The sequence below is a fragment of the Engystomops pustulosus genome, chromosome 1 (assembly GCF_040894005.1).
Source record: "Engystomops pustulosus chromosome 1, aEngPut4.maternal, whole genome shotgun sequence".
NCBI lineage: Eukaryota > Metazoa > Chordata > Amphibia > Anura > Leptodactylidae > Engystomops > Engystomops pustulosus.
The window spans coordinates 171,091,207-171,327,773 of record NC_092411.1 but is presented as its reverse complement, the minus strand read 5'-3'; the positions used below and the strand labels follow the sequence as shown (position 1 = coordinate 171,327,773).

Sequence of the window (236,567 nt, the reverse complement as noted above, 5' to 3'; positions counted from 1 at the left end):
TTCTCAATATTTTTAATACTTACTGTGGTTCTACTTTTATGTACTTAGCTGGGTTCTGTTGCTGCATTTGCTTGCTGTGCTTCGTTCTGGTGCTGCTTTTACTTGCTGTTCTTGGTTTTGGTGCTGCATTTACTTAATGTACTGGGTTGTGGTACTTTTTTTTATTTTCCTTCTTATCACAGTTCTGGTGCAGTTTTTTGTACTGAAATTGATTTACGTGCTGTACTAAATGTAAGTATTGGGCTTGGTTCTGGTGCTGTACTTGTGTATAGAACTTGGGTTTTGACACTGTATTTAACTTTGATTTTGGTGTTGTAAGTGTTCTTTCTGGATTTATGCAGCTAATACAACATTTTTGTATTTATGGTTTGGTAAAGGGGGTGTATATACCTATCTATATATATGAGTTGATACATTAAAAATAGATTCAAAAAGGTTGATTGAAATAGTATATTCATAATAAAAGGGCAATTTAAATATTGGAATTGTTGATTAAAGTAGGTATGATATTTTTTTGCCACTCGTTAGGCATGATGGTCAGGAAGATATATTTTTTTTAAAGGTTGGTGGTGCCTGGATAATACCTGGACTGGATCTTGGTTGAAATTTTAGATTATAAACTGTTGTTTACCAATTCTCTTGATGATCACTTTAATGTTGGTGCCTGCAGCATTGGCACTTCTTGAGGTAAGCACTTTGAGCTCTGCTCAAACATTCTTTAAGCCTTTAATGCTCCAAATCATACATGTACTGCGCTGAGCGTTGTTAGTTGACACTCTGAGCCAAACATGTATGCCAGAGGATCTCATTGTCAGAGCCTGGAAGATCCTGTCTGTGTGAGGCACAGTGTCCGGCTATGCATTTGCAAATGCAAAGAATCCATGCTGTAACCATGCAAACTAATTTACAGTCAACTACAAGGAAAAAATATATATTTTTAACCGAGGAGTACAAATTTATTAATAAATATATAACTCCTAGGCCTATATATAGTGCTAATATACATCTATTAATACAAAGAAAAAGTTAGATCTCCTGTTTTCTGTGCTTAAAAGGGTTTTCCCACAAATTCATGTTAGGCCCTATCCATGGAATAGGGCCTAACTTGAATTCTCGGGAAAACCCCTTTAAATAGCAAGTTGAGATAATTATAGTAACATTACTGCACCCCCAATAGACGGCAATGTCTGCACGAAGCGATACCGCTGCATACAGGGGAAAAAGATAGGACATGTCCTATATTTCTCCGTGTTACAGCCCGTACGCATTGCATTTCAATGGTGAGGGGAGGGGTCATAAAGGGGCTGCTGTGACAGGGGACTGATAATAATCAGCCCCCTGTTACAGTACACGGTCGGGCTGTCACGACCGCTGTGCACGATCGCACACTGAGATTTCAAGGGGCAGATAAGTAGCACAGCCCCAGCCACATCTCAGCATTGTCTACACCTCAGAGAAGAAATCTGGGCCCAACCCTCCTCCCCCACCCCTCGCTCGGCTCCTCCCCCACCCCTCGTTTGGCTCCTCCATCCTTCACCTATCTCTCGGCACCCCCTGGGAGAGAATGGGACAGTGAGCAGGAAGTCCCTCCTTATCCTGCTTCCAGCCACTCAGCTCTGCGATCCTCCAAAGGATATTTTTCTCTTGAAGGCTGCAGCCTACATTCAGACTTATACACTTGATGTTTCTTTTCAGGGAGTAAATCCACCTCTACACACGTCTATGATGCGCGTAGAGGCATTATCGCGACCTTTGGCCATGAGTTATCTTGGGAATGGTTTAACAAGTTTTTAACACATGTATTTGATGATTCTCTGCCATTCTTCCTTGCAGATCCTCTCCACTTACTTTAGGTTAGATGTTGATCATTGGTGGACAGCCATTCTCAAGTCTCTCCAGAGATGCTCAATTGGGTCTAGGTCAAGGCTCTGCCTGGACCAGTCAAGAATGGTCACGGTTGTTCTAAAGTCACCGCTTTGTTATTTTAGCTGTGTACTTAGGGTCCTTGTCTTGTTGGAAGGTAAACCTTCGGTCCAGTCTGAGGTCCAGAGCGCTCTGGATGAGATTTTTATCCAGGATATTTCTGTACTTGGCCGCATTAATATTTCCTTCAATTGCAATAAGTTGTCCTGTCTCTGTAGCTGAAAACCACCCCCTTGGCATGATGTTGTCACTACCATGTAGGGAATACCGCTAAAAATCAACACTAAAAAGTTGTTTTTTAGCAAACTGAATGTAGACTGACATGCCTTGTCATATGTCTGCGGAGAGGCTTCCATCTGTATTCTGCCATAAAGTCCTGACTGGTGGAGGGTTGGAGTGATAGTTGACTTTGTGGAACTTTCTCCCATCTCCCTGCTGCCTCGCTGGAGCTCAGCCACAATGATCTTGGGGTTCTTCTTTAACTTTACAGGTCGAGGAAGAGTTGTAGTCCTCCTAAACTCTTTCCATTTAAGGATTATAGAGGGCACTGTGTTCTTAGAAACCTTGAGTGCTGCAGAAATGCTTTTGTAACCATGGCCAGATATGTGCCTTGCCACAATTTTGTCTCTGAGCTCCTTGGGCAGTTCCTTAGACCTCTGACATGCAATGTGAGCTGTCTTATATGGACATGTGTGTGCCTTTCAGGTCCAATCAATTTAATTAAACACACCTGGACTCCAATGAAGGAATAAAACCATCTCAAGGAGGATCAAAAGTAAATGGACAGCGTGTGAGTTAAATGAGTGTCACAGCAAAGGGTCTAAAACGTTATGAAAATGTGATGCTAAACAAGAAATAGCTAGGTGGCACCCCCCAATTAATATATTGTGCAGATTAGTTTATTCAAAAGATGCTATACAGGAACAGTCTGGGGCAGTGCATTCTCAAGCTATTGACCAGCTTGAGAATTCATTAAGCAGCGCAAAACAGCCCATCCCGCACTGTTCCTGTATAGCGTCTTTTGAATAAAGTAATCTGCACATTATATAGAGCCGTCTTGCTATTTCTTGCTTAGAACCATATGGACTGTGATTTCCTGGCTGAGCATAGCTGTCTGTGCAAATGAAAGTAACTCTATGTTCCTGCTCTACCTATGACACCAATTTACCACTGGACGTGTCTGGATGGTGCCGAGACTGCTTTTTTTTTCTCCTGATCGCTAGTTTGTCTTGTTTATATTTTTGCTAATTTATCAAACATTTCTTTTTTTTCTTCTGTCAAGATGGGGTGCAGAGTATAAGTGGATGAGCAAAAAAAGAACTTTTTTTGATCTTACTAATTGGCTGCAATGAGACAGAGTGAAAAATTTTAAAGTTTCTGAATACTTTCTGTACCCACTGTATCTCCTTCCTCAGAAGCAGTACAATGCTCCAACAGCAATCGGTTGCAGTATGTTGCCAGTACCATATGTAAGCTTAACACCTTAAGGACACAGCCTAAAATGACCTTCAGGACACAAGCCTATTTTTCAGACCTGACATGTATCATTTTGTTTGATAATAACTTCAGAACACATTAACTTATCTGTGTTATTTTGAGATTGTTTTTTCTTGACACACTGTGCTTTATGTCAGTGGTAAATGTTAGTTGATATGATTCATGTTTTTTGTTAAAAAAGGGGAAATGAAGCAAAAAATCAAAAAAATCTGCAATTTTTCTAATTTAACATGTTTTTTTTTTCAGACAGACAATCTTACCATCCAAATTACTTAATAAATAGCATTTACCATAGCTCTGCATTATATTGTAATATTGTAATGTTGGATGTTAGCAGACTTACAATAGTAACAGCAATTTATAGGAAAATTTGGAAACCGTGTTTATGGACTATTGCAATTAAGAAAAGGCTTTTGAAAAGACTTTGCAATAAAAAATCACAAATGACTTCATTTTCAGAAATGCTCCCATCCAGCTTTTCAAAACCACTTTTAGAAGTTTTTTTTAACCCTTTCGGTGTTTCACCGAAGTAAAATTTTGAAAAATAATTTTTTTCACTAATACATTAATTTAGGCCTAAAATGTACAAATTTACAATGGGTTGTAGCAAACCCCCCCCCCCCCCATTTTATTGCACAATACCTCCCGAGCCCGGAAATACCCCACATGTGGGTGTAAACTGCTTTTAGGGCATATAGAAGGGCACAGAACAGAGCGAGCACCATTTGGTTATGAGTGGGTAGATTTTCCTGAAACTGTTTTAGGCCACCATCATTCATTTACAAAGACTCTTGGGAATGGGAACATTTAAAAACCCCAACAAGTGACCCCATTTTGGAAACTACACCCCTGAAGGAATTTATTAAGGGGTACAATGGCCTTTTCTACCCCCTCTGTGTTTCACAAAAATTAAAATAATGTGGAAGTCAAATTTTGAAAAATAATTTTTTTCACTAATATATTAATTTAGGCCTAAAATGTACAAATTTACAATGGGTTGTAGCAAAAAACACACACCCAATTTTATTGTACAATTCCTCCCAAGCCCGGAAATACCCCACATGTGGGTGTAAACTGCTTTTAGGGCATATAGCAGGGCACAGAACAGAGCGCCAATGAGCACCATTTAGCTATGAGTGGGTAAATTTTCCTGAAGGTTTTATGTCACACCTTTCTTTTTTTTTTTTTTTTTTTTTCCCTCTTTTTTTTTTTTTTTTTTTTTTTTTTTATTGAGTTTTGCAAAATATACAAATAACAAACAACAAACTTGATAGTGTTACAGTGTTCATATTTTCATCACACCACATTAAACCCAGTTATCATGCAATTAACATTCCTAATCCCTCCCTCCCTTTATACAAATTTGTTGTAAAAATCACCACAACCACCCTCCCCCTAGGAACCCACTGGAGCTGGAGAAAAAAAAAAAAAAAAATTAAAAGTTCATTGGCTTTTGTCAGACTCCCATTGATCCCACAACAGCTTGAGTTTTCTAGTACCTCTGTATCTTTTTTCATATGCACATTCATATGACTTAGTACGTTCCACTATACTTAGCCATTCTCCAAACCCCGGAGCAATACTATCTTTCCAGTGTTTAATCAACACCAATCTTGCTAAGCTCAAAACCTTCAAGATCAGATCACACTTTGATCTTGCGCCTATGGTAGGAGGAATTAGGCCCAAGAGGCCGAGTGTAGGTGTTCGCACCAAGGAGCAAGCTACCCGTCCTTCAATGGTCTTAAATATCTCAAACCAGTATTTCTCGATCGTAGGACAGTCCCATAGAATATGAAGGATATCCGCGTTGGATCTATTACACCTCGTGCAGTTAGAGTTATCCTTTAATCCAGCCCTATACATTAACTGTGGAGAAAAATAGATCCTATACAAAATATTTAATTGTGTACATCTGTGATTTAAATTTATTGAACTTCTAAACACGTTTTTATATATCTCCCCCCATTGTGCTTCTGTAATAACACCGACTTGATTCCTCCACTTATCTTGGCTGGGGTGACTTAAATCCAGATCCAAGTCTTTACGTAAAAAACGATACAACTTAGATAATTTAGTAAATGTCACTCCTCCTTCTAATAGTTTTGTGAATTCCCCACTATTTTCAGTCATAAAACCAACCTTATTTTTTTCATGTCTATAAGCATGTGATAGTTGCCTATACCTAAATAAATCTACATTTTTAAGAAAACCCATATTAACCCAGTGTTGAAATGAAGGTAATTCCCCATTTACCCCCAGTTGTTCTAGTGAAATAATTCCCCTTTTTTTCCAAAATTCGGCATCCTCTATTTTACCAAGTTCTGGCATGTTATAATTGTCCCACAGGGGTGTAAATATAAATCCACCCTCGATCCTTAGCAATTTCTTAACTTCCCTCCAAGTATTTGACAAAAGGCTGACCAAAGGAATGTTTTTAGTATCCAGTGACCTCAGATGTCCCGCCTCTAATAGAGTGAACATAGAATCAAAACGTCTTCCAATCATGCTAGATAATGCCAGGAAAAGGGAACTTTCCTTATTTTCTATAATAAATTGGATTTGGGCCGCCAAAAAGTAATGAAAAAAAGAAGGGAGGGAAAGACCTCCCCTCTTCTTATCTCTCATTAAAATTTCCTGCTTAATCCGTACTTTTTTCCTCCCCCATAGAAGTTTATTAATAATGGAACGAATGAGTCCAAACCATTTTTTATCAATCCAGCGCGGGCAGTTACACATTACATAGAGAATTTGGGGCAGTACTATAGTCTTGACCAAGGCAACCCTTTCCGCTCGATTTAACGGAAGAGAGCTCCAGGTGTTCACCTTATGTTTTAGTTTCGCTAAGAGGGGAACCAAGTTCAAAATGATATAATCACTAACCCTGGAGCTGACTACTAGGCCCAAATACTCCAGAGATTGAGAAACCCTTAAATCTAAAGGTTCTAAATTAACCAGCGAATCCTCCTCTAAGGGAACTATAACAGATTTCTTTACATTAATCTCAAATCCTGAATACCTTCCGAATTCATTAATCTTACTAAGCACCATAGGGACTGAGGATCCTGAAACTTTAAGGCAGAGGAGAATATCATCGGCATACAGCATGATCTTGTCAGCCGGCCCCCCGACACCTGCGCCTCTGATCTCTTCACATGCCCTAATCTTAATTGCCAAAGGCTCGATGAACAAAGCAAAGAGCAGGGGAGATAAAGGACAGCCCTGTCTCGTGCCTCGTGTCAAGGAGAAAAAAGAAGAAAAATCGCCGTTTACCTTGATCCGAGCTTTAGGATCAATGTAAAACAAACGCACCCATTGCACAAACCTCTTACCCAGTCCAAATCTGTCCAGTACCTCCCATAGGAAGTCCCACTCCACTCGGTCGAACGCCTTAGAGGCATCCAACGACAGAATGGAGCGGGACCCCCCTCCACCCAACTGTATACTTGAGTACAGCCGCCGGATATTGGTGCCGATGTGACGTCCTCCCACAAACCCACATTGATCTTCATGAACTAAGGCAGGGACCATTAGCTTCAATCTATTAGTCAGCAATTTGGCCATCAGTTTAGAGTCAGCATTCAGAAGAGAGATAGGCCGATAGGATTCCCCCTCCACTGGATCTTTGTTTTTTTTCCTAATTAAGGCTATACCCGCCTCATACCATGAATCAGGAAGTCTACCCACTACCTGAGATTCTTCCCATACCTCAATCATAAGAGGGAGGAGAAGGGAGCCGAATCTATCATATATCTCCAGGGGTAGCCCGTCCAATCCAGGGGACACATTACGTCTGGAGGAGGCCAACGTCTCTTCTAACTCCCTGACTGTGATTGAGTGGGAAAGCTGTATTCTCTTTTCTTCAGCGAGTTTAGGAATGCTGATGCCGTCTAAGTATTGTTTAATATTCTTTTCAGTAGCATCAAGATCTGAGGAATAAATGCCTTGAAAAAACTGTAGAAATACCTCTTTAATCTCATTCTGGCTATGTACTATTTCCCCAAAATTATTTTTAATTGCCTGAATTCTATTCAACTCCTGTTGTTTCTTAACTTTTTGTAGGAGCTTTTTAGAGGATAGACCGCTTTCACAATGTGCCGACTGGTCCAGGAAAAATAACTTTTGTGTAGCTTTATGAGCCATGTATTTATTGTACGTGTCTTGGGCTTGAATATATCTCTCAACAGTGATTTGTGATCTGTTCTCCTGCAGCTCCTTTTCTCTATGTTTCACTGCTTCTCTTAACTGCTTTTCCTGTTTGGTAAATTGCATTCGTAGATATATCACTTCAGAGTTCAGCACTCCTCGTAAAAAGGATTTTACTGAATCCCATAGCAATCCATGATTATCAATAGTTCTATTAATGGAAATAAAATAGAAAAGCTCTTTCTTAATTTTGTCTTCATTCGTTATCAAGGAGAGCCAGTGAGAGTTTAGTTTCCAAAATCTACATACAGGGGAGACAGCATCAAAAAGCTCCAAAACCAGCGGAGAATGGTCTGATATTGACCTATTGTCATATCTCATTTTTTTGATCCATCTTATCGCTGGGGAGTTAGCCAAAACAAGGTCTATCCTTGATAAGGAATTATGCGAACGGTTAAAGCATGAGTATACCCGCTTATCTCCATATAGGGATCTCCACACATCTATCCACCCTATTTCCTGGCAAAATCTAGCAAAGGGGGTGTCATCGGATCCCAGTTTCACAGGCTGATTCTTCCCTATTCGGTCTTCCTTATCAGAAAATACTGCGTTAAAGTCCCCCATTAAAAAAACGGGGCATTCCCCCACCTTCTCGATAAATCGTAGAAGCGCTAACAACACATCGTATCTAAAGGGAGGGGGTATATATATCCCTGCCAGCACACATTTCGTGCCTTCCAAAATACCATAGAGAAAGACAAATTTTCCATCAGAATCACATTGGCATTTAAGTAGCTTAAAGTTAATAGAGTTATGAATCAAAATTGAGACCCCCCTTGAGAATGTAGAGAAAAAAGAGCTATAGATCTGGTTAGCCCATCTTCTTTGAATTAAATATGACGAGTCCTTTATCAGATGGGTTTCTAGCAAGATAATGATTGCGGGAAGTTGTTTACGAATATAGTTGAAGATGATACAACGTTTCAGGCGATCCTTCAACCCTCTAACATTCCAGGAGATAAGCCTAATAGAGGCAGTCATTTAAAAAAAAAAAAAAAAAAAACCCAAACCCCCCTTCCAGCTCCAGTGAGTCTCACCTCCCCCCCCTCCTATGTGTCCTACCATTCTAGAACTCCTCCTACTAGAGCCACTTACCCATTCCCACCCCCATCCCCCCCTCCCAACGCTAGCCAAACCGCTTATTCAGCAAGTGAAATATTAATCACAATCCCTTCGAATCCATCCAATCGGAGACTTGTTCAGGGGTATTAAAAAAGTGGGACTGATTCTGAAATAGTATTCTTAATTTCGCAGGATGCAAGAGAGAGTAGATGATGCCTTTCTCTCTCAATCTTTTTTTAACTTCGATGAAGTTTTTCCTTTTTAGTAGGGTGTCCCTAGAGAAATCGGGATACAATGCAATTTTTTCTCCTTGAATTATAAGATCTTTAATATCCCGTGCGCGTCGCAAAATCGTGTCCCTATCTCTAGAGAGAAGTGTTTTACATATAATTGTTCGGGGGGAATTACCAGGGACTTTTGACACCGCAGGGATCCTATGAGCCCGTTCAATTTCAAAGTTAGCCGACAGGTGCTCTCTTCCTATTTTCTCTAAGAGCCACTCTTTAACAAAATTTACTACGTTGTCCCCCTCTGCTTTCTCTGGAATTCCTATTAATCTCAAATTAGCTCTTCTAGATCTATCTTCCATGTCCGCCAATCTATTTTTGAGGACCTCATTCTCTTTTTCTAAGATAGAGGTAGTTTTTTTCACTGTGCCAACCTCTTTTTCGATTTTTGATATTTTTTCCTCGACCAGTTTCTGTTTATCTCTAACCTTATTGAGGTCCTCTCTAAGTAGAGAGACATCCCCTCTCAGTGCCCCCACCTGATCCGTTAATTCTCCAATTGCGTTACTGCAAACTTTTATGGAGGCAAGGATTTCCTTGAGCATCTCGCTGTCTCCCTGAACCACAGGCTCCTCCTCCTCTTGCTGATCTCCATCTAAGACCGCAAATCTTGAACCTTGCATTTTATTTTTGGGATCCTGGCCCTCAGAGCCTTGATTTTTCAGCCCTGTACGTGTTTTTGCGAGAGGGGATTTCCAAAGTTTATCTATCTTCGCTGAGTTATCACCTTTTCCCGCCCCCCCTTTTTCCTTAGGAGAAGATGAACCTAAAGATTTTCTAGCTGAATTTTTGGGGGGCATGGTGATTCCTTTGCCTTCCTATAACTGTATTATTACCCTGTGTCTGCTGCTAACGAAGATAAGCAGCTATTACCCTCAAGGTCTTCTAGAGACTTAAATATATTTACTCTACCCCATACAGACAGTACATTGAGATAGAGTAGGAGTCTCCAGGGTACGGCAATTTGGTGAATCGCCCTTAAACAACAGGGGTCACAGCAGAAAAAAACACAGCAACAGCCATTCTATATGCTAGATATAACAAACCCAGTCTCCCTTAGATGACGAGAGACAGCAAGCAAATAAAATATGAGCAGGGAAAGGGGGGAAACAGCTTAATCACAATTCACATTTAACCACGGTTGATAGACAGAGCTCTGAAACAGACAAGTGAAGGAGATGCATAAGGCTTAATAAGTTATATCTATACTTCTACAAGCAATACACGGTTCACAAAAATGAGGAACAGTTGGTCATAAATTTGCAGAGTACAGGAAGCCAGTAATCTGTAGAATGGCAGAGTCCAGAGTTAGTAAGCGGATAAGCGGGCAAGCGGAGATCTGAGAGGCTGGCCAGGGAAAAAAGGATTAGTTCCAGCGAAGTTAGTCACTGTATTAATATGTGTCCAAATAAATTATGTCTGAACTCAAAGGAGAGATTCACAGTTCACAGACATGAGGCCCAGTTAGTTAGTAGTTGGCAGAAGACCTGAGGCTAAGTAATGCACAGTTAAACGAGCAAGTAAGCAAGCAGGACACTGATGAATAGTAAGATGGCACTCAGGTATATAAGGATATATCAGCTGGTTACACAGATAGCTGAGGATGTAGGTAAAGGCTTAAGAGAGTAAGCATATTGCAGCACTCCAGTTAGTATGTTAGGCAGTGGTTAGAGATTAGAAAGCAATGCACCAAGCAGTTAGTTCTCACCACTCCAGGGGGATGACCAGCCTTCAATTGAGCTCTCAGCCTCACTGCTGCATATTCTCGGTGGAGCGTCTACTAGAGGTCTAGGGGCACAAACCCCAGCATCCAGAAACTTTATCCCACGGACCGGCCGCGCCGTCCTCGTGGCACCTACTCCGGGCGCGTCGTTCCCACGGCGTGCCTTTCGCTTTCGGCCACCAGGTGGCGCTTCTCCGAGCCAGGGGTCTAACCGACAGGTGTACATGCAGACCTCGTAGTCAGGACCTCCGAACGAGCCGCCACAGGGTGCTGTATTGCGGCTCACTATCCTCCAGCAAGAGGACGCCCGAGTTACTGGGCTTCAGGACACACGGACGCTGCGCCTCAAAATGGATCCCATCAGGGAGAGGCACACATCTTTAACCCAGCAATAGCGGCTAGCACAGGAAGGTAGGAGAGGAGGGTGCGAGCGGTTGTGCAGCGTGACTACGTCATGCCGTTACGCTCCGGTCTCATCCATCCTATGTCACACCTTTCATTTACAAAGAATTTTGGGAATGGAAACCGTTAAAAACCCCAACAAGTGACCCCATTTTGGAAACGAAACCCTTAAAGGTTTCCAGAATAAAGCAATAGTGACTTATAGGCCCCATTCCACACTTATAGTAGATTTGAGCTAACAGAATAATGTAACACCACCATAAGTGAACCTTATTGAAAACAACACCCAGAAAGCAGAAATTATTCATCTAGGGGTATTATGAAAGTTTTTGGTGCTAGTAAAATTACACCCAGGCAAAATCTATTTGCATATGTTGTGAAGAACACTTGTTCCTTCTGTATTCATCTAGGGGTATAATGAAATGAAATGTGGTTTTAAATTTTAGATATAATATCACTTTGTAAATGGCCAACATTGCAATGAAATTTTGGGCATGTTTGTTCAGGATCATGTAAAAATAACAAAAATGACAAAATAACAATAAAATTAATATTCCAAGGAAGTATGGGAAGCGCGGAAACAGTCTTTGATGCACAACCCTGGCTTATCTGGGCAAGTGTCGCATTGATAACCGGTATCTTTGCGTGTTCTCTTCTTGTAACACACGCGGCATTTTTTGTATGGCCGTCTTTTCTTTTCTGTGGGGGGGGGATCTCAGATGGGAAATGTTGTCCTGGCACAATTCTGCTGGCGTGACTAGTATGGGATGTGCTCGCACCCTCTTCACCCTCTGGGAACAGTAATTGCTTAATTACTTGTTCTTGGTATGCCAAGTATGTTACTTGTTGGCGGGTCTTGCGGTAAATGATAAAAGAATTATACAATGCAGTTTGCACTAAATGCACTGCAACCTTTTTGTACCAAGTGCGGGACTTGCGAATCGCATTATATGGCTGTAGCATTTGATCGGCTAGATCAACCCCTCCCATGTGTTGGCTTTACTCCTGTATGCAGACTGGCTTGAGGACTGTGGCATTGGCTCCTCTAACAGAGACAGGGGTGCTGTAATCTGCATGGATAGATGTGAGGACAAACACATCTCTCTTGTCCTTATATTTTGTCAGCATGATGTTACTTTGACACAAGGACTTGCTTTCACCCCGTCTTAATTTAAGGTCCACCAGATTTTTTGGGAGGCCTCTTTGATTACTCCTTATTGTTCCGCAGGCCACTGTTCCTTTTTCAAGGAGGCACTGAAAGAGAGGGACACTTGTATAGAAATTATCTATGTAAAGGTGATAGCCTTTACCCATCAGGAGGAATAAAAGATCCCAAACAATTTTACAGCTTGTGGTTAGGACAGGGGGGCACTCAGGTGGACAGATCTGGGAGTCCTTTCCCTCATAGATACGGAATTTGTAGGTGTATCCGCTTTCACTTTCACAGAGCTTGTAAACTTTGATCCGGTATCTAGCTCTTTTGCTTGGCAGATATTGCCGAAATTTAAGCCTACCTCTAAAAAGTACAAGTGACTCGTCGATGGCTACATTTTTTTGTGGGGTATAAACTTCCATAAATTTCTCATTAAAATGAGTCACTACTGGCCTAATTTTGTACAATCGGTCTTGGGCATGGTCACCAGCAGCAGGACACTGACTATTATCACTGTAATGCAGAAATTTTAACAGCGCCTCAAAACGTGGTCTTGTCATTACAGCCCTGTACATTGGTGTGTGGTATAAAACGTCACTGGACCAATATGACCGGATGCTAGGCTTTTTAACAAGTCCCATATTAAGAAAGAGCCCCCAGAATTTTTTTAATTCTGTGGCATTAGTGGGGTGCCAACTCTGGCTTCTAGCATAATAAGATGTGGGGTGACCGGCCAGAAACTGTTCTGCATACAGATTTGTCTGTGTAACCATTAGGTCTACAAATTCCTCTGTAAAAAAAATGTTAAAAAAATCAACTTCCTTGTACCCATCTGTATTAATATTTATTCCTGGGTTGGAACTGAATGCTGGAATTGGGGAGAAAACATATTTGGGGGCTCCCAACCTGGGTCACTTGACTGCTCTTCACTCTGCCTACTGCGCCTTTGTGAGGGTTCATCACTGTCACTAGAGGAGGACATTAGAAAGTGTTCTTCATCACTTGCAGTGTCTGTATCTGAACACATGAAGGCATAGGCCTCATCCGCAGAATACACCCGTTTAGCCATGCTAAAAACTATATTTTTTTTGTATTTTTTTGTTTTTTTAGTATTTTTTTTAATAGTTTTTTTTATTTTATGGTAAAACAAAAAACTAACTGAAACGTCAGCGCAGGAAGGGATACAAACGCTGAAGATCTGTGTAGGTGTAAGTATATGTAATAATGTACCCCTACACTACTAAACTGATACTATATCTATAAAACTGTCGCCTGTCGTGGCGTGCATCACCCCTGCCCTGACTTCTTCCTTAATAAAGCTTTTACTGCTTGAGATCGGTGAGTGCCATTTCTTCTTACCTCCTGTGGATATTGATATTGTGCCTTCTGTGAAGCCTGGATGTGCACCCCGCAGCAGGATTCCCCTTGCCGGTCCCGACGTGTGGCTGTATCTGTCGGACGTGGACTGTGATCCTATATCTGTGTTTTAGGTGGTGCCAGTCATTTTTTCCTTTCTATTGATTATCTATAAAACTAGAAACTATATATTTTTTTGGTTTTTTTAGTATTTTTTTTATATTTTTTTAAATTTTATGATAAAACAGTAACTGAAATGTCAGCACAGGAAGGGATACAAATGCTGAAGGTCTGTGTAGGTGTAAGTATATGTAATAACGTACGATTTTATATACTGCTTTTGTGTATACAGTATATATCCCTAACCGCTAGCCCTGATCACTAACCCTAATCGCTGACCCTAATCACTATAGATATTCTGCTGCCCTAACCACTATCCCTAATTACTATCCCTAATTACTATCCCTAATCACTAGCCCTGATCACTAGCCCTAATCACTATCCCTGATCACTAAGCCCTAATCACTAGCCCTGATCACACAAAAAAAAAAAAAAAATAGCTCCGGCAGTCACACTGAATAAAGATGAAGAATAGGGGTGTGGAGGGGGTCGGATTGGGTTTTAGGGGGTATTTGTATGTGAGGGGGAACTTTTCACACACTGAGGGGACAGAGCTTCGGTTCACGGCTCTGATCCTGTCACTTCTGTCACGAAATATGACAGAATCAGACCCGGGAACTAGCTCTCCCCTCCCTCTTTAACAGTGATTGGTCAGGCTGGATCCCCTGACCAATCACAGTGATCGTCGGGCAGGGACGGCTGTGATAGGTCCCTGGCCCGATGTCCGTGACGATCCGCTGTCATTGACAGCTGTCGTCACGGACTTGTCACCATGTGTTTACACATGGTGACAGTTTCAATGTATGACGATATAGATCGTCTTTTTGCACGAAGTACTCGCGGAAAAAGACTATCTATATCGTCTAGCGTCGCTAACGTGTTAAAGCCCTTGTTTATGAACATATCACAGATGCAAATGCTAACACAACATCTATAAAAATTTAATTGCTACATTTATGCAGTATCTCGTCAATTCAAGGAGTTACATGGAAAGTCATCTTCTCTAACTATGACCAGGGCCAGCACTGGGAATTTTGAGGCCACCCACCCCACACACATTGGTTTTCCATCTTATACTATTTTAGCACACGTAAGTGCTTCATTAATTCATTATCCCATTAAGTTACCTGGAACTAATTAGAGAAATTACCCCAGTATTATTTATATTGCACACCCATGAACTGACTACTTACAACACGTGCTTTATCAATTCACACACTGCATTTGAATTGTGGTTAAAAACACAATCTTCAGTGCCTTTTGAAAGTATTCAGACCCCTTGAACTTTTCTACCTTTTGCCACATTTCCGGCTTCAAACGTAAAGATATAAAATTGTAACTTTTTGTTGAAGAATCAACAAGTGGGACACAATTGTGAAGTGTAATTTAATTTATTTTAAATATATTTTAGATATTTTAAACTTCAGTAAAAAATAATAAACAAAGTAAAAAGTTGGGTGTACAATATTATTCGGAACCCTTAAGTTAATACTTTGTAGCATTACCTTCTGATACGATTACAGCTGCAAGTCGCTTGGAGTATGTTTCTTACAGTTTTGCATAATGAGAGACTGAAATTCTGGCCCATTCTTCCTTGGAAAACAGCTCAAGCTCAGTGAGGTTGGATGGAGAGCCTGAACTTTTCCACAGATTCTTGATTTGATTCAGGTCTGGACTTTGATTTGGCCATTCTAACACCTGGGTAAGTTTGTTTGTGAACCATCCCATTGTAGTTTTTGCTTTATGATTGGGATCATTGTTTTGTTCGCAGATTAATCTCTGTCCCAGTCTCCGGTGTTTTTCAGACTCCAACAGGTTTTCTTCCAGAATGGTCCTGTATTTGGCTCCATCTATCATCCCATCTTTTTTAATCATCCTCTGTGTCCCTGCTGAAGAAAAGCAGGCCCGAACCATGATGCTGCCACCACCATGTTTGACAGTAGGGATGGTGTGTTCAGGGTGATGAGCTGTGTTGCTTTTACACCAAACGTATTGTTTAGCATTGTGGCCAAAAAGTTCCTGTTTTTGACCAAAGCACCTTCTTCCACATGTTTGATGTGTCTCCTAGGTGGCTTGTGGCAAACTTTAAACAATACTTTTTATGGATCTCTTTGAGAAATGGATCTCTTCTTGCCACTCTTCCACAATGGCCAGATTTATGCAGTGTACGACTGATTGTTGTCCTGTGGGCAGACTTTCCCACCTAAACTGTAGATCACGGGCCTCTTGGCTGCATTTTTGATCAGTCTTCTCCTTGTTTGAGATGCAAGTTTAGAGGAATGCTCGGTCTTGTTAGATTTGCAGCGGTCTGATACTCCTTCCATTTCAATATGATCGCTTGCACAGTGCTCCTTGGGATGTTTAAAGTTTCTGAAATCTTTTTATGCTTTAAACACAACACTGAGACTATCACAGAGCAGGAGTATTTATACAGAGACTTGATTACACACAGGAGGATTATATTTGCCATCATCAGTCATTTAGTGCAACATTTGATCATTCAGAGATCTTCACTGAACTTCTGAAGTGAGTTTGCTGCACTGAATGTAAAGGGGCCGAATAATATTGCACGCCACACTTTTCAGTTTTTTATTTTTTGCTTGAAGCCTGAAATATGGCAAAAGGTAGAACAGTTCAAGAAGGCCGAATACTTTCACAAGGCACTGTGTACATCTCTGTACACTCACACGTTTACACAATCACACACATTTAATTACTTATATACACACGCATACAGTTCTACATTACAACATACTCATTTATACATTCTTACACACACCATTTATACACTTATATACAGTATACAGTCATAGCCATAAGTTTTGAGAATGGCACAAATATTATATTGTCACATGATCTGTTGACCTCTAGTTTTTATGTGTGTTTGTCAGATGTTTTTATCACATACAGAAAAACAAGTGCAATCATTTTAGCTTTTATTGATAGCTAGAATGAGTTAATGCAGCAAGTCAATATTTGCAGTGTTGACCCTTCTTCTTCAGGACCTCTGCAATTCTCCCTGGCATGCTCTCAATCATCTTATGGACCAAATCCTGACTGATAGCAGTCCATTCTTGCACAACCAATTCTTGCACTTTGTCACAATTTGTTGGTTTTTGTTTGTTCACCCGTCTCTTGATGGATAACCACAAGTTCTCAATAGGATTAAGATCTGGGGAGTTTCCAGGCCATGGACCCAAAATCTCTGTTTTGTTCCCTGAGCCATTTACTTATCACCTTTGCTTTATGGCAAGGTGCTCCATCATGCTGGAAAAGGCATTGTTGATCACCAAACTGCTCTTGGACAGTTGGGAGAAGTTGCTCTTGGAAGATATTCTGGTATCATTCTTTATTCATGGATGTGTTTTTAGGCAAGACTGTGAGAGAGCCGATTCCCTCGGCTGAGATACAACCCCACACATGAACGGTTGCAGGATGCTTTAAAGTTGGCATGAAACAAGACTGGTGGTATCGCTCACCTTGTCTTCTCCGAACAAGCTGTTTTTCAGATGTTCCAAACAATCGGAAAGGGGATTCACCAGAGAAAATTACTTTACTCCAGTTGTCAGCAGTCCACTTCCTGTAACTTTTGCAGAATATCAATCTGTCCCTGATGTTTTTTCTGGAGAGAAGTGGCTTTTTTGCTGCCGTCCTTGACACCAGGTCTTGCTCTAAGAGTCTCCGCCTCACAGTGCATGCAGATGCATTCACACCTGCCTGCTGCCATTCCTGAGCAAGCTCTGCACTGGTGGTAGCCAGATCCTGAAACAGTTTTAAGAAATGGTCCTAGCGCTTGCTGGTCCTTCTTGGCCGCCCTGGAGCCTTTTTGGCAACAATGGAACTTCTCTCCTTGAATTCCTTGATGATGCGATGGATTTTTGACTAAGGTGCAATCTTTTTAGCTGCAATACTCTTCCCTGTTAGGCCAGTTTTGTGCAGTGCAATGATGACTGCACATGTTTCTTTAGAGATAACCATGGTTAACAGAAGAGAAACAATGATGCCAAACACCAGCCTCCTTTTAAAGTGTCCAGTGGTGTGATTCTTAATCATAACAGATTGATCTCCAGCCCAGTCCTCATCAACACCCACACCTGCGTTAAAGGAGCAATCACTGAAACTATGTTAGCCGCTCCTTTTAAGGCAGGCCTGCGATGAAGTTGAAATGTGTTTTGGGGGAAAAAAATCATTTTCTAGGCAAATATTGATTTTGCAATTCATTTCTGTTAAGCTGATTATTCTTTATAACATTTTGGAGTATATGCAAATTGCCACTATAAAACCTGATGCAGTAGACTTTGTAAAAATTAACATTTGAATAATTCTCAAAACTTATGGCCATGACTGTATACACACAATATACAGCATACACACATACAGTACCATATACAGATATACATGTACAGTGGATAGACACCATACACCATATTTTCACACATTCAGCATATACACACATATTATATACACTTCACATATACATACATTTATACACACATATGTATTCATTGTCAGACTGTCTTGTCACAGGACTCAGTAGCTGCTGACCACATGGGGGAAGTGGTTGGCAGAGAGTAAAGGAGAGAGTTTCTTATCCCTGTTGTCCCCTTCCCAACATTTTTTGTCTGAGCTGCCAGCTCAGCTGTGTACTGTGAAAGTATAATAATTCAGTATAATAGTGCACATCCCCCATTCTTTAGTGAGGCTAATAACCCTGCAGTTACGCTCCTGCCTGAGACCTAATGACTTCAGTCAGGGGACAGTTAGTAGTGTAGGCCGTGGTCCGCCTAGTTTTTCTCCAGACCAACCTGGCCACTCTATGCACTGGTAGCAACCCTTAGTCTGACTAAAAGGGGGAATTCAAAATGTGCCACAATAAATGGGACTTAAACTATCGCTCAAAGTTTGCAATCACTTAGAAAATTTTCTTTCAATAAAGCCAACATTAAATGAATCACAAATTACATTGTTAAATGACTATTCTAGCTGCAAATGTCTGATATAAATATTTACAACAACCATCCCTAAAGTGGTTTAACTCCTTAAGGACGCAGCCATTTTGTAGCTTAAGGCTGCCCCATTTTTTGTATTCTGACTTGCATCGCTTTATATGGTTATAACTTTTGAACACTGTTACTTATCAAAGTGATTCTGAGTTGTTGTTTTTTTTCCTCATATGTTGTACTTCATTAGTATCTTTATTCTATTCTAAGTCTTTTGACATGCTTGCCATTACGGAAACATGGATCCAGCAGGATGACTCCGCCTGCGTTGCAGCATTGTCTTATGGCGGTTTACACTTTTCGCACTGTTCCAGACCTGAGATTAAGCAGGGAGGTGGGGTAGGCATACTCCTCTCTCCACAATGCACTTTCCAGGTCATTCCTCCTGTACCTTCTCTTACTTTCCCATCTTTTGAGGTCCACACCCTCAGACTTTTCCGCCCCCTTCTCTCTTCGTGTGGCTGTAGTATACAGTATCTCTCTCTTCTGGGGTCGTCCCATCTTCTTTCAAGCATGCCGTTGTTACCCCTTTACTAAAGAAACCTTCACTGGACCCATCCAATGCTACTAACTACCGACCAGTTTCTAACCTCCCTTTCATCTCCAAACTCCTGGAACGCTTGGTCTATTCTCGACTAACCCGATATCGCTCAGCTAACTCCCTCCTTGACCCCCTACAATCTGGTTTCTGCTCTATGTATTCCACTGAAACTGCTCTTTCTAAAGTCTCCAATGATCTCCTCACTGCAAAATTCAAAGGTGACTATTCTCTCCTCATTCTCCTGGATCTATCGGCAGCATTCGATACTGTGGACCACCAGCTCCTCCTTAGCATGCTTCACTCCATTGGCCTAAAGGACACTGCACTCTCTTGGTTTTCTTCCTATCTCTCTGACCGCACTTTCAGTGTCTCCTTTTCTGGATATTTCTCTTCTCATCTTCCTCTCAGTGTCAGGGTTCCTCAGGGATCAGTCCTAGGTCCTCTTCTCTTCTCTCTCTATACTGCCCCCATTGGACAAACCATCAGCAGATTTGGTTTCCAGTATCATCTTTATGCTGATGACACCCAGCTGTATACCTCAGCATGTAACAGAATACTAGTGATTGTCTCTCTGCTGTCTCTAACATCATGTCCTCTCTCTTCTTGAAACTTAATCTTTCTAAGACTGAACTTCTTGCCTTTCCACCATCTACTAACCAAACCAACCCTGACCTCTCCATCTCGGTCTGTGGGATCACTATAGCACCGAGGCAGCAGGCCCGCTGTCTTGGGGTTGTGCTGGACTCTGACCTCTCCTTTTTACCATATATTCAATCTCTTGCTCGCTCTTGCCGTATGCATCTCAGAAACATCTCCAGAATCCGTCCGTTTCTGACATTTGAAACTTCTAAAATGCTAATTGTTGCACTTATTCACTCTCGACTAGACTACTGTAACTCCCTACTAATTGGTCTTCCACTCTCTAAACTCTCTCCTCTTCAATCTATTCTTAATGCAGCAGCCAGGCTCCTCTTTCAGGCCAAACGCTACACGTATGCCTCCAGTTTGTGCCAATCACTGCACTGGCTACCTGTCTCCTTCCGTATTCACTTTAAAATAATAACCCTCATCCACAAAGCTCTGAATAATGCTGCACCTCCCTATCTCTCTTCTCTCATCTCAGTCTATCACCCTTCCCGTGCTCTTCGATCTGCCAGTGACATTAGATTAATCTCTACCTTAATTTGAACCTCACATGCACGTATCCAGGACTTCTCCCGAGTTGCACCAATTCTCTGGAATGCCCTTCCCCAGACTCTGAGACTAATACCCACCCTCCAAAGCTTCAAACGTGCTCTTAAAACCCATCTCTTTAGGCAAGCCTATCACACTGGCTAACTGCATGAAATGTCAACTCTCCCTTTACTAATCCATCCTATGTCCTTTCTCCCATCTGTTGTCTGGCAAACAGCTGATATATACCAAGCTCCAGGCTTCTCTGCAGTCTTTTTCACCTAGGATCCTGTAAATAAGATGGCGGCTGATGTCTGGTTCAAGCAGCAACATCGTTGTTTAGTAAATTATTTATTAAATTATTTTATATTGTTCCCTTATAAAGAATGGCTGGACCATTATACAACCTCTTGTGTCACCCCCTCATCCTCATAGTCTGTAAGCTCTTGTGAGCAGGGCCCTCACTCCTATTGTTCCATATGACTGTTTGTTCTTTGTAATGTGATATAGTTGTATATGTCCCCTATGATTTGTAAAGCGCTACGGAATTTGATGGCGCTATATAAATAAAGATTATTATTATTATTATTATTATGGGTCGCTACAATTACGGGGATACCATAAATGAATATTTTTTCTTACAAATAGAACCTAATGTGGGGAAAAATCTACAATTTTTGCATTTCCGTCTTCCAAGTGGCATAAAATTTTTACTTTTTTGGCTACAGAACTGGTTGATGGCTTGTTTTTTGCGGGACATGTTGTACTTTACAACAGTATAATTTTGGAGTACATACATTTTTTTGTTCACTTTTTATTGCATTTTTCGTGGGATTCAATAGGTAAAAATCATAATTTTTGGCCGGTTTTTTTTTTTTAAACATCTTTTTATTTGGTTTTCAAACAAAACAGACATATAAAACATTCCATTATGAATATTTTAACAGTTTGGCAAGATATATTGTACATGATACATAGTGATAACATATAGGCTATGTTATCCAGTTTCCTTGTGTTGGCCGGCTTTTAAGTTTTTTTTAATAATTATTTCCTTTTATTCTACGGGTTGTTCCGGACGCCGGTGATACTATAAATGTGGGGTTTGTGTTATGATTTAGACTTTTTTTAGCGTTATATATCTCTTTATATGTTTCGGGATTATGGGCATTTTTATTGATTTTATTACTTTATTTTTTATTGAATAATAATTTTTTTTTTTACTTTTTCAACCATGGGACATTAACAAGTAATCATCTGATTGCTTGTTCAAGATAATACTCTGCAATACTAATGTATTGCAGGGTATTAGCAGTGTCAGCCTATGCACATGCATAGGCTGACACTGTGCCTTTAAGATGACGCTAGAGACACCATCTTTCAGGCACTACCTACAGGCAAGTCTGGGGTCCAGATTCAATCTCAGTGAAAGCCAATGTATCTGCTTTATTATCTGTTAACTTCATTAAAGGTAGCCATTTTGTCTTTAGTATTAGACTAGATATGTTGACGACATCTGTTTATTGTGGAAAGGGTCTGAACAAGACCTTGATGAATTTTTGTTAACTTATTCAGTTTTCACTGGAAAAAAACACCCAGGTGATGCATTATTTGGATGTTGAGGTTAAAAAACTAGAAGACCAGTTTGTAACTACTTTGTATACAAAAGAGACAGATCGTAATAATTTATTAAAATATGATAGCTACCTTGCGTTTAGAGGCATTCCTAAAAGGCAGTTTGTGCGCGCCCATAGAATATGCAGTAACAATATTCAAATGGAAAAATTATTTCAGCAATTTACAGAACATGGGTATCCCAAAACAGAAATGGAAAAACTAGGTTTAGAAGTTGCCACTTTACCTAGAGAAGAGTCCACTAAATGTAAAAAAATTTAATGAACAGATATAATTTATTTCATAATATGATAAACACTCCCAACTCATTAAAAAAAACAATAAATAAACATTGGTCTATACTGTCCCATGATCTGAAATATGGTGTATTATTTAAAAATCTCCCAAAATTCATTTATAGCAAGGGTCGTTCCATTGCCAATGAATTAACAACATCAGACATATAAGAAAAGAAGAAGACTTGCCAAACTTTTTTGGCAGCTAAACATAATGGCACATTTTCGTGCCTTTCCTGCCAAAACTGCTCTGGGATCATTAAAGGGGACTCTTTTTGTCACCAAAGTAAAGGGTCTCGTATTCAGATAAAAGGATTTTTTTTACATGTAATACCCAGTCGGTTGTGTATATGTTAAAATGTCCATGCGGGCTAGCCTATGTGGGACAAACTGAATGAGCACAAATTAGTTATTAGGCAATACCTTTAAAAAAAAAATGAGGAAGAACTTTAGAAAGGCAGCGAAAGGGTTGAGCATGAGAAGGCGTAGCGAGACATTTTCGGGAGTTTAAACATAATGTTAGCGACTTACGGTGATTAATACTAGGAAGTATAACACAAGAAAATGTGTTGCTGTTAAAATAGAGGTTACTTCAGCGTAAAGTTTATTGGATCACTAGGCTAGACACCTTAAGTCCCCAAGGGCTCAATGACCAGTGTAATTTTAATGTATTTTTGTGATTTTCTTGGTTTAATTTGTTTGTCTATCATTTAGGCTTGCTACATCACTGTACTGATTAGGTTAAGCTAGATTTTTGTATAAAGTAACTAGTAGTCAACATATATTAAAGCTTACCCTAGTCGACACCACGCATGTCTGAAGGAGGAGGAACCTCCTCCGAAATGTCACAGGACAGACCAGCGTTCGTGTACTCAGCGGAAGCCATGGAAATGTAGCGTTGAATTTGTATATAAAAGAAGTTGAATACGCGGTTGGTCTATGATTTGTCTATGAATCATGATGTACTAGCGGGGAGTGAGTCCTGCTCCATAGACCAGTAACCACACAACACAAGTAATTGAAGCGGTATTACTATATGTTCAATAGGTACATATACTTGCAGAGGTATGCCGGTTAGGGTATAATTATTGAAAAGTGTCCACCCTTTCATAGGAAATCATCCATTTGATTTTATGCATTATTTCATGCATACGTTGAGAATGCTGTTGAGAACACTGATGCAGGCACATCTTGTTTAATCATTACAGCCTAGCACTGCTGGGGACCTGGTTCAAGTCCCAGAGTCAACATGTGCTAAGAGTTTGTATGTTCTCTCCGTGTTTGCGTGGGTTTCCTCTGTATCCTCCAGTTTCCTCCCACACTCCAAAACATACTAGTAGGTTGATTAGATTGTGAGCCCCATTGGGGACACGGACTTATTCGATAATATCTGTGTAGCGCTGCTTAATCTGTGTGCGCTATATAATAAAGGAATTATTATTAATACCTTTGCTGACTGGTTTTGCTGGAAAAACAATTATAACATTCAGGACGTTGGGTCCTGGATTGCCTTCAGCCTTCCATTGATAAACACATCACACAGAGCATTCTGAACAGTCCAGGCAGGACTAATCAACCTGAGCTAGATCACTCATATACAGCAGCTGGGGGATGGTGCAGCGATTGATTACTTCTGCCTCTCAGGGATAACACTGTGATTACATCATTCTCTGGTGCAGTGCATAACTAATTTGGAAGTAAAAGCGCCAAGCCATGCAAAAGAGCATTATCATAATTTTATAATTGTTTTTCAGCAAAACCACTCAGCTCATGGATTAAACAAGATCTGTGTCTGTATCAGTGTAGCTACAGCATTCCCAAGGTATGTTTGATTCATAGTGTATGAAATCAAATGGCAGATTTTCTTTAATACCCATGAGTAGTGCCAGCTCCAATATGCAGAAAACTCCCAAGCTGTATGGAGAAGGCTCAGCCTGTGAGCCCTCTCCATACTACCCTTGTCATACATGGAAGTTTGTTTACATCAGTTTGCAGTAAGGGGTTAAAAGGACTGCAAAATCACAGAGGCTGGGTAGCTGCTGACTATTTGTACATCTTGAACAATTTCCTAGGTTATTTTCTTTCACTTTGAACTGCAAGGCGATTTTACAAAATAAACATTTCACAAAGTTTGGATCGAATCCCAGTTTGGCAGGTTGGATTTGCTCATCGCTAACTGTGATAATTAAAAAATAATTCAATACCCTGGTGTGGAGGTGGGGGAAAGGGGAAAAATCGCAAGTGCTAGCAATAGGCCCTTAAATAATTGCAAATGCTAGCTTATCTGCCAGTGTCCTGGCGCAAAAGCCCTAATACCCCCAAATGTTTGCAATCAGATGCAGAGGAAGGCATGATCAGGAGGACATATTCCACTTTCCAAATGTTGGATACGCTGCATTCCCCCCTACATCAGGAATCCTCACTTGGTATCTGTACTGAGTGGAAAAAAATAGTTTTCACAAAAATTTGGAGTCTTAGCATCTACTGGTAAAGAACATTTTTTTTATTAGAGACAGATTTATCATTAGGATTTTATTCTGTTTTTTTATTTTCGATTTTCCAACTGATTTTAAATGTTCCATGCCACTTTCTGCTCCCAAAATGTTCACAAAATTTGGCAGAAAAGAGATCATGCATTTCCCCAAATATGTAAATGTAGGCAGTCAGGAGGCAATTGACATTAAGTGGAAGTTTATTTAATAAATAAGTACAATTAACCATTCACCTAACCACACCATTTTCCATGTTAAAAGGATGAAACAGTATTGCATACCTGTCATTAGTTGGCCACAGAGCTTCATACTGTGTGACTAGTGCATTTGTTTACTATACAGAGCTAGATAGAAAAGCAATATATTGAAATCTTCCACTAAAGAACCTTATCAGATTTTTAAGCCTGTGAACCTTAGTGGATGTACACGTAATGTGTAGATTACAAACATAGCAACCAACACCACATATGATTTATTTATTAAATAAATGACAGAAGTGATAAGAGGGTTATTCTATGAATACAGATATTAAGGAGACAAAATATATGACAACAAATCTTCTGTTCCAGTTGTCCCATTTCACTAAAATATTTTTGTTTTGTATATTGAAAAAAATGATACAATTTTCTAATATACTTTCCATATCAATTCCTCAGTTTTCTAGATCTGATGCTTTCCATAGATTCCTAGATTCCCAAAACAGAGATCGAGAAATATTTGAGGAAATGATACATTAAGTACATTTTGAATTATGCTAATGAGTCAGAATGGCTTCTGGAGGAGATACAAGAGCCCCTCAGTGCTGCAGACGTACAAGCTGTTACAGTGTGGAAGGAGCACTCCCCCCTCCCACTGTGTACTTATTCTGCTGCAGTGAGATTACATCAGGCAAAGTAGGGGAAGAAGTGCTCAGAGAGCCAGGGGGGGGGGGCATTCTTACAGATTGTGTCCCCGTTGACTGTGCTTGGTTTTGATGCTAGATGTCCTTTACTCTACAGGGGTATAGTAGCAGCTGTTACATCTTCACATTCCTAAAATCATCATCTTAAATTCCTTAAAGGGGTATTCACACTTTGGTAAATTAATGTTATTGTTTTTATTATGAAAAATAATACAAATTTCCAATATAGTTTCTATTTTAATTCCTCACGGTTTTCTAGATCTCTGCTTGCTTTCCTTCTATAGAAAGCTTCATTGCTTACTTCCAGTGGACAGAAATCTGACCATGGTCACACAGGTGCGCGGCTCGTTATATCACAGAGAGTAATCGGAGCCGTGTTATATAACGTGTGACCATGGTCAGATTTCTGTCCACTCAAAGTAAGCAATGAAGCTTTCTATAGAAGGACAGCAAGCAGAGATATAGAAAACAGTGAGGAATTAAAGCAAATTATATTGGAAATTTGTATAACTTTTCATTTTTCAAACAATATCAATTACTTGCTGAAATGGGAACACCCCTTTAATTTTTGGGCATGATAACCTCAGAACAAAAATACATCAGGTCTAAATACACTTTTACAAAAAAAGGGTTCTGCAATAAATAACATAATTAAATTTATATATTACCTTTTAGGATTGTAAAAATATTAAAACCTTATGACTATTCCTACAGCATGACATACTCTGATTTTTTGGTGTGCAAGATCAGTATCCAAAATTTGTGTTCAGTTCCACACAACATTTGACATACTCTCCTTCATATTCCTAAGTCTTCCAAAAAAGCTGATTCTCTAGCATTCTACATTCACAGCTGCTTAAACCCTGAAAGTTCATAAAGACTATGGAATAAAACGCCACCAGACCAGAAGGTTAAAGTAATTCAGGGAGATCAGCAGCACTCAAGAGGCACTTAGAGCAAACTGATTCTATCCTTCCAAATAATTTAAGTCTCCACTGAACAGTCCATGAGAAGGTAAAATGAAATTAACACTATACATTATGAATGTAATGGAATGATGTTTCTTTACAGAATAGAAAATAAATTTCCTTACACCTTTCCTGTATAATCAAAATGTATGTGTAAACAAAATTCTATTATATTACACAAGTTTAAATTATTGCTGAATTAGCACTATTTTGATGGGATGACAATATCAGTAGGCGTCGCAGCATCCATATAAAAGCCATCAATTTGGTCCTTGTACATTTTGGAAACTACCGGTCGCTTCAGTTTCATGGTGGGACCTAAAAGGATGATAGAGGAATTAACACATGGATTATGGTCAGTCTAGGTCTACAACCTCTGTACAACAAAGTTATGCTTTGGTTTGATGTCCCTTTGAGAAATTACCATTTCTATTGACGTGATCTTTCACAATGTGGCTGCCAGGAAGCACAAATGGAAAAAGTTGTGACATGCTTTTGCATACTATAGTAGGCTCTAAAACAGTTTAGATATTAAGAACTGACCACTTATGACTTCCATCCTTAATACAAGGATGGAACCTTCCTTTAATACCCACCTAGTTCTCCTCCGGCAATAGAAAAATCCTTATGAAGAATCGCCCACTTCTGGACCTTTTGTGCATTTGATATGGACTGTTCATTAACTGCATTCACACCTTCCTGAATAGCTGCATAAACCAGCTTGTCTTTGTGTCCAACTATTTCAGATACCTTGTTAGCTTTACTACCAATTTTCTGGCAAAACTCTATGGCTTCAGTAGTCAGTTCATCTTCTGGTTCCCCAGTGTCAAGGTTTACATTGCACTATGGTAAAGGAAGAAAAACATTACTTTTGTTTCTTAAAATCAAATACATTTCCCTAAGCATAGATGTAACAGGTGTGACTCTGTTATAAAAACTATAAAATATAATCAAAATTATTCCAATTATATCCCTGAAGATATGGACAATCATTTCAATACATTCTGTAGATGTGAGGTCTATTGGATATATAGACTGAAGACCCTCAGTCCCAATGGGTTGAATGAGAAGAACTAAATAATCATTTGAAATTTCTCTACATTCAAATAAGAAAATAGCAGTCATTTATTGTGGGAATTACAAAAGTGATAGTTTCTTTCTCCTCTACACGAAGTAGAGTAGGATAAGAAAGCTAATATGTTTTTTATACAAAGATTCAGTCGGCCAATTATCTTAATAAAAGTCACATCTTGATGAATGTTCTGCAATCTGACATATTAATAGATTTAAAAAAAAAAAAACTGACATTTATCATTTTATTCATTACCACATCTTTCTCTTAAGGTATCTGAAAATAAAACATACTAGCCTAAAAAAACCTCCACTGTTACATTAGCAAAAAATATATATTTGTAATATATACAAAGTATGGACGCTTAGAGGCAACCACAACATGTGATCACATCATGTGACCATATCACCCGGGCTCGACATTGAGCGCCAAGCAGGCACTATGTAAGAGTCTCCAGCATTCTGCCCAGCAAGTCATGTGATAAAGATAAGGTAACAAGACTGATCGCCTATGGCAGTGGTGGCGAACCTATGGCACGGGTGCCAGAGGCGGCACTCAGAGCCCTTTTTGTGGGCACCCGGGCCTTCGCCCCAGCGCACCAGACAGAACTCAAAGAATCTTTCTGCAGTTCCAAGCAACTTAAAAGTTGCTGCTTTTGGTTCTATATTAAAGTGATACTTACTTCGCTACTTGGGACTGTAATAAGAGGGAGAATGAGTAGACAGGACCTTTCTCTGGCCCCATGATTATCTGAGGAACACTGGAAAGAAGCTAATATGATGCAAATTTTCCATCCTGTCCTCTGGAGGCCAATATGATCAAAAGTTGTTGAAGAACAAGGAGCGATAAGTTACTGATTTAATTTTTGGTTGGCATCTCGCAATTAATAAGGGGGTTTTGGGTTGCATTTTGGGCACTCGGCTGCTAAAAGGTTTGCCATAATTGGCCTATGGAATAACTGTTATGTGTTATTATATCTGACAGTACTGTGTATGTGTAAAACTGTATTATGAAAGTAATTAAATTTTATATGATTTTAGAGATCCTTTGTGAACATTATCCTACTGACATCGGATAGGTAATGAAACGTGTTGCTTATATACATTTTTATCCTTAAAGGGGTTCTCCGGTCACTATATGTACTTTTTTTTTCTAACTGATCAGTTCTTTTGCATTTACCTCGCCTCACCACCCTGGGCTGTATTCTTTCTTTTCCTTCACTTGTCACTTCATATCTCACTGCTGCAGCTGTCTAACTCCAAGATGGCTGTCCACATTCTGCCAAAAGATTACATCTCCCACAATCCCCCTGGTCAGCACAGCTTCTTCATACAGAGGAAAGTGCAGCCACACCCCCACAGCAGGGAACAAGGAGCTGACTGCAAATGCCCAACTGGATAGCAGAGAAAGCAAACGGGTAGTTTCTGTGGAAACTAAGTGTTTAGTTTCTGTGGAAACTAAGCTGCCAGGACACAGGAATGACTTTGATTTCATGAAAAGGGGGCAGAAGATTTAATGATACTGAATTAGTGAAGTGATAAGTGTGGGGAGATAAGGTACAGTGAGGTCAATCTTTGTCATCGGAGAACCCCTTTAACTTCTTAATTTAATAAATATTAATTTGAATAGACGTATCGACTGCTACTTTTGAAGTAACCCCTTTTGAATTTTAACCCCTTAAAAGGGTATTTCCAAGAAGACAAGTTTCTGAAATGTACTCAGGATAACAAAATAACACATTCTCTAATTCAATGTTATTAATAAAAATCCAGCATTTCACAGATACAAGTCCTACCTGTCTCCTCCATCAGTCTTGGTGTACACAATTTTAGTTGCTTCTAGACAATGTTACGCACATTATACAGTTCTAACCGCCTAAAGTGGTTGCTAACTAACATTAACCATATGTCTGCTTTATGATGACCTAATTTTTTATATGCCATTTTGTTTTATTAGGACGTTAGGAGTCTAACATTTCGACAGGGAAAGTAAATTTGAGATTCAATTTTTTTAGAGGAGAACTCATCTTAAAGGGGTTGTCCGAGTTTAAAAAAAAAATATATATATATGTGGCCGGGAGAAGGCTGCCTAAAATAATAAAGATGTACTTACCTCCGGTATCCAGCGCTGCTGTCGCTCCGGTCCGGGCGCCATGTAAACAAACATGGCCGCCGGAGCAGCGCTTGACTCAGCCTCCGGCCGGCCGTGGCCGGGTACGCCTATCCGTCCCTATACACAGCTTTGTGTATGGAGGCCGGAAGGTTGTCGGGTCCGGCCGGAACTGAGTCCAGCGCTGCTCCAGCGGCCATGTTTGTTTACATGGCGCCCGGACCGGAGCGACAGCAGCGCTGGATACGGGAGGGCACCGGGAGGTAAGTACAGCTTTATTGTTTTAGTCAGCCCGCTCCCGGCCACATATAGTTTTTTTTAAAACTCGGACAACCCCTTTAAGGGTTTTCAAAGTTCTATTTATTAAAAACTACCCACACATTACACCATTTTTAAAACTGCAGCCCTTGTACTATTCGAAACAGCCATTGGTAAGCCTGTTAACCCGTTAAAGGGGTATTCCCACTAAGATAAGATTTCTTAAATATACGAAAGATCACAAAATAACACATTCTCTAATTCACTGTTATTTACAAAAATGCTGCATTTCACAGATATAATTCTAACCTATCTATCAGTCCTGGTGTACACAATTTCAGTTGCCCATGGTTTCCAACCCTTGATCTACTGACTTAGGAAAGCAATCCTGCTTTTCTGTCAGAGGTAGTGAAGCTGAGCTAGCCCCTATCCCCTACATTCCAGGACAACCACAGACACTCTCTTCCTGCCAGCAAAAACCTCACATTGTGAGGAGAGAGAAGCTGCAAGCTACAGACAGATAATTTCTTTATCCGGGGAGGGGGGGGCAGAGATCTCATAGTGTAAGAACATATATGTAGCAGAGCTGACAGTGTGTAATACCCATCTCATGAATCTCATCATCTCTTATCTGGATAGCATAGGGGGACACAAAGCACAAGAAACTCAAGTGCAACTAAAGAATAATGTGCTACATTTAATGTAGTACAATGCTCAATGTTCAATATTTAGCAAGCGAGATGAATCCACTCTAATAGCGCATCTTCGAAAATTCCATGTATTTATTCTTGTATCAAATAGGTATATAAAACAACGCTTTTCAGCATTGGACCATGTACATATTTGGTTTAACCTGATGAAGGCATTGGTCCAATGGCGAAAAGCATTGTTTTATATACCTATTTGATAGAAGAATAAATGCATGGAATTTTAGAAGATGTGCTATTAGAGTGGATTCCTCTTGCTTGCTAAATATTGAATATCCTCTCTTATCTGTCTCATCTCTCTCTTTCTATTTGTCAGATACAAGTACAATATTCAGAAGGTAAATGAACGAGTATATAAACCTTGTACCCTGATATTCTAACCACATTGTCAGCACACAGATCTAGATGGATCATGAAGTATCTGATTAGAGAGTCCCCGCCACACTCTTGAATATTACCCTGACCATCAATGATTGATAGAAGCTAAAATTGCAATAAAACTGAGTAAACTTGTAAATTAAGCGGTTAACAAATGATCTTTACTGTGGAAACACTAGATTTCAGAATTTTCTTTCGTGGGAAAACCCCTGGAGGAATTTTTAAATTTTGACAATAAAATGATTATTTAGTCCTAAAGTTTACACGTTCATGCAGGACAAAATGAGAAAATACAGTAATACGAGTAAGGCAATTCACCACATTTGAGTGTAAACTACCTGAGGGGCCACAGCAGAGCACAGAATGGAAGGAGTGCCATCGATCTTTTAAAGGGCAGATTTTGATGACGTTGCTTTTAGGTGAAATTACGCCATTTGAAAAGTTCCTGAGGTAACAGAACAGTGAACCCCCGCCACAAATGATACAATTTTGGAAATTATACCACTCACAGAATTTATCAAGGGTTATTTTGAGCTTTTTACCACCACATTATAGAAAGTATTTACGTTGTCTTTTATAAGTGAACATCTTTTTCCAAAAAAACTTTGCTTTGGCCCCTAAATCTTTATTTTTAGAAGGGGTTAAAGGAGTAAACGCACCCCTAGTCTGTTAACCAGTTTCTTTAGAATGCAGTAATATCCCACACATGAGCACAAACTGCTGCAGGGGCGCAAAATGTGGATTGTAATGGAAGAAGCGTCTATTGGCTTTTGGAGAGCGAAATTTTGCATTGGCTGAGCCCCTAAGATAGTATGGCAGTAAAAATCTCCAAATAGTGGAGCTACCTCCTAAGCTACGGTTCATGAGACATACCAGTTTCAAGTGAGCCCCCCTACACCCTGTCAACTGAAGGCAGAATGCAGAAAGAGATGCAGAAGTCACTTTGCAAAAGTGCATGCACTTGGTCCAATTACAGTAAAAAATTTTGAAACTCCAATTGTCACTGGGGCAAAAAAATTTTAGTCTGGATCAACAATTATAAAATATACAGTTTCGACTTACACACAAATTCAAATTAAGAACAAATCTATGGACCTTATCTTGTATGTAACCTGGGGACTGCCTGTACTGCCATACTACAATGTGCAAATCACACTGTAATGAAAGGGTTAAATTCAGACAGCCTTGGGTCTTTGTAAGACCTGAGGTTGTCAAAGCAATCGATCGCCACCCCCCTCCCCCGATGATGTCACGAGGGTGGCGATCGTATCCAAGATTGTGCCCCCCCCCACACGCCCAGGATCACACCCGTGATCGATACAAACATTGACTGTGGGTTTTACCGTTGGGAGAACCATATTGCAGCAAACACTCACCTTGTATGGAGAGGGCTAATAATGGCATTATTCTGTTTGTTTAGAACTCCTTAACGCTTAACGTTCCGGTATGTCATGGAGTTGTTAAGAATGTATGAACAGGGCTCATAGGGTGAGCCATCATCATTCAGACATAGGCTTTGTTCATATTGCAGCAAAAACCAAGTACAAATATTCTGATTGCTGCCGGCGCCATTTAAAAGACAGAGGTGCATGGGTGCTACCATATTTGTTTTGATCATCGCTCCCTGTTATGTCATCATGGAACGGCAAACTGTTGCCAAGACCCGAGGCTGTCTCGTTTTATCTATTACAATGTGTGATTTGTACATGTAACGTATCACTGCGTCCCAAAATGTCCGGTCTATCAAAATACGGTTATTCCTGTCGTTGGAACCCGTAATGGAAAATAACGCCTAATTGTCCGAAACACCACATTTTTGCCATCGGACCGACCCAGAGAATAAAGGACACGTGTCATTTGTGGTGCACAGTGAAAGTCTTAAAAAATCAAGCCTTTTGCATTTTTCACCAATTTAACTGAATTTGGAGTTTTTTACATGCTTTCCATTTCACAGCATGGAATATTAAATACTGTCACTGCGCAGCGCAATTTGTTACGCAGAAATAAGCGCTTATACAAATCTATACATGGAAAAATGTTAAAGTTTGAGATTTTTGTAGGCAGGGAGCGAAAAATAAGTGAAAAAAGGCTGCATATTGAAGGATTTAAAGGGGGAATCACATATGACAACTTGGTAAAAAAAAAATCATTATGAAATTGGAGTTCTTTACTAAAGCTAACAGGAGCCATAGATACCCCTCCAGTACCAAGGACACAGCCAAAACCATTAATTTTTTACTGCAGCAGTCCAATTCCTTGCTGAATGAAATGGGCACATTTACTAAGAACAGTGCAAACTGCACTATATGCAGTTTGCCTGTGCATACCTCCCAAGATATGTGAAAGGGAAAGAGGGCATGCGCGTGCCGCGGCGATCCCCCTAAGCCACACCCCCAATCACTCCATGGCCACGCCCCAAATTTTAGCCATATTATAATAATAAAAATCATCTCAATAAAAAAAAAAAAAAAATTATCCTCTTTGGGATTTGAACCCAGAACCAGCAGTGTCCATGTTCAATAATGTCACAGCGCCTCAACCAACTGAGCTATAATCTCAGTGATTAGCTAGGTGTAGAATTTTGGTAACTAAGAACTATGACTACTGTTACACTGTGACACAGATTTAATGCTTTGGTATATAGGGAGGGATCTTCTCAGAGATTATTGTAATTATTGAGACTATTATTATGGAGATTATTATTATTGAGATGATTATTATTATTTTTACTATTATTAATCATCATCTCCATAATAAAAATAATAAAATTTATAATAATAATAATAGATTCAATAATTAACATAAATAATCTCTGAGAAGATCCCTCTCTATATATCAGTGCAGTAAGTCTGTGTCACAGTGTAACACTGGCAGATAACACTTCTTAGTTACCAGAAATCCTCAGCTCTGTATCACTGGGCTTATAGCTCAGTTAGTTAAGCTCCTGTCTACAGTGCAGAGGGTTCGAATCTCAGCTTGGGCAAAACTTTATTTAACTTAATTAAATAAAGAGCTTGGGTCTGGGGAAGCCCTGGAGACCATGTATGGGCAGATGCTGATCTGAGCCTGATAACGTGGTCCCTGCTCTCCAGCTAAGCCGACACTTCTCTGAAAAGGATTCCCTGCCCGATGTCTGCTCTGGGGAAGCCTAGGAGATGCAGTGACCATATATGGATACATGGTGATCTGAAGCTGATGACGTGGTCCCTGCTCTCCGCTAAGCCCGACACTTCTCTGAAAAGGATTCCCTCCTGATGTCTGTAGAAGCCATTCTGTACTGTGAGTTCAGGCTTTCAAAGTATTTACTATGCGGACACAGCGCCGGGACCAGGGGGGAAAATCCGTGACAATCTCATAGCTGCCCGTGACGCGGGGCAGAGGTAAGAAAAACGGGACTTTCCCGGCAAAATCGGGACAGTTGGGAGCTATGCCTGTGTAGTGTGCAGAGGGTGCCAAAGTCAGGATTTCTGGTGCACGATCTTAATGAATCTGGCGCCCGATGCAGCACTTTTTTTTGGTGCACATTTAACATGTGCACCAACGGCAACCCAAAAGAATTGCGGACATTTCTTAAATACCTATGCAAGCTGTTTGCATTAGCAAGAATGTGCAAAGTCGAAAACTGGCGCACAGAGCTTAGTAAATGTGCCCCAGTGTCTCCCTAGCCTGGATGAAGATATTAATATTTGGTACGAAATATTAAATATCTCATGAACCACAAATTTAATAGAGACAACAACATTATTTTAAACATTACATTTGGAAAGAAAAAAAAATTATACAAGCTCACACCATGATTTTTTTCAACCATGTGATAAAAGGGATTGTTTGCTAAAGATACCTTCAGGGTCAGCAGCATGGAAAGAAACTTTCTCTTGTCTCCGATTACCATGACATTACTAATTATTGGTATTTGTTCCTTAATGGCATCCTCAATGGGCACAGGCGGGATATTTTCACCTCCAGCTGTAATAATGAGTTCTAAGAGTAAGACACAAAGAGAGTGAACTTTAGTATGTGTTCAAGTTTGTATACATTTGTCATGCCTTAAGCAATTTTGTAATGTTAATTTAATAAGCATTGCCTGATAATTGTTATAGCACCATCTAATGGTTTTAATTGTTCTTGATGTGTTACAATCAAAATACCAATTTGGTCCCAAGGGAAGCACTGTAGTTTTCACCTTTTGACCTTGAGGATAGTGATGGGAAGTCCAGCTCTTTTTAGTGAGATGGATCATTAGGCTCCGCTAACTAAAAAGAGCCAGCTCTTCTAGCTCCCTATTAAATGTATAGGGAGTCTCAGTCCAGCCAGTGCCCCACTCCACTTTGAACCGATTTTATCGGGTTAAAAGGGGGTGTGTTGAGACTATTAGGTGCAGGGTTAAGTGCTATCTGCTTACTGCAGGGAACCAACTAACGTTGTTCACGCGAATAGCCATCACTACAGCGGGAGACATTTTCTGATGAATCTGCAGAACTAATGAGTTGCTAGGGGGGAATTTAGCTGCCTTTCAATGTCTTCCCCCCTCACACATAAGGAAAACAGAGCAACATGCAATCAAAACTTTATTTTTATAGTTTTCAGCCAAGACATTAAATTCAGGAGAATAGTCTGTATATGTGTTATCAAAAGTAAATCTATTTTAATTTTTTTTGCAATAGAAAGCAAAGGGAGCTGCAATAAGTTTTTTTTCTTCAAAATGTCGTGATTTGTCTTTCACTCACTAAACTCTCTCCTCTACAATCTTTTCTTAATGCAGCAGCCAGGCTTGGACTATTATACAAGCTTCTACCTCTTGTGTCATCCTCTTAGAATGTAAGATCTTGTGAGCCGGGCCCTCACTCCTATTCCATATAAATGTTTGTACTCTGTAATGTATTATTATATTTGTAAATGTCCCCTATGATTTGTAAAGCACTAGGGAATTTAATGGCACTATATAAATAAAGATTATTATTTATTATAATGACATACAAGTCAAAATATGTAAATAAATTACCTTTAATTCTGCCGGTTATATACAAGAATCCCTTGTCATCATGTTTTCCAATGTCTCCAGAATGCAGCCAACCATCTTCATCTATGGATTCCTTCGTTTTTTCTTCCATGTTTAGGTAACCCATAAAAACATGTCGACCCCAGAATAGTATTTCTCCACTTCCATCACCATCAGGCTGGTAGATTTTTGTTTTGCATCCAGATATTACTTTTCCACAACTACAAGGCAAGACAAAAAAATAAATAAATCATAGTATATTTTGAAAACCACATGGCCCACATTTATTAAAAGCAGTGCAAATTAGGTACAGTTTATTGAATACTGGCGCACTGTATTAATTAATATGGCGTACCCTGAACTGCTTGGGAAATGTGTACAAACTAAGTCGCAGTAATAAATATGGTGCACCGGAACACAGAATTTTGTGTCCACAAACTGGCGCAAACACATTTCTTAAATACATGTGCGAGCATCAGAAAACTGGTGCTAACACTTTAATAAATGTGGGCCATTCAAGCAGATTTATCAAATGTTTAGGGGGAAAAAACTACGGCAATTCCCACTAAAAATATGTCAAAAACACGCACTATATTTACCAAACTATTTGACAGTTTTGTGACTGATGTGCCAAAAGCTGCGACAAAAAAAGTCGATATTTCAGTGGCCTTGAACATGACCGTTTTAGGACGCATCAGTCTAAGCTCCTCCATCCCCCCAACACTTTCCTTAGCATCTGGGCCCGCAGATTATGGGGAAAAACCTTAAGAATGTTGTCAGAACCCCTCAACCTCCTTTACCTTCCAAGTCCATCATCAGGCACTTTTTCATGGGGAAATCCAGCCAGACGGGGATGTCCACTTCTTCAGGCGCCACAACGTGGTCCCAAGATGGCCACCTCTGCAGCGCTACTCTGGGATCTCCTGCTCTGTGGGCTGAGCCGCCTCTTCCTCTCTCAAATCTTGGCTGGATTCCGACAAGAGTTTTGCACTCTGATGTTACTTCTCTGACTGCCAGAGTGGATGACTTGCACCTGGCGCAAACTTCTACTAACCTGGGCCTGTAAATCCTGCAGGACATGTCCAACACCACCAAACACAAATATGTGCGCAGCATATGGATGATATAGAAAAAAGAAGTAGGCGCAATAACAGCAATCTGTGCAAACTGCATCTCCACCATTACTGAAATTCTCCAAACATCCTCGGATGGCCTCGTAACACATTGAAATTGAGAGCTCACTGAGTCATCTTCCCTCCAAAACCAAATGCACAAAATCCAAGGGATGTGGTGTGCCAGATTCATTTGTACTCTCTCAAAAAACAGATCATGTACCAGGGAGCCTCACTTAAGATTCCGCTCATGATCTACCCTTGGTTACACTGGGCCACAAGCCATCATATCTTTCTCCCTCAGTTTCCTCTCTCTGCTAGCCTCCTCTGCTAACCTTCCCCTGCTCAGCCAGGAGGGGACCCTGGAAGCGCCAGATGTCTAAAAGGAGCATAGGCAAAAAAGACCCCACCTAACTCCATCCTGTCCCCCTATTCTTTGCAGCTCTTACCCCATTGCACTGGTCTGTTTTGTCTTACCCGCTGGTTGACTGATTACATTTTGAGACTGTGCCCCCATATATTTGAGGAAATTAACATTAGCGGTGCAGCAGTCAATCCTCTACCCTCCTCTTGGCTGGAACCTGCCTCATTGTTTCCTATTGCAGGATGAGGCTCTGCTTCTCGCTTGCAGGGGCCTTCCTGTCCTGCCGCAGTCTCGCACCACTTCTTGCGCAGGTGCAATGTGCCGGTTATCTCCGCTCCGGCCCTGAGTGTACCTGGACTGAGAAACAGGCGCACTGCACTGTTCCACCACATTGGGATTGCGTCACAAGGCAGCGTAGATGGCTAGCTCAGAAGTGATGGCAATGTGCAAGAATAGCGGCACATGCCCAGTGCCGGACCAGAGATGAGCGGCACACTGTACATGGTCGAGAAGTGGTGTGAGATTGCGGGAGGACATGGAGGCCCCTGCAAGGGAGACTTTGCTACAGCACAGCCATGAGGGGGGGATAGAGGATTGACTGCTGTGCCATTAACCCCGCCCCCCTGACTGGAAAGAGGATGTGAATATAAGTTCATATTCCAGACATCAGACAACATTGGGCAAATATAAATACACCACCAGAGCACATGCAATTGGCCATAAAATGTACATTTTGTAGTTTATAAGGGCTTTCCTCGCTTCCCATTTCTCCCCCTTTGCCCCCATCTTCCGTTTTCCTATGCCTTCCCTATTGCTTATTTTCTAAAAAGTCCTCTCTTTTGAATTCTTATTCCTTACCTATCTCGTGTTATAAAAATGTGCATGCAGCTTAGTATCTTCTGATTATATGGCTATTGGTTTCATTCTGCCCCAAAAGGCGATGTAGTGCTGTCATGCTAATGCCATGCCATTGTTGTAACTGTTATTCCATTAAAGGCTATGAATATGAAAATTCTGCAACAACTAGTGGACATAAAAATTTAGGCCAGATTTTTCATCCAGCATCAGACACTTTTATAAATATGCTGAATTAAAATTTACCCCAGTATGTTTTCAGTTGCATAAAAACAAGGAAACCATTGCATCGAATGCCACTTTTCAGAAAGTAGCACCCCTCAGTCAATACCTGAGTTTTCAGAAGCCTTGCGACATAACCTAAGACAAGCAGCCCATCTGTGCAGAGCAGCAGATTGGTTTAAATAGTTAAGAAGCCTTCGACAAATTCAGAAGGAAGGTCCAAGACCTTAATTAAAAACATGAGTATAGGAAAGCATGGAGCAGTAGATACTTTGTCTTAAGGTGAAATCTCTTTCAGCAGACTGTGTGCATAGAATAATAAAGAGTTACTTATTTTTGTACTAAATCAAATTTCTCTTCAATACAGAAGAAACTAAGGGTGTGCAACACACCTTACTAACAAACTTGTACAGAACAATGTGGTAGTCTGCTGTGAAAGAAAATGATACAGAATAAAGAGTCTAATGGATCCAAGAAATTTGTACAGCCCCCAGAAATAATGATAGAAGAGCCCCAAATTATGCATTTTTGCTAGGTATCATGTTGCAAAACCCCTGACAAAGCCCTCTCCATTTTAGGAGCTGTTAGAGAGACTGATCACCTCTCTAGGAGGTCTCTAAATACTGGAGAACTTTATAATTGCAGCTGAAGCCACTGCCTGGTAAGGCAAGAGTTAACAATGTGAAATGTTGTTATCCAATAAGAATCTCTATACTTTTGTAAAGCAAGCTGGAAGCTGATTGGAGAGTGCCACCACCTGACCAAGGGAGTATAAAAACCCCTGAAGGGCGGGAGCACATTATCAGTCTGCAGAGTCAGTCAGAGTGAGAGACTCCATCTTGGAGCACATGTCAGCCACGCAAGTAGAGGAGAGAGCTGCACCAGCCAGTGTCATAATACCAGGAAGCAAAATTGTCAAGGCAAGCTGCCTGACACATTAGGGCAAGTCTGGAGACTTCTTCCCCAGAGCAGAGATCCACCATCTTTCAGATTGCTGAATCTGCTGCTGCCGTTTGGCCGTTGCCTGCCGTTAGTAGTTGAATAAAGAACTGTAAGTTGATTTGCACAACGTGCCTCTGTGTAATACCTGGATCAGGTTGTATCACCACCATGGGCTCCCCAACCTCCACCATCCTGGGACTCCAATATACACCTCAGGGGTTGCCCCAGGGAGATACCTCTTTCATCAGCCTCTCCCTCCATATTTCTTGCACACACCACCTGCTAGGGACCTGCCAAGCTGTAGGCTCGTCCTCCGGTCCCAATACCAAGCACCATGACCATATCATGCCTAAGGCCGCATAAACCAGTCACTCTGGTATTCTAGGCCCTGGCTTTCTAGGGCCCCGAAGAAAGGCTAGGTCCCTGTGGGGGATGTTGTAACATCAACATATTACAAAGAGCCCAGCCCAAAACAAGGGCGTAACTACGAAATGCAGGGACCCAGAGCAAACTTCTGAATAGGACCCTTTTCCCACTTAAAAGTATACATACTACAATCATATATACACACAAACACTTATTTGTCTATATACATAAACATACAGTTCTTCACTCATACACACACATTTATACACTCTTATACCCACTTGCACACACATATGCACACATTCAGCCCTGCTTTCTACACACAGTGAACCAATGTATGTAGGTGGAGTAAGAAGGCTTTACACTGGAATTGTGCTTTAAATCATATTTTAAATTTAAATCAAGTATTCTCCTATCATATAAGACACTAAATGGAATGATATAGATCAAATGTAACAGCAGAAAAGAAAAGACTTTTTCAAACTTCAGCGTCTAACGTGGGTTATAATCAGTTCATATCTACACAGATTACAGTACTACAAAGGATCCCAATCCTTCTGGCTGTGGGAGACATTAAATCTTGAACAATGAAGTAAGGGAATAAGCATGCTGGATTCCCTTACTTCATTCTTCAAAATGAAATTATATACTTCATGTGAGAAATAAAAATTCACACAAATGCAAATAAAATTAATGTTACCAAAAAATGAACATACCTTGTAATTCTAAACGCATCAGGCAGAGAAATGGTGTGTGGACCTGAGCTTTCACTCATTCCATAAAGTTCATAAACAGGTATATTTAAACTTAGGAAAAATTCCAGAGTATCCTTTGTAATGGGAGCAGCTCCAGTGTAGCATTTCGTACAGCGGTCCAAGCCCAGTGCTTTACGTACTTTCTTAAACACCAATTTTTTTGCCACCTGGTACTTCATTGGTTGGGGAGAGGCCCTGTAGGAGCAAATATAGAATCCAAAAATCCAGAAGTTATCATGTGACGTGAGACACATATCTTGGATAGAAAGAAAAAGGAAGGGGGAGGTCAAATTCTCAGCCTTTATATACACATATATTCTATATATATTATTGAAGGAGTCATACCCTGCTGCAAAAGGATTATGAAAAAGTTGACTTTAACCCAATCACTTTCTTTTTTGGTGGTTTCCCCTTTCCTGTTGCCTGGTAAATGGCAAATGGTATGATGTACCAAATGTAGTGCCGAATCTCATGATACAAACCAAAGTTTCTACAGAACCTTCTATGATAATACATAACTAAGAGGTTAAAGAACCTCATGCTGACCATGTCGGGTGGCCACGAAAATGCCATAGCCAAATACACAGGGCCGTTTTAACCACCTGGCAAGCAGTGCTTCCGTGCGCTAGAAATATTGTCTGCATGGGGTCTGTCTCCTCCAAATACTCCAAATAATATACAAATCGAAAGCATCAAAATCCTCCACGTGTTAAATATTATTGATTTAAAAATGTGGCACTAAAACAGGCAGCATGGGAAAGTTAAGTGGCGTTATTGTTTTACTATACATATACGCACACATATATTATATACACAAACACACACACAGGTTTCACTGTATAAGGTTCCATGTGTGTAAATTAAGAATTGCGGTACTGCATATATTAACCCCTTATCACCGACACTAGTTTTCAGCTCAATGACCAGACTCGATTTTTCAAATCTGACATGTCTCACGATAATTGGTTATAACTTCGGAACACTGTAACATATCCAGGTGATTTTGAGACTGTTTTCTCGTGACGCATTGTACTTCATGTTAGTTATAAAATTTAAGTGAGAAGTTTTGCGTTTCGTTCTGGAAAAAAAAGTGAAAATTTGGCAAAAGTTTGTAAAAATTCTTCATTTTCCAAGTTTGAAATGTTCTGCTTTCCAGACAAAAAGTAAAACTACCCAAAAAGCTTGATAATTAACCTTTACGGAATGTCTGCTTTATGTTGAGATGATATTTTATGCATGTGTTTTATATACTATATTTGCATTTTATGTAACTGGGAAAAAATGTAACTGGGGAGGTTATGGGACTTTTAGTTTATTTAATTATATTATAAAATGATGCATTTTTTAAAAACTTTTTTACATTTTCTACTTCTTGGCTTGAACAATCGATCATCCGATGATGATTGCAGTGTATAGTGTAAGTAACTGAGCATACAGCCGGGTCCTGCCAGGAGGCGGAACCCGGCGGGGAGAGAAGCGGACAGCCTCAGGTCACTTGTCGGAACCCGGGGCAGGAGGGATCGGGTAAGCACACCGGGGGGGTCCGATCCACGTGGGACACACTTACACGCCGCGGTCATGCTTGACCGTGGCGTGTCAGGGGTTAAACACCCGGGATCTGAGTTTTTCCGATGCCAGGTCTGGGCTGTGATATCACAGCCCGACACCGGCACTTGCAAGACCCGATGTCCCGAAATCTTCTTCTGAAGCGCTGCCGTAGAAAGGTGTCACATCAGAAGAAATACCCTTAACGACCACCGTAAAAAAGCTGATAGGGCGCTCATTAAGGGGTTAACTACTGGGAGTGGGGTCGATTGCTTTTCTGCTGCTTTTTTTTTTTTGTGCTACATTTCTGTACCAAGCTCATTGGATTGGTGCGGATAAAAAGAGATGCAAGCAAAGTAATAGTTGCATTTTTTTTCATCTCCAGAAACAAAAAAGCAAACTAGAAAGCATGGTTTTATACATTACATTTATCACATTGTTTATATTCCCATATACACTATCTGCATGCACTTTCACCCAGACCAGGAAGGTATCGTCTAAAATATAGCCACAGAAAAATACGTAGAAAAAGCTCAATACGGGGAATGGTGACCGAAATGACAGATGCTCCAGTAAAATGTAACATTATTAATGTTGAAGCCCAGTCTGAGCGCATGTTTAAAGTTTAACACATCACATGTTTGAGGGTTAAAACCTGTGATCTGTGCCCATGAGCCCTCTCAATAACCCTTTGCCGCATGTCGATGTTCTAAGGGATTCATAGTATCGTGGTATGTAAGGTTGGAAAAAGACGCAGGTCCATCAAGTCTAACCTGTAAGAATTGAAAAAAAATTTTTTTCCCGTAACCCATGATTTTTTTGCTCTCAAGAAACGCATTCAGGCCTCTCTTGAACATGTATAAAGAATCCGCTATAGCAACCTTCTGCAAAAGAATGTTCCATAGAACTTTGGATAGATCACTGTACAGGCAGTCCCCGGGTTACATCCAAGATAGGGTCTGTAGGTTTGTTCTTGTTACAGGGGACATTATTCATAACTGGACCCTCTGCTCTATTATTATATATATATTACATATAGTGTAAATGGATTCAGTATATACTGATAGCAGCCACTGATACTCTGTGGTGAGATGTCAGTGTGTACTGAAGCCATGGGTCATTAACATATCAAAAGGCTTTGAACAGTAAGAAGCCACCATGAACCAGGTGTGAGATTCCCTGCACACACTGGGGTCTATCCTAAGAGGGTCTTAGGGTGGAGTTATAGGTGGTGGGAAGGGATTACACACAAGGATATTTAAGCATGGTAAAAACAGAAATCAGGCTCTCTTTTGTTTCTCCCCCCCGGGCGTACAGCACTTAACAAAGGTACAGGTCATATATTGTGTGTGCTTTCTGTGTATGTATATAACTTTATAAGAGTAATTATAACATAGTACTTATTATAATATAGTAGACTTTATACGTGTACCTATAGATATTCCAGGTGTTATGTGCTTTACCATATATATACATAGCTAAGTGTCTGCAGTGAGTGTGTATATATTAGTGTAACTACATGTATAACCTGTAGCCGTATCCCATTCACACGTGGATCTCTGCCCTACACGTGTATTGGAGGAGTAGATATATAGATGCTATTGTGCATGAGTCTCTATATGTACATGTAAATGGTCAGGTACTGGATGTGACTCCTGCGTCAGGATATATCCAGGAGCTGCTGTAGTGTTAACTATATATTGTATATACATACACATTACTGTGTCCGGGAGGGGTCAGGAGAAGAAGGTTTGTCTCTATGTATTTTGTATTGTATTTTATGTAGTTACTTTGTCACATGTATGTTGTTAGTAAAGTCTTTTTGTATATAAGTATCTGCGAGGGTTGTATGTTATTCCTGTGATGTATGAAGGACTGGAGTGGGTGCTTATGGTAAATAGCACAGACTAAGGGGCTGGACAGAACCACTGTAGCCTAGAGGAACTGAACAGAAACCCAATCCCCCAACCCCCCTTTATCATTGGCGAGCCAGGCCCAAATGTCATGATCCATCTATATTAGGATATAGTGGTGAAATTGTTGTTATACTGTGGACTTAGGTCATTAGACTGGGTAGGTTCGGACAGGTAGCACAGTTTTATCTGAGGCCTAGTATGAGTGTGATTATTGGCAGTGAATCTATATGAGTTCAGTTCTTAGGATTCTGGTTGTTTTCTGTTATCAGACCCCTTGTGAGGTGACCCGGGCGTGAGGGTCTTTGCTTTGTATAGTCCTTAGTACAGGAGTAACACAGATCGCAGGGATAAAATGACTGGCAAAGTGGAACATGTGATTTTTGGAAAGTTGAGTAAATGTAGTTCGTTTAACCCTGTGTTATCTAAGAAAGAGGAATCTATTGAGCTGCTATGGGAATCCCTGGTAGAGCAGGCGAGTTCCTATGATAAGTTGCATATTGCTAAGCGCAGTGTACTGAACCAGACATCTAAGAGGCTCCACATGATGGCCAAGCTTGTGTGTGTATTTGAGGAGGCCATTAGTAAGATGGACAAGATAGATGGAGACAAAGGATCAAAGGTTCCTGAAGATTTGCATTGCAATTGTTGTAAGGAAGGGGTTAAACAGCTGTGTAGCTTAGAGACACAACTGGAAGAGAAAATGAAGGCCATAAAAGAGCGGGATAGCCGCATACACACCCTGCAGTCTCAGGTCGCTGAGAAGGAGAAGTATTATGCAGATGTGGATAAGGTGTTTATACAGTTATACATGGAAATAACCGAATATAAGCAAAAAGCAGCAAATACTGAGGTGATTATTGACAACTTGAAATGTGAAATGGCAAAAAGGGATGAGATCATCTGTAGCAGGCAGACGTCCATCAAAGAGTCTTTGCCAACGAAACAAGTTTGTGTTTCGAGTGCAAACAGGGGGAGAGATGAGACTGAACCTGCGGCTGCTACAGATCACTCTACACCCCGGCTTGTTACTAAGCCTGGACTAGTGGGCAGTGGAGTAGATGGAGGGACAAGCATTGCTGGTGGGATAGATGGAGGATTAGAGGGCGACTCAGAGACTTCGCTGATCAGCCATAACCTGCATGTGTGTGACAGTAATGTACAGGAAGCACAATCTTCCCATAAGATGGAGAGGATGCAATATCTGTTGAATATATGTAAATATATCCCAAGCTATGATGAAAATTTAGATCCTTTCACTTCCTGTGACATGTTTGAAGGTTATTGTAAGAAATTTTCTGTTCCAATGGAACATCGCATGGAGCTGTTCAAGCTATGGCTACCAGCACATCTTTACCAAAGATATGAGGCCATAGGGAAAGCAGCCCCCAGTAACGGCCAATTTCATGATGAGGGAGACAGACTTTCCATCCTCATGAAATTGGTAACAGGGCATTTGGATGTCACCCCAGACATACTGGTTAACTTCAGACCAACCATCTATGATGAGCCCTTGTCTCTGTGTGGGAGGTTTGAAGTTATGTATAGAAAGGTGACTAAGAATCATAGTCCAGGAACCCCACAAGGCATGATCCGCATGTTTGTGGAGAGGTTTCCATATCTTGACACCACAATTAGATTGAATGCAGCAAAAGAAGCTTCACTCATGGAGGCTGCCCTGGTAATAGAACAGGTCAGACAGGATCTACTCAAAGATAGAAGGTCTATAAAGATCAGGAAACAGATAGCAATTCACCCCAGACTGCAAGGAACACATGTACAAATGAAAGCATCTCCCAGCCAAATACTGAGGAAGTGGGGGAGTGTTAGGTGTTTTCACTGTTTACAGTATGGACATATAAAGAGGTTCTGTCCACAAAGGGTTAACCTGTATGAACGGGGGATGGTCTCACAAAATGAGGGGCACAAATGTGTGGCTTCACATGGAGCAGGAGCACACAACTGTACAACAGACAGCCCTACTGGGAATCTGCTGCAATAGGCTTAAAGTTGGGGATCCATAATATACTTGGCCAAAATTTGTAAAATCATGGATTCCCCATATAATGACCAGGATGTGTATTGTAAACCTCATTAGCTCTCATTGCTTGGTGATGAGATTCTATCACCTAGAGGGGGGAGGGAGGAGGTTTACTGTTACTGAACCTGTGTAAATAGTCTGTTTGTAACAAGTGTTAATGAGGTCCAGTCCTTTTGTTTTCAACAGCTCAGAGGAGCAGAAGTGCAAGGGAAGTGTATTGTTCAGTCATTTATGGCTCAATCCTGAAGTCAGGCCTCTGCCTGTAAAGACAAAGGTGTTAATCGTAAATAACAAATTTGGTCTTTTCTTTATGTTTGCATATTTGTTTTGGCAATATGATGGTTCTTAAGCTAAGGTTGTACACAGAACTCTCTGCTCTCAGCGATTGGATATTCACCTGGTAACATGTTGGGCAATTACAAAATAATATCCACTAAGATTGATTGTATAATCTCCCTAATTTCTGGCACCTCAGTAATTAAAATTCGGGTAGAGGGGTGATTACCTGCCCCTGTCTATGTGCAATAGGTCTCAGGAAAGAAAGTGGTCAACTATCTCTAGGACCTATGGAGCGTACAGTGTAATTCGCCAGCAAAGCCCGCGGCGCAGCCAATAGTCCGTGGGGCATAGCTCTCGCTATTGGGGATTCTGCAGGGAGTGGGTAAAACCACGGTGAACTGCAGAGGCGCATTATGGCACAATGACTGTTCAGTCGGACGCGGGTCTTTTAAGCTGCCGGTCAAAGGGGAAGCACCATAGGAGTGAGATTCCCAGCCTTGGTTTATACCGTGTGATCTGAAGGTGCCAGGTGTACAGTATATAAAGCTTGCTTTTTGCTAACCAATGTCTTAGTGGTATATCTGAGGTAAAGGCTCTGTCCACAGGGGGAGAACATCATGTCTCCTGATGAGGTAAACCGAAAATAAACCATGGTGGATGTACATAGAATAAATGTATTGCAGGGTGAGTTCTGTATCATGCGGCAGTCACTGAGGATTCCTCCTCTACGCAGTGTACTCTTCCATTGATCATTCCAGGTGGAAACACACAGAGAAGCAGTGAGTGTCTGTCTGCTGAAGGAAGTTCAACTAGCCAATCCCTCTTCTACAAAGATGGCGTGAAAGCTAGAACCATTCATCCAAAGAGCGGGCCAAAGATGCAAATGAACTTGTGATGTGCACTCAAGACCATATGGACTGTGACCTCTAGATGAAATATAATCTTAATGTTTTTCTGTTTTTATTTTACACCCATACATGAAAGGGTGATTTTTGGTTGTATTTGTCTTTATTTTGTACTGAGTTTGTTTTATTTTATGTCAAACATCATCACATAGAAGAGCAGACTCCAGCATAGTGTGTCAGGCGTCTGACATCAGGGGGAGATGTTACAGGGGACATTATTCATAACTGGACCCTTTGCTCTATTATTATATATATATTACATATAGTGTAAATGGATTCAGTATATACTGATAGCAGCCACTGATACTCTGTGGTGAGATGTCAGTGTGTACTGAAGCCATTGGGTCATTAACATATCAAAAGGCTTTGAACAGTAAGAAGCCACCATGAACCAGGTGTGAGATTCCCTGCACACACTGGGGTCTATCCTAAGAGGGTCTTAGGGTGGAGTTATAGGTGGTGGGAAGGGATTACACACAAGGATATTTAAGCATGGTAAAAACAGAAATCAGGCTCTCTTTTGTCTCTTGCTCCTGAAACCCCCCCCCCCCCCCCGGGCGTACAGCACTTAACAAAGGTACAGGTCATATATTGTGTGTGCTTTCTGTGTATGTATATAACTTTATAAGAGTAATTATAACATAGTACTTATTATAATATAGTAGACTTTATACGTGTACCTATAGATATTCCAGGTGTTATGTGCTTTACCATATATATACATAGCTAAGTGTCTGCAGTGAGTGTGTATATATTAGTGTAACTACATGTATTATAACCTGTAGCCGTATCCCATTCACACGTGGATCTCTGCCCTACACGTGTATTGGAGGAGTAGATATATAGATGCTATTGTGCATGAGTCTCTATATGTACATGTAAATGGTCAGGTACTGGATGTGACTCCTGTGTCAGGATATATCCAGGAGCTTCTGTAGTGTTAACTATATATTGTATATACATACACATTACTGTGTCCGGGAGGGGTCAGGAGAAGAAGGTTTGTCTCTATGTATTTTGTATTGTATTTTATGTAGTTACTTTGTCACATGTATGTTGTTAGTAAAGTCTTTTTGTATATAAGTATCTGCGAGGGTTGTATGTTATTCCTGTGATGTATGAAGGACTGGAGTGGGTGCTTATGGTAAATAGCACAGACTAAGGGGCTGGACAGAACCACTGTAGCCTAGAGGAACTGAACAGAAACCCAATCCCCCAACCCCCCTTTATCAGTTCTTAAGTTGAATTTGTATGTAAGTCGGAACTGTATACTGTATAATTGTAACCCAAGACAAAATTTTTTTGGTCTCTGTGACAATTGAATTTTAAAAATGTTGGATTGTCATTAGAACCAGAATTAATAATAAAGCTTCATTGTAGACACCAATGATAACTGTTATAGCTGTTTATTGTAGCCTTAGGCTAAACTACAGTAAATTGTCAACATCCAGAGGTCCGTTTGTAACTAAGGGTCGTATGTAAGTCAGGTGTTCTTAAGTAGGGGACCGCCTGTATTGCCCTTTCAGAAATTTGTACATTGTAATAAGATCTCTCCTAAGTCGTCTTTTTTGTAAGCTGAATAACCACAAGTATAGTAATCTATCATTCTATTCTAGTCTACTCATTTCTCTAATCAGCTTGGTTGCTTTCCTCTACATTCATTCCATTTCTACCATATGCTTTTTATACACTGGTGCCCCAAAAAGTACACTAGGTAGCACTCCATACTACTAAGGGTCACTCTGCACCAATAAATCCATAGAAAAAAAAAATAACAAAAAACATAAGCCATTTGCCCAAAATACAAACTATTGGATCAGGTTCAATTTAAATCTTTGTCACACGGGATGCAGTCTCCAAAATTTGCTTCCAATATTCCTACACTAAGTGAATCAAACTACCCTCTTGGCACTTTCCAGATCAAACTAGGAGTAAAATGATCCTTAAATAAATATACATATATATCCTGTAACAGTTGTAAAAAATTTGTCTCCAACTCTTATCATTCATAACGCTAAAAAAGGGCAAGGGTTATCACACTTAGTGAAGGAGATTTATCAAAGTGCCCGAGATCAAAACTGTTCTAGTTGCTCATGGCATTTAGAGCTCAGCTTTCAATTTTGATAAATTACCATAGATGTGTATTAAGAGTTCTACCGTTTCTGTAAAGACACATAGCACTGGAATTCAAAATTAGAGAACAATCTATGATCACTAATCAGGGATAAATAATGTAATCTACATTGATCAACATTGGAAGGATTTTTGTAAGGGGTATACCATGCCACGAACAGCTTTTTACAAAAAAACTAAGTATATAAACATACAAACTTTATTTTGCAAAACAACATGATGATCATAATTAGAGAACAGCAATGACTGTAGCACAGAGAAAGATTCTAACAAAATTTTTTGAAGATCACAACAGTCACCACTAGTAGGAAATGTACAGGCCTTTGCTTTGACTTCAGCACATGTGTGGCTACAGGACATATGTTGCCACTAGTCTCACAAACTGCTCTTGTGTCCGCTCTTCCAATCAACAAAGATTTTACAGAAGTTTTTTTTATTGGGCTTAGATCGTCTGGCCATTCCATTGTTCCAATGCTTGCCTGTTTCAAAGAACTGCTTTACCTGTTGTGCTGTGTGGCAGGGGGCATTGTCTTGCATGACAATTGTTGGCTGATTGAGATGAAGAATGAGATGGGTTAATTTATCCTCTGATGAATATATTGGGGCTCATTTACTAAGGGTCGCGCTGCTCACTGTTCGCCTTTGCAGGATATCGGGAGAACGATCTTAGTGAATCCCGGCACAATGCGTTATCGTTGGACAATGCACTTTCGGTTAACTCCAGTGGACAGGGAAGCAGATGCACCACAATGTTTCCCCTTCACCACCATGACACCACCAGCGAGAGGGATCCGCCAACAGAAATAAGAAACCTGAGCATATAACAACAATCTCCTCCTATCCTGCCTCAGTGATTTCCCATGAGTCGTACCTTCCCTTTGAAAACATGGGCTCCCTAATAGATCCAATGGACAAAAAGGCAGAGGGGTTTCTTAGCAAAACGTGGGAATCTGCTCATTCAGCTCTGATTTGTTTTTTCAGACTTTCATTTTTTTTTCATGCACGCACGTGCATTTTTTTAAAAGCAAATTTAAAGTCTATGAAGATGCATCAAAAACGCATTGCACTCTGAGACGCATGCAAGTTCAATGCAAGTGCAATGCGTTTTTCACTGATCAATTGCCATAGAAAAGATAGACCTCAGTCCTGAGTCCTTTTCACTGAACACACTCTGAATGAAAACTTATTGCACTCTGATGAAAAATGTCAGTTTTTCACTGACCAAACCCTAATCGCACCCTGATCAGACTCTGATGTGATCTGCAACACAAGTGTGAAAGTGGCCTAAGACTTTCAGCTAGGTCCGCAGCCTCCTCAAACTCTGTGTGCAGAGCTTTATGTTTAAAAAACTGGTCAGGGGATGTTAACTCAAGGAATAAACTTTGAAGTATTCCATGTGATGGAAAACTTCTGTTTGGATCGGTCTTAGATGAACTATTGGAAAAGGCAGGAGATAGAATTTCCTCCTACACACCTAGAGAGTTCAAACCCTTCCCGTCCTTTCGGAGAGCAAGGTACTAGAAGAAGAACAAAGATTGTAGAATTCAATCCACATAAGAATAGGGGCTTCTTGTTCAATTAACCCTTGGATCACTCTGGACCACAATGATGCCAGGCCCCAGGTAGGGGGAAGACTGACAGGGTTCAGGGTCAGTGGACCCCTGGACCACCCTGGGAGATGGTACTAGCTGACACCTGGGACCGGAATCTAGGTGGCACCTGGTTTCCACCAGAGCACGCCACAAATCGGGATGGTCTTGCTGCGGCAGCATGTCACCAGGTCGTTCCACAGGTGCGACAAGCCCAGGGTGAATTTGCAAAAATAGTTGCTGCTCGAAAATAATAAAGTGTTACCTGAGGTAGATTTATGATATAAATTGGTTTGTATGTTGTGGGATGTCAACATTTTCGTTGTCAACATTGTATACATTGTATCTATTAATATGGACCGGTTCCCCGACACACATACAGGATTTTGTCACCTACCTAAATAATAACACCTATAACCTCAGCTTTACCTTCAACATTTCTAAACACACCATTTCTTTCCTGGACTGAACCCTTACAGGTGACCCGACATCCCACAACTACAAACCAATTTATACCATAAACCTCGGGTACCTCAGGTAACATTTTATTATTTGCGAGCAGCAACCATCCCCCCCCCCCCCCATGTTACCAGCAATTTACCCAAAGGTGAATTGATAAGGGCCAGGAGAATTTGCTCCACGGACGGACGACTCTTTTGCATCTACCTCTGAAACGATTAGTCGAAGACTACACTATACTATACTAAACAGTATTGTGTATCAACAGAACAATATCCTCACTTAAGTCCTCAGAAAGGAATTCTTATACTAACAGTCTTGTTTCAGCAGGTGTACGAACAAGGGTAACTCTCCCATTACTTTTATCACCAACTACCATCATAAGTACAGGGACATTGTACATATCATCAAACGACATATTTCCATTTTACATCAAGACAATATATTTCCACAAATTTTAAGTTATGTTATGTTTCCAAAAATGCACCTTCACTGGGTAAGATTGTATCTCCTAATTTATTTACTTCTCAAAATTACTCTGAAACATGGTTACACTATAAAGGCAGTTCCAAGTGCGGTCATCCACGGTGTAACCTCTGCTGATATATGGTGAAAACTACAAATTTCACTTTTCTTGTAACTTCCAAAACATTTCCTATTAGAACACACCTCATTTGTGAAAGTGACCATGTAATTTACATGGCCACATGTGTTACCTGCTAACAACAATACATTGTTTGCACGATAAGGAAACTAAAAAAAAAGTATCTCAGAACATTGTACAGATGCCTCTTCACTAAAAATTATCACCTCCGGTCAGGGTTCATCAGGGCTATCCAAACATATTGAAACAGTTCACTGGGGCAGCATGTCAAGCCTTAGTTTAAATTGAACTGGTCTTGCGTCCTTTACAAGGCGGAGATTGGACTTACAGGTTACGCATGAGGGAAGCATACTGGATCCTTGTTATGGGAACAAGGTTCCCTGCAGGCATGAACTATATGAACATAAGACTTACATATCTGTACTAATGTATTTATATATGGTTCTTGTCTGCATGAACATTTCTGTGCACATATGTATCTTGGTATGTATTTACATTAGGTGCATTTCGGTCTAGATGTGAGCACCTGTGCATATTTTCATTTTGGATAATATCCCAATATAATATGACCTCAAATATCTGTACCAATGTTTCTGTATGAGGTATTTTTTGTCTATATTTACGGTCCTGTGCACATATGCATCTTAGTATGTATTGACACTGGGTGCGCTTATGTCTAGATTTGAGCACCTCAAACCTCTATGTGCATGTTTCTGTGGACATATGCATCTTGGTATGCATTTACATTAGGAAGGTTTTTGTCTAGATGTGAACACCTGTGTATACTTTTATTTTGGCTAATATTCCTCTACGAGAATGACCTTACATATCTGTGTTAATGCGTCTATATAAGGTGTGTTTTGTCTGCATGCACGTTTCTGTGCACATATGCATCTTGGTACGTATTCACATTAGGTGCGCTCTTGTCTAAAATGTGGTACTCACTTGAGTTACGTCCAATGAAGTTCACTTCCTCTTTGTATATACATGCATTATGTCACTATGGTTTTAGACTATGACTAAGGACCATGTACGGAAATGCGTCAGATTATGTGACTTCTGAGTATTATGTTTTTAACCCTTTTTCAATAAAGTGTCAGATTTTATACTTTCGGATTTCTCCCTGATCGTTGCTGTTCCCACACGGTTTTCCGTGCATCGGCTACTACCAGGACTGCGCTAACCAGGGAAGTGAGCTGAACCATATCTTTTTTCTGTAGGAATTAATAGCTCTTTGTCTATTTTTGCAGATGACACCAAGCTGTGTAGCGTAATACAGTTTGTGTAGGATGTTCATAGGCTGCACGGTGACTTGGACAACCTGAATGTGGATAAATGTAAGGTTATGCACCTGGGGCTAATAATCCACACGCAACATATGTCTTGGGGGAGTATATCTGGGAAAGTCCCTTGTTGAGAAGCACCTGGGTGTAGCATAGAACATAGATCACAGAACAAACAAGATGGAAAAAATACACAAAGCGTAACTTTTTATCAATTAAAAGATCCCTTATTGTCAAGGGCCTTGTTACGTAAAGACTTATTTCTGTATTTTTTTAGAACACTCATATAAAATAAATGTTCTAATGCAGGAACTGTAAATATAGGTTCATGTACTTAATGATTTATATTAGTCCAATGCTCTACACTATATACAAAAATTGGAAAAATCTCACCCATTCAGGACAATATGCAATGTGGGTCTGGGGTCTGGAACTCGGGAGTTAAGTCTGGAAACCTGTCAGTCCCTATGCTTTATATCCCTAGTTACCACGTTAGTTGCTCCTGTCCTAACAAGGACAGTCCCAAATAGACTTTCCCTATAATCTACCGTGACCCTAGATCACTATCCAGTCTTTTTTCTGCCGTGTCACTTCCCAAAGCATTTCCTCCTCATTCCAAGGATTCATCAGGGGATAATTGGTGTTAGCATAATGTGCCCAAATATTTTGGTGAGCGTAGCAGTGGCCATACACTTATTCAGAGCTCGGCTCCATAAGCGTGCAGACTAGATCACTTGGCGTATGCACATTTTCAATTGGAACCTAGTCTTCTCGCTTATGGAGCTGGGCTCTGAATGAGTGTATGGCCACTGCTTCAAGCTTTTTACACCACTTTAGGTCATGCTCTGCACATTATTAACAGATATGGCTCCATGTCTGGCCTTAAAATGAACTGGGGAAGTCCTGTGTTATGTTCCTGCGCCCCCCAACCACTACACCTGGTGGGAGTTTAAGAGGTGGTCTTAAAGTAGTCACACATTTTAAGTATCCCGGTATCCACATTTCTAAGGATTTTGCCTCTAACTTAATTTAGATGGTGGTACATCCGAATTGCTTATATGTCTCCTCTCACATCTTTATATCTATACCCAAGTCCTTTTTCACAGCCCTTGACTCTTTATTGATACCCTTTATTTGGGGTGCAGGTTGGTCCAAACTACAACTGAATAAGCTACTGAGACCTAAGGAGCTGGCCGAATGGCCATGCCCGACATGTATCTATACTGCCTTGCGGGTCACTTACACTTTTTGTGCCCCTGGGTATCCCGGTCTCTAATTGCCTTAGATGTCAATTCATGCCAGCTACCTTCTACCACGTGGTATGGGACTGCCCGATACTGCAGACCTTCTGTGGGGCAGTCTTCGGTTCCTTTATTGATATTCTAGGGCAGTGGTGGCGGACCTATGGCACGGGTGCCAGAGGTGGCACTCGGAGCCCTCTCTCTGGGCACCCAGGCCATCAACAAAGAGGACTCAAGTTATCTACTTGCACTCCCAGGCAGCCCAGGACTTGTCATGCTAAATGTTATAATAAAGAAACAGCTCTGCCTGGGACTACAGGAGGGGTGGGAAGGTGTGGACAGATTAGAATTATCTTCTCCAGGCAAAACATTTCTTACTGTTCTGGAGAACAATCTATCAACTGTATTGGTGTCCTCAGAGCACTGATATGATTGAAACTTACAACAAAGCGGGGAGCAATAAGTTAGGGAATAAGTTGCCATGTTGGCACTTTGTGATAAACAGGTTGTAGTTTGGTCACTTGGTCTCTAAAAGGTTCGCCATCACTGTTCTAGGGCAACCTATAGCCCTTGATTCTAACATTTGTTTGTTTGGTATACTGTTTGAGGAATTCTGGCCTAACTATACTAGAATCTTTCTTACAGAATTTTTTTTTTATGGCCCGTAAACCTATAGCCATCCTCGTCCTATATCAGTAATTCCAGTGGAAAAAGCTGGTAAACGCCATCGCCCTTTACTCGCTCTACAAGCAAAGATTGCAGCCTGTGAAATTCGACAGGATATGGCATACATGGTGTGAGCCTTTTCTGACACTATTCTGCTGACTCCTCCTTGCTTGGGGATCCCCTGCAATAATATTTTGATTGTAAACGCTTATGGCATGCCATATACACTCTTAATGTACTTCTGAACTACTAGAGGAAACATGAATGTGTGGTAGCATAATATGTTCCACAGTAACAACAACTTAAAGAGTTAGGAATTATCCGCCCTCTCCTGTTGGCCTCCATCATATTTTTTGCTTTTTCAGGATAGAATCATTCTCAAACCAGACAGTGTTTGTACCCAAAGTAGTCTCTAATTTCCATAGTACTTCCCTCCTTTTGTGCAGACCCCAGGACAGAAAATGAGAGTTCATAATACAGTACCTAAAAAGCTTCCAGGCCCTGGCGTAAATCAGAAAGAAATAAGGGCAAAAAAGCTTCATCTTCAACCATCTTTCCAGTTGGCCTATGTAATTGCTAGAAAATCTGCTCCTGAGAAAATTTTTGCCTACTCTACCAGGGCAGTGGCAACATCTTGGGCAGAATTAAGAAATGCCTCCATACAACAAATTAGTCAGTCTGCTTCTTGGTTTTTCTAGGATTAAGACCCCTGGCTGTCTGGAGATACAAGAGATTTTTATGGTCTGTATGTACACAAACCGGACAGTGAGCTTCTTCCAGTAGATATTGCCATTCTTCCAGGGCAAGCTTTATGGCCAATAGTTCTCTATCTCCTATAGAGTAATTCCTCTATAGAAAAATCTGGATATTCGCTTTAGGCACGCTATCCATCTGGTATGGATTTTGAGAATGATCTTTTGTATTTGTATTGATTGATTTGTTTATTGCATTTGTATATTATGTATATGTACTTGTATGTATAGTTAAATGCGTAGTGGGTTTAAACTAGTGCTTCACTTTGGTTACGTTTTAGGAAGGAGGTGTGTCCCCTATGACTTATAGGTTCTCTCCTTAACTATTCTGCACCTCTTCATTGTTTTAAATCTACGACTAAGAACCTCATGGTTTGAATGTGTCAGATTTTGTGATGTTATGGTGTGTTTTTTTAAGCTAATATTTTTATGAGTTTGGATGCTGGAGCTCCCATGGGATTTTTGTATTTGGAGTTTACTGCTGGCCCCAATGGAGCTCTCAGTGCATCAACCTCTATACCATTAGTATAAGGAAGGTGAGCTGAATTTGTTTTGATTTCTTATTTTTGCTAAATAAATTAAACTTGCTTTCATCTCCAAAATGAACTGTGGACCACTTCTCTGTCCTCACAAAATGCTCTTCAGTAAAGGTATTTTGATTCTTCTTTTAATCAGAGAATTGGTCATAGCGGAGTAGGTTCCAGAGCATGTTCAAACAGATCCTTACCATATTCAGTGCTGAATTGTCAAACAATTCCAGCTGCAGTGTTGAAATTATTAACCCTGGAGATTCTCTGCATTATCCTGCCATCTATTGCATCTGTATTTTGAGGGCGACTTAAATGAGTTTGTAATGTTGGAAAGATGCAATATTATAGAAATCACAAGCTTGGAACAACACATTTCTCTTGCTGTGGCATATCACAGAAAAGGAAACAGGTTGAGTCCAAAAAATGTTTGTTCTGTTAAAAGTTCATCTTTAATAAATCTTCATAAAAAATACATCATGGAAAGTACAGGACATGGAGACACAAGACACGGGAAACCAAAAACGTAAGCTGCGGTGATGCGTTTCGGACTACGCCATACTAGTCCTTAGTCGTAACTAGCCTGAAAGGCTCAAAAGGTTTAAGTAACAACATTCAGTGACCTCGGGCGAGTTCCGGTTTAGCTAAGTCAACACCCCTTTCGAGGGCGGGAGTTAGAAGAAGGACAAAAGGATACGAGTACAAAAATGTAAACAATGTGCAAATTTTGTATAAATACATTAAATCATGTTTGTAATTCAATCCCTTGGGACCATGAGTGCCAAGGTTAAAAATTCAAAACGCTTCTCTAGAAAACAAAGCTTTTTTCCAGTCTCCTCCTCGTTGGGGTCGGGAGACTTGTTCAATAGCTGTAACCTGCATTCCATTCATGGAACCTGCATGTACCTCTTTGTAATGCTTCGATACACCTGAAAGGCTGCGGGTACTCACTACTGTTTTGGGATTAGTCGCTGTGATGTGTTCGCTAATTTTATCTTTGAGTTTGCGTGCCATGCAGCCTATATATTGGAGTGAGCAATTGGAGCAATATATGAGGTACGCTACATGTGAAGATTCACATTTAATGTAGATTTTGATTTCAAAAGTAACAGTTCTCTTGCTATGGCTGATAGGGTCACCCCTTTGACTTTCAACTGGACAACCTGCTGCCTGCCAGAGGTTTTCCGTCACTTTTGAACATTATTTTTGCAAAATAAACATAAATTGGAAAGTTTAAATAGGGTTTTTTTTCAGATAAGTAAAGAAATTAGTACCAGAGATTTATGCTGGAGACCGCAATTATTAGAAGATGCTCAATTATATTAATATTACCAGGATAACATTTACAATATGCATAATAAACTGTCATAAAAAATGAAAGCTCTCCTCACAAAAACACTGGTCGATCATTCAAGGTACACGGATATGCGATTGGGCTAAACCCCACCTTCAGATGCAGGGTTGGACTGGCCCAGCAGAGGACTGGAGGATCCTCCGGTGAGCCTCTGACATTGGTGGGGCTTCCTCTGGTCACTTTCATCACCAGGGGAAAGAAGTTTTTATTAAAAAAAATAAATAATTGTCGGCAACATCCCCCCTGCAAGGGGTATGTGGTGTACGGTCCGGGGGGTGGTCGGTTGACTCAGGTCGGCTGCAAGACCAGGCACTGGGAACATCTGTTGTTTGCCCAATGGCTGCTGCACATATTGTCTGAGAAATTGCTGCAGCGGATGATGGTAAAGGACCTTTGATGAGGTCATTACCTTGTGACTCCTGTGCGGAGGAACAACACAGGAAGTCCTCGGGTAGAGCTGCCATGTGTCCTACTATGTCATGAGAAGTTATACTAAGGCAGTGCAAGGGGGAAAATGTGGGGGTTTAGTGTAACATATATATAATGTGGAGCTGCAGGGATTTCAGTGTGACATGCATGTAATGTGGGGTGCAGTGTAACATGTATGTAATGTGGGGTGCAGGGTGTGTGGGGTGCAGTGTGACATGTATGTCATCTGCAAAGAGTTTGTATGTTCTCTCCGTGTTTGCGTTGGTCTCTCCCGGGTCCTCCAGTTTCCTCCCCATACATACTGGTAGGTTGATTAGATTGTGAGCGCCATTGGGGACAGGGACTGGTTTGGCAAGCTCTGTGTAGCTCTGCATAATCTGTGTGTGCTACATAAGAAATTATTACTATGTATGCAATGTGGGGTGCAGTGTGACATGTATGTAATGTGGGGTGCAGTGTAACATGTAGGTAATGTGGGGTGCACTGTGACATGGATGTAATGTGAGGGCGCTGAGTTGCAAGTGTGACATGGATGTAATGTGGGGGTAAAGGGGTGTGTTTGGGTGCAGTGTGACATGGATGTAATGTGGGGGTAAAGTGGTGTGTGGGGGTGCCGTGTGACATGGATGTAATGTGGGGGTAAAGGGGTGTGTGGGGGTGCAGTGTGACATGGATGTAATGTGGGAGTACAGGGGTGTGTGGGGGTGCCTTGTTGCATGGCTGTAATTCGGGGCTGCATCGTCACTTGGCTGTTAAATGGGAGTGCAATGTGTGTGTGACATGGAGGGAACATACGGCGCAGGCAATTTGTGATGATGCACCGTGACTACTTGGGGGCAAGCTCTGTGACTACTTGGGGGTAGCACTGGCTACTGGTGGAATCTCTGTGACTTTTGGCTACTGCAGCATCATTGGCTTCTGGGGGGCTACCTTTTGACTAATTGGGGATGGGACTATATCCACTATAAGAGCATAACTGTGATCTCTAGCAACAACAGAACACTTTTACATTTGTCATAAGAAGGTGTAGGAGATGATGATAAAATGAGGAACTTAACTTTACGTGTTTCTAAATCTTTAGAGCAGAGTTTTGGGTACTAGAAGCTGATGTATCCTGCAGACAGAAGGATAGAGAAAGTACCGAGAATTCCCGCAACTATAGATGTCATGTGTGAGTTGCTGGATTTAGAGTACTTGCTGGTATTACACAGTATCTCACAATTATCCACTCATAACACAACATTGAGCTTGGTTTTGTTTCAGCTTCCATTCATTAATACAAGTCTCTGTGTGTCTCTGAGTGTGTATGTATATAAACACATGGCCATCAAGATTAAAGGGGTTGTCCAGGCTTGTGAATTTTTTTACCAGTGAAGTGGGGAGGCTGTAAAAACAAGAATGCAATTATACTTGCCCCTTCTGGTGCTCCGGTCCAGCGCTGTATGTCTATGCAGCAATGATGTCACCACCACAGCAGCATTACAGCGTTACACTGAACACAGCCAGGACCTGCAGCAGCTGCCGGTAGTAATGTCACTGCTGCGCCTCTGTATACGTATAGTCCAGGAGTATGGGGGGGGCACAGCACTGGACCTGAGCGCCAGAGCGGGTAAGTACAACTGCTTTCTTGTTCTTACACCCCCAAACCCCTGGAAGGATGGAGGGCACAGTATATGTTAGTGGGTCAGTAGCCTAGGGTTAGTCGGGCTGGGTAAAGTTGGCTTACAGTTAGTGCTGGTTGTGTTCACACACTGCATTTGAATCACATTTAGGAAAACAATTCGGGGAGGAGTGTCTCCCGATCGCAGGTGTACAATGCACATTCCTGATCGCAAGTAAATGCAGATTTGATCGGGAGAAACTCCTACGCACTGTGCTGGAATTACCTTCCTAAATGTAATTCAAGTGCAGAGTGTGAACACAGTCAGAGGCCGCATTCTGATAATACATTTGCAATTCAAATGCTTTGGGCAAAATGCATCATACGCATCTGTGTTCAGCAAGTAGTAAAAGGTGCTTTGTCTTTTAATATGACTCATGGGAACTAATCAGAACTCAGATTTTGTTTCATAAGCTGCTGTGGGAAAATGAAAGCAAAGCTCAAATTGGTTGCCTTGAGCAACTAGAACAGTTATGCTCTCATATTCTTCTGATAAATATGCCCCAGTTTAATACTTTACAATGTTAGGCTACATTCACACTGCTGTGTGGGGGCAGCCAACGTATATACAGCCAATATACGTCCCCCATAGACGGCAATGGGCGCACGGCTCCTACGGGAGCAATATGGTGCAGCACACGTGCGTACTGCTCTGTACCCCATGAAAAGATAGGACATGTCCTATCTTTTCACGGCATACGGCGCAGTGTGCCATGTATCCCTATGGAGAGGGGTGAGGGTGAGCAGCGCTCACCTGCTCCTCCTCCTCTCCCCGCATGCTGCCGTGTGCCCGACGTGCTACGGTACAGCGGGCGACGGCAGTGTGAATCCAGCCTTATCTGTGTGTTTTACACTTCTATTAGTAGTCTGGTATTCTTTCTATTAAAAAGATAGGGTGGGCCCCAAAAATGATTTCCTCTGGTGGGCCCAAGGTATTCCAGTCCAACCCTGCCCAGATGTTTGCATTGTGTTTCTAAGCGCAAAGTAAACGCTCCATGTGACTGTACCCTAAACACTAATTCAGATAATACTTTTTTCTTTTCTTGAAAATATCATATCAGTATCGAGTATTAGAATACTTCTCCAGATATCATATCACACTCAAAATTCTGGTATTGGTGCAACCCTTTATGGGAGCAGAATAAAAATAATTATTTAATTAAAAAAAAATAGTCTTACCCATTCATTCTCTTCAAGTTTGTTTCTAAGCCTACACCTTTTGCCCAAGAAGCCACTTTGCGTTTGATAGTTGAAGATTTGGCTCCAACAGCCTTCATTTTTTCTTGCATTTTCTCCCACACCCTAGGAACACCCATGAATGCAGTTGGTCTTACTTCTTTTAAGGTGTTTGCCAATGACCCCTAAGAACAGAAAAATCTATGATTTTCTCTTCTTCATAGATTCTGTGAATTAAAAACTATTCAGTCGGGAGTGTGCTACCTTCAAAGCATCTGGCTGCGCAAAATAAGTGGTTCCACCATACTTCATCGTCAACCAGATGTCTATCATCTGTGCAGCAATGTGGCTAAGTGGCAAATAGCTAACCACTATCTCTTGTTGCTCAGTAGCCTCTCTGAGACGAACCGTCCTTCCAGCTGCAGTGGCTGTCCAAGTGATCTGAAATTTAAAAAAAAATGCCACTTGTTCCATTTCTCATTAACCCTTTGAAGGACATCTACCACCAGGATGAAGAATTGTAAGCCAAGCACATTGACATACTGGTGTGCCCTCCCCCCCCCCCCCCCCCGGCAGGATCTGATCTTCATTTAGCTTCTTATGTCCTTGTTTAAATAAAAAAAGGCTTTTAAAGACGAGCAGATCCTGCCAGAGGTGACACACACCAGTCTGTCAGTGCTTGGTTTACAATTCTTGATCCAGGTGGTAGATGTCCTTTAAGGACACAGGTTGTAATTTGCAAATATGAATGAGCATTCTTAAGCTTGCTGTGGAAAATCACTCCAAAATGTGATCTCAGCAAGGTCAAACTATTGATATGCTCAATTGGATTAGTTAAAATACAAGAAACAAATACATTGTACCTACATTGTCATGGCTTAACATTACGCCCTTAGGCTGCCCTGTGGTTCCTGATGTGTAAATGAGGGTGCAACACTGGTTGGGCTTCTGAGAAGAAATTATTTGGTCCAGTTGAGCATCTGGGACACCTTTGCCACACTCCATGAGTTCTCCCCACTGCAGAAATAAAATGGGTAATGAGTATCAGGGCTTTTGCAAATTCTAAGTTGTTTTTATTGGAGAAAAAGAAAGAAACTCCTTCATTATTGCACATATTCTTTGGAAAACTTGGAAACTGTTCACAACCTTCTACTGTAAAAATCTATATACAATAACCATTTGTTGAAAATATACACATTTAGAAACTAATAAGCAGTGTAACCAAAAAGGTCTGTATACATACTGTATATAGGTTTGGTCGTTTTTCTTTTAAGTCATCTTTATACTGTATAATTGCTTTTAGATGAGGCAACTGGTCCTGGACCTGGAAGTCATAAGAGTATTTAAGATTTGTGTCATGGCAAAGAGACATTTGAAGCCAATAAATTTAGGATTAGTGAGACTGCAAGGTTAGTGGAATTCCTTAGATAAGAGATAAATAGAGTTTTCTACAGCTACAAAATATCCTGAGTTAAAAATTATTTTAAAATGCCTGTGAAATCCGAGAAACAATCTTACCAGTTGATACAGCTTTCCAAGTTATCTAAATGTAAAGCATATCAATATTCAGAAAGCTTAAATGATAGATACATAGCCTACATAGATTGAAGCCTAACTTGTGACAACTTACCTGCAAAATTTTTTGAAGCTGCTTATGATTTTCTACAATCACTATGTTTGCCTCACAGTCTTCTAACACATAATGGCATGCGTCTGCAGAGTTGGTAGTGTAGATGCCAACAGCAAATCCTCTATAATAAAGCAGTTAAGGAATTAAAAGCCTCCTAAACTTAACATTGTGATTAGGAAATGAATCTTAACACTCAATCATAAAAAGCATAAGTGTTTTATTAATTATGCAATGAATTGCAAATAATTAAATGGAGCAATATCCCCACATACCTGCAATATTGCTCAAGAGCAGTTGCAAATATCTCCTGAAAGCGCATTTCCCTTTTAGACATTTATGGCACATTCATATTATATAGGTACAGCATATACAGCATAAACCTGCTGTAAACTGCAACCCATTGCAGTAGTCAAATATATTTTTTCCAATTGGGGACGTATGCTTTGGTAGCAGTCCATCAAAATACGTTTTACAAAGGGGTGTCTATTATAGACCTAAATACAGAATTCTTTTTACCAAATTTCAGTATTTCCATTAAAATATAACTTCATTCATCAATAACAAAAATAAACCTTCTTGTGACTATTATGTCACTTGCTAGTTATCTTTGTATTAATTTGTCTTATTCGTGTTTCAGTTTTAGCTAATTGTGGGTACCAGTAAGGTAGATATTAACTTGGCAGTATTATTATTAGGACGCTGTAACTGAAAAGAAAAAAAAAAATTAAATAAAAACACATGCACTGCTTTTTCACACTTTTGCCACCCATATCATTTTTAAAATAAAAGGTGATTAAAAAACAATCATACTAGTCCCTAAATGCTATAAATAAATAAAAAATTACAGGTGTAATTTGTTATTTCCATGATCATATTGACTCAAAGAAAAGATTTGTGTCATATATAACCCACAGAGAAACTAGGGTATTTATGGGCTAAAAGTGACCACAGACAGAGAAATGCTGAGCCCAGTGATGTAAGCATACCAGATATTCTCAAAAGGAAAGCTTTTTCACACCTTTTATCCCAGATACCATCTGGGGTATCTGTCTACACAATAAGACTTGGTTTAGTATTTAGAATCAGAGGACAGTAAAAATCTGAGACTCGTACAAAGCTTGCCATTATATCCTGCATAAAAATACTGAGCACTATATTGCCATGTGGTAATGATCATTCAATGGTAATTGCACACTCAATATATGTACTTACCCAGCAAGTATTGCTCCTATATCAGCTATGAACCACTCAGCAGAGTTAAACCCAAGGATACCCACGCCATGGTATCGCTCCAAACCCAACTAAAAAGAACAGAGGTTTTATTAAGTTGAAAGTACATTAACTAGAATTTAGAGTTTTACACTTTGCTACTTACCTTAATAAAGCCTTTAGCAGCTAATCTGCACTGCTCATAGTATTGCTTGTATGTTAGTTGATTCCATTGGTCTTCATGTTTGTATGCAAGGGCAACATAATCACCATATTTTTGAACAGCCTCTTCAAACAACTGATGAATTGTCATTGGAGGAAGACTGGCCACTCCAGACTCTTCCATCCGGAGCTGTACAGCACTGTCCCTCAGCGTTGTCCACATTTTCAGGTCTGGAGCCACAGACTTTAAAGAACAGGCTATAGTGCAGAGGGGGAGAAGATGTTAATAGAATAGCCTCTTTAAATCCTATTGCAACACTTATTACTTAACATGATATGAGATAATAGCCTGATTAGTTTGGGTCCATCCTTTAGGACTTGCAGCAATGACTATAAGAGACTTCTGTATACACACACAATATATATATATATATATATATATATATATTGTGTGTTTGTGTATATATGCTGTATATCTATGTTGTATATACTGGATGTGTGTGAATATATGCTATATATCTGTATATATATATGTATATATGCTATATATCTGTATATATATGTATATATGCTATATATCTGTATATATATGTATATATGCTGTATATCTGTATATATATGTATATATGCTGTATATCTGTATATATATGTATATATGCTGTATATCTGTGTGTATGTTGTGTATGTATGTATGTGTATATATGCTGCAAATCTGTGTGTATGTACTGGATGTGTGTGTACAATTATGCATGTAGGCTAAGGAGTCCATGACGCGTGGCAGTCACCGAGCTATGGAGCGAGCAGGGAGGTCCGGGGAAGAGGCAGCGCCTCAGACCGCCCCCCTCATGAATACCCTAGATCGCTTTTAGAGGTTTCCAATAACGCTATCATTGTAACACCGCTGCATTGGTTGTAGCACTAGGAGCTGCTTACCTTAGTAAGCAGCTCCTAGTACTCAATTTCTGGGTGACCGGTCCTCTTTAAAGAGATGCACAACCTTTTTTCGTTTGCTCAGAAACTACAACCTATACAACATACTATGGCTGATGCCACCAACCCATCCTCCAACCCCAGACCCGACTAGGGCTGCCACTGCTGACCCCACAGATCAGAGCTGGCACTGCTGTCAACTCCTCAACCCTGTGTCGTATAAACCTGCATCTTTTTTCAAAAATGTAATTGCATTTACTTTTTCAGAGGGGAGAATAACTAATTTTGTACTTTAATTATCCTTTCATTGAATTGAATTGATCTGTATACAGATACTTGTACATTGCATATTTCCTGAATGCTTGTCACCCCCATCTGTCCCAGGATCCCTCCTATAAAGTCAAGCATAGTGCACAGTATAAATTCAAGAGCTGATCCTAAACGGATATCATCAATTCTCCGGAAGCCAGATCGATGCCAGAATTTGGAATATGATACACATTTAGATATTTAGTAGCACAATATCAAAAACATATTTTTTTCCATGTGTAGAGATCTGTAATATGCAGGACAAATTGGACTTCCCAGTGGCACCATTTAATTATCTGTGCCATATACTGGGAAGATGGAAAAATCCAAATAAGATAGAATTGACTAAAAAACTGTTGTGCCATTTTCTTTCTGGATTTCACTGTGCATTACTTGCAAAACAGGTGAGATGGTTGTTACCAATTGCAATCGTTTCAGTGGAAGTGCCTGCAGGTCCCTAGTTTCAAAATGCAAAGTGAGTGAAAAAGGACTGTTACATCTGAAAATGGTAAAACAAACTGTCAAGTAGTAAAATACAAGATGCAATACAGGAGTCATGGAGGGTGAAGGGATTTGTAGAGCGTAGCACAAGGGACTCTGCTGCATCAGTGAAGAACATGAAAAGTCAGCAGCTCATAGCTAAAACAGAGGGAGAGATGAGAAAAGTCTCATATGAATTGGTCCATATAGGACTTTTTTGAGGAGTAAACATCCTGTTCAAACGTCTATGATGCTTTTACAGGCATTTGTGCAACCTCTGCTGGCAGGCACACTGAATTTATTCATCTCCATATGCAGCAGTATGTGTTCACAGATGGTTTTGTATAACCAAGTTTGACTGAAAAGTGTGAACAGACACAATAAGGGAGATTTATCAAATGTGTCGCAGAGTAAACCAGTCCAGTTAGACTAGTATTTGGAACAAAGATTCTGTGGCACCAGATAAAACTTCAGACTTTTATTTAACCCTTTAACGACCTGGACCTTTTTTGTTTTTTCATTTCCATTTTTCACGACCCACCTTAAAAAAATCTATAACTTTTTTTTATTTTTACATGTAAAGAGCTCAGTGATGGCTTGTTTTCAATGTAACAAACTGCATTTCATAGTGATGGTATTGAATATTCCATGCCGTGTACTGGCAAGCGGGAAAAAATTCCAAAAGCAGTGAAAAAACACATTTGCATAGTTTTCTTGCAGGCTTGGATTTTACGTCTTTCACTGTGTGCCCCAAATTACATGTCTACTTTATTCTTTGGGTCAGTACGATCACGGGGTTGCCAAATTTGGTACAAAAATTAAAACCACGTGTACAAAAATGTTTTTTTGATTTTTGCCATTTTCTGGCACTTTTTCATTCTTTGGTGTACGGAGCTCTGGTTGTCACGGCCGGTCCCGCGATCCCCGGAACAGATCGCGGGTACATCCATGCCCTCCTGTGTGGCATGGTTACCCCCCTGCCCGGACTTGCCTCTCCTGGCTCGGCTCCGGTCCCGACCAGGTCGTAATCCTCCTGACTAAGCCGCGCACGCCCCCACTCACTAGGGCGCATGCGCTGGCTCTTTAGGATTTAAAGGGCCAGCGTCCCTCTAATTGGGGCTGGCTAATCTGGCTCACCATTATAATCCTGCACCTCCCTTCACTTTCTGCCGGATCTTCAAGTCATTTCCCTGAAGTGAAAGACCTTCTGTGTTTCCTAGTGTTCCAGCATTCCCAGCGTTCCTCCAGGTGTCTGTACTCCAGGGTTCCTCCGCGTTCCTGTATCCCTGTGGCGGTCCTGTATTCCTGTGGCGGTGTTGCATTCCTGTAGCGATCCTGCCATCCCAAGGTCCGTACGTGTGGTTTCTGCTTCCCTACCTTGGCTGCCACAGCTCCCGTGGAATGACCTGATGGCACCCCGCCGCAGCAAGACCATCCCACTTTGTGGCGGGCTCTGGCGGAGACCAGGGGCCACTTAGACTCCGGTCCCAGATTGCGGCTAGTACCATCATTGCCGGGGGTGGTCCAGAGGGTCCACAGACGTCTTTCCACAAAGTCTCTCTGACGGTTCAACCAGCTGAACCGTTACAGTGGGTGGTGTCATTTTGTGCAACTTTTGATGACAATTTTAATGCTACCATTTTTAGGACTGAGCGACCTTTTGATCACTTTTCAATGAATTTTTTATCTTTTTCAAAATGGCAAGAAAAAGTGCCATTTTCGACTTTGGGCACTAAACAATCACCTCTTGCAGCATAAATATGAGTATTTGGAAGGGGGGAAAAAATTCCAGAGTCTAAGTGGCACCTGGTCTTCACCAGAGCCTGCCGCAAAGCGGGTGCCACCAGGTCATTCCACGGGTGCGACTAGGCCCGCGGTGGCAGCCAGGGAAACAGGGGTAGAAGAACACAGTCCGAGCCTGGGATGTCAGCAGGAATGAGGCTTGGAAGGATGAGCTGGAACTCACGGCAGGCAAGCAGGCAGTAGCTGGCACAGAACCCAGGCGGGCAGGAATGGAGAGGTCCTTGGAGGAGAGCTGGTGGCTTGGAGGCGTCTGGGAATGCTGGAACACGGGAGCCATCAGAGGCATCTGGGAACACTGGAGACTGGAAACACAGGGCGTTTGGAAATGCTGGAGGAACACAGAGGCCTCTGGAAACGCTGGAGGACAGGAGCGTCTGGAAACGCTGGAGGGCTGGAACCGCTGTGGGAAGCAAGGTATGGAAACCTTGGAAGTTCCTTGAAGAATGCTGAAGATCCGGCCCGGAAGGAAGGGAGGTGCCGGATTATAAGGGCAAGGCCGGATTAGCCAGTGCCAATCAGGAGGACGCTTGCCCTTTAAGGCTAGGAGAGCTGGGATGTGAGCAGCCTGGAGCGAGGATGCGGCCAAGGCGGGCAGCAGGAGCCCTGGAGAGGTAAGTCAGGGCCAGTGGTGCTGCACCACATTGAAGGGCACGGGTATACCTGCGATCCGTACCGAAACGGGTTAATTTATTTATATGATTTCTGGGGAAAGGGTGGTGACTTGAATTTTTATTTTTTTTTTTACTTTTATATATTTTTGTACTATTTTTCAGATCCCCTAGGGTACTTTAACCCTAGGTTGTCTGATTGATCCTACCATATACTGCCATACTACAGTGGCAGCGGTGATGGATGGGTTAACACAATATGCAGCAGACTTATCGGTTATGGAGAGGGTTCAGCCGGTGAGCCCCCTCCATTCACCCACAGCCAACGCGTGACCTACTTCTACATCACGTGTCGGTAAAGGGTTAAATAAATGTCTGCAGCAGCCTCCCCACCATTAATGAAATGTTTGCAGCAGCCTCCCCACCATTAATGAAATGTCCGTAACAGGCTCCCTGCCATTAATGAAATGTCCACAGCATCCTCCCCAGCATTAATTAAATGTTCACAGCAGTCCCCCTGCCCGTTAATGAAAGGTCCACAGCAGCCTCCCCACCATTAATGAAAGGTCTACAGCAGAACACCCCCCCTTTCCAATCAGAGTATCATCGTTGTATATAAGGCTGGAAAAGAACACAAGTCCATCAAGTCCAACTTTATGAATTAAACAAATGTTTTTTTTCTCTCCAGAAAGGCATCTACGCCTCTCTTGAACATGTACATAGAGTCCGCCATAACAACCTCCATAGTTTTACTGAGTTTACAGTAAAGAATCTATGGCAATGGTAGAACTGCCTCTCCTCTAGGCGTAGTGGATGCCCCCTTGTCCTGATCCCAGGCCTAGGTATAAAAAGATCTTTGGAAATATCCTTGTACTGCCTGTTCAGGTATTTATACATTGTGAGGTCTTCTCTGAGCCTTTTTTTTTTCTAAACTGAATAATCCCAAATTTTGTTATCTGTCATTGTATTCTATTTCCCTAATACTCTTGGTTGCTCTACTATGCACTTGTTCCAGTTATACACTGATGCCCAAAACTGTACTCAATATTCTGTGTGTGGTCTGAAGAAGTGATTTGTATAATGGCAAAACTATGTCCTTATCATTAGAATCTATTCCTCTCTTAAAACATCTCAAAATTGTATTTGCTTTAGCAGCAGCTGCCTGGACTAGACACTAAAATTAAGTTTTCCACCCATTACCCCCAAGTCTTTTTCAGCTGCAGTTTTACCAAGTAATTGAGTGTTTAGAACATAATTAATATACATAGAGATATAACTGATATATAACAAATATACCTCCCTGACAAGGGCGAACCAGCTATCGGGAACCTAACTAACTGTCCCTGAGAGACCCTACAAGGTGAGGGGAAGACTTACTTTGTCTGGCAGCTGATGAATGGTGGAGCGGACAGGTAAGAGGTATTTGGATACTGACCAGTGTGGTACACAGAAAGCCAACAGAAGTCCAAGGCAGGGAAAGAGGTCACACTGGGAGATACTCGACACTGAGGGACCAGCAACAGATACAGACAGACAAGCAGAGTCTGAAGAAACCAGGTCAAAACCAAAATGGTTGAATACACAGAATAGCAAACAAAACAGCAATATCACTAGATTGCAAAAAAAATGAATAACCAGCACCCTCTGAAGGACCTGGGCAGAATATAAGGGAGTAATGGACACTGCCTTCAGCATTGACTAGTTCAGCCGTCCATCGATCAAACCGCAGCAGCAGACAAAACAAGTCCAGAACACACGCCCAGCTTTCCCCAAAAAAATATCAGAATGGGCGCTGTCAATCACAGGCAGCTCTGGGTATGGATTTCCAGCAAAGAAGCCTGAAACCTGATCATTAAGAACAATTTGCGAGATCTAACTACTATGGCCTTATCATGAGAATCTATTCCACTCCCCACATCCCACAATTGTATTTGCTTTAGTAGCAGCTGCCTGGCTCTGGTCACTCAAATTAAGTTTACCATATACCAATACCTAAGAGTACCTACAAAATTGTCTGTTTAGAATATAAATGTCCTTTTTGTTTCCATGGCCCAAGTGCATAACTTTACATTTATCTACATTAAACCTCATCAACTATTGTTCCGCCCATTCCTCCAGCTTCCACAAATCCACTTCTTTTAAATGTTTTTTATTAATAACTTTGCGGTGGGTTTGCACTGTCAAGTTTCATTATGTGCTGATGATAATAAGCTGTGTAAAGTAATTAATACTGAGGCCAATATTTTTCTCTCCTGTTATGCGTTATGCCTCATCGCTACCTTAATCCCTTCCCACACCTTGACGAGAATCATGTCATGGCGATCGCCCGGGCTAAAAAGCTGAGCCAGTGCGATCACCGCGGGATCCTGGCATTACGCAGTAGCCGGGATACCGCAGTAACAGCCGGGATTGCAGCTATCACAATCCCAGCTGCTTAACCCTATAGACGCTGCGGTGATAGTCAAGCATGCTTGATAATGCGTTCATGGAGAAGGCAAAACGTTGCTTGTTAATGGTGGAATAAAAAAAACTTTACTTTTTTCACTACGAAGTGCTGCTTCACCATTTCTTATTGAAGATCTACCCTGACATGATACCAAGAAAAAGTACAGCTTGTCCCGCAACAAATAAGCTCTAGAACAGCTTTGTAAACCAAAAAATTTAAATGTTATGTCCATTGTTACATGCAAAAACAAGCGAATTTCTCAAAAATGTTGTTCTATATTCTGAAAAACAAATGAACCATAAAAAAGCTATATAAATGGGGTATCGCCGTAATCGTGATGACCCATAGAATAACGATAACAGATTTTAATGGTATGGTGAACGTCCGGGAAAAAAAATGCTAAAAACAACAAACAAGCTATTGAACTCCCTGTAAATGATGTACCTGAAAATTGGATCTTATCCACAAAAAAATAATCCCCCCAAACGTCCATATTACAAAAAAAAAAACATTTTATAGCCTGTAAAATGTGACAATGCAGATCTGTTTTGAATGGCGCCTCCTTCCGTTCTATGCCTGACCGTGTGCCCATGCAGCAGTTTACCACCACATACAGGGCAACCTCATACTTAAGAGAAAATGCTATAATTTATGGGGTTTCTGCTATTTAGGCCTCTCAAAGTCACTTGAACCTGAGCAGGTGCCTCTAAATAAGTGTTTTCACGATTTTCATTAAAATTTGAAAAATGCCACCTACGATTCTGAACCTCCTAACAACCTAAAAAATAGAGAGGACATTTGGGAAATGTTAGTTATAAAGTTATGTATAAAGCAGATATAATTTTGATTCCTAAACAAAAGGAAAGATATAATAGACCCGAGCGCATACAGATCTTTCGCATTGTTGAATGTGGACATAAAGATATTAGCACAAGTCCTGGTGAGAAGATTGAGGAAGATAATGGGAGAAGTAGTGATCAGTCTGGTTTTATGGAAGGTAGAACCACATCGGTTAATTTAAAGAAATTATAAGCCTTGATGCAACTAAGGCTTTTGATAGAGTGGAGTGGGAATTCCTGTGGAAGGTCCTAGATAAAATGAAATTTGGTGACTATTGTATCAGATGGATTCAAATTCTGTATAAGAATTTGAGAGCTTGTGTGTGTATTGGTGGGGGGGGGGAAGTCCTTCACCTTCCAGCTGATGTGAGGGACAATACAAGGGTGCCCGTTGTCTCCTCTCATCTTCTCAATAGTCATTGAAGTTATTGCGGTCATGATTAGGAGGGATGAGGGAATAAAAGGGCTCTGATTTGGGATGGTAGAAATGAAAATATCACTGTACGCTGACGATATGGTGCTTTTCCTTGGCAACCCGTCACTGTCGGAATTGAGTAAACTGAAAGAGATATTTCAAGCTTATGGCAAGCTATTCGGGTTTAAAATTAACTGCAAAGAGTCTGCATTAATGCCCCTGGGAGATAATAGGGTTGTTACACATCTACCCGTGGAAATAATAGATGGGGAGAAATACTTTAGCTATCTTGGAATTATAATGTTGAATAACCTGGATAGATTTATGGAACTTAAAGGACACCTGTCATCAGGTCTCTGTCACTTGTCCTGTCACTACTACCTGTTGGAACAGCTCACAAGGATCCCATCCCAGCCTTTATCTAGTTTTTTCATTGTAAAATCATCTATTTTTTATCAAGTAAATGAAGCTGGTCACATGGTCAGAGGCAGTGATGTCACCCCTGTTACCCCTCCCCTCTCTTCCCCCTGCTCATGTCTGTGTGTAATGTATAGTAAAGCATTGCTAGTTTGTGTGCTGCATCTGCTGACATGCTGCATCCTCCTAATATACAGGTGAGAGACACAGACATCAGCTACACATGAATCTGACATGTTCTGCTGTAACATGGCTGCCTGGAGCTGCTGTATCTCTCCTAAACACACACACATGCACACACAGGCTGCAGGGGGTGTGGCCACCAGCACCAGGAAGCACATCATTATACAGCCTCACATCATTATACAGGCTGTCAGTCATGCACTGGGGGTGTGGCTGTGTCTCCCACTCATGAATAAGGTGGACAGGTTGAATATGCTAATGCTTCATTGGACATTTCACAGGTCATTTGCATACAGCTTTAGGACCTCATTGCTTAGGTTTACAGGCATGTAGAGGGACAATGAAGGGATAGAGGCAATGCTCTCTAATGGCAGTTTATGAAAATATATTTGGTTAAGGGGGGTTATTTTGCATGACGGGTTCTCTTTAATATATTTCCTTTATTGAAAAGCTGGAGGTCTAGAATTAAGATATTGGCAAAATTGAGTCTCTCCTATGCTGCTAGAATGTCTCTTATAAAGATGGTATTTCTACCTCAAGCTTTGTATTTGTTTAGAAACTCCTCAGTGAAGATTCCTAAAAGGATCTTCTGTGTTATGGACAGAATATGCTCAGAGTTTTTTTAAGGTTATATAAAAAACGTTAAGATGGCAGGTTCTGTCACAAATGTTGTTTTGTGCCAGAAAAGTTATACCTGAGTTATGGATTTCTGAAAGCGCACCAACAGTTTGCAGAAAAGGTGTGAATAAAGTTGTAAACTTGGAAAAATGTTGGGGCAGGGTCAGGGAAGGAGCAAGCTTTCAACAACAAATGGTGAGATGGATATGGTTTGAAGGGAGTATTTTTTCTTTTTTTCTTAGCTAGGGGTGTGCCACTACCCCAAGGGAGGAAAGGGTGGGAGGGGCATTTGGGAGGTAATACTGTATGTAAAGATGGAATTTCTATGTATGTATATTTGTATGCGTCTATGTTTGTATTTTTTGATGCACTGTTTATGATCTAAATCTTCTCTTTGTAATAAGAGCATACTGGGGACTTCCAGGGTCGGGGCATCATGGATGGCCGCATCTTACCTTGGCTCTACGCCACGCTCCCCGTACAGCTTTTCTGCCTCTCTGTGCCTGCTCCAGGACGCGGAGGTGGAGTACAGGCCTCCTGGAGCTGACGCTTTATATTTAGCCCCGGGGTCCGGATTATAGAAGCCCCTGCCACACATGCAACGCTGGCCATCTTGGAGGTGGCGGGCTGACTATCACTGGCTCTGCTCAGCTGCTGAGCTCTATCTCGCTCCACCATCCGCTGAGCTATCTGAGAATCTGGAGCTGCTGGATTGGGCCAAGGAGAACCTGCTAGAGGGAGGTAGGGATGAAAGCCAGCCGTCCCCGGGCACCGCCATCTTGAAGTCGCCACGTCCCTCGGCCTGACAATAGTGAGGCCCTGAGGAGCGCTATAGCGCTGCAGAAATACCACTGCTGTCCCTGAGACACTGACATCCCTCCACAGCCAGACTATTCTGACACCAGAAACTACCAGCTGTTCTTGTGTTACTCTATTTTCATTGTTACCCAGATCCTGACATCATACACTGTTCTAGAGTTACTCTATTATCTTCACTGCTACCCGGATCCCAGCATCATATGCTACTATGGTGGTACGATCTTTAGAGTGTGGAAATAAACCCATAATCTGCCTCCTGCGCACTATACTATAGCAACTCTATTGCTGCTGTTCCTGTGATTTACTGCCTCCTCTGCTGCTGTTGGGCGACTGCCTTTTCTTCCCACCAGTGGACTTCTCGCTGCACCTACTCCCCAACTTCACCTCTTCTCATTATATCTTCCTCTGGCACTAGGGCATGGAAAAGTTTTTATTGCCTCTACAATCCAATATGCCTACTAAAGCTTCACAATCTACAGCCCAAAAAGGACTTAAAGCTACTGAAAAGGACCAGAGGCCGGCCTGCAAAAGCACGCAAAGCCACCCCTAATGTACGTCCCTAAGACGAAGCATCATGTTCAGCGCTCTTGCCTCCAGATGACATCACTCCTCCAAATTTGTCACCTGTCTATGATGCACCTTCAACAACGGAACCCACACTGTTGCCCAAGAAGTCTCCCGAGTCCTGACGCCTTTTATAGACAAGAGATTGGAAGTCCTTCACACCTCCATTAACAATGCACTAATGCAAATTAATAACAACAAGTAGCGATCGCATAAACCTCAGTTGCTCCCTTGGAACAGTCTGTGCAACAAAGAATAACAATGGAGGAGTCTCTACAAAACAAACTGGAGGACTTGGTAAACAGGGACCGCCTTGCGCTTGGTGGGCATCCCGGAGTCAAGCACTGGGCACAAATTAACAAAATATCTCATTGAGGATATTCCAAGAGCTCTTCAAATGGATTGTCCTTAAGACCCTATGACCATCGAACGGGCGCAGTGTATTGGGCCACCGGGGGATAATGGAGGAGAACGTCCTAGGCCAGTCATTGCCAAATACCTTCATTGGGCAACGAAAGAAAAAACCCTGGGAGTCTACAGAAGTCAAATGCAACTCACAATCCAAGGGCAATGCATCCTTTTATTTCAGGACTTTTTCCTGGACCTACACGACTAGGGCACATTCCAATTGCAGTACCCTGCCCAACTGCGAGTCCAACACAATAAACACACCTCAATGTTCGAAGATCCAGAGGAAGCTAAAAAACATTTTAATATAGGCTGAAATATGGCAAAAATATGGGGGAATCCAAGATCACTTGAAGTTTGCACTTTAAGGTGCACTATATAGAAGTCCTCCCGCAGTCCGGGACGGGTTGGGTTCTACTAGTAAGGTCCCTCCACAACGTTCTAATTGCCTGTTTCCTGACATGGATGTTATCTCGCAGGAAAGGCTTTAGGCAAGATTTTACCTATAAAACACCCCCCCTTTTTAATTTATACAATCATTTTTAAAAAGACTATAACCACCTATAGTAACAGCCCAGTCATAGCTACTGTCCAGCCATGTCTCGCCGAATACCCACTATATCATATTTGCCCTCCAACAGTACGAGTTCCAGTTCCTCAATTTTATTTGTGAGGCTTCTGGCATTAGTGTACATACACTTTATGGAGGAGATTTATCATTAGTCCTATTTAGCTTCTTCACATATAATTGTCTTGCTTTTTTTTCAGTCACGCAATGGCAGAAAAAATACACCATCGCAGCATATATCAACTTACTAGAGAATTTTCAAAAGAACAAAGATTTAATCGCAAAACTACACCACACAGCAAGTGGTGTATGTGGGTCCTTTGCTACTGCATCTGGGGGGAATTTCATCATATTTTTAGGTGGGTTTGTGTGTTTTTTTTGGCGCACATTTTTTACTTTCTCCTTTTTTGGGGCGGAGAGGGATTGGCATTGTTGTTTTTCTATCATGAGCTTGGTTTTTTCCATGCACTTATCTTCTTGTCTGTTGTTTTTTTTCCTTGTTTTTGTTGAACCAAGGATGGGAAGGGATTGGATGAGGAAGAGATTAAGGGGAAACTATTCTATATAACATAACAGTCAATGCTAGTTAGGTGAAAAAAGTCATCTAGACCCTTCTTGAAGCTCTCTGCTGTCGCTGCTTTGACCAGCGCCTGAGGCAGGCTATTCCACAGATTGACAGTTCTCATAGTAAAAACACCTACAGAGCAGGGGACGGCTGTCCGAGGCCAGCAATTCCAACTGCATGCTATTTTTGTTTGGATAGTGCTGTTTGTTTCGGGAGATGTGTAGTCTGGAGACCTGTGCACATTTACTAAGAAAAGTGCAGTGTGCACTATGTGCAGTTTGCCTGTGTAGTATGCAGAGGGCGCCAGATTCATGGTTTCTGGCACACATTCTACATAAATCTTTGGGCAGCTGGCTGGCAAGCCATGTTGTGGTGGCAGTTGGGGTAAAATGCTTGTGTGTTTTTAATCACCTGTCTCTGTAATATTCTTGTCCCCTCTAAGCAACAAGTATGTCCCCTTCCTCCTAGACAACGAGCATTGCTCGGCAATAAGCATGTCCCCACCCCCAATGCCAACAAGCCATTTTTTGTGCATGTATTTTTTGTTTTCAAGGACTGTGCCTGCTGTGGACTATTTTATGGATAGCATTTTAATAACAAATAAAATGGTTAATGAGGGTGTGTCTCCTTTTTTGGTTTCATTACATTTTTATATTTCTTAATAAAATTGTGTGTGTGTGTGGGGGGGGGGTTCTTAGCAACTCTTCATTTTTTCTTCCGGAATTGAAAAAAAAAAGGTGGGGTTAGTTTGAATTTGCCCCAAAAAAATGGCGAATCCTAAGACCAGCCCTTAGTAATGAACACTGTCAACTAGACAGCACCACTACCGTGGCAAACTATAAAGGGTGTCGCGAAAAAAAAACAACATATACTGCACTGCTATATAATACCCTTTATATATACATCACCACCATATATTGTACTGCTATATAATATTCCTTATGTATAAAGGGGATATTATATAGCAGTGCAGTATTTGGTGGTGATGTAAATATAAAAGGTATAATATAGCACTATGGTATATGCAGGTGCTACAACCATGTTGGGAAGCCTGTTGGAGTGCAGTAGTGGCCCTCTGTGTTCTGTTGTTTTGGTCCCCTCTATATACCCTTATCATCCTTCTACTGCTGCAGCTGCTCCGACAGAGGGCAGTGTATGGCTGTATGGATGCGATCGACTACCTCCTGTCCCTTGGTCTCCTCTGCGTTTGGGGCAACACAGGTCCTCCCCAAATCTCCCTTCACCCTAGCACTTCTTTGCGCTTGTTTGCGCCAGCTATTGACAAAGTCCTAGCTCTTCCCTTTATGCAGCCGCTGTGAGATGGAGTGATGTGCTCGCTGCAGGAGCACACCTGTCCTGTGTTCCGTTTCCGCAGCACTGCTGTTGCATGCTCAAGTCCTGATCATGAAGAGGGCTCACGAGGTATAATGCACCGAACACCCACCGCTAACACCCACGATCATTGCACATTGTCACAAGTGGCAATTTTGTTTTGATCATCGTTCCCTGTGATGTCAGTGGGTAGCGGCAGATCAGTTGCCGTAAGCGCTTTGGGTCTTTGTAAGACCTGAACCTGCATGGTTTCTGCAGATACGTTACAATGTGCCAGTGGCACATTGTAATAAATCATGTGTTAAAATGCCATATACTGCAATACAGTAGTATTGCAGTATATGGTAGGACCAACTGGACTGTCTAGGGTTAGAGTACACTAAAGGGTCTAAAATCCCTAGAAGTGATATAAGAATAAACAGTAAAAATCTGAAACATGTTAGGTATCTCCACATCCCAAAATGTCCAATCTATTAAAATATGAAAACGGTTATTCCAGGCAGTGAAACCCAAAATGCAAAATAATCACGAAATGTCCGAAACTCATTTTAACTCATTTTCAGAAATATAAGAAACAAGCCATAGCTCCTGACGTTGCCGAGGATAGTAAATAACTGCTCATAGCTATAACAAAATAGAATGGGTTAACAAAATATATTTTACATGTATTTATCCATCTCTCTCTGACTGCCTCTGATCTTTTGTGTCTGTGTTGGTCTCTGACTGTCTCCATGACCGTTTCTCTCTCTGAAGGTCTCTGACAGTCTCTGACCGTTCCATTCTCTGAGTGTCTCGGACTGACTGTGTCTGTCTGACTACGGTTTTCTCAGACAGAGAAAGACAGAGAAAACCTGAGTCAGAGACAATGGAAGAAGGCCGGATTCAGGCTTTCGTTGACTGTCTCTATCTCTGACTGTCTTCCACTGTCTCTGACTCCAGTTTTCTCTGTCTGCCTCTGTCACTGTCTCTGTATTTGTCTCTGACTGCCACTTTGTCTATGGGATGATTTATCAGAAGTATCTAAAAGCAGAACTGTTCTAGTTGCTCATGACAACCAATCGGAGAACAAGTTTCATTTTCCTACATCTGTATAAAATTACAGCTGATCTCTAATTGGTTTCCATGTGCAAATGGGACAGTTTTACCGCAGACATTTCTGATTAACCACTACGGGACTCAGCCTCTTTTGGCCTTAAGGACGCGGCCCCATTTTTCAAATCTGGCCTGTGTCACTATTAGTGGTTATAGCTTTGGAACGATACAAGATATCCCGGGGATTTTGAGATTGTTTTCTCGTGACACATTGTACTTCAAATTAGTTTAAAAATTTGGATGAAATCTTTTGTGTTTAGTTATGAAAAAAAACAAAATTTGGCAAAAACTTGGAAAAATTCTTTATTTTCAACATTCTAAATTCTCTACTTTTGATGCAGATAGTCATAGCACCCAAATAAATTCATATCGTACATTTCCCAAATGTCTGCTTTATGTTGGATGGTTTTTTAAGATTCCACATATTTTACTAGAATGTTAAGAGGCTCAGAATTTAGGTATCATTTTTCAAATTTTTTTGTAAAATCACCAAAACCCGTATTTAGATGGACCTGCTCGAATTCGAATTGACACTGAGAGGCCTAAATAATAGCAAGACTCATAATTTACCCCATTATGGAAACTACACCCCTCAACGTATGAAAAACCACTTTTAAGAAGTTTGTTAACCCTTTAGGTGTTTTATAGGGGTTGGAGGTGCAGTCTGCAAATTGTAATATTTTTTCACAGTAAACTTATTTTGGGTGGAAAATTAAACATTTACAATGGATTAAATGAAAAAAGGCTCCACAACGTTTGATACCCAATTTTTCCGATACCGATACCCCGTATGTGGTGGTAACCTGCTGTATGGGCGCACAGCCAGGCATTGAAGGGAAGGAGGCGCCATCAGATTTGCTATGGCACATTGTACAGGCTATAATTTTTTTCTTTTTTTTATGTGGACCTATAGGGGCTTATTTCTTTTGCCACATGAGATGCACTTTTCTGGTACGTAATTTTGGGACATCTATAGCTAATTGGTGAGATTTTATTAACTCTTTGTTGGTGGAGGAAATAAAAATCATCAATTTTTAGGAACATTTTTATGTGTTTTTTTTTTGTGCTGAAAAACTCGCCTTATACTCGAGTATATACGGTAAGCTTGATTTAGAAACTGTTATTTTTTTGGACAATACATACATTTCTGCCAAAGATTACACGAATAAATTAAATCGTGTTCTGCAAAGTTTGATAACAAATTTCTCCCAATTATGCCAATACCCCATATGTTGTGGCAAAATGCTGTATGGGCACACAGCCAGGCATTGAATGAAAGCAGCGCCATTCAAAGCAGATATGTATTGTTACATTGTACAAGCTATATATATTTTTTTTTCTTTTTGGTAATGCGAATGTAGAAGGGATGAGAAACACTGTACAGAATTTGTACATCATTTTATAGCTTATTTATGAGATTTTACTAACTATTTCAAGAAAAGAAAATCATCAATATTTGTTTTGGATTTTTAACACTTTTTACTGTCCAGTCTTTATTGGCCAGTCTTTATTCTCTGGTTTATTACAGTGATACCACATTTATATAGTTTTTCTTATCTTTGCTCAATTTTTCTTAGCAAAAGCAATGGGGAAGATTGCAGAAGTTAAACGGACAGATGTCAGAAACACAGCCCTCATTGCATGTCAGAATATGAAAGTACAAACAACTGAGGGAGAAGAGGGACCATCAGATCCCCCACATCATACGGGATTCTGGAGGGAACCTACTACATGACCCGAGAGCGATTGCCTCTCGCTTCCAAGAATTCTACGCTAAATTGTATTCCCTGCCAAACACTCTACCCCTAAATGAGGGCCTTAGAAAAACACTACTACGGGACTTCTTGAACTCTTGCTCCCTTCCTGGACTCCCCTCGGAAGCCATTGAGACTCTCAGCTCAGAACTAATGTCGGATGAAATAGAGGAGGTGATTAAAGGAATGCCCAATGGGAAATCTCCGGGCCCAGATGGGCTCACATATCTGTACTACCAGACCTTCTCCCCTGTGTTGTTGCCACATATGACAAAAGTGTTTAACGCGTTCTTACAAGGTGAACCCATGCCTACAACTTTCACTCATTCTTATATCACCCTTATCCCCAAGCCTGGGAAAGATGCAACTGATTGTGCCAATTACAGACCGATTGCACTTTTGAACGCTTTTTTGAAAATATTCACAAAACTACTGGCCAATCGCCTGATTCACTGGATCCCTCAGGTAATCCATAAGGACCAGGTAGGCTTTGTGCCGGGACGACAAGGTGGCGACAACACAAGGAGAACGATTGATCTCATTGATGTAGTTAATAAACAAAATGACCAGGCCCTGACTCTCAGTTTACACGCTGAGAAGGCGTTTGATCGCCTCAGCTGGCCCTTTATGTTTCAAGTGTTAGAACACATCGGAATAAAAGGTCCCTTTCTCCAGGCTTTGCGAGGGTTATATTCAAATCCCACAGCGGAAATTAAGCTTCCACATGCGTCTTCCCCACCTCTGCGGATCAGAAATGGCACACGCCAGGGCTGCCCACTTTCTCCTCTCCTGTTTATACTTTGCATTGAACCCTTGGCCTCCATTATCCGACAGGACCCTAATATCCATGGTATTATGGTTAGAGACAAGGAATTCAAATTGTCGTTATTCGCAGGCGATATCTTACTCACCATTACTCAACCTCTAATCTCCCTACCCAACCTACAAGCGAGGTTGCAGCAGTATGGCCGTCTTTCTGGCTATAAAGTGAACACTTCAAAGACGGAGGCATTGCCTCTTAATCTTCCCAACCGTTGGTAGACCAACTGAAGGCCGCATTCAGATACAATTGGAAAGCAGATGCTATTAAGTATCTGGGGATACTCCTGACCCCCTCCTACAATACGCTCTATGGGCAGAATTTCCCTGGCAGTTTTCGGGAAATAAGGACCCTGCTTGATAATTGGAATAGTCTCCCCCTTTCCCTCTTTGGCAGGATAGCAGCGGTTAAAATGACTATCTTACCTAAGCTGCTTTATCTTTTTGAAACTCTACCAGTGCCAGTGCCATTGGGTGCTCTGAGATCCCTGCAAGCATCAATATTACACTTCATTTGGGCGAAAAAGAGGCACAGAGTCTCCAGGTCTGTTCTACTCTCTCACAAATCTAGAGGCGGCCTATCAGTGCCGGATATAACCAGATACTACTGGGCAACACATTTGCGGCGTATTCCGGCATGGTCCACCTTACTGGCATTCTCTAAGTGGATGGAGATAGAGAAATTGTGGTTGGCCCCTTTCCATCCTAACTCTTACCTTTGGCCTAAAGAAGCGCCTGCACTGCCCGACCCCCAATTAGGCCCTATCTCATTCACGATTAAGTTATGGAGGGCCTGTCTGACCAGGTTCCCACTGGTGTCTCAGTGCTCTCCTATGCAATCTTTCTTACACACTCCCCTCATGCAACAAGCCGGGGCTGGACAGGAAATTAAACCTTGGCATGAGAAGGGTTTATTTAGATTTGCAGATATTGTGGACTACCGGGATAGGAAGATTTTGCCTTTTGCTGCCCTACAGGATAAATTCCATCTCCCGAATGCGGCCAATTTTCACTACATCCGAATTAGGCACTTCCTACAATCCCTGGACAGTGCTGAGACGGTTTCGGTACCCACTACGTTTGAGCACATTTGCAAAACTGCTACCCAGACTTCTGGCCTTATATCGGATATCTACATGATACTACTGCATCCCAGCCCAGACGAACCCATCGCACACCCGTACATGGCCAAGTGGGAAAGCATAGTAGGGGGACCAATATCACAAGACACATGGCGATTGATATGGCACAGGGCGGCTAAGACCTCCTTGTGTGCTACACATAAGGAGAACCAGTACAAGCTGATGATGCAGTGGTATCATACCCCATCCTTGTTGCACAGACTATTTCCAGATACACCAGACACTTGCTGGCGATGTGGTTCTGCTGGAGGTACTCTTCAACACATCTTCTGGACATGCCCGTTAGTTCAGCCTTTTTGGCAGGAGGTATAGACTCTCCTTCTGACGGTCGTAGCGGTGGATATCCCACTCACCCCATTATTCCACTTGCTGAATGTTTCCCCACACCCCATGGCCAAGGCGACCACAAGACTGAGCTTGCACATACTCACAGCTGCGAGGTGCTTCATAGCATAATTCTGGAAGAGGCAAGCCCCCCCCCCTCCCGAATGGACCTCCTCTCTAGGGTAAGGGAAACCCGCAGTATGGAATATCTGACTGCTTCCCTGAATAATCGTATCCCATTGTTTGACAAAACCTGGGAGCGTTGGGACCGCTACTGGATAGAAGAACGAGCAGGAGGAGGAGAGTGATATGGCCACCCCTTTAGTTTCTACCCAAGTGTTGATTGTTGTCATAGTGAGTATGTATGGCTGTCTCTTGTTTGTACCCTTTTCCTCAACCCCTCTAGACTGGTTAGGCATAGTGTTGATGCCGTCCCTGGTATTTGTATCACTATCATAAACATATTACACTGTTAGATTTCACATTCTGATACGCGAATGGATGATTTATACTGTTGATATCCTTTGGGGGGAAATTTCCCTTCTTTTTCTCTTTTGTCTTTCAATTGTTCTACTGTTGAAAAACATCAATGTGAAATGTGTACATGATAATTTGTCTGTTATATATTTTTGAAAAATAATAATAAAAATACAATTATATAAAAAAAAAATGAAAGTACAATATGACCAAAAACATTGAAACTTTTACAAAAATATTGTAGGAGAATGATTAATCGGCCAATGACAGTCGTTGCACTAACAAAACTGATATTTAGATATATTTTATGTTTTTTTTTAAAATTTAATTAGTTAATAAAAACATTTTTAGACCTCCTAGGGCAGTGATGGCAAACGTTTTAGAGACCGAGTGCCCAAACTACAACAAAGACCCGCTTATTTATCGCAAAGTGCCAACACAGCAATTTAATTTGTGATTTATACTCCCTCCTCTGTCACAGTTCTCATTGATACCAGCACCTGAGGACACCAATAAAGCAGAACATAGTCCCAGGTAGAGCTGTCACTTTAAAATAGCTCTGTGCACAGCAAGTCCTGGGCTGTCTGGGACTGCAGGAAGTTACCTGGAGTCATCACTGGTGATGGCCTGAGTGCCCACAGAAAGGGCTCCGAGTGCCACCTCTGGCACCAGTGCCATAGGTTAGCCATCACTGTCCTAGGGTACTTAAACCCTAGGTTGTCTGATTGATCCTACCATATACTGCCATAGTGTACAGTATGGCAGTATGTAGAGATTTTCTACATCATCTATTACATTGTGCAAATCACACATTTTAATAAATGTGCTAAAACGAGACCGCCTAAGGTCTTTGTATGACCTGGGGCTGTCATAGTTACAGATTGCTGCTTCCTTGATAACGTTATGGGGAGCTACAATTTAAGCCAACATGGAGGGCCCCACGCGAAACTACTTTTTAATGGCACCAGCTGCTTTGCCAAAAGCGATCGAAGGGTTAACACCCACCTGGTGTTACTGGTGGGTGTTTTCTGCTAAAATGCAGCAAACTTTCACCAGCTCAGCCCTCTCCAAACACCCATAGCCGATGGGTGATGTAGCAATATGTCAGGTGCCGTTAAGGGGTTAAAGAAAAGCAGGACAATACTGAAAATATTGACCTGGACACTCCGTCATTAACAATTACAATAAATCAACAGGACTTCAGGCACACATTATATTTACTAGTTTTGGGCATGAGACCTAAATCCATCTCGAGAACAGGAGTTTGCTGACCCTCTTCCCGTGGCCAGACTGAACGAACAGGTCTACAGGAGCTCCAACAACAGTAGTCATTCCAAGAGGCAAACTCTACATTTTGGCCAAGTCATGGGAAAGGGAATAAATGAACCACCCCTTGCTTCCCCCTCCTGAGACAGGTTCCAGATCTATAAAGGTTAAATGTTGAAGGAAAGGATCATGGCCTTGCGGCAAAAAAGTCTGCGTGCCAAAAATAACACTGCCCTAATAGAATTTTGTCCTACTTTTCTGGCATGAAATAAGCCAATGAATAGGATCTTAAGTATGCTGAAGTATGACTGCACAGTCTTAAACCATGAAAAATTAATAGTCATGCTCTTAAAACCCATTTCTTTAGGCAGGTCTATCACACTCGCTAACTGCATGAAACGTCAACTCTCCCTTTACTAATCCATCCTATGTCCTTTCACCTGTCTGTTATTCGACAAATAGCAGATATATACCAAGTTCTAGGCTTCTCTGCAGTCTTTTTCATCTAGGACCCTGTAAATAAGATTGTGGCTGATGGCTGGTTCAAGCAGCAGAATTTTTATTTATTAAACTATTTTATATTGTTCCCTTATAAAGAATGGCTGGACCATTATACATTATACAATCTCTTTTACCTCCTGTGTAAACAACCTCATCCATAGTCTGTAAGCTCTTGTCAGCATGCCCTTCAGACCTTTTGTTCAATATCACTGTTTGTATTTTGTAATGTAATATTATATTTGTATATGTCCCCTATGATTTGTAAAGCGCTCCGAAATTTGATGGTGTTATATAAATAAAGATTATAATTATCATCCAGCATCACACTCTTATATGAATCTTGTGCAGCATAAGATTGTCTATTCTAAGTATGGTTGCACATTGGCATGTGTGTTGCACTTCCATTGTGTTTTGTCTCCATTGCGTCCATTTAGTTCAACATTGCTTTAAAAACATAACACCTGGTTTCTCAGCCTCATCAGTGAAAAAAGCAGTCCTGTCATCAGTTTTTTTTGTGAATCCATAGACTTCTATTGACTTCACAGCCGCATCAGTGAAAATCAATGGACACGTTTCAACATATTTTCTACAGACAACAGATCAGTGAAAAAAATAAGCCAATGTGAAAACATGCATAGAAATCAATGGCCTCCATGGAAATCACTGAAACACTGAATGTGAAGGAGCCCTAACTCTGCACTGTCTTACTTTTACAACTCTTTTCATTCATCTACTTCACCACGCAGCGCCGGCGCTATGGGTAGGCAAAGTGGGCAATTGCCAAGACCCCTGAAATGGGAGAATCTCTTCTTTCAAAGGAATCTTGAATTTTGTTTCTAGGTGCTATGGATCCAAAGATATTCAGGTTTAAAGTGAGAATATCAGGTTCCATTTTTATATATAAAAATCACTCCCAAGGTAGTTTAACAGTTAACATCTACGTTTTCCTGACACTTAGAAACATAAATTCAGATTCATATATAAGAGGAGACTCTCTTCTTTCATAGGAAGAAGTGAGCCAGAGATATAGCCCCCTGAATTGTGTCCCCCACCTCCAGATTTTTAGCCATCAGGCTGCAGGGAGAATTTGCTGCACACAGGAGCTGCTGCACCTAACAGATAATGGAAATATTCACTACTATATTTTGTTACGTAGTTACATAGTTACTACATTTTGAGAAGGGATAATATCAACTAATATTAATATTTTTAACCCTTCTCTATGCAGAACTATCTGAGAACACACTTTCTCTTTTATTTCGTGATAGTATTTTTTTCCGAAAATTGACTGATATGATGAACATTCAATCCTCTTCCCCTAATGTTGCTATTATATATTAATACTGTGACCCAGAACATGCCCATAAAGCTAAAACACACACACGTTCTGGAATAAAATTTTTATTTCACACCATCCTCCATTATTTACACCTATGTTATGACGTTCTCACTCAAATTCTTATGAAGCATGAAGTGTTCTGTTATTGTGCGTATAATACAATGGCGCACATCTAAAAGTGACTTTTATTATCTTATTATTTTGGTTTACGGATATACAGGCAGTCCCCGGGTTACATATAACATAGGTTCTGTAGGTTTGTTCTTAAGTTGAATTTGTATGTAAGTCGGAACTGTATGTTTTATCATTGTAATCCTAGACAGAACTTTTTTGGTCTCTGTGACAATTGGATTTTAAAAATGTTGGATTGTCAGAAGAATCAATATTAACACTAAAGCTTCATTACAGACACCTGTGATAACTGTTACAGCTGTTTATTGTAGCCTAGGACTAAAGTACAGGAAATGACCAATATCCAGAGGTCCGTTTGTAACTAGGGGTTGTATGTAAGTCGAGTGTTCTTAAGTAGGGGACCGCCTGTAATGTTATTTATTTGGGTTACCATTGTGTAAGGGAGCATACAATGATAGATCTGTGCAATTTTCTGCAAAAATTGTTTGGTGTCCCCTGTGGATTTTGTTGTGGGGTATGTCTGATCTCCTCACATCTTATTGTTTTAGGAAAATATATTTTCTTTATATAAGTATTCTGGATTTGTACATATAGGAAATTTTGAATGTTAATTGCCAAATGCATCGCCTGGTTGTCTGCTTTCAAAATTATATAGGTTTTATGGCACCTTTCCTTTTTATTCTGTTTTATTGATATATTTTGTCTTAAACTTTGTAGCTGAAAAGCAGATTTCTAGTTATTTCAGTTTTAGTGATATTATGTGGATTTAATTTATGTGACCATATCAGTATGGGACATTTGTGAACTCTACACATGTCCATCTATTACATTTAGGAGATGTGAAGGTATTTTATGGAGCACATTTTTGCCATCAAAGTCACATTTCAACTATTTTTTATAAAATGTTTCACTTTGAATCAAAATTGCATGAAAGCGCCTATGTCTATAAACTCTTTAATGCAATTTTGAAAATGGGGCAAGTGTCTGCTTTAATAAAATATTTGGTTTGCTGCAATTTACTTTAATTCTTTTTGCTGTAATTCCGTCCAAATTGTAAAAATTGCTCTGCTCAATAACGCGACAAAATATCCACGAATGCTGGGCGTTGAAAGGGTTTATACCCCTTGGTTGCATTACCGGGTGAAGATGCTTATCATCTATCTATTTAGTTATCTATCTCCTATAATCTGATCATTTATCATCTATCTCCTATAAAATTCTCCCATATTGCAGTTCGTTTTACCATACTAAAGGAGCCTGTTATTGACTGTGACTGGTCATAAAATAGTTTTATTTTGGGGCCCCACTAGAACCGGCCCTGTCACCACGTGCAGACGGCCTAATTGTGTCATGTGATTAATCAGACTCTCCAACTGACACAGAGCCTTATGTGTGGACAGGAAGCTTACCATCATTACCACCAAAGTCTTGATGCAAACATTAACATCCCTGCCGCATACAGTTGTTAGGTATGCAATTTATTTTGGTTAAGGGATATTCATACCATCATACTGGGAAGGGTCTACTATGACAGATTTTTCATCTCCAACTGCAGAATTAATATTTGCCTGCTCCTGCACAATTTCTTCTTCTTTCCTGTTATTAGAAAAAAAAAACACACAGAACAATAAATATTAAAATCTAGGAAAATAAGTTAGCTATACACATTGTACATTGAAGAAAATATACCAGATGATTTAACCTCTGATCTTCCAGCACACTGACATACTGGTGTGTTCCACCTCTGTCATTTACAAAAAAGGCTTTTAAAATTATGCAAATAATCTTGGGGGCTCTGGGCTCCATAGGTGTTAATGGAATGCTAATTTGCATAATGTTTAAAGCTTTTTTTTTTAAACCAAGGACATATAAAGCTTAAAGAAGAGTGGATCCTGTCAGAGGACCCGTATGTCATTGTGCTTGGTTTGCAATCTTTGTTCCTGTGCACTCTGGCATATTATTATCAAAAATAATAGCCCGCTGATTGCGGCTATAAAAAATATAAAGAAATTAATAATGTTTATTAATGTTAGCCTGTAGATCTCTGGCAGGTATTAACAGAGCCTCTCGGACTACAGCTTCATGCCCCCTGCAGCCCTTCAAACCTACACGCTGCCTCCTCCAGCCCTTCCCTCCTGTCATCGGGGCCCTGCTGATGCCGGCAGAGCTTTTCAGGCTAATTTAAAGATTAAAAACTTTTTTTAATAGTAGAAATATATGTAATCTCCATTTACATTAACCTGCAGGGATCCAACTATACATTTCCACAGCCCTTCACTCTGCATCCCTGGTGCTTCCTCCAGTCCTTACCTCCTGATGACTACAGCCGCCACAGCAGAAAGCAGGAGATGACTGGAGGAAGTAGTAGGTGCATGTGAAGCTAGATCCCTGAGAAGATAATTTTTTTCTTCACAGTGTTCTATTTATTGTGGTAAATATAATTCACTATAATGTTGGCATTTCTGGAATTTCCTGTTTGATGAAGTCCCGGAATCATCTCCTTTGTTGCCAACATATCACACAAAAACCCAACTAGGTCCTGGTGTTAAAGAGCCTTAATTATGATACTATATTGCTATAAAATTCTTATTTTCTCCTTTGTTGCCAAATTTGTCTCCGCTAACGATCGGATCAATGGTTCGACGGACACGTCTCTCGCTTTTCATGAATCCTTGATTCTTATTATCTTTAGTAATCTTTATTATTTCACATATATTTTTGTACCTTAAACCATTTTACCTTTCTTGTCACTTTCTATCTATGATTGACAGTTGCAGTTTTGCTCATATAATTGTTATATCTTTTTATATTTCCATTTATTTAGTGGTTATGAATTCTTTATTGGGAGATATTTACAAACTAAGTGTGTTTTAGTACAGGCAGTCCCCGGGTTACATACAAGATAGGCTCTGTAGGTGTGTTCTTAAGTTGAATTTGTATGTAAGTCGGAACTGTATACTTTATAATTGTAAACCCAGCAAAAATTTTTTGGGTGTCTGCCACAATTGTATTTTAAAAATGTTGGGTTGTCAAAAGAACCAGGATTAGCACTAAAGCTTCATTACAGACACCTCTGATCACTGTTACAGCTGTTTATTATAGCCTAGGGCTAAAGTACAGTAAATTACCAAAATCCAGAGGTCCGTTTGTAACTAGGGGTCGTCTGTAAGTCGGGTGTTCTTAAGTAGGGGACCGCCTGTATAAGCGCTCTAGTGCTTTTATAATAGTTATCACTTTGTCATAGGTTATTCATGAATTTATCAGAATTATCTACTCTATGGTTCTTTACTCACTAATATATTTATCATTAATTGTTGTGGGGTTTTGTTTATAGATTACAGTAGTATTGGATTTGAGAATATTTGCGCCGCCATAACAATGCATGTTGAATTATAGCCACGTCTGCATAGTATTATGTTGCTTTTAGTGTTAGTTTGTGTCGATACAAACTAATTTATGCCTGTGTAGTACAGTATAATCCTTCATCAACAAACTAAAGAACATATGCGCCGTCTTAATAATGTTTATTTTAAGTTACGCTTGCACAACATTATTCTATAATATATGGGCCCATCCCAATAATTCCTGCTCTTCAATACAACCTTATCTACGTCTGTATAGTATTGTAGAACTGATGACAAATTGGCTGTGGCGCATGCGCTTTGTTTCCTCGTTAGGATCTAGGAACGCACTGATAGTTTGCGCGCAGTACACTTTTTTCTTAATTCGTGATGTAATTGTTGGCATGCAAGTTGACACGCAGGCGCACTTTAGTACTTCCGCCGTTTGGAAGGCTCCCATGGGCTCCACACCTGCTGTTCGTTAGATCTGGGGGTGAGTTACTACCATATAAATATATATATGCTCTTGTGTCTTATCATTTACCCCTGAGGAAGCTTGTGAGCTCCTGAAGCTCCTTACATTCTACTGATTATGTACAATATGTGATTATATTTTGTGATTATATCCGCTCTTCTCTTCTTGTGCCCTGGTATTTACAAAAAAGGCTTTTAAAATTATGCAAATAATCTTGGGGGCTCTGGGCTCCATAGGTGTTAATGGAGCCTAGCTTTTTTTTTTAAACCAACATTTACATCTTTGACAATAGTGTGCAGCTATTTAACCCCTTCAGGACGTAGCCAGTTTGTAGCGTAACCTCTTCCCGACATTTGACGGAGTAGTATGTCACGGGCGGCAGGAAAATGCAATTTAAATTTCTAAATTACAACAATTTTGTTTTAACGCCTGTAAATCAATTATAGGGTTAACAAACTTCATAAAAGTTGTTTTACACACATTGAGGGGTGTAATTTCGATAATGGGGTTTTACTATTATTTAGGCCTCTCAAAGTGACTTGAAAGCTGAGCATGAAAAGCATGATTTTGCATTTTTTTAATGAAAATGTAGAAAATTACACCTAAAGTTCATAGCCCTGTAACATCCGACAAAAACGAGAGGATGCATAAAAAAACCATGTTAACCTAAAGCAGACATTTGCTATTATGACTCTGTTTTGAAAAAGTAGAACATTTTGAATTTCGAAAATTGAGAATTTTTCCACATTTTCATTAAATATCTGTTTTTTTTATTATAAATAAATGAAAAACATATCGCCATATCACATGAAGTAAAAAAGTGTCCTGAGAAATCCATTTTAAAATCACTTGAGTATGTTAAAGCATTCCAAAGTTCTAACCACTTATAGTGACACGTCACATTTTAAAAAATGGGCCGTGTCAGGAAGGTGAAAAGTGGCTTCGTCGGTAAGGGGTTAAGGCTCAGCCTAATTTTTTGTATTCTGACTTGCGTATTCTGACTTTTATAAGGTTATAACTTTTGAATACTTTTAGTTATCAAAGTGATTTTAGATTTGTTTCATAGTCACATGCTGTACTTGATTTTAGATAAATTTTGATGTATTTTTTGTTTATCGTTTATTTATAAAAAATCAAACTGATGAATTGTTTTAAAAATTTACCATTTTTCAAAATTCTAAATTAATGTGTTTTCAGGAAGATAGTTTTACCACCTAGATAAGTTGCTGATTAACCTTTTTCCATATATCTGCTTTACATGTTTTATAATTTTTTTAAATATCTGGAAAATGTTATGTCACGCAACTTACATATTGAACAAATGAAATGTGAAATATATATTATTATAAACCCCCCTATACATCAACCCATTTTCAATTCTGCACCCCTCAAACTATCAGAAAGAGCTATATATATATATACAGCTAAAGATTGTTAAGCCTTTGAGGTTTTAATAGTAATTAAATCTAAATGGAAATGAAATTTAGAAAGGTCTAATTTTGTCAGTGATAAGTTTTGTCCTATAAACATTGCTGCCCTTTTGTAGGCTATAACATTTTATTTTTTCTGTTAGTCGGGCCATGTGTGGCCAATTTCTTTGAGGGATGAGACGTATTTTACAGTGGTACCATTTTGCAGTTGGTATCCCCTATTGTTCAAAACATGTTAACTTTTTTTGGGCGTAGAGGAGTAGTAAAGCATCAATTATGTAATTCATTTTTTAATTTTATTTTTTTGGTGTTCACCATATAGCCTAATAAAAATCTATTTTTTTTGTATGGGTCAATACAATTTTAGGGATACCATAAATAGATATTTTTTGCTTACGTTTTACTGGATTTCTCAACATAAAACCTAATATGGGGAAAAAATCTATTGTTTTTTGTATCGCCGTCTTCCAAGTGGCATAACACTTTTATTTTTTTTGTCTACAGAGCTAGTTGATGGTTTGTTTTTTTGTGGGACATGTAGTCCCCAGTATCATTCTGGAGTAGATATGTTTTTTGATCACTTTTTATTGCATTTTTTGTGGGATGAAATAGGTCAAAATCCTAATCTTTGGCAGGTTTTAAAGGAAACCTACCACCACGGATCTACCTATTAAGGTAGATCCAGTGGTAGGTGTTTCTAATGTATGTAAGGATAGCCCTTTTAAGGGCTAATCCTTTAGTCCCCTTTATCTTTTTTAATCTTTAATTGTGGTAATATGCTAATTTACCAAAGAGGCTACTGGAGCGTGGAGTAGTCGATGCTGAGGCTACTCCACGCCCTAGTAGCCAACTTGATCCTCCTACCCAGATATCTCCTGCGTGCCCTCATCCGCGAAGCAAGAGTTCTGCGCATGTGCAGTAGCTCCGGCTTCGATCACGAGACCACGCAGCCGGTGGCCTGCGTTTTGCACATGCTCAGGTCCGACAGAGTTCACCATCTTTTTCATAGTGCTTGGGTTTGCGACACAATTTGAATGTTATATCCCGTGCTCAGTCCGAATCAGTCGGATCATGTGACGACATGCCCCCCAATTTGTGTTGCATGGAAGCTAGCACAGCTGCGCCAAATTGGGACTCAAAAGCTTCAACAATTTTGGATTTAGAAACTCCCTTTTTCAAGCTGAAATTTGAAAACTATTCAAGAACATGCACATTAACTGATTAAAGACGAATGACAAAAAAGATCATCCAAATTAGCGGTCCATTGCCATATTTGGACAATCTATTTTGTCCTCATGATAGTGCTGCCACCGGCTGAAGCCTGGTCCCTGCTGCATCCCTCCTCGCCGGACAGTTTAACCCCTTAACTACACGATCGAGTACGATTGTGGCTCCTAAGGAGAGAGACAGAGGGAACAGTGAGAGGAAAGTTACTATGGCTGCTGGAGGTCTGACGAAGCCATGTACGATGTATGAGTTGCATAGGAAAAATGTCATTAAAGACTGACGGAAAAAAATACATTGCAGTACAGAAGTGCTGCAATGAACTGTATAAGGTATCCCTAGTATAATTCCCCCAGTGGGACAGTAAAAAAAAAAAAGTTAAATGAATAAACACAAATTACACAAAAACCACATGTTTCCCTTAGACTTATATTTTAAGTAAAAAAAAAAACAAATGAAATAACTTGGTATTGTCACATCCTTGGCCAAGCAGCTTTTACATTATTATACCCATATTGTCAGGGGTATAAAATATAGAAATAAATAACTAATGGAAAATTGCAATTTTAGAGCTTCCTGCCTCCCAAAAATATATACTGTCTATACTCAAGTATAGGCCGACCAGAGTATAAGCCTCCAGCCAATATAAAGCTGACCAGCCCATAACCCCTCAGTATATAGTTTGCCAGCCCCTACCCTCCAGTATATAGTCTGCCAGCCCCTGCCCCCCCCCATAGTATATAGTCTGCCAGTCCCTGCCCCCTCAGTATATAGCCTGCCAGCCCATGCAGTATATAGCCAGCCCATCCCCCCAGTATATAGCCTGCCAGCCCCTGCAGTATATAGTCTGCCCGCCCCTGCAGTATATAGACAGCCCATCCCCGCATTATATAGCCTGCCAACCCCTGCCAGTCAAACCCCCCCCAGTATATAGCCAGCCAGCCACTTCCCAGAGTATGCCAAGCCTTTAATTAAAAAAATAAACACTGTACTCACCTTTCCGATACCCCCACAGATCCTCTTCTTGCTTCGGATGCTCCGGTGCCGTTTCGGGTCCTTCAAAGAGGCACAGGAGCATTCAAAGCAAGAAGAGGACCTGCAGGGGGTGTCAGAATGGTGAGTACAGTGTTAATTTTTTTTATAGACTCAAGTATAAGCTGAGTTAGGTTTTTTCAGCACAATTCTTGTGCTGAAAAACTTGAATTATACTTGAGTATATAACGTAATATAAAGTGATAAAAATAAGTCAGATGTATGCTATAATAGTACCAATCTAACAGTTACCTTTTCCCGCAATAAACAAGCCCCATTAATCCTCTTTTGATTGAGGAATAAAAAAACCAAAGGAAAATGCGGTTTTCTTGAAAAAGGAAAGAGTTAAGAAATTTGAATCATCATGCTATTTTACCATAAAAATTAACAAATTGGAAAATACAGATGTTACTGCAAAAAACAAGCCTTCATATGCCAATGTCAGGTAAAAAAAAAAGGAATTTGAGCCAAAAAAGAAAAAAAAAACTATTAAAAGTATCTAAAAAAAGAAGAAAATAATACCCTGTTTCCCTGAAAATAAGACAGTGTCTTATATTCATTTTTGTTCCTAAAGATGTGTTAAGTCTTATTTTTAGGAGATGCCTTATTTTTCATATACTGTATTTTTCAGACTATAAGGCGCACCGGATTAGGTGCACCATCAATAAATTCCTGCTAAAACATCTACGTTTATAAATAAGGCGCACCTGTGCACTGTTCAAGGCAGCTGTTGTCTATAAGTACCGTTCATATATAAGGCGCACCTTTGATTTCTGAGAAAATCAAAGGATTTTTTGTGTGTCTTATAGTCTGAAAAATACAGTACAAGAATTTATTGTTGAGCACAAAATCAACATTTATTATTATACTGTAGTCATTACATCACAAACTTCAACATAACCAAACTCAATTCCATCAAGAATTTCTTGTAAGACTACATTCACACGACCGTAGGGGAATGTATGTACGGGCGCAAGCTTGCGGCCGTACATACGTCCCCTATAAGCCGGCAATGGGCCCAGGGATCATGTGAGCACCGTAGCGCTCCGTACACAGGGAAAAGATGTCAGGTCTTTCCCCATGTTACGGCGCTGTGCATCTATCATGCGTTCGGGCATACGTTTGTGTGAATGTAGCCTAACTCTACATCTATATACAACAATATACAGTGCATTTGTCAATCCCAGTATTTTAAGATAGTTGTATCATCAGCTTCTGGAATCTCCTCATAATTCCCCAAACCCTGAATTTCATGCTGAATTTCTTGTGACTCCATTTCTTTTAGCCCCAATTGGCCCCAATCTTTTTGTTTAGCAATAGCACTTTCCTACAATGAGGACTTCTTGTCAGGGTAGCGTGCTCAAAGCACAATCATTGATTTTATCTTATGAATACATCACCTCTTGCAGTATCTAAACGGTCTACCAATACTACTGTAAGGTGTGGGGGGAGATGTAGCAACGACGGCCGCTAGGTCTTTTCAGGGGAGGCCTTATTTTTCTAATTGTGTCAAAAATTGCACTGGGTATGATTTTTTGGGGGGTGTCTTATTTTCAGGGAAATTTACATTGAGATCTAAACACTTGTTATCAAGAAGGACCACCACATGTTTTTCATATAAACAATAGAAAATACACGGTGTTCACTGTAAATGCATATACGATAGAGACAAGCTCCTCCTCACAGACTTTAAATTGCTATTCTAAACGCATAAAATAGATAGCTTCTACAAGAAAAAGTATATGGCTGTGTTCACATCACGGGTTTGGCCATACGTTATGATTTATGATTCTACAGTGGTATTCATCGCTTGGGGACCCCGCCTCCCCCTCAAATCTGGGGGAGGAGTCTACATCGGCAGCAGCCAGCAATTGGTTTCCACAGTAATATCGATGGGGGTATTTATCAAGCTTTCTGTGGCACACCAGTCGCGTAGAAGCCCTGAAATAATTGTAATTGCAATAGTTAGCACTTGGGGTCATTTTCCAGAGCCTCTTGATACAAATGGAGGGCTGGTGTTAGATGCGTTAATGTGGGGATCCACAGGTATGCATCAACGTGGCCAATAGGAGGGGGAGACAAAAAGCGCAAAGGATTCAAGTGTATTGTTTGATAAGGAAAATATATAATAGAATGTCTCTCACCTGGTTCAGTGAAAGATAGAGGGACTGCTGCCGACGGGACTCAGGTCCGGGCAAACCAGAGTTGATGGACTTGGCTGTGTGCTGAAGAACACTACGCGTTTCGGCCCCGGGCTGGAGCCTTCGTCAGGTGGATAATTACATAATTATCCACCTGACGAAGGCTCCAGCCCGGGGCCGAAATGCGTAGTGTTTTACCTTTTACTTTTTATTAAAACTGGTTTTATGAATACACCATCCCAGTCTATTCTCTGAGTGTGACAGCGCCTCCAGAACGGGACGACTCCTCGTGGTTCTTCAGCACAGAGCCTCTTGATGTATTATACGCCAGTGCACGATAAATAACCCCCACTGTCTTTATGTGGACAGTGGCATCACCATGTCCCCCCCTCCTGCTGAGCTGCATCCGCTCACCGTAGGCTTTTATTGCCTCTGCTGAGCGTATACGTCAGGACGGAGAAGAATGGAAGGATATAGCTTGTTGCCTCTTTCCATCCTGCCTTTGTGAACATATAGGGGCACATTTACTTACCCGTCCATGTCGCGATCCCCGATCCAGAATGTCCAACCATCATGCATTCTGCCGCGATTCACATAGATCATGCGCCCGATATCCTGCATGTGTCGTTCCCGCTCAGGTCCGCCGGAGTTCACCTTCTTCTTCCCCGATTGCGCCAAAATCCAATAGTGTGCAACACAATCCCCTTTTAAATGCGGCGCAAATCGGAAAACGCCGGAATATCCGACGTTTGTGCTGTCCGCGGACCCATAGTAAATGAGCCCCATAGTGGTCATATGGAGGCAACAGTTATGGCTCCATCTGCCACTATATGTCAATATATATGCTCATTGTATACGTCAGGAGTTTTTCTGACTTATACGCTGATTGTAAACACAAAACAAGATGTGAAAAAAAATATTGGAGCTTGGCATAAATTTGCTGCTAGGTGCCAATTTACGCCAAGCTCCAATATTTTTTTTGTGAATTTTTTTTACTGCTTTGGAAATATAATAGCTAATTTGTGATGGGTTTCTATAGACAACATAAATACTTTTCCTTTTGGACAATTTTTATAAATGAGGTACATATGAATTATATTTTATGAGGTAAATGTTGGGTTTATATAAACATGTATTTTGTTGTTCTAGTACAGTGATGGCGAACCTTTTAAGACAGAGTATCCAAACTACAACCAAGATCCAACTAATTTATCGCCAAGTGCCAACACAGAAATTTTTTTTTTTGCGATTTATACTCCCTTCTCTATCACAGCTTTAATTGATACCAGCCCCTTGAGGACACCAATAAAGCAGAAAATAGAAGAAATTTGGATGATCATTGTAGCTTCCCTCCAGGGTCCCATAAACAGGAAGAATTGTCAGGGCCGGAGCAGGAGCTACAATGATAATCCAGATCTGTCCACACCTTCCCACTCCTCCAGTAGTCCCAGATAGCACTGTCACTTTAAAATAGCTCTGTGCACAGCAAGTCCTGGACTGTCTGGGACTGCAGAAAGATACCTGGAGTCCTCTCTGATGATGGCCTGAGTGCCCACAGAAATGGCTCTGAGTGCCACCTCTGGCACCATTGCCATAGGTTAGCCACCACTGTTCTAGTTTATGGTGACAAGGATGGGAAGGAACAGGGAGTAGAGTGTCAGGTCTTTGGTAGAGATGAACCCTGCTTTGCACGGTATCAGTAAGGGTAGGGATTATTTGAATACCAGCAGGTGGAAGGGGACTCTGAGGTGAAATACAGCTGAGGAAAGTCAAAGCATTATGGGACTTGTGGTAAAACTGCCTCTCTTAGTGCAGTGCATGTGCCCACTAGGGCCCTCCCACATCTACTTCTGTATGAAACAGAATAGAGGCTGAAACATCAGCATGATAACAAATTTTAAGGTCTTTTTTACCCAAGTTTACTATTATATTTTTTTTTCTGAAAATGTATTGCTTTTGGGGAGCTTTTAAAAAGCAAGTTGGTTTATGACATAACCCCTTTAAGATGTTAAAGTGGAGACTCTGTACAGCCTTAACTGTTCCTTACCTTTTTGAAGATGTCACAAATATATTATTGGAGCACACATCTTGTGGCTTTACATATGTTTCCACAGCAGACATGTCTGAATTACTCTGCAGTTCTACAAAAAAAAAAAAAAATATATATATATATATATTAATATTCCATATTAAAACAGGTAAATCCTATATTAAAAGGGGTGGGCCGGCCTTTGCAAAAACTTACATAGTTAGCCGTTTACATAGTTTTTGAAAAGCCCAGACAACCGCTGACATGACAAATTCTAGGCCACAATACCTAAGCTGTCTGAAGAACTAAGGCTATCTGCACACGTTGCGGATTGTCACATGGAAAATGAAAATCCACATCAAATACATGTGGTTTTGGATTTTTATGCATATTTTCTGCATACATTTTTTACTTTTTTGTTTTAACTGATCTAATGTCATTTCAAGAAAAAAAATCTGAAGAAGAAGCCCGAACAGGTAGTAATAATGATGGACCGGCGCTCACGGAGGTAAATGAAGAGACGGCAGTCTCTTCTGACAAGTTAGAAACTTATTTATTAACCATGCGATGCGTTTCAGCTCCGGACTGGAGCTTTCATCAGGCATAGCACAAAAAGAGTAGAACGTATTCCTTAAATACAAAAAGGCACACATACCAAGGACCGGAAACCACCGTGCGATCACGTGGCGTAACGAGAGGTCAAGGGGCATCCGATCGGTGAGTATGACAATAGCACATAGTTTTTATATAAAACAACATGAAATGGAAAACATAAGTATAAAGGAAGTTAGACTAAAGAAATAAAAGGTATTATAAACAGTTAAAATAAACTGCACATATACAAAAAAATTTTCAATATAAACTTGATGATTATATAACAGTTTCCAAAAATCAGATATGATCTGCACCTTATGAGTTCTTACAGGGTCAATGTTTAAATTAAATTAAAAAAAGGAATGTTCGTGTATATAGATTGCAACTCTTGGACTACAGATCCCAAGTGGGACCAAAAAAAGAGAAGAACTCGTAGGACACTAGAGATGGACACATCGCGGAAACTCTAAGTGGCTGCTACCCAATGGCGGTAGGAGCGGAACATAGAGGTGAGTAGATCTGCAGAGAGGGCAACGGGGGGCAATATGCATCAGACTGATTCTATGGCCTCATTTAGGCAATTCGGGATAAGAGTGTTTAATTTATAAATCCAGTAGGATTCCCTGCGGTTCAGGGTTCCTACTCTGTCGGATACATCCTGTGATATCTGCTCAATCGGGGTGAGCTTGATGGCATCAAAACTTCCACCATGTTGTAACGTAAGATGTTTTGAGAGACTTTGTTTAAGGTAGCCAATCTTGGTCTTAAAACGGTGGCCATTCATCCTCATTTTTAGTGACTGAAGCATGCGACCTACATACAGTTTACCGCAACTACAATCGATCAGGTAAACCACAAAATTAGATGAGCAAGAGAGTTTGCTCCTGATTTTGAAAGTTTCTTTTGAGCTTTTGGAGGAAAAATTCTTTGACCCATGGTTGATTATCCCGAAGCAAAGGCATAGTTTGTGGTTGCATCTAAACACCCCTGGAGGTATACTGCTGGATCTGGTGGACGCTTTGGACTTTAATCTACTTGGGGCAATCAGGTTTTTGATCGTGGTTGACTTCCTGAAAGTCAAAATAGGTTGAGTTGGGAGAATATTTTTAATTAGGGGGTCCTTGAGCAGGATATCCCAGTGTTTCGTCAGGATTGCCCGAATTTTATGGTTGCCCCTATCAAATGTAGTGATAAAATTCAGGGTCCTCTTTTTAGGATCAATCCTTTCCAGGGGACGTTTGTTCGGATTGAGACAATCATGCTGGGAGATTTCCGAGTATTTTTGGTATGCTCGTTCTATTAATCCTCCTGGATATTTCTTTTCTTGGAATCTTTCTTTCAGAATTAAAGATTGTTTCATGTAGTCTTCTCTTGTGGTACAGTTCTTCCTTATCCTATGGAATTGGCTAAAAGGCACATTCTGTAGCCATTTGGGATAGTGTGCACTGTTGAACTCGAGAAAACTATTACTATCCACCGTTTTGAAATGGGTGGATGTATGGATTTTTTCTCCAATGTGTGTCAATTCAAGGTCCATACAAACGATCTTCTCACTTTTGATATCCATGGAAAACTTCAGGCCCCAATTGTTGGTATTAAGGGTGTCCACGAAATTTGTCGCTTCCCCAGCGGTCCCATGCCATATAATAAAGAGCTTGTCTATATACCTTTTGTAATAGGCAATATTATTCGACCAACTGTCAGAATTGTATATAATGGAGGACTCGAAACGCCCCATAAACAAATTAGCGTAACTTGGGGCGACCCGGGTCCCCATTGCGGTCCCACAGGTCTGATGATATATTTTCCCTTGAAAATCAAACACATTGTGTGCGAGGATAAATTCAAGGGATTTTATCATTAAATCTGTCTGTATTCTCTGAAGATCGGTCTGCTCTGTCAAGTACCAATGTACTGCTTCTATACCTAGCTCATGTGAGATATTAGAGTATAGGGAAGAGATGTCCATGGTCAGAAAAAGGTAATCATCTTTCCAGATAAAATTCTCTAGATCCATGATCAGGCTGGAAGAATCTCTTAGTTAAGATGGTAATTTGGTGACCAGAGGTTGTAAAAACAAATCCACGTAATGGGAGAGATTACAGGTCATGGATCCGATGCCCAATATAATTGGGCGCCCAGGGGGTTTCTGATGGTCTTTATGGACCGTGGGCAGATGGTAAAAAATTGGAAGAGTGGGATGACTCATTGAGAGGAAACCTTTTTCTTTTTTGTTTATAATTTCTGCTTCAAAAGTTCCCTGGATTATTGCTTCATATTCCTTTAAGAAACGAGGGGTAGGATCTGAATTAAGAGGTTTGTAATAACAGGGATCATTCAAGATGTTAAGCGCTTCAGCCATATAGTCTGTTCGATCTTGAACGACCACTCCCCCACTTTTATCTGCTGAACGAATGACGATATCCGTGTTAGTTCCAAGTTTTTTCAGTGCTTCCATCTCCTTCTTGGACAAATTATTTCCAGGTGATTGTGAGGATTTGATGTTTTTAAATTCTTCCGAAATGAGGGAAAAAAACGCTTCAATGTGATGACCTCTATGTTGGACCGGGTTGTGAAGTCCTTTGTGAAGTTTGATTTCCTTGTTATAGAAATATCTTTGTTGGGTCAGTTTCTTAACAAACCTGTTCAGGTCAATGAAGAGGTTGAAATCGTCGGTGGTTTTCGATGGGCAAAAGTTTAAACCTCTGGAAAGAACAGATATTTCATCTTGGGTTAAATTGTATGTGGAGAGGTTAAAAATGTTTACTGTATTTATAGCTGCGGGGGACATGTTGGGTTGAAGCAGTATGGGGGATGGGACGGGAACAAGGGCAAGAGGGGCTGGGACAGGAGTTAAGTGTCCTGTCTTGTTCTTTTGTCCATTTTTCCTCTTGCTCCCTCCCCTACATCATCTCTGTTTCTTTTTCTTCTGTTTGGCTTGAGAGAATCCAATGGGATAAAATAGTTCAAGATCTTGTTCTTGGTGAGTATTTTCGGGGGAAGGGGGGGGCAGGTTGTGGCGTCATACACCAACTCGGGTCCAGAGGAGGTTGGGAGGGGGTACTGGGTCGTGTTGGGCCCAGTCCTAAAAAAGAGAAGTTACTACTGGGGGATGTAGTTTCTGGAAAGGAGGGTAATTCTTCTGTAATTATGGAATTGGTTGGATCTGAGTATTGTGTAGTAATCGGGGATGGTACATCCTCGTATACTGATAACCAAGATAGGTTTCCGGCTGTAAACGGATCAATTTCAGTGACAGTGGGGGGGGGGGAGTAGGATCTCGCTTGGAAATGTGTTTCGAATGACTATGCGGGTGGACAGGTGGTAGTGAAGTGTAATGCTCATTGGATTTTCTATTAGAGTTATGAAAAATTCTAGCACCCTCTTTGCGTGTGGCCGGTTGTCTCGATTTAGATCCCCTCCGTATGGAATTAGTATTCTTTTGATCTGACCTTCCTCTTTTTCTGGGGGGTACACCATTAATATCGGTCTCCCCCGGATCCCTATTGTATGTGGTCAACATATTAGCACTCTCTAGACGTGGATTTAAACGTTTAAGTAGTTTCTTAATTTTTTTGTCGGCTACCTCATTTTCTAGTTTCAAAAGCCTATGTTTGATACCTTCATTAATCTTCCGAAAATCAGGGTGGCTTTCATATCTAGACAATCTTTCTATTAGTGTGGTGATATGACCTGATAATAATGAACATTCATGCATTCTTTTGTTTATAATGCGAGAAATTAATTTCATAGAACATTCAAACAAACAGTTGTTCCAATCATTAGTGTACAAAGGATCATCAGGAAAGGCTGACGGGATCTGTATGGTAAGACCTCTAGGTGTCAAGCCTTTTTTTTGATAGAGTTCCAAAAACATAACATCAAAGGAGTGGAGAAGTTCCTTTTTACTACAATCCTCAAATTCCTTGAATAAAGAAGACATTTCATGAAAGTTCAACGATAGGGTGGGTACCTTCGCAGAGTTCGAGGGTCGCACTATACTATCCACACAGTGCTCTTCCAGGAGCTGGGTGAGTCTTTCTTTTCTGTTCGTTATCCAATGCGTGAAATATTCCATCGTCGGTGCTGCCTAGCACCAAATCCAATTGATTGGCCCACATTTATCAAAACTAGTGCAAACTGCACTAGGAGCAGTTTGCCTGTGGAGTTTGTAGGGTGCACCAGATACATGAAAAGTGGTGCACATTCTTCACGAATCCACACCACAATCTGCTCGTAAAATCTGCATGGAATCCGCAATGTGTGCAGAGATCCTTAAAGGGGTATTCTAGGAATCAGTAAAATTCATATACAAATGGGTCCTTAAAATATAAGCTAATATGTAATTAGTTGTTATTTAAAATGTTGCTCCCGTTAGCAGAAAAATGCTGATAGACTGTAATGGAGAATTAAATTGCTACTGGCCCTTTAATCAGTCCGTTAATTTCCTCCACGCGGTCCATTGCAGAGCATACACGGGACAGAAGATGGCCGCTGGTTACATGTCCACCTGCCCGGGCAGGTCATGTGATCACCACTATGTATGGCTGTAGTCGGTTGGTTGCAGTGCATACAGTATGGCCAGTCTTGTGGTGATGGCAGTTACACATCATTACTATGGTAACAGAGCAAGAAAACCTGTTACATCATCACTGGGAGCAGAGAATAAGAGGGAGGAGGAGTTACTGGGAACTAAAGGATCTTGGGACTTGTAATTTTCAGTGGCAGCCATCTTGGTGATAACTTTAGAGAGGCCATAAAATTTAGTGAATCATAATATCAAACTATTTAAGCTCCATTGTGTGACTAATGACATTAAGTTTTGTTACATTCATTTATTTATAGCATCATGGGTTTTTGTATCAGACGTTCATATTCCCGGAATACCCCTTTAAGGTGCAGTCACTAGTATCTGTTAGATTGAATATAGAAACTCATTGCAAACACTTGGCTGGATTGCATAAGCGTTTCCAGAGATCGGTAATGAGCAAAACACCATATGCGTGTTACATGTCCAGTCCATGAAGAGCGGACAGTATTCCATGGACACAGGCATGGGAAGGCTCTCCTTGCATCTGATTTCACTAGTGTGCAAGGACTCCTGTCCTAACACTATGCTCATTCCATGAAATCTAACCACACAGTACAAGCGCAATAATGTGCCACCCGTCCAAGGCACTGTTCACAAAGGACAGGTCAGATAAAGGGGTTGGCCACCTTTAATAAAACTAATATATTATACTTACCCTGTTAAACCAACCTGCTCACGGCCCACAAAGTTCATGACTTTTCATGTCCTGCTGGCTTCCAGGACACAGAGGGGCTTTGCAGTCATGCAGATGACATTGGCACACTCCTCCAACCATGGAGCGCTTATGACGGAGGGGGTTTGCAGACAATAATGACAGCACAATCCCTACGTCTGCCGGAAGGACGTCACAGGAAGTCCTTCTATGCTGGCTGGCGAGATGACATGAGCTGTCGCTCCCATAGGCTCCAAGGAAGGTTTAATGTGAACTTAAACCAGATTATTGTATGGATTTGCTATTGAAGCAAATATTAGCAATTGGAGCTAGCAATTACATTTTAAAAATAATATCAAACAAACACAAAGCTACATCTCAGGGATTAATATAGAATAAACCAAGCCCCTTCCGAACACATTCAAATTTGCTTATGGTCATCTCTAAAGCCAATCTATGACCTCTACACCCATGGCATGTCATTCATGAGAGCATTAGTGACAGGTAGAGGTAACTAAAGGTGACGTGTCAAAATATTAACAAAAGCAAAGAATCCTCACTGCACTGCTGAAATGAACATGTTTGCATTAAAACCGGCACACCCCATGGAAGCAAGACAGATTTCATTTCCTGCATGCATATTCAGTGAATTATGCCGTTAATGTAAAGAACACATGTCTACTTCTACTATGAAAAAGCCATTTTTATTTAATTGAGGCTCTTATATACACTAGATATTAAGATGTGTAAAATCATATGAACAGATAATTAAAGTACATATATATAAGGGTCATTTATGACATTTAGATGATACATGATTGACATAGACTAACATATCTCATGCATTACATTTGATCCTATTAATTACAATAAAAATTTCGATGTGCTTACAATACTCACATAGCATTTCAGCCAGCAAATGTTTCCTGCTGCAATGCGTGCCAGTGAACAGTATCTGTCTTGCTCCACACCGGTAGAATTGACTGTTCAATTCAGCCCACTTCAAAATGACTAGTATGTGACATCATACTGCTGCCGCTTTGCAATTGGAAGGTATGCATCAGCCCACAGCACCATCTGCTTGTATGGCTACATGTTAGGATGTGCTGACAACCCTCCCCCATCACAACACAAGTTTCCCTCAGGATGTGCAGTTTATTTCCTCTTAGTCTTCGACTTGTACACAGCTCTGAGGTTACTCTCGGTCAAAAAGAAATACAGAAGCCTTGCTCAAACAAAATTAAACAGGTGCAGAATGAACGGGTAGCTAAAATAGCAGATTATGTAAAAGAAATAATGAATGACATTGATGTTAAATCAGATTAATACCATAAATCTAGTTTAAGACTGCATGGTCTCAGACCGCTTTCACACATGGCGTTTTGATGCACTGCAAAGACTGCAGTTACAATCAATAGTTAAAGGATGTCTTCTGTTAGATTCCCTTATGGTAAATGATTACTACTCACCTTGCCGTCCCTTCCCCTTTGCAGTAATCTGATTTCAGTATAGAGAGGAAGAAAAAAGGGTTTTGTAAAATATTGAAACATGCCTGAGGCGCTTTGCAGTCTCTGGTTGTGTGTCATTGTGGGGAGTACTGATAACTTCCACTCAATGGGGCATATTTATTTATCCAGTCCCGCGGAGTTTATTGTCCAACAATAATGCACAATGCCGCTTTTCACTAAGATCATGCACCAGTGTTCACCTTCTTCTTCCCGGTGCATGTAAGTGCTTGGTCTTGTGACACAATTTGAAAGATAAATCCCGCACTCACTGAATCATTTGGATCGTCGGACGGCACGCCCCCCTGATTTCTGTTGCATGAAAGCCAGCGCAGCTGCGCCTCAATCTGGGTTACCACCCAGATGACGATATTACACGAGGAAGATGGAAGATCTGTGATAAAAACCCATAGCCACGGTAACGGTAACGACAGAATAAGACCAGCTGGTTTAAGACGAGATGGCTTGTTTCGGTTACAGGAAGTGCAGGAGCCCACAGAATTCTGTACATCCTTGACCAGATCTGGCCACCAGTAGAATCGGGAAATGAGGGCGACAGAGCGCTGCACCCCACGGTGCCCAGCCACACAAGAGCAATGTCCCCAAGTTAGTATCCTCTTCTGAACAGCAGGTCGGACTTAGGTCTTGCCAGGAGGAAGCTGCCGAAGGTCCACCAGAACAGCAACAACCATATGCTCAGAAGGAATGGCATGCCGAGGGAGGGTTCTTCCCCAATAACATCAGAGGCACGAGGGAGGACATCAGCCTTGACATTCTTTTCTGCAGGACGGAAGTGGATCAAGAAATTGAAACAGGAAAAGAAGAGTGACCAGCGAGCTTGTTGTGGATTGAGTGGCTGAGCAGTCTGGAGATAAAGAAGGTTCTTGAGATCTGTTTATATACAGACTGGATAGTGAGCTTCCTGCAGAAGATAGATTCCTCTCTGCAGTCTAGAAAGTCTTAGGAAAGAACCCACAGGTTTGACTTTGGCCTTTAAGCCCTTTCTGGGTGAGCACCAATCCAGCTCCCACTGAGGAGGCGTCAACCTCCAGCTGGAATGGCTTATCCGTATCCGGTTGTGTGAGAACTGGAGCAAAGGCAGACTTCAGCTTAGAGAAAGCTTCTTCAGCCGTTGGAGGCCAAAGTTTAGGATTATCATTCTTCTTGGTCAGCGCCACAGAGTGAGATACGAGGGAAGAGCAGTGTGGTATGAACTGCCGGTAATAATTAGCGAAGACCCGGAATCTCTGAATAGCACAAAGTCCTACTGGGCAAGGCCACTGAAGTACTGCAGACAATTTGCCAGAGTCCATCTTGTCAGAGATAATGTATCCCAGGAAGACTGTTCTGTGATCAAAGGAAATGGGTAGCGATTCTTCACTGTAATTTTGTTAAGGCCGCAATAGTCTATGCAAGGACGGAGTGACCTACCCATTTTGGCCACAAAGAAGAACCCCGCACCGGCAGGAGAAGAGGACTTGCATATGAACCCCCTCTGCAGGTTCTCCTTCACGTAGGCTGACATAGCCGCGGTTTCAGACACTGAAAGTGGATACGTGCCACGCTGTAGTGGTGATGTGCCCGGCAACAGGTCTATAGGGTAGTAGTAGGGATGGTGTTGTGGCAGATTCTCCGCTTGCTTTTCGAGAAGACAACGGCAAAGTCCATATATTGAGCAGGGACACCCACCAGAGGCTTAGAGGACATCGAAGATGATATGGTGGACACGGGACAAGGTACCACCAAACAGCATGACTGGCATTCGGGTCCACAGTGGAGAATTTCATCAGTACGCCAGTTGACCTCAGAAGCATGTTGTTGCAACCACTTCAGTAGAAGTGAAGCCGTGGACCGGAGTAAGGCATAGAACAACAGTCTCTCTTTATGCAACTCCCCAAATTGCAAGTATAGGGGCTCTGTGCGATACTGGACCGAGTTGCAGAGGATCTGCCCACTGATGGAAGAAATGACGAACCATCTTCTCTAGACGAGCCATGAAAAAATTATGCTGGGAGACCAGGGCAGCAACCACGAAGTTCCCCACAGAGCCGGAGTCCAGGAAGGCTGAAGCTTGAACCAGACCACTTGTTCCATAGCTGAGTAGCACTGGAACATTCAGGTGAGGAGAAGCTTTGCTCTCATCTAGGGGCGTGCGTTTCCCGGATGCTAAGAACGAACAGGACACGCCTTAAGAAAGTGCTCCGGGCAGGCACAATACAAACATAGATTTCCCTGCCTTCGTTGGGAACACTCTTGAGCAGACAGACAAGCTCTTCGGTTCCTTTGCAGCTGATGCGGCAGGTGGCTGAAGTGGTCTTGTCAGGTTCGCTGGAGAGAATGCTGGTACTTCTGGTGGTGCTAGCAGCGTTCTCCAACCTCCGGCGCGTATCCGCGCAAACTCCTCCTCTCGTCCCGGGCAGCGGCTGCTAAGATCTTGCGCTGTCTAGGAGTTGTGTTCTGAACTGCTGAGACTTGTGGTACCTCTGCATGTAGCCTGCTATTGTGCTTGGTTATTCTGCACCATGAGGGGTTAATTCTCAGTAGTTGTCCAGCTCCTATCAGGTTCTGGAGGTGGGGTTCTGGATGCATCAATTGCAGCCTCATTAGTCACCTGTGCCAGTGTTTGAAATCCCTTCATCACTCGCTGCATTAGGTTGACTTGCTCTGTATCTGTATCGGAATTGTTGTGACCTCGGCTAGTTTTTGACATTGACTTTTTGCCTTCTGACTTTGTTCTTGACGTACCCTCTCGTTGTGACTCCGGCTAGTTTACCATTCTTTTGTATTTTATGTTTTTCAGTCTGTTTGTGTTTCCCTTCCCACACTTATCCAGTGTATTTCGAGTGTTCAAGTAGTCACCCCACGGTTAAGCGTGGGGGGGCTATAGGAAGGGACAGATGTTGGGGCAAGCTCAGGGCACACTATCCCCTGTCTTCTGTGTTACCCAACCTTAACAGAAACACTGGCCACACATAGGTCTGCACCTGTATCCGACCTGCTACATTCTCCCCTCCCATGGAGCCTTTGTCAGCTGTGGTCGCTCAGGTCCAGACCCTAACTCAGCTTGTTCAGCATCTAACTGCCCGTCTCCAAATTCAGGAAACTATGCAGGTTCCACGGCAGACACCACCGCAGGATCCGCTGCCACCCGCGCCAGAACCTAAGGTTCCCCTTCCTGACTTGTTTTTTGGTGACCGTAAGAATTTTTTTTCATTTCGGGAGGGCTGTAAACTTTATTTTTCTTTACACCCTCGTTCATCGGGTACTGAGACACAAAGGGTGGGCGTGGTCATTTCCCTGTTGCGCAAAATTGGGCCTTTTCTCTCCGACCTGACTCTCCATCCCGTTCTTCTCTTGACGCTTTTTTTTCTGCTTTAGGCCAGATTTATGACGAACCTGACCGCCGAGCACTTGCAGTTTCCCACCTTAGATTTCTGCGTCAGGGACAGCAGAAGATTATGGTGCCCAGTTCTGACAGTATGTGACTGACTCGCAATGGAACGACTGTGCCTTGAAAGACCAGTTCATGTCCCGACTATCAGACCGAGTACAGGACTTAGTCCTAGCTCATACCGAGCCTCAGACATTAGATGACGCTATGACTCTGGTCGTCCGAGTTGATCGTCGTCTAAGATCCAGGCGATCACCTCGGTTGTCTCCTGACTATCAGCCAACGGCCAGTCTGTCTCCAGGTAGTCCAGAATTGGAATCCATGGAGCTGGATAGCATCTCTCCTGCACAGCGGAAGCAACATAGACTGAGACGTCATCTTTGTTTCTACTGTGGAAGTCCTGATCATCAGATACACACCTGTTCCAAGAGGCAGCAGCAGGAAAACTTCCGCTCCTAAGCAGTAGTTGGGGGGACTGCTTAGGACCTCAGGTACTCCCAATTGTGCCCAGAATGTATTTACCTTGTACAGTTAAGTTTCAGTCTGTCTCCTGTACTGGTCGCTGGATTCAGGTGCTGCATCTAATTTCATTGATTATAATTTTGCCTCTTAGTTATCTATGTCATTGATTCCTTTGTCCACTTCTATCCAGATGTCGGGTGCGGATTTGGCCCCTCTACAGGCAGGAATTGATAAGGTTCCGAACCCTGCAGATAAAGCTTATGGTAGGAGCTATGCATGAAGAATGGTGTTCTTTCCTAGTTATGGAAAATTTGCCTAAAAATGTCATTCTTGGTTTACCTTGGCTCCGGATCCATAATCCAGTAATTAATTGGGAAACTCTGGAGCTGGTTCATTGGGGTCCTCACTGTAAGGATCACCTGACCAGAGTTTCATTATGTACAGTAGTGGCAGAAGGTCAGAGTCTTCCAGGTTTTCTCTCTGATTACTCAGATGTGTTTTCAAAACCCTTGTCCCAAGTCCTTCCTCCTCACATGGAGTTTGATTGTAAAATTGACCTTCTTCCTGATGCCAGATTGCCAAAGGGTCATATACATAACCTGTCAGTACCAGAACGGGAGTCACTGAGGATTTATATTTATTGAGAGTTTGGCAATCGGACATATTCGTCCCTCTGAGTCGCCCACTGGGGCCGGGTTCTTTTTTGTTTAGAAAAAAGATGGTGGTTTACAGCCGTGCATTGATTATAGAGAATTAAATAAGATAACGGTAAAAAACTCAGGTCCTCTCCCCTTGATCCCGGATCTCTTAAATCAGGTTTCTGTTGTCCAAGTTTTCTCTAAACTAGGTCTCAGAGGGGCTCATAACCTGATTCGCATCCGGGAAGGGGATGAGTGGAAGACTGCATTTAATACACCTTTGGGACACTTTGAATACCTGGTTATGCCCTTTGGTTTGAGTAATGCCCCAGTGGTTTTTCAAGGGTTTATGAACTCCATTTTTCATGATTACATCAGTGTGTTTATGGTGGTGTATCTTGACGATATTTTGATTTTCTTTCCTTGCTGGTTGCTGTACTTACCAGGTTACGCAAAAACCATCTCTTCGCTAAACTGGAAAAGTGTGTTTTTTGTGTCCAGAAACTTTCCTTCTTATGTTATGTTGTTACTCCCTCTGATGTACAGATGGATCCGAGTAAGGTTCAGGCGCTCACGAACTGGGTTAGGCCTACCAATCTTAAGGCCTTAAAACGTTTTTTGGGTTTCGCTAACTATTATTGGAACTTTATTAAGAACTTTTCCGTGATCGCCAAACCTCTCACGGATCTAACCCGTAAGGGTGCTGGTCCGAGTAATTGGTCTCCTGCCACTTGCTCTGTGTTTGAAACTCTAAAAGCGGCTTTCTCGTCAGCCCCAGTTTTGGTTCAACCTGACCTGTCTCAGCCATTTGTTGTAGAGGTAGATGCCTCCGAGGTTGGAGTAGGTGCAGTGTTGTCTCAGGGGTCCTCCACTCTCACCAGACTCAGACCCTGTGCATATTTCTCTAGAAAGTTTTCTTCTTGTGAGAGGAATTATGATATTGGTAATCGAGAGCTCCTTGCCATTAAGTGGGCATTTGAAGTCTGGCAACACTTTTTGGAGGGAGCTCTTCATCCGATAACTGTGCTCACGGATCATAAGAATTTAGTATATTTGGATACTGCTAAGCGCTTGAACTCACGTCAGGCTAGGTGGGCCTTGTTTTTCTCTCGCTTTAATTTTGTGGTCACCTACCGACCGGGGTCAAAAAATGTGAAGGCTGATGCCTTGTCCCATAGCTTCGGGACTCCTGAGCTTCCAGAAACTACAGACAGTAATATTTTGTCTCCAGGTGTTGTGTTGGCAGCCGTCTCCTCCCACCTCTCCTCTCAAATTTTAGCAGGACAAAGATCTGCACCTAAAGACCTTCCGGAAAGCAAATTATTTGTTCCTCTTTCTTGTCGTTTGAGAGTGTTGGAGGAGACACATTGCTCGGTATTGGCAGGTCATCCGGGAATGCGGAGTACCTTGGATCTCTTAAAGAGAAGTTACTGGTGGCCTCACATGACTAAGGATGTGCACGCATTTGTCCAAGCCTGTCAGGTCTGTGCGCGAGGAAAGACTCCCAGGAGACGTCCTGAGGGGCCTCTTCTTCCGCTTCCAGTTTCCACCAGGCCTTGGTCTAAGGTGTCTATGGATTTTGTCACTGATCTGCCAGCATCTCAAGGGTATACTGTGACTTGGGTGGTATTGGACCGTTTCTCTAAGATGGGACACTTTGTTCCATTAAAAAAGTTACCTTCAGCTGAGGAGTTGGCTGAATTGTTTATACAGAATATTGTACGCCTCCATGGTATACCAGATGATATTGTGTCAGATAGGGGCGTACAATTTGTTTCCAAATTTTGGCAAGCATTTTGTTCTAGACTGGAAGTGAATTTTTCATTTTCACCATGAGACTAATGGTCAGTCCGAGAGAATGAATCAGGACCAGTGGGTAAAATTCCTTCCGTTGGCAGAATTTGCTATTAATAATCACTGTAATTTTTCCACTCAGGTTTCTCCCTTTTTCTGCAATTATGGTTTTCATCCTCGTTTCTCCTTTTCATCTGTGCCTGTCTCTTACATTCCTCGGGCGGAAGCTATTATGTCCAAGTTGCGCACGCTCTGGTCACATGTTCAGCAAAATATTCAGAGGGCACAAAATTCTTCGGTCCAACAGGCTCAAAGAAGGCGCACTAACTCCGATACGTTTGTGGTGGGGGATAGAGTATGCTTATCCACTAAAAAACCTTAAATGGAAGGTCCCCTCTTTGAAGTTTGCGCCCAGGTTCGTGAGTCCTTTTGTTGTTACTCAAATTGTTAACCCGGTTTCCTTCAAGGTTACTCTTCCAGCAGGGTGGCGGGTTCATAACACCTTCCATAAGAGTCTTCTGAAGCGCTATGTTGAGCCTGTCTTGCCTCTTCCTGACCCTCCTCCTCCATCTAGTGTGGAGGGGAATCTGTAGTTTGAGGTGGAAAAAGTCATGAATTCCAGATGGGTAGGTAACTCCCTGCAGTACCTGGTCCATTGGAAAAGTTTTGGTCCTGAGGATAGGTCTTGGGTTCCGGCTAGAGATGTTCATGCTCCACGGTTACTCAGGTTATTTCATCAGGCCTATCCTCAGGAGCCATCTTTACGATCTAGGGGTCCGAAGGCCACCCTTCAGGTTCGCTGGAGAGAATGCTGGTACTTCTGGTTCTTCTGGTGGTGCTAGCAGTGCTCTCCAACCTCCGGCGCGTAGATGCTAAGATCTTGCGCTGTCTAGGAGTTGTGTTCTGAACTGCTGAGACTTGTGGTACCTCTGCAATATTGTGCTTGGTTATTCTGCACCATGAGGGGTTAATTCTCAGTAGTTGTCCAGCTCCTATCAGGTTCTGGAGGTGGGGTTCTGGATGCATAAATTGCAGCCTCACTAGTCACCTGTGCCAGTGTTTGAAATCCCTTCATCACTCGCTCGCTGCATTAGGTTGACTTTCTCTGTATCTGTATCGGAATTTGTTGTGACAAGGCTAGTTTTTGACATTGACTTTTTGCCTTCTGACTTTGTTCTTGACGTACCCTCTCGTTGTGACTCCGGCTAGTTTACCATTCTTTTATATTTTATGTTTGTCAGTCTGTTTGTGTTTCCCTTCCCACACTTATCCAGTGTATTTCGAGTCTTCAAGTAGTCGTCCCACGGTTTAGCGTGGGGGGGCTATAGGAAGGGACAGAGGTTTGGGCAAGCTCGGGGCACACTATTCCCTGTCTTCTGTGTTACCCAACCTTAACAGGTCTTGGGAAGGCAGGAGCCAGGCTGGGCAGACGTTGGGTCCTGACCAGTGGTTGAAACTAGCCTTTCTGCTGCCTGTGGCGAACTATAGAACCGTCCCCCTCCCCCCTCGTTACATGTAATATATCAAGGAGTGTCAGGACCAGACCCAATCATATTGGTTTAATGTGAAAATAAAGCAATGCAAAATGCATAGAGTATGCCACCATGTACTATAGAATAAACACAGAGAGCTACCACAAAGAACAAAATACATACAACAATCCGCCATATAATATAAAATCAATAAAGCATGCCGCCATATACCATATAATACATACAGTGTGCCACCATATACCATATAATACATACAGTGTGCCTCCATATACCATATAATACATACAATGTGCCGCCTTATACCATATAATACATACAATGTGTCGCCATATACTATATAATACATACAGTGTACCTCCATATATCATATAATACATACAGCGTGCCGCTGCCATATACCATATAATACATACACCGTGCTGCCATATACCATATAATACATACACTGTGCCGCCATATACCATATAATACATATAGTGTGCTGCCATATAGTATATTTTACATGGTGGTACGCTGAATGTACACACATACATACACATATATAAACAGTACATACAGGAATATACAGTATATATACACACACACACAGACACATCTATACATACACACACATATATATATACATACATAGAAGTTACCTTCACTCTTTTCTTCTTTTCTCGTCGGGCTTGTCCTCCGGTGGGGGGGGGTTGCCGGGGTTGACTTGCGCTACTCCTCAGAGCGCTCAGTAAACTGGATGTCAATTTCAGTGGCCAGAGAGATTAGACCACTCAGAGTAGACGGCAGGTCACGTGCATACAGTGCATCTTTAATCTGTCCAGAAAGTCCCTTTTTGAAGGTTGCAACCAGGGCTGCTTCATTCCAGGCTAGCTCAGGCCAGGCCAGGATACAGAACTGAACCACATAATTTTTGCCAGATGAGTCCCCTTGACATAGGTTCAGCAGTGCGTGCGGTCTCAGCAGAAGACGCCGACAGGTTCCTCAAAGATAGACCGGAACTTAGTGAAGAAGGAGGTGATATTATCTGTGACCGCGTCTTTGCCGACATAAGTTCAATGTGCAAGGAGCACTGAGTGATAAAGCCCCTGTGCAACTTGTGGTCCCCATTATACTAAGAGGGCATGGAGAGTCTCAACTTGGGTTCTGCAGATGGTAGATGAACTGTAGTAGCAGAAGAGACCGCAGGAACTTCACGCTGCTGCTGAGTAGCTATCAATTGCTGCAATATGGTGGTGACTTGTCCAAGTTGCTGACCCCGCACAGCATCTGCTGGAACTGCTGGGCCTCAATGGTGGTAAGATCAGCCAGGTCAGGTGGCCGGATCTTACTGTCAGGATCAGTGGTAGTGGACCCTCTGTACCACCACGGATGATGATGAAAGCCGACACCTGGGACTGGAGTCTAAGTGGGATCCGGTTTTCACCAGAGCCCAGCGCAAAGCAGGTTGGACTTGTTGCGGCACGGTACCCCAGGTCGCTCCACAGGCGCGACTTTGTCCACGCTGGCAGCCGAGGTGAAGTACAGAGTCGTAGAGCAGAATCATAGTCGGGGATAGGGAGGAGGTCAGGACAGGCAGCACAGGATCAGAGCGGAAGCTCAGGGCCAGCAGCAAAGGAGGGTAGTCAGGGTCACAACGGGAATTCACAACATGAGCCAGCTTCTTCTGATCCAGGTCACGGCACCAAAATGTTGTCCATAAGATGATATGATGAAATATGATGATGATGATTCGTCAATAGTCTGGTTGACACCACTTCACTAGCTATTAATCCAGGACAGACAACCTCGGTTATCCAGAGATAAAAGCTTACTTTTATTGAATTTCAGGCGCAGAGACCTCTAGACATTGACAATGGTGTTAATATATATTGTCCATTCAGCCCCACATAACAATCAACACTAAATTTGCTTCAGTGTCTCTACCATTTCTCTAACCTTTCTTCTTTCCCTTCAGACCTATACCTTATACAGTCTTCTCTTCTTTTCTTCACATTGACTAACATGTGGAGGATCTTACTGGTTGAAACAAAGTTTCCCACAGCTGCAGTTGGCTAATAGCATGCAAATGGATTAAATCCTGGAGGAATCCATAAACTGGCTCCTAGATAGGGTCACTTCCTTTGCATAATAAAATGGTACAACTTAGCTATCGCCTCATCACCTCCAGGAGATGTTGTGCTTTCCTGTTCCTATCTACATCACACCTTATAAATAACTACTCCTAATTAACCAAAGCAAAACATTAGATAAGTTGTACTAGAATATGGTAGATCAATGTACACAGAAATTAAAATAATATAAAATATATACGGACACTAGGGTTGCACCGATAGGGTTGAGTGCGATTACGATACCTGAGAAAGTATCCTGATACTCAATACCGATATGATATTTTCAAGAAAAGAAAAAAGTATTATCTGAATGTATAGAGTGCGGTCACATGGGGCGTTTACATTGCGTTTAAAAATGTAATGCAATTGTATGGGGGCAGGGCCCAGTCTGATCACGCATTTCCTTTGTAACACATGCGATCAGTAACAGTCAACCTGTATTTTGCCAGGAGAGCTTTAGTGTTTTATAACTGTGTAGTATATGTGTTGTAAAGGTTGTCCAAGTAGTGTTAATATAAAATAGTATACTAAAGAGTATAATTTAGGGCTCATTTAGATGGGTGCTTTTGATGTCTGTGTGGATCCTTTTTCTGCAAACGGCTTTTGTCTCGCATGTGGACCATGTACATCCATAGAAGTCAATGGATCCGCAAAAAAATGGACGGCACATGCATGACATCCGTATGCGGACTGTTTTTTTCTCAAATGTTGCCAGGCAACCAACTGGGCAGGGCAAGAAGTAGATTAGAAACCCTTCATTTTTTTTGTCTATGTGAAAATAATGGATACAATATGGTGTGAACAAAGACATCATGTCTGCATTTTTTCAGATGAGCAGCAGACATGCCCGTCTGAATGACCCCTTATTTTTTGTCTAATACATTTTTATTTATTTAATTTCAATTCAACTGTATTATGGGCGGTCCCCTACTTAAGGACACCCGACTTACAGACAACCCATAGTTACAGACAGACCCCTCTGACCTCTGGTGAAGCTCTCTGGATGCTTTACTATAGTCCCAGATTGTAATAATCAGCTGTAAGGTGTCTGTAATTTAGCTTTATTGATAATCTTTGGTCCCATTACAGCAAAAAATGCTTAAACTCCAATTGTCACTGGGGCCAAAATTTTTTTTGTCTGGATCTACAATTATAAAATATACAGTTTTGACTTACATACAAATTCAACTTGAGAGCAAACCTCCGGACCCTATCTTGTACGTAACCCGGGAACTGCCTGTATATGCTAAATAATAATAATAATAATAATAATAAAGTGATGATATAAAGAGAGATCTCGATATACTGGTGTATTAAACTTGTGTAACAGTGAAGCACTTGGTTTAATAAAATCCTCCCACAGATAACCAGCAAGCCCATAGTCTAGTGCAGTGATGGCGAACCTTTTAGCGGCCGAGTGCCCAAACTGCAACCCAAAACCCCCCATATTTATAGTGAGGTGCCAACCAAAAATTAAAGCGGTAACTTATTACTCCCTGTGCTCAACAACGTTCGATCATATTGGCCTCCTGAGGACAAGATGGAAAATTGACATAATTTTAGCTTCTTTCCAGTGTCCCTCTGTACACAGAGAATTGCGGGGCCAACAGAAGGTCCTCCAAAGATAATTTGGCCCTGTCTACACATTCTCCCTCTTCCTACATACCCAGGTAGTGAAGTACGTATCACTTAAATATATGACTGAAAGCAGCATCTTTTAAGTTGCTTGGAACTACAGGAAGATTCTTTGAGTTCTGTCTGGTGTGCTGGGGCGATGACCTGGGTGCCCACAGAAAGGGCTTTGAGTGCCGCCTCTGGCACCTGTGCCAAAGGTTCGCCACCACTGGTCTAGTGGATAGAGGCTCTGGAGTGGAGTGTGGAGATTGTGGGTTCAAATCATGGGCTGGGCAAAATATTATTTAATTCTATACTTTTGAGCCTTGGTCTGGGGAAGCCCTGGGCTAACCGAACACATCTCTCCAGAAAAGTCTTTGGATGTTAATGTCTTTACTCTTTATTATTGGAAAACATTTACTAGAATTGGGCTGTTCTTATTTATTTTTTTAGCCAGTTTATTTTTTTGCACCATTTACCAGTATGCTTTGAGCAAACTCTTCCGAATATACGGTATGATCGTTCCAATTTTTGGCATCAAGGCAAGATATTGCCTGATAATTTTTTTTATTATTACAACGTGTATATTACACGTATATTATATAATATCGTCAATATGGTCTCTATCAAGTATAAATATTGAACTGTGCCCCAATATTTCTCCATCTTTACTGCAGTGACAGGGGTCTACCTGTGGAGTCTAAAATAAAGTGGAATTTTAGATAATGGGGCCCATTTACTGTGGGGGGGTCCCTGCACGATCCCCGATCCGGACTGTCCGATGAGGAGGAATTCTGTCGCAATTCATGAAGATCGGGCGCCCGATATCCTGCATATGTTGCTTCCCCGATCAGGTCCGCCGGAGTTCACCTTCTTCTTCCCGGTGTATGTAAGTGTATGGCTTGCGGCACAATTTTTTAATTAAATCCCGCGGTTTGTCAGAATCCATTGGATCGTCTAATGTCCCTCCACCCGATTTGTGTCGTATGAAAGCTGGCCTGATTGCGCCAAAATCCAATCGCGTTCGCCAAAAACCCCTTTTAAATCCCTGTTGTCTCAGTGGCGCAATACAGAAATCGTCGGGATGTCTGACAAAATTGCAGTCCGCGGGGCCCTTAGTAAATGAACCCCAGTATGTTGCAGGCATAGAGATTTGTCTGGGACACTATCATACCAATTAGTCCACAGGTCTGAGTAATGTTGTATCTCTGTGTATCCTAGCAGAAGCCCCAGGTACTTCTTCAGTACTAAGATGCCTTCTCGGGGGTTCTTCTGGATCACTATGGGATGACAAAGACTATGTTATGCTCCAGGGCTATGCCGAGAAGTGTGAGTAGGAGGTTTTTAAATTCTTCTGATAATGAAACATCTTGTGGTAAATAATAAGAAACACATTCTAAACCCCTTTTTATGTTCTATGCTAGTGTATAAGGCACTAAAGTCCATCATTAGAAATGTAAACTCAGGTGGTAAATTAATCTGCAATAAGTCACATATTGGTTGATCTGAATCTTTAAGAAACTTGGAAGATTTGTGCCTGTGAAAATCTGTGAAATATTACTGGTTGGGGATCCAATGCCTTAAATGACGGGTCTGCCTGGTGGCGTCTTCTCATTTTTATATATGTTGGGTAAAAAATAAAATTAGCTCTCTTTTCTAGTTATCACGATTTATTGTATTTTAATATTTTTTTGTAGGTCAGAGGTAGGATTAACCTCATGGGACTTATAATATGATTCATCTGATAATATATTGAGAGCTTCGTTATTTTAATATTGCTATGTCATAATAACTAGTCCCCCACGTTTGTCCACAGGTCTGAAAACTATTTATTTTTTTCTTCTGAGATTTACTAGAGCTTTTAATTCACAGAGGTTACCGTATATACGCGAGTATAAGCCAACCAGAGTATAACCCGAGCTACCTAATTTTAACACAAACCGGGGCTTAACGGGGGATCCGATCCCTCCTGCCGCAGCCCCGGGGTTCGGCGAGTGCCCGGAGGCTGACGGCTCCTCTCTGCACCGGGTTCCGCCTCCTGTTGGAGGTTGTTGGGGTTTTACTTTTATTTAGGCCTCTTAACGAGACTTGGAATCTGAGCAGGTACCTCAATAGCATGATTTTGCTTTTTTTATGAAAATGTGAAAAATCACACCTAACGTTCAAAGCCCCATAACCTCCTACAAAAATGATAGTATGCATAAAAAACCATGTCCACATAAAATAGACATTTGCTGAAGTCACGGTTCGGATGGGTGAACCATCAGAAAGTTTCTGTGGGAAGAGTCTGTGGACACCCTGGACCACCACAGGGGATGATGGTACTAGCCACAACCCGGGACCAGAGTCTAAGTGGCCCGTGGTCTTCGCCAGACCCCGCCGCAAAGCGGGATGGTCTTGCTGCGGCGGGGTGCCACCAAGTCGTTCCACGGGCGAGACTAGGCCTGCGGTGGTAGGAAAGCAGGCAACAGGAACCACAGGATGGCACAGGAACAACAGGAATGGATCACCGGACATGGACAGTGGCACAAACGGCAGTATGGCAGGACCTCGGCAGGATGGCAGGACCTCGGCAGGATGACTGGACCAGAGAAACATAGGGCCGCCACAGGAACACGGGAACTTGGAGGAACACTGGAATACAGACACACGGAGGAAACCTGGGAACGCTGGAACACTAGGAAACACAGGAGGTCTTTAATTTCAGGGAATGACTTGAAGATCCGGCAGATAGTGAAGGGAGATGCCGGATTATAAGGGCACGCCGGATTTGCCAGCACAAATTAGGGGGACGCTGGCCCTTTACATCTGCCCTAGAGACCAGGGACGCGTGCGGCCAAAAGCACCGGGAAGCAGGCTCGTGGACAGGTGAGTCAGAGTGTGGTGATGGGGTAGACGCATAGCGGAGCGCGGGATCACGCTATGGACATGGATCGCGGGGCCACCCGTGACGGGTGAATGTTAGTATTTTTGCTGTTATGACTATGTATGGAAAAAGTAGAACATTTTGAATTTTGAAAATTGAGAATTTTTCCAAATTTTCACCAAATACCAGATTTTCTCATAAATAAATGCAAAACATACCACCAACATTTTTCAACTAACATGAAGTGCAAAGTGTCCCGAGAAAACAATTTCAAAATCACTTGGATATGTTAAAGCGTTCCAAAGTTATAACCACTTATAGTAACACATGGCAGATTTGGAAAAATGGCCCATGTCAGGAAGGTGAAAAATGGCTTTGGCGCTAAGGGGTCAAATGGTGATCTAAAGCCTCCATTGCAATCATATGTGGTATGCTTGTGTAAAGTGATATATTATTGCATCCTGTCCAATAAAATTCGTCTGACCAACTAATTCTACCCACAGTGGGGGGAGTGGCTAGCAGCCAACATGGCCGGACGTGCCTGAGAGCGCTCCACACAGACCCCTTATAATCCTGAGCAGAATCCTGTGTTACCAGGAGACTGAGGCACCAGATTACACCTGGACACTCCGGAACACACACCCCGAGATACCTGAGTGACCGGAGGGAGAACCGGAGCAGCGGGCGAGGAGAGCCGGAGATTGAGGCCTGCGTCACGACTGCGAAGGGGAGCCTGACCAGAAACTGCTTTACATCGGCGGCAGACACCGCACACAGGAGACGAGCGGCGCTGATCGGGAGCCAAGAGCGGCGAAGATATAGAGGAGGCACCGCAGCACCAGCAAGGGCGCTTGAAGATAACCTGGGTAAGCGGGAAAGCGCAGCACATACATACTGAGTGTAGCGCCTGCTACCTGGAGAAGCCGGAAACCGCGCCATTTCCCATCGGCAGCGCCCACCTCGTGCAGAGAACAGCAGCAACAGCAGGCTGGCAGCCTCAGAGATCCTTAACCGGTTCAGATACTGAGAGAACCGTATAGAAACCCCTGCACTGAAGTATTAGGCAGCTTAGCCCTGGGTGATAGTGCACATCTGCCCATCTACTGATAAGCAGACTCTCCGCAGTAGCCTTGAAATCTTACACAATGAGCCCCCCAAAGGCAAATGCGGCAGAAAGATTACAAGAATTTGCCCGCACCAAGCAGGGGGAAACATCCCGCACCCCACAACCACAGCGTGCAACTCAGACCAGAAGCAAACAAAGCTCAAGCGGAAAGCGGCTAATGATGAGGACACAGAAGAACCTACTTTAAAACAAGTCAAGTCTCAGGTCCTAACTGCCATTGACACCTGTAAAAGCTCTCTTACTGGGAAGTCCGAGTGGATGTCAGTCTGCTTAGGCAAGACCTGCAAAACCTGAGGGACAGAGTACATAATGCGGAGGAGAGGATATCTCAAATTGAGGAAAGAAATGCTAATGTACCCAGAACAATTACCACTCTGAAATCAGACTCTGAGGCCCTGAGGCAGAAGGCGGATGACATGGAAAACCGTCTACGTCGCAACAATATAAAAGTCATCGGCCTCCCAGAACGCACTGAGGGTCGCTCGCCTGAAGCTTATGTGGAGAGATGGATAAAGGAACTTTTTCCAGAGGTACATTTTTCCGCAGTTTATAGAGCCCCGCCTCCAGGTGCCCCTCCAAGACCACTGCTTGCTAGATTTCTGAACAGCAGAGACCGGGATCTCATTCTGCAGCACGCCCGCAAAAAAAAGCTGACATCAGAGTAGACAACGCAAGGGTATCTATTTTCCCGGACTTTTCGCTGGAGTTGCAGAAGAAGAGAGCGACGTTTTTGGATGTTAAGAGAAGACTCTGGGACAAGAACCTCCCAGATTCTATGGCATACCCGACACGCCTCAGAATGGTGGATGGCAACAGAGTATTGTTCTTTGTGACCCCAAGCGAAGCCAATGATTGGCTGGAACAGCATAGAAGATCCCCACCCCGCTGATGAGACTCTCTGATATCCTTTGTGTTACTTACCAGACCATAGAGTCACACTTGTGATTCATTAACGCATTCTCAGTTAAACCGAAGTTTTGGGGGGGAAATTTAATTAAATTTAATGGGATTTAAGGATAACATTTGTTGACTGCTCCCAGACACCTTTGTGTAATACTCGGTCCCCCGAGAGCATTTGACAAACAAAGGGGTCTACAGGAAGGAGTGCATACTACATGCCTATGTTACACACTACGAGGCATGAGTATCCCTTTTTGCTAGCTGAATATGCTCCAGTCAGCCCCATTCTTGGAGAGCAGCAGTTTAGCTGTGACCAGAGTGACCAGGGAGTAGCGGATGTGAAAAGAGACCCTCATTCTCCCACGATATCCATAACCGTTTCAAATGACTGAACTCAGATTCCTTACATGGAATGTTCGTGGCCTTGGTTCTCCTAAAAAGCAGCTGATGGTAGCTACGCATATAAAACAATTAAACCCCCACATATTATGCTTGCAGGAAACTCACCTGATCCCCTCTAAAGTGCAGGGATGCACTCCTGCTATAACACGGTATCAAGAGGGGTTTCGATACTAGTGGATAAAGATGTGTGCTGGGAGGTTAAAACACACTTAGTAGACACAGAGGGTAGATGTGTGTTTGTACATGACCACATAGATGGTGTTCCCTATAATGTAATGGCAATATATATCCCCCCCACCAGCATCCATGCAGGTACTGCGACAGGCGGCGCTGTTTGCAACATCCCATTCACAAGCAAGAAACATATGTTTAGGGGACTTTAATATGCTATTGGACCATGATATGGACCACTTTCACAGGGCACAGACCCCCTCAATGGGACCACATCATAGTAGTTTATCACGGTTCCTGGCGGAAATGGGCTGGATGGACTTCTGGAGGCAAGGACATCCACTAGATAAATTATACTCCTGCTACAGTGCCTCCCATAGTTCTCTCTCCCGTATAGACTACATCATAGGATCCGCAGATACAATCCCACATATACAGGAAATTCTACCCACAGCTCTTAGAACATCTCTGGTATCCTGAAAGTAACCAGCTATTCTTTTGCATGCTTCTGTCACCCTTGCGGCTTATCCTCAAAAGTTTTCCATCACCTGTTACAGACTGTCATGCGGCTCTGATTAATGCTAAACTGCCAGAGGCACCCATCTCTGCTGCACCCTAAGGATTATACTGCATAATGCAACAGCTGTTAACCCCCCAGGTCACCTGGGCCTGGCCCTACACCCCTCCCTGCACCGTTTTCCATTGCTTTGTTGTGTTGCTGAACTGTGCGGACTGCTCCAGAAGGGAAACCCATAAGTGTTGATAACTTGTTGGAATGTTATTCCACTCCCTGGTTCTTAACTGCTTCCATGGTGCCCGGCCGCACCTATGGCATCCATCCGAAGCTGCATTGCAGCTGGAGCGCTTCAAAAGGTTGGAAGCCTCTGCCTCTTCCTCCCATGATCAGGCAGCTTTGTCGCCTACATGGCCCTCGGCTCCCAATTTAGAAGCACAAAATGTCCTTCTGGCAATTGAGCAGTGCCAAACAGCCTTTACCATAAGGATTGATGAGGTTAAGGTGGACATTGCTCTGATTAGGCAAGATCCCCAACCTATCAGAGAGCGAGTTACTGATGTTGAACATTGTGTGGGAGACTTGGAAGACCATCAAATTCCACTGGCGAATACCAGGTGGACAGTCTGCAGCATTTCATCGAAGAACAAGAAAACCATCTGCGAAGATGATCTGTTTTGTGGGCCTCTCCATCTGGCACTCCGCTGCACACGTTCATCGCTAAACTCCTCAACAATAGGGACAGAGATGCCATTCTTCGTTTGTCCAGAGAGCAGAGTGATCTTAGAGTGGATAGTGCTGAGGTCATGGCATTCCCGGACTTCTCTGTGAAGGTGCAGAAGAAGCGTGCACTATATGTGCACATCAAAAATGTCTACCGGAGTCCAACTTGAAATACGCCATGCTATCCTGCTAGGATCCATATTGTGAACAGGGGGCAGGCCCGGTTCTTCGATACCAAAGAAGAGGTCTCAATTTGGTTGGACACTAGGGGCTGCTCACCTTGGCACTCCCCTCAAGGAGACTGATCCTGTTCTGTGTAGAGAAAAATTTTAAACACAGCACAAGCCAGAAGTCAGTTAAGGAGTAGCATAAATTATAACAGTGAGGCTGGAGTTGCCTGCTTTAACAGTTCGCACATAGCACAAATTATATAAGTGAAAGACTTATCACATCCAAAATCATAGAGCTGCTGCAGTCTTCCTGACATCCAATATTAGAAATTGTATTGGATGATTACAGAGGTTCGTAGGAGGAAAAAAGATCAGGCTGGGACTGCGCTGCTCAATAGTCACAATGTTTAATTCACACTCTTAATGGACAACGTGTTTTGGAAGCGGAATGCCTCCTTCATCAGGTCCGAAAAAGCACAATTTCTAAAACAGATGAAAATATAGCAATACATAAAATATCATTAATGAACATAAAATAAATAAATAGACATTGTTGATTTAGGAACAACCAAGGTCTTATACAATATAAGATACTGACAGTGGTATATACACTCACTGGCCACTTTATTAGGTACACCATGCTAGTAACGGGTTGGACCCCCTTTTGCCTTCAGAACTGCCTCAATTCTTCGTGGCATAGATTCAACAAGGTGCTGGAAGCATTCCTCAGAGATTTTGGTCCATATTGACATGATGGCATCACACAGTTGCCGCAGATTTGTCAGCTTCACATCCATGATGCGAATCTCCCGTTCCACCACATCCCAAAGATGCTCTATTGGATTGAGATCTGGTGACTGTGCAGGCCATTTGAGTACAGTGAACTCATTGTCATGTTCAAGAAACCAGTCTAAGATGATTCCAGCTTTATGACATGGCGCATTATCCTGCTGAAAGTAGCCATCAGATGTTGTACATTGTGGTCATAAAGGGATGGACATGGTCAGCAACAATACTCAGGTAGGCTGTGGCGTTACAACGATGCTCAATTGGTACCAAGGGGCCCAAAGAGTGCCAAGAAAATATTCCCCACACCATGACACCACCACCACCAGCCTGAACCGTTGATACAAGGCAGGATGGATCCATGCTTTCATGTTGTTGACGCCAAATTCTGACCCTACCATCCGAATGTTGCAGCAGAAATCGAGACTCATCAGACCAGGCAACGTTTTTCCAATCTTCTACTGTACAATTTCGATGAGCTTGTGCAAATTGTACTGTTCTTAGCTGAAAGGAGTGGCACCCGGTGTGGTCTTCTGCTGCTGTAGCCCATCTGCCTCAAAGTTCGACGTACTGTGCGTTCAGAGATGCTCTTCTGCCTACCTTGGTTGTAACGGGTGGCGATTTGAGTCACTGTTGCCTTTCTATCAGCTCGAACCAGTCTGCCCATTCTCCTCTAACCTCTGGCATCAACAAGGCATTTCCGCCCACAGAACTGCCACTCACTGGATGTTTTTTCTTTTTCGGACCATTCTCTGTAAACCCTAGAGATGGTTGTGCGTGAAAATCCCAGTAGATCAGCAGTTTCTGAAATACTCAGACCAGCCCTTCTGGCACCAACAACCATGCCACGTTCAAAGGCACACAAATCACCTTTCTTCCCCATACTGATGCTCGGTTTGAACTGCAGGAGATTGTCTTGACCATGTCTACATGCCTAAATGCACTGAGTTGCCGCCATGTGATTGGCTGATTAGAAATTAAGTGTTAACGAGCAGTTGGACAGGTGTACCTAATAAAGTGGCCGGTGAGTGTAGTTCAATATATAAAACATATAAAAAATATATATATAAATATAGGTTGTTTTTTGGATTTGTTCCTTTTGGTCTCTGTAGGGACCTGAAATCAGAAGCGACCATAGAGTAAAAGGTATCAATATGTGACTATAGATCCGAGCATCGAACATCTGGAAACTCTGAAATCTTTTGTAATGGAAGCATACCGTAAAGGCATTTTGAATGAACAGGAAATCAACTCAAACGGATTAGAAAGAACTGCACGGAAGACTCTACGTTCCGTAAACAAACTCTGGTCTTATGCAAACGATTCAGGGAAAAAGGATACCCTAAGAACATCATTAATCCCTTATCACCGACACTATTTTTCAGCTCAATGACCAGAGTCGATTTTTCAAATCTGACATGTCTCACGATAATTGGTTATAACTTCGGAACGCTTTAACATATCCGGGTGATTTTGAGAACGTTTTCTCGTGACACATTGTACTTCATTGTTAGTTATAAAATTTAAGTGATAAGTTTTGCGTTTCGTTCTAAAAAAAAGTGAAAATTTGGCAAAAGTTTGTAAAAATTCTTCATTTTTCAAGTTTGAAATGTTCTGGTTTCCAGACAAGATATAAAACCACCCACAAAGTTTGATAATTAACATTTACAGAATATCTGCTTTATGTTGGGATGATATTTTATGCTTCCGGTCATTTTTCTAGGATGTCATGAGGTGCAGAACTTTAGGTGCGATTTTTCTTATTTTCATGAAAATTGCCAAAACTCACATTTTGAGGGACAACTCAGCTTTCAAGTGACTTTGAGAGGCCTAAATAATAGTAAAACCCCATAAATTACCCCACTATAGAAAGTTCACCCCTCAACATATGTAAAACAACTTCTATTGGGTCTATTAACCCTTTAAGTGTTTCACATGGGTTAAAAAATATGGACTTGCGATTTAGAAACTATAGAATTTTTTGGGAAAATACATTCATTTAGGCCAAAACTGACATTTTCAGAAAAAATTAAATGATGAAACGCACTGCAACGCTTGATGCCCAATTCCTCCCGAGTGTACTGATACCCCATATGTGGTGGTAAACTTCTGTACGGGCGCATGGCCGAGTATAGAATGAATGGAGGCGTCATTCACAGCAGATTTGTATTGTCACATTGTACAACATATAAATTTTTATTTTTTTTGGTAATGCGAACATATGAGGCTTATTTTTTATGGGATGAGATACAATGTATAGATAATTTATTTCGGGAGTCTAAAGCTTATTCATGAGATTTTATTAACTATTTCAAGGGGGACACAAACAAAATCATCCATTTTTATTTTGGATTGTTAGCATTTTTTTCCCCCGCTGACCGTAACGTAAAAATAATATTTTATCTTTATCTTCACTACGATTGCGGTGATACCTCAGTTATATAGTTTTTCTTATTTTTGCTCAATTTTCCTGAGCAAAACCAATATTGGAGAAAATGGCATTGTTTTTACTATTGACAACTATTCAGGGCCATAACGTCTGTATTTTTCTGTTGTCAGATCTGGTTGAGGGCTTATTTTTTGCGAGAACAGTTGTTCTTTTCAGTTGTATCATATTAGGAAACGTAACTTTTTTTTTTCACTTTTTAGAACATTTTTTGTGATGGTGTTTGATGAAAAATTGTATATTATGGGAATTTGAGTTTTTTTTTTACATAGTTCACCGAGCGGGTTCAATATTGATTTAGATTTATTGTACAGATTAATGTGGACGCGGTGATACCAAATATGTACGTGTTTTTGTGTTTTATTTACTTTATTTACATTTTATGTGTTACTGGGGAGATTATAGGACTTTTATTTTATTTAATTATATTATAAAAAGATTACATTTTTTTTTTTTTACTTTTTTACATTTTCTACTTCTTGGCTTGAATAAGCGATCATCCGATCGCTTATTCAAGCCTTTACACTGCAATACACTTGTATTGCAGTGTATAGTGTAAGTAACTGAGCATGCCGCGCATGCTCAGTTACTTACAGCCGGGTCCTGCCAGGAAGGCAGAACCCAGCGGGGAGAGTAGCTGACAGCCTTGGGTCACTCGTCGGGTGTTAGTGCCGGGTCTGGGCTGTGATATCACTGCCTGACACCGGCACCAGCGAAATGCCGCCGTAGAAAGGCGTACGCGTCAGAAGGAGTACCCTTAATGACGCAGTAAAAAGCCAATAGGGCGGTTATTAAGGGGTTAAAGATGCATACCTAAAGACAAAAAATCTCTCACAAAAAGAATGTTTGATGCCTAAAAAAAGAAGACAGTCCACACTGAGGACAGGGGGCCGAGTTTTATAACCACTTTTACATCAGATCATAAGACCATCAAAAACGTGCTATCCAAATATTGGCCTCTTCTCCGAAAGGACCCCCATCTGGAAGGATTTATTCCACCTCAAACGCAACTTACGTTTAGAAGGGCTCCCACTCTTAAAACCATTCTGGCTCCGACCAAAATTCGAGAGACCAGCAATTCAGACAACATAAGACAAACCAAACCCTCTTTCTTTCCGGACCTAAAAGGCAGTTTTAAATGTAGCAACACCAGATGCCTCACATGTGAGATCATCCTACATCGTACCCAATCCTTCCGTTCTACTGCTACAGGTGAAACTTTTCAAATTACCAACTTTCTAAACTGCTCATCAGATTATGTTTTCTATCTTCTTCAATGTCCATGCCCATTCCAATATATAGGCAGAACAACACAAGCATTAAAGGGGTTATCCGGGTTTAAATTTTTTTTTATGTCCGGCCTGGGGAAGGCTAGTTAAACATAATAAACATGTACTTACCCCCTCCGGCGCCGCCGTTGTCCCGCGCCGTGGTCACTTCGATCCGTGCCCCTGTTTGTTTACAGGGGCACGGAAGCCGCGCACAGGGAGCTTCCGGTCCACGATGTGGACGGCTCCTCCCATGCGTCCCTATCTCTCAGCGTTGTAAGCGCTGAGAGATGGTGCGCATGGGAGTTTCCGGCCGGCCGGAAGCTCCCTGTGCGCCGGTGTAATGAAACCGGCGCACAGAGAAGACGGGCCGCGGCGCGGGACATCGGCAGCACCGGAGGAGGTAAGTACATGTTTATTATGTTTAACTAGCCCTCCCCAGCCCGGACATAAAAAAAAAATTAAACCCGGATAACCCCTTTAAGGGAAAGAATGAATACTCACAGAAGTAAAATCAAAAGTGGCTTCCAACTCCACAGTGTCTCACGACACTCTCAGCAACACCACAATAATGATATCAGCCACCTTTCCCTTCTTCCCATAGAACAGATTCCTAAAGATCACCCGGATCGGCTATCACACATAAAAAGGGAGAACTTTTGGATATTTAAATTAAATACCATGTGTCCGTATGGACTTAATGAATTCTTAGAATGTATTTAATCTTTCCACCCTTCTCCCTCAATACCATTCATCTCACCTCTGTCTGTCTCCCATGGTTTTCATATGCCAATATTCCCTCAGGTCCACTCAAAAGCCAAATTTACATACTAGTAATTATAAGTATATACATATTTGTTTTCCCATATCACTCCGCTCCCTTATACTTCCCTACTCATGTAATATTTCGAACACTTTTCATCTGATCCCCCTTCATCTGGATTTCAATCTTTATGTTTACCCTTCCAACGATCCAGCGTTGTCTTCACGCTACATCCAACCCCTACTGCGCGTGCGCACTATACTAGTTGCGGGAGCAGTGAGTCCTCACTATAAACTCCAGTACGGACGTCCCTCTCCACTGTGCACGCGCGCTTGCACTTACACGCATGCGCAGTTGCTCTTACTTTTGTCCTCCGATCTAAATCCATCGCGCATGCGCACTATCTCATGTACGTCCCCATAGACGGCAATAGCGGTGTGGCGCAGATACGGTGCCACACGTGTGGCACCGATCCGGCCCACACACCGCAAAAAGATAGAGCATGCTTTATCTTTCGGCATGTGTGCGGCCGTGCGCCGCTATTCTCTATGGAGGGAGGAGGGGCCGCCTCCTCCTCCTCTCCAGCACAGCGCGCGGCGGGCATACCGCTGTGTGTATGTACCCTAAGGTCCACTCGATCCTGATATGTATTTTTTTTTATGGCACCATTTTTATTGCATCACCGTATCTTTACCTACAGTATATTTATATATATTTTTTTTATATGTTTTATATATTGACCTATATACCACTGTCAGTATCTTATATTGTATACTACTTTGGTTGTTCCTAAATCAACGTTGTCTATTTATTTTATGTTCATAAATGATATTTTATGTATTGCTATATTTGCAATTGTTTTAGAAATTGTGCTTTTTCGGACCTGATGAAGGAGGCATTACGCTTCCGACACGCGTTGTCCATTAAGAGTGTGTATTAAACATTGTGACTATTGAGCAGCGCCTGATCAGCCTGATCTTTTTTCCTACTACGAACCTCTGATCCTGTTCTGGCCAGTTGAGCTACTGTGTAGTAGCCCAATAATGGCTCCACATGGCTCCTACCCCTCTGGAGCTTGTTTATTGCAACATAAGTGATTATTTTATTCAATATTGGTTGTATGTCCTTTTCCTTTTTTTTTTTTAGGAACTGGTTAGCCCTGGATATGCTGACATGTGCACATGTCTCTGTTCTACTTCAGGTTAGGATTTGTAGTGCCAACCTATGTTATGCTTGTACCATTTCTGTTTTTTGCACCTCCTGCACCAAAGTCTTGCACCTGTGACCACTGTCGATCTGTTGCAGCTTGCCCCAGGGCCCTAACATCCAATATACCCTTTATTACTAATATGTTATGGTGAATAGGGACCCAACGATTGCCTCCTGGAATGTCAGAGTGATAGGGTGAAACGCCCCATCCACCTCAACTGCGTACTGCGCCCTTACTGAGAGCCTGGGGATGGAATATGTCTGGCGCCGCTTACACTCTGATATAAGAGCCTTCTCCCGTTTCTCTGCTTCTTATAATTCCATGTCCCACATAGATATGTGTCTTGCCGATTATCTGACCTTTCCCTTGATTAGTGAGGCCTATCTCTCCAACTCCATATCAGACCATGCTCTGTTGTGTGTAACCCTACATTGGAGGACACATCCTTTCCGCCCCCCAAAACTCATTTTGGCTTACTATCCTACCCCCACCTGCATACTTCTCTGAGCAGTGGTCTTCATTCTCCAACTCTCACTACCCAGAGGGTTGTGTTCTAGACTACTGGGATGCCTTTAAGACTTTTGTTAGGAGAACTATGTCCCAGGCAACACATGTTCTCAAAAGAGGCCTCACGTATTCTTAAACGCTGGCAAATAATATGCAATACCTCAAAAACAACAGATCCAGTGTCATGAACCAAACTAAATCAAGAATGAAGAATAAAATCCAAACATTTTATTGGTATACTTTAAAACCACATATTTATGAGAGTATTTGAAACTCGCATCATACCGCAGGGTCTCAGAGTACAAATATTTCTAGCCTGGGAGGTGGATGAGACCTTTAAACACACATGGGAAAAAGGTCAGTGTTCCACCATACTCATTAATATGCTATTAGAGCATGATTGTAAATTGTTGGAAGAAATCAGGACTAAAATTCGTACATTGGAAAATGCCTGTAACAAATTTGACAAAGAAACAGTGATGATTCCTTTTCAGCATAAGTTCTAAGAAAGCATAGATAGAATTGAAAAAGACATCATAGACGGAAAGAAAAATAAATTCATGCGAGATAAAAGGGATTACGAACATAAAAAAGCGTTTAAATGGACACATATGGGGAATAGACGAGTAATTATCAAAAGTGCAGACAGACAGCAACAAACACAACAACAGAGGACGAGCAACATGGGGCAAATTGACTCAGTGTCGAGCAATTTTTATCAACCGACACAAGCGATCAAGACACTGGAGGGGACAAGACAAATCCCAGAAAGAGGGGTCCCAGAAATTTAGACCAGTCCCCCACACAGAGACGACAAACGTCATTAGTGGAGAGAAAAGGTATGCATTCTCAAGACACCTCTCAGACGTTACAAATTATAAACCTGTCTACATACAACTTAACCAGTGAAGAAAAATCAGTATTACAAAGAGGCCTCTCATTTTCACAGACTAACACATTGGACAAGTTTGAGCTCACTAAGGACTTATATCTTTTTTGTAGGCAGCTTATATTTAAGGTACAATATCACCAAAATCGCGGAGGAAGACCGACAGGTATTGCTAGACTTGCTGGAATTATTGAAGGAAAATGAGAGAGAAGAAAGGTAAAAAAATTTGGGGCAGATTACCATCGCAGGCCACACCATCTTTTGGCCTATGCCCAGCTATTAATGTATTCTTTAATTCAGTTTACAGAGAAATTCAGATGTTACCAAATGACAGATGTAGACATAACAACCTTTCTAAAAGTGAACAGCAAGCTCTCAGAAATCTTCAAAAACTGCACTCAGTGGTGATACATGAAGCGGATAAGGGGGGCAACATAGTCCTCTGGCCAGTTACTTCTTATATGGAAGAAGCAAACAAACAATTGTACAATAAACGGAACTATGTGGTTCTCCCTTCTGCCTCCACAGAGATCTTTAAGAAGAAATTTGATCGGCTTATTGATACAGCGTTTAATTATGGTATTATCACAAAACAAGAGGTATGTTACCTTAAAATTGATCAACCCATAATATCAACATTTTATTTAGTTCCCAAAATGGTTTCTCCTCCAGGAAGACCCATAGTGGAAGTCTATGCGAGAAAGCATGCTCCTATTTGGATTTCTTCTTACAACCAATCGTATAACCGCTGGATTCCTACCTAAGAGATTCGATGCATCTTATGGAATTACTGGAATTCACTCAGATCACTACAGGTACGATTCTCCTTACCATGGACGTGGAAGCCCTCTATACCAGCATCAGACATGAGACTGCTATAGGGGCAGTGGCCTATTTTCTAAACAAAAAAACTGATAGTGACAGACATCACAACTCCTTTGTTTTGGATTTACTCAGCTTTGTGCTGAATCATAATTATTTTGTCTTTGACCAAAAATGTTTTCGACAAATTTCGGGGACCGTGGTGCGCACCCTCATACGCCAACCTTTTCATGGGTTGGTGGGAGGAGATGCACCTGCACCCATCACGATTATTCCAGGACCACGTCATCAAGTGGTACAGGTTCATTGGAAAACAATGTGGAATTTCTGGATTTGAAGCTGATCAAGATGAACAACAAAATATAAACCACATTGTTCAGGAAAACTACAGCGACCAACAATTTATTGCATTACACCAGCTTCCATCCGCAACATCTTAAAAATAGCATACCTGTTGTTATATGATGTTTTTGAAGACCGAGTAAATGGTAATACATACCGTCTCAAACACTATGTGAATTGTAAGATGAAAAAAGTAGTGCATGCCATCATTTGCTCCTGATCACAAATTTACATAGGACAGACAAAGCAAGAACTCAGAAGAAGAATACAGCAGCATTTTTCCACGATCAATACAGCACGCAGGCATTATGAAAGGGACAAGAATCTCACATCAGTGGCTAATCATTTTCTCCAATATCATGGAGGGAAATACAACAATGTGCAAATCATGGGCTTGGAGAGAGTATTTTCCAACATCAGAGTAGGCAGTATCGCCCCCAAGCTGCTACGATGCGAATCGAGATGGATTTATTCCATGCAATCTATGGCACCTCAAGGATTAAATGAAGAATTACTATTCACTGGTTTCTATAAACAGAGGTTAATATGCATTTATGATTTAGGTGAGTAAGGGTTGGTATTTGCAAATTTCATTTGTATGTATATATACAACAAATTTTTCCCTCCCCCTCCTTTTTCCTTCCCTTTCGTTGTTTAGTTCACCAAGGTAGGTATCAGGTAAGCATATTCTCTTCTTTACCTTCTTTATTATCTTCATTCTTTCATTTTTCCTATTTTTTCTTGGCACTTTCACAACACAGATTTTTGCTGCATGTTTCACTCATCACTCTTATTTGTTTCACAGGACACCCTTCTCCCTGCTCTTTTTCTCATTCTTCTCACTTCATTCACCACATATCACCACTGCATCACTATTTTCTTCATTTATTTTATTCACATATAATCCACTTTTCCCCCCTCAATCGTTGATTCCTCTTTGCAGGGGATCTATGCAAATTCTATGTTTGACACCATCACAGGTTTTCACCAGGGGTACTCCCACATCGGCACATCGGGATCATCATCACTTCTTTATTATGTATCACTTGTATTATTTATTAATTTTGTATATTTATTTTCTAAAAACCTCTTTTTTTAGCCATCTCTTTGTATCGGCAGTCTGAAGCCACCAGTTCAAAGAAGGAGGGCAAATTCAGATTATCATGTAGCTTCTCTCCAGGGTCTCTCTGTAAAGGAAGAATGGTCGGGTCCAGCATGATGACCTTCAAAGATAATGCAGTTCTGTCAAAACCTTCTCGCTTTTCCCGCAGTTCCAAACAGCCGAATAGCACTGAGAGCAGCATTTCTTAATTTGCCTGGGACTGCAGGAAGATTCAGTGTTTGGTGAACTCAGTCCTGGGGTGATGGCCTGAGTGCCCACAGAGAGGGCTCTGAGTGCCACGTCTGGCACCCGTGCCATAGGTTCGCCACCACTGGACTATGGTGATATCACTTGCATTTATTCATGTTATGTATTTTGCTACCTCTTATTGACGTATTTGTGTTACATGTCGGCATATCTATCTGCACTTTTGTCCAGGCCTATACTCAGCCTTATATATAGGCTTCAGTGAGGGGAGTACACTGCATATTTTGCAGTGTAATTGTGACGTACATTGGTTGCACACTTTTTATGTGTTTTTTAAGTATACCAATACAATGTTTGGATTTTATTCTTCATTCTTGATTTAGTTTGGTTCATGACACTGGATCTGTTGTTTTTGAGGTAGTGAACATATTCTACTGTCATGACGGACAAAACAAAACTATCACTGTTGTTTTCCAAACAGAACTACTTTGAACATGAGGACCGCTGTGGGGCTCGCTTGTCTGGCTAAGAAGACTCTGCCCCTACTGTGGTTACTGAGGTTCATGACCTGGTTTACTCTGCTACGTGACCCTGATAGGGTTGTGGATGCATTTGGAGACTTCTACGCATCCTTGTATTCCTCTACATATGCGGTGACTACTCAGGAGACCGCTGACTAACTTAACTCTCTTTCCATTCCCTCCTTTACCCCTGAGGTACCAATCATGGAGCTGGAAATTGCCAGGCCATCTCTTCTTTGGCTAACTGGCAATCTCCAGGCACCGATGGCCTACCAGCTGAATTCTATAAACAACATACTGACATCCTGGTCCGCGTAGTTGTGTAAACTGTACAGAGAGGCACTTGAGGTGGATACAGGTGGGTACACTGCCAGATTGAGGCACGTGTCATGGTCATCCCCAAACCATCCCACCTATTATGATTCTCATAGGCCCATCTCTCTTCTTCAGCTAGATATAAAAATTTTAGCTAAACCATGTTATCCTGTCAATTATAGGCCCCGACCAGAACGGTTTCATGCCAGGTAAATCTACCGCTCGTAACCTGTGCAGGCTGTTCCTGAATATCAAGGTGGTCTCTGACAATGCTGAGTCAAGGGTCTTGGTCTCGTTAGACGCAGCTATGGCCTTTGACTCGTGGAGTGGCCTTACCTTTGGCTAGTGTTAGAACGGTTCAGCTTCCCTAGGGAGTTTTTGACCTGGGTGCGACTGTTGTATCACTCCCCTGTGCCCTTTGTTTTGGTTAATGGATTCCCCTTCAGGCAGATATTGCTGGCAAGAGGAACCCGCCACAGCTGCCCCCATCCTGTATGATATTGCTGTAGAACCGTTAGCTGTGAAAATTGCCTTGCCTGGTGTTCAGGGGTTGACAATGGGTGGAGCGGTGGAGATGATTAGCCTATACGCTGATGACCTTGCTTTGTTTGGAAGACTCAGGGCCCTCTCAGAGCGTAGAACTGGAAGTAATTACAGAGTATTGCACCCACTCAGGCCTTCGGATTAATTGGACCAAGTCGCAAATACTCCCTATCGACCACTTAGTCCCCACAGCTGAAGCTGCAGTATAACCCTTTTTGTGTGATGTCGGAGATGACATATCTAGGAATACGAGTTACACGCTTTATTGTGGACTTCTAGTCGCTGAATATACTCCCCCTACTGGCCTTGGTGCATCAGCGCACTGGGGATTGGTCGAAACTCATCCTATCCCTTCCTGCCTGCCTTGGTCGAAACTTTTCCTATCCCTTAATGCCCATATTAACCCAGTCAAAATGGTTCTCCGACATAAAATCCTGTATGTCCTGCTTCAGTCCCCAGTATATATACCGTGCCAATTCTTTTAGAAGCTCCATAGTTGTATAGCTCTGTTTGTTTTGGGAGGGGGAAGGTCAAGGATAGCCACTAGCTTGCTGTTTTGTTTCTGGGAGGAGGGGGGAGGTCATAACTTGAATGCATGAATATGCATTTTTGACTTATTACCTGTGGGTCATCCTGGTTGTCTTTTATCTGGACTGCAGGGGGGGTGAGCATACCAGCTAGCCTGTATTGGAGGTGTCTGGTTGCTCCCATCTTTGTGATGGGTGTTTTTAATTGTTTTTAATGCATATCAATAAAATATTTATTTTATACCATATATAGTATTTTATTCTATAACACCAGAATCTATATGGGTTTCATGTGGTTAATGACTTTGAACTTGGGCTTGTGGATTGGTCCTTGACTGTGTATAGCTCTTGTTGTGCATAGGAAGGCGCAACACTTAAAGGGGTATTCCCATCAGGGCATTTACATTTTAATTAAATTCATTTGCCATATGTAAACATTTCTTCAATTGGATGTTAATTAAAAAAATGTTCCTGTGTGAAGATAATTTCTCATAAATATAGTCATGTTGTCCCTTAGAAACCAGATAGCTTCCTCGGATATGACCACATCACACTCTGGCAGCGGTGGCCAGACTTGCGCTATAGAGTCCTGCCGGACCACCAGGATTCAGCGATCATTACCACAGGACGGCTGTGCAACATGTAGTAACTCCCGGACATTTTATATACAATAACCTTTTGTTTCTTTGTGCACTCACTCCAGCAGAGGTGGCCTTATCCGAGGAAGCTATCTCGTTTCTAAGGACAACATGGCTACATTTATGAGAAGTTATCTTCACACAGGAACATTTTTTTTAATAACATCTAATTGAAGAAATGTATATATATGGCAGATTAATGAAACTGAATGTGAATGCCCAGACGAGAATACCCCTTTAAGGTTTGAAATCTTTATATGTGACCTATCTCAGGTTATTTTACCACCTGGGTTTATATTTCTAACGATGGACGTTAGTGTCTTATACACTAACATAGAACACCAAAAGGATTTACAATGTGTTTGTTATTATTTAACGCAAGATGTTTCATTATCAGAAGAATTTAAAAATCTTCTTCTCACACTTCTCTGCATAGTCCTGGAGAATAACTATTTTACCTATGACACTTCTGGAACAACCATGGGGACAAGAGATGCCCCTTTATATGCCAGTCACTTTATGGGAAGTTTTGAATCCTAAGTTCATTTTATCACAATACCCATTTAGGAAATATATTTACATATATTGTTGATATATTGATGATTTGTTTTATATGTGGACTGGGTCAGCATCAGATGCAACTTGTTTTCTTAAACAATCAAACAATAACCCCTGCGGGATTTCCTTCACAATAGAACATAATCCAATACAAATCCAAATTTTGGACCTTGAAATACTAAATAAGGAAAGGAAGATGTGGAAACATTGGACTGATGAAGCACCTGCTGTAAGGGTGCGAAACATGTCTTAAAGGGGTTTTCACACAAACACAAGTTAGGCCCTATCTACAGGATAGGGCCTAACTTGCTGATCGGTGAGGGTCTAGCGGTGCTCGGCAATTTCCGTCAGCTCCATAGAGATGAATGGAGCAGAACGGTCTGCTCCAATACCCTCATGGAGCGACGAGGGGTCCATTGGACCCCTCGTTTTTGTGATCTCTGGGGTCTCATCACTAATCCTGTGATTAGAGCCTAAGTTATATTCATGGAAAAACTCTGTTAAGTTTGCACTTTCCAATTAAAAGGATATTGCTTTTGATGACCATCTGAGTGATTCTGTGCCATATCATATATCCTTCCATTTCCTGGGTCTATCATGGACATCATTGCCCTAGGAAACACCCCCTTTCTTTGACTTAATGCTGCAGTACCCAGGATGTCTTCAACATCCTTGACATAGCTGCAACACTCCATCCGGATCTTACATTATAAATCTAATACAAGTCTTGTGCCTGTAGAACAGTGCAACCTGATTGCATCTTTAAGGGTAATCTAAGAAGCGCTTTTTCTCTATTATGTCTTTTTCTCTTTCTGAGCAATAATACACTGCTGCAAGAAAGGAGAGAAAGCAGTGTGATTACTGGATGAGGTGAATACTGAGTTTATTATTTTCCTTTGCATTAAAGGGGCCTCGGTGGACATTTCATTAAGGGGGCATCTGGAAATTATATTAATAGGGGGGGCTGCTACTAGACACTATGTATAAGGTTTATGAGTATGGATCTATGAGTATAATTCTGTGTAGTTGAAATGAAATTACAAAAGCTTCATTTTGGTACTTCCATTCAGAGGCCTGTCGTGTGCCCAACCTGTAGATTATTTCCACATATGGAGTATTTACAGAAGCTCAAAATCCAAATTAAGACAGCTGCCTCAGGCAGCGCCCCCTGCTGGATGCGTATGGGGAGGCATCTTATGGGTTGCTAATGCCAGGGACGTCAGGAGGAAGAGCTATGTGTGCGTTCACAGGTCAAGTTAAAGAATTTGTTTTCAAATGCTTCACAGTAGCTGAAAAGAGATTTGCCTAATTATATTGCTGTCAATCCGTTTACAAAATGCATGCGTTAACACTATGTTGACGTATAATGAATATAGTGTAGAGTATATGTACTAGTACAGATCGAGGCTAGCACAGATTGCGGGTATGAACCCTGCCGATGTTGCTGGCGGCATTTAAAAGAAGGCGTTGTATGAGCGCCACCACCTTGGTTCCGAACGTAGCTATCCCGCACATCATCAGGGTGTGGTGATCAGTTGCCATGACAATCACGTGAGACCCCAGGTTGCCTGGTTTTTGCAGTTTTGTTACAATGAGCCAAATGCCTTATATCAACGTTAAAGTACCCTAGAAGGTCTAAAAAAAAATAGTTTAAAAAGTTAAAAAAAAATTATATTGAATAGATATTGATTTGAATTTTTTTTAATAAAAAATTCAAATCCCACCCTTTCCCATAGAACTGATATACAACGTAATAAAAAGTAAAAATCACAAACATGTTTGGTATCGCCGACACTCAAAATGCCCAATCTATTAAAATATAAAAACGGTTATTGCTGGCAGTGAACTCCATAAAGGAAATTAGCTCCCAAATGTCTGAAATGCTACTTTTACACCATTTTACATCACATTAAACATTTAATAAAAAGTGCTCAAAATTTTGCACAGTCCGCAAAATGGTAGCAATGAAAATGGCAGTTCATTTAGCAAAGAATTACACCTCACACAGCTCCATATACCATAGGATAAAAAAAGTTATTAGCGTCAGAAGATGGCAACAATTTTTTTTTCCGTACAAACACAATAAAACCTATATAAATTTGGTATCTATGTGATCGTACAAAACCAAGTATGAAGCAGAGGGGTTATTTGGAGCGCACAGTGAAAGTCTTAAAAACTGAGCCGCAAAAAAGTAACACAATTGGGGTTTTTTGGCCAATTTCACCACAATTGGAACTTTTTCCAGTTTCCCAGTACATGGCATTGAATAATAAATAACATAACTGAGAAGTAAAATTTGTTATGCAGAAAGTAAGCCCTCACATAGCTCTGTACACTGAAAAATGAAAATGTTAAAAGTGAGTGAATAAATGCTGCATCTTTTAGAGGTTAAAGGGGTTGTCCCATGAAGCAAGTGAGGCCATATCCATGGGGATATTGGGATCTCCCATGGGCAGTGGGGATCTCAGTGATGCGACCCCCTGACTGGCTGAGCACGGCCTAGTGCTTGTCTTTGGTCACCGTGCTGGGTATCAGGGAACAGAGGACCCGTCCGCAGCCTGGCAGGTCTCCGGCAGGTACAGGAAATGGAGGGAGAGGCCTAAGATGTTGGTTTATCCCTGGGTAACCCCTGTCTAGATATGGGATCCCTGATGGTGTTAAATGGGGTGCCCGTGGTGGTAACAGACTTTCACAGGGATCACTTGGAGGCAGAGAATGTAAAGCATTCAACTAACAGTTCATTCATTTGGAACTCTGCAACGGCAAGAACATCAATAACATCAGCTGGGTTGAGATGGCTGGTTGGATATAGTTCCACAGGAGGTGCTCACAGCCTGGTAAGGGCTGCTTCAGCAGCAGGATAATACAAACTCCTGTAGATGGATGTCTGCTTGGTGACTGATGGCTGCATGCCATGTGCTGAGGAATGCTGTGCTGGAGAGACTTCAAGAAAAAGAGAGAGAACCTTCCACACCAAAAGTTTATATGAAAATTAGTTAAAGCATGTGTGCACATTGTAAGGAATGAGTCAGACAACTGCTGATTCAAGTCTCACTCATGATACTGCCCTGGGCAAATCAGCACTGCACAAGTTTATTTGGTTTCACAAGTCTATATAGAAAAATAGGAAAAAAGTAAAAGAGGAGAAGTGTACAAAGCATAACATATCAGGCATCTTCTTGATTGGAGAGTTTTCCTGATGTCTCATACTCACATCACCATAGGGAATTCCTGAAATTCCTCAGCCCTGAAGTTTTAGGTGCGGTCCACGATACCGTCACCATCTTAAGTTAAAAAAAACTATTCCTTCCCCCCAGTCTGCCCCCTCCCAGGAAAATTTGGCATTTGAACCGGCATACTCTGAGGAACTGTTTTCTGGACCCTTCCCAGAGTCACAAACCACTTCTCAGGTTGCTGCTGTGCTGTATCCCGATGCCCAGGTTTTCCAACAGTCGCAGTCTGTGGGTGATGACAACATTGTTGATGTAGTGGAAGAACTGTGTAAGGAGGTGTTGGACGATGAGGAGACACGGTTGTCAGACAGTGGTGAAGTTGTTGTCAGGGCAAGAAGTCCGAGGGGGGAGCAGACCGAGGGATCAGAGGATGATGATGCCTCTGCTAGTCAGCCCCATGCCCAGGAACCCGGCACAAAACACCTCCCGCTCAAAAACCACACCTTCGCCTCCACGATCCTCCATAGTGTCCACCAAGGTCTCCATGCGCAGCGTTCAGTTGTCTTTACCCCAGACGTTGGAGCGCAAGAGGAAATACAGTTCCACCCACCCACACGTCCAAGCCCTCAACGCCCACATCTCCAAATTACTGAACCTGGAGATGCTGCTCTATAGGCTGGTAGAAACCAAGGCCTTTCGTAACCTCATGCCGGCGGCCGTCCCTCGGTATTCGGTCCCCAGACGCCAGTACTTTTCCCAATGTGCGGTCCCAGCCCTGCACCAGCACGTGTCAGACAACATCATCCGTGCCCTGACCAACGCCGTTTATGACAAGATCCACCTAACCACGGACACGTGGATGAGTGCTGCGGGGTAGAGCCACTATATATCGCTGACGGCACATTGGGTTAACTTGGTGGAGGCTGGGACCAAGTCTGACCCTGGGGGCGTTCATATACTGTGCGCATTTCATAAAGTCGACCACAGATGGTTCCACCTCCAACTGCCTGCTCACCGACCGTTGTGCGACGAGATGGAATTCCACATTAACCATGTTATCCAGAGTTTATCAGCAGCGCAGATCGATTGTAAACTGCCAGATATCAACTTCCACCAGAACTGCCAGTCAGGTCAGTCAGCTTCCTCAAGTCTACAATGAGTGGACGTGGATGTCTGATATCTGTCAGGTGCTGAGTAACTTTGAGGAGTCAACACAGATGGTCAGTGGCGATGCCGCCATCATCGGCCTCACCATCCAGCTGCTTGGCCTGATGAAAAACTCTCTGGTCAGCATGAAGTCGGAAGCTTTGCGCTCGTCACAAGAGACGGGGGAAGAAGATTCCCTTGTTGATAGCCAGAGCACCCTCATGTCTGTTTCTCAGCGCATATCGGAGGAGGATGAGGAGGAAGAGGAGGAGAATGTAGGCGAGAAGAGGGGACCATTGCTCAGTCCTTATTAAATGTTTAGCGTGTATGGGCAGAAGAAGAGAAGTTGGAGGAGGAGGAGGAAATGGAGAGTCAGGCCAGTGAGGGGAGTGAATTCTTGCACGTTGGGACTCTGGCGCATATGGCATTTCATGCTAGGCTGCCTATCCCGTGACCTTCGTGTTCGAAGAATTTTTTCCAGCACCGATCACTGGGTATTCACTCTCCTGGACCCACGGTACAAGCAAAATCTTTCCACTCTCATCCCTGTAGAGGAAAGGAGTGTGCATGAATGCCAGCAGGCCCTGGTGCACAAACTGAAACAGTCTTTCCCATCTGACACCGCTAGCGGCAAAGGGCGTACTTCTGCGGGACAAGTAGCGAGGGAGAGTAGGCGAGCAGGCAGCTTGTCCAGTACTGGAAGGGGTACACTTTACAAGGCCTTTGCCAGTTTTATGTCACCCCAGCAGCAAGACACTGTCACCTGTCCCCAGTCTCGGCAGAGTAAGGGTGATCTTTACAGAAAGATGGTGAGGGAGTAGCTGACCATACCATCGTCCTAAATGATCACACAGATTCCAAAACTACTGGGTTTCAAAGCTGGACATCTGGCCCCAACTGGCGCTGTACGCCTTGGAGGTTCTTGCCTGCCCTGCCGCTAGCGTGTTGTTAGAGCAGGTTTTCAGTGCAGCTGGTGGCATCATCACCAATAAGCATACACGCCTGTCGACTGACAGCGCTGACAGGCTGACGCTTATCAAGATGAATCAAGCATGGATTTCTCATGATTTCCATTCTCCACCAGGTGAATAATTCTCATGAATGCACTCCTACTCCTTTTTCTCCTCCTCTTTGTACACTAAAGCAGAGGCAACTGGCTATTTTTTGCCAGAGCCAACTGGCTCTAGCTACAGTAGTGTATGTATTAAATTTTTATGGAGGGCCACATTCCGGTCGTCAGTATTGCAAATGTTTTGGGAGTGCCACATACAGGTGCTCTATGTATTTAATTTTTATGGAGGGCCACCGACCCGGTCCTCTGTTTTGAAAACTTTTTTGGACTGCCACATACAGGCACTATCCAAATTTAATTGTCTCCATAACAGCCTCCACACATCGTCTTTATAGCTGCCTCCACAGGTCGTCTCCATTGCTGCCCCCACACGCTGTCTCCATAGTTGCCTCCACACGTCGTCTCCATAGCTGCCTCCACAAGTCGTCCCCTTAGCAAATGAGCTGTGTCAGGCTACATTTTCGGGTGTTTTACTGGCTGTGATTTTCTGGCGTTTTATATGGGTCACTCATTTTCACAATGCATGCAAATCTGGATGACTGAGTGCGCGTCTCCCCCCCTCCCCCATCATGCCTCCATACATCATCCCCATAGTTGCCTCCACACGTCGTCCCCTTAGCAAACAAGCTGTGTCCAGCAAAATTTTGGGTTGTTTTAACGGCTTCCACATCAAACTTGTTAACTTTGTCGCCACCCTGCTGTGTTATCCACAAAATATGCCGCCAAACTTTTATCTATGAAGGATATTATTTCAGCGCTACTTGCGCATCTCTTTACGTTCCCCTCCCCCGCCATAACCAGGCCCAATACTTATAAGAACAGTGCTACACTTGATCGTACACAAAAGGAAATGCTGTTTGTAGCCGGAGTACACTCTGGCTATGTCGCCTGGACAATCGCCAGCCTGAGGCTGCGGCCACAGCTTCCACACGTCGTCCACATAGCTGCCTCCATACATCGTCCCCTTAGCAAACAAGCTGTGTCAGGCAGTTTTTTCGGGTGTTTCACCAGATACGTAATGGAACTCGGCCCATCTGTTGCCACCATGCCGGAGACCTGAAGTTTCAATCATAGCGGCGCAATATGGATGCCTCATACCGTCTTAATCATGGAACCATTTCCGAAAAAAAAAAAAATAGACCCGCTATTCCATTTTTCGTAGATGAAGTATTCAAACGACCCCGTCTGCTTTGAAACTGAGAATTTTTTCAAAGTAAATGCTTCGGGCCCCCAAGTCCATTTTGGGTGGGGAGGAGCTGAGAGGCAGGAGCTTGGACAGGCGAAAGCTCGCCTGGCAGCGGACCGCCATCTCCATCCCAAGATCCAACTAACATCGTTTTAACTGCAGCAACTTTAATCTACTACTATAACCTTATACCTCTAAAATCTATCTTTTCACTTCTCTTTTCTCACCTCCTTACGTTCACCTCGGGTGCCATTGCCTCCACACGTCGTCTACATCGCAGCCTCCACACGTCGTCTCGATAGCTGCCATCACACGTCATCTGGATAGCTGCCTCCACATGTCGTCCCCTTAGCAACGAGCTGTGTCAGGCTACATTTTCGGGTGTTTTACCGGCTGTGATTTTCTGGTGTTTTATATGGGTCACTCATTTTGACAATGGATGCAAATCTGTATGAGTGCGCACCCCCCCACACATGCCTCCACACGTCGTCTCCATAGCAGCCTCCACACGTCGTCTCCATAGCAGCCTCCACACGCCGTCTCCATAGCAGCCTCCACACGCCGTCTCCATATCAGCCTCCACACGCCGTCTCCATATCAGCCTCCACACGCCGTCTCCATATCAGCCTCCACACGCCGTCTCCATAGCAGCCTCCACACGCCGTCTCCATAGCAGCCTCCACATGTCGTCCCCTTAGCAAACGAACTGTGTCAGGCTTATTTTTCAGATGTTTCACCAGATACGTTATGGAACTTGGTCACTATGTCGCCACCATGCTGTGTTATCGACTAAATATACCGTCAACCTTTTGTTCACATAGGAAATCATTTCAGCGATTCTTGCTCACCTCCTTTGGTTCCTCTCTGCCGCCATAACCAGGGCAAATACTGATACATAAAGTGCTACACGTTATCCTTGCCAAAAGGAATTTTTTCAATTGGTTTGAAGCCCGAGTCCATTTGAGGTATGTCGCCATGCCACTCTCTAGCCTGCCGCTGCCTCCGCATGCCGTCCCCTATAGGGTCAGGGTCAATTATTGGGTGTTTTAATCCACCTAACTCTGACTCTACTACTAACATCGGTGTGTGTAACATTGACAATACTAATATTGTTTGCGACAATTCTAATGTTTCCTGCGATGCTATCTCTAATGTTATTAATCTTACTAACGTGGTTTTACCGCATGATTGTATATCTTTGTTATCCAAGGGTCTCAATTACTCTGTAGGGGGAGCCTTCGACCCCGTAGAATTTGAGATCGACATGTTCAAAGCTGCTCGCAAATTGAACCTGCATAAGTTCTTTCAGAACAAACCCTCGCACTCCCAAAAAGAGTATAAGGGTGAAATTCCATGCACTGTGGGTCCCTTAGGATTTTTTCCTCCAGGCATTACTGCTCCTGTAGAAAACTCAGACATCCAGACTTTACTCGATTTAGATACCGATCACTGTAATCCGCATGACGATTACACGGGTAGTGATGTAGAGGTTACTGCTTTTAAAGGTGGAGTAAAATCCACGTTTTGCCCCCCTATGCCAGCTGGATCCTCAGTGGAGGTTTTTAGCCAAAAAGTTCTGGAGGACGTAAAATCTTTAATCTACCCTGAGGCTCCAAAAAACTTGACCCAGGGAGAATGGCGTGCTCTCCGTTGGCTTAAATCCCACACTGATATATTGGCCAAGCCGGCCGACAAAGGGGGCAACGTGGTCCTCATGACTAGGGATTACTATGTCAAAGAAGCTATGCGCCAGTTAAGCGATACATCTACATACACCCCCTTAGACCAGAACCCTACTCTAAGATTTCAGACTAGGCTCCGCAGCTTTCTGCGGTGGAGCTTCGACAATAAAGTTCTATCTGAAAATACAGCAACCAAATTATTCCCTATCAACCCCAAGTACCCCTGTTGGTACTTTTTGCCAAAAGTGCATAAGACCATGATTAATCCCCCTGGCCGCCCCATAGTGGCGGGCATTGGCTCATTGTTTGAGCCATTGTCACAATTTTTAGATTGGCTTCTACGCCCTCTACTCCAAGAGATTCCTTCTTTCTTGAAGGACACTAATGCTTTCCTGGGAGTAATTAATGACTTACATTGGCAAGAGGGTTATCATTTAGCCTCCATAGACGTTGAAAGTCTGTACACCCGGATTCCACAGGACCTAGCAGTGGCAAGTGTCCGTGATGTACTACTGAATGCCGGCCAAGATAGCACATACATATCATTTGTGTGTGAAGGACTCCGTCTGGTGTTGTCTAACAATGCCTTTACTTTTGATGGCCGATGGTTCGTCCAAAATGTTGGTACGGCTATGGGTACTCCTGTAGCCTGCACCCTAGCCAATCTTTTTTTGGCTTGTTTTGAAGGTCGCTACATATTTTCATTGGACAACCCGTATGCCATAAAAATCAAGGCATTCTATAGATATGTCGACGATATCTTCATTGTATGGGAAGGCACGGAAAAAACCTTTTTTGAGTTTACTACATACTTAAACCAGATAAATCAGATGAATATGAAATTTACAGCTGTTTTTGGGGGAACTGAGTTGGAGTTTCTGGATGTAAAAGTACGGGTAAAAGAGGGCGAACTATGTACCTCAGCCTTTAGGAAACCCACGGCCACGAATTCACTCCTTCATTTTAATAGTTATCACCCTCAACACACCAAAGAGGGTCTACCCTATAGTCAGTTTCTGTGACTGAGGAGACTTAATAGTGAGGACGCATACTTTCATACACAAGCAGCTGAATTGACGACCAGACTCACGGACCGTGGGTATCCCTTACCCCTAATAAAGAGGGCACTGGACAGAGCCATACAGGTACCCCGGAGAGACCTCGTTAGGACCAGGAATAGGATACACCAGCGTAACAAGGGCAGAGAAGACAGGCGTTTTGTCTTCTCCTTTGATTTCAGCCCATGCGAGACAGCCATCCGCCAAGCCATCAACAAACACTGGCACATTTTAGAACAAGATCCCCAGCTTAAGGGGCTCACTACTGGTAGACCCATCGTCACATTTCGTAGATGTACCACACTACGCGACAAATTAGTCAGTAGTAGATATTCTTCCCCTTGTGAGAATTGGCTCCTAAAAGGGACTCCCATGGGGAACTATAAGTGTGGCTCATGCCGTTACTGCCATTTCAATAGCCAGCTGAAACATGTCACGTTTGGAGGCATCACTCAGTCGGTGAATAGCTTCATAACATGTAGGTCCACCTTCGTCGTGTATCATAGTATCATAGTATATAAGGCTGGAAGGAGACGCAAGTCCATCAAGTCCAACCTTCAAGAATTAAATAAATGTTTTATCCCCATAACCCGTGATATTTTTTCTCTCCAGAAATTCATCCAGGCCTCTCTTGAACATGTACATAGAGTCGGCCATAACAACCTCCTGCGGCAGAGAGTTCCATAGTCTCACTGCTCTTACAGTAAAGAACCTTTGTCTATGGTGATGGTAAAATCGCCTCTCCTCTAGGCGTAGAGGATGCCCCCTTGTCCTGGTCACAGGCCTAGGTATAAAAAGATCTTTGGAGAGATCCTTGTACTGTCCGTTCAGGTATTTGTACATTGTAATGAGGTCTCCCCTCAGTCGTCTTTTTTCTAAACTGAATAATCCCAAATTTTGTAATCTGTCAGTGTATTCTAATCCCCCCATTCCCCTAATAATCCTGGTTGCTCTCCTCTGCACCCGTTCCAGTTCTACTATATCCTTTTTATACACTGGTGCCCAAAACTGTACACAATATTCCATGTGTGGTCTGACCAGGGATTTGTATAAGGGCAAAACTATGTCTTTATCATGAGAATCTATTCCTCTCTTGATGCATCCCATTATTTTATTTGCTTTAGCAGCAGCCGCCTGGCTCTGGTCACTAAAATTAAGTTTACCATCCACCAATACGCCCAAGTCCTTTTCAGCTTCAGTTTTACTAAGTAATTGACCGTTTAGAACATAATTATACTTTTTGTTTCCATGGCCCAAGTGCATAACTTTACATTTATCTACATTAAACCTCATCAACCATTTCTCTGCCCATCCCTCAAGCTTCCACAAATCCCTCTGTAATGCTAAACTATCGACCTCAGTATTTATTACTTTACACAGCTTAGTATCATCTGCAAATATTGAAACTTGACTGTGTAAACCCACGACAAGGTCATTAATAAAAATATTAAAAAGAAGTGGCCCCAATACTGACCCCTGTGGCACTCCACTGGTAACATCAACCCAATCTGAGAATGTGCCATTAATGACCACCCTCTGTTTTCTATCACTAAGCCAATTACTTACCCAGATACACAGATTTTCTCCTATTCCCAGCAGTCTCATTTTATATACCAACCTTTTATGTGGCACGGTGTCAAATGCCTTTGAGAAGTCCAGATATACAACATCCACAGCGTCCCCCAGATCCAGTCTTGAACTTACCTCCTCGTAGAAACCAATCAGATTAGTCTGACAGGACCGATCTCTCATAAACCCATGCTGACGCTGGGTTATAAGGTTGCGCACAGTGAGATACTCCAGGATAGCATCTCTAATAAACCCCTCAAATATTTTCCCCACCACAGCAGTTAGACTTACGGGTCTGTAGTTTCCAGGATCGCTATTTGATCCTTTTTTGTATATTGGTACCACATTTGCTATGCGCCATTCCTGTGGAACATAACCAGTCCTCAGTGAATCTTCAAATATTAAAAATAACGGTCTGTCTATCACCGTACATAATTCATGCAGAACCCGGGGGTGTATGCCATCTGGCCCCGGTGATTTATCTATCTTAGTGGTTGCGAGGCGGCGCCGTACCTCTTCCTGGGTTAAACTGTTGACATTATAAAAAGAATTAACATTATTCCTCATTGTGTCTTCCACCAGGGGATTTTCCTGGGTAAAGACAGTTGAGAAGGCGACATTCAGTAGATTGGCCCTTTCCTCGTCTCCTTCCACCATGACCCCCATGTTATTTCTAAGGGGACCCACACTCTCTGTTTTTAGTTTCTTATCATTTATATACTTGAAAAATAATTTGGGATTATTTTTGCTCTCCCTGGCAATATTTCTCTCAGTCTCTATTTTTGCGGCCTCTATCTGCTTTTTACAGGATTTATTTTTCTCTCTATAATCCTGTAATGCCTCATCGCTACCTTCACGTTTTAGCACCTTAAACGCTTTATCTTTCTCGCTTATTGCTTTCCTTACAAGACTAGTTAGCCACATAGGGTTTTTCTTGTTCCTTTTATGCTTTTTCCCATAAGGTATGTGTTTCTCACAGGACTTTTTCAGAATATATGAGAAAAAGTCCCATTTTTGGGGGGGGCTTTTGTCCTTGAGAGCATTATCCCAGTCTATGCCTTTAAGGTCTTCCCTTAGTTGCTGAAAATTTGCCCTCCTGAAGTTTAGAGTGTTGGTTGCCCCTTCACTAACGCTCTTAGTAAAGCGTAATACAAAATCAATGATATTATGATCACTATTCCCCAGGTTCCCCCCAACCTGTAGTTTTGATATCCTATCAGGTCTGTTGGTAAGGATAAGGTCCAGCAGTGCCCCCCTTCTTGTTGGCTCCAGGACTAGTTGCGACAGGTAATTGTCTTTTGTTGTTGACAAGAACCTGCTACCTTTGAAGGACCTGCAGGTTTCTGCCCCCCAGTCAATATCTGGGTAATTGAAGTCCCCCATGATAAGTACTTCACCATGCTTTGAAGCCGCATCCATTTCACTTATCAGCATTTCCTCTGCTGCCTCCATTATATTTGGAGCCTTATAACAAACCCCTAGTAATATTTTATTTTTATTTTTCCCTCCTCTTATCTCCACCCATAGGGACTCCACATTTGCGTTACTGATGTCATCTCGCAGGACGGGCTTGAGGCAAGAATTCACATATAAACAAACCCCTCCCCCTTTTTTATTTATACGATCCTTTCTAAAAAGACTATAACCATCTATAGTAACAGCCCAGTCATAGCTACTGTCCAGCCATGTCTCGCTGATACCCACTATATCATATTTCCGTTCCAACATCAAGAGTTCCAGTTCCTCCATTTTGTTTGTGAGGCTTCTGGCATTTGTGTACATACACTTTATATGGTTTTCCCTGTCCGTATTCCTTTTGTCCTTATTCCCCAATCTCATTCCAGCCCCCCTTCCTCCCCCATGGACTATGACCCTTCCCAGCTCTCTATGTACACCGTCTATTTGCCCTGCACAAGTGTAGTTGCCCTCCCCCCAGGTCTCTAGTTTAAACACTCCTCCAACCTTCTAGCCATTTTTTCCCCTAAAACAGCGGCCCCCTCCCCATTGAGGTGCAGCCCATCCCTACTGTAGAGCCTGTAGCCCACAGAAAAGTCATCCCAGTTCTCCATGAACCCAAACCCCTCCTTCCTACACCAACTTTTGAGCCACTTATTTACCTCCTTGATCTCCCGCTGCCTTTCTGGTGTGGCACGTGGTACAGGCAGTATTTCGGAGAAAATTACCTTTGAGGTCCTTGCCCTGAGCTTATGGCCTAAATCTCTGAAATCATTTTTAAGGACCTTCCACCTACCTGTTACTTTATCATTAGTGCCAATGTGGACCATGACCGCTGGTTCCTCACCAGCCCCTCCCAGTAATCCGTCAACCCGATCCGCAACATGCCGAACCCGAGCACCCGGCAAACAACACACTGTTCGGTATGCACGGTCTTTGTGACAGATTGCCCTGTGTGTTCCCCTAATAATGGAATCTCCCACTACCAGCACCTGTCTGACCTTGCCTGTGCTCCCATTACCCTTCTTACCGGAGCAGACGTTCCCCTGGTTGCTAGCAGCCACGTCTTTCTGCAGCATTGCTACCCCAGAGCTGATATCCCCCTCATCCACCAGCCTGGCAAACTTATTGGGGTGCACCAGATCAGGACTAGACTCTCTACAACTCTTCCCTCTACCCCGCCTTCTACATGTTACCCAACTAGCTGCCCCCTCATTCTGCACCTCCATACTTCCCTCCCCACAACCATCTTCCCCAGAGAGTTTGTGCTCCAGGAGCAGCAAACTTCGTTCCATATTATCAATTGCCCGCAGCCTTGAAACTTGCTCATTTAGATCCAGAATCTGGGCTTCCAGATGAGCAATTTTCACACACCCCACACAGCAGTATTCCCCCTCGAACGGCTGTTCAAGGAAAGCATACATGGCACAGGATGTACACCGTGTAGCAATGCCACTTATGGAGTCCATAATTCTAATGGGGATTACAATATAAATATGCACAGAAAGAATTTACAGTCAAAGTAACACAAAACACAGAAGTTACCTGCTAAAGCCCCTCAAACTTAAGTCCCTTAAACCTAAGTGTATATAATATTTTGCCCATGCAAACGATATTATATTGGTAAAACTGTCAGGAACCTCTTCACTCGTTTCAGGGAGCATAAGAGGTCAATCGTTACCGGGGTTGGCTGTCCTCGTCTCATTGAACATGTCAGGACACAACACAATAGTAATGCGGACGTACTAAGATTTGCTGGCATTGAAAGGGTAGAACATAGCCCAGAAGGAGGTGATCGTTCCCTCCAGCTTTTGCGACGAGAAAGTAGATGCATTATGAGATTTGGGGCTATGGGACCCTCTGGTCTAAATGATCGCAATGAACTTAAAGTGTTCCTGTAATATACAATGATTACTTCTTCCTTACTTCTTCTTCACTCCATGTGTATGTGATGAAAACTCCTAATATGTGATTTTAATACGGGGCTGTGTGCAATACACTCCCACATTTCATCTATTTGTATGACTTTGCATCTGTTTCTTTTTCATATTTCTGATTTCCTTCTACCTCCTCCTCTTCTCTGCCCGTTTTCCTCCTCATCCTTTCCTTTCCTACTTTTCCTTCTCTTTATCCCTCTTATCCTCATTCCTTCCCCCTTCCTTCTTCCCCCCTCCCCTTTTCCCCCCCCTTTTTTCTCCCTTTTTTCTCCCCCCTTTCTTCCCCCCCCCCCTCCCTCTTTTCTATTCTTTTCTTCTTCTCTTCCGATTATTTTATCTCATACCTGCTTTGATAAGCGTTACCTTTTCTAAAGAAAAAGTTAGGTTAATCGGTCTTGATACCAATATCCTACCTATATCGCCACACTACAGGTATTTGAATAATAATTTGCATGTCATTTACAACATTTACGTTTTAGATTGTCTCGTTTCTAGTCACCATGACTACGCGTGCCCGCCGTCCACTTCATATCCGGTGGAGGCGTGCGCATGCGCAGTCACTGCCTTGAGAAAGCGCCGAGCGCCGCGAAACGGCCCGTTGGCTGACTTAGCGGCACTGCGTGTCTCCCTGTGTACTATTTTGTGTGAATAAAGAAGAAAATACTTCACGATAATTGGTGAGTGCTCCTTCTTTCCTCTTTTTGCATATTTGGACGCTTGGACTGCTTTCTGAAGTTGAAGCACGACCATAGTGATTGATGTTACACCCTCACCTCCCCACTACCCTCCTAGCCGCGACATACTGCCCGATCCAAGACCGACTGTGCCCGCACCGCTCTTGTTTTACTATTGGGTGTTTTAAATGCTATCTAGCCTCACTCCGTCACTCTGTCATCGCCATGCTGTTGCCCATAATATTGGCATAATTGTGCGATTAGGCAGCCTCAGAGGCATCCATGCATGCTGCCCCTGCTGTTTCCTGTCCATTTCCGTGGTGTTTCCATCATTTTCTGAGGTTTCCAGGTTTTTGGCCAAGCTTTCCTGTGCAGAGCCTTGGTCCCCTTGAAAAATGCTCGAGTCTCCCATTGACGTCACTGGAGTTCGTTATTCGAAACGAGCACTCGAGCATCAGAAAAAGTTTGACTCGAATAACGAGCACTCAAGCATTTTAGTGCTCATTCATCTCTAGTACTATTGTGCTAGTTAGGCATGAAGTATGTGGGAATGGCACATCTTTTAGTATGATAGGCAAGATCAATGGTATATATTGCGTTGAACTATTTAGAAATGTGCTACTTACTGGCCGGGAACACAGCTGCCAAGCACTGGACATCAGTGTTTTTGCCGGGCTTTGTGTTCTATTTAATTAAAAGAAAATACAATTTTTCTCCTTTTCCTCTTTTATGGTACATAGCTGGATCACTGTGATATTTCAGGCTGGATGCCATTCAGTGTACTAAAAAGATAAACGTCAAGTACTACTACGTCGAGTAGTATTGTTGGGCGGTGGAGTGATGGCTATGGTTTCTCTGGTAGGGGTTGTGGAAGACGGGTGGAAGAGGTAGTGGGTTTGGGAAGATATCCTGGGTACTAAGAGTTTTGAAATCAACACGTTTATGAACTGTGCATCTTATACCCTATGGAATGCCCATGCTCACTACAGTATATAGGTCGGACATCCCAAACACTTTGAGAAATAATTAATACCTCTCGGAATAAAACCAGGACTGGGTTCAAACTACATTGTGTGTCCAGACACTATCGTTCCCATCACAACTGTGATTTTACCAATATGACTCTGACCCCCATCGAACAAATCCCGAGGGACCATCCAGACCGATTGGTTCAATTAGTGCATGGGAAAACTACTGGATATTTAAGATCAACACCAAGAGCCCCTACAAACTCAATGGGGGTCATTTACTAAGGGCCCGATTCGCGTTTTTGCGGCTGGTTACCCGAATTTTTGCGTTTTGTGCCGATTTTCCCTTTATTGCCCGGGATTTCGGCACACGCGATCGGAAATCGGATGGCGTGGGCGTAAAAAAACCTGACGGATTCGGGAAAACCGCCGCATTTAAAAAATAAAAAAAGTGTCGCTCGACATGCGCTTACCTTCATCCAGCCAGGATGGCTCGGTGAACTCCAGTGCGTTCCGATGCTCTTCAGTGCAGCAGCGACACCTGGTGGACGCCGGAGGAACTGCCTTAGTGAATCCCGGCCGGACCAGAATCCACCGCAGAGAATGCGCCGCTGGATCGCGAATGGACCGGGTAAGTAAATCTGCCCCAATGAGTCCCTTGAGAGAGTCTGAATATAAAAACATCATCTCCACCATCATTTCAACACTAGTACCTTTTAATTCTTCCCATTCCATATACTATGGAATTGATATCTTTTATTAAGGAGAAAAAAATTGTATATTTTTTAATAAAAAGAACACAAAGACCGGCAAAAACACTGATGTCCAGCGCTTTGCAGCTGTGTTCCTACCTTGTAAGTAGCACATTTCTAAATATATATTGGAATATACAGGCGGTCCCCTACTTAAGAACACTCAACTTACATACGACCCCTAGTTACAAACGGACCACTGGATATTGGTAATTTCCTGTACTTTAGCCCTAGGCTACAATAAACAGCTATAACAGTTATCACAGGTGTCTGTAATGAAGCTTTAGTATTAATCCTGGTTCTAATGACAACCCAACATTTTTAAAATCCAATTGTCACAGAGACCAAAAAAGTTCTGGCTGGGGTTAAAATTATAAAATATATAGTTCCGACTTGCATACAAATTCAACTTAAGAACAAACCTACAGAACCTATCTTGTATGTAACCCGGGGACTGCCTGTATACCATTAATCTTGCCCATCATGCTAAAAGATGTGCCATTCCCACACTCCCAGTATACAACATGTGAACAAGCCTAAGTAGCACAATAGGTTAGTACCTGGGTATTCCTTAGAACTTATTCTTAGTCGCTGTGTACCTATTTTTTACCCCAAGTACAATCTTTCAATGTTACATTCCAATATGTTATTATTATGTTATTCCTGTTCCCAAATGTGGTAACTAATACATACACACTACTGTATGTAACTAATTACTGATTTATTTACATGTTTTACGTATTTATTTAATATTTATACATCTTTTACATATTTATGTACTTACCAAATATGTACTTTCAGACATTATTCTCAGTACTTTAAAATTTTATTCTCAGTACCGTACATTTTAACGATGAAATATGTACCTTTTATTTGGAATTTTCATTTTATTTTTTATGTATCCTTATATACACTATTTATTTCTTTATGTATTATTTTAGGTTATACATTGTGTCTTGGACCTGATGAAGGGAGCTGCCAGCTCCTGAAACTCGTTGTCCGCCCACCGTTGAAAATAAAAATCATTGAACAAAACAGAGAAGCATGTCCGTATATATTCCTGGTATTTTCTTTTGCTTCTTATACCCTCTGTACAGGAATATTACTACTATATTACTGCCCCCTATGTACAGGAATATAACTGCTATAATACTGCCCCCTATGTACCCGAATACAACTGCTTTAATACTGCCCCCTATGTACAGGAATACAACTGCTATAATACTGCCCCCTATGTACAGGAATACAACTACTATAATACTGGCCCCTATGTACAGGAATATAACTACTATATAACTGTCCCCTGTGTACAAGAATATAACTACTATAATACTGTCCCCTGTGTACAAGAATATAACTACTATAATACTGACCCCTAGGTACAGGAATATAACTACTGTTACTATGCCATATGTATAAATCCAGTTGACCCCCATCCCCAGTATATAGCCAGCCCTCCTCGTATACAGCCAGTCAGTTCCCCCTGTATACAGCCAGCCCCCCTATATTTTGCCAGACAGAACCCCCAGTATATAGCAAGCCCGCCCATCTCCTGTATACAGCCAGCCACTCCCCCCTGTATACAGCCAGTCAACCCCTCTATAAACAGCGATCCCCAACCCGTATACGAGCCAGCCCCCATCGTATATGAGCCAGCCCCCACCCTTATATACAAGCCAGCGGTTCACAGACTATGACGTCAGCCGCTTGTTGATGTCATAGTACATGCGAGTACATACGGAGCTCTCACCCGACTGGACTGCCTCAGTGGAGCTGCAAGGGAGTGTTGGAATGGTAAGTACATGGTTTTATCTTTCGATCGGCCCCACCAGTCCGCCCACCGGGATTTCTGGGGAAGAAGCTACAGAGAGAGCAGCGCCTCTGACCCCTTTCCGATTGTTTGGAACATCCGAAAACAGCTTCTTCGGAGAAGACAAGGTGAGCGATACCACCAGTCTTGTCTCATGCCAACTGTAAAGCATCCTGCAACCATTCAAGTGTGGGGTTGCTTCTCAGCCAAGGGATTCGGCTCTCTCGCAGTCTTGCCTAAAAACATATCCACGAATAAAGAATAGTACCAGAATGTCCTTCAAGAGCAACTTCTCCTAACCGTCCAAGAGCAGTTTGGTGACCAACAATGCCTTTTCCAGCATGATGGAGCACCTTGCCATAAAGCAAAGGTGTTAACTAAATGGCTCAAGGAACAAAACATAGAGATTTTGGGTCCATGGCCTGGAAACTCCCCAGATCTTAATCCCATTGAGAACTTGAAAACCAACAAATTGTGACAAAATGCGAGCATTGATTGTGCAAGAATGGACTGCTATCAGTCAGGATTTGGTCCAGAAGTTGATTGAGAGCATGCCAGGGAGAATTACAGAGGTCCTGAAGAAGAAGGGTCAACATTGCAAATATTGACTTTCTGCATTAACTCATTCTGTCAATAATAGCTTTTGTTACTCATAATATGATTGCACTTGTATTTCTGTATGTGGTAAAAACATCTGACAAACACACTTAAAACCAGAGGGCAACAGATCATGTGAAAATATAATATTTGTGTCATCTATTGGCCATGACTGTATGTCTCTTTATATGTTTTGGGGCTTATGGGCATTTTTATTGATTTATTAGTGTATTTTTTATTGAATAACTTTTTAAACTTTTTTATTGCTTCCACCATGGGACATGAACAAGCAATCATCTGATTGCGTGTTCATGATAATACTCTGCAATACTGATGTATTGCAGGGTATTAGCTGTGTCAGCCTATTCACATGCATAGACTGACACTTTGCCTTTAAGATGACGTCACCGATCGGACCCAAGGTTAAAAACCCACTCCGACTGCGGGTGTTACACAGGGATGTCAGTGGTAGATTACCGCAGACATCCCGCGACTCCCGATGCCAGTCTGGCTCCGGTGCAGAGCAGAACTGGCATCAGCTGAGGACCAATTGCGAGTATTATTTTCAAATGGCGCATCTATGATGCATAGTGAGCGGCGCAGGGAGGCTTAGCTTGTGATAGAAATATCCAATTTATTGGTATACAAAAAAAACAATTATAAAAATTGAAAGATTAAAAAAAAATTTTATAATGTAAAAGAACTACACGCTCAAACCGAGCGCTTCATCTGGTTCATTTGGTTCGAGCGCGAAACACCTAGTTCTTTTAAATTATTTCATTTTTATTTATTTTAATCTTGCAAATTTTATAATAGTTTTTTTGTATACCAATAAATTGGATAATTCTATCACGAGCTAAGCCTTCCAGCGCCGTGTAAACGCTCACTATGCATCATTTGAAAAAGTTTTTGCCATTTGGAGTTCTTTCCACGGAGAAGGATTAATCCCGAGAGCGTGGCCGCAAGGAGGCGCCAACGGAAAAAAACACTAAACGCTGTTCAGAGTTGCGCCTGTCAGCACAACCCTACCAGTTTAGTAGCTATATAATTGCTTGTTACAATAAGCTGGAGGATACTACACTATAGGAGCGCCGCTTCTCCCCCACTATTTCCGCAGATATCCAATAGCGAGTATGGCACAGAGCGCTAAGGAGTTCAGGCCTTGCATAGTAGGAAAACCCAGGGGAAACATATTGCGATGCTGCTATGTGTTCATCCTTTTATTTCTATGCAAGTGTTTTATATTGTAGCTGGACATGTTTTAATACATCTTTTTCATTGTGATGTAGTAGATTATTGTATGATCACTTCTGACTATGATACAATACAATACAACTTTATTGATCCCCTGGTGGAAAAATGTATTTGTGCATAGTGCTCAGGTCTATAGTTACATACAATAAGGCAGTGATGGCGAACCTTTTAGTGGTCGAGTGCCCAAACTACAACCATGACCCACTTATTTATTGCAACACAGAAATTTAATTTGTGATTTATACTCCCTGCTCTGTCACAGCTTTCATTCATATCAGCACCCTGTGGACACCAATAAAGCAGAAAATAGAAGGAATTTGGATGATCATTGTAGCTTTTCTCCAGGGTCCCATAAACGGGAGGAATTGTCAGGGCAGGAGCTACAATGATAATCCAGGTCTGCCCCCTCCACTCCTCCAGTAGTCCCAGATAGCGCTGCCACGTTAAAATAGCAAAGCAAATCCTGGGCTGTCTGGGACTGCAGGAAGATACATGGGTGCCCACAGAAAGGGCTCCGAGTGCCACCTCTGGCACCCGTGCCATAGGTTCGCCACCACTGCAATAATGGATAGGTAACAAAACAGACAATACAATTACGTGCAATTACAGTCAAAAACAGTACAAAGAATATACAGTATATATAACAATTTTACGCTCTTGTTTAGAGTTGCTAGTTACATGGTTGCATACATACAAACACAAATACAAACTAGTACTGCACAATTCTAGTACTTGTACTTAAAGGGGTATTCCAGGAATCAGCATAATTCAAAATATAAGCTAATGTGTAATTAGTTGTTATTTAAAATTTTGCTCCCCTTAGCAGAAAATGCTGGTGACATACACAGTGATGAAGAATTAAAATGCTACTGGCCCTTTAATCAGTCCGTTAATTTCCTCCGCGCGGTCCGTTGCAGGATAGAAGATGGCTGCTGGTCACATGTCCACATCACATGTCCTGTACCTGCCTGGGCAGGGTCATGTGACCACCACTATGTTAGGCTGTAGTCAGTTGGTTGCAGTGCATCCAGTATGGCCAGTGTTGTGGTGATGGCAGTTACACATCATTACTATGGTAACAGAGCAAGAAAACCTGTTAGATCATCACTGGGAGCAGAGCATAAGAGGGAGGAGGAGTTACTGAGAACTAAAGGATCATGGAACTTGTAGTTTCCAGTGGCGGCCATCTTAGTGATAACTCCACTTACTTTAGAGAGGCCATAAATTTGGTAAATCATAAAATCTAATTATTTAAGCTCCTTTTTGTGACTAATGACATTGAGTATTGTTGCATTCATTTATTTATATCATCATGGGTTTTTGTGTCAGACGTTCATATTCCCAGAATACCCCTTTAAGCTTAGCGGTCTTTCAGTGGAACTAGAACTGTCCAGGGTCTCTGTCCACTGTTCTGGCGCTTTAAGCAGCCATGCATTGCACCAGCAAGGAACAGCATGCAGTGTCCCCTTCAAGAGCTAGAACACAGGCCCCAAGATGCATAAGCTTGACAGTTACAGTTAGCAAAAACAGGAGAGCAAGATTTGGGGAAATGAGGTACAAGGGTGGTGGTGGGTTTTCATGATCTCCGACATCGGCGCTCTTGGCTGCCTGGGCAAAGCCGAAGCACTGTTGCATTCAGTGTGGTGACCCTTCGCTGCCCAGTGTTGCTGACCAGTTGGGTGCTGGCATGGGTTGGTAATGGGAGGAGAGGAGGGGCCTGGTTGTGGGGTAGAGTGCCCGGGTTAAAATAGTGGTGGCAAGGGCAATACCTGTATGTGGAAGGTTACAGGCTGCCTTGTGGGAAAAAGCAATATCCCTTGTGCAGTAACCTATCGGGAAAGAAATAATGTTGGCATGGGATCCTCGGGCCTGTTGCCAAAGTGGGCCACATGTGGAAGGGTGTATTAGTCCTATTTAAGGTGTCCTATGCTCAATGGAGACAGAAGCTAAAGAGTGGGCTGGCATTACCTGTGGCCTTGGTATGCTGCACATGTTGTTCTTAGGTGCAGTGGGGTATAGGTGCATGTACAGAGGCTAACCCGCAGCATCAGGTGGTATATCGATGCAAGCTGGCGGCCTAGTGGTGCCGCTGACTGCGGGCCAACATGTGACTGTTTGGTGACATCCCTGTGCTGGTGAATTGGCAGCCGAGGTGTGCGACGAGGAAGGTGTGGAGAAGGTGCTCCAGTGCTCTGTCCTCCCTGCCTTACTATGTACTAGATCTCTGTACAATCAGTAACACTGATTCAGTGTCCTGATTGGATGGGTTTGGGTTTCTTCATATGAATGCCCTATATCTCAGGATAGGAAGAAGACAGAAGCATGATACAGCTATCCTTGAAATTGTTGAAAAGTCTCTCTCCAGATGTGTTAAAACTATTTTTTTTTCCAAATAACTTTACAATTATGCATTGTTTGTAAAATGGTGTTGCTTATGGAGTTTTATAGTACATAAACCTTTAAAAGACACTTCCAAAGTAAATTGGTCACGGAAATATAGCTTTTTGAGGGCGCGTTCACACGTTGCGTTTTGACTTGCGTTTGAAACGCATATACAACAGCTGAGGAGGGGTGATTTGCCTAATTACATCACTGTTAACATTTCTCTTTACAAAACGCATCGTAAAAGCGACGTTAACGCATGTGTTAACATTGCGTTTACAAACATAAACGGTAATGTAATTAGGCAAATCACCTCTCATCAGCTGTTGTATATGCGTTTCAAACGTTCTGAGAACTTGCTGCTTAAACTATATAAAAAATAATAATAATAATAAAATGCTAAAATAAATTATGCAAAGAAAAAAAAAATGCCAAAAGTTTTATACAAAAAAAATGGTGGTATTACAGTTTTTTTACTAAATTGTTTAAATTTCCCCCTCATGCGCCGTGCATTGCTATGGAGAGCAATGACTGCGTCCTTAAGGTGTTATTAGTGACAAGTCACATTAACCAGTGACCAAGACGGATATTTTAAGAATGTTCTATGACTAAAATAATTTATTCAGCCAAAACAACCTCTGTATCAAGTGCTTCCTATATAATAGCATACTGCTTCATACACTTTTCATGGATAGATAGAGCTTGAAGTTATATTTACCTCACACACACCACTAACTTTATACATTCACTTTTCAGGCCACATAAAATGGCGGGGACCCTTTAAAGAATTCCGCGCTCCAGCTACTCTAGAGTTTGGCGGTTGTCCGGGTTACTGCCCTTCCCCCACCCTGATCCAATCACCTCCTCCCGCCATAGCCGGCGCCAAAAGTCCGACCCCGCCCTGTTTCTTGTCAAGGAGACTGAGTCGGAGGGAAGGGACCCGGCCTTATTGCACGCCCACTGCTGACGACCGTGATGACGGTAAACAGATGCTGCCAATGGAAATGTGGTAAGCGAGCGGACTGGGAGTGTACCGTTCGTTGATGACGTCAGAGGGAGAGGATAGCAACAGTTGCCTCGAGACCCCCGGCGCCATAGTGACTGTAGCCGTGGAGACTGTTACTTGCCAACCGGAGACACACGATCAGCAGTGGCCGGAGGAGCAAACCGGGGACCGCGGGCTACAAGTTACATTATCATCGCGCGGCTCAGTGCACGGGGACCCGCTCACCCAGACTGTGGGGTATACAGGTCAGCTCATGTGCAGTCACCTCCCTGTTAACCATTTAGACCCATGCACGTGTGTGGCAGGTAGACTGTAAAGTTTTTATGTGATCAGTAAAAGCTGGAGATGAGTTATTACAAGTTGTAAATGCTAAACACGTTGTCCCTTGTAAGATCCGCTGATCGCATTGTCCTGAGGTGAAGCTTTTAGTTTTGGGGTTTCAGTTTGTCCTCATAGCTGTGCAGTTTTTGGAAGTAGATTCACCATCTCTATCGGTTTCCTTCCGGGGGCAATTATTCCCCTTGTGGGGTCCTCTGCTGTGTCAGCTGACATCTCTATATCGCTGCTTCCCAGTTTGTCTGTTATGTAATACTTGTGTATATTATCTGCTGTTGCTGTCTTACACGTATATTATCTGCTGTTGCTGGCCTCCCTCTGTCTTCTACTCCATGTCTTTGTATCTGGAGGGCAGGACTGTTTATTTTTGTTGCCTTTGGTTACCAAACAGCTCTGCCACGGAAACCTTCTCCATGTAGAACGGTATCTATATAAAAGAGCACAGCCATTCTGTAAGCCTCGTGGTTAGCAAAAAAAAAGTGGTAAAACTGACAAGGACACAGAAATAACTGAAAGCTTCAAAGCAGTTAATCTGCAAAACAATCATTGGGCAATGACAAAGCATTTTGCATCATCTTTATGTGTAATGTTCCTTCAGATTTAGCTTTTGTGGTTAAATAGTTCTCCTGGTCAGGTTGCTGAAAAACGATTTGTTCTAGTCACCCAGTTACATCTATCATATATAGATGCTCTACTGTTATCGCTTGGCGTTTAGTCCTATTTTAAAGAAAATCGAGCATGATAAAATTGGGCCATTTAATCAAAGATCCAGGCATGCTGACTGTGGTAATATTCTTCTTAATTATCCATGGCCTCCTTCCTTCTAAAATAAACCTGAGGGGCTTTTGGTGGTGTTTCCAGAGCCCGTCTGTCATGTCTTTTCACAGACATGTTCTGTTCAATGTAAAAGCCTGTGAATCGGCAGCACTGAGTGGCTCTGGAAACCTCTCGGGCTCATAAGCATTAAATTAACGCGAAACACCGGCGGCTCGTTCCCAAATGGGCCGCTGCCCATCCCGGTGGGTGCTGCTTGATCTGCGTTTACAAACTCAGCCAAGACGCCACTTCTGACATCACCCTTATCCATGCTTAATTATGATGTTGGATTTCTTTTAACCTTGTTGAGTCCTTTAACCTTAAAGGACACCTGTCATCAGGTCTGTGTCACTAGTCCTGTCACCTCTACCTGTTGGAGCAGCTCACATGGATCCCATCCCAGCCTTTATCTAGTTATTTCATACATAAGACGCTACCAGTCTTACATAGCCCCGCAGCTTGGAGCCCGGACAGCAATCGGACCGCTGCATATCTAAGGCACTGGACTGGGTAAGTGCCGTTACCGCGGACGGACAAGGCCGCCTTGACCTGAAGGGGACCCGCAGTTATCTTGCCGTGATACATGCATTTATGCGTTTGGCATGGTTGCCAAGCAACCCTGTGACATGTGCTCATATACTTGTTACCTATCAAGGGCGTATTATGGTAGTTCTCTTCTAAATATTTACTATTGGTGTCACATATAATGCCATATATCACTATTAGACACGGATACGCTATCACCATATGTTTTTGAATACTGTTAAAATGTATCACTATACTGATTGTTTGTTTACAATTTACTGATGATGTCATATCCTGCGGTGGATATAAACCCGCCTTGTATCACCTTTCACATTGCTTGAAAATGGCTACATTGAGCTAGCCGAAACGTTGCATGTCTTTGCCACTGGTGCTTGAATAAACATTACTCAACACGGAGTGCTGCTCTCCTGCTATTTCTTTTAGTTATTTCATACATTAACCCCTTAACGTATAAGGGATGTATGAAGAGGGCTCACGGGCTGAGTCCTCTTCATACAGAGGTGGGGGTTTTTGCATTTTGCACAAAACCCCCACCGCTAATAACCGCAAGCACCGACCGCGGCTATTAACCCTCTAAACGCCGCCCGCAAAGTCGCGGGCGGCGTTTAAAAGACGGCGGCGCGCGGGCGCCGCCATCTTTTTTTCGATCGCCACGCCCCCGAACGTCATCGGGGGGCGGCGATCGGTTACCATGGTAGCCTCGTGTCTTCTCTTGACACGAGGCTACATGGTTTATGCAGGTTCGTTACAATGAGCCAGTGGCTCATTGTAATGTAAGACCTGCAAAAACGCCATATATTGCAATACTGTAGTATTGCAGTATATGGTAGGAGCGATCTGATCATCTAGGGTTAATGTACCCTAGATGGTCTAAAAAATAGTGAAAAAAAAAAGAAAAAAAAAAGTTTAAAAAATAAAAAAAATTAATAAAATATTAAAAGTTCAAATCACCCCCCTTTCCCTAGAACGGATATAAAACATAACAAACAGTAAAAATCACAGACATATTAGGTATCGCCGCGTCCCAAAATGCCCGATCTATCAAAATATAAAAACAGTTACGGCCGGCGGTGACCTCCGAGGCGGGAAATGGCGCCCAAATGTCCGAAATGCGACTTTTACACCTTTTTACATAACATAAAAAATGAAATAAAAAATGATCAAAATGTCACACAGACCTCAAAATGGTAGCAATGAAAACGTCGCCTCATTACGCAAAAAATGACCCCTCACACATTTCCGTGCGCCAAAGTATGAAAAAGTTATTAGCGTCAGAAGATGGCAAAATTTTTTTTTTCTTTTTTGTACACATTCGTTTAATTTTTGAAAATGTATTAAAACACAATAAAACCTATATAAATTTGGTATCACCGCGATCGCACCGAACCAAAGAATAAAGTAGGCGTGTTATTTGGAGCGAAGAGTGAAAGTCGTAAAAACTGAGCCCACAAGAACGTGACGCACGTGCGGTTTTTTTTCAATTTTTCCACATTTGGAATTTTTTTTCAGCTTCGCAGTACACGGCATGTTAAAATAAATAACATTACGGGAAAGTAAAATTTGTTACGCACAAAATAAGCCCTCACACAGGTCTGTACACGTAAAAATGAAAAAGTTATGGATTTTTGAAGTTGGAGAGCGAGAAATTAGCCGAAAAACCCTCCGTCCTTAAGGGGTTAATCATTGTAAAATCATCATGTAAATGAGGCTGGTCACATGGTGAGAGGCAGTGATGTCACCCCTGTTACCCCTCCCCTCTCCTCCCCCTGCTCATGTCTGTGTGTAATGTATAGTAAAGCATGGCTAGTGTGTGCTGTATCTGCTGACATGCTGCATCCTCCTAATATACAGGTGAGAGACACAGACATCAGCTACACATGAATCTGACATGTTCTGCTGTAACATGGCTGCCTGGAGCTGCTGTATCTCTCCTAAACACACACACAGGCTGCAGGGGGCGCCAGCACCAGGAAGCACATCATTATACAGCCTCACATCATTATACAGGCTGTCAGTCAAGCACTGGGGGTGTGCCTGTGCCTCCCACTCATGAATAGAGTGGACAGCTTGAATATGCTAATGCTTCATTGGACATTTCACAGGTCATTTGCATACAGCTTTAGGACCTCGTTGCTTAGGTTTACAGGCATGTAGAGGGACAATAAAGGGATAGAGGCAATGCTCTCTAATGGCAGTTTATAAAAATATATTTAGTTTAGGGGGTTATTTTGCATGACGGGTTCTCTTTAAGGATAATAAACTAGTTGGCATTGTTTCCAGGTAGTTTCTATACTTGTTGCTTCCACTTTGTATACTTATTTCCACTCCACTTTTTTACATTGCAATCACAAAGCCTTTTTTGCTTGTAGTATTTTCCACAAGTTTGCATATGCTGGCCATTATATAAATGTTGTTTTAATTTTTCAGTTTCTTGTATTTATTCAAAATCTTTATTTAATTAGTTTTTTAGTCATGGAAAAAAAATATTATTTGGCCTAGAATGTTGTTGTTGCAGCTTTTTAAAGGGGTTTTCCCCACGAACAAAAGTTAGCCCCTATCCTCGGCAATTTCCGTCAGCTCCATAGGGGTTAATGGAGCAGAACAGTTATGCGCTGCCATCTGCTCCATTATTCTGACACCACGACAAGGGGTCCGATGGAGGTACTTGGGACCCCATTGGACCCCTCGTTTCCATGATCTGTGGGGGTCTTGGCACTGAGACCCCCACTGATCAGCAAGTTAGGCCCTATTCCGTGGAAGGTAAGCTGTAGAATGGACCTGTTTCTTCAACTTTTCTGAAGCATGTAATACTATACAGCATAAAAGGTTGGTACATAAAATGGTACTAGGTGAAAATCTATGTATGTATTGGATTGGTGATTAATGGCACATTGTCAAATTTGGAAAAATTTACTAGTGGACTGTCAAAGGGGTTATTACTGGGCCACCTTTTAACTATTTCTATTCATGACCTCAGAGGGCTTGCACAGTAGAGTTTGAATATGTGCGGATGATACTAAGCTCTGTAAAGTAAGTGATACAAAAGGATTTGTAGACCTTGGAGGCTTTGCCAGTAAATCGCTGTTGAGCTTTCATGCACATGCAACAATGTCTCCCATAGTTTTTACATTTTACAAATCACATTTCAGACCACCCATTAACCCCTTAACGACTTGGCCTTTTTTAGTTTTTTCACTTCCATTTTTCACACCCCACCTTCAAAAATCTATAACTTTTTTATTTTTCCACATAAAGAGCTGTGTTATGGCTTATTTTCTGCGTAACAAATTGCACTTCGTAGTGACGGTATTTAATATTCCATGGCGCATACTGGGAAGCGGGAAAAAAATTCCAAATGCAGTGAAAATGGTGAAAAAACACATTTGCGACGTTTTCTTGTGGGCTTGGATTTCACAGCTTTCACTCTGCGTCCCAAATGACATGTCTACTTTATTCTTTGGGTTGCTACGATCACAGGGATACCACATTTGTACAGGTTTTATAATGTTTTCATACATTTAAAAAAATTAAAACCTCCTGTACAAAAATTTTTTTTTTGATTTTGCCATCTTCTGGCGCTAATAACTTTTTCATACTTTGGTGTACGAAGCTGTGGGTGGTGTCATTTTTTGCGACTTTTGATGGCGTTTTCATTGCTATCATTGTTAGGACTGTGCTACCTTTTGATCACTTTTTATTAATTTTTTTATATTTTCCAAAATGGCAAAAAAATGTCATTTTTGACTTTGGACGCTATTTTCCGTTACGGGGTTAAACGCAGTGAAAAACCGTTATAATATTTTGATCGGACATTTTCGGACGCGGTGATACCTAATGTGTTTATGATTTTTACTGTTTATTAATATTAATATCAGTTCTAGGGAAAGGGGGGTGATTTGAATTTTTAGGTTTTTTTAATATAATTTTTTTTTTTTAAACTTTTTTTTACTTTTACTTTAACTATTTTTCAGACTCCCTAGGGTACTTTAACCCTAGGTTGTCTGATCGATCCTACCATATACTGCCATACTGCAATATGGCAGTATATGGGGATTTTACTCCTCATTCATTACAATGTGCTGATAGCACATTGTAATGAATAGGTTAAAACAAGACAGCTTCGGGCCTTCGTGAGGCCCGATGCTGTCATGGCAACGGATCACCGCTCCCCGTGACGTCATCGGGGAGCGGAGATCCGCGCCAAGATGGCGGCGCCCATGCGGCGCCATCTTTTTGAAGCCTCTGGCAGCATTGCCGGAGGCGATCGCGGTGAAAGCACCCGCGATCGGTGCTAGCACCGATCGCGGGTGTTACCGGTAAGCCTTTGCTGCAATATGCAGCAAAGACTTACCGGCTATGGAGAGGGCTCGGCCCGCGAGCCCTCTCCATGCACCGGGACCCGGCGCGCGCCGTACTAGTACGGCGCGCGTCGGGAAGGGGTTAATTACTGTATGCAATTGTGAGCTCTAGTGTATAAACATGGTAGAACTGGGACGGGTACAGAGGAGAACATCCAAACATATTCAAGGGGTATTCTCGTCTCTGCATTCACATTCAATTTCATTAATCTGCCACATATATATTTCTTTAATAAGATGCTATTAAAAAACAATTACCCGTGTGAAGATAATTTCTCATAAATGTAGTCATATGGTCCCTTAGAAACAAGACTGACTCCTTGGATACAACCACCTCTGCTCGAGCGATTGCACAAAGACACAAAGGGTTTTTGTATATGAAATGTCCAGGAATTGCTGCATGACCTACAGACTTCCTGTGATAATGAACACTGAAGCCAGGTGGTCAGGCAGGGCTCAATACTGCATGTCTGGCCATTGCTGCTAAAATGTGAGGTTGTCGTATCCGAGGAAGCCATCTCGTTTCTAAGGGACATTTAAGAGAAATTATCTTCACACTGGAACATTTTTTTAATAACATCCAATTGAAGAAATGTTTACATATGGCAAATGAATTAAATTAAATGTGATTGCCCAGATAGGAATACCCCTTTAAGGAAATGACTGGTCTAGAATACAATGGCGGATAGCTGTTGTTGTTTTTTTCTAAACTGAGTAACCCCAAAATGATTCTCTACGCCTAGAGGGAAGGCAATATATATTGTATTCTTGACTGTTAGAAGCCATGAGATAATTTAACACTCTTTCATAATAATTAAGCATAATATTCTGTTTGGCTGGATACCTTTCTTGAGAGCAAAATATCTAAGCTTATGGGAAAAACACATTTTTGTTGACTTTGTCCACTGAGCTATTCTGACCAATGTATTTGGGGTTGGAAAGGCATGTTTCTTTACTGTGGGTCAATTGGCGTCAGCCCTGTAGATATTTTCCCTTCCTATGGATCAACACAAGAATTTGTAGGTTAGAATTGATGGGCTGAAATCATTTTTTCAACCCTATTATGATACACAAAAAACTTGTGATCGCTGTTTTTATGTCTTAAAAAAAAAGACCTTACTCATAGATCCAGGCACTATGACTGTAGTATCGTTTTATATTTGTTATCCAGGGATGCCTTCCTTATATTCCTGGGGGTATTTCCAAAATCCTTCAGTGTTGACCATCACAGAGAAGAGTTGAAAAGAGCAGAACTGGTCACCCCTGCCACTGCACTTCCTGCTGCTGCCTGATTACACAGGCAGAGAGAGGGGGGAGAGAGCAGGAGGTAGGGCGAGTTGACATCTGCTCATTGTAAAAGCCGGTGGATCTGCAGAACTCAGGAGTTCTAGTAACGCCCTCAAAGCGTTACTAGGGGCTCCAAACTGTAATACTGTTCTCAGTGCTGTAATGTTCATCAGGAAGCAGGTACTAACTATGCTTGTAGTCTTTGGAGTCTATAGTTTGGGGAGAGGTCCTAATATTACATTTAACTCAATTTTCTCTTTTCAAAAAGCTTGAAATTGTCACATCAATTGATAGACCAAAACAGCTTCAAATACCTCACAAAACCTGAAGTGAGATAACTGCCTAAAGATAGATCTGCCTCAAGTATGTTTTAGAAGAGTGAATAATGCAATACCTTTTTGCAGCCAACTTGATATGAGCTTTTTAGAATACTAGTTCTTTGTCAGTCTAACATAAGTCAACCTCAAGAAGGTATCGCCTGATTTCTTCATTCTTCTTCTGTTCTCAATGGCTAATGCGAAACAAATTTAAGCTTCAAGTATGTTCTACAAAGTAACCATATGTCATTGACAATTAGGACTTTAATATGTGATAATCTGTGTTTTGAATTGGTTTTCTAAATGTAATTCAAATGCAGAGAGTACCAAGCACAACCTAAGGGCCCTGCTTCACCATGACTTCATCTGAGGGAATATCTATGTTGGTGTTGAATGTGCTGGATTTATGATCAATCCTGTTAAGGCTTCATGCACACGTACGTAGGCCGACGTATATATACGCCGTATTTACGCCCCCCATACAGTTCTATGGGCTCACGGCCCTGTTCAGGAGCACCATACGTGCGGCACCGTACCGCTCCGTAGCCCGTAGAAAGATAGGACATGTCCTATCTTCCTACCTAATACAGCGCCGTGCGCTGTATATTCCTATAAAGAGGGGCTCCTTTCTGCAGCGCCGATGTATGCCCGCCGTACCGTAGTACATATATATATATATATCGTGTGAATGTAGCCTTACTGAGAAAACCTTCTATTGCTAATTTAATGTACTCAAGATGTCTGTTTTTTGTTAACTTTTCTGAAAGGCTCAAGGTCCACATGGATAGATATGTTTCCTCGACATTACATGCTATAAACCTCCTCCACACCACCTGTATTTTGATGCCTCTAGGCGCTAATTAAAATAAGTCGGCATTACAGTGTTTTCATATTTAACTCTGGTCTCCTTGGTTCCCACACCAAACACAAGGGGACTTTGCATAAACCTTGTTGAGCAGAGATGCTTAGTAGTTAGAGAAACAGTTTGATTAAGCATCTCTTTACTCCCCCTGAAGTATATTTATCTACTGAAATATTTTGCCTGACATTGAGGCATATTTTATTTCTTAAAGGGGTTGGTTTTGCCTCATGTCTATTTTTAATGTGGTAGCATGAGGGGGGCAGGATATAAACTGAGGTAACCTGTCAGTGTTATTTTGGACCCTAAACTCCCCAACGGACTTTAGTGTCCCTAACCGCCCTCTACGAGGTTGTATAAAGTGGGGGAGGGGCAGGATTTATACTTAAAAGGAGTAAGTATACATTTTGAGTTTTTTTTCTTTTTTTTAAATATAAATATGCAGCCGCTCGCAAATTATCTACAGGTCAATTCCGGACCCCAACTAACAGGTCTGTACAGACATTTAGATGGTTTAGGGTCCCAAAAGCTGCAATAACCATAAGTGGTATTGACAGGAGTTAGTGTGGTACAATTTACTTCCTTTAACCCCTTAAGGACCAGGCCCTTTTTTATTTTTCACACCCCACCTTCAAAAATCTATAACTTTTTTATTTTTCCATGTAGAGAGCTGTGTGATGGCTTGTTTTCTGCGTAACAAATTGCACTTCATAGTGCTGGCATTTAATTGTCTATGCCATATACTGGGAAGCTGGAAAAAAATTCTGAATGCAGTGAAAATGGTGAAAAAACGCATTTGCGCCGTTTTCTTGCGGGCGTAGATGTTACGTCTTTCACTGTGCGCTCCAAATGACATGTCTAATTTATTCATTGGGTCAATACGATCACATGGATACCAAATTTGTATAGGTTGTATAATGTTTTCATACATTTACAAAAATTAAAACCTCCTGTACAAAAAAAAAATTCTTCATTTTGCCGTCTTCTTGCGCTAATAACTTTTTCATACTTTGGTGTATGGAGCTGTGGGTGGTGTCATTTTTTGCGACTTTTGATGACGTTTTTAATGCTTTTATTTTTAGAATTGTACGACCTTTTGATCACTTTTTATTGATTTTTTTATATTTTTCAAAATGGCAAAAAAATTTCATTTGCGACTTTGGGCACTATTTTCCGTTACGGGGTTAAACGCAGTAAAAAAACATTCTTATATTTTGATAGATCGGGCATTTTCGGACACGCTGATACCTAATGTGTTTATGATTTTTACTGTTTACTTATATTTATATCAGTTCTAGGGAAAGGGGGGTGATTTGAATTTTTAGGTTTTTTTAATATAATTTTTTATTTTTAATTTTTTTTTATAAAATTTTTTTACTATTTTTCAGACTCCCTAGGGTACTTTAACCCTAGGTTGTCTGATTGATCCTACCATATACTGCCATACTACAGTATGGCAGTATATAGGGATTTTGCACACCATCTATTACAATGTGCAGATCGCACATTGTAATAGATGGCCTAAAACATGATAGCCTCGGATCACTGTGTGATCCGAGGCTGTCATGGCAACGGATCGCCGCTCCCCGATGACGTCACGGGGAGCGGCGATCGGAGCCAAGATGGCGGCGCCCACGCGCCGCCGGCTCGTTAATGCCGCCGGCAGCTTTGCCGGCGGCAATGAAAGGGTTAACACCCGCGATCGGTACAAGCACCGATCGCGGGTGTTAGCGACGGGTGCTTGCTTCATTGTGAAGCAAGCACCCGGCGTGTATGAAGAGGGCTCAGCCCGTGAACCCTCTTCATACTACCCCATGCGCAATAAAACGTACAGGTACGTCTTATTGCGCTATGGGGTTAAAGTTTACCCACTTTCTTGCTGTTGTATTATTTTTCTTTTATTAATTGTCCAGGCTAGTGTAGTACTGACAATTAAATCCTTAAGTACTAAAGGAACAGGTGAAACTTGAAGGAAAATGTATGAAAAGGGTTGCAGTGAAGAACCGAGAGAAGAAAATAATGATGGAAGCAATGGGTACAGTATTGAGAACCCATTAAATTAGGTACCGTCTATATTTGGGTAAAAGCAAGGATACCTAATTTTAACACAACAAATTTGGGAAAACTCATTGACTCGAGTATAACCCTAGTATATAGCCTGCCAGCTCATGTCCCCAGTATATTGCCAGAAGCCCTTGCCCCCCCCCCCGGGATATATACAGCCTGCCAGTCCCTGCTCCCCGCCCTCATACAGCCTGCAACCCTCCCAGAAGAATGCCCAGCCTGTAAGAGAGAAAAAAGTGCACTCCCCTTTCGATGCGCCGCCCCCCCCCCCCCCCCCCAACCCCATTCTTTCCAAGGATGGTCCGGCTTCGGCTCTGTGTCTCCATGCGCTGCCGTGGCGGCGCACGCGCTAGAATGTCAGCAAGCAGCTGACGTCATGACGTGGGTGACAGCCCCAACTGCAGACGCAAAGCCGAAGTATTTATGGAAAGAAGAGAACCTGCTGGGGGGGGGGCGGAAGGTGAGTACACATGTACAGCATTATTCCATCGCCCTTTCCCGGTTTCAGCTACAGATGGAGAGGGAGCATGTACTTCTGACAGTCTTTCTTGCAGTTTCTTGCAGGCTGGAGAGGGGCACACTTCAAGCAACTATATCTCCTAAACCATGGCACCTAGAAACACAATTCTGGTGTCATATTAAACAGGAGATTCCCCTTTAATATGATTTATGGACTGTGTATGGGAGCTTAACAGAACCAGAGATGGAGGCAGTAGAAAGCTATATATATAAAAATCAAAATGCCATTCGAAACATGAAACAAAAATACAGAATTACCTCACTGATTACCTGAAAACTGCCTGAATGGGCAGTTTGTTCTTTGCCTCCTGTAATTCTGTCAACACACTGAAAGTGACCGCTATCGTTCTCTGTAGCCATTGCGGTCACGTGATGTGTCCTGAGTGTGCGTGCTCTACCTCAGAAGGAGGAAGACCCATGCTCCCTGGCAGCCTCAGCTTTGGCGATTCTTTCGCTGCAAGCGACAAAAAAAGAGGCTAAGTGAGATTTACACTTCTTCCTCAAATAGAAGTTGTTAGGAGGAAGAAGTAGTTAAACCAAAAAGAAAAGCAAAAAGAAGGTGTTTTGACAGACACCCTCCAGGGGCGACTTGGAGCTATGTCACCTCTCGCTGGAATGACACAGATGTTAAAATACACTCCATTTTTAACACCTAAATGAAGCAGCAGCTCCTTGTAGTTCAGCTTCTTCAAGCGACATTTCTTACTACAAGTTCCATGAAGTGTTCACTTAACCAAATATGTCTCCAGATGAAGAACTCCCAGAAGTAGTAGATTTGGAGTTCAGACAATCACTAGCTCTACTGTGTCTTCTGAGAGGGGGAAATGAAGTGAAATACAAACGACCAGAGTGGGGTTGGCAGGAGGCCAAACCCCAAAAACTTTAACCAGCTCTGGGCCATGGAAGAATCCCCAGATACTCTGTGTTGCACTGCGGAATCGGTGGGTGCTATATAAATAAAGGAATAGTAATAATAATGCTTTCAAGACCAAACTGGTCAAGGAAGATGATTTAGTGCTGCATAATCATACTGGCATTCCTGACACACAAGTACTTATTGTGGCAGATATTGATCCAGCTCTGTTGTCCATTGCTAATACTTCCGATAGCCTAGACTCCATTTTACGCAATATACATTTTAAAATGGTTCATTATTATTGATGTTGGTTGTCCAAGGCAGAACAGGAGGGCAGCTTGAAAATGGCTAACAACATCCAGAGGTTACCAGCTTCTAAGATGGCACTGTTAAAGGCTATACGTGGAGTGGTGCTCATTGTGGGGCAGACATTTAATTTTGTAACCAACGGAGAGCTGCAGGGTTAGATTTGACTCGGAAGGCATACTAGTTTCCCAACATGGAAATGGCTATAATTCATTCAAGAGGTCAAAGCAAGAAAAAGGGCTAGGGCTGTAAAAGCTCTAGTGACCGGGCATTTTTGGCTAATTTTCGCAAGTGCTGGGTTAAGGGCCATAACTTTTTTTTTTTTGTATGCTACCTTAACATTTTTTCTGTTTGTTGTGTTTTTTTTTTTGTTTGTTTTTTTTGGGACACATAGAGCTAGTTAAAAAGGTAATACGTTTTTTAAAAAAAAAAAAGTTTTTATTTGGGGTTAAAAGTGGGGGAAAGTTTTTTTTTTTTTTTTTTAAATTTATAGTACTTTTTTTTTTTTTTCAAGCTAACTCAAAAAGAACATTATTAATGAATTCCCTATTTGTTTTGGTCGTTTTGATAATATGTATAGTGTTGAGCAAATAAAACAACTATGACAATGCCTTTTGTAGTAGTTATATGGGGGATATTGTAATATTGTAAATTTTTTTTATATGTCGCCCATGAGGTCATAAAAGACCCCTGGGGGACATTTTCACTTCTAAAGTCAGCGGGCGGTCCGCAGGGAGTTAATATATCTGGTCTGACCTACAGATAAATTTCCCTCTGTGTTTATCCCGTGCTATTTCTGAACTGCAAAAGTATAGGTGGAGATTTATCAGAAGTGTGCAAGAGCAGAACTGTTTATAAAATTAAAGCTTAGCTCTGATAGGTGCAACTATAACAGTTCTACTCTGACAAGATTGATAATTTTCCCACATAGTTCTTATGAAACAGGTGTAGCATATCAAATATCTTGTAACAGGATATACACTGTCTGGTATTTCCCCACGCTAGAAACATCATGATCTCTCCCTTTACATCAAATATTCATTGCAAAATTAACCATCATCGTGCATTATTTACAGATGGCTATATTTATTTGCTATTTATTCTTGTGCAGTGCTCCCCCCCCCCCCCCCTCTTTGCTGTCAGATGCTCACACATTTTTTATTTCTTCCTTTCTAAATCTTTATTCCCGAACCAGGCCTAGTTGCACTTACAGATGTAATTAACATTACAATGTAAAAGCATATTACTTGATAATATTACCCATGGACTGCTGGAAGTTTGCTTCTGTTCTCTTGACATGCTTTCCTTTTTGTACCAGGTTGTCATGGCAGCAAATGCTTTAATGAGTTATTGGGGTTTATAAGTTTGATACTAAGGGTGATGCCACACATGGCGTTTTGAACACGTTTTTGGGCTGTTTTTGAGCAGTCCGTTAAAAAACGCGTCCATTTTTTGAAAACGCATGAGTTTTTGTCAGTTTTTAATTGTGCAAATTCGGAAAACCTAACAAAAACGCATGCGTTTTGGAAAAATGCATGTGTTTTTTAACGGACTGCTCAGAAACGGCCCAAAAACGCCATGTGTGGCATCACCCTAAAGCTTCCTGTAGTTCAGAGCTATTGGCCCAGACGTTGTGGCACTTGATTAGAATTGACAAATAAGAAACGATAATAACCTTCAGCTTCTCATAGATTTATATCTGGGGCTCAAACCCCTAATCATTGTAAGGTGACTTTCAAATTAAATGAGTCTGTGTCCAGCGCTGGAATGTGACTAACTTGAAAGAAAAGACAAGACCTGTCCTTGCAGGAAGTTAGAAACAAGACTGATAAGTTTATTGAGGGACGGACATTTATAGAAAACCATAAGGCACTTTACATAAGGCGTGTAATTAGGAAAGCAGCAACTATAATTGGGTGTTCTCACCCAGGAAATGTAACACTATTGGATGTAAGCACACAAAGGAGTCTAATACTCTTGGCTACATGCAAATACTGAAACTTCCCAGGTGCTTGCCTGGATACCTTCCACTAGGTGCTGCTAGTGAGCACTAAGTCTTTGTGTTCAGAGGGAAACATCCAAACTTAGTTATCACTACACAAAGTTATGTGAAATAATGCTGAATCTTTAAAATGTCCGACAATATGTAAGATGGCGTCTGAGTCCAGTGTAATATCTTTAACAAGCTGTACTAATGATCTGCATTATGGTTTAATTGCCTCTCTACTTCCAACATGTTTGAGCTTGCCACTCTCAGGTAGAGGTGAGTTTTTCTTAGGGTTTTTTTTGTTTGTTTGTTTTTCCTTTATTTTCTACTTCTGTGAGAATACATTCTTGAAATTCCTTATTGCTAAATAAGTGCCTAAAAAAGCCATTGGCATCACATTTCCATTACAACAAATTAAAATGCGTTAATAGGGCATGAAGTGAGTTTCTAAGGTATTAATACCCCTTAAAACATTTGTTCATTTTTAAGCCACAAACCTAAAGTGCATCTGTCATAAAGATTGTCATTTTTACCTGGTGGCTGGTTCTAATACTCTATGCTATGGTGATTTTAAAAATGCCTTTCTCAGCATTCTACTTATTTGCAGTAGTTTATAATGGGGACGGGCAGCTCCATCCCTGTGTGTGCATGTGTGCCCATGCCTCTCCTCCACACCATCCCCAATACACATGACAGGAAGTTGGATGAGGGTGGAGGAAAGGAGACTGGCACTCGGGCTGCAGCTGTTATTAAAAACTACAATGGTTCAGAATGCTGACAAAGGCAAAGCATGGGCTATATGAACCTGAGCCCATGGCAACCAATCAGACCTTGGCTTTCATTTTTCTCATAGCTGTTTTATAATATTGAAGCTGTGCTCTCAGTGGCTGCCATGAGCAAGTAGAACAATTCTGCTCTTGCACAAACTTAGTGTGTTATGTGTATTTATTCAGCCCCCTAAGTCAATACACTTTTGACCACATTTGGCTTCAAAACATCTGCAAAGTCTATTGGGGTAAGTCTCAACCAGCATTACACATCTATAGGGATACCATTTTGCATGTTCTTGTTTGCAAAATAACTCTAAATGAGTCCTATTGATTGGATGATATTTGTGAACAGCTATTTTTAAGTCCAGTCACAGATTTTCAATGGGATTTAGGTCTGGACTTTGACTCACACTCATAATACTGCCGTTGGGCATAGCCATCTTGGATGCCTGATTGGTGCCCCCTTTAAGGTGGTGGAATAGATTGCCATGACATGTTAAAGATTACTGGCATATACACAATATACTGCAACCGTATTACTGCAGTCTATTGTATGAGTAATCAGACCCCCTGGGGTAAAAGGCCTGGCATAATAGTATAATAAATAAAAAAAATTCTGCATAGAATATTAAATACTGTCCCTAATGAAGTTCAATTTAAGCAGAAAACAAGCCCTATTACAGATCCTTAAATGGAAAAATAAAAATGTTATGGATTTTAGAAGGTGGGGAGGGAAAAATTTAAAATATAAAGGGCCTGGTCGTTAAGGGGTTACAGAAGTTTTTCTACATTTAATTCTATTGTACAGGTAAACTTGCTGGTTGTAGCAATTTTTTTCTTCTGTTTGACAACCTTAAAAACTGTAGGTCTACTTATTGTGTAATCACAATTACACACACTTTCACACTTTCCTCCTTGTAACTCATATTTACAAGTAGCGAATATAAAATGGCTAAAAGCAGTCCCAGCTTAGTGTCAATGAACATATACAGTGTATAAATCGCTATGCTACTTTAAGATGTGTATAGATATTGTATTATATTGCAGAAAACAAGCACTGTTATTTACTTAAGAAATGATAAAATGTTCACTGGTTATAAATGGTTATTTCATCTCCTCCTCCCCTTTCCATATCCAAAGACTGGTATAATAGATGACACATTTCTTAGTTAATGGTAGAAAGCATACAGTAGGGGGAGGAGGGGTTAGGGTGGAGTGGTGCATTATTTAGTTTGGGATGTAATCTTTTAGTTGCACAGCAACAAGATCATGGATATGGGAGTGGACTGCAGTTGCTCCTAGCAACCGATGTTTGCAGAGTAACAATCTGAAGGAAAGCAAACAGAGCCAAGCAGTCTGCGTTTTACACACGAAACATCTGCATCTGTTTTTCTGCTGATTAAACATAGTTTGACCCCCACTCTTCTGTTAAATGAAATCTCTTCTCTATTCTCTACTTATTCGATAATAAATAGTATGTGGGTACAGAGAAAAAGGAGTAGTTGTAGAAATAATTTTTCTTGCATATTGATCACTTGTCATGTTTTTGTATGTGTCTTGTAAACATGTAGGGGCACATTTACTTACCCGGCTGCTGGAGTTCACAGAAAGTGCACTGGGGCAGATTTATCAAGTGTCTGAAAGTCAGAATATTTCCAGTTGCCCATGGCAACCAATCACAGCTCAGCTTTCATTTTACCAGTGCACATGAATATATGGAAGGGCAGCTGTGATTGGTTGCCATGGGCAACTGGAAATATTCTGACTTTCAGACGCTTGATAAATCTGCCCCATTGTCTGATGAGAATGCACTCTGCCACAATTCACTAAGATGCTCGATAGCCTGCATTTTCAGGTCCAACAGAGTTAACCATCTTTATCATCTTTATACAATTTGAATGTTAAATCCCGCACTGTCCGAATCGGTGGGATCGTCCAACAGCATGCCCCACCCTCCAATTTGTGTTGCATGGAAGCCGGCACAGACACTTGCTTAATAGGTCCAACCATACAATCCCTGAAACCAGTGCACAGTCCGTGCTCCGCGGCCCTTAGTAAATGAGCCCCATAATGTTTTTCATTGCTATACACAGATGGTGGGTTTTTTTCCCCCTTTTATTCCTTTTTTCCATTTTTGTGCCCTTATTATTTCACATTCGTTATTTTAACCCCTTCATGCTCCGTGACGGATATATCCGCCATGGAGCTGTGAAGGTTGTATGAAGAAGGCTCACGGGCTGAGCCTTCTTCATACAGAGATGGGCTTTGCTGCATATCGCAGCAAAGACCCATCGCTATCACCCGCGGTCGGTGCTTGCCCCGATCGCGGGTGTTAACCTTTTCTTTGCCGCCGGCAAAGTCGCCGGCGGCACTTTAAATTTGGCGCATGGGCGCCGCCATCTTACCTCCGATCGCCGCTCCCCCGAACGTCATCGGGGGGCGGCGATCGGTTGCCATGGTAGCCTCGGGTCTTCGTTTGACCCGAGGATACATGGCTTCTGCACATACATTACAATGAGCCTGTGGCTCATTGTAATGTATAGTGGGCAGAAATGCCATATACTGCGATACAGTAGTATTGCAGTATATGGCAGGAGCGATCAGACCATCTAGGGTTAATGTACCCTAGAGGGTCTAAGAAATAGTGGGGAAAAAAAGAAAAAAAAAAGTTTAAAAAAAATAATAAAATATTAAGTTCAAATCACCCCCCTTTCCCTAGAACTGATATAAAATATAATAGATAGTAAAAATCACAGACACATTGGATATCGCCGCGTCCCAAAATGCCCGATCTATCAAAATATAAAAACGGTTATTGACGGCGGTGACCTCCGAGACGGAAAATGGCGCCCAAATGTCCAAAACGCGACTTTTACACCTTTTTAGATGACATAAAAATTGTAATAAAAAATGATCAAAATGTCGCACAGTCCTCAAAATGGTAGCAATGAGAACGTCGGCTCATTTCGCAAAAAATGACACCTCACACAGCTCCATGCGCCAAAGTATGAAAAAGTTATTTGCGTCAGAAGATGGCAAAAAATTTTTTTTCTTTTTTGTACACATTCGTTTAATTTTTGAAAATGTATTAAAACGCAATAAAACCTGTATAAATTTGGTATCACCGCGATCGTACCGAACCAAAGAATAAAGTAGAGGTGTTATTTGGAGCGCAGAGTGAAAGTCGTAAAAACTGAGCCCACAAGAACATGACGCACATGCAGTTTTTTTCAATTTTTCCACATTTGGAATTTTTTTTGCGGCTTCCCACTACATGGCATGGAATAATAAATAACATCATGGGAAAGTAAAATTTGTTACGCACAAAATAAGTCCTCACACAGCTCTATACACGGAAAAATGAAAAAGTTATGGATTTTTGAAGATGGAGAGCGAGAAATTAGCGAAAATACCCTGCGTCCTTAAGGGGTTAAGACTGCGCAAACAATCCATTCGAAAGTAAAGAACCTAATAGGTACTTAAAAACTATATAAACTATAGTTTTTAACCCGTTTAACGACCAGGCCCTTATTTATTTTTGTACTTCTTCCATTTTTCCCTCCCCAGCTTTAAAAATCTTTTTTAGATTGTCCATGTAAAGAGCTATGTGAGAGGTTTTTCTGCGTAACTGTGATGAAAATGTCATTTCAACCCCTGAGGAGTACTCAAGGTCAATTAATTATCCTTTTATAACGCACAGGTTCTGGAAGGCGCTGCAAGTGTTAGAGTTGTCCACACACCTTTCGGTCGTGGCACAACCATAAATTACAACCCTGAATGGCTGAACTGCCCCTTTTACTAGCCTCGGTGAAACAGAAGCTTATTAAATCAAACAAGCCGCCACCAGCTCTCCTTTAACCCCTTAACACTGTAGCTACTTTTCACCTTCCTGACACGGCCCATTTTTTTCAAATCTGCCCTGTGTCACTATAAGTGGTTATAACTTTGAAACGCTTTAAGATATACAAGTGATTTTGAAATCGTTTTCTCGTGACACTTTGTACTTCATGTTAGTTGAAAAATGTTGGTGTCATCTTTTGCGTTTATGAAAAAAAACGGATATTTGGTAAAAAAACTTTCAAAATTCAAATTGTTCTACTTTTTCCATAGTTATAACAGCAAAAATTTTAATAACTAACATTTACAGAATGTATACTTTATGTGGACTTTATGCATACTCTCATTTTTGTAAGATGTTATAGGTCAGTGGTGGCTAACCTATGGCACCGGTGCCAGAGGTGGCACTCGAAGCTCTTTCTGTGGGCACCCAGGCCATCACCAGAGATGGTTCCAGGTATCTTCCTGCAGTGCCAGACAGCCCAGGACTTGATGTGCACAGAGATATTTCAAAGTGACAGCTCTACCTGGGACTAGTGGAGGAGTGGGAAGGTGTGGCCAGATCTGGATTATCACTAACTCCGGCCCTGACAATTCTTCCTGTTTATGGGACCCTGGTGGGAAGCTACAATGATCATCCAAATTTCTTCTATTTTCTGCTTTATTGGTGTCCTCAGAGTGCTAGTATCAATGTAAGATGTGACAGAGGAGGGAGTATAAATCACAAAAATAATTTCTGTGTTGGCACTTTGCGATAAAAAAGTGGGACTTGGGTGTAGTTTGGGCACTCGGTCTCTAAAAGGTTATAGGGCTTTGAACTTCATAAAAAAAAGCTAAATCCTGCTATTGAGGGACCTGCTCTAGTTTCAAGTCACTTTAAGAGGCCTAAATAAAAGTAAACCCCATAAATTACCCCATTATAGAAACTACACCCCTCAACCTACACCAAACAACTTTTATGAAGTTTTTTAACCATTTAATTGTTTTACAGGGGTTAAAACAAAATCGGATGCAATTTTGTAATTAACATTTTGGCTAAATGAATGTGTTTTTCATAAAATGTACAAATTCTCAGTGGATAAAATACCAAAACGCTCCGGGGAAACTATACGGGGATTTTCTTCCTCATTCTTTACAATGTGCAATTAGCACATTGTAATGAATGGGTTAAAACGATACAGACCGGAGGCTGTCATAGCAACGGATCGCCACTCCCTGATGACGTCTTTTTGAAGCCGACGGCGATCGGCGGCAATATGCAGCAAAGACTTGCCGGTTTTGGAGAGGGCTCATAATATAATATAATCGGGTGCGGTGTATATATACACACACTCACCGGCCACTTTATTAGGTATACCATGCTAGTAACGGGTTGGACCCCCTTTTGCCTTCAGAATTGCCTCAATTCTTCGTGGCATAGATTCAACAAGGTGCTGGATGCATTCCTCAGAGATTTTGGTCCATATTGACATGATGGCATCACACAGTTGCCGCAGATTTGTCGGCTGCACATCCATTATGCGAATCTCCCGTTCCACCACATCCCAAAGATGCTCTATTGGATTGAGATCTGGTGACTGTGGAGGCCATTTGAGTACAGTGAGCTCATTGTCATGTTCAAGAAACCAGTCTGAGATGATTCCAGCTTTATGACATGGCGCATTATCCTGTTGAAAGTAGCCATCAGATGTTGGGTACATTGTGGTCATAAAGGGATGGACATGGTCAGCAACAATACTCAGGTAGGCTGTGGCGTTGCAACGATGCTCAATTTGTACCAAGGGGCCCAAAGAGTGCCAAGAAAATATTCCCCACACCATGACACCACCACCACCAGCCTGAACCGTTGATACAAGGCAGGATGGATCCATGCTTTCATGTTGTTGACGCCAAATTCTGACCCTACCATCCGAATGTCACAGCAGAAATCGAGACTCATCAGACCAGGCAACGTTTTTCCAATCTTCTACTGTCCAATTTCGATGAGCTTGTGCAAATTGTAGCCTCAGTTTTCCTGTTCTTAGCTGAAAGGAGTGACACCCGGTGTGGTCTTCTGCTGCTGTAGCCCATCTGCCTCAAAGTTCGACGTACTGTGTGTTCAGAGATGCTCTTCTGCCTACCTTGGTTGTAACGGGTGGCGATTTGAGTCACTGTTGCCTTTCTATCAGCTCGAACCAGTCTGCCCATTCTCCTCTGACCTCTGGCATCAACAAGGCATTTCTGCCCACAGACCTGCCGCTCACTGGATGTTTTTTCTTTTTCGGACCATTCTCTGTAAACCCTAGAGATGGTTGTGCGTGAAAATCCCAGTAGATCAGCAGTTTCTGAAATACTCAGACCAGCCCTTCTGGCACCAACAACCATGCCATGTTCAAAGACACTCAAATCACCTTTCTTCCCCATACTGATGCTCGGTTCCAACTGCAGGAGATTGTCTTGACCATGTCTACATTCCTAAATGCACTGAGTTGCCGCCATGTGATTGGCTGATTAAGGAGCAGTTGGACAGGTGTACCTAATAAAGTGGCCGGTGAGTATATATATATATATATATATATATATATATATATATATATATGCAATATCCACTTAATCCATGGTTAATTGTCTTGCTAATTTTGGAGGAAAGCAACAATTCCTTTAATCTAACACTTGACCTTTAATAAGCCCTCACACAGGTCTGTACACGTAAAAATGAAAAAGTTATGGATTTTTGAAGTTGGAGAGCGAGAAATGAGCCGAAAAACCCTGTCCTTAAGGGGTTAAATAATGATGGCGTACTGATACATGGTTTGAAGTGTTTGTAGCTTGAAAGCTTCTTTAGCAACTCATTGGCTACACTTAAAGTAGTCTCAGGCAGATAAATGATGTCCACAGAATTGTAGCAAGAACTGAGATTGAAGAAATACTCCATAAAACTTGATTATCTACTTTCCATGTATTCTTTTAATATATGCTTTTAACCATAGTGATACATGCCTGACCTGCTGCCATTGTATTGGTTCTTACTGAATATACAATTATTGACCTGAGTGAAGTTGTCCTGGTAAAATGTTTGTGCAGAAGAATTTTTTGTTTGTGCCGCTATAATTTTTAAGATTTTAATGAAAGTTTCCAGAGGTCAATCAGCCCCCCCCCCCCCCACATTGCCCAAATCAAACAAAACTGGGACCGAACAATTCTGCTACGTTTGTGCTGCTCAAATTTTTTTTGTGCTGCTTTTGTTTTGAATATATGAACAAAAAATTAAAGTTCAAAAGCTCAACCAGCCCCCCCCCCACATTAACCGAATTAAACAAAACTGGTGTCAAACGTTAGTGCTACGTTTGTGCTGATTTGTGCAGCAAAAATTTTCGTTTGTGCCGCTATCATTTAAGGTATGTTCAGGTGTTTAAGGTGTTAAGGATGAACTGGTTAAAAACAAACCTAGTGACACTTCCCTGACTTGATCTCCAGGGTGAGCTAGCAAACGCATTGTACTTTGGAAGAAATGAACTCTGATGACCTCTGCAAAAAAGTATAAATATATTAAAAATGATAGCGGTACAAACGAAAATTTTTGCTGCACAAACGTAGCACAAACGTGTGACACCAATTTTGAGATTTGAACAAGGTGGGGGGGGGGCAACTTCACTCCAGAAAGTCTCAAGCAGTTTCCGCCCTTGTTATCTTTATATTATTGAAGTTTTCGAATATCTTGCATCCTAATATTTTTTTTTTCCCTATCATCTGTCTAGCACCATGCAGAGTTCAGATAGTGGCTCAGATTCTGCAACCTCAGTTGCTTTACGGACCTCAGCAGTAGCTCAAGCACCAGTAGTTCAACCAGTTCCAGCTTCTCAGCAGGTAATGTGATTGGGATGATCTAAAGAATTGTGCAGAACCACAAGGTGGCTGCTAAAACATAGAAAATAGACTAAAACATGAATTTAGTGAACCTGTCACCACATTTTTCACCAATAATGCTATTGACAGATTCCCATAGAGCCATATTAAATAAATGCCACCCTTCTTTTAGCTACAAATTATTTCTTTTGCATCTCCATTTAATCAACCTTATTATCATACCTGGCATATAGCAAGGTCTAGCAGGAATCTGACAGAACGTGTCCTGCTTGCCACAGAGCAGCGTCTCAGTAAATGAACCTTGATTTTCTCACAAGATTGGAGTACCATGTTAATACGTGTTTCTACTGTGGCCACACAGTTTACACTTAACACACACCTATTGCGTTTAACAATTTAATATTCCCCTGTATAAAGTAGGAATGGGTATAAACATTAACTAAACAATTGACCTAGCATTTGGTACTCATTCGGGGAAGAAGTAATTCAGTGGATAAATTCTGTTTTATTAGAAAGCCATAGAATAAATAGTTTACTAATATAATTAAAAAATTCCTGGTTCATTCCTATGAAAATACAAGACCCACTGTACAGTGGAGAAATGCATAAATGCTGTACTTAATATTTATATAAGACATTTGCCAACAAATGATACATTAATATCCATCAGGAGCCTGTGATTGCTGAATTCATGAAATTTACTATTTTATAAATTGGATTTATAAACTATACACGTAAACACATTCAATATTCCTATAAGATTATCACCTTTTCCTTCCAGAGGAGTTTGCCTCAGTCGTCTGCTTCTGCTCCAAAAGGAGCACGTGGACAGGTTGTCTCTGTGTCTAGAGATCACCAGGTACAGCCGCAGGTAAAAGGCCCAAAGAAGTACTGGCTGCTACTAATCCCCCTATGCTACACTGCCTATGCTTTGCAATTCTAAAGCATTTCTGACAGTTGAATTAATTGGAGTACAGGATTGTATTTTACTGTGTGGTAATAATCATATAGTTTACATATTATTAAAAGAGGAAAATAATCTGGTTGTTATAATGTGCATCTGATTTGCATTCAGCTTAGATCAGTGGTCTGTATGTTTGAAAGTTTCTTTTGTTGTTGTATACCCAGTGCTCAGCAATTGCTTGGCAGTATTTGATTTTTATGGTAAACAAGAATGGCATATAAGACCAGTAAGCTTTAACTCTTTCACGCATAGTGGGGGGACTGTGTACAATAGTCCACCTTAAAAAAGATGCAAGCATTTTTTGCGGGAAAATTTACTCTTCTCTTCTCTTTTTGCCTTCTTATCCCCTGTTTTTTTTTTTTTTTTTTTTTTAAGGCTTTTATGATTATGCAAATGAGTCTGAGGGGCTCCAGGTTTCATCAGAATTTATGGAGCCCCTCAAACTCATTTGCATAATTCTTGAAGCCTTTATTTTTTAAAAACAAGGGCATAGGAAGCTAATAGAAGAGCAGATCCTGCAAGAGGTGGCACATAGCAGTATGTTAGTGTGCTTGGTTTTCATCCTGGTGGTAGATGTCCTTTAAGGGCATTAGTAGCTAGCACACGTTATAATTCCTGATAGAACAAAGCTATGATGTATTCATTTAAGAATGTTGACCACTAACAAGCTGTTTTACACTAGTTTTGTGTTCAAATATAACGGGTGATGCTGCTGACGCAAGCTAATATTACAGCTATTCTGCATGTGTTTCAAAAGTACATGTAACATATTTCACTGTTTGTTATTGTGTAAAGCTAAATTGTATCGATATTTAAGTAAGGTGATCTATTTTATTTTATAAAATATGATTTCTAACAAATAAGAATATTTTATTAATTTTGCACTTTCCTTGGAATAATGTTTCTAAAAAGTATTTGTACCCAAAAGTTTTTCACTTATCCACTAAATGTTCTATTGTACTTCAAAAGATGTTTATTCAAATTTGTGATTGCAGGTACAGTCTGTGCAACATGTATACCCTGCACAAGTGCAGTATGTGGAAGGAGATACTGTGTACACCAATGGAGCCATGTAAGTGTTCTCTGTATCCTTTTATTTAACCCCTTCGTGCCTGAGGGTCATTGGTGCCTGGGCTATGCGCTCCTTTTAAACAATGATGTCTTTGGAAAAACTTTACATACCATAACAATGTTTACTTTGTGGGTTTTTTTCATGATTTGTGAGGCTTTAAACTTGATTGGACAGTTGTATTAGACTGTTAAAAAATGTAATACCGGCTTGCTATAGATGGGCTGCTAAAGTCTCCCCTACTATCTTGGGATCATTTTAAGTTTTTGTACAAATTAATGTCTGTATTGGTTTTAATATATATGAAATAAAAATTAAGAATTTTTTTTAAACATATTACTCTTGAGTTCCCCTTATTGTAGGGTATTTGATTGTAGTTAGGGGGGAATTCATGCTAACTAAACTTAAGGACGCATTAAATTTGTATTGAGTTGTATTAGATTTTGTTTTGTTTTTGTTTTTTGTAACATCAGCTGATAAAGTGCTACAAATATGAAAAAATATCAATTTTTCAAGTTTTTTTTTTAGTAAGTAGTAAAACTGAAGAAACTTTTAATAAAATGTTATACATATGTACAGTGTCATTCAATCATCATTTTCTAGATTCAGCTACAGATGTAGAATGAGCTTGTACTTTTTCAAACAAAGTCTGCCCTACAGCTGCATCTACATTCTGCGTACAGATCACAGTTTGGAGGGGGGAGTGCACACTTCAAAAACTGATATCGCATGAACCCCGCCACCTAGAAATACCATTCTGGTGTTATATTAAACAGGAGAATATCCCCTTTAATTTAGGTTAATTGTGTTTTGGATGTTACTCAGAAACTGAGTTATCTACCGTTTGAGACAGCCATGAATGAAAAGTATATAAAAATCCAATTTTTTTTTTTTTTTTTTTTTTTTCTGGAACTTTGACATATCTGGTACTGTGAAGCTTCCACACACAATGTTGATAATATATTGAAGGAGAAATTCTCCTGTTAATCATTACAGTTAGATTGTTTTACTTTGTGCCTGGATTCAGGAGATGTAGCTGTTCCAATTTGGCCACTGTCATGACATTTTTAAATGTGCTATCTGCATATGAAAATATTACTTCTATAGCTGTAATGCATGTCATGAAGGGGTTTAAGTACTATATAGTAATACAGTTGAGTACTGTATTATTTTCCTTTAAATACCAGCAATACTGTCTGCAGGATGGACAGCACTTTCCACTGCGCTGTTCTGTCAGTGGAACCTGAACATCCACAGACCTAGCACGTTCCTGTGTAAGAGGGGAAGGGGGGTCTATCCCAATGCTGAAACAAGCAATTTTTCATGTCGTCTGTTTTTTTTTGTTTTTTGTTTTTTTTTTAATACAGTATACTGCTTTTATCCAGTCATCTAGGAGTACTTGGCATTTAGCTGTACTTCTTGATATAATTCCTCTCTATAGTAGAACAACTAGGTATGCGCTGCGTTTTTTTGCTAAACTGAAACATTTTATTTATCGTTAACAGCCGAACAGCTTATTCCTACAATGCTGAAGCACAGATATACGCTCCAAGTAGCGGTGCCTCTTATTTCGACTCTCAAAGCGGTGGTGCCCAAGTGACGACTGTAGTCTCTTCTCCCACTGCTATACCCTCGCATAGTATGGTGGGTATCACCATGGATGGGAGCCAAATCATCTCTAGTTCTGGTGCATACCTGATCCACGGTGGGCTGGACAATTCCCGCCATAGTTTATCTCACACTTCTCGTTCCTCCCCTGCAACGGTATGTTTATAACATTTGGTTATGGTTTGGCGCTTTTAATTACAAGAAATGTTTGATTAGATACATTCTGTAGTTGGCAAATGCTGTTGGTCATACTAAGCATCTGCATGCAAGGTAACATTGGTAACACAGGATAAATGTGAATATTTTACTTTAGTATAACGGTACAATAGTGAAACGTCCCATGTCCTGAGATACTTCCGGATTTTAAGAATTCATAATGGTTTTAAATTATTTGACTTAAAGGGGTATTCTCGCTGGGCACTCACATTCTGTTCCATTAATCTGCCATATATAAACATTTCTTCAATTAGATGTTATTAAAAAAAAAAATGTTCCTGTGTGAAGATAATTTCTCATAAATGTAGCCATGTTGTCCCTCAGAAACGAGATAGCTTCCTCATGCACTCACTCCACCTCTGCTGGAGTGAGTGCAGAAAGAAACAAAAGGTTATTGTATATAAAATGTCTGGGAGTTACTACATGTCGCACAGCCGTCCTGTGGTAATGATTGCTGAATCCTGGTGGTCCGGCAGGACTCTATAGCGCAAGTCTGGCCACGACTGCCAGAGTGTGACGTGGTCGTATCCGAGGAAGCTATCTGGTTTCTAAGGGACAACATGGCTACATTTATGAGAAATTATCTTCACACAGTGACACCTTTTTTTTATTAACATCCAATTGAAGAAATGTTTACATAAGGCTAATGTAAATGCCCAGATGGGAATACCCCTTTAAGCTCACTCACTTTTGTTTTCTGTAATATAGACCTGAGTACACTCATGTGCCGATATTTGCAGACGGTCCCCTTTTTAAGGACACCGACTTGCAGACGACCCCTAGTAACAGACAGACCCCTCTCACTGGGGCAGAAAAAATTGTTCTGCCTGAGCTACAATTGGAAAATAAACATTTCCGACTTGCATACAAATTCAACTTAAGAACAAACCTATAAGGTCTTAACTTATCCTGAAAAATTATTTCACTGCTGTGATTTCATTCTGCTGCTATGGAAATGAAGCAAACAATAAAGCCCCATGCATATCCAACAATATTTGGTAACATTTCAGAAACTATTGCTTTAAAGTTTTCATTGAGAATCTTTTATCTTGGCTATTTATTTAGCTAAACTGCTGGTAATGCTGTGAAACAGACATTGCTTTTAGATATGTTCCCTTTAGAGCTAAAAATTGAGTTCTTAATCTTCCAAAAATGCACAGTTCTCTTGCAGCCTAATGCCACCAAATTATGAATTTTGCCATTAAACGGATATCAGAAATCCTTATGCAACTGAAAAAAAAAATTACTGCTTGATGATAGATTAAACGTTTACTTTCATGTATCAGTGAAATCTTTAAAGGACTGAACTATACCTATGACAAAAGGTAACAAAAGAATTTTAAGCAGTCCTAACTTGGCCTCCCTCCTGCTCTGCAATTTCACAATTGTTTTTGTAGAATTGCATATTGACTGAACTACATTTAGCCTACATGTAGCCATCTTGAGGACTCACCAGTAGCTACTTTGTAAGCAAGTTAGGACTATGCTTGTATTGTTTGGAGCATTTGATATCTGCACCTGCATTTGACTGATCTATATTCTATTACCAACTCATCTATGTGAACAAACCTATATCTGTCTGTTTCCTAACACTGTGTCTACAGAATTTTACTGCTTCTTTAAGTGTCATAATTCTCTAGATTATTTTTCTAAATCTGTTAGTGCATGTTGCAAAACCAGAAAGCGTTTTGAGCCCATGTATTCCCATCCCTGCCCCTGTGTAATCAGGTGTCTGACATTTCCTCTGTTTTTTGCATGCTCTCTCTGTAGCTTGAAATGGCGATTGAAAATCTCCAAAAAAATGAAGGCATCACCTCTCACAAAAGCAGCTTGCTCAACAGCCATGTAAGTTCACTTCTAACGTCAGTCTGCTTGTCTAGGAAGTCCACTCTCTGTCCTAAGAGCTTTCCTGGCATGCTTGTTCATAACTCTTTTTTTGCACAGTGTTTTTTCTCTATCCTTAATACTTCATATGCACTTGTAGAATGTTTAGAAGATTGATATTAGAACTTTTAAAAGTTTTGGTTCTGGTGTAATTTTAAAGAGGAGAATTATTCCATTACAATTTGCATTGTTTGTTTTTCCAGAATCCACAGTTCTGAAGATATAGCCTATTGAACTGTGCCCTGCTCTAGCCTGTCAGCTGAAGGCTATTTTAACCCCATAGCACATTATGAAGTACATGTATGCAATAATGCCATTAACCTCTCATCAAGAATAGGCACAATAAAGCTTATTCACCCCGCCACCACTGTGCCTTTCTTGTAAAATGCAGTGCAGGTGTCCCAGCTCAAAGGACATCTACTACCAGGATGAAACACTGTATGCAAAGGAGCCTGAGGGGCTCCATGCTCATTTGCATAGAGTTCTTCATCCTGGTGGTAGATGCCCTTTTAAATCTGTCTCCTAATAGTAAAATTGTTTCCCAAACTTTTTCTGCCATTTTCTATGTTGGCTCTGCCTGAAATGGGAAGAAGATCTGGAGCTTCCCCCCACTAGATGCAAACTGTTAAATTCATCATGCAGTGAGAGGGACAGGAAGTGGACAGGGAGACAATTTTTAATTCATTTGAAAAAGTATACTATACATTACAAAAAAAAGTTATGGCCCTTAAATGCAACGTGGCACTAGGGACCTTATTTTCACTAAGACAGGTTGCAAAAGCTTAAAGGGGTATTCCGGGAATATGAACGTCTGATACAAAAACCCATTATGCTTTAAATTAATATAACAAAACTCTATGTTATTAGTCACAAAATGGAGCTTAAATGATCCTTTAGTTCTCAGTAACTCCTCCTCCCTCTTATGTTCTGCCCCCATTGATGCAACAGACTATCCTGCTCTGTTACCATAGTAATGATGTGTAACTGCCATCACTGCACATTACCAAAACATCGGCCATACTTGATGAACTGCAACCAACCAACTACAGCCAAACTTAGTGGTGACATGTGATGTGGACCATCTTCTGTCCTGTGTCTTCTCCCCGTGGAGGAAATTAACAGACTGATTAAAGGGCCAGTAGCATTTTAATTCTTTAGTACAGTGTATGTCAGCAGTAACATTTTAAATAACTACCGTATATACTCGTGTATAAGCCAAGTTTTTCAGCACTAAAAATGTGCTGAAAATCCTCAACTCGGCTTATACACGAGTCAATAGCCAGTCCAGCACAAAAAAAAAAACCGTACCCTCCGGTGGCCCTGATGCACAGGGCTGCTCCCCCGATGTGACGTCAGTCGTATACTGGCATCATAGTGTGTGCGCCGCCATTGGCGCACACTATGATGTCAGCAAGCAGCTGACGTTATAGTGTAAGCGACGGGACCGCACAGGAATACTGAGGTGGAGCTGAAGACAGAAGAGGACCTGGGGGGAGGGGGGAAATCGGAAAGGCAAGTGCTTTTGTTTTTATTTATTTTTTGTTTTGGGGGCTACTATATACTGGGGGGCACTGGCTATATACTGGCGAGGCTGTGACCAATGCATTTCCCACCCTTGGCTTATACTCAAGTCAATAGGTTTTCCCTTTTTTTTGTGTTAAAGTTAGGTGCCTCAGCTTATACTCTAGTAATTAAAAGTACAAAACCATGGTGTACAGTAGTGATCAGGATTTTGGTACAGCTCGTTAAATATGATTAATAATGATGTGATCTCAAAATGAACAAAGCCAACCTCTTGGTGTGTGGTAGCATCTGAGGTCAATTTCATTATTTCTGCAGCTTAAAGTAGGAGGGTGGGGAGGATCATAACTTTAGGTGGAAGCCTATCATGGTGATGTTTGTTAATGATGTGGGGGGAGAATGAGACCTAAAATAAAGCCCTAAGCCATTTTTCGGAGCACAAAATAATATACCGTGTATACTCTTGTATAATCCGCATTTTTCTGCACAAAAAATGAAAAAAAAAACTTCCATACTCCATACTTTTATTAAAAGGGGGGCCTGCTGCAGGGCATTTGATTAAATGTGTGTGTGGGGGGGGGGGCGACTGCAGGGCATTTGATTATTCGGCGGAGGCTGTGACAGTGCATTTTCCATTCTATACTAGTACTTGAGTGAATAAGTTTTACCAGTTATTTGTGATAAAATTAGGGGGCCCGGCTTATACTCAAGCATATACAGTAATACTACCTCGTACATTCTTGTACAAAGACTGTAGCTAGTAGCGAGGCATTTAAACACCATCACCAGGTTTTTTTCTACTGCTACTTTGGGCATGGAAAGTATTCAGACCTCAAACGTTACACTGGTAATGCGCACAACTGTCTATAAAAGACCTCACAGTGCATGTCATGAGGTCTAAGGAACTGCCAATGGAGCTCAGAGACAATTGTGGCATGGCACAAATCTGGCCAAGGTTACAAAATAATTTCTCCAGCATTCAAGGTTCCTAAAAGCATAGTGTGTCCTCCATAATTATGGACAACCACCATTTTCTTGATCTGGCAATCCCGCCAAACGAAGCAATTGTGGGAGAAAAGCGAGAGAGGTAAAGAACCACCACAAGATCACTGTGGCTGAGCTTCAGAGATGCAGAAGAAAGATGGGAGACCTCCACCACTTAGGGTTTTAAGGGTAGTGTGTTCTGACAGAAGTCCCTCCTATGTGAAAGACATATGAAAGCCCACATTAAAATTTGCAAAAAAGGACTCCCAGACTATGAGAAATAAAATTCTCATGTCTAATGAGAGGAAGAACTTTTTGGTGTTCATTTGAATTTGGTATTTTTTTGTGGAAAAAACAGGCACTGCTCATCACCTGTCATATATAGAACCAACAATGAAACGTGGTGGCAGCATCATGCTATGGGGGTGTTATAATAATAATAATAATAATACAGGGACAAGAGCACTGATTGTACTTGGCTGCATTCATCTTTCCTTCAATTGCAGAGATATCCTGGATGAAAACCTCTTCCAGAGTGCTCAGGACCTCTGACTGGGTTGAAGGTTCACCTTCCATCAAGACAATGACCCTAAGCACACAGCTAAAATAACAAAACCGTGGCCTCGGAACAACTCTGACCATTCATGACTGCCCCAGCCAAAACCCTGACTGAAACCCAATTGACCTAAACCCAATCTCTATTCATATATTGCCCAATTCATCTCTTTTAAACTGTTTTATTGAAAAATATACATAAAACAAAATAAAATTCACTGATCTCGCGTGCAAGCGAGAGAGGATATTACACATTATATAAAATAAAATAAGCATCCTGTACATAGATCAAGTCTATATGATAATAAAAGATCATACAATTCTTATAACGCTATAATTATTTTAACTTTACCAGGTGGGTATTTACCCGCTTGGATTGTAACGTGCTATTAGTTGGGATTATCATGACTAAGGTTTTATCAAACAGGTTTGGTATTGTGGTTCAAGTTCTATTCCCCCTAGACAAAATATCTTCAGGATTAAGTGATGTGAGTGGGGAGTCACACCAATTCCGCCACACCTTATCAAATTTCGCTATGCAGCCTCTCTTTTTATATATCACCTTCGCATATGGGACTGTCTGGTTTACTAGCTGTAGCCATTGTGTGAGAGAGGGATTAGAGTCACCCATCCATCTTAGGGCAATAGCTTTCCTAGCTAAGAATAGTGATTCTCGTAAAAAGACTTTCTCATGATGTGTCCAGAGTTCATCGTCTAATACACCAAAAAGACATATCAGTGGGGTTTTTGAAATGGGTTTATTCGCAACTTGGGATACTACACTCATCACCGAGGTCCAAAAAGTTTCTATACACGGGCAGGCCCAATACATATGCCAAAAATCAGCGGGGGTGTGCGAGCATCTCAAGCATTGAGGAGATGCAAGTCTCCCCATTTTAAACAATCTTAGGGGAGTTAGATAGCTCTGGTGTATTATGTACAATTGGGTAAGTTTATTATTAACAGCTGGAGAAACATATAGATGGGATTCCAAAACCTCTTTAAGTAACTCGTCATTTAATTCTGGGATGAGACCCTTCCATTTCTGGATCACTGGAAGTTGCATCTTAGTGGCTTTGCTATCAATAAGGTGTGAATATATGGTAGAGATTATGCCTCCTGGGCCTTGAGATCTTACAATTCCAATAAGTGGATATGAGGAAATAGTAACTAGGGGGCTAGGGAATTGTGTCTGTACTGCGTGTCTCAGCTGCAGATATTTATAGAAATGTGTTCTCTGTAGCTGAAATTTATCTCTTAGTTGGTCAAAAGAAATGAAAACATTATTCTCATAGAGTGTACCTAAAGTAGAGACTCCCATGGAGTTCCACCAGTCTTTGTCAGGGAGTTGTTGTAACTGCGGCAAGCCATCATTATGCCAGAGAGGAGTTTCCGATGGGGTATTAGTACAGGGGCAAATCAGGGTGGCTTCCTTCCACACCGTTCTGGCCACTTTGTGTATAGGTAAGAGTTTCTTACCAAAATTTCCCTCTGTTAGAAGTGCCCACAGGCTTAGTAGGTTTAAACAATCTGCCAGCTTTTTCTCTGGGTATGAAAGCGGAGTATGAGATAGCCATGGTCCCAAAAATCTAAGTTGACCTGCAAGATAGTATAAAAAGATATTGGGGAGAGCCATCCCTGCTTGATCCTTGGGTCTTTGTAGTTTCGCTAGCTGCAGCTTTGATCTAGAGGAGCCCCAGATAAAGGTAATTATCATAGAATCTAAAGTTTTAAAAAAGTGTTTAGGTATAGGGTAGAAAATGTGTTCAAGTACATAAAGACACTTTGGTAGCACAACCATTTTGACGAGATTTATTCTGCCTGCCACTGACAAAGGGAGGGATGCCCAGGTTTTAAATTTATCTCTAAAATAGCCCAGTAGAGGAAAAACGTTGGCATCTAGGGATGTCTTTGGATGCTTGGGCAGTGTGATGCCGAGATATTTAAATTTGTCCACGACTATGAGGTCTGACACCATTCCCGAGGAGTCATTATTCCTGTCTGGGGATAGGTACATTAGCTCCAGTTGATTTGGAGGCCGGAGAAGGTCCCAAATTCATTTATGAGGTCTATGGCTCTGGGGAGGGAACTGTCAGGCTGTGTCATGAAGAGGAGAAGATCGTCGGCATATAGTGCAAGACGATCCTGACCCTCCCCATGCGGTATCCCAGTGTATATTGTATCTAGACGGATTTTATTGGCTAGCGGCTCCATAGCTAGAGCAAAAAGGAGCGGGGAAAGGGGGCACCCCTGCCTAGTTCCTCGTTCAAGGGAAAATGGTGTAGATAACAGACCATTTACGGAGACTGAGGCTTGCGGTTTCCGATAGAGAATGGAAACCCATTTCCTAAACACTGGGCCAAACTTGAATTTCTGAAGTACTGCCTGCAGATAATTCCATTCGACCGAGTCGAAGGCCTTGGCCGCATCTAGTGAGGCCAGGGCCCAGTCTCCTTTCTGTTCTGCGCCTACTTGAAGAATTATCTGTGACCTACGTAGATTGTCTGATGTTGACCTGCCCGGCATAAAACCTGCCTGGTCCGTATGTATTAAGTCAGTAATGACTTTGTTTAATCTACAGGCCATTATCTTAGTTAGGATTTTATAGTCATTATTCAGCAAATAAATGGGCCTGTAAGAGCCACATTCCTTCGGATTCTTATCCGGCTTAAGAATAACTACTATGTTAGCCTTGTAGAAAGACTCGGGAAGGGTTTCGTTCTCAAATGAGGATTGGAGCATTTGTAGCATGGGGGGTAGCAGTAACTCTTGGTATTGGGTCCACATCTCTAACGGGAGACCGTCAGGTCCTGAAGCCTTACCTCTAGCCATTAATTTTAAGGCTTCTTGTAGTTCTTCAATTGTGAAAGGGGCGTCAAGCAAGTCTCTTTGCTCCTGGCTGAGACTCGGACAGTCAATATTGTCTAGGTATGCGTCAATCTCAGACAGAGAGGAGTTCGTCTGTTTGGAGTATAATGTGCTATAGAATTCTGCGAAAGCCGCTAGAATCTCATCATTAGAGGTAATAGCATCTCCAGAAGGAGAAGCCAGTTGTAGGACCGTGGGAGAAGCTGTGTTCTGGTGTATTAGTTGAGCTAGCAGACTACTAGACTGATTTCCTAATTCAAAATATTTCTGGTGTGCGAAAAAAGTTCTCCTTTTATCCTTTTCATATAGGCATTGTAGGTATTGTCTGCCAGTGGTGAGCCATCTTTCTTTGTTAGAGTCAGTGGGATTTCCAGTGTATATGTGCTCTAAGCGAGAGCAAAGGGCACCTAATTCTTCCTCCTCTCTACGCGCATCCCTCTTTATATAAGTAATGGCGGATTGCAAACAACCTCTTATATATATTTTCAGCGCATCCCAATATGCAGAGTGTGAATTTGAATCTACATTACTAGCCAGGTATTCCTCAATTAGTGCAGGGGTTCTATCAGTGGCAGGCAGAAGAGAAAACCAGAATGGATGGATTTTGCGTGGATTGGTATATGTATGTGTAGTCGGGAATTTAAGGACTGTCAGAATAGGGGTATGGTCAGAGACTCCTCTCGGCAGGTGGATGATTTTATGTAGCCGTGCTACCGCATTACCATTCCCGCATACATAGTCAATTCTTGAAAGAGTATTTCTACCAGGGGTATGACACGTAAATTCTCTAATCTGTGGGTGTTGTAACCTCCAAAGGTCAGTCCACCCAAGCTCCATTAGCAATCGAGCCAGGGGGGTCTGAGAGTCCAAAGGCTCCTGTATGGGGTCATTCCTATGCTTGTCTAGGGAGACATCAAGCATAGCGTTGAAATCGCCCATGCAAATCAAAGTAGCGTGTGGGAACTGAGATGCAAAGCAGGCTGCTTCATGCAGCACCGTTAGAGGGGAGGAAGGAGGATTGTATATACCAAGGATGACAAATTGACGGCAGTTTACCCAAGCTTGAAGAAATAAATATCTGCCTTCGGGGTCTCTTTTCACTAGACCTGGTTCCCATCTGACTGATCGGTGAACTAAAATCGAGACTCCTCTAGAATGGGATGTATGTGTTGAATGTTGAGCCCATTGAACCCAGGGTTTCTGGAGCAATCTAACATTATCCTGGGTTAGATGGGTCTCTTGGAGACATATGATGGAAGGTAAGTGGTTCTGAATATATGACATCACAATCTTCCGCTTGCGATTGTCTCCTAGTCCTCTCACATTCCACGACATTAATTTAAGAGTCATATTACCAAGACCTTATGTTAACCGTTTATACAATAGCTGAAATCCCAATCTAATACTCTTACTTATAACTTGCTCAACAGGAGCAACGCTGTAACGCTCTATCAGAGCAACCAGAAGCAGTCGATCCAAACCACAGATCAACTACTCAGAAGTAGTACGGGGTAGCCTACGCTTAAGATGGAATCCAATAGCGTAAGCTAACACTTCCGGGCAGAGCTTCATCTTGTAATAGTTATATAGCATAGACCATAGAAAATTTAAATACAGAAATATCAATTTCTCTCCGGGGTCGGAGGGCACCAAACATGGGTATCGATAATACACATTTCACTCTCGTGTGGGCGACACTTATATAAGCGAAGCATAGACATAAATATATCACTTTAGATTCAAGTGTGGACCTTTTGGTCGCATCATACTGTCCACCTAGGATCAAACCATGCCATTTTGGTGGGAAAAGAAACATAACATAACGGACAAACAAGGAGTATACTTAGCAAGTAGGGTCTCTAGTATGCTTTGTAGCTTCATACAAGCTTGCGGCAGGTAAGAGAGAATGACGGTCTCAGGGTCTTGGGGGACGTCTCCTGGTGTTCAGCCAGTCGTCTGCCTCATTAGGCGAGTTGAAAAACATGACACGGTCTTCATGCACTACACGTAGGCGTGCTGGGAAAGCCATAGAATAAGGGATTTGTAACTCAAGGAGCCTTTTCTTCACTCCCAGAAACGTGGCTCGCGACTTTTGAAGGGCTGCAGAAAGGTCAGGGTACATAGCCACATTGCTGCACTGATATGAAATGGTACCTGCACGCCTGGCAGCACCCAAGATGGCGTCTCTGTCCTTACTGCACAGTATGCGGACCAGCATAGGGCGTGGAGGAGCTCCAGGTGGGGGAGGCCTGGCGGGGACTCGGTGCGCCCGTTCTACAGCGTATAGCGATGAGACAGATAACTGCGGCAGTACCTCTTTAATCCATTTCTCCATAAAAGTGATGGGATCTGCTCCTTCCGATCTCTCTGGTAAGCCCAGTATTCTGATGTTATTTCGCCGCAGGCGATTTTCCAGGTCGTCCGACTTCTGGGCCCACATTTCAGCCGCTTTCTCTAGCGATACAAGCTGGGCTTGCACTGGAACGTTGTCGTCCTCTATTTGTGATATGCGCTCTTCCGTGTCTTTAACCCGGTCTCTTAGCTTTTGCATGTCTTGTCTGAGGAGACCAACATCCACTCGTATCTCTTCAATTTTGGTAGTCAACGATACCGTGGAGTGTTGTATTGCAGCTAGAAGTTGAGCAGAAACTTCTTTAAGTGTAGGTTCTGGCACGTCATCCTGAATGGCTGCCTCATCAGACTCTGAAGTTGTTTGATCTAGCCGCGCACATGGTGGTGCCGCGGCGCCATTATGGGGCCCTGGTCTTGCAAACCCCTTGAGCCTCTCAGCAGCGGCGGAGTTTCGGGCTTTGCTCATGACTCTCGACCCGCGACCGGAGGAGCGTCTGACCCGAGAGTAAGGTATGTTTGCGGTCTATATTACAGCAGGATTATATAGATAAAGCTCTCTCGGTAGCGGAGCTCTTCTCAGATGCGTCCGCTCATTCCGGAAGTCAGACCACCCCAATTCATCTCTTTTGACCATACAAAAGACCAGGACATTAGAACTATTGCACCGCCATAGGCTCTTGCTGTTAGGCTGCTTATACCCAGGCGTGCAGCAAACGGGAGAGAAGGAGCGAGTGCTGCTCACCTCTCCATAGGGAGAAATGAGGAACTCCGTACTTAAAGGAGAAGATAAAAAAGAATGCTTTATCAGCCCCCCACCCCAATACGATACTGCACAGTACGGTTGATGATGCGTTGATCGCTTTCCAGCAATCCTCTGATTATCACTCTATCTCCTCACTCTATTTTTCCATGGAACTGGCATCACTCCTCCCCTTTCCACCTCCCGCCCCCCTTTCTTTCACCTAGAAAACCCTCTTTTCTCTTTGCTTTCCACAGTCTGTCCCTCTAGCAACCCCCAAATATTGTTTGTTGGGTTTGTTCTTAATCTTTCTTTAGATACATAAACAATGATGGGGAAACTAGCAGAGCTTGGATGTGTCCTTTTTATGTACAAATTTTTATATATACAGTATACATCTATAACCTTTATGTCCTAAGGTTAGACCTTGCAGAGTTGGACTAGACAGTGTTGTGCTGCACCAGATTCATATATTGGTGTCTGGTGCTGGGTGGACTGGGGTACAAGACTATCTAGTCGTTCTCTGCACCTCATATTAGTTTGCTTACTTTACACTAGAAAATTACGACAACATTCTTTCGGGTCAGCAGTATTTGTGGCGCTTACCCTTTTCTCAGGTCATGCCCTTTTTGTCAAGCTGGTTGTTGGAGAGCCAGAAAACTGTCTAAAACCCTTTTTATAAATGTGGTGCAGGCGTGTTTTTTTTTTTTTTTTAGTTCAAAGGACAATAGAATTATGTCATAGATTGATAAATCTCCAATAGTTTTGTAAAAGTTTCAATGTTTTTAGTCATATTGTAAATCTCTTATATTCTGACATGCAATGAGGGCTGTTTCTGACTTATTTCCTGTTGCAAAAATGAAAAATTATAACATACAAGAGAAATTTTAAAGAACGTGTCAAAAGTTTCTCATGCAGCAGTTCTTTCCCATTTTACCATTGTAACATACTGAGTTTTAATGACCTCTAAAGTAGTAGACCTATGACATGCCTGCACCTGAAGCCTCTTAACAGGTGTCTATTGGTGCTAGTTTGTCATTTGATATATGGGTTGTAGGCTTTGAAGGACATTTACCACCAGAATGAAGCATTGTAAACCAAGCACACTGACATACTGGTGTGTGCCCCCTTTGGCAGGTTCTGCTTTTAAGCTGCTTATGCTATTGTTTTTAAGAAAAAAAAGACTTTAAAATTGATGAGCCTGAGGGGTTCCAGTCTCCATTAACACCAGTGGAGCCCAGAGCCCCCCAGGCTCATCTGAATAATTTTAAACTCCTTTTGTTTCTTAAAAACAAGGGCATAACAAGCTAAAAGAGTATGTCATTGTGCTCGGTTTACAATCCTTCATCCTGTTGGTAATGTTCTTTAAATGATTAGCTGTAATGTAGTATGCATTTTTTTTTAAATACAACACGTGGCCCTTGGTACTGTTGTTTTTCATTCACTTTTGATTTAACTTGAAGCTCCAGTGGCTGTTGGATAACTATGAAACTGCAGATGGTGTGAGCCTTCCCAGAAGTTCCCTGTACAACCATTACCTGCGGCATTGCCAGGAGCACAAGCTGGACCCAGTGAATGCAGCTTCGTTTGGCAAATTAATACGCTCCGTATTTATGGGACTACGAACCCGGCGTCTTGGCACTAGGTTAGTATGGGGCCGCATGTTGGGTTGATGGTAATACATTGCCAAAGCGCCTGGCAGTTATCAGAACTGGTCAGATTTAAGAGGCACAAGCCTCTTAACCTATTCATACACCACAAAGTACTATAACATTATGGTTCTGCGGGTGGTGTATAGGGCGAGCTCTCATCATACAAAGCGAGTGTTTGCACCCACCTCTAATCGCAGCAGTTAACCTAACTGCACCTGTTGGTGGGCAACGCAACACCCCCCCCTCCCCCATGGATAGCGGTTTCTAATACCGATTTAGAAATCGGTCGTAAAATTTAATCTACTAAAACCTACATAAATTTGGTATCTTTGTGATCGTACTGACCCAAAGAATAAAAGGGTGTTATTTGGAGCATATGAAGCCATAAAAACGGGGCCCACAAATTTTTTTCAGCAGCTGTCCAGTACATTGCTTGTCATGGCGCAAATAAAGTCCTGTGAACATATGTATCTGTATTTTAGGGGGAACTCCAAATACCACTACTATGGCATACGACTGAAACCCGATTCTCCTTTGAACCGACTTCAAGAGGACACTCAGTATATGGCAATGAGACAACAGCCCATTCATCAGAAGCAAAGGTTAGTGAGATCAGATTTGTTTGTTTATTAATATTTTAACATATTTTATATATATTTATACCAGTTATCACTCCATGACAGCCAAAGCTCCTGGCTTTCATAACTGGTCAGATCTAAGATGCTCGAGCCTCTTAATAGAACCGGAAGCCATCTCTCCCCGGTTGGACCTGTTGAAACCAGATGTGAACTGGCGGAGATGTTATCTATAGTCTCTGCGGCTTATAGCTAACGTTTTCATGTTGGTGTTTCAAAGCAGCCAAACGCATAGTAACTTTAAAACATGTGTCAGAACGCCACGCAGCATTCACACAGAATGGCTTCTGTTGACCAGGTACAGACCTTCACAAAAGATGGAAGGCATGCTTGAAAACAATCCAAACAGCAGCCTGCACACTTCACCAGAGCAATCAGTAGCTGCCCAGAGCCAGCATCACCAGCAGTTTATAGGTAAGTTATTGAAATGCCTTGTAGCCTTACAGCGGCTCAGTCCACACTTGGCTTGCAGGTTTGAAATGTTAAATAGCTAATATAAGCTTTGTGTACTAGGGCTTTTTGTTAAAGATTAAAAAAATTTCCGTTTTGTTTTTAGATATGTCCCATGTGTTCCCAGATTTCCCTTCACCAGATCTTGGCACTATACTCTTACCGGATGGTATTACTATGACAGATATAAAGAATTTGCAACTTATGTACCGGCGGCACTGTGAGGTTAGATTTCTTAATTTATTTGTATCCTGATACAACCTACTTCAAATCTTCTAAATAAAGTTTTCAGAAACTGCTGAAATCTTGCAGTTTATTGTATGTTGCAGTTTACATTTGGCAATGGGTTTAATTTTTACCAATGGGTATAATTTTCTACTTTTTATTTTTATTATTTTTTTTAATACACTGAAAATGCAGCTCTGCCAATGACTGATGTACGTGGAAGCAGTAAAAGAATTAAGATGGCACCTACACAACCTCCACTGTGTGTGTTTGTGTGTGTGTGTGTGTGTGAGAAGTGCAGCAGCCTACGTAATTTTGAAAAACTTGTGAGCTTCCGTTCACAGGAATTTATGCAAAACTGCGCTAGGTCGGACCTGGCGCAGCTTTGCTTGGAGGAGGCACCACCCTTGGGGACACATGAAGGGGTCTAAACCTCTTAATGTATATGGCGGGACACAGGGGGTGTGGCCACTATCATGCACAAGTGCCGGTATATGATAAATCTCCCACTGATTGTCATTTCCTATATATCCACGAAGTAGAAACTGGCAGTGGGCGTCACAGCAGGGATTTTTTTCAATTCATTTAACAAAACTGCCTTTGGCCCGATAAAACTACCCATATCCGGACCCAACAAGTATATTAAAACGTCACTTTTATTTAGTAAGTCATAATAGCAATACAGAAAAAGGTTGTATTGCTATGGTGCTCAGAAGGGATGTGTTTAAAAACAATGTAAAATATACAGACTCGGGTCTCATCGGCTGAACTCTGTTCTAGTGTACAGTGGTACTAATTGTAGTGAGGACAAGGACAGTCTGAGTGTATTATGTATGAGTCCGTCTTATTACCGTACTATATACATGATTTCGTGATCTCCCATAGATAGATGACTGGGAGTGCTGTCTGATAACACCTATGTCTCCAAATCATGATTGAAATTTGTGAGCATATAGCTTGTGTTTGAAAAAATTCTGTTCGGCACCCCTTTCTGGATTTTCTACCTTTTTTTGTTTATGATTAAAGAAAACAATTAAAAACTATTAATAAAATAACAGTAAAATTCTGTCATAGGGGAGACACGTTTGTGGCCACTGTAGTACTGCAGCTCGCAATTGTAATATATTCACTAAAGATAATTGGTGGTGCTTGACTGGTGAAGCACAGAAGATCACAGCTGCAGACTGGCCCTACGTGCTGTCACACCTACACGCTAGCCCTATACTGGGGGTTATCAACAACACAATCACGGCCCTATATATCTCACTTCACACTACTCAATCCCTAATATACAATGTATAACACTGACAGACTAGGGTACATGACACTGCTAGTTAAAAGTACATAAAATTAGCCCCCGACATATTTGGCTTGTAGGACTAGCTTCAAGAGGAGTCTGGGCTAGTACTCAGTCAGTCAGAGTAGAAGTAATGAATTGGTAATGAAGAAGTAATAAAATGAGATTAACATTTCAATTTTGTTTGTTTTTGGTTTTCCAGTAGGTGAAAATTATTTGGGTAATCTTAGACCATTGGGTAAAAATTGACCATTTAGTGAAAGTTATTGCCCAGTTAGTTAAACATGCAAATAAATGTTATCTACAGGCGACTATTGACGTGGTTATGAATCTACAGTTCCAGTACATTGAGAAGCTATGGCAGGCATTCTGGAACTCAAAGCCAAACTCTCCAGATAGTTCTACCACACAGGCAAGGTATGTTAGCAAGTTTCATGTCTATCGTTATTTTGATCTGGATTGACTGCTAAATCCCTTGTGTAATGTCTCTGCCCGTTATCCACTCTGGGTCGACATGCCTAACTATAGGAAGACTGCAATATCCTTCAAAGAGAGAGGATTAAGAAGGTAATTTACCGACTGATTACAGTATAATATTTTTCCTTGGATGTCTGATTCAAAAGGATTATGGATAATTTTGCTAATAATTGAAAAAATAAAACCTAAGAAGAAGTAAAAGAAAATATTTGTATTAAATGACAATTTTCACTAAAAGATATAAGAAATTGCCCTTGCATGACAGTTAGTTTTTTGGTTGTGTACTGATGTGTGCGGAGGTGGGGAACGCCAAATCCATGCAATGCTCATATAAGCGCATATTGACACATACCCAAGATTTTGATTGAAATAAGCCAATAGCGGCTAAGGCAAGAGCTACCAGATAAAGACAAAATGGTTCAAGATAAATTAAGTAGGGTAATGGAGACTGTCTGTCTGGTTTGCTCCCAAAAGCAAAGGGGGGAAAATATGAGGAAACACAAAACTTGAAACCCTTAGGGAAAAGGCCCTTAGATAAAGGACTGTAAACGTCAAATGTAAATCTATACGGTAGAGTCCAGCTTAGCTCATTTATCAAGGGGTAACGTTCACCTGGATGTTCTCCTTGACCTAATGTTTACATCGGGTTGTCGGATTAATTACGTTTTTGTCCTCCTGCCCAAGTTGCTTTCACCGGTATAGGCATTATATCAACCGTAAATTGTTATCCCAGACTCCTTCTGCACAGAGGGACCTTCTTCTGTTCTGCGGATAACATTCGTATTTCCCTCTTTTTGAATAAACAGATTTGTAGATAAACCCCACTTGTAGGCAATACTAAACACTAAAGAGAGAAAAGCCCAGGTCTAGGCAGTCTATGAACCCTATCAATAATAAGCTTTCTTGGAGATACATCTAGGAGTAGAGACTTAATAATGGCTGTGATAGTATGTTTTTTATCTCAGAAGGCGGAACAATTTCAGGGATACCGTGGATCTTCAAATTGTTCCTTCTGTTCCTGTCCTCTAGGTCAGCCAGTTTGCTCTTAATAGCCCACACTTCTTCCTCTAGGTGGGCAATGTAAGTCTATCAGCTCATTGTGAGAGGTAGTGATTTCCCCCATTTTAGACTCATGATTGTCGACTCTTCCTCCCAATTCTTCCATACACCCATAAATTTTGTCAACTAAAGGAGCCAAGTCTGCATGTATAGAGCTTTGCAGTACCAGCGTTATTTCTTTAATAAAAACATCTTATGCTGGTTGTCCTGAAGTAGGAATAGCCGCCATCAGGTTCAGGGCTGAGCTTACTAAGGCACTAACAACATTGTGGAAACTCGCTCTGCTTGACTCCAAGCGGGGCCTCTTCTTATTCCGGCATGCTGACTCGGACGAGCCAGCCACCCGCCTGGCATGCCAAGACCCCTCCATTCTTAGCAGTTCACGCCTTGCCGATTCATTTGATTCACCAACCGGATCAATGACTGGGAAGTCAGGATGCCGGTTGTTGCTACTGGGTTTTTTTTTTCCCTGTGGCATTTGGAGACTGGTTTCTGTAGCGAGGTGGGGTGCCTCCATCTTGAGACTTCGATTCCAGATATGTCTGTGAGCTACTTCGGCCCAGATTTTGTGGTCCTCCGCTTGGACACCATCCTTTTTAAGCTTGTGGTTCTTTTTGGGAGTAAATCTGACCTTGCGAATTCTGTCAAAATAAAAGTAGATATATGGTAAATGTTATTTATTACTTGCTTGATATTTAAAATATTCAAAAATGGTGCATTTTCCAGCATCATGCCTGCCTGTGATCCAAGATGGACGCATTCTGCTAAGCTCTACTCTATCTTAGTACCTCATGTACCTCATGCACAGGTGAAATTCCAATAATGGGAGCAAACCCCAATAAAAGAATTGAGTATCAATAGAGCTGTTTTATTACACAGTGATGAAGAACTAGAGGCAATAATCCCAAAGGACAAATTGATGGTGATGTGTAAATATGAACCCATCATGCGATGGATGAGAAGCTGTGACCACATCCTGTATCAAGCCCTTGTTGAAATTCTTATCCCAGATGTCCTACGTCCTGTGCCCAGTAAGTATTTCTTGAATGTTTTGAATATAGTATATCTTGAATATTTTTAATCCACTTTCCTAGATTTTGAAACAACAAATATATATTCTCAGTTGCTTTTTCTGACCATAACAAGTGATTCTAAAAATTCTTTTTTTTTTTTTTTTGCTCTTTATTGTTTTTTCTGTACCTATTCTTTATTACATTAGGTACTTTGACTCAGGCTATAAGGAATTTTGCTAAGAGCCTGGAGGGATGGTTGACAAATTCAATGTGTGACTTTCCCCAGCAAATTGTCCAGGCAAAGGTAAGGCCAGCTGATTAAAATGGTAGACATTTAGATAAATATCAATTTATGATATTCATTTTTCATCAGATTCATAATTAAGGGGATTTTTTGCATTGGCTACATGTTTACCTTCAGTGTCTAATAATCTTTATTTACATAGCCGTAACATGACTGATATGGCAAGCTCTGTGCAGCGCTGCGGAATCTGTGTATGCTATATAAATAAAGAAATTTGTATCATATTCCGTAGTTCTCTACAACTCATAGGTGACATTTACAAATAAAATAAGACATGACAGAGTGCTAAAAAGTCATATGGAACAATGCGAGTTTATAATATATTTTTATTTTCCAGGTTGGTGTTGTTAGTGCATTTGCTCAGACATTGCGTCGGTACACATCCTTGAATCATCTAGCTCAGGCAGCCCGGGCAGTCTTGCAGAATACATCTCAAATAAATCAGATGCTTAGTGATCTCAATCGTGTGGATTTTGCCAATGTTCAGGTGAATAGTGGAATAGTCTGAATTCTTTGAGCAGATTATTTCATGGTACATGTTGTGATGGGTCTCTCTTTTTCTGCTGATTACAGGAACAAGCATCCTGGGTCTGTCAGTGTGAGGAAGGTATGGTCCAGAAACTGGAGCAAGATTTTAAGTTAACTCTTCAGCAACAGAGTTCTTTAGACCAATGGGCAAGTTGGTTGGATAATGTTGTTACCCAAGTGCTGAAGCCACATGAAAGGAGCCCTATTTTCCCAAAAGCTGCCAGGCAGTTTCTCCTGAAGTGGTCTTTCTATAGGTTTGTTCATGTATTTGGGGACATTAAAAAAACCCTCCATATTTAACATTATATTGATGGTTTATACTTGCTGGACACATACTAGACAGTCTTTTTTTTTTTTTTTTTTTCCCTCTTTTTCCTTCATAGCTCAATGGTAATCCGGGATCTTACTTTGCGCAGTGCTGCCAGTTTTGGGTCTTTTCATCTAATCAGATTACTTTATGATGAATACATGTTCTACTTGGTAGAACACAGAGTGGCTCAAGCAACAGGAGAAACTCCTATTGCAGTTATGGGAGAGGTAAGTTAATAATAAATATATGTTCTACCCATGCAATAAGGCCTAGGTTATTTATTCAGCAGCTCTAAAATGTATTTTTTTTTCAGTTCCTTGGTGACAAGCCTGTTTTTGACCTAAATGTCCAAATACTATTTGACTTTTTTTTTTTTTTTACCCAGCCTTTCAAAAGCCCTCTGTCAAAATAGCCATTTGAGGGCTTGTTTTTTTTTGTACATGTTGAGTTGAATTCTGTTGGCACCATCTTTTTTAGTTTACTTTTTAGTTTCACAGTGTTCCCTTTGTGGAATAAATAATTTTTATTTAGGTTTCATTCCCAAAAATGTAATTTTTTTCATGTTTCCACATTAAAAAAAATAAAAATAAAAAGAATTTCAAATACATTTCACTTGTTAGATCTCAATGGAATGCAATGGAATATTTTATTTATTGCATAGTGGAATACGTTGAGATCAATGAAACCTGAAAATGATGGGTCTAGCCGTGATGGAGAGTGGGGGCGTGTAATCGGTCCTAGGTTTTGGGACTTTCCTACCTGCTTCTTATGAGGAAATCCAATCCCAGACCATCGTAGATTTGTAACCACAATCCATAACCACTTCCTGCCAAACCTACCTCAATCCTCTGACACGGCAGGGCTAAAATGCAGGATCCTCTCACCTCTGTCCCTGAATTGTTCAGAGTGCCCCTGAATCTGTGTAGCAGCTAATCTCCATATAAGTGAGGTGGCGAAAAGTCCTCTTTAAAGCCTCCAGTGCCCTGTTAGGTCCATCCCACTTAATGCAGCCATGCTTAATCCCTTCACCTACACGGGAGATCTTTCGTAAGTCGACCTTTACTGCTGATGACTGCTACACTTTCCCAGGGATCTCCTAGCAATAAGTCCCTGGGTTTTGTATTTGTATGCAAGTCAAAATGGTACTTCACTAACTCCACTTACCGGAGTCCATACACTGGGTGCACTTGTGCCAGGGAACCGCGCAAATAATTGGCCCTTAAGACAATTGGATTTTCTAAATTTTGTACTGTCAAGTAGACAAGGATTATCATTAAAGCTTCATTACACCTTACAGCTGAGCATTGCAGCCTGGGACTCAAGTAAAGCATTTTGAGAGCTTCTCCAGAGGTCACAGTGGGCAGAGAGGTCCTTCTGTAACTAGGGGCCTTCTGTAAGTCGGGTGTCTTTAACCCCTCACCGACATGTGACGTAATAGCCCGTGAGCCCTCTCCATAGCCATAAAACTAAGTTAACCCACTGATCGCCGCTTGCATTTGCTTTCCGCTTGTTATAATCACTTTTTTCCCAATCTAATGATGTTATTCATTTTGTTTACATATGCCTCCAACCCCGGTGCAGGATTCTGCTCACCCCCAGAATCGCCCCATCTTCCCAATCATACGGATCTAAAAATCTAAGGAGGCAGTCCTCCGGCATAGTTTGAATACTTTGGTTATCAAACCTAGAACATTCTTCCAAAATATCCCTAATTTTCTACACTCACACATCATGTGCATCAGATGGGCACCAGCCATGCTGTATCTTGGGCATGTATCCCCTTAGACCGATGTAAAGCCAATGAGGAGTGCCATAGACTATGTATTAAATTTAGTTGACAACTTGTGAGCTTTACAGAGGGACAATGAAGGGACTACAGATAAAGCATCGGACCATTGTTTGTCCGTTAATGGCCCTAGATCTTCCTCCCATTTCGCATGGGCTGGCGAGGTTGGGCTTCTGACCCATGCTCGCCACTGTTTGCACGTAAAGTGGGTTTTGGATAAGCAGAGTATCGTGGGCTGATATTGTTTGATTGCCGATAGTATGGCATATTTCTTAGAATTGTAGATTGGAATGTCAGGGGGCAGGGAGACTCTAACTTTACCCACCATTACCCTGAGAAAGCAATATAACAATAACTGTACATCCTTTGAAAAAATGCAAATGCCTGGACATGACACATATACAAAACATAATAAACCTACATTTAACCTTAGGCATTGGCGCAACCTTTTGGGGGGGGGGAATAACAGCTGCGGCCTAGGGTCTACATGTTAGCAATAGAGTAATGAAAAAGAAAAAAAAACTTTTGTTGCTAGTTGAGCATCAACCACTGCTTTATGAATAATGTAGTGTACCCTGACATTACTAATGACTCCTATCCATACAGATACTTGCGGCAAAGGTAAAAACTTTCCGTGGAGCGTATCAGTCCCACTGAGGACTACTCCTCCTAAGATCGTTCTCATGTACATCCAACCATGAAGTGGCTTCATCTGGCAAGATAAAAAATTAAAGGCCTGCAATGTCATAACTCTTAATCCTGCAGGGTAAAACATGGAGTATGGCAGATTTACTTGACGTAGACGTCTTTTCACTCCCTGAAATGTAGCCCTCTATTTCTGAACTTCCGCCGAGATGTCCAAAAACAGCGATATTCGACTACATCAATCTGCAGGTTTTGCTTATCTCTTGCATTGCGTAAAATAATGTCCCTGTCCTTTATAGTGTAGGATACAACTAAGAACTGGACGGGGGTGCATTATCTGGTGGTAGCGGTCTTGACAGGACTTTGTGTGCTCGACCAACAGCAAACAGAGGCGTTTAACGTTTCTTTGCTAAAGACAGATAGAAGGCACTGCTCGAAAAATTCACTGGGATTGCAGCCTTCTGTTCTCTCCGGAACCCTGATGACACGCACATTGTTTCTCCAGAATCTGTTTTCCATATCATCTTGTTTAGCGAGCAGGGTCGCCATAGTGTTGTGTATGAGAGAAACCGCCTTTTTGATTGGAGGGAGTTGGTCCTCGGTTTCTCCTACTCGGCTCTCCAGCGCTCCCATCCTTTCAGACACCCTCTGCACATCATGCCGTGTAGGTAAAAAATCTCAATAATCTGGGACTTTGTGAAAAATTTCAAAACTGGGATAGTTGCACAGAACAGGATTAGAGGGGCATGTAGGGGGGGAAACATTGTGTATCCCTGAATATTTTTAAAGCTCCATAGCAGGCACAGGGTGCATAAAATGATGCTCCACGAGACGTCGAACGTCTTCTGCCACATGGCTGACATCATCGGTGAGCAGCGATCTGTCAACATGACGGCCTTGGATTGTACAAAGATGATGTGCAAAATCCCCATATATTGCCATACTATAGTATGGCAGTATATGGTAGGATCAAGAAGACAAACTAGGATTAAAGTACCCTATGGGTTCTGAAAAATAGTAAAAATAAATAAAAACCTAAAAATTCTAATTACCACCTTTCCCTATAAACAAACAAGTAATTCTTCATAAACATGTTGGGTATCGCCCCATCCCAAAATATAATAACTGTTATTCCTGCTTTTAAACCCCGTAACAGAAAATAGCGCCCGAACAACATATTAAATTTTTAAAATAAATTTACTTTTTATAAGTGATCAAAAGGCCATACAGTCCTCAGAATGGTAGCATTGAAAACCTCATCTCATCCCACAAAAATGACACCACACAGGACCGTACACTGAAGTATGAAAAAGTTATTCGCACCAGAAGATGGCAAAATAAAAAAAAACATTTTTTTTTCTTACAGGAGCTTTTAATTCTTGTAACTGTATGAAAAGGAACAATTTTGCATGCTTTGTGCAGCAATGCATAATCTGTAGGCACTATATAAATAAAGTTCATTATTATTATCATCATTAATAATAGTAATGAAACCTATACAAATTTGGTATCCCCATGATCGTACTAACATAAAGACTAAAGTAGACATGTCATTTGGGGCCCAAAGTGAAAGCCGTAAAGTCCAAGCCCACAAGAAAAATGTTTTTTTCTCCAATTTCACTGCATTTCTTTTTTTTTTTTTTCCTGCCTACCAGTATACGACATGGTATATTAAATATTGTCACTATGAATTGCAATTTGTTACTCAGAAAACAAGCCCTCACACAGCTCTTTAATAGCTTATTAAAGGGGGGAAAAGGGAAACAAAAAGGGTCTGTTCGTTAAGGGATTTAAGCACAAAAGAATTGTATGCTTCCATTTGCATCGGGTAGATGGGGACATTTTTGTACCAGGCATGCGATTTGTCTTTTCACCAGGCTCTAACACCTGATCAGCCAAATCGACCACCCCAATTAATTTATTGTAATCTATGATGCAGACCAGATTCTCTTTGTCAGAGATGGAACCATGTTCTCTTACTGTCACATTTGGTGAAGGATGGACAGCAGAAAGCTATATTTGGGGTCCTTATATTTTATTGCAAGCATGTACTCCCAACAAAGACAGCTTGATCCCCCTCTTCGAAAACATTTTTTTTTAGAAGCTCTTGTGGCAATCCCTTTCTAGTTTTGCAAGGGGACACTGGTGTAGAAAGGCATAGCATCATGGTATATAAGGTTAGAAAAAGACATCAGTCCATCAAGTTCAACCTATTCAATCTTGCTGTGTTGATCCAGAAGAAGGCAAAAAAGGATGCTGCCAATTGGTCCAAAGCAGGGGAAAATTCCCTCTCAACCCCTTATATGGCAGACAGAATAGCTTTCTGGATCAACAAACTACTTAAAAAAAGCTTTATTCCCACAAGATGTGATATTATTGTTCTCCGGAAAGGCTTCCAGGCCTCTTAATAACAAGTTCAAATTATCAGAAATTACAACATTTTGAGGCATAGAGTATTAAAGGGGATGTCCGAGTTTAAAAAAAAAAATATATGTGGCCGGGAGCTGGGTTACTAAAACAATAAAGTTGTACTTACCTCCCGGTGCCCTCCCGTATCCAGCGCTGCTGTCGCTCCGGTCCGGGGGCCATGTAAACAAACATGGCCGCCGGAGCAGCGCTGCATTCAGCTTCCGGCCGGATGCGACAACCTTCCGGTCCCCATACACAATGCTGTGTATAGGGACGGATAGGCGTACCCGGCCACGGCCGGCCGGAAGCTGAGTCCAGCGCTGCTCCGGCGGCCATGTTTATTTACATGGCCCCCGGACCGGAGCGACAGCAGCGCTGGATACGGGAGGGCACCGGGAGGTAAGTACAGCTTTATTGTTTTAGTAACCCCGCTCCCGGCCACATATTTTTTTTTTTTTTTTTTAAACTTGGACAACCCCTTTAATCTGTGTGCAAAGTCTGTCTTCTCCCCTCCCAACTCATGCAGCTCCCTCACCCTCCCCACTTCCTGTCATGCGCATTAAGCGGGCAGGGAGGGGGAGATGGTGTGGAGGAGAAGAATGCATTAAGACATACAGGCACACACAGGCTTCAGCAGACCCCCTTCATACCCCACGCGTTGCTGGCAGTGAGATGGGTAGTTTAAATCTTATTATACACTACTGAAATGATTCAGAATGCTGCCAAGGGCATTTTTAACTTCAGCATAGCATGGACTATTGGAACCTGTCACCTGCTAAAAATAACATTCCTGGTGACAGGTTTGCTTTAAAGAAAATCTACTTTCAAAATTAAGCATGATAAGTCAGGGGCTCTTACTCATAGATCCAGGAACTGGGACTGTGGTAATCTTCTTATATTTGTTGTCCATGGCCTTCTTCCCTCTAAAATAAACGTTTTAAATTATACTAATGAGCCTGAGGGGCTTTGGATGTGTTTCCAGAACCCCTCATTGATGTTGTTATGCTCATTGTAACACATTGTGACGCTGCAGCACTGAGGAGGTCTGGAAATGCCTCCCCCCATAACCTCTCAGCCTCATTAGCATAATTTTAAAAGTTAATTTTGGAAGGAAGGAGGCTATGGACTACAAATATAAGATGATTACCAGTCAGTGTCTGTATCTGTGAGTAAGTGTCCCTGGTTTATTCATGCTTGAATTTTGATTTGGTAGATTGCTTTTAATTACTATACTACTTTTTTTTAAAATTTATTTATTTTTATCCAGGAAATTTAACGTGTGCAATTTTTTTTCCTCTCTAGTTCAGTGACCTGTCTTCTATGTCTCCTTTGTTAATAGATAAAGGTGAGTAATGTCATTAGTTTATCATGGTATGATAACATGAGGTAACGTAAAAGTATACCTTTTTAAATAGGTTTAGTTGAATAATTTTTCACATGGTTTACTTTGCTTCTTTGCTCTTCAATTTCAAGTTATGTTCTTTATGTATACAAAAGAACTTTGTTTACTGAAGATTTGTCTATGAAGTAATTTTTTGCTTCCGTCCACATGATCTCCATTGTGCATGAACTACTTATTGCTATGTTTTCTGTTCTGTATGAACCAGTAGTGATATACCGCTTATACTCAAGTTTCATTGAAAAAAAAAGGCTACTCCCCTTCTGATGCTCTCCGGCAGATGCTCTTCAATACATCGATGCTCTGGCACGCTGTTGACGTGCTGTCAGTCGCGCTCATAATGTCGTCGGCCTCACGCTGATGTTCTAATGTGTGCGCCGCCAGTGGCACACACTGATGGCAGTGAGCGGCTGACGTCATGGCGGGTGTGGCTGACCGTGCGGGGACACTGAGCCGATGCCGGAGCATCAATTTATAGAAGAGGACCTTGTGGAGGGGTGACAGAAGGTGAGTACACGTTTCTTTTTTCCCTATAGGCTGGGTAAATCTCAAGAACAGCCTGAAGGCTATATACTGGGGGGCAGGGGCTGCTGTAACAAACAGTTAGTGTTACTCGCTCTCCATTCGTGTTTGTTACACAGCTCTGAGTGTTAATCCTTTCTGCTCTCTCCCTGGCTGAAGTGTGCTATGAGCAGTATTTTCATAAATTAAGCTGAAAGTATAGGGGTTATAGAGCTGTTTAAACGCACACACAGGGAGATTAGGTGTAAACTCATGCAGCCTCCATAGACATAAACGATACAGGCTGGAATATGCATCTCTGAGAGGGAGTAGCTTAAATTTTTTTTATTTTTTTTAAGTATCGCTCCATACAGCCATTGCAGTGTTTGGGGGACATATGTTCATTTGAATGCAGCCTTAGTTTGTAAAGACGACTTCTAAGCACCCCTTAGTTACAGTGTTACTCGCTCTCCTCTCCTAAGGGGAGCTTAGCAGTAGTCTTTTCAAACTAAGGCTGCATTCAAATGAACATGCGTCCCTCAAACACTGCAATGGCTGCACAGAGTGATACGGTGCCGCACACACAGGGAAAAGATGGAATATGTCCTATCTTTCACCGTGTGCACGGCCCGTAAGCCCTGCTATTCTAAGACCTCTCCTCCTCACCAGTGCGCCAGACGTATGCCCGCCCAAGATAGGGCATAACTTGCTGAACAGTGGGGGAGCTGATGGAAATTGCCGAGCACTGCTCTTCGATCTCAGTCAGCTCCATAGCAATTAATGGAGCAGAACGGTCATGCACGGCCATCTGCTCCATTTTAGTCTGTGGAGCGACGAGACCCCTAGTTTTCTTGATCGTTGGAGTCTCGGCACTGAGACCTACAATGATCAGCAAGTTAGGTCCTATCCCGTGGGAAATCCCCTTTAATGACGTACAGTTTTTTTTAGAAAAATGTTCACAACAGTCCCCTATGCATCTGTAATCCCGGTTGTGCTTTAAAGTTTTAATACACATGGATATAATGGCTGTTTTATTATGATCCCCATTGCACAGACATTTCTGTCACATGTCTGACCAAAAGCGGCAACATTGCAGAGATAAAGAACTATTCTAACACAGTCCCCCTTTTAACAGTGGAAATAATATCCGACTGGTTGTCCAGTGCAAACATTTTATTTATTTATTTTTAGAAGGAAGGAAAATATCTGGGAAGGATAGAGCAGGCAAGGAGATGATAATGATCTTTATATAGCGCCATCATATTCTGTAGTGCTTTACAAATCATAGGAGTCCTATACAAATAAAATAAAACATGACCGAGCATATGGAACAAAAGGAGTGAGGGCCCTGCTCGTAAGAGCTTACAGTCCATGAAATAACCTATAAATCACAGTCCCATACAGTAGAATTCATACAATACACCAATATCTCAAATCAATATTTTTTATTAGAGACCCCAAATGACATAAAAATTACCCCAAGTAAAGACTTATAAAAACTTACAAGAACCATGGACAGTGTGACATGCGTAAAGCAAAATGTAAAAGGTTCATATGTGGGCTCTGTAAACTATGATTTGGGCATTGGGTTTTCTATCATAGTTTACAGAGCCCACATATGAACTTTTTACATTTTTGCTTTACGCATGTCACACTGTCCATGGTTCTTGAATGTTTCTACATGTTTTTACTTGAGGTATTTTTAGGTCATTTGGTGTCTGTAATTAATAAATGTTGATATTTGATATATTAGTGTCTTGTATGAATTTTTGAATGTACAACTTTATAGGGACTGATTTATAGGTTTACACATTCAGTTTAGCCATAGCCCTTTGATGAGCAAAAAAACTTTTTGATATTGTAGCAATACTTCTTCTTGTATCATTGTATTGGTTTATAATCTATGAAAGGAGTTGGGGTTCTTGCAATTTTACTGTTGAGGTTAAAGTTTGCTTATGACTTGTGTTTCTCGTTTGCTCTATCTATGTTGAGCTTTTCTTTCTGTGCCCCTTATACATTTGCATTGCCACCTCTTATGTTTCCATGTCTCATTTATTCTTTATTTCCCCCTCCTTATCTTCGTGTGCCCTATTTCTCTTTGTTGCCCCCATTATCTATTCTTTTTTGTTCTTTTGTTTGTATATCCACCCATCTCTGGTGATTAAGTGAAGACTTACTTTTGTGATGAAATTTTGAATTGTGCTTAACTAGGGAGATTTGTCAAATTTTATTATTATTACTTGAGTACAATTCGACCCTAGTATAAGCAGAGGCCTCTAACTTTGCCATAAATAACTTTGGAAACTCATTGACTCGATTATTAACCTAGGGTGGAAAATGCATCCCCAACTAATGAAATGCCATGCAGCCAGCTCCCCACTTAGCAAATGCCCTGTAGCCCCTGGGTATATAAAAACCAAAACTACTATACTCTCCTTCCGGCGCTCCCCAATGCTCCCTGCAGCTTCTCTCCTTCAGCCCTTTATATGTAGCAAAGTGGGTAGATACGCGTCCATGTGCTCTGCCCGCCGGCTGGCACAGTGGTCTCTGCCTGCTTTGTTACAGATGGAGATCAGAAGGAAGAGGAGTGGCAGGGAGCTTCGAGCAGCGCCGGAATGTGAGTATGTGGGGTTATTTTTTAAAATTTATTTAATTTATTTTTTTGTGTTGAAAAACTCTGCTTATACACAAGTATATATACGGTAATCGCCTAGCCCGAATTCATAGTACATCTTTTACCCAGCTCTTTAATTTTTGTTTGATCGTAGTAATTGTATGATTATTTACAACAATAAAGTAAATCCTTATTAATCCATTGGTACAGATGACATCAGTGAGCTTGGAAGTGATACAGATGGGGACCTTCGTTCCTCCGGAGAGCCCCCAGTCAAGAGAGAGCGTGTGGAAATGAACAGCTCCATGCAGGAAATATAGAGAAAAAAAACTTTAGTTATGCCTTAATGCTTCTTGTGATGAAATTTTCTCATTTTAGAGGCAACCAGCCTTCATGAAACATGTGCCTAAACAAACCCCACACAATGTTGAGATTTCAGTGCGTCTTCAAGTTACATACCTCTTCCACCATTTTTCTGGCTTTTGCAATTATAAATTAAGAAGTGTATATTGAAAAAGATTTTGCATTGCTGACAGTTGCAACCAAATGTGCCACGTTCCAACCCTACTACTATATTGTGCATTATATTGTTACTTTCTTTAACATTGGGGGTATGTAGAAAAAAATGTTTGTTTTATGATTATATATATATATATATTTTTACCTCACTTTATGTATCTCTGTACTGGACCGCATTAATTTGCCAAATCCAAGGGTATGTCCATAAGTAGAGAAAGTACTGCTGGGAAAATACAGTTTTGTACACGATTTCTGAAATAAAGGATAGTTCTCAAGACTACTAAATTGTAGCCTTCGGAGATGTTGGTAACACAGCGTGTCTTACTAAACAGAAATATAGTTAATTGAAAGATTTAAACTCTCAAATCATTTCATGGTAGTTTATTAATACTTTTTGATGTGATCTTTGTTGCCAGTTAGCCTTTTAAGAATGAATAAATATTAGTTATAGACTTAGTTAAGTTGCTCATGTGATATTCTTGGTTTGTCTAAAGTTTTAATACTAAAAGCATCTTGGAGGCAAAGCACAAGGAATTAGTTACCTGGTCATGTTTTTATGTGTTGACTTCATCCTATTAAACTTTAGGTAAAGACTAGGTTAGGTTATCAAGGCTCATGTGACTACTTTGGTGACTAATTCAATAGACTTTATCTATTGCCTGTGACTATGCATATTGAAATCATCATCATCATTCTATTGATGAGAAATACACAAGGGTTTAGAAATCTAGTGCCTTAGTATCTGATCCTGCCCAACTAATATCCCTCTTTACATTTGATTTAATTAATTTGTTTCCAAAGACTGGGTAACTTTAAATCTAAAATGTGAACTTAAGTGACCTCCTTTTATCCAGGTGTTCGAGATGGTAGTTTACATGCACATTGTCCTTTTAATTTTGAGTAATACCCGTGTGTGTTATATACCAGATGGACTATACATGGTATCTTGCCAGAAATGTATAGAGATTTATTTATATCTTTTCCACTTGCTGTAATTGTAATACATGGTTATTTGAAGAAATGCTTTATCTCTGTATTATTTACTTATACACATATATTGTTTGGCATATGCTTTTTATCCTGAGAAGACCTATCACTGCAAATTAGGAAACTTGAGGTTTGTTGGTAACCCATGAAGTGTTTCTCAAAACAAGACTATTTGACTGTGCCCTTAATGTGAACATGTGGCCTTTTACCCCAATCTGGGTCTGTGTTGTTGCCTTTCTTGTAAGCTTTGCCTTTTGGAGGAAAGGTTTCAAAACTTTTATATAGTATGGTATAACACGCACACGCACACACACTTATATAAAACAACTGTTTCTAATTTAGTATGTTACATTGTCATAACCAAACAATATTAGATTTGTATTGCTCTACTTAGTGTTAATATACTGTAATACTCTACTCTGTAATTCTCATGATATGTTATGATACAGTACTGCCTTAATTTACATTTTTCTTACCTCTAATATGGACAACTTTTTCACCCCGCTAAACTTGCTGCACCAACCAATAGTGTACGATATATCCTTTCTAACATCATTGCCCATTTTATGTGAAATGTCACCTGTTCATCTATAGAAAATCAGAAAAAAAAATAATAATCTTTTGCCAAAGAAAAGCCAATTTCTTGGCGGGAGTGTCACTGACTATGCCTATATTGCAACCACAGTACTTGTATCAAATTAAAGAATAGAGTTTTCTCTTCCAAACTGTATCAGACTTGATGTGCTTTGAACTACCGAAATAGACATACCAGTTGGTGTAATCATAGTTGGGAATGCAAGCTGCAGATCACAGCACAACAAACCTGAGGTGATTTGAAAGATGAGATCTTTATAAATCTGATTCAAAATACTTTAAATCCCAAGATATATCTAAAGTCTCCTCCTTCCATCTCTGAGTCTGACTTTTCCTTGGCTAAAGATGTTTTATGCCTATTTTCACATGATTTAAGATTTTTTTAATAGCCATTTTAGTGGTGAAAAATCCGGGTACTGTCTCATAAAGGCATGTCCCAGCTAAAATATGGTGGACCCAAAGTAGTTCCCTATGGGAACCTTGTGCAGATTGTTTTCTGACACATCACAACAACCCTTTTTGCAGTGCTCCAAGAACCGTTCACAGCATACCACCTGATGATTGACCTGAAATCATGGGACACGCAGTTCAGTTTGTTTTCCTTGACTAAATCTTTAACTTTACCCCACTGATTCTATGCTTGGGCCATCAGTGTCTTTAAGATGAAATAACCCATGGTCTATGACCCATTTTTCATTGAATTACTGGATTTAAAGTAACATTATTTCACTTCCCTGACTGAAAGACTTTTAATGTACACTTGTATGTTACCTGGAAATTCATAGCTCTTATTTTTCTAAAATAGCATATTGAAGTTGTATTATATTTAAAAATACACTAATGTTTAAGGACTGTAAATACACTTGCAGTCTTGATGCTCTTTGCTTTTGTCCTTGTTAAAAGTAGAAGGCAATTGTGACTTTCATTTTATTTTCCTTGTAAAGTGAATTTGGGATTATATTGGATTGAACATGTCCATGTGTCTGTGTCTTTTTTTTTATATATTTACTAAAGCTCCGAAATATTTGCTTTATTAACACATGAATAAAACAGAATTTTAAATTGTTGTACATGAGAGATAACATTGTACATCCTTATGTAATCATTTTCCATTCGTGAAGAGTTCTGCACAAAAGCAACAATCTTAAAAAACCCCAACCCAACTTGTACATATAACAACCACCATCCTGGTTGAGTGGAGTCAGGAGCGCAGTACAGTAACTAGGCCTAGGCAACATGGCATGTTACTTTCTTACACCTGCAGATTGAAAGATCTCCTCTGTCAACAATGCGCAGAGGAGTACAGGAAAGGTGCCCGTCACTCAATTACAATTATGATCATTATATCTTCATACAATATGTTACAGCAAATATTACACTCATTGAAAAGTGATAAGAGACTCAGACTATAAAAATTAAAAAGGGTATCTGGGGAAGCGCACCAGGAGCCCTACCCTCTCTGGAACTTATCTGGGCAGCCATGTTGCTTGTAAACTATATTCTCATACGGTAAAGTCAAGTTAACCAATGGGCCAAAAACAGTGTTAACTTCATAAAAAATAGTTTCAAAATGGGACCAGTCATCCTCCTGGATAATTCCCAATAGGAATAGGGCCAGAAAGGCAGGAACTAGTTTACTCCGGATCTGAGATCGCAAACAAACCACTTCTCTCCGGAATCTCACTATGGTATTGCAAGCCCATATTAGGTAGATAAAATCTGCTTGGTCCGCCTGACTGACATCTAGAGTCAGGCATTCTATGCATACAGAACAATCTGACTAGAGTTATATAGCAATCGTGGATGATAAACAACTGAGTTAACTTCTTTTTGGCTGCCTGTGATACTGAGGTGTGAAACTCCTGGGCCACCCCCAGTCTTCATCAGAAAATGAGGGAACGAGAGCCTCCCAGCGAGCTCTGACTGGCAAGCCTCCAACAGCTCAGAAAGGAGGTGGGTGTAGATAATTGACACCAAGCCTCTAGTTTGGGCAGTGCAATTGTTTTAAGTACGTTTTTGCATCCTGCTACAGGCACATACATGAGCTTCCAAGTATTTACCTTAAGTAAAAAGGAGAAAATATCCCATACGATATGTACCCTCAAGAAAGGTCCTAAATTTTGATTCAGAGGAAGCTCATGGGGTGTAACAGGTCTCCTAAATCATAAACTGTGTTTGGACATTTAATAAAAGCAGAAACATACTGTCATGGCAAAATTGATTGGTGGAGATTTATCAATATACTTGTGCCAGTATTCTAGTGTCATTTTGTTAAAAGAGTTTTCATATTCAAGTGTTCTTTAATATATTCTTCTTAAATACCTCGATTGGGTGACACTTTTTTTTTCAACTAAAATTTCAATCCAAAAAGTTTTGTAAAACAAGAAGACTATGAACAATGCAAAGTACAGATGTCAGAAATCAGGTCAAGCAGGACCTTTTTTAAGATAAAGTTGGAAGTTGTACCATTTGCACACCTTTTTCCAGAAGTTTAGGGATTCAACCCCACAATAAATATTTCAAGACGACTGCGCACAATTCCAACGATGCAAAAGTTTTATTTGTTTCAGAATGCACAAGTGACGTTTCAGCCACAACGGCCTTTGTCAAATGCACACGATAAGTTGATGTCAGAGGTGCACCAACGTATGGTGACGTAATCAAAAGTAAGTGTACAAAACGTACAGACAATATTAGCGTATGCATAAAAGTGCTTTAACGATAGGTGGGCAAGTCTAATGTAGATCTAAGGAGCATCTGCATAGATTCTTGGTCAGAAATAAATACAAATTTGAAAACCATAGAACAATAAAAGAAGGAAGAGTACCCATGAGTCCAGGGAAACGGCAACATTTAGGCTGTCTCCCATTACATCCCAGAAGGACCACATTTAAAGGAAACTCGGTCTGCTCATGTAAGGAACCCTTCATATATTGCATTGTCCTCAGATGGTGAGTATAGTTCAAGCAAAGAAGCAGGAGCTGGACATCTCTTGAATAAAGAAATTAAGATTTCAGCAGCACACAGATGGAGGTTAAGTTTGGACAGCTTTTTCTCAGTACCACTTGTGGGTGTCCCATCTTTTTCTATGGTGATTCCAAATACTTTTCTAATAAAAAAACCTGCACCATCCCAAAAGGATGCATCAGGAGGGTCTTCTATTAATTTGCCTTATAAAGAGCCAACAGAGAGCCCTTGGGGGCCCTGTCCCACATGACCTTCCAAATAGAAGAAATGGTTCATAACTAGCCCACCCAGCTCCACATGTAGGAATGCTTCTGGGTCAATCTGAGCCATTAGTAGACTATACAAATCAGAGATAAGGCACTTAAGTTGAGCCCCTATGGCTTATACGTTCAAATTCTGTAAGGGTGGGGTTTTCTAGGGAACCTAAACAGAATTGATGGATTTGGGGGTTTGAAGCAGATGCCAGTGAAAAGAGTTCAGACTCTGCCTGCAGCTCGTCCTAAAGTAAGGAAACGTTTAGTAGATGGATTGGCTAAATTCTTTGTTTCTGGAAACCGACGACCACTTTCCAGATTAATAAAATTTGTGGTTAGTCTTTGAGGCAGAAGTGGTTTATAAAGAAAAGGCATCAGAGGGAATTTATGTGAAGCTAAATTAAAGCGGATACAACATTTATACCAGATATCCCTAATAAAAGCCATAGGTGCTAAAAGAGATGATGTGGGGATGTCGGCTGGTGGGCCCCATATGAGAGCACTAGTGTGTACTGCAGCTAGCTAGAGTTTTTCTTTCTTGGTCCACGGATTGAATGCTGACAAAGAAGACCAGGAGACCATGTTGTGTAAACGGGTTGCATAATAAAAGCAGGTAAAGCCAAGACTGCCCCCCGTTCAAGGTGTTAAGTTTGCTCTAAAAAGGGGCAAAAAAGTCTTACAAAAAAAAAAAAGTATGCCAGTCCCTCAGTACCAGATGCCTTTCCCCCTGGGAACTCTTTAACAATTACCTCTATACTTATATATCTTGATTTGGGTGACACAAAGCTTCTGGAAAAATGAGCATTGAGATCAATATTGGTCCAATGTAGCATTCCTCTCGGGGCGGAAGGAGGTAAGGTAAAGGGTAAGGAGTGTATAGGAGAGTAATAAGAATGTAAAAGTCTGGTAATATAGTTCCATCTCTATTCTTGATAACTTTGGGATGTTCAGTAGCAACCTTTTCCCAAAGCTGAGGGGCTAGCATTGTATGTGTCTTATTGCCAGAATCAAAATATTTAAGTATAGAGTACCTAACCAATGTGATTCACATCCAATATATACAACTCTCTAATTTTGGTGCAGAGAATCTGGACCCATCCGAGGTGGGGGCAGAGTGATGAGAGGCAAGTTCCCTTTATGCTTGTTGCAGGGTCTATTATACTGTGCATAGTTGAGAGTCCTACCCTTCTTCAAGTTGGCGGCTAGGGAAATCATTTCACCCCTGAAAACCCCATCGAAGGGGATATTTTTCTTAAAATGGTTAACCAAAACTGTTTTTATCACTTCCCTAGACATGGGAGAAGTGAGAAGCATATAATTGAAACGAAATCTACTACTGCTCGCATGATGAAATCACACGAGCACACCACCCTGTAGGCTATCTTGGATAGGGACATCAACCTTTAGTTTTGCGCAAAAAAACCTGATTTACTCACATGCAAATGAGGCTTTGGTACTGTTCCACGTCACCGGCTGTCTTTTGCTCCCTTTCCAAAAATTAATCAATTATGCAAGCCTCCATCATCTTATGGCATCACGTCGCTCTTTGCAGTTATTGCCCATGCGCAGAGACAAACTATTGTGCAGCTGCAGTGAGAAGTGGCATGCTGCGCCATAGTTTGTCTCAGCCGTACAATGTTTGCTTTAGTCTGACACACTTCTTTCAATAAAATTTTGAGGCGGATAAATATGGCTCCCAGCAGGACCCAATAGTACTGCATAACTGTTAATAATGATCTTTATATAGTGGAAACAAATTCTGCAGCGCTTTACAGATCATAAGTGTCATATACAAATATAATACCACATTGCAGAGTACAAACATTCATATGTTACAATGGGATGAAGGAGGTGACACAGTAGGTATTAGAGGTTGTGTAATGGTCCAGCCATTTAAAAAAAAAAAATTATTTATGCATTTTTAAAAGGTTTTTTACAACAATAAACTTGAACAAACTGACAAGACAGCTGATCACAGTGCATTATTCTCCAAACATGCATAATAAAGGTAATGAGCCTAAGTGACTTACAGGCAATACATTATTTCAACAGTGTATATAATTGGCCTATTAAATAGTGCAGACAGAGGCCGGAGAGATCATGAGCAGTTCTATCTTGCAGAACATAGATGACAAAGACATAAGACATTCATCCACACACACACAACCATACCAACATAAGCACTCTCCTTCAACATGGCAATGGCCTACGTATCTTTAAAGTGGTGTAGGGATTCTCGCACCATCTGTACCAGATGAGATCAAATTTTGGGGGGCATTTCCTGTTGACATACACCGAGCGATGTTGAGGAATGGTACTTTTTATGAGTGGGATCCAACGTTTAACCCCTTAAGGACACAGCCTGTTTGTACATTTTACTTTAAAAAAAAATTGACCAGTGTATCTTCCTGTGGTAATAACTTGTCAACACTTTAAGATATCCCTGTGATTTTGAGACTGTTTTCTTGTGAGACATTGTAGTTTATGTTAGTAGTATCATTTTGGTGATCCATTCCTTTTTTGAGGGGTGGGGGGTAAAAATTAAATAATTTAGGAAAAGTTTGAAAAAAATTACTTTTCAAAGTTTCAAATGTTCTACTTTTTTGTAGAATAGATTTTTTTTTTTTTTGGCATCATAAAACATTTGTAGATGCCCTTAGGGATCAGTACAGTACACCCCTGAGAACTGGCCCTATTTGAAAACTCCACCCCTCCATGAATAAATCTATGGGTGTAGTGAGCATTTTTACCCCAAGTATAATGCATAATGGATAGTGCAATGGATAGTACAAATTCTCCATTATGTCATCTTGTGCCCAGGTCCTGCCACAGGAGACAAACACCCCAAAAATCATTGGGGCAGATTTACTTACCCGGTCTATTTGCGATCCAACGGTGCGTTCTGTGTGGAGGACTCGGGTCTTCCGGCGATTCACTGAGGTAGTTCCCCCGTAGTCCACCAAGTGTCGCTGCTGCGCTGAAGTTCGTTGGAGTGCACTGAAGTTCACGATCCATTGCTGGGTGCAGGTAAGCACGTGTCAAGTCTGTTACTGACATTTAACTAATGGGATGGCGTACTAGATGGACTCTATTGCACTGCCATTCCTGTTCTACAGTGGAACCTGTCACTGTGGCTGTGTCAATGGGACAGATAATTGTACCTGTGCCTACACCTATCCCAATAAAGGCCTGATTTTTGCCTAAAATTGTGGCAGATGACTGACGTTGTAGAAGAGGACTGGCAGCTTATATGCTGTAAAGCTGCCAAGTCAGTGACAGTCAGATCGCCAGTGTTGTTGGCAATCAGTTACTGACACTATAGGGTTAGCGGATAGGGAGCTGTATATGTGTCTGCTAGCAACAGTACCGCCTGTGTAGCTCGTTGCAGAAACACATCTACCAGCTCTAGCTAAGCTGATCTGCTGGCAGGAGTTCACTTAATGTCTCCTATGAACTCTCCTAACTGAATACCAGAATCAGGCTGAATCATTGCACCTACTACTGCTAAAACGTATACACCCTAAGACCCAACGCGTTTCGTCCGCCTAAACTCATCAGGGGTCATTTATTGCGGCATTCCTACTAGGGGTATGTGTCACATAAGTCTGTGCTGGTGCACGCCGGCATTGTTATGGCCGCGGCGTGCTGTTGCGGTCCTGCTTATATGCTGCTCCTTTGCTCGTCACCGCTGGCGAGCCTCCTTTTCTAACCAATCAGCTAGTTCTTATTTACAGGGGGGCGTGGTCCCTCTCCGTCAGATTTTTGACCAATCAGGATGTATGGGGGTGGTTCCTTTCTGCCATCACGTCCTGTCTCCTATTCATGCTTATGAAGGGGAATTTCCTGGACCAAAATAAGGTACGTATTGCAGTTCCAAGTACTGGCATTCATTACACATAAGGGTGGTGTTTGAAAATGAGATATTTACGTCTCGGACAGCATATAAAGTATATGGTATTTTCATCTAGATGTCCGTCACTTAGTGCCTTCACTAAGTTATCAGATATCCTCCCCATGATGTAACAGAATGCAGGCTCGCAGAGTTTATCGGGGCTCCATAGTCCTAATTAATCTTTATTCACAGAGGAGTAAATGATGGTCAGAATGACCGTTGGGCCATCATTTATATTTGTATATATACACCCTGCTAGAAAGGGTCACAGGAAGTGTTTCTTTGTGGATCTCGTCACCAACAACTTAAAGGAACTTGACCCCAATAATTATCCGTATAGGAACTTTAGTAAACAGGACACAGAAGCCCTTAATTCCCTGCGAAGTGATCCCACCCTTGTCATTAAACCATCAGACAAGGGTGGGAACATTGTCTGTATGGATAGGGACATGTACGTCAGTATGTGCCAATGCATTCTCGGAGATACCCTCTGTTACCAAAAACTTGAGGCGAATCCAATAAAACAATTTAAGGAAGAGCTCAAAATAATTTTGGATTCAGCTCTGACACGAGAACTTATCTCCGAAACCGAGTATAATTTCATGCTACCTAAACACCCACAAACTGCGGTGTTTTATGCTATCCCGAAAGTGCACAAGGGGTATCCACCTTTGAAAGGCAGACCTATAGTCTCCGGCATGAATAATCTGACACAGAATGCAAGTTGCTACTTGGACAACTTACTAAGACCTTTCGAACTGTCCCTTCCTTCGTATGTTAGGGACACCATGGAAGTCCTTAAAAAATTGGAGGGACTCCAGGTGGACCCTAATAATTTTCTGGCGAGCCTAGACGTGGAAGCCCTTTACTCATCAATCCCGCACGATAAGGGTATTGAAGCAGTGCGTTTTTTCCTACAAACCAGAGGAGTGCAGTATTACCAACATAACGAATTCTTACTGGACCTCCTCATCTATGTTCTCAGCCATAATTTCTTCCTCTTCGGGGGCGCCCTCTTCCACCAATCCCGAGGTACAGCCATGGGAACACCCTGCGCCCCAACATACGCGAATCTGTACCTCGGGTGGTGGGAGGATAGGGTGGTCTTCGGAGAGGAGATGGCAAGATGGGCACAACATGTCCCACTATGGCTGAGATACATAGATGATGTGCTGCTGGTCTGGACATCCACTCCAGAAGAATTTGGGGCGTTTGTGACTCATCTGAATCACAACAATTTAGGTCTACGGTTCACCTCCGAAATACAGACTCGGAGGATTGCATTTCTAGATTTAGAAATCAGCAAGACATCAACTGGACAAATCACCACGACAGTCTATAGAAAAGCTACAGCTACCAACAATCTACTCTGCTGGGATAGTTGCCACCCTTATCCCCTGAAAAAGGGTATTCCTAAGGGGCAATTCCTCCGCATGAGGAGGAATTGCAGTGGTTTTAAGGAATTCCAAAAGAAATCCCAAGATCTGAATGAACGCTTTAGACGGTGAGGATTTCCAGCAGGGATTCTTAAACAATCATACCAACAGGCCTGCATGGTGGACAGATCATCTCTACTTACCCCTAAACAAAGAGATGAGGGATCTGAGAACAACACACGGATTATTGGCACCTTCGATGGCAACAACAAGGAGATTAGAAGTATCATTAACAAACATTGGGACATTCTCCTCCATGACAGAGAAGTGGCCCAAATGATCCCTAAGTCCCCGGCGATTAGCTATAGAAGAGGTCGAAACCTCAGGGACTTTTTAGTCCATAGCTATCTGCCACCACCTAAACCTAAAGAGACCTGGCTACAGAGGAAACCCAAAGGCACTTTTCGCTGCGGACATTGTTCCGCATGCAAATGGGTAATACCTAGCAAGCATGTGACAAGTTCATCCACGTCCGAAATCTTTGAGATTCGGGATTTCATCAATTGCTCCACTATGGGAGTAGTATATATAGCGACGTGTACTTGTCCCATAGATTACGTTGGTAAGACCTATAGGCAATTTAAAAAGAGGATCCAAGAACATATGCTTAGCATTAAAGACAACAAAGACACCCCATTAGCTAGGCATATGTGGACCCACCATCACGGCAAGCCAGAAATCTCCTTTAGGGGTATAGAGGAAGTACGGCCACCCATGAGAGGAGGAGACTGGGACAGAATGATCCTGAGAAAGGAAGCCCAATGGACCTTCAGAATGAATTCAGTCAAACCCTATGGAATGAACGACTTCATTTCATATGCAAGCTTCATTGAATAATGCACAATCCCCAGACTATAACATCGGGAGCATCTGGAATGTGGGCACTACCTCCACATTATAATATTTGTGTAGTAACTGATTTATCCAGTCCAAAATAAACCCTCTATGCACTTCAACTTTCTAACATCCCACTGTGTCAATCTGAACACATCTCTAAGACGACTGTAATCCTTGAAGCCATTGATTTACACAAATTCACTCAGTACAGGATGGTTACCTGCAATAAGGGCACTGGAAGCAGTGCCGTTCCTAATTTCGAAACAAATAATTTTGCAGCTCAATACTTCCTTAAAGTTAAGCCAACCAGCAATTTCATCTATGCCATCTCACGTCTTTACAGTGACCATGTATGCTGTCCCAACAAAGAGGGACTGTGCATTATGGAAACACTTCCTGTGACCCTTTCTAGCAGGGTATATATATACAAATATAAATGATGGCCCAACGGTCATTCTGACCATCATTTACTCCTCTGTGAATAAAGATTAATTAGGACTATGGAGCCCCGATAAACTCTGCGAGCCTGCATTCTGTTACATCATGGGGAGGATATCTGATAACTTAGTGAAGGCACTAAGTGACGGACATCTAGATGAAAATACCATATACTTTATATGCTGTCCGAGACGTAAATATCTCATTTTCAAACACCACCCTTATGTGTAATGAATGCCAGTACTTGGAACGGCAATACGTACCTTATTTTGGTCCAGGAAATTCTCCTTCATAAGCATGAATAGGAGACAGGACGTGATGGCAGAAAGGAACCACCCCCATACATCCTGATTGGTCAAAAATCTGACGGAGAGGGACCACGCCCCCCTGTAAATAAGAACTAGCTGATTGGTTAGAAAAGGAGGCTCGCCAGCGGTGACGAGCAAGGGAGCAGCATATAAGCAGGACCGCAACAGCACGCCGCGGCCATAACAATGCCGGCGTGCACCAGCACAGACTTATGTGACACATACCCCTAGTAGGAATGCCGCAATAAATGACCCCTGATGAGTTTAGGCGGACGAAACGCGTTGGGTCTTAGGGTGTATACGTTTTAGCAGTAGTAGGTGCAATGATTCAGCCTGATTCTGGTATTCAGTTAGGAGAGTTCATAGGAGGCATTAAGTGAACTCCCGCCAGCAGATCAGCTTAGCTAGAGCTGGTAGATGTGTTTCTGCAACGAGCTACACAGGCGGTACTGTTGCTAGCAGACACATATACAGCTCCCTATCCGCTAACCCTATAGTGTCAGTAACTGATTGCCAACAACACTGGCGATCTGACTGTCACTGACTTGGCAGCTTTACAGCATATAAGCTGCCAGTCCTCTTCTACAACGTCAGTCATCTGCCACAATTTTAGGCAAAAATCAGGCCTTTATTGGGATAGGTGTAGGCACAGGTACAATTATCTGTCCCATTGACACAGCCACAGTGACAGGTTCCACTGTAGAACAGGAATGGCAGTGCAATAGAGTCCATCTAGTACGCCATCCCATTAGTTAAATGTCAGTAACAGACTGCCAACAACCGCGGGCGATCTGACTGTCACTGACTTGGCAGCTTTATAGCATATAAGCTGCCAGTCTTCTGCCACAACTTCCAGGCAGAAATTAGACCTTTATTGGGATAGGTGCAGGCACAGATATAACTATCTGTTCCAGTGACATAAGCACAGTGACAGGCTCCATTGAAGAGCAGAAAAGACAGTGCAATATTGTCCATCCAGTACGCCGTCCCATCAGTCAACATCACGCACACTACAAGTGTCAGCAAGAGACTGCCAGTAACGTTGGCGATCTGACTGTCACTGATCTGGCAGCTTTACAGCATATAAGCTGCCAGTCTTCTGCCATAATTTGAGACAGAAATCAGGCACTGTTTGGGATTAGTGTAGGCACAGGTATAACTATCTGTTCCAATGACACAGGCACAGTGATAGGTTCCATTGAAGAGCAGGAACGATAGTGCAATAGTGTCTATCTAATACGCCATCCCAACATTTAGAATCACGCACACTACATGCTGCCCCACAGTATTGAGGTGGCGGAACAAACTCTATAAGCCACACCAATACAATGTTTTTACTGTAATCTCAGGACATACAATTTTTGGGATGTTTCCCAATTAGAACCAGAGAGGGGGGTCTATACCGCATGGATTGCGTGCATGAAACTATGTAAGCACCTACCCTATATGTCCAGATAGAGATTCACACATTTCATGTTTGTTTGTCTGTATTTTTGGAGTCCTATTTTACTGGTATTTAATAAAAGTTATTTTTTAGCCTTTTAATTAATATCTCCACATTCAGTGAATCAGATACCCTAGTGGAGGTACTTTATATAATCACACCGCACGTAATCTCAGTGATATAAGCACGTGTCAAGCATCTTTTTTTTTTTTTTTTTAATGAGGCGGGTTTTACGAATTCTTCGGGTTTTCGTATGACCACGCCCCCGATTTCAGTCGTGTGCACACTGGCGCCGATGCGCCACAAAACCCGGGGCAACTAAGGGAAAATAGGCACAAAGCAGAAAAATTCGGGTAACCGTAAAAATGCGATTCGGGCCTTTAGTAAATTACCCCCATTATGCGCATTCTCCCGGGTATGGCAATACCCCATATATGGCAATAAGCTATAGCCTGGGCACATGGCAGAGCTCAGTAGGGAAGGGACAGCATGATGTATAAGCTGTGTGAGCTGTGTGCATGGAGGTACAATTATATAGTCAGGGACGTGTGGTAAATCTGAAACACTCCTTCATGCACAACCCTGGTTTCTCGGGGCACGTGTCACATTGGTATATGATTTGTTTTTTATGTCCCTTTTGGAGCACACCCTGCACCTCTTCCTTGTACTTCCCTTGCTGGCAGTTTGGGGAACTTCTCCTGGAAAGTGCTGCCCTGGTACAGTGCGTGATGTCGCCTTGCTTCCAGACATACTAGCACTCCCCCCTTCCTAGTCTCTAAAAGTCAACTGCTTGACTACTGCTTGAAATTCCAGGACAGTTCCCCTCTGGCCTGCACATCGATGTAATACTTAAGCATTATACAGTGCCATCTGCATGATGTGCACGGCCTGCTTCTTGTACCACACCCTCGACTTCCACAAGGCCTGAAGTACCTGGTCCGGCAAATCCACCCTCCCATGTACCTATTATAATCCAAAATACAGTCTGGCTTGGGGGCTTCTGCACTGGTATCTCGTACAGTGGCAGGGGTGGTAGTGTGCCCATGTATTGTTGTTACCACAATGATCGTAGTTTCCCCTAGTAGCGACTTCGGGAGACCTCTCTGATTCCTTCTAACAGTGCCACATGCCGCAGTTTCCTGAAAGCGAGGCACTTGAACAGGATAGTACAAGTATAAAAATTATCCAGGTAGAGGTGGTAGCCAAATCCCAAACTATCATTCCAGCAATTTCTAGGAAGGGATTCTGGATTCTGGGGGCACTTTTCTAGAGTCCTTCCCTTCATATACCCTGAACCTAAAAGTGTACCCTGATGCACTCTCACACAGCTCATACATCTTCACACCATACCTTGTCCTCTTATTGGGCAGATACTGGTGGAACTGAAGTCTACCTTTAAAATGTACCAGGGACTCGTCTACTCATATGTGCCTCTTTGGAGTATACACTTCCATAAATCGGGCACTCAGTCTATAAGGGCCGGATTTTAAAAACTTAAAATAACTGGGGATATCTCTGTGTGGGCACTGTGCATTGTCCGCAAAATGCAAAAACCTATGGATGGCTTCAAAGCGCATCCTACTCATCGCCATGTGGAACATCGGGGTGTGGTACAGTACGTCTGTGATCCCTGATTTTTGGCTTCTTGACCAGTCCCATAAGAAGTATGAATTAGAAGTTATAACTTCAAATGGAGAAAGGATCCGGCACTCAGGATTTAGGTGAAGAAATCCTTTTCTTTATTGAGTAAAATCTGACATAGCGATCACTAATACAGGTACATTGCAATATTGGAGATCAACGCATTTCGGCATATAGCCTTAGTCATGATCAGCCATATGGTTATACACCTAGAAGTCAGTGAATGACTTCTGGGACATGATGGGAAGGGGGGGGGGGTCTAGTACACAACCTACACAGAACAACACCTACTCCTCCACACAAAAACGCCTGCTCCTCTACACAAAAAAACACCTGCTCCTCTACACAAAAAAACACCTGCTCCTACACACTACTCCTACACCTCCACGCTACAGCTACTCCTACACGGTACAGCTACTCCTCCTACACGCTACTCCCACACCTCCTAACAGATCGCACTTAAAAGTGCAGTTGTGGGGGATAGGGAAAAAGGACAATGGGGGATAATCATTTGTTTTGGGGTACAGTAAAGGAACAGATCACTAGCACAACTCTCTCCAACGCCACCAGACACAAAATGGCGATGTTGGAGAGCTCTGGGCTAGTAAGATTAGTCCCCCAGCATCACAGATCGCTGTCAATGGCCAATATGAATCGATTGGCCAATCAGATCGGTCCTGTGATGTAAGTGGTGGGGTGTCGGCTAGCAATGCCAACACCTCCCACCGAGGTGTCACCCTGTCTCGTGACAGGATGATATGAATCGGGCGCGGAGGGCTAAGGGGCCATCAATTGTTTCATTCATGATTCCCAAGGGACATTAAACGAGGAAAATCAAAGTGTCTATTAAAGAATTCCAAAACTTCTGACCAAAAAGCAGCAACCTTTGGACAGGCCCAGACGCAATGTTAGAAGGATCCAGCATCAGCCCGGCAGCGAAAACATAAATCAATAGGCATAACCCCCATGCGGAACAATTTTTTTCTGGTGTGATGCCCGATGCAGAAATTTGGACTGTATTAGGAAGTCCCTCACGTCAGACAGGTCAGGGATATCACTCTTCCAGCATTCAAAAGCTTTATGAAAGGGCCTGGTGTATTGTGATTGTAAGAAAACGTAGACCTGGGTGAGCGGCTATGGGAGGTCCTCAGTACCTAATAAGGTTTCCAATTTGGGAAAATTAGTCTTCAGGCTGCTAGAGCCAAACTGGGTCCTGAAAGCATGGCGCAATTCTGTGTTATGAAAGGAGGCCATAGCAGGTAAGGTATATCTATCCAACAGCTCTGCAAGGGTAAGTGCAACATCCCCCACCCCACTGGAGGTAGTGGGGGCCCAGAATACCGTAGTGGCTGGCGGTTGCGGCCTAGGCACGCTGTGGTCAATGTGCTTGGTATGGGGACCGAAGGGCTGTCCTACACAACCTCCAGCAGGTTGTGTATGCAAGAAATATGGAGGGAGAGGCTGATGTATTGGTTTCCCCTTGGGGCAACCCCTAATAGTCTGTAAGATATATCCCTGGTTGATGGATGTGGAGCCCGTGGTGGTATAGCCTTTTTCAGGGATCAGACGGTGGCAATGTTGTGCAAAGTAACGCACGGTTCTTTATTGAACAACGGAAGACAACGGGCCTAAACGTTTCACAGCAGAACTGGTAGTGGAGTGGTCATGGAGAGTGGTCCTCAGGAATTGGTTCACCAGCCTGGAAGTAGATGCAGGCTGGGATGGAGCTGTGTCCAGTTGTGGAAGCTGCAGCTTTTATCCTGGGCATCTTTTATCCTGAGTATCAGCCCTGATGGTGGACTGACATTGTTTCTCTCTCTCTTCATTCTATCTGTGACAGGATGTGCTCTCTAGTGTGAGTGTGTTATAAGAGGCCTGTGTTAAGAGCTTGTGCTCTAAGAGGTTTCTGGAACTCAAGAGGCCTTGCTGGAAAGAGGACTTGCCCCTCCCCTGCCCAGGGTTTTATTATCCTGGTCAGGTGGTGGCTAACTCTCCAATCACATTCCAGTGTACATGGTCCAATACCATTGGCTGATAATTCACATCCACTTAACCCTTGCTTGTTCAGGCAAAATCTACAGCTGTTAATTACCTCAGACTTACTGAACTATCCCTTAGGCGAGTTGGGCAGGCTCATCTGCTGGGGAGAGACAGATAGAGGGCCCTATTGGCAACTACCCCCTTGCCTATGCATTGGCAGGGGTGTTGCATGAGCATCTCCTCATTTATGTTCAATCAACATTTATTGGTGAAAAGGATTAACAATTTAGAGATGGCTTCTGTGTCATTCTTTGGCCATACACTACAAGCGTATCGCCTATTTCAATGCAAGGGTCCCAAAAGGTTACAAATTCAAGTAGAGAACTTATTATTTTAAGCAAAGATATCCTGAAAGGCCGGGGTTAGCTGGAACTCCTCCCATGGGGTCCACACAGTGGTTGTCTTACTCGGGTCAGGCATGTCTTCGGCCACCAGCTCCTCCATCCTCCGTATGTAGCGGAGCTCCTGTATCCACTCCACAACCGTGGGTGGATGAGGGCTCTTCCAGTGTCGAGGGATCACTGTCCTTGCCGCAGTGAGAAAGTGGCGGAGGAGTCCTTTTTTGATGGAGGAGAAGGTGCCCGGTAAAACTGAAAGGAGGGCAACCTGTGGGCTAAATTGCATAGTCTTACCAGACACTCTGCTATAGGTGTCAAACACCATCCGCCAGAAGACCTGTATTACCGAGCAGCTCCACCATATGTGAAGAATGGATCCCACCTCCGCACTGCACCTCCAGCAGAGCTCCGAGACTCCAGGGTAGATCCTATGGAGCGTGAGGGGGCACCTGTACCAGCATGATAAAATCTTATAGTTCTTCTCCTGAGCGCTGCAGGGCAAAGGGAGTTTATGGGAGAATAAGAAGGCTTTGTCCCACTCTGCTTCCGTGAGTGTGGTTGATAAGTCCGTCTCCCAGGCTGACACAAACCCTGGGTTCCCCCGGGAAGACTCAGCGAGCAGTATAGCTGAGACAAGACGTGGGCTGGGGGTGATGCAGGTCTAAGTAACGCCTCAAACCCGGTTAGGGATGCCCCTAAACTAGAGTCGGCGTCCGAACTTACAAATGAGGCTAGCTGTTGGTACTCCAGCCAGGACAGTAGAGTGTCTGGGTTGGAGGCTCTCAAAGAGTACCAGGAGGTTAGGGTATCTCCGGACACTATCTGGCCCATACGGATATCTGCTCCCGCTTCCCAACACTGGATTGTTAAATAGGGGGGTGAGGGGGCCCTGTAATCTAATTAGGGTGTCCCGAGAAGCCAGTCTGTCCCATTCTCAGAGGAAGTATGGGGAGAAGAGTGAGTGTGTGAAGCTCTCTGGTCGTTGGGCCGGCCGTATCCATGATATTGTGCGCAAGTGGGGGTGAGTAAGGTCTGTTTCCAGGGACACCCATTGCTTGGTTGCTTTATGATAATGCCAGTCTACTATGCGCATGAGCAACGATGCGGAGTGGTAGAGTTTGGGTTCAGGAAGACCCACTCCACCCCCAATTTTGGGTCTAGCCAGTGTGGCGTAGCTGATCCTGCTTGTCCCACCTCCCCACACAAATCTTCGGAATGCCGCTTTGAGGCTTGTAAAGAATGCGCCCGGGGTGCGTATCGTTAAGGTTTGAAATAAATATAAGAACCGGGGCATTACGTCCATTTTCAGGACATTAATCCGGCCAAACCATGTTAGGCTACTGTTGCGGTATTTGGCCAGGTCCCGTATTGTGCTATCCAGAAGGGTTTTGTAGTTGAGGTTATAGAGGCGAGAGAGGTCTGCTGGGATGTCAATTCCTAAATAGCGAATGTGAGATCTCTGCCACTTGAATGGAAATTGGGACGCTAGGTGAGATATTTCACTCTCTGGGAGGGAGATGTTCACGGCTTCTGATTTTGATAGATTAACCTTGAAGTTGATAAGGAGGCCAAAGCGGGAAAACTACGCCAAGATGGATGGGAGGGAGACCCGGGGCTGTGATATATACAAGAGCAGTTCATCCGCATAGATGGCGGTCTTGTATTGTTTAGATCCGACCTGAAGACCGTGCACACTGGGGTTGCCACGAAGCGTCACCGCCAGGTGTTCCATGACAATAATATACAATAGTGGGGAGAGGGGGCAACCTTGCCGGGTTCCGTTCTTAATCGAGAAAGGTTTGGAGGAGGTTCCATTTATTCTTTATACTTGAGCCGTGGGGGCTGAATATAGAGCTTTAATCATACTCAGAAACCTAGGGCCCACCCCAATTTGATCCAAATTGGCAGACCAAAGGAAACCCCAGTGCACACAGTTGAATGCTTTTTCCGTGTCTGCTGTCAACAGGCATAGTGGTTGTTTGGCAGTCTTAGCCCGGGAGATCAACAGCAAGGTCTTATTGGTGTTATCCCACCTGGTCTTTGTGTATGATGGAGGGAAGGATGGCCCCTAGATGATTAGCCATTAGCTTTGAATACAACTTTACATCTACGTTGATCAATGATATGGGGCGATAGTTGGCACACACCGTATGATCTTTCCCTGGCTTGGGGATAACTGATATATTAGCCTTAAGGGATTGACGTGTAAAGGGAGTGCGCGAGGAGATCCCGTTGAAGACCCTGGTAAGGAAGGAGACCAGTTCTTGTCTGAGGGTTTTATAAAACCGGGGGGTAAACCCGTCGGGACCCAGGGATTTCCCGGGCCGGTGTCAGTTTTATTACCTCTGAGAGCTCCTGCTCAGTAATGTCCTCCTCAAGAGCGCCCCTATCCTCATCATCCAGGCCAGGGAGAGCCGAGTACGTAATTTATGTGTTAATTTTGTCCTGGAGTTGTTCCGTGGTCATATTGGCCGTGGGTGTTGTAAAGTTCCTGATAATAGGAGCGGAATACGTCAAAGATTGTGGAGGGGTCGTGAACCATCCGCCCCCCCCCCCCCCTATCTTGTACCTTAGGGATATAGGTGGTAGCTGACCTTGGGTGGAGGAGCCTCGCTAGGGGACCGCCACACTTGTTAGAGTGTTCATAAAAAAATCTTTTGTTCCTGTCCCTGTGCCTTAGATGTTTTTGGTCAAGTAGCTAATGCAGAAGCTACATTGCCCCTGTCAATATTAATCCACCAGTGGGCATACACCATTTGAGCAGCCTGGGATTGGATATAGGTCGGGAGATGCCAATCCCCCCCTCGACTTAGGCACCTGAAGTAGAGCGAGACTAAATCGCGGGGAGCCACCTTGTCAATAATATGATCTAAGGATAGCATCTAGGCATTTTAACATGCTCTTACGGAGCAGTACTTGACAGACATGAAACAAATACAGGAATTTCTAATCCAGGCATTTAAACGAGATTCAGTTGCGGATATCAGGGGTTCAAT

At 41.8% G+C, this 236,567-nt stretch overlaps 2 protein-coding genes across 10 annotated transcripts; one reads left to right on the top strand and one right to left on the bottom strand.

Annotated features, from left to right (window-relative positions):
- Positions 1-26,188: 26,188 nt before the first annotated feature.
- ACSBG2 (acyl-CoA synthetase bubblegum family member 2) lies at positions 26,189-160,842 on the bottom strand. 4 transcript variants are annotated; one of them, XM_072113860.1, is made up of 15 exons: positions 160,821-160,842; positions 98,245-98,338; positions 88,059-88,150; positions 64,409-64,662; positions 64,246-64,334; positions 63,034-63,154; positions 62,647-62,727; positions 62,271-62,420; positions 61,668-61,844; positions 61,407-61,588; positions 40,809-41,042; positions 36,235-36,452; positions 35,074-35,213; positions 27,305-27,551; positions 26,189-27,026 (listed from the first exon to the last, which is right to left on the bottom strand). In XM_072113860.1, exons 2-15 carry the CDS (start codon positions 98,316-98,318, stop codon positions 26,914-26,916), a joined length of 2,172 nt encoding a protein of 723 aa, XP_071969961.1. In that variant the 5' UTR covers positions 98,319-98,338; positions 160,821-160,842; the 3' UTR covers positions 26,189-26,913. The 4 variants fall into 4 exon arrangements, with proteins under 4 accessions (XP_071969961.1, XP_071969960.1, XP_071969963.1 ...); XM_072113859.1 differs by lacking the exon at positions 160,821-160,842 and adding an exon at positions 104,964-105,104; XM_072113862.1 differs by lacking the exons at positions 62,647-62,727; positions 160,821-160,842 and adding an exon at positions 104,964-105,104.
- Positions 160,843-161,061: 219 nt separating this feature from the next.
- RFX2 (regulatory factor X2) lies at positions 161,062-218,950 on the top strand. Of its 6 annotated transcripts, none has more exons than XM_072113855.1 (18): positions 161,062-161,083; positions 183,704-183,812; positions 184,594-184,683; positions 185,772-185,848; positions 187,351-187,609; positions 189,440-189,514; positions 200,036-200,217; positions 200,707-200,826; positions 201,158-201,273; positions 201,416-201,534; positions 203,139-203,248; positions 205,247-205,398; positions 205,587-205,684; positions 206,022-206,171; positions 206,258-206,466; positions 206,596-206,749; positions 212,665-212,707; positions 216,087-218,950. In XM_072113855.1, exons 2-18 carry the CDS (start codon positions 183,708-183,710, stop codon positions 216,194-216,196), a joined length of 2,169 nt encoding a protein of 722 aa, XP_071969956.1. In that variant the 5' UTR covers positions 161,062-161,083; positions 183,704-183,707; the 3' UTR covers positions 216,197-218,950. The 6 variants fall into 6 exon arrangements, with proteins under 6 accessions (XP_071969956.1, XP_071969959.1, XP_071969954.1 ...); XM_072113853.1 differs by lacking the exon at positions 161,062-161,083 and adding an exon at positions 161,089-161,111; XM_072113854.1 differs by lacking the exon at positions 161,062-161,083 and adding an exon at positions 161,118-161,353.
- Positions 218,951-236,567: the final 17,617 nt, after the last annotated feature.

Bases quoted from the DNA above. Each gene is read 5' to 3' on its own strand.
- ACSBG2 (XM_072113860.1), bottom strand. From the start codon at position 98,318: ATGTCTGCTGTGGAAACATATGTAAAGCCACAAGATGTGTGCTCCAAT. The intron at 61,845-62,270 runs GTAGGTACAATG...TTTAAATTTCAG, and splicing joins TAATGTTAAGCCATGACAAT to ATCACTTGGACAGCCACTGC. The intron at 27,027-27,304 runs GTGGGTATTAAA...TCATCCTTTTAG, and splicing joins TATTGCCGGAGGAGAACTAG to GTCCCACCATGAAACTGAAG.
- RFX2 (XM_072113853.1), top strand. From the start codon at position 161,092: ATGCTGCCAATGGAAATGTG. The intron at 184,684-185,771 runs GTAAAAGGCCCA...TTGTGATTGCAG, and splicing joins ATCACCAGGTACAGCCGCAG to GTACAGTCTGTGCAACATGT. The intron at 205,685-206,021 runs GTAAGGCCAGCT...TTTATTTTCCAG, and splicing joins AGCAAATTGTCCAGGCAAAG to GTTGGTGTTGTTAGTGCATT.